At 46.7% G+C, this 280178-nt stretch overlaps 11 protein-coding genes and 1 long non-coding RNA gene across 29 annotated transcripts in view; 9 read left to right on the top strand and 3 right to left on the bottom strand.

The window, feature by feature from the left end:
• ATP6V0C (ATPase H+ transporting V0 subunit c) overlaps nt 1-7315 on the top strand; it is a 12104-nt gene extending 4789 nt beyond the window's left edge. The window contains exons 2-3 of the mRNA XM_074596956.1: nt 5025-5208; nt 6484-7315. Of these exons, the coding sequence (XP_074453057.1) occupies nt 5025-5208; nt 6484-6688 (389 nt within the window). The 3' untranslated portion in view covers nt 6689-7315. The remainder of the gene's footprint in view (nt 1-5024; nt 5209-6483) is intronic.
• Nucleotides 7316-8282: 967 nt separating this feature from the next.
• On the bottom strand, nt 8283-12595 carry LOC141747151 (uncharacterized). Its single transcript, XR_012588618.1, has 2 exons — nt 12508-12595; nt 8283-11607 (listed from the first exon to the last, which is right to left on the bottom strand). It is a non-coding gene; the product is annotated as an uncharacterized LOC141747151 (long non-coding RNA).
• Nucleotides 12596-14158: 1563 nt separating this feature from the next.
• Nucleotides 14159-22700, top strand: AMDHD2 (amidohydrolase domain containing 2). The gene is made up of 12 exons (XM_074597823.1): nt 14159-14502; nt 15199-15335; nt 16014-16153; nt 16511-16565; nt 16986-17198; nt 18287-18375; nt 18723-18867; nt 19129-19236; nt 19959-20027; nt 20468-20569; nt 20937-21017; nt 21155-22700. Exons 1-12 carry the CDS (start codon nt 14420-14422, stop codon nt 21376-21378), a joined length of 1446 nt encoding a protein of 481 aa, XP_074453924.1. The 5' UTR covers nt 14159-14419; the 3' UTR covers nt 21379-22700.
• A 132-nt stretch (nt 22701-22832) lies between these two features.
• Nucleotides 22833-30987, top strand: C8H8orf33 (chromosome 8 C8orf33 homolog). The gene is made up of 8 exons (XM_074599344.1): nt 22833-23073; nt 23160-23512; nt 24322-24409; nt 26161-26298; nt 26481-27208; nt 28735-28825; nt 28941-29087; nt 29226-30987. The coding sequence occupies exons 1-8, from the start codon at nt 22833-22835 to the stop codon at nt 29420-29422; spliced, it is 1983 nt and encodes a 660-aa protein (XP_074455445.1). The 3' UTR covers nt 29423-30987.
• Nucleotides 30988-58510: 27523 nt separating this feature from the next.
• LOC141747496 (uncharacterized) lies at nt 58511-79314 on the top strand. The gene is made up of 14 exons (XM_074597818.1): nt 58511-58555; nt 60177-61325; nt 65172-65388; nt 66954-67111; nt 67468-67569; nt 68352-68549; nt 68929-69488; nt 72024-72297; nt 72987-73197; nt 75175-75317; nt 76230-76343; nt 77175-77378; nt 78080-78173; nt 79083-79314. The coding sequence occupies exons 2-14, from the start codon at nt 60455-60457 to the stop codon at nt 79144-79146; spliced, it is 3210 nt and encodes a 1069-aa protein (XP_074453919.1). The 5' UTR covers nt 58511-58555; nt 60177-60454; the 3' UTR covers nt 79147-79314.
• A 91-nt stretch (nt 79315-79405) lies between these two features.
• On the bottom strand, nt 79406-94710 carry LOC141747497 (uncharacterized). Of its 3 annotated transcripts, none has more exons than XM_074597820.1 (4): nt 94449-94710; nt 84082-85118; nt 83763-83941; nt 79406-80987 (listed from the first exon to the last, which is right to left on the bottom strand). In XM_074597820.1, the coding sequence occupies exons 2-4, from the start codon at nt 84479-84481 to the stop codon at nt 80610-80612; spliced, it is 957 nt and encodes a 318-aa protein (XP_074453921.1). In that variant the 5' UTR covers nt 84482-85118; nt 94449-94710; the 3' UTR covers nt 79406-80609. The 3 variants fall into 3 exon arrangements, with proteins under 3 accessions (XP_074453921.1, XP_074453920.1, XP_074453922.1); XM_074597819.1 differs by lacking the exon at nt 94449-94710 and adding an exon at nt 93876-94060; XM_074597821.1 differs by lacking the exon at nt 94449-94710 and adding an exon at nt 87865-87958.
• A 1488-nt stretch (nt 94711-96198) lies between these two features.
• On the top strand, nt 96199-106414 carry RNPS1 (RNA binding protein with serine rich domain 1). Of its 6 annotated transcripts, XM_074597814.1 has the most exons (10): nt 96251-96304; nt 96710-97081; nt 97282-97360; nt 99907-100098; nt 100467-100622; nt 100939-101130; nt 102363-102465; nt 103243-103396; nt 103881-104022; nt 105302-106414. In XM_074597814.1, the coding sequence occupies exons 4-10, from the start codon at nt 100028-100030 to the stop codon at nt 105405-105407; spliced, it is 924 nt and encodes a 307-aa protein (XP_074453915.1). In that variant the 5' UTR covers nt 96251-96304; nt 96710-97081; nt 97282-97360; nt 99907-100027; the 3' UTR covers nt 105408-106414. The 6 variants fall into 6 exon arrangements, with proteins under 6 accessions (XP_074453913.1, XP_074453918.1, XP_074453914.1 ...); XM_074597813.1 differs by lacking the exon at nt 97282-97360 and having other exon boundaries at nt 96220-96304; XM_074597812.1 differs by lacking the exons at nt 96710-97081; nt 97282-97360 and having other exon boundaries at nt 96199-96304.
• Nucleotides 106415-106670: 256 nt separating this feature from the next.
• On the top strand, nt 106671-125848 carry TELO2 (telomere maintenance 2). Of its 2 annotated transcripts, none has more exons than XM_074598780.1 (20): nt 106671-106936; nt 107321-107583; nt 108266-108334; nt 108999-109146; nt 109539-109641; nt 110422-110490; nt 111432-111573; nt 112820-112956; nt 113583-113671; nt 114700-114807; nt 115396-115481; nt 115789-115880; nt 116868-116984; nt 117451-117522; nt 118072-118242; nt 118928-119019; nt 119811-119910; nt 120305-120369; nt 121005-121120; nt 124162-125848. In XM_074598780.1, the coding sequence occupies exons 1-20, from the start codon at nt 106671-106673 to the stop codon at nt 124263-124265; spliced, it is 2409 nt and encodes an 802-aa protein (XP_074454881.1). In that variant the 3' UTR covers nt 124266-125848. The 2 variants fall into 2 exon arrangements, with proteins under 2 accessions (XP_074454881.1, XP_074454880.1); XM_074598779.1 differs by having other exon boundaries at nt 114697-114807.
• On the bottom strand, nt 125721-219785 carry IFT140 (intraflagellar transport 140). 7 transcript variants are annotated; one of them, XM_074598775.1, is made up of 31 exons: nt 215192-215443; nt 214043-214313; nt 211942-212114; nt 210447-210668; nt 206842-206963; nt 205994-206136; nt 201842-202017; nt 200702-200793; nt 199700-199806; nt 198745-198893; nt 195069-195272; nt 194641-194713; nt 191817-191908; nt 190824-190951; nt 189078-189195; nt 188486-188613; nt 185858-186005; nt 184118-184249; nt 178111-178307; nt 136364-136541; nt 133459-133649; nt 132264-132359; nt 131769-131901; nt 131534-131677; nt 131008-131136; nt 130609-130791; nt 129436-129642; nt 129002-129214; nt 128752-128918; nt 128261-128402; nt 125721-126167 (listed from the first exon to the last, which is right to left on the bottom strand). In XM_074598775.1, the coding sequence occupies exons 3-31, from the start codon at nt 212086-212088 to the stop codon at nt 125955-125957; spliced, it is 4374 nt and encodes a 1457-aa protein (XP_074454876.1). In that variant the 5' UTR covers nt 212089-212114; nt 214043-214313; nt 215192-215443; the 3' UTR covers nt 125721-125954. The 7 variants fall into 7 exon arrangements, with proteins under 7 accessions (XP_074454876.1, XP_074454874.1, XP_074454877.1 ...); XM_074598773.1 differs by having other exon boundaries at nt 214177-214313; nt 215192-215326; XM_074598776.1 differs by having other exon boundaries at nt 214205-214313; nt 215192-215274.
• TMEM204 (transmembrane protein 204) lies at nt 146816-176023 on the top strand. Its single transcript, XM_074598782.1, has 3 exons — nt 146816-147972; nt 163926-164081; nt 175636-176023. Exons 1-3 carry the CDS (start codon nt 147693-147695, stop codon nt 175878-175880), a joined length of 681 nt encoding a protein of 226 aa, XP_074454883.1. The 5' UTR covers nt 146816-147692; the 3' UTR covers nt 175881-176023.
• Nucleotides 219786-220411: 626 nt separating the features above from the next.
• On the top strand, nt 220412-268879 carry CRAMP1 (cramped chromatin regulator homolog 1). 4 transcript variants are annotated; one of them, XM_074597269.1, is made up of 21 exons: nt 220412-220544; nt 222835-223184; nt 232832-233025; nt 234672-234825; nt 236939-237022; nt 239623-239671; nt 246718-246803; nt 247547-247670; nt 248804-248885; nt 249950-251215; nt 253594-253771; nt 256615-256796; nt 257437-257511; nt 258749-258830; nt 259572-259676; nt 260682-260860; nt 261439-261519; nt 262911-263145; nt 263440-263604; nt 264244-264389; nt 266228-268879. In XM_074597269.1, the coding sequence occupies exons 2-21, from the start codon at nt 222836-222838 to the stop codon at nt 266390-266392; spliced, it is 3981 nt and encodes a 1326-aa protein (XP_074453370.1). In that variant the 5' UTR covers nt 220412-220544; nt 222835; the 3' UTR covers nt 266393-268879. The 4 variants fall into 4 exon arrangements, with proteins under 4 accessions (XP_074453370.1, XP_074453371.1, XP_074453369.1 ...); XM_074597270.1 differs by lacking the exon at nt 220412-220544 and adding an exon at nt 222147-222394; XM_074597268.1 differs by lacking the exon at nt 220412-220544 and adding an exon at nt 222181-222347.
• A 4856-nt stretch (nt 268880-273735) lies between these two features.
• The window catches only part of JPT2 (Jupiter microtubule associated homolog 2), an 11429-nt gene continuing 4986 nt past the window's right edge, over nt 273736-280178 (top strand). Inside the window, exons 1-3 of the mRNA XM_074597425.1 lie at nt 273736-273869; nt 279312-279460; nt 279951-280093. Coding sequence (XP_074453526.1) covers nt 273826-273869; nt 279312-279460; nt 279951-280093 — 336 coding nt within the window. The 5' untranslated portion in view covers nt 273736-273825. The remainder of the gene's footprint in view (nt 273870-279311; nt 279461-279950; nt 280094-280178) is intronic.

Below are 280178 nucleotides of genomic sequence, written 5' to 3'. Positions count from 1 at the left end.
GTCAGTACCTGGAGTACAGTGGTCCACCCAGGCTGTGAAATGGGTCATCTTTAGGGTTGCAGCGGAGCTTGTATGATGATAAAGATAAATAACAAGTGACTGGACTTTGCTGCTTGCAGAAGAGGAAGCCTGTACTCCGTGGTGTAAAGTGTCAGCCCTACCATATGCAAAAAAGTTGTCTTTGTGTGCTATGTCAGACAATCCAGAATACCAATTGCAGCAGCCCCAGCTGCTGGGACAGTTGACTGGTAAGTCCTTTTTTCTTTGGACTGCTGCTGTTGCAGCAGCTGATAGACTTAAGTTCTCAAATTTACTGAACAAGAGTAAATGGCCTGCTAGCCTTGCAGGTTGTTTTTGATAATCCTGTAAGATGACAGTGCTAGGCTTGTTTGAAATCCCCACACCCTCTCATAACATTAGGGAAGAACAAAAAGCATGCTGTCCCTAATCCTATAACAGGTGACTCACTAAAGATTTTCAAAGTCTGCAGCTTCCTGTAGGGCAGCTTATCTGTTTACCCCTCCAGTTATCACTGGGGGACTGGCTAGAGCCAGTCTTCAGTCAGTGTGACCTGAATTTGCATGGGCTTCAGATACAGTTCCGCTAATGTGGCTGTCTCTTCTGTGGAGATGCAACTGGGCATAGCAACAGGGTTTTTCCAAGGCAGCCATGGAGTATCCATTACTGTAATCCGAGGTAGAGCTGTGTCTGTTAAATGTGGTGGTGTGGGAGGGGACTTAGAATACCAGTGGGAAGAAGCCTGTTCCTTTGAAAGTGCCTGGGTTTCTGGCACGGCAAAGCAAGGACTGTACTTGACCTGGATATCATCTCTAGCAGTTCTCCAGCCATTTAAGAACAACCTGCTCAAGGGTAAACAGGTGTTGAGGTGAGGTGGTGCCTGCTGTCTGGTTCGAGGGAAGCCTATGTATTGCAGAGGGCAGCCCATTTGATAATGGGTTAATTATAAAAGGCTCCAGATGTAAGTACTCACCCAGAATGGTCTTTCAGACTTGCTATGATATGGTATTGTAATTGAAAGCTTGACTTTTATTATTAGTGGATGTCCTAATGCAGGGAAATTCTGCCCATTACTGCTCTGGAAAGCTTCGACACATTGCAGTGTGAAAACCTGCTTTTCCATGGTGGGATGCAGGCGGAATCACTGGCTGTGAATGGACCAAATGCTGCTGGAGGGTGTGTGGTTGGTTCTGAACCTCTGTGTTCTTGGGCTGAGCATGTCTGAATGTATCGCAACTGCTGAAACTGCATCTATGCAAATGGTTTCCTGGTGTGAAGGCTCCTGATAATGTGGTCACTGTCCATAGGTGCGTATCTGTCTGCAGAGCCGTGCAGAACTGAAGCATGGCTTTTGGCAAGAGCCTCTTTCTGTATTGAGGGAGTGTCGCATGAGGTGACTTGCAGCTAACTTGGCTGCGAGATTAATGTTCTTGGTGCATGACCTTGCTCAGCGCTGTAACTATAGCTACAGAAGATTGGTCCTAATACTTGGACTAGCGCTGGATCTAAACCACAGCCTGCTGGAGTACTGACTGTGAATATCAGAGGCAAAGCTCTACTGAAAGTCCTGGCAGTGGCAAGACTACAACTAGTCTTCAGTCTTTATGGAAGCTGTTGCCTATGTGGCAAGTTACTTTCTAGTTCATACTTCATCTTGGAGCTGCACAGCTCACTACTGCTTTTGACTAATAGAAAGTAACAGCCATGACGAGGTGCCAGGCCATATATCCACAGCCCCATGGGAGTGCGTTTTGCCCCCAGGAGCAGTACTAAATCAACTCTGGCTTGTGAGTTCAGGAGTTCCTCTTCAGAAGTATTTCAAAATCAAGTTAACCTTTGAAGCAGGCATACTGGGAGTAGGTGGTCTTGAATGATGTGTAAAGCAACTTCCCTGTATTATAGCACCATTGAACTTAAAAACGGAACAGTTCCTGGTTACAGACCAGAATGGCTTCCTTCTGTGAAAGCTAGGTGTCAAAAGTGCTGCTTCTGTGACTGCCCTTTAAATGTTTTGTTGCTCTTTGTATGCTTTAGAGTTGCAGCTTAATTGGGCTGCATGTTACAGGTGATGGAACTGTATGATCTGAAGCAAATATATGGAGTCTTGGTGTGTAACAGTGGTACAGCTCTTGTTCCATTTTCACTGTCTTCCACGTAGGTCTCTTCAACTCTAGTCACTGAGAAGATTTTTGGAAAACATGTCCTTCAACTCATTGGGGTATTTAAATGTAGCATATGAAGCATGTGTGCTTTAAATATTCACAGCTGCCAAGAGGTACAAGTCCAGATGCGCAGAAGGATTGACCTAAGTGCCAAATAGCCTGTAACTGAATAGTAGTGCTGTGAGATGGCTGTGTCATGGTGGGAAGTGACCATCTGGACTTTAATACTGGGGTATTGTGAAAGGTGCCAGAAGAACTTTGTGGGCTAATGAAGAGCAGTAAGACCAGCTGCCTTGTAGGGTATGGGAGATGCAGCTGCAGGGGACTCCAGTGCAAGCCTGTTGGTGAGGATGCTGAGATGTGCCAAGCTCTGAAGCTGTATTTCTAGCACCCGTGACTGTCCACCAGTGGGAGTGTAATAGATCTTCAGTGCCATCAAAAACTGTCATGTGAAAACTAACTTCCCTGCAGTACAGGTAGACTTTACTTGCTAATGTGTTTAGACCGAGTTCAAGGCATAAGCTCTTCCCTAGAATTGAGATTTAACAACTGGGAATTGACAAGTATGTGCTAGGCTGCCCCTCTCCAAAAGCTTAAGCAGGCTGGCTTTCTGTAAGTGGGATTACAAAATCAGCTTCTGTAATCCACCACTGCATTAATTGCAACACCTTTAAGTAACTTCAGACTTGTAGGAAGTAATGACTGATCTAATTTTAAATAGTGAACTTCCTCGTGAGCCTCTGCATTTCTAGAGAGGTTTATAAAGGATTCCAGACAAGAGAAGTGGCTTCTGCTAAATACTATAGCCAGTCTAGAAGTCTAGATAGCCTGAATATTGATTCCACTTGCTTACTAGTCCTTGGAAGATGCTTCATCCAACAGAAGTTCCTAATACAAGGTAGTGATTTCTTTCTAGGCTTCCTAGGGGCCAGACCCTTAAACAGTACCATCACTGTTATTGCTGGCTGAGTCTGTGCAGTAGTTTCCAGGCTCAGCTTACATTTGCAGGTAAAACCTGTCTTCTGCTCTTGGCTCAGGCTTCCTGCTAAGCTGGATTCTAGTTCTGAATCATGCTGAACAGCCCTTCGCATCTGGCTCGGTGACAGTTCAAGAGCTTTGCTAGTGCAGAACCAATTTGTAGTTGATAATCAGGCTTTCCCTCTATTAAATTGTTGTAACTAAAACTAAACTTCCTTCTGATAGTGAGTCTTGCGTTAGTGCAGCGGTGCCACCTTTATTAATCTTCAATTTCTTAGTGCAAAGCCAGGAGGATTACTGCTCAGTTCTTGACAGCTCAAAGATAAACTTTCTGTAGATGCTGGGTGAGAAGCAGGAAAGCTCATATCCTAAACCCTTTGAATACCAGCAGCTCTTTAGGCAAGGTGCACCATCTCACACTTGGATGTTGGTGTAAAGCAGCTACAGATCTTTGTGGAACAAGCTGCTCTCCCTTGTAGAAACATAAGTTTTTAAGTGGGTGGAGCAAACTCAAATAGTAAGTCTCTGAACAGTACAAAGATTCGAAATCCTCATGGTCTTAATACCTCTGCAGTAGCCTTTTAGAGCGGGCAACAGCATCTTCATGTCAAATAGGACTGTTAGCTTTGAATATCAGCCTAATGGTGTTTGAAAAGGAGACTACCTACCCTTCCACATACCTTGCAGGGCAGCTTCAAGGACTTAGTCCTGGATGGCTGCTGACCTGCATATTGTCTCTTGAGTGGTGGTGAGTGCGATCCAGAGTTAACGAGTTCAGTACTCCAGAGCAAGGTTGGAAGAAAAGGGGTCTTTCTAAGTACTTCAGAATCAAAAAATGAGGTATTTGTGGAAGCTTTTGTGAGACTAATACAAAGTTTTCAAGATAGAAGTGACTTTTTGGGGTAGCGGTTTGGGACTCTTCTCATGTTCTCAGTTGTCGGTGATAAGCCCGTGTTCTGTTTTGAAAACCAAGCTTTGGGTTCCTGTATTGGTTGTCTTATGCTCCAGTGTTGACACAGGTGATCTGTGAACCTCAAGGGTAAGGCTTGAGGTCCTCTATGACTTGCAAGCCATACTCTACTCTGTGGTTCCAGTGGTTGGATTAACAAGTGTTTGGACCTCAGTCCTTCACAGGTGAGGCTATTGACACATGAAGAGGGTGTCCTTTCTCCCAGGAATGAAGTACAGCAATAATATGTGAGGTTTTTTTACTATCTCAGTGTCTTCAGTTACTGAGAACTGCTCAGTACAGAACTACTATCTTCAGTTTCTGATGAAGCTGAAATGGCATGTTTAACCCCAGGCCAAAGCATAGGCGTGCAAGTTTTGTGGAAGAAGAGACCCCATGAAGGTGACTTGTTAAATGTTGGGTGCATCTGAGAACTTGGCCCAAGTGTGTCAAAGTTCAGTGACTGTATGACCTGTCTTTCAGCCGGGTTACATCCTGCTGCAGCAGCAAGATACGCTTTGCTGTGTTTCCTCTGCAGTTCAGCTGAGTAGAGCCTCTGTGAGGGCACAAGCTCTGAAGTAACGAGATTTGGACTTTGGGCTTTGGTTCCTAAACAGAGAATGAATGCCTGGTAGGGAGTGTATCCTGCTGTTAAGCAAGCTTAGAGTGGGTATTCTGCTATCTGTACTGTTTGAACAGCACCTTTTTATTGATGTAGCTTTGGTCTAGGGCTCTGGATAGGTCACTTCCTCATCCCTTAGGGGAATATTCCTGGCTGACAAACCAAGTAGTCAAGTGACCATGTTAGTTTTGCACAGTTCTTCCTTGTGCTGACTCAACTCCTCTAATACTGCAGCCTAGTGAAGGAGATGGTATTTGGGGATGTGTCTTAACACTTTTTTTTTTCCTTCTTCCAGCCTTGGGAGCTGCATATGGAACAGCAAAGAGTGGCACGGGTATTGCAGCCATGTCTGTCATGAGGCCTGAACTCATCATGAAGTCAATCATCCCTGTTGTCATGGCGGGTATTATAGCTATCTATGGCCTCGTAGTGGCAGTCCTCATTGCCAATGCCCTCTCACCTTCTATCACGCTATTCAAGTAAGTTGCTGCATCTGTGAGTTGTGAAGTTTGTCCTGTTGTGATTTTGATGCTCCTGAATGTGGGTGGGATTTGCTCAAGACCCTGTGAGGGGCTGTCAGTGCTAAATGCTCCTAACCCGGGCTTAGCAGTATGGACTGGATTTCAGCTGTCCTACCTGATGCCTTAGCCTCAGTGGCAGTGCAGCCTGATGAGCTTGCTGCATTAGCTGACAGGTCAGACATCCCATGGCTAGAGATAATGCAGTGGTTCTTGGCTTGAAAGAAACCATGTACAGGCAGGACTGGGACAGGAGGCTAAGCTTGCGTCATGGTGCCAAATTCTAGACCTGGAATACACAGGTCTTTCCAAGACTGTCTAATCAGACTGTCTAAATAGTTCTCCTGTTGCCTGGGAGATGCAAGTGAATAATTAATATTGCTTGCTGCTTTATGTGCTGGTAAATCAATCCTCAAGCTATACATCAGGCCTTTATGCCAGCTACAGTCTGAAACTTAATCTACTCTTGGCTTTTGAGAATAGCTGGAACTGGCTTGATTGAGACCTCTCAGAATAAAACAATGCTTCTGAGGTCTAACAGAATAGTCTGTGTTGCTGTACAAGCTATAGCTGATGAGCAGTGTGGTTGGCCATGATCTAAGAAACAGCAGGTACAAGTGCTGCTTTGCAATTATCAGGTGGTCAGATGCTGACAGGGAGTGCTCCTCAGGTACCCCTGCCTGGAAAACCAGACCATTCCTGCCCAGCTCTTGCAGTGCAAGAGACCAAATAATCACCTGGATGTGCTGTGGCTGTATAAGAAGGTTGATAGAGGTGGGAGACAAAAGCAGCTATTAACAGGCTACACAGGATGGGACAGGCAAGTGCTAGCCCATGAGGCTGGAGTAAGCGCAGCTGTGGCAGCATGCAAAGCCTGCAGCTGACTGAAGTGGCTACAGACAAGCTGGGTGGCCATGTGAACTCACAGGGCCAGTAGCTTAGCGAAGTCTATGAGCCCTTTTTGAGTATCAGCTAAAGATCTTGCATAATTGCCTGGGGGTTTTTTTTTAAGTATTGGAGCTAGGAGTCTCAGGAAGCATCTGCTTTGAGATATACTGTGCTTGTGTAGAGTATAGAAGCTCTTCCTGCAGGAAAGAAGTTCCCTTTAAATGTTTAAATGTTAATTTGTATTTTCTTTGGGGAGAGGAAAAAAAAAAAAAGAAAGGCTAGCCTGAAGCTGAAGGGTTGGGTGTCCTGTTACTTGCCACTGAAACTCTTTTCCTCTCTGTCCTACAGGAGCTTTCTTCAGCTAGGTGCTGGCTTGAGTGTGGGCCTCAGTGGTCTGGCTGCTGGCTTTGCCATCGGCATCGTGGGTGATGCAGGTGTACGGGGAACAGCACAGCAGCCCAGGTTATTTGTGGGCATGATCCTGATTTTGATCTTTGCTGAAGTCTTGGGTCTCTACGGCCTCATTGTTGCCCTTATCCTCTCCACAAAGTAAACGTTGCGGTATGATGTAAAGAGATGTAACAAATCCACGTTTAAAAAAAAAAAAGCTCCAGAATGAAAATGGTCTCTCCAATGTGTACAGTTGTCCCAATTTGGTAGTTGATCTCTTGTAAATGCGCAATGTATGTTAGTGACTTGTCTGTCCTGTGTGTACTTCAATATTAAATTGGATGGGCCGCTCCAAGCCTGCTGCATGGCTTGGGGTGGCCTGTGTGCAATTTTCCACCCATTGCTGTTAGTACTTTATGTATAAATATGAACTAGAAATGTAATTTTTTCTCTTCACTGGATGTTTATTTATAAAAGACTTGACATGTTCATACATCTATGGAGCAAGGATTTTCAATTTCCCATGCTATATATATTAATCTTATACATAGGTAGATTACACTGTGGGGTCAATTGTAAGTGCAGAGAATTCCTTGGATGTAACTATGATTCTAAAGATTGCTGTAGTGTCCTGGTATTGGAGTATGAGAATTTTGTGTTTTATTACAGCAATTGTCCGAAACACTCCTGTGTTTCAGTAGTAACCGCGTATGCTCCGGCATCAGAGTTGTGCACCCAGTGTTGGGTTACAAACTTATACCATGTTTCCAAATAAAACTTCCTCACTACATTGCTGTAATGAGTCCTCTGCCTCTGATTTCATGCTTTTGCTGCTCCCTTAGGAAGGGGAGGGGTTCCTTTAGGGGGAGGCAGGTTCTTGAAGTGACCGAGTACCATGTAGGAGTGATGCTGTCATCACTGCTAAACCATTCCCTCTTTCTCCTGGGCAAGTAGTGGTGCTGTTTCCAGCTGCTGCCCGTGGGCAGTGCTTGGGTGAGCAGGAATGCAGGGCTGTTGCCGTGCTGTGCTCACCCTGGTCAAGCAGCAGATCTTTGCTCTGGTACATGGTGAGCAGGGGTGCAGGCTGCAGCAAGTGACAAGGAGTGGGAGCTGCTGAAGAGCCTTTAGGCAGCTTGTCCTTGTGGTGGTTGGAAAGGGCACCGTTAGCAGCAATTGCCTCTAAAGTACCTGAACAGTGGTCTGTCCCATCAACAACATGGGTTTGTTCAAGAACTTGGAGTTTTAACTTGTAAATCAGGAGCTTGTAAACTTGAGCTGAGAAGTTCTGCTTGTACAGCTAGTAAATGCTGTAGCACCCTTCTCTTATCCTGAGGATTTATGAATCTTGCAAAGCAACACTGAAGCTCGCATGGGAAATTTCAAGCCAAAATACTAATATTACACAGATACCTAGTGCTAGTAATGCCCTTGTGAGCAAACAAAGCTGAAGAATCTGGAGAGATCTGTCAGCCTGCTTGGTTATGGAGATGTGGGTGATGTCTTGTATTTCACCCACGTACCTTGTGTATGCCCATGCAATGAACAAGTCTGGTGTAAGTACCATGAAGCGCTGTGGCCAGAGCACAAGGAATTCACTGGAACTGTGTCTGGAGCTTTTGCCTTGGCAGGAGCATTCACCAGCCCAAGCCTGGTGGCACCTCCTGTACCTTCTGGGTAGCTGGTGTCCAAACTGGGGACCATTCAGGAGACTTCAGCTTTGAGGCAGTCATTCTGCTAGGATGGATTTTCACAAAATTTTGTGATGTTTTGATGAAGAGTTGATGATCATCAGTAATTATTAACAAATTAATTGGTTTATTCTGTTTGCTGTAAAGCTGATCTGTCTGCATTTGTTTAATAGACAGGGTTAAGAGAAAATTTACTGGTCTGGATTCTGCTGGTCATTATTTCCTTCAGCAAAAGTCGTAGACTCTAAACTTCTGAATTAGACTTCACCCAGGGGTTGTAAACCTTCATGGAAGCTACAGTGTAACTCTCTCAGCGCTGATTGCAGTGAGTGCCTTCCCAGTACTTCTGTACAGTCTGATAGAGCTTGCAGCTGGGAGGGGGTGAATCACGAATTCAGGCTCTCTGGAAAGCATGCCACGTACATCTTGCAGTTCTGGTGAGAGGAACTGTATTTTGCTTGTGTAGAAGGACAGGAGAAGGTTGGGGGCTGCAAATACGTTTTTAAGATCTGGTTTTACTTTCCTTAAGGGGAACCTTCTCCCTTATTTTTTGACAATTACGAGAGAATAAGAAAGTTGCATTTAAGAGAGAAACTAAATGCTGGTGGTAGCTCTCATCTCTAAAAGAAATAAGCAATTTAAAGGCATCAGTCCATAGGAACCCTTTAAGATCCCACTGTAGCTTCCTGATACCTTGCAGAAGGCAGTTTCCAGGCTCAGGATGGCGATGGATACTTACATAACAAAATACAGGCAAAATCCCATCGATGGCATTTTAGTTCAGGCTTTGGAATATCGAGCCCTTCTTGTTAATATATGCAAGTCAGGAGAACAGAGCAGGAAACAAGAACTGGGGTTTGCATGCACAGGTGGATGATTGCTTTGTGCCAAGTAGCTGCAAACACACCAGGAGTAAAATTAACAGTCTGAGCATGTTGCCTTGGCCAAGCATTTTCTGACAGCAATGCTCTAGATCCTCGATGACTCTCAGGTGAAAACTTGCATTTCAAGTCCTTCACTGATGCTATTGCATCAGCAAATTTCTCAAGTGATTCAGGGCATTAAAATTACGAACCTTTTGGTCCCTTTTCCTCCATTTCCTGACAGCAGCGTGCTAGATGAGAGCACAGTCCCATCTGGCAGGGATTTGCTTTGTATTTTGTTTGGAAGAGGGGAACAGGCAGCCTCAGAGCATGAAATGACAGACTCATAGAGTGCCTGATTAAAAGAGGTGGTGTCTACTGGCACATAAATAGTCCTCTGTAATGTGGCAGATTGCGTGCCTCTGAGTGTGCACTGCAGAGTGAGTCAGCCCTGCAGAGAGAGCGTGGAGCAGGGTGGCTCTGCAGCACAGCAGAGGGTAAATGTCCATTAGCAGTTGGTTCAGGCTAGATAAGGTTAAGGGGTGCCTGCTGCCAGGTGCTGCCTTCGTGGACAACGCCTTCAGAGAGCTTGCTGACCTTTCTCTTTCTTAATTCTTTCATGCCGGCTTTTTTTTTTTTTTTCCAAAGGCTGCAGATTTTTTTTTTTATTTTCTGCTCTGTTGGAGAAGCGTTTTTAAGTAGTAGAATTTTAGCTGTGAATGCTCAGGGATTGTCTTTCCTTGGGAGACCTGGTTTACAGAGAAGTATAGTAACCAGGAAAAGCGAATAAGCTTCGTGGAAATAAAAACCTCATTAAGAGAAACTGATCCCAGAAACTAAGCTGCTGTTTTCAACTATAGGCTAACAGCAGATCTAATGAAAACAACTCTCAGTAAACCTCATTTCCTTCGCAGTCTAACCATGGAGATCTTGATTTTATGGCTTTTTGCTGTTTCCATCCAGCCTTACTGCATAAAACCATCACATCACCATTCCTCAGGTGAGACTTACCCATCTCTGACACACAGGACTTGCCACCTCTGTTCTTAGTGTCTCTCTTTCTGCTCTATAGATATTAACCATCTATTTCTCTTAAATAAACTAAACCCAGAGTAAGTCTTCCCAGTGCCAGTTATCCCAGAGTGGGAATTTTCTGTTTCAGGGTCAAAGGATTGCATCCCAAAAAGCTCCATTTTTGTTCCTATTACTCACTAATGAATGCTGTTTCTTTTCTCTGCAAGCCACGCTTCATTTAGCTCCTGAGACAATCACAGCTTTGCAGCTCATACCACTGAGTTTCTGTCGAGCTAGTTCCTGTATCACAGCACAGAAAAAAAGTCCTCCCCAGCCTTGCCGTGTGGAAGCCTGAAGCTTTCCTAGGGTCCAAACTGCAGGGTCCCACCTGCCTCCCACAAGGTATCTACAGACCACTGAGAGTTCTCACTCACCTGTGAGAGCACTAGCTGGGTAGCAGGAGAGCAGGACGAGGTTCCTGGAGAAGCAGTGGCTCCTGTTTGCCATCTTCCCTTTGCTGAGGGGATGAGGTGCACTCGCCACAGGCTCAAGTCCTGGCACTTCTGGATTTACCACCCTTGGTAAATCCAGATACCAGTGGCTGTTTCAGTCCTGGACCTTTTTTTGGCACTTTGAACTGTCCTGTCCTTGCCACTACATCTGTGCTTTCCTCCTTGGCCTATGCGAGAGGGTAAAGGGGTGACCTCAAGTGGCAGAGAGCAATAACAACCACCTACACCCAATGGCTTTGTCTGCCTAAGGTAGGCTGAGGACAAATCTCAGGAAATCACACATTCCCAAGATTGGTAGCGTGTTTTCAACTCATAGATGTAAACAGCTGCCCTGGCTCTTGTATGCATTAGGACAATTTCTTAGACCTCTTTGTGAGTACACATGAAAAATGAGAAGCCAAGGCTGCATCTCCACAAGCGCTACGTTTGGCAGCCCTCCCTCTGAACACCTAGACCTTCTTCCACACCTGTAGCACGCGCTCCCCTGTTTCTCCCAAGTGTGCCGGTACAACTTCTCATGCTGCCAGGCAGTGAATCTAATTTGGGAATTGAGACAGGTTAAAAATAACTCAACCTGAAGAAAAAAAAAAAATTTGCTAAAGAAAATGCAAGTGAAACTACAGCTTGTGATTCCCTCAGCCTATTACTGGGGCAGTAGAGAGAAAGAACGTGCAATTATTAGAGGAGTGTGCAATTGTTGGTGATGCAAGACGGAGTTAATTTAATACTGAGAAATAAAAGGAGAACATCCAAAGGGATAAGACTTAAGCAGGGGAGATACATGACATAAAGTTGGGCTGGGTGACATACCTACAGCATCCATGAGGCAAATTTCCATACTTTTCATCTCAGCACAGGCTGTTCTGTTCTTCCCAGCAGTGCAGAAGGAGGTCTGGGCTGTTTTCCAGCGTTCTGATTCAGTCGTTCGCTCTGGGGCTTGCTGCCTAGAAAAATGGACCTCTTTGTCGCCGAAGGGTCGGTGAAGCTGTGTCAATGGGGTGGACCCTGTGGAAGGATTTTTTATAGCGGATGTTACTATCTGTAAGCAGTCAGTACTTGCATCTACCTAGAGTCTCTTCCACTGCCAAGAAAAATTACTGTCACAAGTCGGTTAGCTTGTACATTCATATGAAAGTGCCCTGGTTTGGCCACAGGCAGTTTGGGTGCTGTATATGCCTTTTGACATCTGAATTCAATTTAGCAGTTTGGAAGGGTACTTCCTCACAGAGTTATTTGCTCAAATAAGCAGGCATGAGATCCGCTTTTAGGATTCATTTTCCGATCTTCCGGTTTTGGAGTCTCCTTGACTTCACCTGTACTAAAGCCACAAATTATTCCCACCAATATGCTGCTGGGTGCCCCTGACGTGGATAATTTCAGCCACGATGAGGAAAACCTGCCTGAAGGCATTCTTAGCCTGAAATGCCCAAAACAGTGCTGCACGTAGTTTTCCTGGCCTCAACTAGCATCATTCTCAGCTCTCCATTTCGGGGGCCTTTACTGGCATCCTGCTGACAGTAAGAGGCAGCTTGTAGTGTGGACAAGCACTGACATCATGGAATGATAAGTACAGCATAAAACTTCATTAAAATTCAATTCTTGGCCGGACAGGGATGTTACGTTCATGCACAATTACATTCGCCATCATTTATCTTTTCTCGATGTGATTCATCAGCAGGGCTCACATCAGCACCCTGCCTGGACACAGTCCTTGATGAGACACTTGACTCTCTCTGCCATACGGTGGGACACCAAACAGGATAAACACAGGAGTGAGAGTGGTGCAGCCCACAGCAGTCGCCCTGGAGCAAAGTGGAGGGAAAGGAAATGGAAGCATCTGCCAGCACAGCACAGCTTAGACTGCTGGGGATAATGGCTTTAGTTTTAACAAAGCATAGTACTTACCTTTAATGTTTTGGAGATTGGACATTACCCTTCTGGCCACAGGGACTGCAGACATAAGGACCCCTGGTGGCATGGTCTGCTGGAGAGAAAAGGCAGGGGCCTGGCTGTAGGGCACAGAACCAGCTTTCTGTCTTCTCTCCCAGGCTGCTGCTGACTTGTCAAATGACTTTAGGACCCTGCCTACAGCAATGCTGACAACCTAGAAAATAACATTTAAAGTAGTAATGACTTACCTGTCCAGGTTGCAGTTAACTCTTTCCCTGTAGCTGAGACTGAGAAAGGAACAGCAAAGGGGCGTTTCCAGAAACCTTACTATGCATGAGCCAATAAACAGTTCAAATTTAATCTTGTTAGTGAAGTTATTACTGTGCCCAGCCAGATTTCCAAGCAGGTACATACTTTGCAACACTTGGTCTGCCAGCTCTCAGGGGCAAGGGTCAGCTGGTCCTTTGTGACAGGTTCATCCAGTACACCTGGGTCTGCCTGGGATTGCCATTCAAGAAGTGAATAATCATGAGTCAGATTAAGCAAGGCCTGCACCGTTGTTTCCGTGCACAGTGGATGTAGCCCGCTAGCACCTCGTGGTACAGTGTGCGTGAGCAGAGCAGTTCCTCCAGGTAGAATCACTCCTCAGAGAGGATCGAGTCCACTGGGGCCATTCAAGCCAAGGTTACTTATTCACAAAGAAGTCCTTGAGTGATGACGCTCTAGACCACCTGCGCTGAGGAGCTGCAGTTTGGAGTCAGTGGACGCAGTGGTAAAAGATTCTGCCCCAAACGTTTCTCATCAGAGCATAAAGCAAGAGGTGGCAGGAGGCATGTGCAGAACATCTTGGGGAGATAGCTGTGACAAGCAGATGTTGACACCAGCACAGCAGCTCCGCCTCACCTCTCTCCAGTTTCCCTGAGCTCACCAGTGCTGGAGTTTCCCTGGGTACGGTAGGTTCCCTTGGGACACACATCGCTCCCCAGTGGTATCACACCTTTTCAAGAGCGTTTTGTCAGCTTGGCGGTACACACTGCAGCAAAACACCAGCATACACTGCTGCCAGCCCCCTCAGAGGCTCTGACAGGAAAAATTGCTCATTTCTACTTAATACTTAGTGTAATTAAAACAGACACAAAAGGTAAATCCCCTGAGATTACTTGCTGCAAGGACGGAGGGTGGCAGGCCTGGGATCTCACTTGGCAGGCCAAGCAAGACCCCAGGCCTGCAGGGAAGGGATGGCCTGACACCCTCCCTGGCTTCCCACAGCCCCCTCAGACACCATGCCAGTGACAATGCCAGCAGCCTGCGTGGGCCAGCAGAAGAACCCAGGCCCGAGGGGCAGCCAGGGCCGAGGACAGCAGTGGAAGAGAGCTCCTCCACCGCCGGTTCTCCTTCACCACCCGCCCTCAAAGCAAGGCCCTGGCCTGGCCGCTCCCCTCGGCCCGCCTCAAGATGGCGGCGCCCTCCCCATGATGGCGGCTCCGCGGGGGACGGTCACGTGGGGCGGGGCTCAAGGGGAATCCCGGCTCGTCAGCTGAGAGGGGTCACGTGACGGGGAACCAGCGGCGCCGCGGGGTGAGGCCGGCGCTCGCGCTGCTCCGCGCCCCGCCCCGGCCCCACCCCTGGCCCCGCCCCCGGGTGTCCCGGACCCCGCCAGGGGAGGGGGGGCTGAACGGGGCCCGGGCCTCACCGGGGCGCACGGCGAGGCCTTTTCCTCACAGCGCCGGCCCGGAGCCCCGGGGAGGGGCGGGGGCCGACAGGCCGCCTGCCCCTGGGGCGGTGCTCCGGACCCTCCGCCCCTCACCGGCTCCCTGAAGCCGCGGCCTTGCCCCGCTCCACCAACCCTGGTTCCCGGTCAGCGGGGGTGGGGAGGGGCGGGTTGTCCCCCGTTCCCGGCGGCTGCCGCTGCCGCCGCAGCCCCGCGATGCCGTCCAACAAATCCGTCTCGGACGCGCCCATCATCCAATTCACCAACTGCCGCATCCTGAGGAGCCACCGGCTCCAGAGGTGAGGGCTGCGGGGGGTGCCGGGGCTGCCGAGGGCTGCCGGGGGTACCGGGGCTGCCGGGGGTACTGGGGGTGCCGGCGCTGCCGAGGGCTGCCGGGGGTACTGGGGGTGCCGGGGCTGCCGAGGGCTGCCGGGGGTACCGGGGCTGCCGGGGGTACTGGGGGTGCCGGAGCTGCCAGAGGGCGCTGGGGCTGCCGGGGGGTGCCCGGGCCTCATGGCTGGGCTGCAGAGCTGACCTGGGACCTGGGACACCCGGGGACTGTCCCACAGGTCCCCCAGTGCATCAGCCGCTGCCCCCCGTGTGCCCACTGTCCCTCGTCCCCTCCGTCTGATTTTGAAGGAGATGAGGCGTGCCCCATGTGCGGCCCCGCTCCTCTCCCCTTGTCCTTCGTTTGGCCTCCTCTGCCAGCCGTGGGCCCCTTGGCCACCGCCACCACGTTTGACGGGCAGCCCATGAAAATCCCATTCCCATGAGTTTTGTAGAGCCAGAGGCCTGGCACAGAGTGGGCTGCTGGTCATCCTGCTGCTGGAAGGGCAGCTTTGCCCTAGTAGACATCGGAGAGCCCATGGCGGAGGCTGCTGGTGGGGTCCGCTCTGCCTGAGGCCACCCCTGTCGCCAGGGCCATGGCCACCCGCTCCCATCTGCTGCACCGCTGATGGCACAGGAACTTGGCATTCGTGTGATTGTCCCTCCAGGGAGGACCTGTGGGTGCGAGAGGGAAAGATCCTCAACCCGGAGAAACTCTTCTTCGACGAGAAGGGCTCAGCCGACATCCAGCTGGACTGTAAGGACAGCATCATCGCCCCAGGCTTCATCGATGTCCAGATCAACGGTACGGTGAAGCCATGTGTGCTCGCAGAGGGGTGAGGGGTCCCGGGTTTGTTCATCCCAGTCCTTCAAACCCTGCTGCATGCATACTGGCCATGACCGAGTGCGTTTCAGCTGCCCAGGGGAGATGTGAGTCACTCAACTAACGATAAAGAACAATTTTGCCCATGGTTGCTGCTGTCGTGTAATTGGTCCCCTTTGTCTGGGTGGGGTTTTCAGCTCTTAACCTCATTTTTATCAACATTTTATCCTGCTCCCGTGCTGGCAGGATGACCATCCTTCCCTTTCCAGAGCGCGGGGAGGACAGAGCAGGACTTCTCAAGGGAACAAATGTTACCTGCTCTTCCCTGAGGATGAAGAGGGGCTTGTTCTGTGCTAGCTTATGTTGGAAGTCTGATCCTCTCTTTAATGGGGAATCCTCAGATTTTGCCCTGCAACAAAATAAAAAGTTGGTGCTTGCAAAAAGCTGCGATGCTGTGTGGAAAGGCACTTCAGCAGGACAGCGTTGGTTAGATTTGTACTCACAGAGCCTTGCGAATGCAGGACGGAAGTGCTGGTGGAGCCCTTCTACAGCCCTTCTTCGCTGTAGAAATGGAGTGGCTCGCTCCAGCACGCAAAATGTTTCTTCGGCATTTTCGGGTGGGGAAGCTGCAGTTTCATCTCTGTTTTGTTGATGGTGCAGGAGGCTTTGGGGTGGACTTCTCTCTGGCTACAGATGACTTCAAATCAGGGATTGACCTGGTCAGTCAGAAAATCCTCTCCCATGGAGTGACGTCCTTCTGTCCCACCCTGGTGACCTCTCCTCCATCTGTGTACCACCAGGTAAGTGACTTTCTCCCCTCTCATCCGCAGGGTGACAAAGGGCTGAGGTTGGTACCGAGAGGTGAGAGTGCCAAGGCTGGGCCTGCGGAGACTGGAGTAGCTGCCTTGGTGGAAAAGCCGTGGGTGTGAGACGCTGGACTCTACCCCTGGATTTCTTGCTCTTAACCTTTAGACTGCCGAGACAGCGATGTCTCCCAGGCCAGCTTTGCACAACGTGGCTTGCAGCTGGCTTTTTCTTTGCGAGCTGTGCTTGGCTGATGGTCCCGAGTGGTCCAGCTACAAAGCTCTCTGCGGACCCGACGTTTGGGTTTGTTTTGGCAAGCTGGGGTGCCGCGTCTGACAAACCCCTTTCTCTAGGTTCTGCCCCAGATCAGTATAAGAAATGGTGGAGCCCATGGAGCAGGTATCCTGGGTAAGTGGTTTTGTCCTCTCTGGTGCTACTCTAGGCAGGCAATTAGCTTGTTCGTTGTTAAGGGGAAAGAAGCTACTGTAGGAACAGCACAAATGGGGGCTGGAGCTGTCTTGATGGGAGGGATGCACAGGAGGGCACAGACCCGCTTTCTCCCTCAGCCTGTCCCTGGCCTTTGCCATGGTCTCTCATGCTACATGCACCTCTCCAGTCCCTTTGGGCCCCCCAGGGTAATGGCAGTGGGGTGGTTTGGCCTGGCCAGTTGCCAGCACTGCATCTTTTGCTGAGCTCAGCGTTACCCGAGGCATGTGTTTTGCTGCAGGAGAATGGCAAGAGTTTGACTGGAGCAGGATAGACACAGTGGGTTTCTCAGTCCCTGATGGGGCGAGGAAGGGTCATGCCTTTGTGTCCCTGTTTGGGCAGGGGCACATCTGGAAGGACCATTCATCAGCAAGGAGAAGAAAGGGGCGCACCCGGAGCACTGCCTCCGCACCTTCGAAGCAGGTGCCTTCCAGGACCTACTTGCCACCTACGGGTCCCTGGACTGCGTCCGGATAGTCACTCTGGCCCCAGAGATGAAGAGGAGCAGTGAGGTGATCCGGGAACTCACCAAGCGGGGCATCTGCGTCTCGCTCGGTAAGGGCTGGGGCGCAGGAGCCTCCCTGTGCCACACGGGCCACTAGCCCCTCTCTCGGGGCTGTAGCATCTCTAACAGTGTCTCAGTGCAACTAGGTGGGGTAGGATTCTCTTTTCCCTGACCTATATGGAGGTGACACACCTGTCACAAATGGGGACCTCGCTCAATGCTGCAAATCTGTCACCCTTTGTACGGTAAAGGGCCAGACTTCATATTGAGGAGCCCCTGCAGTTTAACACAAGGTAGTATTTGGTGCTGTTCAAACACAGAAGAGACAATAGCAGTCTTACTTGAATAAAGATGTAATTGAGGGTTGACAACATGGAAGGGTTCAAACTCTGAAGTTCAACTGCTTTAGGCCTTATTTGACAGGTGAAATCATTTTCCAAAGGTTACTGTTGAGTTTTGATAACTCCATTTTTCAAACGGCAGCGCTGTAGGAGACCTCTCCCTCTGATGTCTTGCTGGCCACTGACTTAAAACTGGCTGCATTTTTCTTGTCCTCTGTTTCACAAACTCTTCTTTGCCTCAGATCATTGAAGAAATCCTTTTATTTATTTATTTGTATTAAAAAGGGGGGAGTTATTCAAGGTGAAATTAAATCTCAAGTGAGAAGGGCATTCACACAGCAGAGCATCTCTTATCTCGCAGCCACATAAAGCAAAGAACCACAGAAAGGCAAAGTTTGCCCACAGAGCATTAGAGCTGCTGTCCATATTGGGGGGAAAAAAGAATTTTCCTTCTGGGTAGTTTTATCCCCATACTCTTTATTGGCAAAGTCCCCACTGTCTCTATACAGACAATATAAAGCCTTTCAGTGTCCTTGGACTTCTAGGGCAGCCTGAAGGCAACTCTCTGGGACCAAGGCAGCATTTGTGACGGTTGTGCTGTGAACAGTGAACGTGTTCAGGTGAAACACCCACTGCCAGAGTTCCCCACAGTCATGGCCAGACATCTCTGTGCCGAGGCTGACACCTCAGACCTCATCCTGGAGTGGGGCATCAGAGTCGAGTCCTAGGGACTCACTCCTGTAGGGAAACTAATGGAGAGGTGGGCAGAAAAATCATGTGCTGGTCTTTGTTTCCAGGTCACTCAGTGGCTAATCTCTCCCAGGCTGAGGAGGCTGTGCAGCACGGCGCGACCTTCATCACTCACCTCTTCAATGCCATGTTGCCGGTGAGTAGCCAAGGCCACTTGCCCTGCACTGGTTTTGCTTTTGGTGCTTTCTCTCCAGCTTTCCACAGATGCATATTCTCCCCAGCTTGTCTCATACCAAGCCTTGCAGTGAGGTTTCAGCACTGAATCCCTGGCTTCACGTTTCTACTGCCTGATCTAAAAGAGACTCAAGGCTGTAGCAGACTCTTGAAATTCAAGGAAATGCCCAGATTTGTCTGGTAAAGGATGGAGCACCCAGCTGCCAGGGACTGTTTGATAGAGATGGCAGCTGCATCCCCTAATGGGAAGGGTCTCAGCCCACGAGTCCTGGTGATGCTCCACAGCTTGTCCTCTCTCCCCTTGGGCAGTTCCACCATCGTGACCCTGGGATTGTGGGGCTGCTGACGAGTGACAAGATTCCTGCTGGGCGGAGGGTCTTCTACGGCATGATCTCTGATGGCATCCACACCAACCCTGCCGCTCTACGAATCGCCCACCGAGCCCACCCCAGAGGTGAGCCATGCCAGGCCCATGCAGTGTCACCAGCCATCCCGAGTGCTGTGCCATCTCCCGCACAAAGTGCTGTGACATGCTGCCCTAGCTGCCTGAAAGAGGTCACAGCCACGTGTGCTGATCCACCAGCCCTCTTGCTTTGGTCAGATGTAGCTAAGACACACCTTGGCCCTCTCTGGGAAGGGCCAGTGTGGTGCAGTGCTCAGAGCTGCAGCAGCAGCAGCTGCAAAGCTAACGCAGCCCTTTCCTTGCGTTCCTCAGGCCTGGTGCTGGTGACGGATGCGATTGCTGGCATGGGGCTGGCACCAGGTCGGCACACGCTGGGGCAGCAGGTGGTGGAGATTGATGGGCTGAACACCTACATTGCAGGTAAGTGCCTCTTGCTAAAGAGCTGGCGCAGCACTGCCACTCATGCCCATTCTGGAGAGCTCAGCACACCTTGCTGTGCCAGTCGGTTGTGCCACCCTCTTTGGTTTTGGTGCCTGATCGGTTAATGGCTCTGCTGTGACTTGGCCCTGGGGAGAAGGAGGCACCTCATGAAGAGGGGGATTGCCCCATCTTGGCGGAGTGAGGAGGAATCTGTTCATTTTTAGCTGTCCACAGCACCTTTGAACATCTTGTTGCCCAGTGTCATGGATGCCAAGAGGTTCCAGCAGGGTCAAGAACGGATGGATAAATTCCACAGATATTTGTTGTCCCTTGTCTTTACTTAGCTAACTTCTTGCTAAGTTCCCTAAGCTGCAAGCAGTTGGAGACTGGGAAGGTATTTCAGAGAAGGCTCGTTCCATTTTTGGTTCCTTTCTTCTGTCTCTGGCAGCAGGCTCCTGCTTTGTGAGCTAGTTTCACCCAGTCCAGCTGGTCTTACAGTGGAGCTGTGGGGTGACATCTCAGTACCTCTCCCTGTGCTGCCAGCACGGGCTCTCTCTTGCCTCGTTCTGTCACCCTGCAGCAATGGCTGCGGGCCCTTCAGCTTGCTCCTTGTGCAGCCCAGGATTTCTGCCCCTTCTGGTCACGTTATGCTTTCCCACCACCTCGCTCCTCCTTGCTGTGAGTTGTGGGACCTGCTGAGTGCCATCCTGTTCCTCTCCCAGGCACAAAGACCCTGAGCGGTAGCGTGGCAACCATGGACACATGTGTGCGACACTTCCAAGAAGCCACAGGTAAGTGAGCCTTGTCCACAAGCTGTTGCTCCCTGTGTTGACACGGGAAGAGGTCTCATTCTTGGTAGCTGTATCCACTCCACCAGGGAATGTTCCCTCTCCCCCAAGACACGATGAGAAGGGCTGGAATCAGTGGCACTGGCCTCAGATGAGCACCTTTTTGAGGGGAGGTTTCATTTTAACCCATAGCACTAATGAGAGGTGAACTCTCCCACTCCTTTCTCACAAAGGTGAATGATTTTCCCCTCCCCAGCTGTTCAGTTTTCCTCTTTCCACTGTCTCCCATAGGGATGTTTCCCCTCCCCATCTCCATCCGGCTGTAGGGAGGGTGTTCCAGCTTGGGTCCTTGCCAGGCTGGCAGTTGTCATAGCCAGGGGGTTTGGGCCGCTCTGGAAGGGGGCTGTTTGCTGCTCTAATGTCTCCCCCTTTCTCTGTCCAAGGGTGCTCGGTAGAGACTGCGTTGGAGGCAGCGTCTCTGCATGCTGCCCAGCTCCTGGGGATTGAACACAAAAAGGGGACACTAAATTACGACTCTGATGCAGGTACTGCTATGGGGACAACGGTGTGAGGGTTCCCAGGTACTGGAGCAAAGCAGGGGCTGCTGCAAACACATCTTCATCCCATGGGAGCAGCAGGGAGACTCGCTCTGCCTGGGATTTGCTCTGGGCTGTTGCTCGGTTTTTTTTTCCCTTGGATGCTGGTGGTGGTTCATGAGCCCTTTGGAGAGACCCCCACATCTCAGCCAGGCCTGGAGCAGAGCCACCATAGCAACGATGGCACCGCACTGCCATTCTGCTGCTGTTTCTGGGGTGGGGAGAAGCTCCTCCCCACGGAGCCCAGGTCTTCCCAGCCAGCTTCAGCTGCTCCGTTTCTCTGATAGCTACTTCCTTTCTCTCTTGTCCGATGCAGATTTCCTGATGCTGAATGACGGTCTCTATGTGCAAGCCACATACATCGCAGGCGAGGAAGTCTGGAGACAGGATGAGTTAGGCATGTGACGCTGGGCTGTCCTGGTGCCCTGCGAGGCTCCCTGGCACTGTGGTTAGCAGCTTTGGTAACCACTCCACTTCTCTTTTTTTTTTTTCTTTTTTTTTTTTTTTTAATTCCTTCCTGCAACTCCCTTAAAGGAGCCTCATACCAAAGAGCTGCGTTTTCCAAGCGCAACTGCTGCTTCCAGTTACAGCCATGCCTGCAACAAATTTGTTGGTGCTCAGTTGGTGGAGTGGGGAAAGCAGGCAAATCTGTGTTGGGGGGGATCGTCAGTCCCAGGAGTGACCTGAAGGACTGCACAGCTCTCCTGCATGGAGTCCCCAGACAGAGGTGCTCCTGTCGCCATCTTACAGCAGTGTGAAGCTGTCCCAGCCTTCGCGCTGTTTTATACAGCACACACCAACCTGCCCTGTGCCCGAGGCGGGCTCAAGCCATTTCCATTCCTCTGCCTGCTGTTTGCCTCGCTCCCAGGCAGCCGGGGCTGGTTAGACATCAGCTTCCACCAGCTCAGCTCGCAGCTCTTCACCTTAAAAGGTTCCTGTTGTGTCAGCAGAAGTGGAGGATCACGTTCTAATTCCCCGGCAGTCCCCCTGTCGTGTGTCCTCGGAGCAAGGCTGTCACAGCTCGCCATTATGGGGGAGACTCGGTGCCATTGTGGGACTGTGAATCCGTGTGGGCTGAATCCTCAGGGCAGAGATCAAACCCAGGAAAAATGAGGCATTGCTGGTCCTTTGTGCCTTTTCCCTGCATGGGCATTGAGTCCACAGCACAGTGGTTTCGGCTGGAGACACGGACAACATCCCGCCACAGAAAGCAATGTTCCTCTTAACCCTTCATTCTGGCTAGAAGGGTTCTGCAGGCTCTGTGCCCAGCCATACCTCCTAGAGCCATTGCATTGTCTGATGGGTTTGTGCGTTCCTCAGGCCACAACGGGAAGCTTTTGCTTTATGGGATGCATCCAGACTGGTGGTGACGGGCTCACGAGCCCTCAGTCCCAGCTCAGGGACTGAGGGAGAGGAAAACTGCAGTTGGGATTCTGGCCTTTCAAGACAGTTGCTGATAGCTCATTATTCCCGTGCTCATTATTATCTTCTCCAATACTTGACTGTCAGCTCTTTTCCTGACACTTGGACACTTCTATGAGAATACTGATGCTGATTTCGAACCTACTGCGGTCAGAAAAGCCTTGCGTTAAGTCTCAACCTCTGATAAGTCTCAGACCAATTAGATGGTTTTTGTAGTGAGGTGAGGGCTTAGACAAGGGCTAAGTGTTAGCAGGGGTGGCGGTTGTAAGGCAAGGCAAAAATCTGCTCGGGATTGGCAGAAGCATGACGATTTTTCCAGCACTTTTTTATAACCTTTAGCAGCAACATTTGGAAGTGCTTTCCTAGCGCTTTAGAGCCCTGCTGGAATAACTGGCAGCCTTGGAGAATTTCTAACATCAACTGCCAACGTCAGCAGAAACTATAACATCCACGATTTGAAGCATTTGAAAGAGACGTCAAACACCGTGCTGTGAAATGTGACATGCCACAGCTTTACGAATCTCAGCCGGGGGGACGCTTTTGACTGGTGTTGGAAAAAAAATCCAAGGGGAAAAAAAAATCCCATGCATATGAAACAAGGTGTCTATAACTTTTTATTATTATTATTATTTTAAAAATTAAATAATCGAAATCTAAACCAGAGGTGGAATTGGATGATACCCGTGTCTGTGTATGCCCCTCGCCCGCAGTGCCGCATGGCGGCAGGCCGTGCGCCGGGCCGGGACGCCGGTGGCACCGTGGCCTCCGCGCTCCGCTGGGGACCGGGCAGATGCGGGCGCTCCCGAAGGCGCCGCGGGGATTTGGCGACAGGGCGGGCGGACGGCGGGCGTCCCGCCGGCGGGGACGCGGGCCCGGCACAGACCCGTCGAGGAGGGCCGGGGGCGAGGGGCAAACGCCCCGCCAAGGTGGGAGCGCGGCACCTCTGGCCCTTGGCTCGGCCGGCTTCGGAGGCAGCTTCGTGCCTTCACCCGGCGAGGGCAGGCTCCGGAGGGCCGAGGCGGACGGCGCTGGTGCCGGTGGCCTCCGCGGGCCTTCCCCTGCGGTTGCCCCGGGCCGAGCGGAAGGGCCGCCCCGGTGGCCCGTGGCGGTCAGTGAGGAGCCCCTCGCCCCCGGCCCTCCTCGACGGGTCTGTGCCGGGGCCCCGCGGGGCGAGGCGGGCTCGGGCAGGCCCCGCTGTCCGCTCAGCGCGGAGGGCGGAACGGAAGCGCGGGGCCCGGGCGGCGGGCGGAGGGGCGGCGGGCGGACCGGGCAGGGGAGGCCTTCACCCGGCGCACGGCGGCAGGGTCTTTCCCTCCTTCACGCCTCGGCCTCGGCGGTTGCCTCCGGCCCGGCCCGGCCCCGGCGGCCGAGGGACGGTGGAGCTGGAGCCCCGGGGCCCACACGCTGTTCCGTGACCGGGGGTCCGGTTTCCTCCCCGCGGCGGCGCGGAGCCTGCCCGGCATGGAGCGGGTAAGAGCTCGGCCTGGCCCCTCGCTCCTCTTCTGGGGCGCCCCCTTCTTACCCGGGCCCGGGCTCTCCCCGGTGCCCCGCTCGCTGGAGGCTGTCGGTGTAGGGCCTCGCCGGCACTCCCGCCTGCCTTTCCCAGCTCCTCCTCACCTCCTTATTCTGCTAAAGCAAGATCGTTTTCATTTCCAGACGCCTTATAGCGACTGTCTTGTTCGCAGGGAGACTGCTGAGCCTTGCTTTCCAGCTGCCTAGCAGCAGGTACACAGGGGAAAAACACAGCGAAGGTGGTCTTAAGGACTTGTGTTTAGTATAAAGATAAATTCTGCGTATTGCCAACGCTGTGCTGGAGGGAAATTTCCTGCTGTGGAGACAGGCACCGGAATAAACTTCAGGAAAAATTATAAATATTTGGTTTGGGGCCTTTAAAATGTGAGGAGGAGAAAAAAAAATAATAAACCAAAACAAAACCAATCTGTGGGAAGTCCTGGCTTGTCAGGAGAGGGTGGCTTAGTGCTAGTAAGAATTTATTGTCTCTGATTTTTGTAATGAAGAGGGCTTATTTGGTGCCCTCCAAACAGGCAATATTGCAGAGTCTGTGTCCCACCCCGTGCTGTCTTGATTTATGGTATAAATGGAGCTTTTACACCACGCGCCTGAAGTGTAAAGCCAGAAAAGGGGTTTATGACCCGCCGGTCTGATCTCCCACGTAAGAGGGGAGGGAACTTCAGAAAACTCAGATTTGGAACCAGTTTTGCGGGTGAGAGATCTGTGCTGCTTGTAAACATTGTGCCTTCCCCCATCCCATGTCCAAGGCTCCCCAAGGCACGTTCCAGGAGGAGCTGGAGTGGTGCATTTCACAGCTGGAGGCAAATCTTCGCCTCAGCCCAGCCCCGAAACAAGGTATGTTGCCTCTTTTGCAGTCTGCAGCCATATTCCAACGTCAGTTCAGATTTGGCAGACCTGGACGTTTTTCTGTTTCTTCTCTCCTGTCTTTTTCCTATTCTTGTGTTGTATGGGATGTCTTCTAAATATAAAACAGCATAAAGCATTGAGCTTTGAATTAGTCTGTCTGGAAGCAGCTATAAAACAGCATAAAGCATTGAGCTTTGAATTAATCTGTCTGGAAGCAGCTTTATCTTTCATTCCTGTTTTCTGCATTCTTTCTCAAGTTCATATTTTCCCATCTAACGGATTGTTGTTCAGTTCTGCCACAGTTTTGCTTTTGTTTTCCAGTCTTAAGGAAATACTGTGTCAGGGCATCTGGCCCTGAGGCGCCAGTAGGTTTATATTTGTGAAGCTTGTTCCTCACTGTTCTGGTCCAAGGAGAAACAACGTGAACGGTTAAATCTTACAAAATGCTTTCCAGAAGATCACAGTGTGATCTAGTCAGGCCAGCTTGTAAATGGATGAGGACGTATGTCCTGCTCCTGCTGCTGTACCTAACGTGTAGAGGAGGGGTGTGACTGCCCTTTGTAAGACGCCTAGGTGAGTGTTTGCCGGTGCGCGTGAGGGCGTAGCAGCGATGAATATGTGCCCACACACCACGCGGGAGCATCAGACTGTTTTGTGATGAGACAGATCCAAGCTCTAGCCAGGAATTCAAGGTCTGGATCCGTGAGGTACCTGGCTGCAGCAGTGCTATACATGGGATCCTCATCGAAAAATAACTCCCAAGTGCGGGAGCGGGAGAGGTTCCCCTGAAGCTTTGTCAAGCTCTTTCTTTGTAACACCTCTTATTAGCAAGCAGGCCTAGAATGCAGCCAGCTAAGCCCCTTGAGGAAGCGGGGAATGTGTGCTCAGGACCCTGATGCCCAGGTGCTATGAAGATACATCCCACTTTTTTTGGGTGGGTACAGCCCCACTGTTTTGCGTACCACCCGCGCTTTTTGGGTAGGTACGGCCCCATTTCTGCTTCGCACTTGCATGCTGTTACTCTGTTCCGAGCTTGGGGCTCTCGGTGGTGGATCTGCAAAGGTACAGCTCATATGGGGAGTCCCGGAGAGATGCACTGCAGCCAAGAGAGATGGGTGTCTGCCCCTTCCAAAATACTAGTCGAGTACATGAGGCTTTTTTACGGCTTGAAATGTGTGAGACAAACACTGGAAGACTGTGCGTATCTGGAGTTCCCAAACGGAGATCTTTGGAGACCACTGTCACAGAACGACCGTGCTTTTTAGAGAATTTGCTCTCACCCAAAGAATTGGGATTACTGTTGTGGTCAGGCCAGTTTGTATGAGAGTCAAGCAAAAGTCCTGCTTTTTAGGGTGTGCTCACTAAGATTTTTTCTGCTTTTCCAGAGAAGAGACACCAAGCTAGGCTCTTGGATTTCTCAGTTAATTTGGGGGAAGGGTTATTAAGCCCTGTGTAGCTTCTGTGCCATTAGTAGTGCAGTTACTGCAGTGTAAGATTCTTAACATATATAATAAGCAGTTAAGATTTTTTTTTTTTTTTTCAAGAACATTTCACAGTATTTCAGCTTCTAAAAGCATTTGGAGTTTTCTTCGAACCGAATGCCAGTCATGGATTAGTCAGAGGTGGTATGAACACAGAACGCGTTCAGAAGAGAACCAGTCACCAGCATGCCACGGTATGGTTTGTAAGGCACACCATAACCTGTTACTTGTCTCTCTCGGTTTTTTTCTCGAGTGCAGCAGAGGAGACACAGCGCATTCTCAACGTCCTGCGCTCCCATGAGACTCCTTTTGTGAAGAAGCGACAAGTGATGAACCACGTGTTTGGGGATTATCGTCCCAAAATGGCTGAGGATCAGAAGAGCACGGAGAAGGCAGGTGAGCTGGAACTGTCCCTTTGGGGGATGGGTGGTATTTGGTTCTTTTCTGGAGATGTCTTACGTGCCGGGTTTTGATTGCATCGCCTTTCTGCAGTGCCCTAGAGAGGGAGTCATGGTAGCAGTGGCATCCCCAGAGCAGGAAGCTGGCATATTGATAGGAACATTATTTATCTTTTCTAGACATGAAACCTGGTGACATGAAAGGACAGCAAAGCAATGGGCAGGCTCCAGATGGTGTGGTGTATGGGAAACAATCTGACCAAATCTCCGAGGCAAAGCCAAAGCGGTTCATGTCATCTGACAACAGCTTCCCATTTGATTTTACACTTTCTGAGGTTGACCCAGCAGCAACTGGCACATCTTTGGAAGCGGCGTCTGGTGTCAGTGGCGTTGAGCGGATACAAACCGACGTAAAAGCCACCGAGCAGGAGAACTGGAATGGAGCCTTGAGTTTTGCTGCCTCTGGACAAGAACCCAAGCTTGCTTTCAACTTTCCTGTCCCAGATGAAGGCTGTCTTCTGGTTCCATCAGTTCCCGCAAGCCAACACGTAGAATGTACAGCAGATCATGAAGTGCTGGGTAATTCACTGCCTGCTGAATCAGCAGGCGTCCCGCAGGTTTCAGCTTTGCAGAAGCCTGAGTTGATTCAAACTGCAAGTAGTACACCCAAAGAGGATAAAAACCATGTCACGTTAACGATCCCCCAACCAGAGACTGCCCCTGGAGATGAGACAGGGACAGAGAATTTAACAGCAGATGGAGCTGCCCAGAAGAAGAAAAAGAAGAAGAAACAAAAAACATCTGTCAGTAAAAAGGAGACAGAAGAAACTGAGATCAACAGGAAGGCAAAGCCAGAAGCCAACGGATGTCAGAATAAAGATAATCACCACCAGGATGAGACCTCTCAGGTATTTAATTATTGATGGGACCCCATAATTTATAAACCCTGGAGCAAAAGAGAAGCTTTATCTCTTTGCATAGTTTAACAGTTAGTATACTGGCTTGAGATGAAGGCTGAAAGACAAGGATTGCCACTTATTTCTTACAGCGGCTGCTTTCTTTCTGTGCTGGACAGTTGAGGAACCTAACTAGTGGATAGGAAGTTAACGGTCCTTCATTGTCTGCTTCAGACTCGTGCTGAAACATTTAATGTTTAGATTTGTGACGGCTAATCCCGGGAAGCTGGGTGCCACATAGTCTTAAAAAAAAAAATTAAAAAAAATGCTGGTAACTCTTCTCAGTCAGTACCGAGCTGGTATCCGTGTGTGCTGAACCAGGCACTGTACCCCCATTTTCCACGTTACCGGGTACGATGAACTGCTCTCGTAATGCAAATAGCGAAGCCGAGGTGCGGAGCTGCTGCTGGTGTAGCCAAGGCTGTGGCCAGGTGTGATGCAAAGCTTAAGGTGCGTCCAAGAAGGTTCCCGCTGTAAGGCATGGCCCAGAACTCGACTGAGTTGCAAGTTGTGTGTAAACATACCATTAAGGCACACCCTGAGGTTTTCTAATGTCCTGCTAAGGTCCAAGTCCTCATTTTTATTTTTTTCTTTTCAGCACCGGTGTAGTTATTATTGACAAACAATGCCAGCTGAGCAATACTGAAATACAAAATTGCAAAAAAAATCTGCTGTCATTAACTCTGTACATCGAAGTCGCACTGGGTGTTCACCTGCCTCTGAAGCATTCCAACCAAAGTGCTGCTTCACCAACAACCCTACCGACAAACACTGCTGAGTAAGAGAAAGCTAGAAAGGTGTGAAGGTGATGTAAAACCCTTCCAGTCCATTGGAAGGAGACTGTTGTAAGGAAAAGGAGGAGAGAGTGTGAGGGCTTTTGTGTATACATGACAGTTAAGAATTGCTTTGGCCCCAGGGTGCAGCCCTGTTTTCCTCTCCTTTCCACTGTTCAGTTAGGCACAGCTGGCTTTGCTCGATGGGACGTGGCTTCTTCCGTCTTCCCAGGCTTCAGCTTCTTTCTCACACATTCCTGGTTGAGTGAGCAGGAGCCAAGACACCAAGACTCGGCTTCTGATTTTGTCCATTGTTTGCTTTTTGGTTTTGTGCAGGTGTGGGGGTAGGGTTTTTATTCTTGTTAATGCTTATTCCTCCCGTCTGTGAGTCGATTTTCTTTTTTCAGAGGAAAGGATCTGGACAGCTTTCCAGAAAACAGTATCATCTGAATGGCAGCCAAATATTAAATCCATCAAACAGAGGCAGTGAGTTGCAGCTAAATATTTGTCCAGTGCTTTATATTTATCCAATGAAAAGCACTATAGGGAAAATGCCAAGAAGTCCATAAAGTGATCCCCAGAACATGAAATTTGGAGTAGTCCTGACTTTAGGCAGATACCTTTTTTTTTTCCCCGTGTAGCAGCTGCTGCTATGATTTTTGGATGACTTCTTCCCTCATGCTCACTCTGCTCCATGTTGCATAGCAGTCAGATGACCAGCTGTGGAAAGAGGTGGACTGGTGTGTGGAACAGCTGGAACTTGGCCTGAAGACGCAGAAAGCCACTCCAAAGCAGGGTAAGCATTCAAGTAAACAAGAGATCTCCCCTGTGGGAAGGGTCGGCAGGCGTGCAGCCTCAGAGCCGGGGGGGAGTCTTAAACTGTACGTTGTTTCTCCTTTGCACTGTTTCAGCCGAGGAGGCTCGCCGTGCGATCAAGACGCTGCGCAATGAGAAGGCTCCACTGGTGAAGAAACGTCAGCTCATGAGAGCCATGTTTGGAGACTACAGGAAGAAGATGGAGGAGGAGTGGTGCAAAGAGCTGAAGCTCATGGAAACAGGTAGGAGAACTTTGCATGGTGGGGGAAGAGAAGAAGAAAGGGCTTCCCTCCCGCCTTCCATCTTGCTTTGCAGAGTGGGACCTCACTATATGAGATGACTAAACATCTCTTATTGCTCCTTTCTCCCCTACCTTTAAGCTGTGAAATCTGCCAGCGTTGTGGAAGTGAAGGGAAACATCCGCAACAAGAACTGCCAGTTCATCCGGAAGTGCTCAGCAGCTTCCAGGAAAAGCCAAGGTTCAGCAGGATCTCCTTCAGAGTCACCCAGGACGCTTAACACAGACTCGTTCAAATTCACAACTTCCCACGAAGAGTTTCGCTTTAATTTCTTCTAGGAAAGTCTTTTAGACTAAAACTGTGGCTAAAAACTGCCAAATCTCCTGTAAACTTAAGAGCAGTGAAAGGATGCTGTGCAGTAGAAAATGTTATGCAAGAACCTCTCTGTATTTCCTAAAGAAAGGATCCTCTTTCAGAGTGCCTTATCTAGACGTTTAAAACAGGTCTGTCGACTACGCGTATGACCCCCAGACTCAGCCTCCATAGTACTCGTCTGCCCTCGCACTGTAGAAAGGCACCTTTGCAAAAGACCAGCACAGAGTCTGGAAGGACCTGTTTTTCTTCCTGTAGAATTGACATTAACCAAAGAATCTGTCTTTTCTACTGGGAGATTCTCCCTTTTATCTATTGCTTTTAAGTAGAGCAGACCTCTTATAGCAGACGAAGCAGCGATGCATGCAGAAGGGAATGGTTTGTAATGAAGATCCAGCTTCTGTGAAGGTCCCTCGGTGTAAGCATAATGGATAGTTGAATGCTTCCATTCCATGTAAGTGTGTGTGAACGCAGCTTCTGGTATCCAGAAAGGACTGGGCAGCATGTGTCATCACTGCCATCTAGAGAGTACGAGCTCAGGATCTTGGAGGAAAGTGGGCGATAATCATCGGTGCTCGTTCATCTCTCTGATTGACAGGTATAGACATAGAAGAGAACTGTAAGTGCTGATTGAATCTAGCCTAGGGATGTAAGGACAGTTGTTTTCAGACAGGGAAGCATTTTTGTTGCTGAAGCCAGGTTCTGGCCAGCTAGGAATGATGTACAATCCGTTCTTAAAAAAAGAAGTCTATAAAGTAGCCCTGTTACAACCACCAGTGGCGCAGAGGATAAATCAGCTGCATGCCGATCCTCGGGCAGCAGTGAAATCAACTGAGAGCCCAGCCTCCCTTGCATTTGATTTGTATTAAATTTTTGCTTTCTGAACAGTTGAATGCGTGTCTCCAGTGGTTCGATAACTGCATCGGCCACTGAGCCCATCTCCTGTGCCCGTGCAGAAAACCTCCCCACTGAGCCTAAAAAAGCTGAAGGTATACAAGCCCTTTAAAAGGAAACATGGTATCAGGTCTCCCTAGTGTGCAGCGCTTTCCTTCCTTTTTATAGTCCAGTCAGTCATCCTGGATGAGAAGAGAGAAACGGGAGTGTAGGCAGATTCGAGGGTGTACTGAGAGCAGCTGAGAGATGGTGGGAAACATTTGCTGGGAAAGACTTCACAAAAACTGATGTTGGCTACAAAAAAAATTTATGACTAAGCTCTGATGCAGTCGGTTGCATCTGTGAGGTAAATATTTTAAAGAATTCCTGTCTAGGCATAGGGAGAAAGCGAACCTGGGTAACGTATCTGATGAGGAGAAATATGTAGACTTTAAGTCTTCTGGGAATCAATAGGTTAAAACTGGAAATCAATAGGTTAGCAGATTATTATTTTACTTGCCAGGGAGCACTGCTGTTACTTTGACTGTATGGAGCAACACTATACAGTATTTTTTGGATTTCCAGGATTTTATACTAAAAGTACAAAAGCCACATCATTGTCAAACTTTACTAAGATTAAAGAGCATCCTATACATGACCTTGGAACTCCAGCTGTTTTCTTACCTACCTGGTTATGCAGCGTGTGTCTGCGAAGTAGTTATTTTTTAACTTGTCTTGTTTCAGGTAAAGCTAGTGTTGATAAAACGCTATAAAATCCTGTGCTGTGGAAAGCTACAGGAGTATTCTGGGAAGCATTCTTACCTAATTGCCTCGTGCTTATGCTGTTTGTTAGGCATTGACAATTAGAATAAAGATGCCAGTGAGGTGGACATTTGGTGTAACCTAATCCAGCCGGTTTACCTCTAAAGAGGGCAGAGAAAAAGGCATTCTAATGCATGAATGGCTCCTCTGGTTTTGCAGGAGTCTTCACGTAATGCTGGACCTGCAAAGCCAGCCCGTATTCCTTTCGCCGCACTTCAGTGTTGGAGGGCTCAGAAGGCAAACGTGCATCGACGCGGTACTTCAGAGCCCTGAGTGTCACACCTGGCCCGTGGACTTGGGTGCAAGACCCGAAGTCGTCTGGGTCGGTTCCACCAGTCGGCGGGGTTGCCTCGGACAAGGCGTTTCGCCTTTTTGCGCCCACTCCCGGTTTTCCCAGTCAAGGCGATGCCTCCTGCGTTTTTGACAGACTGCCCAAGTTACTTCACTAACAATTGTTTCTTGAAGACACAGCTCTAGGGTATTTTGCGTCTGAAATTACAGCAGTCTTTACTTCACTCTTAAACTTCGCAATGTTTGGAGCATCTCTGCTGCATTATCGTTTGTTTGAAAGGAAACGAGCAATGTTGTTAGAAGTTAGGAAATGCTGTCGCTGCTCTGTCAGTCCGTTCCCCTTTATAGGAGCCAAAACGCAGTCTTAATGACGTTTGTTTTTTTTTTTTTAAATGATGTTTTCTCCTTTTAGCATTTTTTTCTTTAGGGTTTCAGTGACATCTCTCATTTACGGCATTGTCGGGTTTGGGTCAGGGCTTTGCTCTACCCCTTACTCTAGTACCTGTGGCCGGAGGTATGGTCTGTGCCCGAGGGCATTAAGGATGTACAGTGGTGGGGGAGAAAGGAGATGTTCTCATCTGCTTGGCATCCTCTGTTCCGGTGTTCTTGCATTAAGGTAACGTAGCTCAGTTTTGGTCGAAAACCAAGCTCAGTTCTGACCTGCCTGTCTCTGACTTCCCCCCTCCCTTCTTGCCGTGCATTGGGGTGGGTGCAGAAGGGGTGACTGGATTTGCGGTGCTGTCTCTCTTCGGCAACTGCCCACCTAAATGGAGTGCAGCAGTGCCAGGCCCACGCTTGTAGGCAGCAAACCACTTCAAGATCTTCCAGTGTGGTTGTAACCTCCGGAATGAGTTAAAGACAAGGCAAAAAGGGCGTGCAAAGTACAACAGTGCCTCTAGAGCAAAACTTGCTGAATAGCATTGGTCTTGAAAAAGTAAAAGCTGATTATCAACTTCTAAAGTGAGTAACAGGATGAAGGAACGCTGTAATCTTTCTCAGACCATCTACCATAGCAAAGCAGGGGAGAGGTCTCGCTTTTGGGAACAAAGTGAAGAATTTTGGAGTTGATTCTGTGGCAGGGTGAGCCCAAGAATGTTTCCACACAGAGGCAGCAGAAATCTGGGTGTGATCTCTGCTCCTAAAAAGGCCTGGCGCCCTCATCTGTAAAAAGATCCCCCTAGCAAAGGTTAGGAAACGCAATCCCGTTCCAGACGGACCCTGCCTCGGGGGGGAGAGAGCAGGCCATGGCCAGCCTTCCCCCTCGCAGACTGGCCCTGTCCCAGTGGCTGCTCGTCCCTCCTTACATTTTGGCTGTTAATCTGGATGCTGGATATTAATTGGTAAGTTCTTCCAGTTCCTTCCCTTGGGCTTGGTCAGTGGAAATGCATTTATTGGTCCCTGGGCTGCCCATCTTCCGCTTTGAGTAGTCGGGGTCAGAGTCACCGAGGAGCAGCCTACAAAGGGTCTCCAAGGGATCCCCGCACAGTTCGGCTGCAGTTATCTCCTGGGTCCCAGCAGCCACTGCTACGAGGACGCCCTCTCCCCAGGCCAGCAAAGACAGAAGGAAGCCAACAAATTGGTCCTACTGAGTCTGTAACTGGGGTGACTACCATTGCCTTCTGCCACTTAACATTTTTTTGCAGAGTGCTGAGGGCAGACTGCAGAATCAGCATCTAATGACCCCTGAAGGATAAAATATTCTGTTCTCTTCCTTTGGGGTGACAACCCCCGGCCCTAACTTATCTTTTCTTCAAATTAGAAAGAAGAAAAGCCTACCACTTCAAGCAAGACGACAACAATTCAAACATTGTAACAGAAGGGAAGTTACTTCAAGAGTAATAAGCATTGACCCTGCAGTTCTTTAACAAAAAACGAGAAGAAATACTGCTATTTTGAGATCGTGTAGAGCTGTGACAGATGCTCTTGTGTCTTTCTGCTGAAGTTATTTTACACAAAGGACGAAGCTGTTTTATTTTCTTTGCTTAAATTTCTTTTGCTGCTTGCTGTTTGCGCCGCTTTCCTATTTAGAACTGGAGGAGGGTTTGTAAGCTGCACTGCCTTAGCAAATCGAACTTTGGCACCGGCTACCACAGGGCTTTGATTACTGGTGACGGTCCTTCCCGCGGACGCCAGCAGCTGGGAAGTGCTGACCCCCTACTGTATTTGGCCCATCGGTCATCTTCCCTGTGAGTACATCAACAGGCACTGCTAGCTCCTTGCTATCTCACCACCAAGATGGAAGAAGTCTGGGTTGTGTATCTCTGCCTGGTCTTGCTTATCATCGTGCTTCTTCTAATGAGGCAGAACCCACATGTGGAAGAGGCCAAGAAGGAGAGGGAAAGCAAAAGCCCTCCGCCATCCGCTTCCTTTTTTCCCAGTAATGTCGGCAAACAACTGGAGCACTCCCAGGAAGAGCTGGAGAACTATCTGGACAGGCTAACCCACATCTTGTTTGACACAGAAGCCAGGAAAAGGGATGGCCACCATGATCAGAAGTCTCACCATCACCATCACAGAAGTGCTGATGTTATGTCTGAATCCAAGGAGCATTCAGGAAAGGAGGCAGCACGCTCTCAGCATCTGCCGAGCTACACAAGGGTTCAGGTATGAGGCTTATAAAGACTTTCAGACCCCACCAGACTTAGAGCTCCTGGCCGAGGAACTGAATCCTGCTGAAAATCATAGTCCATAAACTCAGATGGGGAAGAGGTGGGGGGGGAAGTCTCGCTATTTTCTATTTTGAAGTATAACACTTTCCTATTTTTGCGCTGTATGTTTCAACGTTAAGCAATCATTCAGAGACAGCTCTACGTGACATGAGTTGTATGTGTGTTACGTGTGTAAGATGTCAGTGTTGGCATTAGGATCTGTGCGTGTGTGTGTATCTGTATGTAAATGATTCCTTCCTATATTAATAGAAAAAGGGATCATTTCTTACTTCAAGAAGTGACTGTGCAGCTCTTCAGCTGTTATAAATTTCCCACATTCCCCACATACAGCAGTGTTTTGCGGATTTGCCCAGCTGAGGATCTGGTCCGGTAAGGAAGAGGAGCTCTGCAGACACCGATACCGTGGTGAATGTGTGGTGTCGAGACATGGGGAATACTTTAGTAATTTTTCTGCTGTGCGTGATGATCGTGCCTGGTGTACGCTGTAAACATGAAAGTTGCTGTTGGCAACCTGCAAAATTCTCTTTGCCTTGGCCAAGGCCCTTTTTTAGGGGATGGAATAAGATGCGTGCCTTTATATTTTTATCGTTATCCTCATTGCAATACATCAGATTTTGCCCTTGAGGTGACAGAGTTCCATGGCAGCTATGCCAGGCTGTGTTACTTTATGCTAGCAGCTGTTTATATTCTTCATTCTTGAGACATGTATCTTGCCGTGCCAATACCCCACTCCGCCATGGAGCACGTTCTAGGCCCAGGTGGGAGCTTCGGTACAAAGTCTTCACCTTAGAGGGGGGAGCCAGGCCTTGATGTTGATAGTTGCGCCCTGCCAAAGAGACAGATTTCTTTCCTTAGTGACGAAGGCACTGCTGTAAACAGCCTTTTCACTGAGCCAGGACATTATAACTTCTTAAGTCTTCAGGAGCTGCCTGAGCTATCTGGGGGAATCAGTACGTCCAGTTGAAGGGAGAGGGGCAAATATCCAAAATATCCAAATGCAGAATACGTGGGCAGAAAAAGTAGTGCAAGTGGTTATTTACTTACTGGCATATTTCATTTGCTCAAGAAGGTACTATTTTATTAGATTGCAGATCAAAAAGTAGCAATGATTTTTCTCTGTGGCAATGGATCACGTTGAAAAATCACAGCATTAGCTTATTTTTCGACTATGGTTAAAGATCGCTATATTTGCAGAATACACATTGGGGGAGAAAAGTTTAATATAATAACGAGAGTTGAATATAATGCTAGTTAGCTTCAGTGAACATTCACTTGCTTAGAGGCAGGGAGTACCCTTTTTTCAGAGACGATGCAGCAGATGATCCTTCTTTGGAGAGCTGAAAACTTTAATATAAGCTCCTTTGATGTACAGAATGAACAGTAACCCTGCAGAAGCGAAGTGGCAGAAATAATCTTTTGTTGTCCCTCATTTTGTGTTTTGGGAGCAGTGAGAAAGAACTCACCACCTAAAAAAACCTAAAAAAGCGCTTGTCAAGATGTTGTCCAGCCGCTGAAGTGAATCGGGGAAACTTCAGCTTTGCTTGGAAGAGCATTAGTGACAAAACTGCTGGAAGGGGGGGTGTTTATTGCTCAGGCAAAGGCAAGGCGTTGTGTGTTAGTTCCAGGAGCTGTATTTGAGCGTGGTTACCCGGGTGCACGGCATGACAGAGGTGCAGTCAGCTCGGAAGGTGATTTAGGTGCCGTCTGTGAGCATGAGAACTTGTGGGTACGTACGAAGGCTTTTGGGTCTCTCCCAGGTCGAGGAAGGACATTGGTGCTTTTGTTTAGGCGGGGGCGGTGTGTGCGTTCTCTTACTTCTTCTGCGAATTTTTGTCTCTCTCTCTCAGAGTGAATGTAGGTTGTTGGGAGGTGCCAAGTTAGGATCTCTGGAAAATGAAATCCCCAGCATTGTCTAGCAGAGGTAGGACGGCTTCCAGGGAAAGCTTCTTCAGTAAGTGTGCCAGACTCCTCAGCCAGCCGCGTCCAGCATCTCTGCTTGCTTTTCCTGCCCGGTTCTGAAAAAGCTGGCACTACTGTGCAGCGAGGAGCCATCTAAAACCTGTTACGGATGGGGAAAGAGAAAACACAACCAAGCTGGAGCCCCGGGCAAGGACATTTAGGAGCAATATCTGTGGAAATTCACAGTAATGTAACTAGTATTGGCAAGGGGCTATACTAGTTGCAGGTTTCTCAGGGGGCATTGGACTTATTAAATGGACTTTGGCCATAGTTGGTCAGCTGTCAATGTAGACACCTTCAACTCTCCCATTTTCTACAGGAGGAAGCTGTTTTGTCTTGCAAACAGATGTTCAGAAGGAGCTAGGTTTGGGGGTTTTTTTTGTTGTTCATTGCACTCATCTAAGCCCTTGCCTAGTACGGTAGAATCCATATTTTCTTATGAATTTCTATTTGTTGCTACACATTAAATTACTAAACGGTCTAAAAATCATTTCTAGATTTCCCCTCATTTCCCACTGACTCCCTGTTCTCATGGAAACTGAGCAGTCCACTCGTTAAACAGGCCAAACCAGGAGCAAATGAATGGATTCAGAAGTGCAAGAGGGTAAGACAGGTGACAGAACAGTAAGGAAATTATTTGGGGAAAAATGTACTTGGAGGGTTTCCTGCTTCCTTAAACTCAATGACAGCAGGGTTATTTTCAGAAGCAGCAAAAAATGAATGGTGGCAGATGGCAGAGAGGCGTGAGCCTCCTACAGGTTGGAAAAATAGATTGCCAGCCAGCCTGCGGTACGTACCGGGGTGGTGGAGCACATGTGCCTCTTAGGACAAGGCAGAAGTTGGAGGTCTTTAACACAGCCATGGATTCAGAAAACCCAGAGTGCCAGCTTCGAGTCATGTAGCAGGGGAAAAGCCAGTGCAAGGACCCAGCTGATGGTGAGCGGAGAGTTGTTTCCATGGGTGCTTGGCTGAGTGCGTGCCCCGTGACAGCAAGAACTCCAGTTCAGAAGGAGCGTGTCAGAGGTGTCTGTCATCAGCAGCTGTGTGACATACCCGCTGCCTAAATTCATGGTAACTCGCCCGACTCTAACGCAGGTCAGGAGGTTCAGCAAAACCAGGGTTTATGCTGAAGGTGCTTCCCATAGTCAGTAATCTCCAGTGCTGTCCTTCACCTGAACATCTTTGAGTCGTACCCATGGAAATTCCTGTGATGACATGTCAGTGCTAATACAGCTGTGATTCACGTGGGCATGGCCGGAATAGGCAGAACTGCAAGGAAAAACAGTTATTATTCATCCACACAAGGTTGACTTCTGTGGCGTAGTGCTGGGCCTCCTCGCTTCTCCAGATGTGGCAAGAGCGGCAAGCGTTCTTCCTGCAGTGCATTCCTGGTGGGTTCTGAGTGGCTTTAATTATGCTGCGAGAGGCTCTACTCCTCTGGTCCGTCAGATGATTCTCCGCCGCTTCAGCCCATCACGAATCCCGAAAAACAACGTAGATGGCTAACTCAGTCGAATGATTAAGTGTCTCTGGGCATCTCATGCTGCGGTGATGAACGCCTTAAATGACATTACCTAAGATAACACTGTTAGGGCGTGTTTCTGTAATCCCCTCAAGACCTGCCATCATGCTGCTTTGTAGATCTGTGTTGCAGCTGTCGTTTTTCAAGCATAGAGGTTTGTAGGCAGAGAGGATATCTGCCCTTATGCCCGTGGAGTTTATGTGCCTGAAAGCCCTGCGTGTTTTGTTTTTTTTCCAGAGCTATATCATTTGTTGTCAGAAAAGATAATCCATCTGCCACACTTGGGCTTCAGGGTGCCCCGATACAGCCCCTTGTAGGACCAGAGCATGGATGGTGTTGGAAGGGATGTCTGGAGATCGGCTCACTCAGCCCCTCTGCTCAAGGCACCATCAGCCAGAGCAGATTGCCCAGGACTATGTTCAGTCGGACTTTTCATATCGCTGTCTAGATACTTAGATGTCCTCTAACACAATAAAATTTGAGCATTTGTGCGGGAAAAACAAAACACCATTTCTTTTGAAGTCCCTGCTTCTACCCAGGTCCTCCCTCTCTGTATTGCACCTGGACATTTCCCAACCTCTTCACTCTCTGGCACACCCTGGAACGCCAGAGGAGTCATTTAGGCAGATATCAGGGTGTGTATCTGAAAACTGAAGTTTCACGTTTGTGCTTCAGCCCTGACTTTTAATCAGGTGTATTCTATGCAGCACATTGAAACACGGTGAACGTCTATTTTTTTCTTTTAATGTGAAGAGACAGTTCTGCCCCACTTTTTGTTGCTGGTAAGGAAGGCAAGGGTGTTCCAGCAAGATGGTCAGAGGTTCTATAGGTTTCAAGCCTATCATCAGTAACAGGCATTTATTTACAGGTACAGAATTTCCTTCTTGAATCACTTCCTTTACTGCAGCACCCGATGACAGTTAAGTAACAGCTATATTTGTAGTCTAGGAGATTAGGATTTTTTGACTTGGAAGATTCAGCTTCCAGTTGGCTGAACGGTTAATTGTGGCATAGTCTTCATGTGATCCACAAGCTCCGTAAGAATCCAGCGCGTCCCAGCAGTTCGTAATGTGAGCCAGCACTCGGCAATGCCCATGTGTGTGTGGATCCACCCCCTACCTTAGGAGAGGAGGATTGATAAAGACTGAAGAGGAGCAAGAGGAGAAGAGCATGTATTTAACCATTTGTGCTTTGTTAGACAGCATGCAGGAGGTTTTTGTGGACTTGCTGTCCAGGAGTTGAATATTCAGAGAATAAGTGAGTCAATATTGTCATCCTGTACACGTTCTCATTTTTAGGCTTGTTGAATTGATTTCCCGTTTCAGTAGCAGATGTAAAATTCAGGTTGAAGGAGATAAAAGGAAGGGTCTAAGGTGCCAAATTAGTGGCAATATTAGAGTGGCAAAGGATGGATGTTTACAGTCCTCCGTGGACCTTTGCTCTCAAAAGACTGCCCGGGCTCGATGTTTCCAAGAGCTCTGCCCCTGGATTTTATTTATTTGAGGATATTCTGCAAATAAATTTCAGCCTTCGGGTTATTCATAATCTGACCATATTGCATACGTTATCCATTTGGTATCACCATCGTGCTTTGCGATGAGGCATTTTTAATCGTGTGGCACTTGCTCATAGAGCTGGATGAGTCAAGATGAAGAAAAAGAAAGGGGATATATCAACTCAAGAAGATATTTCGTTCTTTGGGGAAAAGAGTAGAAAGTGTTCATATTATTTCGGGGAAGACTAAGGCAGAAGAGTTCATTGGAAGAGTCTTGCCAGCTTCCAGTGTTTCCTTTCCCAGCTCTTTGGATTAGGCAGTGTTGGTGAGAGCAGGCACCGCATCTGCAGCGGAGCTGGTGCTGAGCTTTAGGCTAACGTTTTGCCACCCGCTTCTTGCAGCCATTGTCACAACCCATTTACTCTCCCATGGCTGCGGTCGGGAAGGTCATAGCAGCTGTGTCATATCTGCCGTGTCAGAACTGGGGATCGCTTCAGCGCTTCTGTCTTTGGTTGTTAAACATCACCTTTGTTTGTAGTGGGCTTTACAGACCTCCAAAAGGCACGCTCAAGATAAGAGCGGCAGGAGAAAATGACCATGAACAAGAAAGCGACCTCTTAATACCAGCAAAATCAGCATGGCTTCGTCCTCACAGCGAGCCGTGCCTGCCAGGGCTGCCTCGCCGGTTCTCACGGCAGCACAGCAGTTTGTCCTCCAAGCTCTGCTCTGCAGTGGTGGTGTCCCAGCCTTTGATAAATGGGGATCTGTTTAACTGAGAGGAATTTTTGATCGCTATGTTCTCTGCGCTCTGCTCAAAGTGTTACTGGATCTGGAGCTGTATCCCTGCCAACATCTTAAGGTGAGCAGAAGTGACCTCGGGGGTATTCACACTATCTAACCACAGACATTTAACTTAGGTGCCCGGGGAGAGAGGTGTGATTTGGAGCATTGAAGGTAGGAGCAAAAATAAAATGCCTAAAATAACCTCAATTAATGGTGTGATTAACCATAAACCCCCTGTCTCCCGTTAGCTTGTCCTCAGCCTGCACCACTCCAACAAGCCATGACATTGCCACTGAAAAAGAGAAGAGTTGGGAGCACAGACTTGGGGCTCAGGGATGACAAAGTCCTCAACAGGGCCATGCCTGCGAAAGTGCTTTTACAAGACTGAGCCTGAATCTTTAACTTGTTTAACTTGAGACATATGTGGGAGGAGAATTCCTGTGCCCAAACTTAGGCACCTAAAATTTAGCTGTCTGAACCCTGAGCTAATTAACCGTGGTTCCATTTGTAGTCAACGGAGAGGAACGGGCATCCTTGGCAGCTGATGCGTTTTGCGCGTTACCATCTCCGTTTAGATGGGTCGCCCAAGCTGGGCAATGAGTCCTGTCCCTCTTTATGGCCTGGCACAGTGTGGTTTAGAGAGATCTGATCTGGTGGTGGAGACGGGCAGTGCGGCTCTGTTGGTATGGTGCTCTGCTGTTGCTGGTTAGCGCAGCATTTTCCTTAGTGATCATTTGAAATTGCTAGATTTTAGATTGCTCCACAATTTGCAGGTCACCATTTTAGAATTCTTTTTGCTCGTTTCCTAGACTCCACAGACTCTTGTGAAAGGGGCAAAAATGCCCAATGTAGCTGTAGAATTGGTATGACCCACAGGCTAATAAAGGAGTAGGAGTCTTCTCATCATTAAGTTCGGGGTCTCGGAGACAGACTCATGTTCTGGGAAGAATTCGTGCTGTTTGATCCCAGTTAAACAAATTAACAAAGAGTTTTTAACAAATGTATCCATTAGCCTTAAAACAAAATGCTAATTCTTGGTCAGGGTAGTTCTTGTGATTATTCTGTGGCTTAAAGGCAGTAGAGTAGAATCATGGAACCATTCAGGTTGGAAAAGACCCTTGGGATCATTGAGTCCAACCATCAACTCCACTCTACAGAGTTCTCCCCTACACCATATCCCACAACACCACATCTAAATGACTCTTAAACACATTCAGGGATGGTGACTCCACCACCTTCCTGGGCAGCCTATTCCAGTGTCTGACCACTCTGACTGTGAAGAATTTTTTCCTAATGTCCAGTCTAAACCTACCCAGAGTAGCTGATCTTCAATGTCTTACATTGAGGTTTTGCTGTGAACTGTCAGTCGTACAAAGAGAAACCCCCTAAAGGAAAGAGTTACAAAAGCTAAAAGTCCTTGTCACTGATTCCAGAAGGAAATACCGGAGTTTTGTTGTTTCTTCTTTGCATGTGAACGCATATTTATGTTATCGTAAGGTGATGAACTACTGCAGCTTGATGAATTCCTCTTGATTAGCGAGTGTTCTACAATGGCAATCTAGAGTCTGTTGTCGGAAATTACCCTGATGTGAACTTCATTAAGCTGTATTAACACATTTGCCTCATGCCATTCAGGCAGATCCTTAGTTCTGAAGGAATCTTTCTCCAAGCCAATCATGCCTGAAAACACTCTTAGGCCGGTGCCTGAATATTTCAGGAAATTGTCTGTAGTCGGTAGGTAGTCTTCAAGTGGGTGCCTGAAATATCAGCTTCTCAGTAGTGATTGAACACTTGCATCTGATTTTCCAGTGGCTTCTGTGACATCTTTTTTTATCCAGTCCAGTTGTTAGTAAACACATATTTTTATCTCAGTTTGGTACCTGCCAGAGTCTTGGCACAAGCTGCGGAGCAAGCTGCTGCAGTCCGTGCCATGCTTCTCTTGTAGGCACGCGTAGGATTTTGCTCTCCAACGCTGTTGATCTTTGTGCTTTTAAGCAAATGCTAAATTCAGTTTAGTTTCAGAAAGCGTGAATCTAAATTTCAAATGTGTCCTGGGGAAAGCCGTATGAAGAGAACATGGTAAAGTCTGTGAAACCTGAAGGACAGAGAAGTTGAGATGGGAATGACTGTGCACTAACTCTCTCTCCCTGCAAAAACGCGGGTCAGCCAACAAAATTGCCAAGCGTCAGATTTACAGCAGAGCAGTACTCACAGAGCACGGAGTCTAACTGTGAATTTCTGCCAAAGAGTGACCTGGAAACAAAAGGTATTAATTGCTTTCTAAAGGATTAAATGCATTCATAGAAGCTGGGGCCACGACAGTCTCTTAAACACTTTTGTCCCTGAATCCCTGAAACCAAAATGACCCCTGATTGTCCTGCGTGTCCTTAGTTTAAAAAAAAAAAAGTAAGACACACAAAAACCTTGTTACCTTGTGTATGTCACATCGTGGATTTGGACTGAAAAAGACTTTTCAGTGTCCCTGTAGAAACTGGGGTAGTTGAAAAGCAGACTGTTTCATAGGCTGAATGGCAGCAGGACGTGGCAGGTGTGTGAATCTTCAGCCTTTGGAGTCCTGCCCAAAAGGGAAGAGTTTCCCAAGTCCTAGCAAACATATAAGGTGAACTCACAGATAAACAAAGAGAGCCATTTATTTCATCTTGCCTCATTTCTGACAAACCACGTCTCAAGACCTTCTGGCCACCAGAAGGGAATCCAGCATGGTTGCTAGCTATCCAAATCTCAGTAATGAGCAATGATACCAGCATTTAGAGTGACAGATTTACCACTGATCATATATCTGTCTTCAGGTCTGAGACAGCTGAAGGGCTTTGTGAAAAATGCTGGTGCATTACAGAGGTGCTCTGAAAGAGCACGCAGGCTACAGCACGATGTGGAGTCAAGCTGGGCTCAACCCTTTGAGGAACCATTATAAGCCTAAAGATAATGTCCTAGATGTGATGCTGACTTCCTTCTTCCAGTGGGCCAAAGATACCACTTTCTTGAGACTGATGAGATGGGACTGGCCTTTCACGAGTTGGGAGCTGATGGTAAGGTAATAGTATTTAATATAGAGCTCTTTTTGGATTCCTGGTCTTTGGTGAGTAGAGGGACAGCATTAATGTCAGGGCTTAGCAGTTCTGGGTTCTGTTCCTCGCTTCAGCTTGGGTGAGTCTTATTGTAGGCTTTATTTTGCAGAGCACTTGGAGGCAGCCCTCAAGATCAGGTTGACAAAGAGGATAGCATGTTCTCTTTTCAGAGAAACACCGAAGAGCCATTTGGTCGCTAGCAAGCACACGCACACAGCTTGCACACAGGCCATCTACACTTTGTAGATGTAGATGCTTTCAATGCATTGAGGTAGGTTGGGGAGTACATTGTGGTCCTGGGAGACACAACCTGAGCCTGCCTTCTGAAAAGGAAGCCGATTTTCCCACATGTGAGACAGCCTTAAGGAAAGGGTCGTATGGGACTGCAAGAGGAGGAAAAATAAAGGCTCATCTACGCCTTTTAGCTCTTCAAAGATCAGATGAGGAAGGTGAACGACCCGGACTTAATGAAACTTGGTGTGCAAAGATGAGAGCTGCCAATTAATAGTCTGAGGTTGTGGAGGGAGTCTAAGGTGACTAGGAGAGAAGGGAAATGGCACAAGTTGTTCCTAACAAAATACGGAGTATGCCTATGGCACATCAAGTTTGACAAAGGTGGTGTAGACATCCAAGAGATGATGCCTTGGCAGAGACACTAAGATAAGACGTTAATGTAAAGGTAATTGGTGGAAATCGAAAGACTCTCTTGATTTAACTCAGAAGAGATGAGAAGCAATTCAAGAGTAGGGAAGGTAATTGCTGTCACTGGGGCTTCCAGCAGGAACTGGAAGAAAATAACTGATGGCAATGTGAGTATAGAGAGGGCTAGTGGACCATGAGGAAGAGAATTGGGTATTAAACTGGAAAAGCAGATGAATGTGAAATGTCAACAAGAGCGTGCCTGAGGAAAAATCAATTGGCGGGTATTTTGGGACAGCAAGCCAGATAGGACCAGAGTCTACGGACCAGAGCGTATGGACTGGTGGGACTATCAATACTGATTTCATTAGGGATGGAAGAGAGGAGTCGTAAGATGAATTTGAGAAGTCATGGGACAACAGGCATGGAAGGAGGAGGTCAAGAGCAGCTAATCTAACTTTCCCAGGCTGAACACTCTGTTGAGGTTGAAGGCCATCTCTGTAAAGGACAACTTGGACAGGGAGCTGTTAAGTCCAGAGAACGTGGAGGATGGAGAGGGCAGGGCAAGCCCCTGGTGACAAGGGGTCAGCGAGAAGTGACCAGGAAGAAATTCAGTGAGGGGAATCACAAAAAAGTGCTGAAAGATTCTGTAGGTTTTAACAAAACTCCCCAGCAGAGCTGCAGGAGCTATCATGAGGATGTGTTGAGCCCGCTACAAGTGTGGAGGCCTGGGTGTTAGCTTAAATCACTCTCAAGGTGTTCTAGGTCACTTTTGGGTATGCCTTGGCTGAGCTGACCGGTAGAGGTTAAGATGAAGTAAGTTGATCTCGTGTAGTAAGTGAGGAAGGATGTATCCTCAGGAAAGATGGAGCAAAACTGCCACTTGCACTTGGCTGTGTCCAGTGGCAGTGACCCATCCGTGGCTGCCAGTTCCTGGCAGATGGTCTTTTGGATTTAGGAAGCACAAGTTCATGAGAGCTGGGGTAGCTATAGCTACAGAATGCCTGGTTTGTGATACCCTACCGAGTGCAAGGGAACGTTAATGCGGCGTGTACTTGCCTGGCAGCGGGTACTGCTGTGGTCCTCCCGCACATTGTTTGTCCCTGGAGGAGCTGGCTGCTTCGAGTTCAACACCACCAGTGTGTCAGACCCTCTGGTCCAACTCTTCCTGACTGCTCTTGTTCAACTTCTGGTCTCAAGCAGTGGGCTTCCCCACTGGATGGTGTTCCTGGAAAACCCACAGCTCTTGTTTGGAAAAACTGTGGAAAACCTGCCTTTGTCCCAGCGTCGCGTGCTGCAGCCGCCTCCCCTCTCCCAAAGGTGCTCCTGGGGCACACGACCTCCGAGCAGGAGCCAGGGCTCTGGGGCTCCTGCTCCCGCAGGCAGGTGTTGCAGTATATGGACTGCCTGACCGGGACAGTGTTGAGTTACAGTCAGGCCCCCGCAGGAATGCAGAACCGTGCCAGGGTGACCCGCTCAGATATCCCAACTGAGAGCAGGAGCTGTTGGCAGTCTTTAAACCAGAGAGGTCAAGTTAATGTCAGAATGCACCTTTGCCAGAAGGAAGGCTTCTGAAAGAGCGGTCTGGGGAGCTAATTGGATATGTTTTTCCCATCTGTTCTGTATTTTTCCATTCCTTTGTTTGTTTGTTCCCTCTTGCCGATCAGCGCTAACCTGTTGGAAGAACGTCAGGTTTTGGATGCTGGAGTGCAGTAGTGCAGCCCAGAGGAGCCAGCCTTTCCATTGGGTGGCTCAGATGGTCCCTTCGGGTGTTTTAAAGCCCTTGGATGGATGATGAAGTTCAAAGATGCCTCTGGAGGGCAGGCAGTGCTCAGCAAAGAGCCCACATAGCATGTCCACAGTTAAGTCCTGCCTTCAGGGAGGTCTGCACGTCGAACAGGAGTTTTCTCAGCTCAAAGGTCAGGTCTGTTCAGCTGGTGGGGTTTGCCATTCGGGTGAAAAACACGAATCCATGCACCAGCTCACACAGCAGGAAACGCCGTAAACCAATAGCTGTGCTTGGAGACAAAAGAAGCAGATTAACAGGAGCTCCTCTGAGTTCGGAGAGGTTCGTTTCTCATGGGTGTACAAGGAGTGACCCCCAAGGGTGCCCGCTCGCAGAAAAGCCATGCCTACGAGCTGACCCGAAATGCAAGCCAGCTGCTAGCAGCAGCAGCACCCAGGCAGCTGCACTCACAGCCCACCCAGGTAATCCCCAGGCTAGGAAAGCAATCGAAAGCAACCTTACCATGAAATACTAGCACGAGAGCTCAGAAGTCACTTGCGTTCGTAGCTCTGGTAAGTAGTTCTGTTGACAGACTGCAGGACACGGTGCGGTCAGCGCTGCTTGCGGTCAGTGAGAGTGAGCTGAGCCGCGGGACGCGGCGGGTTCAGCGCTGGCTCCTGGCCTCTTGCTCCGACACAGCTCTCCTCCCAAAGCCACGCTCATTTACAAGTTGACGGCATGGGCAAGGATGGGTTACAGAAGACGCAAGGCATGGGTGGAGAGCTCGGAAAGGATTTTGCGAGTGATTAAAACCTGCTTTCTGCACTGCTTTCAGCTTCTTCCTACCCAAGGAATGAGTCTTTCTGAGCTGGGTCTGTGGTGAGTAGGCAAAGGAGAGCGGACACAACGAACTCCGTGGGAGAGGAGCCACAGTGAGGAGCTACCGACAGCAGAGGGCACAAAGACAACGGCAGCATGTACTTGACGGTGCACAGGACCAAATGTGATAGCTTGCCCTTGTATTAAATCAAATTAGAGTTTTGTTATTTTTTCCTTATGACCGTAAAAAAAAAAAAAAAAGGGAGGGGTATTCATTATGATTTTTTAAAGCTTCAATTTAAATTTTTTCTCTCTAAATTTTAATTTTTTCTTAATATTTAAAATCAGATGCCACTTCGTGGACTCCGTGCTATAATTTCCTCTATTATCCCAAATAGCAAAGCACAAATACTCCAGCACCTGTGGCATCAACACAGTCAGTGTTGCCACTGGGAAACGCTGGGAACCCCCCCTACAGCAATTCATAACCCCCTTTCCTTTCCTAATTCATCTTTTTCCTGTGTATGCTATGGTTGCCGAGTTGAATAGGTTAGAAAATGTGGTCTGATGTGTCGAGGTGTTTGCATTCATCACTCAGCTGGAATTAGGAAAGCCTCCTCTGGCATTGCAGCGGATTCCCGGGTCCGTTCTTTCGGTGTAGGAGGGTGAGATCCCACTCCTGAAGAACTGAAGGTGTCTGCGGGCAGCTCTGAGGGTGCAGCTGCAGGGGGACGGCGTGGGTTCAACTGCATTTGCAGTGCCGATGGCTGTGTATCATTAGGGCCTAAATCTTCTCTATATACAAATTGCTAACGTTTTCTTACTCTAAACCTACCACGCGTAATAACCTCAAGTACATGTTTGGGGTTCTGGGGGCGGCTTTGTTCGTCGTCGTTTCTCTGTGTGCTTTCCAGAAGGATGAACAGCGGCTGTTCTTGCTCTTTTTCCCAAACTCTGGAGCAAAGAGTGCCAATTTGCAGTTATCTGAATGTTGCTATTTTAAGAAAAAAAACCAAAAAAACAAAAACCAAAACCAAACCAACCAAACAAACAAAAAACCCAAAACAAACAAAACCAAACCTGAGGGGAAGGACTTAGCTCTTGAGCTGGTTGCAGAGCAGCGTGACTGAAGGAGGTGTGGTGGAGGGGACGGACACCTCTCTGCCGGGCAGAGTGGCTGAAGGTGGCAGGCGCTGGTGCTGGCATCAGGCAGTTCTGGCCCCACGGTGTTCCTGGTGTTAATTGACCAGAAAAGCCCGGGCGCTTCCTATTCCTCTCTCAGAGCACAAGAGGGGGTCAAGGGGCACCCACCTGAGCTCGTTATTCTTTTTTTTTTTTCCTTTGTTTTGTTTTGTTTTGTTTCTGAACAGGAGAAAACCACTCCTCCTGGAAGCACTGAGAATATTGAGGAAGAGATCGGTGAGTTGGGCCAAGCTGGGAGATTATGGCTGGAGAAATCTCCTTCTCCCATGCGGGCATTTGCTTTTGCCACTTTGCCCAGGAGCGATGGGGAAAACACTCCTGGCTTGGCCATCTCGTGCATGAATAAGTGCACACCCAGCCAAATATTCAGGTTCCTTCTTAGTTAGCGCCCAGAGTCGGGCTGTGAGCACTGGGTATCTCCTGCCAGGCAAATGGGCATTTCCCTGCAGCTGATTTTTGAAGGAAAACAAACCTACAGGGAAATCAAGCCAACAGCTGTCCTCGGCCGTGGGTATATGCCCAGAGACCCTTCTCCTGAACAGCGTGGCTGTGCCTGCGGAGCCCTGAAAACGGGGTTGGTGAGCAGAAGGTGCTCCCACTGGTCCAGCAGAAAATCCTGGGGAAGCAGAAAATCCTGGGGAAGGGTGGCCCTGCGGCTGGCTCGCTCAGCCACGCGGCACCCAGTATCTCTGGAGGGTGCTCTCTGGCCATGCCTCAGGTCACGTACAAAAGGAAAAGCGTGTGGTCCTCCCCCCCCTGACCCACCACCACCAGGGATTCCCACAGCAGCAGATGGGAGCGAGGATGTGGATGCTCTCAGTCTCGCCTTCCCCTGCCTCCCGTCAGCTCCCCCCGGCTCCACGGGCTCCCACTCGGTAGTGCCCCAATGCCCCGCACTGCCTGGCCGGCAGCCCGGCACCGAAACCCTTCCCGAGGCTCTTCCCTCTCTGCCAGACTTGCAAACGTGTCATCAACTTCAAAATCAAATCTTACATTCTCCCCTCACAAACTGCCCCTTCCTTCACGTGAAGGCGGGGAGCCCAGATGTGGAGCCATTAGTGGACAGAGCTGGTGAAGCTAACGAGGGTTTGCTGGGACGAGGGTGGAGGGCGTCCCTGCCCATCCCAGCCCTTCCGCGGTCACTGGCTTTCAAATCTGCCCTCCACAAAACGTCGCTGGCAGTTACTCCTGATGGCGGCTTTTGGAAGTTCTTGATTGCTTCTATCCACAATCGTAACAAGCATTTTTGACCAAAAATTAAATAATTAAATCCGTGCTTCGACTTACAAGAAATCTTCTGTTGCCAAAGTTTGATTTGCCCAGCACTACAGCCAGTAGGTGGTGTGTGTGTGGAAGGGAAGGAAGCCCTCCTAATTTTAGCTTCCTCTGTTTCATCGCACGCAGGTAAAGCCGCTTTACCTGATTCCTCATTCTGCAGTCCCTGCGGATTTATGTTTGGAAACCACAGCTTATTTATATACCTCCTTATTATGCTAAATGCACACACGCATTTAACATAATAAGGGTGTATACCGGTTCACAATGGACCGCGCGACACAAAAAGCACAAGGTCAGACTTTCAGCTGCAGCAGCTGGCAAGGAAGAGACTGAAGAGCAACGAGCTGACGGCGAGTCTCCAAAGGGGGAGGGATTTTTCGTTCGGCCGTTTGGTTTCGCACTCTCCTGAGCTGTCTGAGCCTGTGCAAGAAATGCGGCAGGTGATGTAGGAAAGCAGGACGGGCGGCTTCAGGTGGTGGAAGGGGATGCGCTACCTTTCCCATGGTGTAAGGCCAGCCTTGTTGGCCAGCGTGGAGGAGAGGGAGGCCAGAAGGATGTCCATGAAGTCATTTGGAGACCATCGTTTCCGTGCACACACAAGGGCTGCGGTTGCGCTGGCAGCCAACCCCCCTGAGGACCCAGCTGGTCCCTCCTGAGTCCTGGAGAATGCAGAAGCAATGGTCTCCTGCACTGCGCAGCAGTTGTCATCAGGTCGTCAGCATGCTGGGTTTCCAAACATGCCGCCCAAAAAAGGCACCACGTTTGAAAAGTGTAATTGAGCTTGGGAGGATAAAGGCATTTTCAACTGAGGAAAGAAAGAGGGCTGCAGCAGAGGTTTTCTGGACCATTACAGGAGATCCAGCACCGGGAGTGCCATTCCTCCCCTCCCACGGTGCTTACCCCCCACTGGCTGCTGTTAGCGGGCAGACCCCTGCAGGGCTCGCTGACAACCGCACGGAGCTTATCAACAGAGGTACATCTTTCTTTGTCCTGATTCCAGAGCAAGCGGTTCAGGAGACGGTAGACACAGATCTATATGTGAGGAGAAGACAGCGCCCAACTGCTTCCAGGAGATACCGTGAGGGTTACCGGTAAAGACAGTTCTCCATGGGCATCTTGTTTTGGCTGTAGCTCCCCTTGCCTCCTTCTTCCTTTCTTTTCCTGCTCTTCTGGACTCTGTTTCTGCTAAGCTCAGTCGTGTCCTTATGGGGTTGGGGTGAGAGGACAACTGCTGGCAGCTCCTCGTGGTGGCCCTGGGACAGGAGCAGGCTGAGGCTGGGTAAAGTTGTGAAGATGGGGTATGTGAAGGAACACAAGATGGTTCTGGGCTATTTTCCCCTGTTATTGTGGAGCAGGAGCTCTGGCCATTTGGGAGGAGAAGAGCTGAGGAAGAGGTGGCATCATTTTCTTCCTTGGCATGGTCCAGTGAAGAGAGTGTCTCATAAGTGGCCTGAATTAGCTGATATGTCAGCAAAGGCCCTGCTTGGCTCCCATTGTTCACCTGGTGTGTGTGAGCATCTGGAGGGTGGGACAGTGTCTTGTCTTGGGAACCTCCATGGAAATGGAGAGGCCTTTCCCAGTGCGTTGTCTCTGGGTGGCACCTGAGCCCTCCATGGAGCCGGGAGCCTGGCAGCACCCTGACGGGCTGCAGCGGCCATGCCAAGTAAGACCCTGGAGGCACCACTGCAGCTTGGTCTGGCGTTGTCTGAGCTGTCCTCGGTCGCCCTGCAGGGACACTGGGGGCTGCACCTTTGAGGGAAAGAGGAGAGGTTTTATTTCTGTTGCTGAGCACCTTCCCTGCAGGCTCAGAGACCTCAAAATGAGCCGTGCTGATGGACCGGAGCTGAAGAGCCGTGTTACAGCAGGTTCAGTCCAGCTCCAAAGTGTCACCTAAGTGACAGCAAAGGGAGGAATGGCACCTATGGAAACTCGGTGCGGGCTCCTACTGCCAGGAAGCTGTCTCTCTTTTTACATTGTTCAGCCACTCAAAAGCACCTGCTTGGGATTTTATTTCTTTGCCATTTCAGCGGTCAATGCTTGCCCCATCTGAGACCGGTCCTATAATCCACAGGTTGGGGGAGCTTGGTTTCGCACCTTGTAGGAGTGCTCTTTGTCCGGCACAACGCACAGTGTACGGACAAAAGGACATGCATATATCGATGTGTGTGTACGTATTTATCTAGAGCACCCTCCGGCCCTTCTCCACCTTCTTCAGCACATGTTAAACGTTTGTGCTTGATTTCATGAAATGAAGCACGGTTGAGGACAGTTTACATAGGCACGCTTATTGTGAGGGATCCCCTGTAGGGATATTTGTCATGCATTAGCTGTACACAATATATTAGGTCATATAGAGCATATATTGTGCGCGTGGTATGTATGTGTAATGACACGATTTAACCTTGCTTTGGCTCTGCAAGGTAGGTCATGCCCAATGTTCTGTCATGGCAATTTAGAGGTGACAGAGGGTCCCTGAGCTTCAGGTTATGTTGGCAGCTGAAATAACCTTCCTCAGATACACAAAGCATCTACCGGTTTATAATTAGAGCCCCTTCCCCGGCAGCTGCACCGGTGCGGAGTCAGTTCAGAGAAGGTTGGTGCGGAATGGGAAGGAGGGATCTTCATGCCTCATAGGTGTGGGACCCTGGTTAATTGTGCCAGCCACCACCCACCGCGTCAGGCGCGGAAGGCGGCTTGGTGGCACCTGCTTCCCCAGAGCATTGCTTCTGGCAAAGCCATGTCCTGGTCAGCGGGCTGGGTCTCAACTGGGAGAGAGGGCGCGGTTCTGCCACTCCATGTGGAGGTGCTCAGTTGGTGTCCAGGACCAGGCAGAAGTTCAGGCAGCCTCCCCTTTATGCCTTCAGCACATAGTAGGGAAGGGAAGTAGATTCAGAGGGTCCATCTCCCAGGAGCTGATGAGCAGAGAAGATGATGTCCTTTTCTGTCAGCGTTGCATGTAGCTGAAAGCAAGAACTTCTCGTGCTTCCCGGCATCAAGGGTTACGTGCATGTTTTGACCCCCCACCCCCTTTGAAGTAGATGCAAATGTTCAAGCACTCCCTGGACAAACAGTCTCAGCTTTCATAGCTGGGATGCTCCTCAAGAGTGGGCACCAGGCCCCTGCATGCTGGAAGAGCCTTTGACAACCTGATCTGCTGCGGCTGCTGGTTTGCTCGTCTGTACTCTGTCACGGCTCATTCTGGTGTAAAGTCCAGCTTGGGGCACTGAAGTGATTTGGGCTTTGCACCAGCACAAAGAAGATGAGAGTTTGGGCTGGAGCCCTAAGTGTGCAAAGAGCTCTGCAACGGGGTTGACCAAAAGCCGCTCTGCTCTCCCCCGGTGACCGTGGTTTGAGCTGCTGCATCCTCAGCCCGTGAGCAGCATCAGCAGGTCCCACCTGCAAGTGCTGGGCTGAGGACCGCTGCTCTACCCCTGTGAAAGCGTCTTTCCCTCCGAGGGTGACACCACCGTTTAGTTTCTCCTCTTGCTTCGAGATGCGGTTGTTGTCCCCCCACTGACTGCCTGCGTGTTTCGGTTTTGTTCTTTTCTTGCAGGCCTGAAACAGCCGTTCAGCCTGAGACCAACACTACTTAGAGCAGTAGCTGGTAAGTACCCACCCCCTCATCACTCACTGCCCGTTATATAGCTCCATCAGGCTAATGGCGCTGGGTGGCCACAGCTTGCTGTTGGCCTCAGGTTGTGCTTGTTATTGCCCCAGAAGTCCCGGTGGGCTCAGAGCCTCACTGCTTGCCTCTTCCTGCCCACCTTGGCCCTGCCTGGATGCTGCCAGAGAGAAGGACTATGGTTGAACCCACCTGCCTGCATTGCCCCCCCGCCACAGGGTTCCTGCCTCAGCCCCGTGTTTGTGCGGTTTCCATTTCTATTCCCCAGTTTGAGACTCTCTTGGCGCTGCCCAGACACAGCCTGGACCTCTGTGAGAAATGCAGAGCTGGCAGAGGCATTGCTGGTCTCGGGGCTTTCTGGAGCCACTTGAACCAGCAATCGAGAAATGGTCTTTGCCACCATTATTGTCATCTGCCTTGAAGTGAAGCTGGCCCTGAGTACACACTTGCCTTCCCACCAGGGCATGGCCTGTCCGTGCTTACTCCTGCTGCTCCTCCTCCTCTTGGAGTCTCTGTCTATATCCCGTTCCTGCGATCTTCAGACGGATCTTATTCCCTTTTCCTTTCTGCTCCCCAACAGCTCCAGCTTCCATGGCGTGTGGCGGCAGCTTGCAGAACTAGTGGCATCGCAGCCTTCCCAGAGGAGACCTGGAGTGAACCAAGGGGTTTGGTGGGGTGGGGGTGGGATCGGGGCATCTTTAGGGGCGTACCTGGGTGAGGAGAAGGAACACTTGGTGTCGCGGTTCTGTTGCGGCTAAGGCAAAAAGCTTTCCCTGTGTTGGGGCCAGGTCAGGTACATTTGCTGTTTCTTGAGAATAAACAACCTGTCGTGTTGGTACAGCTGCAGTCTTCATCTCAGCAGACATTTGCTGGCTGAAGACAGACTCCTCCACAGCAAGCCCTTCCCTGCTCCTCTCAGTGGCCATAGCTTCCCACCCAGCTGGTGTCCCTGGTCGGCACCAGGCGGCACTGAGAGAAAAGGCAATGCCTAAAAAGAGAAGGCAGCATTTCAAGAAACACCAAACGGTCTGGCCTGGCCACCCTTTTTGAGCAGATCAGCGCAGTTGTTGTGTGTCTCAGACCACGCAGAATCCAAAGCTACCCCAGGGCCTGAGGACTGCTGGCAGTTAGAGCTGGCGGCTGCCTGGCATGACCCTTCTGGCTAAGGGGAGGTGGGGTTTGTACAAACACTGGTGGAACCCAGGGGCTGGACGTGCTTCCCACCATGGGGTCCAACCAAAAGCTGTCACCTGCAGCTTCAGTTCATGTCTGTGACCTGAGAGCGAAGCCAGAGAGCGCTGGGGCTGAGCGCTGCTGCACGGCCTTCTGTAGAGCTTTTTTTTTTTCCCCTGTTCAATGGCTTTCCAAAGCCCCCTCCCACATGGCAGCACTTGGCAGTCAGAGGAGTTGGATGTGACTGGTGATGCTGGGAGGCAGTGGGCTGAGGCTCTGTGGGGAAGAAGAGCCAACAGTAGAAATGCTCTGGGCTGCTGATCCATCCCATCTAGCCTGCTCAACCCCATCCAGTGGCTCTTTCAGTCCCTTTTTTTTTGCGATGCAAAGGCTGTCCCCAAAGCACTCACACTTCTTCAGGCTGGTTCTGCAGTGAGTATTTGATGTCCTTGGGCTTTTTGCCATTGTGCCATGACCTGACAGAGGAGGGAGGAGAGCCTTCCCGAAGGCTGGCAGGGTGACGCTCCTCCAGGACAGACTTAGAGGCAGTAGCCTTTGCTTTCACCCCTGGATCTCCTGGGCTTTTCTGAGCCGAGTTGCAAGTCCCATGGAGAGTCCTACCCTTAGCACACAGGTGGGTGGGAGGTGAGGACCCCCCCACTGTTAAATATCCCTGCAGCTGGGCTGGCAGAAAGGTACACAAAGGAGCATTTTCCAACTGCTCCACACCCACTGTCCTCTCCCCGGGACATGTGCCAGTGAGACCCCATGGGAAGCACACCACCGGTGAGCGCAGTCCGCCAAGGGAAGAAAAACAAACCAACTCTCAGCAGATCTCTCCATTCATGACCGTTATAGGCAGTGACTGGGGAAGGAAGACAGTTGAAGTGGATGAATGGTAAGGATTTCCTCAGGATTTCGTCTAGGGTGGATGCAGGTGAGCAGCATAAAGATGCTGAAAATAGCCTCCAGGCAGCCAATAACCACTCGCCCTCGAGAGGTGCCAGGGCAGGAGCTCTCGGAGCAGGGTGGGTTCAGCGGGAAGGCCAGGTAATGGCCGCGCTCTCCCCTGGGGCAGCAGATCCCCCTGCAGGGACAGATCCCCCAGCACCGGGCTGATCAGCTGGGGAGCATCACCTGGGTCCCAGGGGACGGGACTGGTCACACATTTGTATTTGTTGTACTCTCTGATCCCAGCGCCAGTGGCTGGCAGGGTCACCCTGTGTTTGGTGGGTACGTCCCCCCCAGCAGGAAATGCCTGGTGTCTTTCAGCCTGCAAGGGTCATGTCGGCAGCTCCAAAAGCACTTTGTTAGCAGCAGTGAGAAGGTCTCCAGGCTCGGGAGGGCAGCGCGTGTTAGACTTGCTTTGCTGCAGCAGCCTTAGAGGCAGCGCTCGCTAGCTGAGAGGTATCACCGCAATGTAGAGTAGCGAAAAAAATGGAAAGGTCCTGTTAACTGCAGGCTGGGAGCTCAGAGACATCTCTGCCGTCACAGCAGAGCAGAGGTTTGGGGAGTGCTGCTCCCCCGCGCAGGCTCATACCACACCACATCCTTCGCCCGCCCTGCCGAGGGGTGTGGGCGCCGCACAGGCTTGGGCTGGTGGTTGCTGCGGGTGCTGGCTGGGCACAGCCCGGGGTCTCGCCGGCTGCACGGGCACGGGCAGAGCCTGGAGGGCAGCACGGCAGTGTTGCCCGATGGGTTTGGTGCAGCCCCGGTCTGCGTGGCTGGGCAACGCTGCTGGCATGGTGGGAGCGCTGCCGAGGCAGCCTGCGGGCGACGGTGTGTCTGCGTGGGCAGCAGAGTCGGCTTGTTCCTTGTACGAACCGTTTGGAGCAAAACCAATAAACACTGAGCTCTCCATGCCTGCGTTAGTCAGCGAGCAGAGCCTCATTGCGCTTCTCTTCTCTTCACCTCCCCGCGCCCTGTCCCTGCTCCACGTGCCCGGTGGCAGCTCAGCCATGGCCACCTGACCAGTGGGACGGAGCGCCCATAGCCACAGCTGACCATCCGGATGTGGCGGCCACAGTGGGCCATCCCAGCGTGATGCCTGCGACCATGGCAAGCCCTCCACACCCCTCGGTGGTGAGTACCCACCGCCAGGCACCCACCCCATGCAGGCTGGTGGTGGTTGCTGTCACCGCAGCCCCCCATCCTGGATCTGGCCACCACCCTGCCTTCCCCCCAGCCCGGCAACATGCACCCCACAGCGCCCAGTCGGGCCAGGGGGTGGGAGTGGTGGGGGGCCATGGTGCACCATGCCGGGCATGACCTTGGCCAAACTTCCCGGGGGCTTTTTCCGAGAGAGGTGGAGCTGGTTCCGCCCCAGCTGGTCCCGCATGGGTCCCACTGGTGTCCCTCAGCCTCAGGGGCACCAGTGGGGGCTCCCGCTTGCCCCCCACGCACTCAGGATCAGCCACCTCTGACCTCCTCCACCGGCTGTGAGTCCCACCCCATGGTAAGACCCGTCCACCCAGGCACAGGCCGGCCACGCTCCAGAACCCGGACGAAGGCGGCTTCCTCTGCTGAGAGTGTTTTTTTGACGTGAGGAAAACATGTCCTCATACAGCATCTGAGCCTTCCAGCTTTTTCCCGCCCAAGCAGCCGAGCTTATTCCAAACACAGGTAGGAAATACATTCCGACAGCAAGGTGCATTTTCCTAACGAAGTGCCTGAAGCTTTCGGGGGGCTGCACACACTTGTCCGGCCGAGCTCTGCCTTTGCAAAGCCCCGTGACGCCGTGCTCACCACAGGTTGTAGAGCGCAGCTGTGGCAGTGCCCAGCACACACCGCCGGCACACACGGGACCGCCCAAAAGCAGCCAGAGCTGCAGCGTTTCTCCTGCCACCATGGCTCGGAGCTGCCCGGCGCTGTGGGCGCACCTCCCGGGCAGACGGGACACAAAGGGAATTTAGGCATCACAGAATCATAGAATGGTGGGGTTGGAAGGGACCTCTGGAGATCACCCAGTCCAACCCCCTGCCAGAGCAGGGTCACCCAGAGCAGGTGGCACAGGAACGCGTCCAGGCGGGTTTGAATGTCTCCAGAGACGGAGACTCCACCTCCTCCCTGGGCAGCCTGTTGGCATATCAACCATAGGCATGAGCAAGGTGGCCGTGAACGGGACATGAGCAGGAGGGACGTCCCCAGGTCCTGCCCTGTCACCCCTGTGCTCCTCCTGTCTGGGGCACAGGTTCTCCCCCGCCGGTCCCTGCTTGTGGCATGGGCAGCAGCTCCTCGTGGTGGCACCTCCATGGAGTTTGATCTTCTGTCCCCAGATCCTGCCTTTTCTGCCTCCCCACAGGCTGGCGGGCTGTGGTGCGGCTGGAGAAGGCACCGGCGGGAGGAAGGAGCTTTCTGGGCGCCCGGGCTGTGCTCCCCAGAGCAGGAGGGGAGCCTGGCAGGACAGAGCAGCAGGGGCGAAGCGAGCCCCAGGGCTGAGCACGCAGCGGGGGCGGGAGGGCGCGGGGAGCTCAGCGGGTCTGGGACCCGCTGCCAGCGTGACGGGGAGTCACTGAAGTCCGATTGCGCCATGTGGATCCCGGTAAGGGATGAGTCAGGGCCCTTCTGGGTAAGGGTGTTTCCTCTCCCCAACAGCTCTCCGCCGCCCTTTGTAATTCCAGAGCCTCATGGTTGCATAAATACAATGCCTCCAAAATGTGATAGTTCAACTGAATAAACCCTGTCAGGAGGAGCATTACAGGCTTTGCCACCCTGTCGCTGAGCCGCCACACAGGGCGCTCGGGCTCAGTGTGGTGGGGGAGTTTGTTTTGCTCAGGTCCCGGGTGGGAACTGCCCCAGCACTGCTCTGGGGATGCGCGGGATGACAGAGCGTGCACCAGACGGAGCCTGTGGGAAAGCTCGTGCTGCCCAGGTCCCCCTCCCTGGGGTGCAGATGCACCCAGATAACACCCCGAGATACACCCAGATGCACCCCAAGGAGCACTTGAGACCATATCCTGCCCCTCGTGGTGCAGCCTGTTCTCCAGGAATACCTGTGGATCCCGTGAAGATGCCGGGGCTGTAGGCACACAGGTCCCCCCAGCCCAGCCGGCAAGACCTGGGGCAAATGCAGCCCCCCTGGCAGAGCTCCCCCCGTGCTCTGAAGTGCCGGTTTCCAGTTACAAGAGAGAGGAAGACACCAGGCTGCTGAGTCACGAGCGGGAGCCCACGTCTGGCCCAGCTGCCGGAGCAGCTCCTTTGTCAAATGAACGTTTGGCCCCGACTCCCGCCCAGAGCAGGATCTCCGGGATCTCCTCCTCCCACAGAGTCCCCGTGGCTGGTGGAGCAGGGCAGTAACCACACACAGCTCCCCATGGGGACATCCAGGGAAGGGGAACTGGGCAGCCCCGTGAGCAGGTCCGAGGGAGCAGGACCCGGGATTTGATGGGGTGGAAGAGGAAGGCCAGGCCCTGCCTCCTCCCTGCTGGCCAGGGATCGAGGTCCCAGTGCAACTTGTGGGGGGCAGCCAGGCATGCTGGGAGATGTGCAGTGGCATTGGCTCATCCCTCCGCATCCGGACAGGCTGGGTGCTGGATCCTGCACAGCAGAAAGGCAGCGCCGTGGCTCGTGGAGGCTGCAGGCACCAGTCCCATGGCACTGCCACTGGGCACGGCCTCCAGCACCACCGTGCAGCCCTCCAGCTCCTGCTCCAACCCCTGAGGCTGCTGCAAGGAGAGACACTACGTCCTCCAGCACAGCCCAGCTGCTGGTCCTGGCTGGGGAGTTCAGTGGGGCAGGGAGGTGGATACACAACCGGTTAACATCCATCCATCCTTCCATCCGTCCATCCTTCTGTCCATCCGTCCATCCTTCTGTCCGTCCTTCTGTCCGTCCTTCTGTCCGTCCTTCTGTCCGTCCTTCCATCCATCCGTCCATCCTTCCGTCCATTCTTCCGTCCGTCCGTCCGTCCATCTGTCCATCCTTCTGTCCCATCCGTCCATCTGTCTGTCCATCCTTCCGTCCATCCCGCCCCGGGAGATGAGCCCGAAAGAGCCAGAGAAGGGTCTTCTGGGACACGGGGCCGAGCGAACTTATTTTGGGGCTGGAGCTCGGTGAAGGGCTTCTCCCTCCTCTCCCTCCCCTCCCCGCCCCGCCCCGCCCTCCCCGCTGCGGCCCCGGCGGTGGCAGCGAGCGGTGGTGAGTGCGCGGGACGGCGGGGCCGGGATACCCCTGCAGCGGCCCCGCTTCTCAGCGCTGCGCCCGGCCACTGCCGGCCCGGCGCGGGGGCTGCGCGGGGGGTGCTCGAGGGTTGCGCGGGGGCAGCGCGGGGCGGGGGTGCGCGGGGGCTGCGCCGGGCGGGGGGTGCGCGGGGCTGGGCGTGTGCGAGGGTTGCGCGGGGGCTGCGCGGGGCGGAGGGTGCGCGGGGCTGGAGGTGCGCGGGGGTTGCGCGGGAGGATGCGCGGAGCGGGGGGTGCGCGGGGGTTGCGCGAGGGGATGCGCGGGGCAGGGGTTGCGCGGGGGGATGCGCGGGGCGGGCGGTGCCGGGCAGATCCCGCTCCCGGCGGCCCGGACTGAGCCCCGAAGCCCCGCTGGGCCACTCCGCGAAGCCCCGCCGGCAGCCGGGCCGCCTCCCGGGGCGGGACGGAGGCTCGTCCCCGTCCCCCGTCCCCGTCCTTCCTCCCCTTGCAGCGGGGCCGGGGGTCGCCGCTGGGTCCCTGCCGCGCCGGGGGCATCGCGCCCCGCTCCTGCCCTGCCAGAATGTCCAGTTTGGGGCGGGGGGGGGTAGGGGGAGGACACGTGGTTTTTTTTTCCTGCTGTTTTCTCCACTTTTTGGTGGGTTTCCTCCTGTCCCTTGCTCAGGAGCTCCCCCGTGTGTTCCTCCTCCTTCCTCCTGCCTTCAACCGAAACGGGGGCAAACCGTGGAAATCGGGCGCCCTGCGGGGCCGGGTTTGGGCAGGGGAAGCCGGTGCAGTTTCTTTTTCTTTGGAGGCTGGGCAGGAGCAAGAGTTTGCCAGGTGTTGATAGTGATTTTGAGGATGAACTGGGCCTGAAAGGGAACAGAGAACTTTTGGGCTGGTGTCCGTCTAACAGAAGAGAGAGCAGCGCCGGGGCCGTGGGGTGGAGGCGTGAGGCGTGTGGGTTCCTCTCCGTCTCCTGGAGCCCCGCAGCAGATGAGCTTAAGGGCTGCCAGGGACAGCAAAAGGGGAAGGCGTCACACGGGGCGGAGTGGCTCAGGGTCCCCTCTCTGCCATCGGGGTCTGTTCTTTCACAGAATCGCCGCCAGCTTTCCCGCTCTGGTTATCGCAGCCTCCTCCCGTTTGTGAGGAGACGTCTTAAGCATCTTAAATTGTCGGTCCCTCCCCGCTGCTTGTTTGGCAGACTTACTCCGCGCTGGCCAGAGCTGCAGCAGGCCCGGTTGGTGCGGTGCTCAGCGGAGCCGCTCTGCTCCACGCGCAAGAACCCAGCCAAACCCATCCGTCCTCTCCTGCCCCACCCTCACCTTGATGGAGAAGATGGCTACTACCATCTTTAGTGCCATTTTATGTTAATTCCCATGGAATATAATTTAGATATGGGGAAATAACTGTTAACACAGACACTGTGCAACTTCCAGTGTTCACACAAGTCTCAGTTTCAAACGCTGCCAACCGCTGGCTGCGTCCCGTTGCAGTCGCTGTTGTACATCTTGAGAAACCGCTGAAGAAAGACAGGGAGGAAAAAAATTATGGGGCTGTTCAATGTCACTGGGGTGTTTCTGTGTTTCCTAACAAGATTCGTCTTTTCTCCCCCTCCCCGTCCCCCGCCCCAACTTTTAAAGGAGCTGAGCTGGGAAGTCTCTTCCTCAAGCCTTCTCGGTCCCATTTGCGGGGGGAATTGCTGCTTTGCTTTGCAAACCAGAGCTCCCCGAAGAAGTGTGCCTGCTTCTGCCAGTGCCTCCGCCAGTCGGCATCCGGGTTGGAGGCCTTGCGTTGCTGTCCTGCGACAGCCAAGTGGCGGCGGCTTCCTTCTCTGCTCTATTTGTGGCTATTTCTGTGTTCTGTTTGTGGAGGCTCAGATCTCTAGATTTGAACTGAAACAAAAATCCCGGCCATCATCATGGGAGGTATCTGGCTGGTTGGACTGATGGTACTTGTGCACGTCTGGTTTCCCAAGGTTGCTGCTCAGAATCTCATAAAAAACCCCAGGGACCAAAAAACAGAGCATACCCTCTTGATTAACGAAGTCAATGCTGACAGCCCGGGAGAGGACACTTCTGAGTTTGTGGAGCTCTATCACAGCAGCGGTCAAACAGCCCGCTTGGATGGCTACTATCTGGTCTTCTACAACGGCAACGGAAACCGAGCCTACAAAGTTTTCAACCTCCAGGGCAAAGTTACTAACAGCCAGGGACTCTTTCTCATTGGCTCCTCTTCCGTGAACCCGGCTATTGTTATTCCTAAGAACACTATCCAGAATGGCCCTGACGCCATTGCTCTCTACTATGGAAACGGGAACTACAAGGAGGGCATGGGTGTCACAAATTATGGACTAGTGGATGCCTTGGTCCATAAGACTAAGAAGACGGACAGAGCTGATACGCTGGTGAGGGTACTGACCCCGGGCAGAGATGCTTTCCTGGAGGACTCCACCTTCAGGACCACAGATGAGTCCATAGAAAGGTGCCGTGGGGCAGATTCCCAGTGGATCTTCCAAGTGGCCATGCCCACCCCAGGCACAGACAACCACTGCATCCTAACTCCTCAGCTGAACGCGTCTGCTGTCCTGATCAGTGAGGTCCTTCCTGCCTCTTCTTCCGAGGAGTTCGAGTTCGTAGAGCTCCAGGGTCCCCGCTCCACTATGCTGAGAGACATCGTTTTGGTGCTGATCGACGGTCGGACCAAAGACATTCATTTCACCATGGATATTTATGGCAAAACCTCACTGGATGGGCTACTTCTGATTGGGCCAGCACAAGGCAAAACCCCAGGTAAGCACTGCATTTTGATGACTACCTCAGAGCCGGGGGAGCCATCAGCCAAGTTTGGGGCTGGAGGATGCTGTCGGGTTTTATTGCCGTTGGGCATTCTGAGAGATCAGTGCCAATGTGGCTGAGAACTCAGTGGCAGATGGAAAAGCAAATCGCATGTTAGTAATTATTGGAAAAGGAATTATATACAGCATATTAAATATAAGGCATTATTGGGAGGAGAAGAAAGAATGGAGGCCAACTTTTATGCCACTGTTTAAATTCATGCTTTGCTTGCGTCTTTTATCTTATCTCGTGTGGGTCAGCGTGGATGGATAGTGCTCTGGAAATGTTTCTACAGAAGAAATAACTAAGTATGCCTAGAAAAGGGAAAGCTTGGTAGGGCCCTGACAGAGGATTCAGAAATGTGAGTAGCCTGAAGAAAGTGGAGCAGGATTGCTTGCTTACTCTTTCCACTGGTACGAGAACTAAAGGGCATCAAAAGAAAGTAGAAGGAGGTGGTTTGAAGACAAACAAGTGGAGGCCATATGTCTCGCAGCTGTGGTAGACCTGCAGAGCTCCAGGTGAGGGACCTCCTGGAGATGAGAAGCCCACATGTGCCTTTGCTCCTCCGGAGGCTGCGGTTCTGCTCCCGGCCCCGTGGCCAGCCTGCCGCGGGGCCCTGACTGCGCCACGTCTCCCTCGAGTGTCTCCCTTCTCGGTGTGTCACTCGGTGGTCATTCACAGCAGGTACATACCCTCTTCTCAAAAAAGCACAAGGGCTTTTCTTCCATCGGGCCACCTGCAAAGGTCAGTCACAGAGTGTCACGCACAGGCGGTGTGAAGCTGCGATCTAAACTTCCTCCCAACATTCACGATTTCTTCCAGGCCACTGGAGGAGGAAGAAATATCTTGTTCTTTTGGGCACCTCAAAAGAAGATTTTGGCAGCTGGAGACGCTGACCCTGCAGATGTCTTGTGTAATTCACTGACTCATGATTTCTGATTCGGGGAGTATGTTCATCCCCTACAAAGCTGGTTCCCATAAAAATGCAGAAAGACTTTTGCAACTAGAACTTTTTTTTTTTTATTATTATTATTATTTAAAAGCGGTTGAGCTGCTTTTCACAATTCAGGCTGCTCCAAATACTCTCTCTCACCTCAAGTAGGAGAGCTCCTTGTCCACTTGAGCTCTGCTTCTCTCACCAGGCAAGGTGCTCCGCTCTCACCTCGTGGGGGGCCGGGGCTGTTCGCAGCCAGTAAGCCGAGGGGGTTCGCAGAAAGCGGTGGGAAAGCACGAGCAGCTTCCAGGCTAAGCAGGACATTTCTAAGGATTACGTTTAACTGTTCCTCAAAGCTCACTCAAGCCAAGAAGTTGACTGGAGATAACGCTCTGGCATTTTGTTTCCAATGAGGCCTTGTCAAGATGTCCCAAGCGTACTGCGCACGCGTTTTTGCGGAAGGTTTTTCCCCCGCAAAAAACCAAATGACAGTGCGTGATTACGTTTTCATCATCTTAAAAGGATACTTTCATAGTGACTCCGTGCTGAGCACTGTGGGAGAATTTGACCGCTTGGTTTAACCCGACCACTTCAAATCTGGGACAGGAGCTCTTAAAATGGTCCTGTGCATTAGTCCTGTCTTTGTAAGGCTTGTCTGCCTATCACTGCAGAGAACTTAAAGCTGTGAGAGCGCTGGAGCAGAAGTCCTCCCTCGACAGATGCCAGTGTGAAAACTTTCAAATGAGTCATAGGGTGGTTTGGGTTGGAAGGGAACTTTAAAGATCATCTAGTTCCACCCCGCTTGCCATGAGCAGGGACATCTTTCACTAGACCAAGTTGCTCCAAGCCCCATCCAAGCTGACCTTGAACACCTCCAGGGATGGAGCATCCACCACTTCTATGGGCAACCTAGGCCAACATCTTGCCACCCTCATCGTAAATTTTTTCTTTCTACCCTGTTAGTTTAAAACCATTACCCCATATCCTATCCGTACAGACCTTGGTAAGAAGTCCCTCTCCGTCTTTCCTATAACCCTCCTTTAATTATTGAAGGGCCACAATAAAGTCTCCCTGGAGCCTTCTCTTCTCCAGGCTGAACCCCCCCAGCTCTCTCAGCCTGTCCTCACAGCAGAGGGGCTCCAGCCCTCCCAGCATCTCCGGGGCCTCCCCTGGCCCCGCTCCAACAGCTCCGTGTCCTTCTGCTGTTGGTGCCCCAGAGCTGGAGGCAGCACTGCAGGGGGGTCTCCCCAGAGCAGAGCGGAGCAGAGGGGCAGAATCCCCCCCTCGCCCTGCTGCCCACGCTGCTGGGGATGCAGCCCAGACTGCAGGGGGTTCTGTGCTGCCAGCACACATCGCCGGGTTGTATTGAGCTTCTCGTCCACCAACACCCCCAAGCCCTTCTCCTCAGGGCTGCTCTCCATCCCTTCATCCCCCAGTCTGTGCTGATAGTGATGATTGCCCTGACCCAGGTGTAGGGCCTTGCGCTTGGCCTTGTGGAACCTCATGATGTTCACATGGGCCCACTCCTCCAGCAAGTCAGAGTCCTTCTGGATAGCATCCCTTCCTTCAGGTGTATCAACTGCACCACTCAGCTTGGTGTCATCTGCAAATTTGTTGAGGGTGCAGTCAATCCCACTGCCTGTGTCATTAATGAAGATATTGAACCATACGGACCCCCGAGGGACACCTCTTGTTACTGATCTCCATTTGGGCATAGATCTGTTGGCTGCAACTCTGGATGCAGCCGTACAACCAGTTCCCAATCTATTGAATAGTCCATCCATCAAACCCCTGTCTCTTCAATTTAGAGGCAAAGATGTTGTGTGGAACAATGTCAAAGGCCTTGCAGAAGTCGAGATAGATGACAGCAGTTGCTCTTCCCTTATCCTCCAACATAGTCGCTCCATCATGGAAAGCCACCAGATTAGTCAGGCAGGGGAAAAACAGACTCCTGGGCAGGGATGCATCAGGGCTAAGGCACAGGACGTCCCCTTAGCATGCAGGTGGCCTGGTGGCACTTACTTCTCAAGGAGCAACCAATTCTTCTTACCCCTCTGCCTCTCATGTGGCTCCTCCTTTAATGTTTGTTCCCTGAAGCCATTTACACGGGGAGAAGTACTGAAATATCATCGATCTGCTGCTTTTAATAGCCTTAGCAGTTCCTACCAGGTGCTGGGGAAATAGCTCATGAAGGGAACAATAAATACGAGGAAGGAAATTGGGAAGCTCATGAGACTGGAAAGCTCCACCAAACCTCAGCCTTAATTTTGTGTGCTGGTATCTTGACCCTTTGCTGAATACGTGTGTGTATATATTGTGTGTGTATGTGGAGAGCGTGTTTGTAAAAACCATGGACTGTTAAATGCTGGAATAAAATGTAAATTCTTAAATATTTCTGTTTAAAGCAACTGCTACCTGAACAGTTAGTGGATTTTGCAGATCACTTTTAGAATTAAAAATTGACTTTACTGTCGGTGAAGTCCCATCAGCACTCACTTTCCAGTTCCTCTGTTTATGCATAAATCAGCTTCTCTGTTCGCGAAACCAAAACAGCAGGGCAAACTCTGCTCAGATTTCCCCCTCCGGCCTCTTCAACGCTGTGGATCTGGACAGAAATGGGGAAATTCAGGCTGAGCAAACGTGAGAAATGTTAGTGAGCAAAAAGATGGGGCAGCAGATGCCGAATTTGCGATAACCAGGCAACGTCAGCCACTTTCTGAGTTCCTGCGTCCTGCTCTCCGGGACTGAAGAGATGCTGGTTTCCTACATTGTGGCTATCTTTCATGTGTTGCTCATGTGCCACTGTTGTGACACTGTTGTTGTACCACTCATGTGCTGCTGTTGCTCCTTTCCTTGCTGGTGTGCAGTGGATCTGCCGTTCCCGGAGAACACCACCCGTCCTGTCCTCCGAGGTGGCCCCAATGCAATTGCCCTCTACAGAGGCAACAGCAGCAGTTTTGTCCCGGGGAGGGTGCTGCCGGTGACCAGCCTGTTGGATGCCTTCGTGTACACGAGCGACGAGGAACCAAACCCTGAGCTGCTGGAGACCCTCACCCCTGGCAGACCTGCCTACAAGGAAAAGCGGTGAGATGCTGGGCAGGGCTGGGAGGAGAATTTGGCACCAGAATCGCCCTTGCCTGCCGTCCCAAACCCTGGTCAGGACTGGTTGACAAGTGCCACCTCCAGACCAGGGTCTCCTCGTGGTGGCATTGAGTCCTGTCCTTTTTCCACCCCTTGGGCTGAGTTTGTAGGTGTCCCCCTCTCCTCAGCAGTCCTGGTGCAGCTGTACAGTTGTAGAATGAAGTACATGAGGAAGAATTTTCTGACCAAATGATGGCTGGTTAATATTTTATAATTTTAATAATTTATAATGTATTATTTATAAAAGTGTAATGGTCAATATAATGGATTTTCCAGTACCTCTTTCAACAAGAAAAGGTTTTTCTTAGGCTCAGGGTGGAATTTCAGGTCAAAATGAGGGCAAGGGAGGGACTTCAGTATCGTTCCCCTGACCCAGGAGGAAATCCCTGCCCTGCTTCGTCCAGACAAAGGACTGAAAGCGGGGTTACTGTGCATTCTGGGTTGAGCCCAGAATGGGGTTTCTTTTTGTCTTGGTGGGTTAATAACCTCAGACTTTTGTGAGACATGAGAACTGTTTCCTTCACTTTTTAGGCATGGTCTACTAACAGGAGAAAGAGGAGAACAGAGCGGGTAAAGGACAGTGGAGCGAGCGGAGGAGCGGGGGCAGCAGGTGCCATGCACGTGAAGACGGGGTGGGGTGTGTCGAACCAGGCAATAAGCAAAAAAAATCTGGGCAAGCTCTTGTCTGCGGTTTTGATGGCAAAGCAGCAGATTTGACCTCTGTGTGTAACTGTCGACTAAATACCAAGGTCCTGGCTGTGTAGCTGGAGGAAATTCAACCTTTCTGGACGGGCCTGTGAAAAGGCCATTTGAGACCACCATTGGAGTCAACTGCATCAAGAAAGGGTGTAGTTTACTCCCAAGACAGGGTCACCACTCGTTCACAGCATGCTCCTATTCCTTCCTTTGCTCATTTTCCTCCTTCTTGTGGAACAGAACCTGCACGTATCCCATAAGGAAGCGGTCTCCTTCCCCGAGGAGCTCTGAGCAGCTCTGCTCTGTACAGCTCCTCACAGTGGGGCTTCATGGAATCGTAGAATGGTTTGGGTTGGAAGGAACCTTTAAAAGTCATCTAATCCAACCCCTGGTCATACTCTTTGCCTTTGAGTTGAGGGCCCTTCCTCAAGCATTTTAACCTCAGGTGCTGCCTTTCAGTTTCCCTAGCTGCACCCCACCGTTCTTCCCACCGGTCCCAGGCTGAGTACGAGTGTATCTGTACTATCTTGCCTCCCTTCAAATCAGTCAGAAAAGCAGCCGGTGCTAGAACAGAAAGGGTTGGATGAAGCCTGTGCTCTTCTCTCTCAAGATTTGGTTAGCTCTTGGGCTTTTTTTTTGAGACAAGGAGGTACTGATGAGGATGGTATCTCTCCAAACCTTGTGAAGGGAGAAGACTGTAAGTGCATGGTTTCATCCTGTGGTGCAGGCAGGCGTGACTGGTGGGTGAAGAGCACTCGGATCTCTGGCTGGCAGGTCGTGTTTTCTTTCATTTACATGTCCGTCTCTCGCAGGCACCAGCTGGGAGATGTGTCCATGAGCCAGTGCAACTGCTGCTCTGTGACCCGGGACTCCTTGTCTTACGTCCTCAGCCGGCCCACCCCTGGCAAGTTTAATGATTGCCCCAGCAGACGCTTCAGCCAGACTCTTTCCTTCTGCCTCCATGTAGCAGGTGGGTATTCGTTATTTCTGCTTCTGTAGGCAGGACCTCCTAAGGACAAGAGCACTTGCACAAAGCCAGAGCTGTGCAGAAAGACTTCCCAGAGTCGTGCTGGGGCGTGTGAACGTAACACCAAAGGAAATGCAGCTAGGACATCTGCCAGTTTTTTGCAATATTTTTCCTCATGGCAACCCGCGGCTGAGCTTTTCCAGTTTTGATTCCTGCACCCAACTGCTCGGGGTGAAGTGAAGCCTTTTTTGGGCCCTCTGAGTGATAAGCAGGAGCTGAGCTGCGCCCATCCCAGAATGAGCTGGATCCCGTGACCGAGGTTGCACTGGCTGGGTAACAGTTAGGTTTTTGTTTCATAGATTGCCAGGAGTGGCTCCTGAAGTCAGAAGAGGTCCTGGTGACTCTGGTCCAGGCCCTTGATGAATCCTGCAGCTGTGGAGTCTCTGCTGCCTACTTCAAAGGTGAGCGGGGCAGGACCAGGGCAGCCCAGGGACCGCCAGTCACTAATGCCCGTTCACTTCTGATTTTCAGCCCCATGTTTCCTGTTGCGTTGCATCCTCCTGGCTTGCATGCCAGCCAATTTGAACTTGGCGCTGATGAGAGGAACGTCAGGTGTTAGGCAGAGCATGGTCCTGCTCTTGCATGTTTGGCAGGGCGCTTCCATCTGCGGCTCCGCCGGCACACATCGCTGCTCACCTGCGGACCACCAGCTGTTTTGGCCTTGAGACAGATGTGGCAACAAGGGTGACATCTCAGCTAGGAGTTTGTTGCCTACCTGACTTTATAATCCATATGAACTAAGCCAAGTTGCAGCAGAAATGCAAGGGGCCCTACTGGCCTGCGTTGCTTTTCTGATATCCCTACCAGGTTAGTGCGCAAGTGTGAGGAGCACGCACAGGCACGTGAAGGGGAGCTGTGACTTTGCAGCCTGCATTGTCAGCAGCGTTATATTTAGCTGATGTTTAGACACAGCCTGAAGAGACTGTTCTGTGCAATGTTGGGACTACGAGGCTTCAAAAGGATGAGCGCAGTATCTGGGCGTGCTGTGGGACTTGGTCCCAGGTTGTCCCCGGGCACGGGCAGCGCTCACGGCACTGTGCAGATGGTATGAACTGCCCTGAGTCAGTCTGACCAGGAGGGCAGCAGTGGTAGAGATGAGCCGGTGAGCTCTTGTCTCTTCCAGGAGAAAGTGCATCTTTGGCAGCATGGGGAAACTGAGGCAGTTCTCTGTTTGTCTCTGCAGAGCCAAAGGCAGCCTGCCAGGACCTGGGGCTTGTGTTCACCACTCTGCTAACTGCTAAGTCAGAGGACCAGTTGAGCAGCCTGCTGCTAGCCTTCAAGACCTTCCTAGAGACGCCCAGACTTGTTAGTTTTGGCAGAAGGAACATCACAGCAGAAAGCTCCTGCTTCAAGGATGTTAATGCGTCAGGCTTGCCTCCAGGTACCGATCATCATTCTTGCAGGTTGGGGGGTACGATGTGTTTGAGGGTGGACATGTGGGTCTAGCTCTCCTGCAGGAGGAGATGTCCCTCCCTCCATTTCCCCAACTCTGGCAAAAATCCCCTCCAATTCCATCGCATCCAGTTACCCATTTTGCTCATTCTCTGGAATAACAGCAAGCTCTGTTGCTACAGCTGGGATTAGAGTGTTGCCAGGGCTCTTCTAAGGCTTATGGAGCACACAGCTGATAAAAATCTGAGCCAGCATCCTCAGTCCTCTGCTGAATTTGTTGTCACCCCAGCAAAATAGCATTAAACGTCGTGTTGTTTCCCTGGGGTTCTGTGCTTAGGCCCATATTCGTGACGTTTTTGCTTTCCAAGGTGTCCCATCAGAGATACCAGAAGGGACTCGAGAGCCTCCTGCGCATGTGGCCAAGCTACTGATCAATGAGGTGAACCCAGACAACCCAGGGGGAGCAGAGGACACAGAGTACATTGAACTCTTCTACACTGGACGGACACGCTTTGACCTCCAGGGATACTGGTTGGTCCTCTACAACGGTAAAAATAGCCGGGCCTACCGGGTGTTGGACCTGTCGGGACACCACACAGATAAGCTGGGTTACTTCTTGGTGGGGAGCAGCGCCGTGCGCCCAGCACCCATGATCAGGCTGCCCCCCAACACCATCCAGAATGGGGCGGACGCTGTGGCTCTCTACTATAGCAACACCACCCCCTACGCGGTGAACATGGCTGTGACTGCAGAGGGGCTGGTGGACGCCGTGGTGTACACGTCCCGAATGCCAGAGAAGGCACACCAGCTGGTCAAAGTGCTGGTACCAGGGCAGAGCATCCTGTATGAAAACGATTCTCACAGCACTGAGGATGAGTCTCTGAGCCGCTGCTACAGCCTGACCGCAAAACTCCAGAGCAGCTTCCAGGTGGGTTGATGGCGGATGTCCTTTCTCCATCCGTAGTCACTGGGAGGGCAGCAGTCATGTTTCAGTATGTCCTTTATTTGGGAGAGTGGGGCATTCTGGTGAGCCACATCTACCTCCTGACATCTGCTGATGCTCTCAGCAGGCCTCACCTCCCTGCCCCCTTCACCTGCCTGTTGTTGGCCAGGTAACAGCTCCCCCTGCCCTGGGCAGCGTGGCTCCGAACCAGGAGATCTCTGAAGACAGCTCACATGCTGCCAACCCCAGAACGGGGGAGTCTGCTTTTGGGCAGCATCCTGGGCTGTCAAGTTACCCTGAGCCAGATGTGGAGCCACCTCTTCACCCCCATTTGTTTGGTGCCACTTTCAGGATGTGTGGTACAGCACATCACATCCGTGAAACCCAGCTTCCTGCAGGGCCAATGCGTGAAGGACATGCCTCCACCATTGGTGTGACTGATTTGTGGTAATTCGTCTGAAGTACGGAATTACGGAATTTTTTTTCAGAGTTGGAAGGGACCTCTAGAGATCATCTGGTCCAACTCCCCTGCTAAAGCAGGGTTGCCCAGAGCACATCACTCAGGACTGCATCCAGGCGGGTCTTGATGCAGCCAGAGACGGGGACTCCACAACCTCCCTGGGCAGCCTGTTCCAGTGCTCTGTCACCCTCACCGTAAAGAAGTTTTTTATCATATTTGATAGGAACTTCCTATGTTCCAGCTTGTGCCCATTACCCCTCATCCTGTTACTGGGAACCGCCGAAAAGAGTCTGGCTCCATCCTCCTTAAACCCACCCTTTAGATACTTGTCAACATTAATAAGGTCTCCCCTCGGCCTTCTCTTCTCCAGGCTAAAGAGTCCCAGCTCTCTCAGCCTTTCCTCATACGGGAGATGCTCCAGTCCCTCCATCATCTTTGTTGCCCTCCGCTGGACTCTCTCCAGTAGTTCCCTGTCTCTCTTGAACTGGGCAGCCCAGAACTGGACACAGTATTCCAGTTGTGGCCTCACCAGTGCAGAGTAGAGGGGGAGGATGACCTCCCTTGCCCTGCTGGCCACACTCTTCCCTGTGTAGCCCAGAATTCCGTTGGCCTTCTTGACGACAAGGGCACATTGCTTGCTCGTGGATAATTTACTGTCTACCAAGACCCCCAGATCCTTTTCTTCAGAGCTGCTTTCCAGCAGGTCCACCCCTAACCTATACTGGTGCTTAGCATTCTTCCTCCCCAGGCACAGGACCCTACACTTGTCCTTGTTGAACCTCATGAGGTTCTTCTCTGCCCAGCTCTCCAGCCTGTCCAGGTCACGCTGGATGGCAGCACGGCCCTCTGGGGTGTCGGCCACCCCACCCAGTTTGGTATCATCAGTGAACTTGCTGAGCATACACTCTGTCCCCTCGTCCAGGTCGTTGACGAATACGTTAAACGATACTGGTCCAAGTATTGACCCCTGGGGGACACCACTGGTTACAGGCCTCCAACTTGACCCTGCTCCATTAATCACAACCTTCTGAGTCCTGTCGCACAGCCAGCTCTCAATCCACCTTGCTGATCCCCTTGTCTAGTCCATGCTTCCTCAGTTTCCTAAGGAGGATGTTATAAGAGACAGTGTCAAAAGCCTTGCTGAAGTCAAGGTAGAGGACATCTGCTGCTCTGCCCTCATCCAGCCAACCAGTTATAACATCATAGAAGGCCATGAGATTGGTCAAGCATGATTTACCCTTGGTAAATCTATGTTTGACCACTTCCAATAACTTCCTGCTCTTGAATGTGCTTGGGTATGACATCCAGAACAAGTCGCTCCATTACCTTCCCAGGGACGGAGGTGAGACTAACCGGTCTGTAGTTCCCTGTGTCCACCTTCTTGCCCATTTTGAAGACTGGAGTGATATTGGCCTTCCTCCAGTCCTCAGGCACCTCTCCTGTTCACCATGACCTTTCAAAGATGATGGAGAGTGGCCAAAGATGATGGAGGGTGTTCCTTTTTATTTCGAAACCTGTAGTTTCAGGTGGTCCCCCTGAAGGAACATGACAGAGTCTGTATGCTTGTCCTGCATAGGGCTGGGTAAGGGAGGACTTTGCTGCTCCACTGCTGATGCCTGCTGGGATTGGACCTCAGGTCCAAAACTGGGGCAATAAAACGGCTCTAGAAGCAGAAGAGGTCTGCTGGCAGGAGGGAGGTGCTGAGTGGCCGCCACAGCCACATTTGAAGGGAGGTTTGCAGTGGGAGAGGACCGCAAGGAAGCGATGCCACAGACGGGAGACACAAGTGTAGAATTGCTCCCGAGAGCAGGGAAAGAGAATTGTTACTAGGCCTGAGAGTGGGAGCAAAGGCAGTGATGGGGATGTGTGGTGACGGGCGACCCTTGCAGCCAGGACAACCCTGAGAGCAGCTGGTGTGAGGCAGAACCACCACGTCCTCTTCGGGCCTCAGCGGGGAGCCGTGGGAGGCACCAACAAGAGGTAACACCATGAGCAGCTATCGCTCCACCTGAAAAAACGGGAGCAGCAGCAGTGGCAGCAGCTTTTGTGTCTCACTGCAGGTGACCATGGTGACGCCGCTGGGGGAGAACTTCTGCAGCAGCTCCTCGGCGCTGGTCCCTCCTGCCGTCCACATCAGCGAGCTGTGCCTGGCTGGGAGCACTGCGCCCTACCGCTTCGTTGAGCTGGAGGGGAAGCCTGGTGCCAGCCTGGGAGGGCTCAGCCTCATCTTCTTCTCAGGAAAGAAGGGCAAGGCGCATGTCAGCGTCCCACTGAGGGGCACCATTGGAGCCACGGGGCTGTTCGTGTTTGCATTGGATGGAGGCCAGGGGCATGGTGAGGCTGATGGCACGGACCTGGCGTGTGGTTTGTCTTCAAACAAATGGGCAGGTGGTTGAGCAGATTTGAGGAAAGGGATGAAGGAGGGTGCGTGACATGGGGAACACCTCTTCCTTGCCTTTCCTGTCCTTTATTGCTGTTTTTTCTCTCTTTGTTCTGCCTGGGCTGTTTCGTCACGCTCCAGCTGAGAAGGTGCTTAATCCTCCTGCCCGCCCTCGCTGAGCTCCCCATGCAGGGCAGAGGGACCAGGAGCACTGAAAGCTCCTCCTGCCAGGACCAAGACAAGGGGGCTCTCAGGAGAAGTAGGGTCCACTAGGACCGTCCAGTCATTCACTGATGCCACGGTCACTGATGCTCACTGAGCCCCACAGTGCTGCTGCCTCCTCCTGGTCCTGAGGTGGTGTTTCCTTTGTTTATCTTGATTTGTTTTTTGTTCACCTTTAAGTTCTGGCTGGGCTGCTTGGAGAGGACTCTGCATCTCAGAGAAACCTTGATCTTTTTGGAAACCTGTGTTCACAGCAAGCAGTTGCTTCTTTACAGCTTTACTTGGCCTCAGTCACCACCATTATTTTGTCTTCCGTTTCTGTTCTTGGAGTCCTCCTTGTTACCAGCTTGTCCTGTCAGGCTCAAGACTCAGCCTAACGCTATCTAGATGTTCACCCCACTTATTCCCCTGGCATTTCCAGATGGGACAAACCTGACTTTCAAGGACATCTCTGCTGCTAGTGAAGGCACCAGCGCTATTGCTGTGTACAGCACCAGCTTGATTCCTGCTGGCACAAAGGCAACATCAGAGAACTTGGTGGATGCCTTGGTTTACACGTGTGAGCCCAGCACAGCTGGAGGACACTTGGACTTCCTTGGACCGTCTTACGCTGTGCCCTGCAAGGATGGCAGGTGAGGTTGCTTCTCTGTGAAAATGCCTTTGGGTTCCCTGTCCCCAGCGCCTCCGGCTGGCACGTCCTGCACGGCTGAATGTATTCACCCGCACTGTGGTGAAAAACAGAGAGGTGGGTAGCACGTTGCCATGGAAAAGGTTTCCCCACCCTTGGCGTAGGGAATTGAACTTTGTTCCTCCACTGCCCAAGGGACGAGTATGGCCTCACATGAAGGAGCGCAGCCTTTACAGATAGCAGCTGCACATGCCTCTTTGCCAAACTTTTTCTTTAAAAAAAACACAGCCAAACAAAGGAAGCAAAAAAGAATATCCCTGTGAGCAGCACAACAAAACACAACCCAACATGGCTTTTGTTCCTAGGCGGACTCAATAGATTGGACCGATGGGCCAACGCGAATGGAATGTGCTTCAACAAGGCCAAGCGCCAGGTCCTGCACTTGGGCCACAACAAGCCCATGCATCGCTACAGGCTTGGGGAAGTGTGGCTGGAGAGCTGCCTGGCAGAAAAGGACCTGGGGGTTCTAATTGACAGGCAGCTGAACATGAGCCAGCAGTGTGCCCAGGTGGCCAAGAAAGCCAATGCCATCCTGGATTGTATTAGGAATAGTGTGACCAGCAGAAGTAGGGAGGTGATTGTCCCCCTGTACTCAGCACTGGTGAGGCCACACCTTGAATATTGTGTCCAGTTTTGGGCACCTCAATACGAGAGAGATATCGAGGTGCTGGAGCAAGTGCAGAGGAGGGCAACGAAGCTGGTGAAGGGCCTGGAGAATAAATCTTATGAGGAACAATTGAAGGAGCTAGGACTGTTTAGTTTGAGGAAGAGGAGGCTGAGGGGAGACCTCATTACTCTCTACAACTACTTGAAAGGACATTGTAGAGAGGTTGGTGCTGGTCTCTTCTCACAGGTAATTGGTGATAGAACAAGAGGGAACAGCTTCAAGCTGCAGCAAGGTAGGTTTAGACTGGACATTAGGAAAAAATTCTTCACAGAAAGAGTGGTCAGACACTGGAATAGGCTGCCCAGGGAGGTGGTGGAGTCACCATCCCTGGATGTGTTTAAGAGTCGTTTAGATGTGGTGTTGTGGGATATGGTGCAGGGGAGAACTTTGTAGAGTGGAGTTGATGGTTGGACTCAATGATCCCAAGGGTCTTTTCCAACCTAAATGATTCTGATTCCATGATTCTATAATAATGGAGAGCTAAGCCTTTCTCTTGGTGGGAATACTAGCAGAGTTCCTCCGGTCCACCACATCACCACTGTTAATTAAATCTGTCCCCCTCAAGTCCTCTGCTCCCCTGTCCCACCTGGTGTGACAGGAGGTTCTGCCTTTGTAGCCTCCCCTACGAGCACCCATGCACAGAGTGCGGCCCCACGTGCACGGTTTTCCTGGGAAACAGGTCTCCGGCTTCTGTCTGGCTGAAAAGCTATGCTGAACCCTCGGCAGGGTGGTTATTCCCAAGGTCAGGGCAGCGGTTTGGTGGGAGAGCTCCCGTGGGTTGACACCACTCTGCCCCTGTCTGGACCCTCTGTCTGGGTCCAGCCCTGAACAACTGCATCCAGAAAGCTGGTTCCTCACACCATGACCAAGTTTCTAAGCCCTGGTGTGGGGAGGGAAGCAGTAGGTTAGTGAAATGCAGGGGCAGATATTGTGTAGCTTGGAAAACTCCTTATCCTGGAGGACAAACTCTTAATTTTGGGAGGCTGGCTGTAATGAGGCAGCAATCTTACTCCTACAGAAGCCAGTCAGACCAAACAGGTTTGCTCTGGCCAAGCCCCAGTCTTCTCCAGCTGGTGCAGTTGGCTGGACCCATCTCTGTGATGGCTCTGTGAGTTGGTTTCAGCTCCAGCTCCAGCAAACTCTCCATCATCCCCAACAGCATTGGGAACTGAGGCCCGGGAGGGATTTGTGGTTGGAGGTGGGAAGAAATGTGTGTGAGGTGTTGGTGAGCTCTGACTCCTCTTCTGGGGACAGGCCCGTGTCCCTGAGCCGTTGCGCTGGTGGCAATGCCAGCGCAGAGCTGCAGTTTGCCGTCTCGGAGCCTACCCCTGGTCTGCAGAACAGCTGTCCCCAGGACGCCTTCGCGGTGGATCTCCACCTCTGCTTCCTGACACCCAGTGAGTGGAGCTGGGTGCCCCCTCTGGTGGGAGGCAGGAGGGCTGGGCTGGGGGCGATGGGAGGCTGACCCCGACATCCCATGGCATGGGAGGGGGATGCTGGCGGGGACCCTGCTGCCTCCCAGTCATGGAAGGGGACATGCTGGGGGAGGGCTGGTGCAGACACCCATCTGTTGATGTGATGCCACCATCCCAAGAGGGCAGCTTCGCTCACAGCTTCAGCATCTGCTTGTATGAAGGTGGCCACACATTTAATTTGAGATGTGTCTGCTGAGGCGGGGCTGGGCCCTGCTCTCGGGATTTTTCTGCAGTGTTAGATTTGCAGCAACGGCAGGAGAGCCCCCCCAGACCTCTCATGGTGGCAGGGGCATGGTGAGGGACACTGCCAGCAAACTCTCCCATCTCAGCCTGTCACAGGAACAAAGCGGCGTGGCTCAGTCCTGACCCCGGAGCCAGCAAGCAAAAGTAGAGGGGGTTCTCCAGCCCCTGCAAAGGCCATGCTTGGATCAGCTCGGGGCGGTCAACATCTGGGTTAAATGAAATGGATGTTCCTCCTCCTCCTTCTCCAGCCTCCTGAGAGGGGCAGGCAGCGGACATCTTCCTGCTCTCCCAGCACGAGGGACCTTTCTGTACTGGCCCACATGGTGGGACACATGGGGCATGGCTCTTCCCCACTCCCCTGGGAGGTTGGTGCAGGAGTGAAGCTGGTGTAAGAAGGCCAGAAGTGCAGACCCACCCTGCAGGAGGGGGACAGAGGAGGGTGGGATGCAGAGGAGGGTGGGATGCAAGCTCTGGAGGAGCTTTGCTCCTGAGCTCAGGAGTGAAGCCAAGTGTTTTAGAAGGGGCACGCAGCTGGGAGCTTATTAACAACCCCAAGCTGCACCCAGAAAAACACATCTCCTTTTCCTCTAGACTGTTCCATGTGGACCCTGCACCACAGGAGGATGCTGGAAAGCTTGGGAAGGGTCTTGTTGAGCTCCCTGGAGGAGAAGTGCTCCTGCGGTGTCTCTGAGCTCTACCTGCAAGGTTGGTGCCCTGCTCCGCTCTTCTGGTTCACAGTGCCCTCCTCCCTCACCCGTCCACAGCTCCTTGTCATCAGGATGGTCCCTTCTCAAGCCAAACTTGCAGGCTTGCACTCGAGTGAGGGGAACTGGAGGAGCAGTGGTGGGTACATGGGATTTCAGTGAGGAGAGCAGGAGAGAGCCTGACATGAGCTGCTTGCTAGAGGAAGGGCAGATGAGAGGGACCGTGAGCAATGGGAGTCTCTGATGATGCCTTGAGATGTCTGCCAGATAAACTGAGTATCCTAAACCCACAAAGCAAAGAGCCATTTGCGCTCTAGAGGACTCTGGTTCTCAACTCTTTCTCTGTCAGACTCCTTCAGTGTCCTATACTTATTCAAAGTACTTGGACCAAAAAGTCACTTCTGGAAGTCTTACAGACTTACAGGTCTTAAGAGATGGGAAGAAATGTTTCCTATTTTTTGGCTGGTGAAGGAATCGAAGACTTCGCAGCCATGCTTTGTCTGCCTCGCCCAAACACCTTTTTGACCCTGTAAACAATTTCAGGCAACTGTCACCAATGGGTAGAGATCGTGAAGTTACAAAGTGCAGTACAAAGTATTCTGCTGGGTTGGGAGAACAACTCCAAGTCCCTTTTGCAACTGAAAGAAAGGTGGAGCATATGCTCAGGTTACTTGTGAAACAGCATGGCAGGGTGATTTCAGAGCGGTGGGGAGAAGAGGGTGAAGAGCATGGAAGCAGGAGGGTGTTGCTGGAGCAGGGCATGAAGTCATGGGAGCAATGTGTCAGCCGAGGGGTGTCTGACCACCCAAGACGCGCTGTTGTTTCTCCGCAGATCTGAACCTGACGTGCACGGGCTCCCTGGTGAAGGTCTGGGGCCGGGTGCGGGCCCGGCAGCCGGAGCAGCAGCAGTCCATCGAGACCTGGCGCCAGGGCTTCCTGGCCAGCCCTCACCCCTTCTCTGTGGATGGGAGAGTGCTGAAAACCAGTCCCGAGTGTGTCGCCCCCAAAAATACACTGTCCGTGTCTCACAGCAGTGGTGAGTAGGAGGTGAAGCTAAGCATAGTGGTCTGCTTCCATCACAGTGGGGCTGGGGACAGGGTCAAGCCGTGTCTTTGTGAGGTGGGCAAGGCAGGGCAAGCCACCAGGGACCTCTGGTGATGCTTCCCAAACACAGCTGCCTTCTAGAAACTGGAAGGTCATTATGAGAGAGGTAATGACGGTTGGTTCCTCCGGTGTGCTGGGGTAGTCAGCCCTGTCACGCCAATACCACTGTCAGTTGGGGTGTCTAAATCTTCTCGTGAGGCTGAGCTTCACCAGGGAGCCCCTTTGCTTTCGGAGCTGTTGGACACACAGCCCAGAAGGCCAGTTGCTCGGAGCAGCAGGTGGCAGCCAGGCTGGAGCCGGCCAGAGCTGGCACGCCATGGCGGGGGCAGCCGGGAGGTGGAAGGGTGGCTCTCCAGATCAGGAGGCTGAGACAGCCCAATCCGTTGTTTCCCAGAGAAGTTGTCAGTCTCCCATCATTGGAAGTGTTCAAGGTCAGGTTGGATGGGGCTTTGAGCAACCTCATCTAGTGAAAGATGTCCCTGTGCATGGCAGGGGGTTGGACTAAATGGACTTTAAAGGTCCCTTCCAACCCAGCCCAGCCCAACCCACCTGTGACTCTGTGACCTCCTGGTGGCACCCTGTGCTGGGAAAGGTCATGGCTATAGTGGTCCATCTCTACCTTTGTACCCTCAGCTTCCTTCCAGGGCTGGGAAATTGCCCTGTTCATCTTGGGATGTCTCCTGCTCGTGTTCTTGTTGGTCAGCCTGGCACTTTACTTCATCAAAAGGTGAGAAACCCCCTTCCCATCTGCCTTGCATCTCTCACCCTCTCCTGCCCCAGCGCTTCCTCTCTCATTGCTGCACGGGGACCTGCTCCTTCACTCGGGTGAACACCTACATTCAGCTGCCGCATCCAAAGCCCCTTTGCTTTCGATGTGGCGGATTCCAGGTTCTGCAGGAGGTTCAGATAACCACCAATAAAAACCACAGATACTGCTAGGCATGGCAGTGGGCACAGTGTAAAGGCCATCAGTCTCGCTTACAACGCGCTGTGGTGGGAGAGCGGAAAGCTGAAGGCTTGTGCTACCCAAGGGGCAGTGAGATGATGCTTTGGCCACAGGGAAGAGCTCTTCCTTAGTGTGGGGTGGAAGCAACAGACCGTTTAGGATTACCTTGATGGAAACAGCTTCCATGTTATAAAATGACACCACTTTAAATAATTACGAAGGCGAAGAGCAGCTTAACAGTCGGGCTGCGTGTTTGTCTGAAATAAATGTTACAGTGGATGGGTTATTTAACCAGCCCAGGGGATTTATTTCCATGAATTTTTTACTGATTTTACTGACTGGTGTGCAAGTGTTAGAAATGAGGAAAATTCTTAAAATACATTTGGGCAATAGGAAACTCAGTATGTATTTTTTTTATAGGCATTTAAAAAATACCTTAAGTCGGGTTTAGGCAATCTCTTTCAGAAAGCAGGGTGGTTTTAAGTTGATGAACATGTGCCAGGTGACAGCAGGTGTCCTGCTCCTGTTTTTCCTCAAAACACTGAGACCTCAGTAAACTCTGTGCCTGCTGAAGGCGGGCCGTCCAGCCTCTTCGTTTTAAGTGCAAAGATGAGATGCAGATTAGTTGCCTCGTGCAAAAGAGCAGAGCGACTGATCTTCCGTTTTTTTCCTTTGTTTGTTGCTTTTCAGACGTCCGCAAAATTACACCAACATCGAAATGAACGACCGCAGGGAGATTGCAGCAGACTTCTAACGCTCCCGAGCACGGCAGCGGCGGCGACAGGCTCTAACAGCACTGGGGCCAGGCCTGTGTCGCGGCGCGGGGGGCAGACTGGTTGTCCAGCTCCCCCGTCTACCGGGGTTGCTGCAAGGACCTGCAAAATGTGTATATATACACGTATAATGTGTGTGTGTGTATACAGATCTGTGTGTGTGTGCGCGTGTATACAAATACCTGAGTTATTTTTACACTACTGAATTTTGCCCTCAGACTAAAGGAGTTCAAAGGAACAGGCCGGGGACGACTTCTTCTAGGCAAAGTTTGTGCTAAGCGTGGTGGCCAGAAAGCAAGCAGCCTGTTTGGCTGATGCAGGGGAAGGACACGTACTCCTGTCCCCTCTGGAGATTCACTGCTGGGTGATGAACCGGGGCCACCTTTCCACCCAGCAGGCGACTCCGGTTTCCAGTGCCTCTGGACTCCGGAGCTGCAGTGAGGGTACATCAGCCTCCCTTGAGCCCTTCTTGTCCGCGCAAGGGCGTTCTGCACATGGTGCCCCTCTCTGCTTGAGCAGCTGTGCCCCACCAGCAGCCTGCACCAGGGAGAGCCCCTGCTGCTAGGGACCATGACCAGGAGGACGTCCTGCCCAGAAAAAGGGGTTAGAAGAGAGACAAATACCCAGCTTGTGCCCAGGTGCAGCCCTTTCTCCTATGGTCCTGCCTGTATCCTGGCCAGGCAGCAGGCAGGAGCAGTGCCAGACTCTAGATCTCTTGAGAATTTGGGGTGAGGAGGGTGACCTAGGTGGGACCTTGCTCAGTAAAAGCTTGTTTCCTACACCAGGGTGATATATCCCTAATGGTGTGGCGGCAGATGCCAGGCCTCCAGTGGCACCCTTTGTGCGTGGAGCGGTGGTCTCACCTCATGGGCTTGAGCACCCTGCACAGCTCCACACCTGGTGGCAGCACCCAAGACGGATCCAACCTGTTCGCTGGTGGGTCGAGGGGTAGGTAAAATGAAGAAAGAGATCCCACAATGTTTCTGAACCAGGGTGTATGGAGATTTTTACTGAACGAGGCTCTGCAGAGAGAGAGCGCAAAGCCTTTCTGTGATTGATTGTCACGGCACTGACCCTCAGGAGAGGAAGCCCCGCTTTTTCTTTGAGACCCGCCTCCCAGCTATGTCTCTCTTAGTTGTAGCCTTTGCTTGCAGGCAGCCTGTCTGCACTGCTGAAGTCCGTGGGCCACCAGCCAGCTCCAGTGTCACCCAGGATGGGCAGCACAGGAGAAGCAAGGCCTCAGCTCTCCATTGCCCTGCCCCTTGTGCCAGGCAGCCCCTTTCAGTCAACAGGGCTGAAAACGTGAGGCACTGGTGATCTCCTCTGCCGGGTGCTCCACATAATCCTTAGGCAGCTGCCCACAGCCTCTGAGAGGCGGTTCTTCTTCACGGCTTCATCCTGCCATCAGCGCAGCGCTGCTAGAGCACGCTGGCGTCACGTGAGGTCAGATGAGCTCCATCTTGAACTGGCTGAAGTTTGGCACGGTGGGCGAGGGCTCGGCCACACTGCTGAAGGGGACGCAGGGCTGGTTCGCTGGCACCGTGCCATGACTCACGGTGGAGCTGAGCTGCTGCAGCGTCATCAGCACCTCCTGCTGCAGCCGCTGCTGGTGCTCCTGCTGGCGCTCCAGGCGGCATTGCCGCTCCAGCACGGCGTGCAGGGCCTGGCTCAGCTTCTGGATCTCTGTCTGTACAGTATCCAGCTTTTCGGCAATGGCATGGGAGCTGGGAGTGGGGGGAAGCACTGGTCCGCCCCAAGCAAGGCTTTGGTTTCCAGGACTTGCAGGGTTCGGCAGGGCAGTCTGAGTGCTGACATCTTTGACCTGGAGTGGTGGGAGGCAGGAGAGAAGGGAAGGTGAAACATTATCAGATGCTCCTTTAATGGCGATTAGCAGGAGAAGGATTTATTCTGCACCTAGCTACAAGAAAGGCTGAGAGAATTGTGTTTGTTCAGCTTTGAGAAAAGGAGGCCTGGGGGAGACCTTATCACCATGTCCCAGTATTTAAAGGGTGGCTACAAAAAAGATGGAGACTCCCTTTTTACAAGGAGTCACATGGAAAAGACAAGGGGCAATGGGTACAAGTTATTCCTGGGAAGATTCCTATTGGAAACAAGAGGACAATTTTTCACAATGAGAACAATCAGCCATTGGAATGGTCTCCCCAGGGAAATGGTGGCTTTCCCATCATTGGACACTTTTAAGATGCAGCTGGACAGGGCGCTGGGCCATCTTGTCTAGACCTTGCTTTTGCCAAGAAAGGTTGGACCAGATGATCCTTGAGGTCCCTTCCAATCCGGGATTCCATGATTCTATGATTCTACAAGGCATGAGAGAAAGCCATCACCTTGTTGTGGACCTCTAGACCTCACCACACTCTGAGTTGCACTTCTGAGCTGCACTCAGCAAGTTTGCCGATGACACAAAGCTGGGAGGGGTGGCTGACACACCAGAAGGTCGTGCCGCCATACAGAGAGACCTGGACAGGCTGGAGATTTGGGCAAAGAGGAACCTTATGAAATTCAAGAAGGGCAAGTGTAGGGTGCTGCACCTGGGGAGGAATAACCCCCTGCACCAGGACAGGTTGGGGGTGACCTGCTGGAGAGCAGCTCTGTGGAAAGAGACCTGGGAGTCTTGGGGGACAACAGGATGCCCATGAGCCAGCAATGGGCCCTGGTGGCCAAGAAGGCCAATGGCATCCTGGGGGGCATCAAGAAGAGTGTAGCCAGCAGGTGGAGGGAGGTCATCCTGCCCCTCTGCTCTGCCCTGGGGAGGCCACACCTGGAGCACTGTGTCCAGTTCTGGGCTCCCCGGTTCAAGAAGGACAGGGAACTGCTGGAGAGGGGACAGCAAAGGGCTACCAAGATGATGAGGGGACTGGAACATCTCTCTTATGAAGAAAGGCTGAGGGATTTGGGTCTCTTCAGTCTGGAAAAAAGACAGCTGAGGGGGGACCTTATCAACACTTATAAATACTGAAAGGGTGGGTGTCAGGAGGATGGGGCCAGGCTCTTTTCAGTGGTGCCCGGGGACAGGACAAGGGGTAACGGGCACAAACTTGAGCATAGGAAGTTCCACCTAACCATGAGGAGGAACTTCTTTGCTGTGAGGGTGGCAGAGCCCTGGCACAGGCTGCCCAGAGAGATGGTGGAGTCTCCGTCTCTGGAGACATTCCAAACCCGCCTGGCCGCGTTCCTGTGCCACCTGCTCTGGGTGACCCTGCTCTGGCAGGGGGTTGGAGGAGATGATCTCTAGAGGTGCCTTCCAACCCTGCCATTCTGTGATTCTGTGATCCCCCCAGCCCCTATGCACTGCTGCAGGGTCACCATGCCGCCCTGCTGCTCTCAGCATGTGCTTAGCCGCCCAGTGGGGGATGCTGCTGGATGGCAGCCAGGCTGCCCGTGCTGATGCGAGGCCTGTGTTTGCTCTCTGCAGGGACAGAAATAGCGTATCCTGGGTTTTTCTTTCCAGCCTCGCCATTTCTTTTATTGCACCCTGAAGCAAAGGGCCGTTCTGCTCCCTGAGAGGGATCACATACTGGTTTTGAACCTCAGAGGAGCCTTTCTCCTGGAAAGGGTGTTGAACAACCTGTGCCCTCTCAAGCAAGGGCTCTTAAGAAACACCTGAGTGGGCTGGAGAAGGTGTTTGCTGTGTCTGAGCAAAGAGAGGGCCGTGGAAGAAGGCTCAGCCTGACTCGTGGCTGCATTGCATACCCAGGACGCCATGGTGAGGAAGGCAAGTGTCCTACTATCCTCCATGGGGGAAACGGCATCTCCCAGCAGTGAAGTCTCTGGAGGTTGAAGCCTGCTCTGAAGGGGTAAACCTTGGGCACTGGGGCAGCCCCATAGCCGTGCCACCCTGCTGGCAGCCTACCCAGGGCTGGTCCTGGGACTGCTGGGTCACTTATGTTTGCCCCATGGCTCGCTGCAGCAGCCAGCAGAGCTGGGCTTGGCCGTGGAGCCGGCCAGCTGGCTGTGTGCCCACCGTGGTGGGTGGGATGGCCACAGCGATGTGGACCTGCTGGGACAACACATGCATGGCCATGGCCTGGGTGTCTCGTGGCACAGCAAGGCGAGGGTGTACTTAGGGATTCCGGCAGCTGGACGTGTTCCAGACCGTGGCCATCCTGGCTGCGTCACCCCATCCTGGCCTGCTACAGCCTGTCATCTCCTGCCGCAGCACCAAGCTGCTGGTGTCCTTGTGGTGGCTTGAGGAACCTCCTGAGCCTGTGCTGAAACCAAGCCTTAAAGAGGGGGTCTGTGAGCTGCAGGTTGGAGGCCAGCGCTGGCAGAAATGGGTGTCACTGTGGCTAACATTGCCCAAGGGCAGCAGTGGGTGCTGCCTGCAGCAGGTGGGCAGCAAACAGAGGGGCTTCCCAGACGAGCTTGCCAAGTGCTGTGGCCAAGCGTCCCTGGAGAGTGCAGCTAGCAGAGGTCTGGGGGGCATTTCAGGAGTCTTTCATCCCCAATGGCCTGTCCCATCTGCACGGGTTGGATGCAGCAGGGCGCTGTGCGGGGCCATCCCAGTGGGTAGTGCCGCACCAGCTCCCGGCCGGAGCAGACGGGCTCTCCTATACCACCGTGCAGCCTGGCTTCCTACCTTTTTCTGCAGGAGGATGGCCCTGTCCACGATCATCTTCTTCATCATCAGGGCTGGGTTCCTGGTGGGGGGTGCAACCAGCCGCCCTGGGCTGGGCAGGGGCTCCGGGAGGGTGGCTGGCACCCCCGGAGGGGGGCAGCTCCCTGGAGCCAAGGGGACACTTGTGGAGCCATCATCGCCTGCAAGGGACAGAGAGAGAAACGCCTTGAAAGGAGGCCCTTGGAGGCTCCCAGCAGGGGACGGGGAGCCCTTTCCCTGGCCCAGCGCTGCCATGGGGTGGCCATGGTGGCGACCCCCCACATGGGGAGCCAGGCCTTACCGTTCCCAGGGGTCAGTCCCATGGGCAGGTTCTCCCCGAGCTGCTCGCTGTCCTTGCAGAGCGAGGCCACGCTGACAATCCGGATGCCTTCCTTGGTGTCCTGGCTGCCAGCGGGGCAGGGCGCCTGGCTGCCTGCAGGGACCCCGCCAGGCATTGCGGGGGGCTGGGCACCCGGCGGCTCAGCCTCATGCCCCCGCAGCGGGGGCCAGGGCTGGTCCCCGTCCCAGCCAGCTGCCGCTGGCCCCGGCTCCACGCTCTTCCGCTTGAGGAAGAGGTACACGGCCTGTGGTGTCACCCGGATGTCGTCCAGCTCCAGCACCTTCTTGATCTTGCGGAAGCTCAGCCCAGCCCTGCGCAGCTCCACGATCCTCCTCTTGGCGTGGTCATCCAGCCGGCCCATCGCTCCCGGCACCTCTCCTGCGCCCGGCACCTACATCCCCGGAGCGCGGCCGCTGCGGGGATGCCGGCAGCCCCCCAGGGCAGCACTAAGCCCAGCGATGGTGCTCGGGCTCGGCTACTGCTCTGCCGCCAGGCTGCTGGCCCCGGCCGTGGGTCCATGTGGCACCATCTCCAGCTTCCAGCAGTGACCTGGTTCCCAGCCTGAGAGGAGGAGGGAGGCAGCTCTTCCCACCAGAGTGACTAGGGACAGCCTAAACTCTGTCCCTTGTTCATGTGGATCCTCCTCAGAGCAGGGGGTCCAGCCCAGTGCCCCAGTCCACCAAGGGCACAGAGGATGGTAACGGGCTTGGCTCTGCCCAATGTCCCAAACTGGACGTCGATTCCCCTCTGCCAGCAGCACAGTGAGGAATCAGGAGTGGTCAGGAGCTCAGCATCCCGGGGAGCTCAGTGCAAGTTCTGGCAAGCGGCGGTTCATCACACAAGGCTGGCAGGTCTCTGCTGGAGCTTTGCGTCTCCTTGGTGGCCTGGAAGGTTATGGCGAGCAGGACCAGGGATGCCTACGTAGACAGCTACTGCATGGAAACTTGGTGTCACAGAGCCTTGCCCTTTGGGTCTGGAGATGACACTGTCCCCCATACCTTTGGGAGAAGAAAAAGCAACCATTTATATATCAGTTGTAAAGAAGGCACGTGTATAAATGTCACGGCTGTGCCTCCCATGCTTCCCCTTTCTCCCCACATGTACAGCCTTGGCTGGTGGTGTCAGTCAGGGGACAGTGGCTCAGGACGCGGTCACACTCGCTGCGCGTGCATGGGTGGCGTAAGCAGGGACCGCGCTGCCAGTACGGCCTCTGCAGGTCCCTCTCTGCCAGGTCGCACCCTGGTGCAAAGCAACATGGCGGGACCAGCCCCTTGCCTTGCTGCAGGCATCACAGCGGGACGGACGCTGCCTGGAGTGGTGCATACGTGTTTATATGCACCCACACAGGGATATACCCATACGTGTATATACATACACGTGTATGTGTGTATACAACTATGGTGGAGGGGTTTTTCCACTTCCTATCAGCTTCCCTCATCTGCAGGCATTTCTTGGACACTCGGTGCTGCAACTGCTGCCTAAAGGACATACTTTTGGGTTTCACCTCACCAAAATAAATAGCCTCCAAGAACTCCCATAAGAGAGCAAAACACTTTTCAGATTAGCAATGTACAAGAGAGGCTACCTCAAGTGGTCGCTGCCAAGCAGATGTGATATAGGAAACTGTTCCAAATCCCACTTCCCCAGGCACACGTGGATCTAAAAAAGGACGATTAAGTGTTTTGTTGGCCAAGGAGGCGCAGAGACTATCGTACATCAGCCATAGAAAGCCAGAGGGAGAAATGGAGCCACTTAATTCAACACAAGAGTTGGGCCCCCCTCTGCGTTTTACTTCTTCCGCGGCAAGAGACATTGACACCAGAGATGTAGACTGTACTTTGATCCAGATCTGTTTACATCCAAAGGCCTCCCCATGCCCTGTTATGTGTTTTAGGGACCTTTTAGATAAGAGCTGGTGGAGTGGATGTAGGAAAACAGACATCCCTGGCCACAGGGACTGCAATTGCAGAGCAAGAGGAAAACGTCAGAAAGGCCCAACCTTCTCCATGCCAAGGGGAGATGCTACAAGGCAACCACCACCTTGAGCTGTGACTGCAGGTACAGGGAGCTCAGGCCCTGGCAAGAAGCTTTGCCCTCCTCCCAGAGCATTTCCAGGCATGGCCAGAGGACTCTAGAACCGCTGGTGACAGAAACGTAAAGTTTGCGTAAATGCCAGGAAAGCTAGTGTCCCACGCCTGCACCCTTCATCCAGCCTCCGCATGGGAGGAGAGATGATGAGCGCCTTGGAGATGCACTGATTCCATGCAGCATCTCCCCCACCTCCCTCTTCACTGAAGACGTGACTCGTCTTGTAACATCACCAGGTCCCCGCTCCTTCCTTCCTCACCTGCTCATCTCCTCCAGATGCTCCCCAGCGCCCTGCACATCTCCTGCTTCCCTGCCTTCCCAGGCCTGGGGACGGCGCGTGGGAGGTACAGACCATCCCTGCCCCACTAACCCCACATCAGCTCAGCATTCCCAGTGCCGGGTGTTCCCCCGCAGCCCCCCAGTTGCTGGAGGGGCGTGTGGAGTTCGGCCAGGATGGCTCCTTGCCGCAGCGTGGCTCCGAACCAGCAGCACATGGCTGCGAGCAACAGCTCCACGGGGCTATCATCAACGCCCCCGGGGCTCAAGGCTACCTTCATCCAGGCTCCTTAGGCTTCAAGAACAGTACTTGTCTCTGCAGCGGGGCTTTTTAAAAATAGGTATTTTCTGAACAGAGGTAGACCAAGACCTGGAAGCCCATTTCAGAGAAGCAGTCTGTGGGTCAGAGTCCAGCTGGCGAGCAGGAGGTGAGTGCGGGCAGAAGGGCAGAGTGAAATCCAGCTCAAATCCTCCTCACCTACACCGAGAGCGCACAGCAGCTACCTTCTACCCTGTCGGGTAGGAGAAATGGGTTGCCAGTGAAAGGAACAGGTCGCCCCTCCAGGCAGTACAGTATTCCAGCAATTTCCTCCAAGATCACAGCAGTCAGCCTCTCTGGCAACTCGGGGCTGGCTCCATCTCTAGTTATGCCTTTGTTTATCCAGGGCCTGCTGTGAACTTGCAGTTTCCCTCATTGCTCCTCATTTCCCCAGCTGAGTCCATCACCTTCTCCTCTTTCTCCCTCTCCAAAGGGGATTTTCCCAACGGAGCCGCAGCCTGTGTCATGCACGCAGCTCATGCAACACAGCTGCCCGAGTTACACATTCACGGAGATGAGACCTTTACACTCACCTGGCCTACAAGATGTTTGTTACTCTCCAATAAGTTTTGCAGAAGGAAAATAAAAAAAAAAATAAATAAATGAAAGGGAAAGATTCAGGGATTTTCCTAGACCTGTGATTTTCCATCAGGGACGGAGTTCCCTTCATTTCTCAGGGCCAGGCTGGGGGTGCTGTGTTTCCTTTGAAGGTTTCTTACACCAGTCGAGAAGTTAATTCAAGTGGTGCCTTTGCAGGGGGACAGGGAGAGTGAGCACATCAGGGGAAGCAAATTCAGAGCACTGCAATCATGTGAGCTTAATCTCTGCCTTCACCCCTTTGAATTTCTGCAGATATCGGGAAAACAGAAAGGTTTCATCTCCTCCAGAAAGTGCCTGGAACAATCTCATCTGGGCTGACTCAGCCGTTGCTATTTCTAAAACAGAGCAGCACCACAGAGTCTTGTTTGGTTTGGAGGTTTCCATACAAAGCCCAGGCGCTGTGAGCGGCGTGTGGGCACAAGAAGCCCCTGTTCGGAAATCACAAGCCTCCCTCCACCTACCTGGCTATCACGTGGTGCACCAGCCACAGCCGCAAGTCATATTGCAAGCCCTGATTTCTGCAGTCATGCCTGTCTGGACGCAACATCCTTCCCCCGCGAGCTACGATAGCTTCAGTGTGATCCCTCAGGGGTCTGCAAGCGTCCTTCCCCCACCCACAGCCCGCAGCGGGATGCGGACTCGCAGGGTTGAGATGCAGAGACTGGAACATTCGGCTTACGGCTGCAACCAGAGAGGGCTTGTCACGCAGCACCACGGGCTCCAAGTATCACCCTTCGGCGGGTTGCCTTCGAGACCTCACCCAGCCAGCTGGACACACACATTTCTGTGAGCAGCTGCGTGCTTTGTTAGAGAGCCAGGCCTGCGAAAGGAATTTTGCTTCAGCCTGCCAATTTAGGCGTCTGTCGAAATTTCAGATCAGCCACCCTTTCTTCAGCTGCTGCTGAATCCTTGCAGTGCCTGAAGTCTTTTAAGTACTTAGTTGTAGCTGGGAAAGCTCCTTTAACCGGGCATCACTGCTGGTAACGCTTCTATTCCATAACCGTTCCGATACTGCATGCAGTATTATCCACAGAAACACAGCCCAGAGCCTGGAGCAACCTTCTCATCACCAGGACTATTTCCTTAGCTCTCCCACTCTCTGGCCAAGAAAATATTATATACAAAATGGAATAGCCTCAAGAGAGGAGTAAGAAGGCAGCACTCCTGCACGCCCCAGGGTTCACTTCCACGCAGAGAGGATTTAAGGTCTGAGAAGGAGGAAGAGCATGAATCCAAGTTTCCTACAACCCAGGTGAAGTTACCTAACCATTAGCCTTAGGGCAAGCAGCAGGCTTGTTTCTGCGCCAGCGCAAGCCCCAGCTCTGGGAGGCGAACCCAAAGAAGAGGAGCTCCCCAGCATCCATCCTGCAAGTCCCATGGGCAGAGGTCCCCCGCTTGCCTGCACACACCTACACCCACCGGCCGGCACGGCCGCTGGTCCCTCCCCCAGTCTTCCTGCAGCCCTGAGTACCAGGGTTGGAACACCAGATTCCCCAAGAGTTCAACATTAGTTGTGTGACCACAGAGCTGGCTCGTGTGTGGGAAAATTCACTTCTCCCTTCTCTCACCACTGCGAGCCTGCTCTTGGACCCAAGCAGGTTTGGCCCTGGGGAGGTGCAAGCAAATCTGCTTCCGAAATTCATCCTGAAGTGAAGCAGGGAAGAATCAGATCCCTGCAGAGTCTTCAACGGACGGTGAAGCCGTGCCACAATCATGCAACCGCTTTACCCTGGAGTTGTGCTTTCTCAATGGCTATTTAAGTCATCTGGGTGAGCTGCACGACAGCACGCCTGCAGCCAGCCTGGCCCTCAGGGACAGAACAGCCTTGGAGAGAGGCAGGCATTTAGCCATGGATGGACTTAACCAGAGCAACACGCTTCAATCTGTCATTTCAGAAGCGGCACGGCCACAAGGGCAGCAGATGCCAAGGTGGAGCAACGTGTCTCACCAGTGAGACAAACTGCTGATGCTGAGAATGGCTGTGACTGAGGAAGAGAGAGGAGCAGGAGATGGAAAAGCTGCAACCCATGGAGAGCGAGAAGATGCAGCTCATCACGTCTGGCCTCGGCGATTGAAAACAGCCGCTTTACGTTGTTAACATCCCAATGCACATTGGACTCAAGAGCTTGCTGTGCTGCGGAGTGCAAAGTACTCCTGCCCTAAGAAGGTCCATGTAGGACCATGAAGGACAAAGTTAGATATGGGTATACTCCTTTCCTTTCAACTTGAACTGCCTTTGTACAGTGCAAGGCCAGTGTACCAGGGCATGGGATGCGAAACAGTTTGACTAATTCACAACGGCTGCGCAGGGCACCCCAGGCTACGCAAAAGCATGAAAATAAAGACAGGGAAGGTGTTAGCAAAGGGGCGTTGATCCTCATGGACCTTGTATGGAGCCACAAGACCAATCTGCCAGACTTCCCTTCGCCCTGGGCCTTGTGGCTGGTAGTAGCTCAGTGAGGTCCTCTTGTGAACCCTTCCCTTTGCCTAATTCACAACGGCTGCGCAGGGCACCCCAGGCTACGCAAAAGCATGAAAATAAAGATAGGGAAGGTGTTAGCAAAGTGGCATTGATCCTCATGGACCTTGTATGGAGCCACAAGACCAATCTGCCAGACTTCCCTTCGCCCTGGGCCTTGTGGCTGGTAGTAGCTCAGTGAGGTCGTCTTGCGAACCCTTCTCTTTGCCTCCAATTGCCAGCCCTCCTCAGATCCCCAGCATGCCTTTGGGAAGCTGGAGCAGCTGCAAGCAGCTGGGGAAGGACACGGATCCATCCTCCTCGGTTTTATTGCTTTCTCACAGCGTTCTAGCCACTGCAAAAGCTGGCAAGATGAGTCCTTTTTCACTCTGCAGCAGCTCTGAGGGGAAAATAAATATTAAAAACATCCTCCAGAAGCACAAGGTGGACGGTGCTGGTTTACACTGGATTCATATACGGAAAGGAGCTTCTTGCAACCAAGAGAGCAAGAAGAGTTTCAAGTAGAGCGAAGGCAAAGATGCTGTGGAAGGGGTGAATCTGCTGGGGGAACGCAGGATTCCTTCTCACCCTGCAGAGAAAAGTGCTGTGAACACAGTGAGCCATGCTGGACGGGAAAGACGAGCTGGTATGGCAATGCTCCGCTTGGTTTCTTGCCCTCGGGGTCCTATTTCAGAGCCGGACCAGCACAGCTTTGAAGGGCCATGGATAGTTTTTAGCTCTTCGCCTAGAGAACAGTTTCAGTGCTGTACCAACAGGCTGGAAAGCCTTAGCTCCATGGAGACGGGTAATCAGAAAGAACCAGCCATGTGGTTTAGCGGTACTTATCTTGGAGGAAGATTAACAGTATTAGGTGTCCTACAAGGAAATGTTGCCAAAGCAGGCAGATCTGTGCCAGAGCAGAATGGCCGTTTCTCCCAGGCTGCGATTGTACGCAGTGTCACTGCTTTGCAGGGTCTGACGAGCCTCATGGAAGCGATAACATTATCTAACAACAACAACTGCTACCAGCCATACAGACTGCTGTATCCCACACTATAGGGCCCTGATTTTCCTTGCAAAATCGGTGAAGGAGCAGCTCTGTTACAGGTTTTATTAAAAGGAGATGGGCCAGTTGCATTTAGATGGTGCTGCTGTTCCCTGAGCCGTGTTGGCCCCTGCTCTGAAGGGATAACCCCATGAGAAGCTTTTCAATCAACTTGTTCTTCAGGCACCAGAGCGGCAGAGAAGAAAGGGTTGTATATCTGGCCCAGGATTTGGAAGTGAGTTATTTAGAGCCCAGGCCTCACTTTGCTCTGTCACCTTGGACACCCGACCTGTTCCTTCGGGCTCTGCGTTCGGAGCAGTTGCAGAGCCAGCCCCCTGCCCGGCCACACCTCGAAAATTAGATCCTCAAATGGAAAACACAAAACTTTAAGGTTCTGCTCTAAGGTTTGCAGTATGTGCAAATTGAAGAAAGTTGGGTCCCCGCGAGGTTTCACTAAGGAACAGTTTGGGGGTTGCAAAACAAATGGTGGGTGGGCTGATACGCATCGTTTGCTTTTGACCCAGACAACGCCACTACAGCCTTGTGCTAACTGGGGAACAGGGCACAAAGATAAGGTGACAGGATAAATAGGAGTGTGTATATATATATGTAATGAGTATTAGGATTTTTTAGGGGCACAGGGTAACAACAATATAAACATAGTAGTGGTTCCTCATGTTTGAGGGAAGGAAAGGAAGAGTTTCGGGAATACAGGAAAATCCACCCTGATAGTCGCAGCGTCCCAAGCCACGCAGCACAAAGCAGTGACGCTGCATCAAAAGGCAGTGATGGGTAGCTTTGTACAACAAGACCTCGCAGTGGGTCAGCACTCCTACAGCCCAAAACATAGGTCAACATCAACGCCATATCACGTGGTCTGACAAATTCAGCGTGGCTGCGATGCTGTGCCTAGTAAAGGTCAAATTTGTACTAAGAAATGAACTGGAGGGTCCAGACCTGATATTAATGACCATGGAACCACAGCTCGAAGGAACAAGAGGCTTTCACAGACCACCTGGAAAGGCCCTGGGGGAGAGGGACAGGCTGGATTTCACATCCAGGCTCAGAAATTCATCTCTGCCCTGCAACTGAACAAACTCGTCAAGCTGAGCTTCATTATTCAGGCAAGAACAGCAAATGCCAAGTACGGCGCTGCCCTGCCTGTATCTGTACAGTCAGCATTAGCCCCTCTTTAAAGTGTTTTGCAGCTTTAAGTGTCTGCTCTCCAAAGACGCAGCCCTTCCAGCAGAGAGAGTTGCAAAGGCTAAACCACAAGCATACCTTGAATTTCTAGTGTCTTTCACAGCCTGAAGAGGAAACAAATAAATCACTGCAAAGTGTAACGTGTTTCACCACAAGTTTGTTCCTTGAGGTGAAACCAGGAGGTCTGAGGAAGGTTAACACTGAGCAGGCAGTCGGGGGCATGCTTTGTGAGTGTTGCAAGAAAACAGAGAAAAGGCGAGTCATGGCACAGTTTTCAGGCTAAGAGCCCCAAAATACAAATGTGTGCATAGGCACGTTCAGGTGCGGACAGTCCTGGAGTCTTGAGGTTGTCCATGGCCTGCCTGCCGGTGTCCACTGCAAGAATCAGCCTCAGACCGTGAGAGAGGGCAGGCCAGGTGTTCAGAGACTACTGCTGAAGATTTAAATCACCTAGAAGCCTTTCAGCTAAACTGCTAAATTCACCTCCTTCTGCAGATTAGAGAGAAACCCCCCAAAATCTCCTTTTTCTGCTGTCCAGCTCCCGGACAGAGCAGCCAATGGAAACTGGGGCTAATCTCAACTCTCTGCAGAGATAGGCAAGGCTACTGCACATTAGGATGAAAAGCTGCCACGACCTTAGAAGACAACCCCCCCATCCTGCAATTCCTCTAACGAAGCCACGCTGGCTGTATTCTCTGAAGCCAGCCACACATCTAACCTCCCTCTAACACGGGTGCGGAAGGAGCGATGGACTGAACCGGGAGATGGACCAAAGCTCTTACAGCACAGGGAAAAGAGGTTGCGGGCTGAGCCAGTGCCGTAGCGCAATCCCTGCAAGCATGAAGTAATGCCCGGTACGCGGCACCTGGCACCTCACCGTGACAAACAAACGCCAGTGGCTTAGTGCTGCTGTTGGCAGAAGAACCCACCGATCACCTGCATCTTCTGGGGCTCGGGGAGAGCCCTCTGTGGCCGCGCCACCATGCCGCTGGGGCTCCACAACCCAAAGCCAACGAACACGAAGGAAAAATGAAGCACCCAGTTGCAAGACGGTGCAACACGCAGGACAAGCACTTTCAGCCTCAGGTGGCATTTAGAGACTCTGTCTAATTAGTCCTAACCACCATCTACCACCACAAGCAAAGCAGTTCGCCTGCAGAGACAGCAGTAAAAAGCAATGTTGTCATCGACAGCCCAGAATGCAGGAATGAAGGGACAGAAAAACACAGAAGCAAAACTCAAAAGCAGCACTCACGGAGCTCTGTTCCTGCTCATCTGCAGTGTCTTGGCTGGAGCAGCTTTGTGATTGTCTGCTGCCTTAAATGCACCGCCCAGCAATCTATCGACACACAGGCAATTTCTAAAGAGGGTCTGCACCTCCGCTGCAACATTGCTAGGCAGGCTTCTGAGTTGAAGAAGGGGCTGGAGGACAGCAGGACGGCATTTCAGATCAGACACACCACTCCCAGCTGTGACACTGAGTCTCAGTACGGCACCAGACCTCTGCATCCCTGCTCCGAGCGCATCCCCGGTCTGCGTGCCGGGCAACAGTGGCCCACGCCACCCAGACCCACACCCCGCTGAGCACGGGATGGCCGTGGGCCCTGCAGGAGCTCACTGTCACTGGCCTCCGGCCACCCATCCCTGCCGCTTGCACCCCCGTCAAACTGCCACTGTGAGAAGTTTCTCTCCATCCTTCCCCGTCGCGCTCCCAGCACCCCAAACAGCTTAACGCACAGAAGCGAACAGGCAGAGCATCCACATACAGGGACTAAAGACGACTGCCAGGATCCTCCCAGGCGACGGCACCAACTTGCTGCCGCTGCTGCATCCTCCGGTGGCTGTGGCCAGCCAGGGTCCCAGCACAGCCCAGCTCTGCAGCAGCCAACTTTTTGGGAGGCTGCTCTTTGAAAAGCTCCTGCCCTCTTTGTTTGGTTGGGGCAGAGCCAGCAAAGGCTGCCGGGAAGGTCACCCAGGAGGAGACTTATGTACAGGGAGGGAGGAGCTCTCCTCTTAACTCTTTCAGGGCAGCCTTGCTCCAGGACCAGGAGGAGCCACCTCACCTTTGCAGCCTCAGGCTGCAGACCCGCTGTCCTGGACCACAGCTCACAGGTGGCTGGTGGCCCCTGTGTCAGAGGATGGAGGAGAAACCCCATAGGAGGCAGCAGTGCCATCCCTAGAGGTCCCACCCAGACCTGGAAGCACCGGCTCCTTGGGCAGGATGGCAGTGGTGATGGTGAGCTGCCTGTGCCGGGCTGATGGCTGGCGCGGGGCAGAAGGTCATGGTGGGGCCATTCGCGCTGAAACTGAAGCAGACGCATGCTCTGACCTGTTCTCACCTCTGCTTGTGCCCCCAGACAAGATGTTCAAACGCCTCTTCTTGCTCAGGCCTGGCCTTAAGGCCTAGCCCTGCCACCGGCTAGCAGGCACTGAGAGGAGGTCAGACCCCCCCCAGCACCCTGCCACCGCTGTCCTGCGGCTGGCCCCGCTGCCCACAACTCCGCAGGGAGCTGCTTCAGGGAGAGAACTGGCAGGAAACTTCCTTTTTTTCACAGCAGCGTTATTTTTTTCTGCTGGTTCAGTGAACGCACCTGACCTCCCCTGGAGAAATGAGAGAATTATGAGAATTATGGGGATATGAGAATTATGAGAATATGGGGGCATGTGGCTTTGGGATCAGCCAGCCATTATGGCTGTGCTACAGCCAAGAGAGGAGATGATTTTAAATACGTTACCTAACAGCAGTGAGCCCAGACGAGTCGAAACAAGCCTGGCCTCCATCCCTGCTGCCCATGGAAGCACGGCATCTCCCGCCGGACCTTCTCTCTGCAGCAGTCTGTGGGGTGGAGGCTGGGTTGGGACCGAGCACTCAAAGGCCGTCGCTGGACCTGCTGGAAGCCACAGGTCCTGCAGGTAAGGCAGGCTGAGACTTCTGGCTTGTCTTTGTGAGGCCTAATCTTTAGTCCAGATTGCCATTTATTGAATCAAGATAGCAGTACTTGCCATCTTTCATAAAGTGGTTTTCAGATTTGCTGCTAAAACGTGGTAGAGAAGAGGTTCAAATGTACCATGTCTTACTCTCCAGTGGCTGCAGTTGTTATCTGACAGGCACATCCATTAAGTATTCCTTAGTCCAGTGGTTGCACTAAGTATGGGCAAAAATGGGCAGCACAAGAATGGGCTAAAGAGTTTAATAAAGCACCATAAAACTCAAGAACTAAAGCTACAGTACTCAAAATTTCATGTGTAATGAGTTAGTTGGAAGAAAGGAGAGAATAACAGCCATGCTGGGTCAGGGACATCTCCCACTAGATCAGGTTGCTCAGAGCCCCATCCAGCCTGGCCTTAAAAACTTCCAGGGATGGGGCTTCCACCACCTCCCTGGGCAACCTGTTCCAGTGTCTCACCACCCTCATGGTGAAGAACTTCTTCCTAACGTCCAGTCTGAATCGACCCATTTCTGGTTTAGAGCCATTCCCTCTAGTCCTGCCATTACCCGACATCCTAAAAAGTCCCTCCCCAGCTTTCTTGTAGGCCCCCTTAAGACGCTTCCCAGAGTACAATCCCCCCACTGCAGCACCGAGAGACTTTCCAAGGCGGCCACCAGCATCCTGGCCCTGCGTCAGGAACAGTGTGGCCAGCAGGTTTGGGGCAGTGATGGTCCACCCCACAGACACGCTGACACGCCCCCCCCCGCTCCCCTCCTCACCCCACGGACACCCTGAACCCCCTCCCCACTCCCCCCCCTCCCCGCTCCCCTGTTCACAAACCACGGACACCCTGAGCCCCCCTCACCCCACCCCCCCGAACAGCCTGACCCACCCCGCTCCCCGCTCCCCGCTCCCCGCCCCCCTCGGACACCCTGACACCCCCCCTCACCCCCCCACCCCCACACCCCCACTCCCACTCCCACTCCCACTCCCACTCCCACTCCCACTCCCACTCCCACTCCCACTCCCACTCCCACTCCCACTCCACGACGCCGCCCCGCTCCCCTCCTCACAACCCACGGACACCCTCACACCCCCAGTCCCCTCCCGCCCTGTCCCTTTAAACCCCTTCCCAGCCCCCTCCCCCGCCCCCAACGCCGGCGCGTGACGGCATCGGCGCGCGCCGCGCGGCGCCCCTTCCCGCCCGCGCTGCGTCGGTCGCGCGCGACGGGCCGGGCGCGGCGGCTGAGGCGGGTGCCGAGGATGTGAGTGGGGCCGGGGCCAGGCGGGGGCCGCGGGGGATCCGCGTCCATCCGGGCCGGCCGCGGCGCGGAGCGGCTTCGCCGCCGCCCGGGGGTGCCGCGGGGAGCGCGCCGGAGCCGCCGAGGAGGAGATGGCGGGGCGAGGGTCAGGGATGGGGCCCCGGCTGCTGCGGCCTACCGCGCCCGGGGGCGGGGAGTGCGGGCGGGAGGCCGGGCCGGGGCGGGGCCGGGCCGGGGCCTGGAAGGGAGCCGGGGCCGGGGGTCTCGGTGCTCCCCGCGGCTGGGGCGGCGGGAGGAGCGCCGGGCGGGCCCGGGGGCGGGCGGGCCGGCGGCGCGGGCCCCGGGGTGCGGGCTCTGCTCTGAACCGACTCTGTGCTTGGTCTGTGCTTTTCTCTCCCTGTTCCTCAGCCCGCGCCTCGGCTTCGCTCATAGTATGGCGACACGTACGGTGCGGTCAGCAGCGACAAGGCCTTGGTCCGCCCGGCGCCGTAACGTACCCCATGGCGTGCGAACCGGGACGCGGAGCTGGCTGTCCCGGCGCTCCTCCGGCCCTGCTCGCTGTAGTTAGCTTGGGCGAGCGGCCGTAACTTTGCAAAGAACTGCCAAGCGTTGAACCCTCTCCTCACAGGAGGAAATCTTATCCCCATTTTGCAAATGAGGATCTGAAGCAAACTGCCATTAAAGGACTTGCCTGTAGTCGTGCAGGAAGTCCGTGGGAGAGCGGAGTTTGCTTCCTTTGCTGCTCTCTAAGAGTGCAAGCCGACTCTTTAAAGCAGAGAGGTGTGTGTGTGTGAGACGAATGTTTGGCCCTTGTAGATTGCTCCTAGGCTTTCTGGTTTGGGGTGGGTGCTGCAAAAACATCGACTTGGTAGGGATTGAGAGGGTTTTTTGATTGTAGGAAAGATTGTGTGTTGCTTAGAAATGCATTGTTATTTGCCTTTGTGTGAAAGCCATGATTTTATTCTTTTTACGTCTTCCAGTGAATGTCTGAACACTTACAGATGAAATTGCCCACAGGCTATGTCTCTTAGGCTGAGGTTTCCAACTGAAATAAGCTAGGCAAGTGGCATTCTTGAGAAATATCCATATATAAAAGAAGCATGGCCAGCAGGGTGAAGGGGTGGGGATTCTGCCCCTATGCTCTGCTCTGGGGAGACCCCCCTGCAGTGCTGTCCCCAGCTCTGGGGCACCAACAGCAGAAGGACACGGAGCTGTTGGAGCGGGGCCAGAGGAGGCCCCGGAGATGCTGGGAGGGCTGGAGCCCCTCTGCTGTGAGGACAGGCTGAGAGAGCTGGGGGGGTTCAGCCTGGAGAAGAGAAGGTTCTGGGGAGACCTTGGAGCCCCTTCCAGTCCCTAAAGGGGATGTGACTGGGGAGTGACTTTTTACAAGGGCATGTAGTGATAGCATATGGGGTAATGGCTTCAAACAGGAAGAGGAGAGATTTAGATTAGATATCAGGCAAAAATTTTTCATTCTAAGGGTGGTGAGCCCCTGTCCCAGGCTGCCTAGAGAAGCTGTGGCTGCCCCATCCCTGGAGGTGTTCAAGGGCAGGTTGGAGGGGGCTTGGAGCAACGTGGTGTGGTGGGAGGTGTCCCTGCCCAGGGCAGGGGAGTTGGAACTGGATGATCTTTAAGGTCCCTTCCAACACAGACCATTCTGTGGTTTTGATGGAGAGAAAACAGTTTAGTTTTGAGGCTGCTTAAATGCTGCATGTATCGTCAAGTGGAATTTTGCTCAATGTATGAACATATGGCTGATTTGCCTGGTAACTGCCTGTCCTGAGGAGTGGTGCCGGAGTGGTAGCTGTTTAATTGAAGTATTACCTACTACTCCAGCAGTGGGCTAGATAACAGCAAAGCGTGTGCTGGTCTTCATCTGGTTTCTCTCTCCTCCCCGCTTCCAGTAGGGCTAAAACCAGAGCCAGCTATCAGATGATAATAGATGGTTTTGCATGGCTGAGCTGATAGCATCATCACCGTGATAGTCCACAGATGCAAGAGAAATCAGTGTGTAGGAAGAGATAACACAAACCTGACTGGTGTAATTAGAAGAAAGGTGGGAAAGGAGGATGACGAGTCTTGTAAGATGACTTGGTCTTGTAAGTCCAGAAATTTGTCGATTCTGTTCTTCCAAATGACTCAGCTGGTCTCATGCAGTGGCTTTCAGTTTTTGAACTGCAGCCCCCTCACGCTTTCAGCGAGAGGCATAGAGCTGGTTAGAAATATCACACAGCTTGGGACACGTACTCAGGTTTGCTTTTCATAGTCACGTTTACAGCACCTATGGAACAGTCCATGGACTGTCTTCTTACCGCCACTGGTGTTAGAGGAGCCATGTCCTCTTCCAGCGAGCCCTACCAGTGTCATGTTTGTGTTGTGAGTTTCCTGTTCTCCATGCAAAAAGGCATGGGTGTTTCTTGATCTGCAGAGAGCTGGGTTTGCAGGTGTTCGCTTGTGGTGTGGCTTTTTGGAGTTGTCATATTAGGGAAAATGGTGAAGCTGAAAATCAGGTGTTCAGAAGTGATCTCTTCCCAAACATAAATTTAATTGCAATTTAAAGAATAAAGTAATTGCTTACCAGAATCTGACACCAGAAGCATAGAAGCAATAATGCTGTTGGATGCAGTGAGCTGGAGAGGTTTTTTGCTTGTTAACTAATTTTGCCTGTGATGCATGTGGAGATAGAGATGTTTCCAACATCATGCAGTACTGTGAATATTCAGTGCTGCTTCAGATAAGCCTGGCAGTTCAGACATGCTTCTGTTCACTCTTCCATTTCCTTAATGTTTCATTCATAGGCAGATAATGGGTGTTACAGCAAGCCAGATCTGCCACAGCCTTTTAGTGGTTAAAACCTACATTGGAGGCAGCTTTGTAATGCAGGCGTTAAACAACCCATGTGGAATAGTCAAAATGCAACATGTTTAGACATTGCGGAATATGTGATGGATGCAGCCCTCTCATGTGAAACGTCTGGAATTCCACTAATGCCCAGTATTTCAGTGTTAAGTAGTGGGGCTGAGGTCAGAATCCAGTTTAGACTTTCTGCTAAGAAGTTAAAGTGGGATCTGCTGTTGCAGCAGTGCAGCAAACTGGGCTCTCTAATCTACCCTTTCCAAGGCTGACAGAGCTTTGGAAGCAGCTTGTTGAGGCTGAGAGCAGCCATAATTCGGTGGGGGGGTGTTGTTCTCAACAGCCCTTTCTTCCTGACAAATATACACTATATGGCACAAATTGGCTTTGGAGAAAAACAGTGCTCACTCCTCTGGAGATAAGGCTGTTGTCAAGAGGCACGAGCTGCATGTACATCTTGCAGTGAAAAAGGATGTCCTCTGTCTGCCATTTTTTTGGTTGGATAATTAAGGTACATTGTACTTCTGTGAATGGCAAAATGGTAGCTTTAAACCTGGATGCAGACTTTTACATGAGGCGCGCGGTGCTAGCACAGAGGCTGGCTGTTAACGGCCCTGTACCAGTACGTGTAACTGAAATACTCTGTAGAAGTCAGTTGACGCCCAGTGTGCTGCCATTGTTGCAAAGTGGGCTTGCTGTTTTATGCTTCTCTGTTAATTTCTTGTTTCTAAACCCTTTTATCTTGTCACTAGGCTGTTCTTTGGAGTTTATTGCACTCGATTAGGGATCGGTTCTCAGAATCGAGGAGTTAGAAGTGAGATTTGAGATAAGTGAGGCCCATTCGGTGCTGCTTTGGACGCCTCCGAAGGGGAAATGGAGTTATCAGGATTGAAAAAGAAGAGTTTGCTAGGACTCAAAGAAAATAATAAAAAATCCAACACTAGGTAATCATTCTGTCCGAATTTTCTAGGCTTAACAAAACTGGGGATGTTACAGGGTACTAGGGTTCTCCCAGTGAGGGTGAGGAATTGGAAACATAACTCTTTTTGTGTGAATTTCTATGTGTGAGAATTTCTATATGCCCTAACTGTCTTCCTCAAAGCTGCTCTGTAATGTGAAATATTTTCCTTTTTCTAAAAACTCCAAACTTGACCAATGCTTTAACCTCCGCAGTTTTGGTGATCTTGAGTTACATTTGAAGTTCATTGTTTTGTGTTGCTGTTCTGTTCTGTGTTTGGGTGTGGGGGTTTTTGTTGTTTGGTTTTTTTGTTTTTCTGTACTAAACAATGTCTTCTGCGTTTTGTTCTTGAAGGGCTCCCTCACCAACCAAGCGCAAGGATAGGTCTGAAGAGAAATCAAAGGACCGGTCCAAGGATAAAGGAGGCACTAAGGAGTCGGGTGAAAAGGATCGTGGTCGAGACAAGACACGCAAAAGACGCAGTGCTTCCAGTGGGAGCAGCAGTACCAGGTAGTTGCTTTTACAGGTAGTAACAAATTACAGTGTTCTTAGAAACCACCAGCTTGATTTCTGGTACATTTCATTCCCTGTGTCGTGGACTCATTGAAAGCTTGTGTTGTGTCAGTCATAGTGCAGTTTTGCCTAACTTGAGGGGTTTTAGGGGTTTTTTTAGGAATGAATTTCCTTTGGCTGTCTAATGAGCTATGGAGCATCAGTTTTCATTGTTCTAACTCACAGTTGCTCGCTCCATAGTTAGCAGAATTTTTTCAGCCATTCTTTTTCTGGGTACTCCACTCGTTTTTATTCCCTCTATCACCCCCAACAGATCCCGTTCCAGCTCAACTTCCAGTTCAGGGTCCAGTTCCAGCACTGGTTCTAGCAGTGGCTCTAGCTCCTCTTCTGCCTCAAGCCGCTCTGGGAGCTCCAGCACTTCACGCAGTTCGAGTTCTAGCAGCTCCTCTGGATCTCCAAGTCCATCTCGACGGAGACATGACAACAGGAGGCGCTCCCGCTCCAAGTACGTTTTATTTGCCTTCTAGAAATTGCCATGTGGGAGGTTAATTTCCATGTAGAATACAAGATTATGATCAGAATAGATGTCTTTTTTTTTCTGAGGACCATTTACTTTCTCCATAACTTGGAGATCTGAATTTTCTTAGAATGGGTGTGCTCCTTTTGCTTGCAATCAAAACCTATGCCCTGTAGGAAGAGACATTAAAAACCTCATTTTAAAGAGTGATTTTAAATACTGTATTTCGTAGAGGCAGTTTTAATCAATGTTTCCCCAATAATATGGGACTATATGGACACTAGATAGAGTAAAGATCTTTGATTCCTGTAAATTACAGCCAAGACTATCAGAAAAGTCAGGGCTGAAAGCGGTATATGTGTGTATGCATATGTAAATGTATATTATTATGTATAAAAAAAAAAAATAAAATGGGAGGAGGAGCAAAGGAAGCATTTTCCTTTAAGGGTGGGAGTCAAACTATGTTAGTGTCCATACGGGTTTTCCTTTGGATAATTCTGTAGGTAGGGTGCTGAAGGCTGATAAATTCTACTGAATTCTTATAAGCTAGCGTGGGGTTTTTTTTTTTAGTATATCCCTCAGTTTATGGACAGTAAGATTAAGAAGAAGCATAAATATGATTTTTCTGCATACTGGATTTTTTACAGATTAAAATTACATTCCAGTTGTGGGTTTAAAAAAAAACTACAACGAAATTGTGCTATGCAGCTACTTATATAGTTTTTTTTAACTGTGACATTTCTGGACCTCTGTAGTGAACAGAAGATAGAGAAACACAAATCATTGACTTCATTACTTTGCCTACCTGTGGTGTGCTTTGGTGTTTATGTCCTCATTTTGCCTCTTTAATTGTTGAGGCAAAGAATGGTTTTTGTTTTAACTGGGAAATTCTTTAATTACAGCCAACAACTTTGAAGAAATATTTGCTAAATTTGTTTAGTTTGTTACCTAGTTGCAGTTGAAACCTAGTTGAAAACTCACCAAAAAAAGGCTCTCAAATTCCAGAATGTTCTAAAGCAAAAGCAGACAGGGGAAATGCAAGTCCTGGAGTGTTTCCAAGTGTAACACCAGCACCCCAGCACTTCCTAACCTGTAACATAAGAAAAAAGATGCCCTCCCAAGAAAAATGGTACCCTTTTATCGTGTGGTAATGACTGACTTTTTGGTTTTGTTTTGCATGTTGCCTGAAAACTGTAAACATTTTCTGTTGTCAAAATCAGGTCCAAGCCACCCAAGAGAGATGAAAAGGAGCGGAAGAGGCGGAGCCCATCACCCAGACCTACAAAAGTGCACGTTGGAAGGCTCACTAGAAACGTGACCAAGGTAATGGCATGCTCCCTGGTGATATCAGACTTGCACGTCTTCTGTGAGGACGCGTGAGTGTCTCTTTAAGCTGTCAAAACTTTTTTGTTGCTAGAGTGCTGCCAAGCTCTTGCAAATTCCTGCTTTGTGTCCAAATTAATTGGTGAGAAAAATTTTGGTAGGATTTTACGGAGTCAACTACAGTGCAGGCAGGCTTTTGAGACTGTGTAGTGCTTAAGAGGTCCATCTGCTTTCTCAGTATCCCAGACCTTGTATCTTGCCTTACTGGGAAGAAAATTGTAGAAGTTGGGACAATGGCGGGAATTACCTTGGAGGCATTAGGAATACCTGGAGGTTCTTGATAAAGAATCTGAAGAGAGCTGGACTGGCTTGAGTTGTCTTTGCTAGAATGTAGTTTAAAGGTCTTCAGAAGTAAAAGGTTTAGGGTGGTGAAAAAAATGACTTATTTTTTTTTTTAAAAAATAATAATAATTGTACCTTAAGAGTTTTCAACTGAGGGCTTAAGTTCCCTTTTCAGATCCCCAAGAGAATTTTTACATTAGTTATGTTTTTGTAGCCAGTGTTGACATGCAGCAGTAATGCTGCTAGAACTGAAGGTTTGGAACAATCCAAGGACAACGGTACAGAAAGCAATGGTAATCCTTTCCACATCTGGCTGATGAAATGTGTCTCTTCCTGACCATAGCATTGATTTAAAGCTAATCTAGTGCTGCGTACGGCTCGAATCCTGGTCAGTAAGTGTGGTCTACATCCTTAAGTCTTGCTCTTTCTCTGCAGGATCACATTATGGAAATTTTTTCCACTTACGGAAAGATTAAAATGATCGACATGCCAGTTGACAGGCTAAATCCACACCTCTCTAAAGGTTATGCTTATGTGGAGTTTGAGAACCCAGATGATGCTGAGAAAGCCCTGAAACACATGGATGGAGGTAGGTATCAAATGCTGCAAGGAGGCTGTCTGCTTTTAAAAATCTCTGGAGCAGATGAGTTTGATCTGAAAATGAGTTGGAGGTGATGGGGAAGCCTTTGGGGAACTGATCTGAAATACTGCTTGTTTTCAGATCAAATGGTTTTGGCTTTTGTGTGGTTCAGGACCGATCCAAAAATCACAGAACTATTAAAACTGATTTTTTTCCAAACAAACAGTAATAAAGTTCTTTAAGTTTTTTGTGAGAATCTTTCCTGGTTAACATCTGAACTACAATTTGATGGGATATTAGGTTAAGAAGTCTATTATATGCGCAGACTTTGTCAAAATAACTCCTGAGTGGGTGTGGTGGAAATAGGACTGTAGGCTGATTGATGCTTCAGTTGCTTGTGATGAAGCTGTGAGTTGCAGTGTAGATTTTGCAGTTGTAGATGTTAGTCTCGAAAAATACTTACTTCTTCCTTTTTCTCTGATTCCCTTAAAAGGCCAGATTGATGGTCAGGAGATCACTGCCACAGCTGTGCTGGCACCACGACCTAGGCCACCTCCCAGACGCTTTAGCCCGCCCAGGAGGATGCTGCCACCACCACCCATGTGGCGCAGGTCACCACCTCGTATGAGGAGAAGGTGAGAGCTGTGACAATTGGTATTTCCTTCTCAGCATAACAGCACTTTATCACCGAAAGACTTGAAGGGGGCATGTGGACAATTCAGCCCTGTTGGACTTGACTTTCCCCTCGAAATGACTTTTGGGCATCAGTTGAACCAGGATTGTACTTCTTAACTCCTTAGCGCCGGGGTGACCTGCTCTGGTCTACACGCTGCGCAGTCAGTCAGAAATGTCAGATGCTTTCCAGCCTGTTCCCTGAGTCCCTTCCGCACCGATGCTTCCAGGTGAAGTGGGAATGGACTTGTGGCTGGCAGAATGCTTTTGGCAGCCTGCTCTAGCCCTTTGCTTGCCTGAAGCCCTTGCACCTCCCTCTCTTATTTCTATGACCAAAAAGCAGTCCTCCTGCATCGGGCGAGCGGAGCGCACTGACCCCAGGGTATGACCTGACATGCACGCGCCCGTTGTGCAGTTTGGGGCTGCCTGAACATGCTCGGATAATAAGTCTTTTGGAGTCTTCCTTAGCATCTAGATGGGCTTGGAAGTCTGCTTAGACTCTTGTCACTGGTAAAAGCCACTCCCGTTTGAACCACTGGATTGTTTACAAACTACAGGTTTAAAAATGAGAACTGGTTAACGTGGCAGAGGATCCACTGCCTGTTGGTCCTCGTTTAAACATACCTTTTACTGAGGTCTGGCAAAAGCTAGATTTGGTGTTGCCTCCTCATTGTTTGTGTTCTTCCCTAGTCTAACTTTTATTATCCTGTTCAGACTGTGCTCGTATTCTGTGCCTGGAACCTCAGTGTCATACTGGTACAGATTGATCGTAGTACTGAGAACCTTAAATCTTAACTATTTCTTTAGAGTTAGACTTCCTCTAAGAAATCTCCCTGGGGTTTGAGAGGGCTTATGTTAAATCCATTCCCTGAATATCACTGTATTTCAGGAGTCAAAGCTGACCTTTCAGGTGAAGGAGAATCTGATGTAAAATGAACGTGAGCTTGTTTTGCTTGAGGAAGAAGACAAGATTCTTGTCTGTCCTTTGGTTATTAAACATTCTTTCAACTTCCTGAAGCAGAGGGAGGGTAGCCAGAATATTCTTTCTGTGTAGTCAATGTTTGAGTTGCTGTTTTCCTCTGGAGCGGGCTGTATTTTGCTGAAGCTGTTTTACTGTGGTGTGTGAGGGGTTTTTGGAGGGAGGCGGGGAAGTGGTTTTGAAAAGTCAGTAGATGAGCTGACAGGTTACTGGAACCTGTTGCTCTTGTCTCCTAATTAAAGCTTTCTCCTTCTCTCTGTCAGGTCCCGGTCTCCTCGGCGCAGATCCCCTGTTCGCCGGCGATCAAGATCCAGATCTCCTGGCCGAAGGCGCCATCGCAGTCGCTCCAGCTCAAACTCCTCACGATAAAGCAAAAAGACTGGACAGCTTTTTATTTTTTAACTTAAATCCTGTCAGACTAAATATTGTACCTTTTTTTTTATAATGGGTCTGGGTGAGGAGGGGTGAGAGAGAGAGAAATAATCCTGGCAGTGAAGGCAACCTAAGAGGAGAGCGCGGCAGTTCCCGGCCAGTAGACAGCCTTTGCTGTGGAGCTTCTAATTTCCTGGCATTGAATTGAAATTATTTAAAAATGGCTTTGATTTTGAAGGCTGCAGAAACATCTTTTCCAGGTAAAGGGAAGGAAAGATGTCACAGCCTCTCTTTCTTCAGTTAGCAGGCTGCTGCTTGGTGATTTCTAACCGCTTAGCACGCTGTACAGACGAGCATGTAAATCTTGAGCTATTTCAGAAACCCTGTGTAGTAAGGCAGGGAGGCATTTAACTTGATCGCCAGGTGCCAGCACAGGATTTTTCAGAGCAGCTGGAATCCAGATCTGCCCGAGATTTAAATACCGAGTTGTCGCTTTATTCCAATCCTCAAACAGATTGTTAGTTTCTGCAGAGTGTGCCCTTCCTGCAGATTGTGCTCTTCTGTAACGCATACACCAGGCGATCGCCACGGTCCAGCCCACCGAACGTGATACTTTAGAAAAGAAGGTGGAAATCTTCAGAACTGGTTTGTAGCTGCCCCCATAAGTGATTTCTTTCACCTTTTCTTAAAGGGTTTTTGGTAAAAACTTCACGCGCAATCCCCCAGGGAGATGGTGCAAGCGTTTCTGCCCTTACCGATCTTGGTCGGGTGGCTGCGCGTCAGCCCCTGGAGACTGCGAGGCAGAGGAGGCGGCAGGGGGCTGCCACGCTGGTGGCATTACCTGGGGCTCGCATAGGGAAAGGCAAGGAATTTACCACCTGTTGTACAGTCAATACTATACAGATTTTTGTTTTGTTTTGTATCACTTTGTAGCCTTTTGGGCCATGTTGTGTTTGTACTTGTGTAGGACGAGCAGTTGAATAAAGCAGTAGGGTTGAGAGTAACCGGCCTGCCTCGCTCCCTTCTCCATCGCCTCGCCCGGCGCAGATGCGCTGAGGCCGGCACCTGCCTTTTGGGGCAATTTTAGGGTAAAACCAGCACTGCCCCCTCCCGCCGGAGGGCTCTCCCGGCCCCGGGCGCCTGTCTCTTTAAGGCCCGCGTGGGCGGTGCTTAGCTCCAGCGTCACGCCGGCCGGCGCTGCCCATTGGCTGCCGCTGCGGGCGGGCGGGAGCGGTGTCTCTGCACGGCCCCTTCGGCGCTATGGCGGCGGGTCCCGAGCGCGCGCTGCGTGAGGCGGCGGCAGCGCTGGAGCGGGGCGGGCCGGGGGCGGCGCTGGGCGCGGCGCGGGAGGCTGTGGCGGCGGCAGGGGGCCCCGCCGCCCTCGGGGAGCGGGAGCGGGCGCTGCTCGGCGCCTTCCTGCGCAGCCTGGCCCGGGCGCGGCCCGCGGCCGAGTGGCGGAGCTTCTTCCTGGAGGCGCCGCCCGGTCTCGCCCTCTCCGTCCTGCTGGAGGCTCTCGCCGCCCCCGGGTCAGTCCGGCTGCTCCCCGGCGGGAGGCGGCTGTGGCAGGAGAGCTGAGGGGCCCGTCCTCCCCAGGGCTGGCGGAGCGGGGCGTAACGTGGCGGGGGACGGCGGGAGCGGGAGGGTGGGCGCGGGGAGTCCCGGGTCCCGCCGTGTCACAGCCGCCTCCAGCGCCGCTGCTCAGCCGTGCCGATGGCCTCTCCCGAAGCGTTAGGAGCTGAGGAAGCTGGAGATAGCGAGAGATTATAGAATCGCTTTGGTTTTCGATTAAAATTCCGCGCGGCGGGGCAGCGGCGTTGTGGCGGTGAGAAGGCGGCAGAAGAGCTACAGCGGGCGCGGGTTTTGTACCGGTGCGGAGGCCCGGCCCTCACCGCAGTCCTTCCTCCCCCCAGCTGTGCGCGGGAGGCGGCGGAGGTGTTGGAGCGGTTCCTGCGGGAGGGACGCGTCCCGGCGCTGCTGTGGGAGCTCTGCCAGGCCCCGGCCGGCTCGCCCGAGCTGCAGGAGGCCCTGCTCGGCCAGATCGTGTGTCTGCCCGACCATGTGAGCAACAAGCTCCAGGGGAAAAACCCCCCCGTCTTCTTCCCGCAGAACTACTTTCCTCTCCTGGGTGGTGCAATTATCCAGGTGCTGCAGAAGATCTCGGAGTCTCTAAGAGGTAGGATTGCGGGAGGACCACGCGACAGAGGCAGCTCTTCTGGAGAAGCGTTTTGTGCATGGGCCCCCTTGGCCGGTGTTTCGAGATATGGATAGCGGGGACTGCAGAGCCTGGCGTTCATCCTTCAGGCTGAGTTTCATTGCGCTTCAAAGTGTAAGGTACCGGGAATGAGGAGGAAGGCTGAGGCTTTTTAAAATCCCACTGAAAGCTGCAGTCACAGAATGGCCGGGGTTGGAAGGGACCTCTGGAGATCACCCAGTCCAACCCCCCTGTCGGAGCAGGGTCACCCAGAGCAGGTTGCACAGGAACGCGTCCAGGCCCTACGAGCTGTTAAAATAGCATCATCTGTGGCCAAGCGTAATTGTGGTCACTTGATCTGTGCTGAAGGAATTGTGTGGAAGATTTAAACGATACTGAATAAACCAGTGGCTTTGTTACCATCGCGTTAAAAGTAGGACTGAGCTACTTTAGTCTTCTGGCTCTCACTGTGTATAAATAGTACTGGGTGCTACTTTGTACCCAAAGACAGATGGTGGAGGGAGGAGGAGATGATGCTCAAAGAGAAAAAGTTAATCTGCGTTTTCAGGCTTCAGTACTTGTAGAAGTGCATGCACCTCCTTCCAAAGGTTGTTTGGAGGATGCTGGTGATGCTCTTGGTAAGCTTGTGTCTGTTTTATCCCAGGTGGCTTGGATTGCTCCATCTCTTTTATTTCTCACGTCCTGGGGAAGGTATGCGTTCATGGGAGACAAAGTGAGTGTTTTACAGTACTATTTTGGGGAGGGGGAAGGTCTGTTTTACTGCATTAGTGCAGAAGGATGACTGTGATGACAATCACCAGAGGGTGTGGGAGACTGACCAATTAATATTTTGGGGGCTTTGTGAGTTGGAGTGTACAGGCTGCACTCTGCCTTCTGGCGGTACCCAGCTATGCATCTGATAGCTGTCGACGCTGTTCTGTCGGCTCACGTGAACGTGATCCATTCTTCTCTCAAAAATGGGCTGAGGGCGTTAGCCTTCTCATCCTATTAAATGCTCTTCTAGAGCTTTTCATCCAGTGGTCTGAAAGTGCCTTCTAAATACCAGCATAAATCCCTGCTCGTGTCTAATGACTCTCTCATGTGAGTCACCTTCAGCCTGGCTTTGCTTAGGACTTTGAAGCCACTGAATGCAGAAGTAGTTAACGGGGCTGGGGAAGAAGAGGAAAGATGTTCTAGCTGTTTACCGTGATGAGGAATACTTGCAAGTTCCTTGGGCTGCTTAGGTTAGTTCTTACCACAGGACCAATTTAGAACTGCAAACTGTACGTTGTATTTCTTTGTTTTGTGAGGATCTTGAAATTTGCAGGCTGACCTTGAGCACTGTTGCACCCGTTCTGTCCATGTGGTGTAGTTACCTGTTTTCCCTTCCACTTCAGAGGAAATCCTCAGCGTTTTGGTACCCCACCTAACGGATCTCACCAAGTCAGACTGCATCTGGCAAAGAATATGCTGGCGACTGGTTGAATGCGTACCAGACCGCTGGATGGAAGCGGTGGTCCTTGGTTTTGTCCAGAGAGCACCCGGGTAAGAATTCTGCTTTCCTCCCTGATCCACAGCAAAGGCTGGAATTCTTTCACAAATACTGGGAGAATCGGTTTCTGAAAGATGCTGGCATGTGTGTGTTTGTGTAGGCGGTTTCTTTCTTACAGTGCCATTTCCTGAGAGACTCTAAGGGTAAATGAGTTGATTGTTCCCTCTCAGGTAAAACCTGCACCATTCCTTAAAGGTCTGTGTCGTGACATGCAGTGAAAAAACAAGTGAAAACATTCTTTGCAATTACTGACTCACTCTTAAAGTTTAGAGGTGTTTTAGAGGCTTTGGTGCAAAGAGCTGCTCAGGGAATTTTCTGCGATTAGTGGCAGCGTGGCAGTAATTATGTGGATTCCTAATGTTCTGCTATTGACCTGTCTTGCTAGGGCAGATGTCTTGTCTAGGTTGCTGGGGAACCTGGTTGTGAAAAACAAGAAAGCTCAGTTTGTGGTGACCCAGAAGATGCTGCTCTTGCAGTACGGCCACACGGTAAGGACTCCGTGTTGAACAGCGGTGGAGTAAACGCCTGTTTTTCCCAAGTGCCAATGCTTTTTGTAGCTGGGCTCCAAGTCTTCTTGAACAAGATTTAGCTCTTCGTTCTGAAATAGTCTCTCCACACGTACCCGAGCTGTGCAGCTGTTCGCTGACATCCCCTCAGCTCAACATAACAAAGAGGGAGTGCTAAACAGCTGCTTTGAAATCACAGATTCCTGTGCTCTCTCGGGGTTGATGGCCGTTAGCAGAATTCCTGTACTCTCTGGAACCAAACGGTTATTTGCACGTGATTTCAGTGTTCTGGGGAGCTGGAGACATCTGGTTGATTTAGAATCTGAAAGAAGAGACTGAAGGGACAAGACTTAGGTTGAAGAGATGAGACAAGGACTGGGATTATTTTAATTATTTTTTTTCTTGTGCACCTAAGTATGTCACATTAGGAAGTGTTCTGTGGCTTGTGGTGTTGTTTGTGAGGGGTGTTCTCTAGATTTCGTGTTCCATGTTTGCCTGGGACCGTGCTGGTCTGGTTTTGATGGTAAAAATACGGTACTGAATTTCTGTCCTGTTTTTCCATGTATTTCATCAGCAACTGTGTGTGTGTGTTTGGTTGATTTTTTTTATTTTTTTTTTTTAAATTTGCTTACTTTTCTGTCTCCGAATGTTGCCAACCAGTCCCTTAGCATGAAAAGTTTAACGTGGTAAAAACGCACACTTGCCATTGCTGGATGACAACTTTGTGCCCAGTTAAAGCAAGACTTGCGGTTTTCGTTGCAGACTGCAGTGCTACAGAACCTCCTTGGCTATCTGGCCCTGGATAGCCTTCGGCGTGCCTTATTGATCAAGGTAAGGTTAAGTAACATTGTTGGTGAGGTGTCTGATGGAAGAAATTGTACTGTGTGCGTGTATGCGTGTCTGTGGGGTGCACAGCTTTGGAACTTCTTGTAAGACGCTTTTGTTACTGTTCGTGAGAGTAAGGGAAGCCCTACCATAGCACAAGTAGACTGTGATATACAAATAGAAGACTTTCTGCGCCGCTGGCGCTAGTTTTTCAGATGTAATTGGGAAGTTGTCTTCCAAGTAGCAAAACTAAGGAGGCTTGGATTCTGACAGATGTCCCATGTCCTCTGTCCTTCCCAGCTTCCTCTGTCATCCCCAGTTTGTCCAGCTGGGCAGATGGCAGCAACCAACGACGTTGGTTGAGACCTGTCTGCGTGCTTCAGAATCATTCTTATCTACCTTTTCCTTGGGGGGGATGCAGATATTTTCCATCTCCAAGTCAGCAGTGTGATGGAACTTCCAGGAAATCTGTATCTCTGGAAATCTCTACTGTTTTCACAATTTTTATGGGGTTTTTTTTTTTTTTTTGCACTGGTTAGATGTTCTGTTATTCTAATTATCTGGAAGTACTGGCAGGTATATAGGATTGGACTAAAAACATGTTACACTATATGATATCATATTGCGTTTTGACAATAATATGTATTGCTCTGCTTGTAATTATCCCTTTTAGATACAAACCCCCCCATTATATTTAACAATATATTAAATAAAGGTGGTGTGGAGTTCTCAGTTGGTCAAACACAGTACGTTTTGGGCTCTGAAATACAAGGTGAGCCCCGTTTGCAGGGAGCGTAAAGTTCACTGGGAAACATGAAGAGGAACAAAGTGCCATCAGAATATATAGTGTTATGTATGAAAGCACGTTTTTGAAATGTGCTTCCAAAAGAAGATAACTTTTGTGTAGAGAAGATCTGTTTCAAGCCAACGTGAGTTCTCTGATTCAGGTGCTGAAAGAGCTGCTGGAGACCTGGGGCAGCAGCAGTGCTGTGAAGCACTCTCCGCCTGAGCAGCAGCAGTATATTAGCAAAGCCATCCTCATCTGCCTCTCCCACCTGAAGGAGCCCGAAATCGAGAGCTGCAGACAAGGTGAGGCAGTGGGAGAAGCAGGGGGTGGATTTGTGTAACAGAAGGTCTGACTGTGAGTAGAAAAAGACCTTGTTTTGATCTGTGGATAAACAAAATTGTCCCATCTTCATCTTGGGACTTACATGGTATCATTCCAAGCTTTAAATTGTGAAATTGGAGAAGCGTATCTCTGAACTAAAGTTCTTAGTGCACCCGAGCAGTGATTTAGGAACCCTTAAGTTTTGTCACAGGAAGACAAGGATTGACTCTGGTTAGAAGAGTGGTGTGATTTGCAATTTATAGGCTTACTGTTGGAGCACGAGAAAGGCTTTAAAGGGGTTGGGGAAGGTACACCAAGGATGAAAAGCTCTTTGGTTGGGCTGTGACTGTCCGTGTGCATTCGTCCGTGTCATTCTGCTCCCCTCCAGGTGAAGCGAGTAGGGACAGGGAGTTGCCAGTAAGGGCCTCCTGTTCTGTGTTCACGCAGTGCGTAGCAGACTGGGCTCCTGGGCTAAAATTCCCGTTTCTGTTGTAATAAAAACATTTCAGAAAAACTGTCTAGAGTTACTTCTCTTTGCGTGTGGCTTTTGGAGCGGGGTGGCGCAGGGAAGGTTGACTTACAAGACCTGTTTTGTTCTGGAATTAGTTCTTCTTTAGGTGAATAAGTGACTTGTTATTTGCTGCTTTTACTGTAGTTTTATAATCTGTTTTTTATCCGACAGCTGTTGAAAAGATAAGCTTTTCAGGGTTGAAGGAGGTCAGCCTAACAGCAGTAAACCTGCCTGGTAAAGCTGGCCACCATCATTCTCTGTGGGCTGAGAAATACCGGTGTTACCTGCCTGTTCGGCTTAGGTGGCGAGGGGAATTTCTCCCCCTGTGACTCTTGTACTGGTCAGAATTTGTCGCTTCCTCAAAACGTGGCGTTTCAGTTAAGTGGCTTTGAAGCACTCTAAAAAGCGGAAGATTGTCTTGACTTACCATCATTTTTTGTTTCGGTGAAAACAGAAATATTCAAAATTTCGAATATATTGTAATGTTTTGTTGACTTTGTACCCCGTGACAAAGCATGGCTTTATTATATGTTGGTGCTGAAGGATGTTGCTGCCGTTGCAGAAAGAGAAGTCGCAGCTGCGTGGGCTCTTCCCATATTTCTGCCCATTACGGGGCAGCGAGTGGCTAAAGATGCGCTCTGAGGGAACCGACACGAAGAGGGATGTTTGTTTCTGTCATCGTTTCATGAACTGTTTGTTTGGGTTTTTTTTTCCAGAGCTTCTCACAAGCATGATGGAGGGTGTGAAATGCCACTTGGACAGCAATCTGCCACAGATACGGCGCCTGGGAATGATTGTGGCAGAGAGCATTAGTTCAAAAATAAACACTGACGGGCCTGTCCTGAAGTTTCAGGTGAAGGTTACTGAAATTTATGTCTGGTGTGCAGGGTTTAGAGGAAATAAAAGCTTTAAACTAGATGATCCCAGGGCATTATAGCAAGTTCTAATGCTTACCTGGAGACAAGGAAAGGCAGCAACGCTTTCAAAAAGAGTGTTTACACTCTTGTGTTTACAAAAACCAATTGTATGAAAAATAGCCAGGTGGCTGAGAGTGACCTTAAGAGTGTAATGTGATGACAAAGCTCAGGGTAAACTGACGATAATAAAGGATTACTAGAGGCTTATCATATTAAATGAGGGAATTGGAGTCTGACCTGTGGAAGTTGGGAGGGAACGTCAGACCTAAACCAGTGGTGAACATTCGGTGAACATTCAGTCCCTGACCTGGTGGGAAGGCCTGCTCCAAGTTGAGATTTTCCAAATTGACATGGGGATATGTGCTCTGCTATTTCCAGTAGAGTTTGTAAGAATTATGTGGTTAAATCACATTGATTCTTTAAAAGCCTGCATCACCCCTCACGTCGCGTTGCCTTTATTGAATTCAGTCTTCATTTGCACACGGCAGAAGGGTCAGATGTTGAATGCTGGGCGTATTTGCCAGCAGATAACTGTGCAGTAACTGTTGTTCTGGTTGTCTAGTATGAAGAAGATGATGAAGCAAGAGAACTGAAGTCCCTTCTGGTGCAGACTCCACCATTCTGTGTTGTCCCTGGCCCTCCGGATGATGAGTAAGATATTGCTACCGTTCATCTCCATGCCATCTTTTGCTCTTCTCCATACCTTTTTTTTGAGTCACCCGCTAGACCTGTATGCAGTATTCAAGATGTCTTCCGTATTCTTAAGCATTATAATGCACCTTATGCTTACAGAGCAGTGTGGTTATGTTAAGTTCATAATTCAAATGGTGGTATGTATTAAAATTGCTTGTTCGATAGCTGCATGTGCTGAAACCGTGCTGCAGTTTTCTAGGGGTCTTATGTGCCCCTGCGTAGAACCAGATGGGCCTTTCTGTTCGCATCTGGGAAACCTGGCATTTGGGCCGTATGCCCCCAGCCCATTCATCAGTAACAAAAATCTAGCACATCGGTCAGTCTAAAGACTGGTCCTCTGGTGCTCTCGACTTCCATAGCATCTGCTGAGGCTCTTGGCCTTTGAAGCACTTAGTTTTATCAGCAGATGAACGACACGTTTCATGTTATTATTAAATGAAGCGGTCCAGCACTCCAGTGAAATACGGAAGATTTATTGCACCCATTTTAGGGGCATAATCAGCGTAGACAGTATTTGAGAAGCAGAGAGTTGAAAGGATGTGCCAAAGTCCACAGAAATAGGTACAGAAAAAAATTTCTCCATTATTGTATTCACCCTCCTAGCAATGGTTAAAGATGTTTCTTCCCCGTGTGTTCAGTTTCATTCACAGCTTCGAATGCGGTGCAGACCATTGTGATCCAGTCATCACACTTAGGCTGTCCTTGGCAGTCCTAGGTACAGGTTAGTGCAGGGGGAACACAGCAAATTAGCTAGCTTTATTTTTCTTATCCGTTGCTCTTCTGTTAAGAGATTCTGCTTCTTTTCTCTCCCCTCACCTTCCCAAGACTTTGTTCCATGTGTTGGCCAATCTAGGTGGGAGACTGCAGCAGAAATAATTACCTGCTGCTCTTTTTCAGCAGGAAGGGTTGATGGTGCGAGTGGCTTCTTGCTTGTGAATAAGTACTGTTACTTCATGGGTTTTAATGCTTCTTGTTCCTCAAAGCAGGAATGATAAAACAGATGCTGCGCTGCCAGGGGAGTTGGAAAGCAAGAAGAAATCACATCCAGCAGCCCCTGTGAAGCCAGAGGAGGAGTCGGATGCTGAGCTTGATAGGTAAGGGGCAGGAACCTGGCAGGAAATGGGAAATAAATGGCAGGTTCTTAAGAGGGGAGAAGGGACCTATTAGTAGTTGCATTTTTGGCAAATCTTGTGCATTCTGAGCTTGTCCAGCCGAGTGGTGTGCAGCAGAATAGGACTTTGTGTAGGAAGTGGCACTCAGGTGTGTCAGTAATTTGAGCAGTGCCCATGTCATGTACATCCATTGTATTTATTCCATTTAAATTAGATGCGTGTTTTCTGGCATTATGGATATGTATCTACCCATTTTAATAATGGACCTGTCTTATCCTGTCACTTTACCAATATATAAAGAAATCTCAAGAATCAGCTTCTAGTCTCTGGGTCCCCTGACTCCTTCCTGCGCTTGACCAGGAGATCCAGTTCCAGATCTGGTTACAGAAGTGCTCTTTCACTGAGCTTCAGAGTAATTGATAGAACTTCCCGAGCAGTGCTGCTGCATGAGTAAGAGCGACAGCGTTAGGAGAATGTGCGTACTGGTTCTTTCCCTTTTGTGTGGATAGCTGGGGAAAGGACGAACATCTGTACCCCATGGTCTAGCTCCTGCTTTTATTCCTTTTACAGTGATGATGATCTCATCCCTTACGATATGTCAGATGATAAAGAACTGAAGACTAAGGCTCCTGTGTATATCCGGGACTGTATTGAAGGTACGAGATTTTGGGCTGAGTCTTTATCTGTTTCTTATCGGTTTGGGGAGAGTGGTCTCTGTGTAGGTTTATTTTCTTTTTCTGAGCTAATTTGAAGAAGCCGTAGGATTTCAGTAACCTGGGCTCAAGTGTCGAACTGTAATTTCTGAGTAGTTTCAACGTAGTTCCTGATGTCAGTTGTGCGCTGAGTCAGCGGTACCTGCCTACGCCAAGACAAGCTATTGGCAGAAAAAAGTTGGGGGTACATGCCAACCATAAGCGCAGACGTTCTGATAACAGCTTTTGTTTGTCTTTTGATCCCCTTCAGTCCTGACAGGCTCTGAAGATGTGGACAAATGGGAAGCTACCGTCAAGGCTCTTGAGAGCTTGGTTCGAAAGAATCCAGCAGCAACAAGAGAGGTGAAGTAGTATGAGCTAAGTTACCAGTGGGCGGTGGTACGGGAACTATGCCTTTGCCCTCGTGAGGAGACTAGCCATGCCAACAGAGCAGCAGGCCAGGCCAGGCCAGTGTGTGTGAGGCTGCAGGGCACAGGGGAGCAAAGAAGCAAGCGAAGGTGCTGGCAGCAGTATGGCACTTAGCAGCTCCCGCGCTGAACACGTCATGCATTGCACGTAGCACTTGCCCGTAGCATGAGGAAGCTCCGTGCTTTGCGCTGGGCAGAAAAATCATTAGAAACGTCGTTTACGGAGCGGCCATGAATTCCACAGACCAACTGATCTTGATTTTGGATTTAATTGATTTTGAATTGAAATTTAATTTAATTGTTACTCCCCAATAAAAAGGGGGATAAAATCAAATGGACTTTCCCTATTTGCTTGTACAGCAGAATGTCTTCCAGGGGGAGTGGTTGGATTGCACTGGTCAAGAGGGAAAGCTCAGGTGAGAGGAACTTGGGACAAGGTCGCCGGTGTGAGGTGTGCTCACCACCACTTGTTAGTGAACACTTGCAGGTGGCCGAGATGCAGGCGTCTCCCAGCTGAGAAAGGGAAGGGGTGTTTGTAGTCTGGTGGACACTGGGCAATCTGTTGCTGCTCATCAGACGCTGAGCTGGATGGGCTTGGGCCGTGGTACTGTGCCCTTCATCCCATTAGTTATAGTCACGAGTCCACCCACCTCGTGATGCCACACTTGTCCAAAAAGCAAAAGTGAATGTGGATGGAGGAATCAGCGTAGGGGTTTGTTCAGTGTTTTGAGAAATGTGTCTCCATGGCATTTCGCTTAAATGTGTTTTCTCTCCCTCCCGAGCAACAGACATGTTGCCTGTAGTCCATACCCTCGTTGTCTTTGCTTAAACATTAGAAATGGAAAAGGGATGCTGCTGTGTAAATCCTGTGAGAAAGAAGACACCTGCAGGGATTTGATTCCTTTTTTCCTATTTTGAGCAGGTTAGCGTGGAGCTGGCAAAAATAGTATTGCATCTGGAGGAGAAGACCTGCATTGAAGGCTTTGTGGAGCTCCGTCAGAGAGCTCAAGTAGCTATTTTAACCACAGATCCAATACCTGTGAGTCCCTCTTACTGCTTTCCTTTTGATGGGGCATTCACAGCTTCTCTGGGCAACCTGTTCCAGTGTCTCGCCACCCTCAGGGTAAAGAATTTCTTCCTTATGTCCAGATCTATCCTCTGGCAGTTTAAAACCTTTACCCCTCATCCTATCAATACAAGCCCTGGTAAAAAAGCCTCTCTCCATCTTTCTTATAAGTGCCGTTTAAGTATCGAAAGGACGCAGTAAGGTCTCCTTCAGAGTGCCAAAGCTGCCACAGCAGTTGTTTGGGCACTTCTGCATAGGAGGGAGAGAAGAAAGGCAAAGTCTCATTTGTCATTTACTTACTTTGCGAGAATCTAGAAATGGAAGGGTCTGAGTTTCCCCTGTTCGCCCATTTCTCCTGAAATGGAGTGCTTTTAGAATGAGTGGGAAGGCTGTTTCCAGCCTGGGTTTGTGTTCATTACGCCTTGATCTTTCTGTACAGGTAGCAAAGTATTTGACCTCCCAGTTCTACTCTCTGAACTACAGTCTTCGTCAGCGCGTGGACATTCTTGATGTAAGTGCTCTGCTCTTTTCTTCCCACTTTCCCTTGTGTCTTTGTTGCACTAGTGCTGAGTCCCTGAGATATAAGGGGTTACCTTTTATTCCGCGTAGGAGGAGGCAGAGGCATGGGAATCTCTTACGTTCGTATTTGTGCCTGGCATTCCGCTCTTGTTCGTAACCCTGCCACAGCAATCCTTCCCCACGGAATGCAAAACATACGATGGTCCTTTGCTTAGGAGAAGCCACTGTCTTCTAACGTGCCATCAGTCTGTCTGTTCAGTTTCTGAAAGACGGCGATCTTTCTGGGCTCCTCTACGTTACCTCACTCGCCGTGTCTGAAGGAGGAGCCACTGTTGTGTTTCGGGGCTAAGTGACCACATGTGGTCAGTACCTCGGAGCCACATGGTTGGTTGGGCATCAGTGACCTTGCTGATCTTCGTTCTAAACCTGTTGTGCCTTCCTGCCTTCCTCCCATCAGTTTGGGTGCTGGTATCTGTTGTAACTGTTCCCTAGTGCAGGGTTTACCTCTTTTTAACAGAACCCCTCCCTCTTTTTCATCTAGGTATTGGTTTTGGCTGCTCAGGAGCTGTCCTATCCCAAATCCCATGGGAAGACCAAGCATTCTGATGCCCAGAAACCTTGTATCCAGCTCCTTCCTGGAAGCGACAGCTCTAAGGACTGGAGAACAATTGTTGATGAGAGGATCAAAAACAAGACTCGGAGATTTGCTACGGTGAGGCCAGGGCAGAAACAAACTAACGTCAAATCCAGCAGAAATAGGGACGCTAGGAGTTGCTGTTGTTCTGTCTGGAAAGAGCAAAATACCTGTCCCAGTAGCTGCCCAACCCAAAGGAAAGATTGTATAACTTCAAATCTAAATTTATCTTAGTATCTGGCTGAATCTTTTGGTGCAGGGAGAGGAAAATAAACCTGGAACTCCTTGCCTTGTGTTGAGGGGTAGTTGTTGCTGTTCTGAGCTTGTCTGGCCGCTGCAGGGAGCTGTGACTGCACCGCACGGATCCCAGAGCCTCCTCCACCAGACCAGCTGCCTCCTGGGCTGGACTTTCCCAGCCTGCCTGTTTTTCAGGGAGATAAATTGATGGCAGTTTCCTCATTCCCACAACTCTTCTGTGGTTCATCCTGGAGAACTTGCTTTCCAAAACTCCTCTATCCCTTGCATGTTCATGTTTCTTATCTCTAACCCAATAGTCCTGAGCTATATTGTACCGAAATACTCACATGTATGAGAGGATCTGAAGCGGGAAGTGAGTCATCCAGTCTGGAAACTAGTGCCCATAAGGTGTACGGCAAGCAGTGCCTGACAGTGGCTGCCGGGGACTCGTAGTCTGGAGTGTCCGGTGAAGGGGAAGACTCAGATGCTGCATCTTGTGTCTAGACTTCATTTTTCTCTTGGACAGGGTCAGTCTCAAGTGGAACGCGCTTCCGGCCCAAATGAGTTCAATTCTGTTGCTGGGCACTTCTTTTTTCCGTTGATTCAGCACTTTGACAGGTGAGTGTGAACAGCTTGGGACGTGGGCCTGGCAGCTGCCAGAGTCAGCTTCTTCCGCGTGTTCTGCTTGCCTTGGAGCAGCAGGCTAAAGCCCAGAGGCTGCGGGGGAGTCCAGTGACGCCTCACTGGTGCGTGGCTCATGCGTGAAGCTTAGAGAGGAGGGGATTGTGGTCTCTTGGACTTATCCTGTGAAGTCTTGTTGGGCAGGAATATGTAAGACCCTGCAGAAGCGGAGACACGTTATGAAGAATTACCTGTCAGCAGGTGCCCAGGCGGATGATTTTGGCAGTACACCGGTTGTCTTCACTGACGCTCTGCCTTGGGAGGTTCACAGAAAACCGCAGAACTCAGACTGCAGTCATTAATCAAAGCTAATTCTGTCACCTGGACTGTGACCACGTTTGTTGTCAATCGCTTAAGTCTTTGCTTACCTAAGGAAGGCTGAGTAATAGATTCCATGAGGATCAAGAATCTTGTAATACCAGTCTTAACGCTTTGTTTCTAGTATGGCAGTGGTGCAGCTTTTGCGAACAGTTGTTTCTAAGTAAAGACTGTTGGTAGAAGGAGTGATACCTGCTGTAGAGTAGGGGATATTTATTACTGGTCTGGGAGCAAAGACGAGAACAAACAGCTGTGGCCTGTGTTAAGCTGGGAATGGCTGTATAATGACTTGTTTTAGGGATTCAGGCTTGTTGGGGACAGTTCACCCTGCGTAACCACCCTGACTGTTCCAAAGCCACGCGCTGAGCAGCCTTCTCACTGCTACAGCACTGTCTATCTTGCACTTGCAGGCCTTTGACGACGTTTGATCTCCTGGGGGAAGACCACTTTGTCCTTGGAAGACTGGTCCACGCTTTAGCTATCCTGATGTACTTGGCTGTTAACACCGTGGTAAGAAATGCTGCCTGAGCTCGCGGGGAGCAGCAGAGGCTCCCAGCCTGGGAGCTCAGAGGTGCCTGCAGTGTGCGCCGGGGCCTGCTGCGCTTGGACAGGCGGCATGTTTGAGTCGCGTGGGCTGAGAAGTTGCAAAAAGGGCTGAGGGAAAACGGTCAGAAAGGAGCTGTGGGATTCAGACACCCCTGCAGTATCTTTTGCTGCTTCTGGTAGAACTGTCAACTTCTGTGGGAGGTCGGGCACATCATTTCACTTTACTGCTTAAGTTTCCTCATCTGTAAAATAAAGTTAATCGCAATCATGATGTGCACAACAGTGCGTCTCAAAGGCCCGTTCTGTAGGGTGGTGTGAATGGGAAGGTATTCAGAGTTTTTGTCATCCTGTTTTGCAGGCAGTTACCGCAATGGGAAAGGCGCTGCTGGAGTTTGTTTGGGCTCTGCGTTTCCACACTGACTCGTGAGTTGTAGTTGTACGCTTCCGTTTTGAAAGATCAGCTGTGAACCGCTCTCCAGCCGTGCTTTGTCTTTGTCCAAGACTAGCACCCGACTGAGAGTGTCAATGACAATGCGTTAGCTCTGTGCTCTCCTCCAGCCTTGTGTTCTTACGACCGAGTATTGCAAGAATTCGTAACGAAGGCGTTGCTTTCCTGTCAGGCTGACATACGAACTCAGGTAGTGTCTTCTAGCGTGGCAGTGCAGACGTGACCAATACGCATGACAAAACTCATGAACTGTCCATGCGATAGCTTCATCTCTATTTACTCAGGGAGCTCAGAAAACTTGAGATGCGATTCCAGCATTCAGCCCTGCAAAGAAATAAAGACAAGTAGCCAAAGTGTTGTAAACGTCCAGTTTCTGGCTTGATCTCAGGCTTGTCCAGGACTGTGAATTACGCGGGAGTCCCTGCGCCACAGTGTGGCAGGGGCTCTATGTGGCCTCTCTGCCAGCTGGTGCGTGGTTATGCTCCAGACCAGTCGGAATATGGCAAACGTCATTATAATCACAAACATTTGAATCTGGAGAGCCTGTGATGTGAGGAAATCTAAGGTAGGGTGCAAAGCTGCAGGCTCTAACCAGTCTTTCTCCCAACAGGTATGTGCGCCAGGGTCTTCTGTCCTGTATCTCCTCGGTGCTCCTCAGTGTCCCTGCAGAACGTCTCCTGGAAGACGTGACAGAAGAGCTTTTGGAGGCTCAGTCCTGGCTGGGAGGTGAGACGTGGTGGTGTAATGCCAGTGGTTTTCTGGCTAGTGGTCCCGTCTTTGTGCCGCGGCTCTCTGTGATGGTAGTAGCGAAGTCCTGATGGCGTGCGCCAGAGATTTGCATGATAAGCGTATTTATTGCTTGCCTGTAAGTTTAGGGCAAATACCAGACCAGACTGTGCGTCTCTGTCCAAATGTGCAACCACCCATCTCTTGAAGCTGCAGAACTTATCACCGTATTGCCTATTACATGCAGGCAGCAACTTTAACTAGTGGTAACAGACACGACGTGTACGGCCCATTTACACCATGCGCACAGAAGATGGGTTTTGTTAGTGCTAAAAATAGGAGGAAGAAGAGCACGGCCCCATCTCCTAACTTCCGATTGCTGGTGGGGAGTGCAGCCTGGGACAGACAGCGCACGGCTTTGCACGCTGCACCCAGCGCACCTTACGGCAACGCCGGCTACGTTTGGGTCCTGGTGGGCTGGAACTGCGTGAGTCGGGGGGTCAGGTATGGCTGGAAGGACAAGAGGAAGTAAAGCTGCGCACTTTGTATCTCTGAAGCCCCCGCTGCGTTCTGAGTGGAGCTCGTGTGACTCCCTGGGCTGGTTTCCTTTGCTGTTCTCACTCCTGGTGAGTTGCCTTCCCACGGGGAGCAGGCAGGAAGCGGCACTGACACAGCCGGCCTCTGAGCCTCGCAGGTTGTGGAGCTCCGTGCCCTTGAAAGGGAAGGGAGCTGCCTTGTGGGGCCAAGAACTTCACTTTTCCCATGACATGGTGTGCTCTGAGGAATCTGCTTGTCTCTGCAGTTAACACTGCTATTACCGAGTAGAGCCTTTCCAGGAATGTTACAAATGTATTTTCAGCGTGAAGGTCTGCGTAATCTCTTTTTAATGAGTTATTTTGGGAAGGAGGAGGAGGAGAACAGAGCCAGTAGCATCTTTTCGTGCCTGGAGGCAGTGTAGTAGCCATCTCTTTATGTGTAGTGCTTTTGCATGAAAATCGCATGGTGGATCCCAGTGGGAATAAGCGCAGGGAATGATCACAGTCGTGTGTCTTTAGAGAAGGGGAAACTGTTCTTGGAGCTGTTCAGAAACCTTGAAGAATGTGACTCGGCTCCACATCTGGTCACATACGGTTTAAGTGCAACTGAAAACTTGCGCATCCTTCTAGAGCTGCTTCCCGAAACACGGCAGCTCCTTGGGCTGTGCCTTTGCTCTTTGCTGTAGGGCAGTTGTTAAAACCGCTGTGGCAGGGAGGCCCTGGGCTGCTCCAGCAGCTGCAGTCAGTCACGTGAGACTTACTTTTGTGGCTGAATCATGGGTTTGAGCAGACTTGCTGTTGCTTCGTGACTCTTCCAGCTGGGATTTGCAAGAGGTGTCACGTACAAGGTCTGCTGCTGTAGCTGGGGAAAACGACACGCGGGCAGGCATGCGGGCCGCCCGCTGCCGCGCCTCTCGGCCAGGACGAGTGTCACCACCTTGGGTTTCAGCTCAAAGCATCTGCATTTCTCCTGCTGTGGCTAAAGCACAATGAGGAACTAGAAAATGTTATCTGCGAAGCACTTAGTAGAAATCTACAAATCTGCTCCGGTTTATTACCGTCTCACAGTCCGTGCAGAGTGCTGTCCTTCCCCATGCCAACACGGCTGACCGCTCCTGCCCTTCAGCCTTTGGGCTGTAACTAGAGCTGTTCCCCGTTAGGAAGCGCTCGCAGTGTGGTGTAAGAAACTACTTCAGTCACTGGCGTGGCACCATCTGTTTCGTGGGTGTTTTGGGACATTCCAGCTGGGAGGGAGGCGAGGAGCCACCTCCTACTTGTCCCTCGTTGCCCTTAGTGCCATGATGGACCTGCTGCTGAGTAGCCTCATCTTTCCCGGGGGAGGGAGGGAATACCTAAACATTTCTAGGAAACAGTTCCTTTGATTCCTCAGCAGCTGCCTTGGAGGGAATTCCCCACGCCTTGCAAGCGCTGTAGAGCTATGTCGTAGGGAAGTTTGGCTTTTGTGAGGACCAGAGTGATACTTCGGTGCCCTGTGCCTCCCGTTCGGTGCTGCAGCTCAAGGTCCACGCTCGTGGCAATGAGAACCAGTGCCAGCATCAGTCTCTCAGCTCTTCAGCCTGGACTGAGCCGTCTCGTAGCCTCCCCCTTTTTGCCTTCTCTAGAGGGAGTATGGAAATGCCATCGCGAAGCTCTCCCTGAGGTTATAAATAGCCCTACTCCATGGGAGTGAGTCATGTGTTTGGGCTGACAGCGCTGGGCTCCGAGCACACTGCTTGTGCATACAGGATATCCTCACAGGGACTCTCTGCTCTTCCAGGCTCCCCCTGCTCAGACATCCTGCGCGCATCCTGGTTTTTACTTTGCAGGCCCATTAAGGGCCCCTGAAATAACAGCTGCTGGAAGCAGCTTCATGCCTTCCCTTACATGCCGCAGAAAGCGTGAAAGCATGACTGGTTTACCAGACTAATCTCTCGGAACGGAGAATGTGTTGAAATTTGGGGCCTGCCTCTTTCTTTCCCCCATTTGAAGGGCAGCATGACCACAGATTCCGGGAGGGAGCACCGAGCACTTGTTTAAATTGCAGGAATTGGCAGAATGGAGACTGGAGGCTTTTGAATAAGTGGATTTCTAACTGCAGACTGCATTCACGCTAGTAGATAAGCTGTAGAAAGGTTATGTATAGCTCAGGGGCACAAGCACAAATTCCGGCACAGCGGTTATCCCATGGAACGCAAGGGCGGATGCTTTCAATAGTGTTTGATCCCAACTGCCTGTTTCTGCTACAAGAATGAGCTGAGCGTTTTCACACGTGACCGTCAGGGCTCAGCTAAACTCACTGCTCAGGGTGATCAGGGTTGGGCATCTTTGCCTTCTGCTCTTAACGTAATTCCCGCGAGTGCTGATGTCCAGCCCAGATGTGGCTGCATTTGCTGCTGCGTTTAGTGCTGGTCAGTGAAACAGTAGAGAAGTGTTAGGTGAATGGCAATTTTTCCCTTTTTTTTTTTTTTTTTTTTTTGCAACTAACAGTGGCTGCTTCTTTTACAGATGTGGTGGAGAAAGATCCAGATGGGGACTGCAGGAGGCTGGCCTTGCAGAACCTGCTACTCATGGAGAATCTGAAAAAGAAACTCCAAACTGTCCCTTCCTAGCTGAGGGGTAAAAGACATGAGCTCTGCCTCCCGCTCCTGCCAGCTGGCTGCGTGCAGGCACTGCCGGGGCCTCTTCAGCAGTCACCTGGCTGGGGAAGAGGAAGAAGGGGGGAAGGGTGCAGAGCCGTAAGCCAGCGAACCTGACTTGACATCTGGACTTTGTAGTGGAGGCCAATTTAGTGAGCTATCGCTATCCGGTACGGAGTGTACAGATGCAGGAAGGTAAGGCCAGTGCTGCCATCCTCCCCGCGCCTCCCCAGCCCCCACCCCCAGCTATTTATAACCTTGGCAGGTTGGAGCGCTCTGCTAAAAATACAGGGAAGATCTCACAGCAGACTTCTTGTCAGAAAAACAGGAGGGCCGGAGAGGGCCACGTACCTCCCAGGGCGAAGTCTGACATGCCCTTAACGAAGGCTGCCGTGTCTCCTAGCAGTCAGCGTTTGGCAGAATAGTTATTGGTCTGCCCTTCAAAGGGGTGACACTGTGTAGGGAATGACGCCGCAGCTGAGATGTAAGAACTGCAGGGCTACGCTGAAGTTTGGAAAAATGTGACAAACCTTAAAGGCTCGAGCTAGAGCTGGGCTGTGGTTAGGCAGGAACAAAGCAGGAATGTTTTTTTTTGTATAATCTTAGTACAGAAATAAGTTTCTATTAAAGGATAACTAATGTCCAGATTTTGGCCTTACAATCTGCCCCCCCGGCTTTCTTCCCTGCAAGCCTACAATTTAAGAACTTCATGTTCGCCCCGAGTTTTGAAGCAAGTCACAAAAAGGGGAAAAAGAAAAATGACTGGAAGCAGACGGGCTGGTTGGTGTGACATGTACGAGAGCGGCTTTATCAGCACACCTTCCCAGGGCAGGGTGACAGGCTGACGAGTGAGCAGAACCTTGGTTGCTTACGTTGGGGGCTTCACTTCTCACAGTCCTACTTGTGCCAGGGAAGAAAGTCGCATCCCAAAAAAAAAAAATCTGACTCGTACGGAGCAGCTTGATGTAACTGTGGTGTTTGGAAAAGAAGCTTCCCAGGGAGAAGGAGGCTTCACTGGCGCAAAGCGACGCGGAGTGAGCAGGGAGGCTTGGAGCAGGTGACCTCTGGAGGTCCCTTCCACCCCAGCTGTTGCATGGGTCTGAGCTTTGGTGCAGGTTGCTGTAGATGGTAGCTTGAACCTACGCGGCCCTGCCTGGGGCTGGGGGAAGTCTCCCTTCAGCCTGCAGCAGGGGAATAGACGGACTTTTAGCCAATCTCCTGCCCAAATGGGACAGAGATTGTTTTCAAAAGTTCTGACTTCTAGGGAACGACAAATCACTTCGCACCTTAGCAAATCAAAGTTGTACTTGGAAGATTTTTGTCAACTCAGGAGTTTCCACCTCAGTTACTCAGCTCTTTTCTGTACTTGGAAAAAAGCCTGAAGTAACAATATGCAGCTTTTGTTGTTTTTTGGGTTTGTTTTTTTTTCCCCTCAAATTTATTAAAATACTAAGAACCGCTTCAGTACAGGATAAACATGTGAGTCTTTGTATGTAGTGCTTGAGATAATACTGTTGCTTGTACAAACAGGAAAAATAAATTTCTTGGTAATAACCAAAAAGCCTTGTTGCGGCAGTGTATTGACCGATACATGATCCCTGACGAGGACAGAATAAATGACCTAGTATTAAAGTCAGCTTGGCATTTGGTAAGTGTAAGTCGTCAGGGGTCCTCCACTTCATCAGCCACTTCCTCCTCCTCCTCCTCCTCCTCCTTGTTCTCCACGCTGCCATGGCGAAGCTGCTCTGAAACCAGGCTTCGGCTTAGCGGAACGCCCGCTCCTCGGTGAACTGCCTTGATGGTCTGCTGAGTCACGTAGTAGCTCAGGTTGGCGGGTGGAATTCTTTTCTGCATCTCTTCCAGGTACCGGTAAGCCTAAAGTAATGCACAGAGATCACTGCTGGGGGGGGGCGCACAAGGGGGAAAAGCATCCCCTTAGTGGAGGGCTGAGCTCTGGGGAGCAGCTCGGTGTTGAAGGGCGCTAACACTTAGGCAGGAGTTGTAGCCTTTGCTGAAATGATGCCCTTTCACAGCGACTGGTGTCAGTTCTATCTTTTTCTGTTTAAAAAAAGAAGGGCGTCTCAAAGGCTGGGTTTATGTCCTGATAGCTGAAGCACTGTCGAAACACCCCCTTAAAGAGAAGGTTAATCAGCACAGCTGGAGAAACCTGCACTTTGCATCCTTAGGTGTCGTAATAGCAGCAGGTTACCAGTTAGTTCCAAACGCTGGGGGTGTGTGGGACTTCTGCCCTGCAGTGATTCACCATTTCCTCAAATTAAAATAAATTTAACAATTTTTTTTTTTTTTGGCCAGGTGTCAAATGAAGTACAGTGTAATTCATAGAATCATAGAATGGTTTGGGTTGGAAGCGACCTTGAAGACTATCTTGTTCCCCCACCCCACCCCTCTCCACGCTGGGCAGGGACACCTCCCACCACACCAGGTTGCTCCAAGCCCCATCCAACCTGCCCTTGAACACCTCCAGGGATGGGGCAGCCACAGCTTCTCTGGGCAACCTGGGACAGGGGCTCACTGCCCTCAGAGTGAAAAATTTCTTCTAAATACCTAATCTCAATCTCCCCTCTTCCAGTTTAAAACCGTTCCCCCTCGTCCCATGGCTCCCCTCCCTGATCCAGAGTCCCTCCCCAGCTTTCCTGAAGCCCCTTTAGGGACTGGAAGGGGCTCCAAGGTCTCCCCGGAGCCTTCTCTTCTCCAGGCTGAACCCCCCCAGCTCTCTCAGCCTGTCCTCACAGCAGAGGGGCTCCAGCCCTCCCAGCATCTCCGGGGCCTCCTCTGGCCCCGCTCCAAGAGCTCCGTGTCCTTCTGCTGTTGGTGCCCCACAGCTGGAGGCAGCACTGCAGGGAGGTCTCCCCAGAGCAGAGCGGAGCAGAGGGGCAGAATCCCCCCCCTCGCCCTGCTGCCCACGCTGCTGGGGATGCAGCCCAGGCTGCGGTGGGGTTCTGGGCTGCCAGCGCACATCACTGGGTTGCATTGAGCTTCTCGTCCACCAACACCCCCAAGCCCTTTTCCTTAGGGCTGCTCTCAAGCCATTCTCCACCCAACCTGGATTTGTGCCTGGGATTGCCCCCACTCACATGCAGGACCCTGCACTTGGCCTTGTTGAACTTCATGAGATTCACATGGGCCCACCTCTCCAGCCTGTCCAGGTCCCTCTGGATGGCACATCCCTTCCCTCCAGCATCGACCGCACCACACAGCTTAGTGTTGTTGGCAAACTTGCTGAGGGTGCACTCAATCCCACTGTCCATGTCACCAACAAAGATATTAAACAGCACCAGTCCCAGTACCAACCCCTGAGGAACACGACTCATCATAGGTCACCACTTGGACATTGTGCCATCGACCGCAACCCTTTCAGTGTGGCCATCCAGGCACCTCCTGATGCACCGAGTGGTCCATCCAGCAAATCCATCTCTCTCCGATTTAGAGACAAGGATGTTGTGTGGGACACTGTCAAATGCCTTGCACAAGTCCAGGTAGATGATGTCGGTTGCTCTTCCCTTACCCACCAACGCTGTGACCCCATCACAGAAGGCCACCAAATTTGTCAGACACGATTTGCCCTTAGTGAAGCCACGTTGGCTGTCACCGATCACCTCCTGCTTTTCCATGTGCCTTAGCAGAGTTTCCAGGAGGATCTGAGACAGGCACCCAGTCAGACCCTTCTGTTCTTCTCTAATAACGGGGAATGTTTAAGAATCCACCACTATTTATGCTCTGTGTCCTGTGAGCTTTCTTTTTTCTCCTTTCAGTCCCATGAAATGAAAAATATATTGATTTGGATATAGTTCCTGAGGTCTACCACACCCTGCTGAGCAGTTCAGCTCCTGTAAAGAAGCCTCTCCTATGGAAGGTCTTCCTGTATGAGATAACTGTGCTATACCAAGCTGCACTGCTGCATGTAAAATACGGGCTCTGTAGACTGTAAGAATTAAGAATTAATTTACCATATGGAATTCCTCTGCTTGTACGTAATGTTCAACCAGAAGTCCCAGGATGTCGCCATGGCGGATGGCATTGTCAAAATCTTGTTCAGCTAGGAGAAGTTCACACTGTCTGACTGCTTCTTTGGGATCTTCAGAGTAAACTCTAGTAAAAGAGCAAAACCAAACTGTGAACAACCTGGGAGAGAGCGTTCAGCTTGGGGGAAGATTATTTTTTTTTACGGTTGTTACGTTTCACAATCGCCTTTGGGACAGAGCTACACCTGCCTCAGTCACTGCACTTGTATTTCAGGTTACCTTTTTGTCTCTAATGTAAACAGCACTTTAAAAAAAAATAATAAAAACACATAATGTTTTCTCTGCTAGAAAAACGTAACAGCAGCTTTTCGAAGAGAGTCTGCAAATTATTTGTCAAACTGTAGGCACTAGTACAACTTTTCTTCTTGTACGCTAGTTCTGCCATTGCCTCACATGCTCTGAATGCTGCAGCTCACCTCCGAGCGTGGACGAATCGCTTAATCAGGGTGATCTTGCTTTGCAAATGGGCGAGTTTGCTTTCCTGTTCCAGGGGGCTTCTCGTCTTTGCTTTTGAAAGGCACTTATATGCTTCTGTCAGCGCCCCTTGTGCCTTCTCATAGCTCTGATACTCATCAATTTCTACCTGCAAGAGGAGAAATGGGATGAAAGCCTTGCTCCAGAGCTAACAAACCAAACCCCTTGAGCGGGGAGGGAAGGGGGATGTACCTGAGCACACGCCTCGTAGAAACCCGCCAACAGGTCAAGGGCCCTTCCTTTGGTATAGAAGCTAATGATGTTCTTCATAATCTCGGGGTCCTTACGCCAATCCAGTGATTGTAGATAGTTGGCTGCCATGATATAAATCTCCCTTTGTCCGGAAACTCCGGCAAAGAAGACGATTTTCTCGGTATCTCCAGATTTCAGCAGTGCCTTCATCGCCTAGGAATGGGAAGCGGGGGTACGGGGGAAGAGGGGGAAAAAATATCATTGTGAATGCAAAAGCCCAAGCTATGCCAAGACGGCTAGGAAGCCTCCTCTGGATAGCCTACTGTATAAAGGCCATTCCAAGATTTACTACTCAAAACACCCTTGTTTTGAGACATCTTAGAAAGGTAATCGGCTCAGCCTCTTCAGCTTTTTTTCTACCCATCCAGGCTGACCTGTAGCTTGTTCCCTGCTTGCGTGTATTTCTTGGTCGCCATGTGGTAATTGCCTTGTCTCATGCAGCAATCGGCAATTTGCTCCAATAGCTCCTTCCGGGACTCCTCAGAGAAGTCCTTGGAGCCCTTCGAGACGGTCATCTTCTCAGCCATCTCCTCTGTGATGGTCAGGTTCTGCTTCAGGCAAAGTTGCAGAGCTTCGTGGTACTAAAGGAAGTGAGAAAGCACCAAAAAGTGAGGTTTGCAAATGCAACTGTGGTACTTCATGTTGCTTGTGGTGTGACGTACAGAAATTAGCAACCCGAAGGCACAAACGCCAGCAGCTGGGGGTGCTCTGTCTAGAACACTGTTGTGTCGTTAAGCACCCCAACATCACGTCCTGTTCCAGTACACGCTGTCTCATTTTGTTCACTAAGCTCGCGTTTGTTCTTCCATGAAGACCATTGTTTCTCACCTGTTTCCCCAGCGGATGCCAGGGTGGCACTGAAGATTCACCCGTTTTGTCTCTTTGAACACAATGTTCTCAGAGACGCGAGTCAAATAATTTATTAGGCATGATTGATTATATTCAGGTTTTTGGCATAAATACAAGCATTTAAAAGATTTTGTTAAACATGTTGCTACTCCCCATATAGGAACAAATTATGAGTAGAATATACAATAGCTTTTAGTCCGGAAGAGGGCTGCCGTACCCTTGCAAAACATGGAAGAAAGTAAGACATAGGAGCTCGTTAAGGGGCAGTGGGTACAGGACTGTTCTGGTGACCACAATAATGAGGGCAAGGGAGATGCGCATAGAAGTTTAGGTACGAAATGAAGAGCCTTAATTACACTGGTGGTATGACGAGAGGGACAGCATCGGGGTTTTTTGACTGATGATGTTTTAATTTCCCCATCTCCAACTATGTTAGAGAGTAGGAGTTTTTCTTTTCCCAAGAGAGCAAAATCTGCAGATTTTAAGCCAGAAATAAGACAAAGAGTCAGGAATCCATTTTTAGAGTTGAGCCAGTGGGCTACCACCCCCGACTCGTTGGCATGAGCTGAAGCTTCAAACCTTACAGATGTCCCCACCTATCTGTTTACCAACAAAGATAACCGTATGTGCATGCACGTACGCACACGGCGTGCTCCTCTTTACCAGCACGTGGAAGGCTCAGAGAAGCTGGAGTTCACCTTTTTGGCTGTCAGCAGCAACTCCATTGCCTTCTCATACTGAGCGTGTTCAATAAAAAAATCCGAACAGCGGGCTAGCAGGGCTGGGTCTGATTTCTCATCCAGGTCCTCAGCAATTAGCTGCAGGGCCCCAAACTGCTGCGTGGCAAAGGCTAGCTCCAGTGCTTTGGAGAAGTGTCCTGCCTGCAAAATTAAGAATGAGTCTTTAAAGACTAGAATAAACACCGCAGAGTTTACCAGATACCCTAAAGTGGCTTAATTACCCACCCTGAAGAAATGACTAAGAAACAGTACATATAGTAAAAACTACAGGGTTTTTGTAGTAGAACATTAAATCCTCTGCTGTAGGAACTATTTCAGTTTAAAGCTTGGTATTTTTTTTACTAAAAAGACATTTACCTTGTGGTATAACATGACGGCTCTGTCCATTTGCTCCCCCTTTTCCTCATAATAGCAGGCTGCCTCTATCATGTCTTCAGGAGAGCTCAGAAGAGCCAGGTTCATCAGCTGATCATCGAGATTGTTCTCCTATTCAGAAGCAAAGATTTGGCTCTAGGCGTGCAGCAAACAGATTTCGTGCTTCTGCCTTCTGGCAAGGCTACGGCTTGGTACTGTCCCCTGGCAGCCCATCGACCCCCTGTTGTGTAAATCCTATACTCAACCCAAGTACCTTTGAGCTGCAACGATGATAATTCGTTTCAGGCAGTTTTCTCTTGAGCTATACAAGAAAACAACGTCCTGTACATCCAAGGCTTTAATGATGCAGGCAGAAACCAGGAGCACCTTCCCAGTGGGCTGTACATGAGCAAGCAGTGTCTTGCACGAGAGAATGGGCACAAATAACTTGTACCACTGGCGTTCTGTATGCTGCCAAAGGATAGAATCCTACTTTGCTTTTTGGACAGAAATGTACCTCTTTGCATACCTTACACAAGCGGATGGCGTTGTTAAATGCCCGGGCCCTGGTGTAGAAATGAACAGCCTGCTTGATTTCATCCTGACTCTCATACTGGCGCGCCAAGTGATACGATGCTGCCCAATTCCCCGTTTCATTTGCTATTTCAGCAGCCTGAGAAGGAAATCACACAGCTTTACTTTGTGCCCATACCCATCCCAGGAATGAGAAGTCTCTGGAAGCGGATGGGAGCAGGCTGCCTTACCTTCTGAATGTTGCCCTGAAAGCAGTATATACGGACGAGGGAAAAATAATCCTGAGCCAGCGCATAGTATTTCAGCGCAGATTCCATATCTGATTGGCTCTCCAGATACTGTGCCCACCACTTCCACAGGCTCCTGGAAAAGCAACAATATTAATTACCGTAACAAAATTGCCAGAGACTGCATTTTTCACTCCTAGAGACACTGAACTCAAGACTCGATATATTTTTTTAGAATGCAAGCAAGGCTTTAACCCCAGCTGACAGATGACATTAAAAGGCCTGCACTGTAAGGGAGGTCAGCCTAGATATCTACTGTGGCAGTTTTTGAGCGAGACGTAGCATTGTTCCGAAAAGCTGTAGGAGGATCGTAAGGGCTCGGGCAGGGGCTGAACTTGTGGCTGAGAGGAGTCACACTCCTCCTTCCCGGCTCTCTTCCCAAGCTGTATTTCAGACCTGAAAGTCCCACCAGGGAGAAAGAACAAGCGTAGCACTGACTTGTCTTTCGTCTTGTTGACGTAGTTCTCCAGGGCTTGTAAGTCTTCAGAGAGCATTCGAGGTACCTCGAACCTATGCGTGTCTGACTTCTCATAGCTGTAGAGAAAACAGACCGTGTTAGATGTGAAATGACTACCTTCATGTTAGCTCACTTCCTGTGTAAAAAAAAAAAAATAAATCCATTTCATGTTGTTCGACAGCTGCAGAGTGACAACACTGGTAACACTGCTTCAGTTGTATTATTAGGTTCCCTGTGAGACCAGTTGCAGTCTGCCAGCACCATCAAAAATAAAAAGTTCAATGGTTCAGCAAGGCACCTGAAATCAGGGAGGCAATGTGATCAACCGGAAAGTAAATACTTTAAAAGCGTCAGTGATGGCCCAAAGAAATATCCCAGAAAGCTCCCCAAACATCAAGCACATCCCCGGGCATGTGGCCGAAAAGGTGGCGAGAGCCCTGGGCTGCTCATCCTGCCCAGTCCTTCTGCCATCCACTGCAACCTCGGCCTCTTCTCCACCACCGGGAGATCGCTGCACTTACGCCACCAGCCACCGTTAGAGTCTCTCCTCACCTCCCTGCCCACCATGATCATCTAATGGGTCAGTCTGATCACATCAGAGCTCTACTTTGACTCTGAACAGAAGTGATCTATTATCATCATCATCATCATCATCATCATCATCATCATGAGGCTTCCTATGGCAAAACTCATGTTAAGCCAAGATTTCAAACAAAAAATACAACACACAAAAATCACCTCCCCTGGCTTCTTTAGGGACTCGTCACTCACAGGAGAGGACCAAGTGCCAGAAGCACCCAAGTCAGACTAAATTCTGCCACAGCAGTTGTGCCTGGGACTCTCAGGAGAAGTAAACAAGTGGTTTTGTCATGGAAAAGGAAGGAAAAGAGGGCAGTGGTCTTCCAGAGACAAGTACGGGATTGGATACTCGTGGGGTTCAACTACTGGCCCCGACAAGACACTCAACCTTCCTGACGCTAAGCTTTATTAGCCTGGGAGGGTGCTGGGAAGTTTATTGTAACAATGCTTTCACTCCATGAGATAGAAAGCACGAGAAACAGGAAAAGACTTTAATTAATTATTAGTAGTCATCCCCAGACATCCTCCTAGCCTGTCCCCAGTCTTCACAGGAGAACAAGGCTCCCAGTCCCCTGGGTACTGCAGGCTGGTGCTTACTGGGTGAGCGCAAGGCTGTGCTCTCCGGTTGCCTCCAGGTGCTTCGCGTAGTTGTAGTACGTGGTGCGTAGGTGAACCCGATCGTGAGCTTCAGCTGTTTCGATGGCTTTCTGCCACTGGTTTGAGGCTTGATAGAACTTGTTCAGGAGGTTGTAGCGTTTGCAAGCCTTGTACAGCCGCTCCGCATCCTCCTGGAAGGAGAGCACACAAACACCTCGTTAGCTCCAACCGGCGTTTCGTGGGTGTCCTTACTGCACTTCAGAGTAGTTTATTAGCGCAGGTCATTGTAATGCAATTAAAGTAACAATTCAGGCAGGGGGTTTAACCAACTAAATATACGTAGCCTGGAATAGCACATTACTGGGAAACAGGATGTTTATGTGAAAATAAGAAAAGCACTCAGATCCTAGCATTTACTGTACAGTATCAACTCGGGGGTGACATGAGCAAGCCATCAACAATTAAACGCTGTCATCAGGAGCGTAAACCATTTCAGAAAGGGGAGACAGGCTCATGTGGGGCTACCATTGACTGCCACGCCGCCTACCCAGAGGAGATGGTCCAGGAGAAGGTCCCAGGCACAAGGGGTTTTGGCAAGAAGGCGTTATGTGCCAGGGGACTCCCTGCAACCTCCGAGCAGGTCTCAGAGGTAGCGACGCTGCCCATGGATAAATGCCATCCATTCCTGGGAATAAAGGCTATTAGTTTAAGACAGAATTAGAAAAGGAGGATTTTGCCGATGCTGACGCAAGGGCGAGCAAATTTGGAACAACTATTTTTGCACATTGAGAGGTACTCGCGTGGAAGGAGCATTTTCCTGCTCCACCCAACTGCTGTCCAGCTGAACACTATATTTAGTAAATTGAGATTATCTGTCCAAGACAGAAAAATAGTTTCTGTCTCTTATTGTTTCAAATGCAAAAAAGCACAGAAAGTAGAGATGCAAGAGGCCTGCACTATGATTCTGTATGAGCTGAAAAAAAAGCAACAGGACTGCATTCTTTTGGCTACGTTTCCCCTCCACCTCTCCAAATAGACCTAAATATCCCAAAGAAGGAATATTGACACTTTCCAGCCTCATAGCTTTCTCTGCCAGGAAGCTTTTCCAAACATTTAGTTTGAATTTTCCTTTTCTTCTTCAACTCAGAATAATTACTCTATCTCTCTAGCATTTATGCTCTTCAAATAGTTGTAGATTGCTAAACACCTTTTTAAGCCAACTTCTAATTATTTGGCCATCTTAAAGATTCCCTTGCCTGTGAAATCTTTTCAAGAGCTTAACAATTTGTCCTGATTTTCTCTGAACTTCTTCCAGTTCATCTGTGTTTTTTTCTGGTAATGAGCTACTTAAGGGTGGAAGTCAATGTTCCAGCTGTAGCTGCAACAAATACATAGACAGAAATTATCAAATCAAAGCCCCGGGATGTGGCGTCTCCTCAAAGGCAGCCCCAAAAAGATTTTTGCTGTCAGAGCACCTTGCCATTTTTTCTCTAATTCCTGATTTCCTATGAACTGCGGGGTATTGCACCAATTCTGCTTTCCCAGTTTTCCCCTCTTACAGCTCATATGCCTGGATCTTTTATGGTTCCCACTCTAAAAATCTCTGCTTTTCTTACAGATCATTGATGAAGACACTAAATAAAGGCAAACCGAGTGGAATACATCCTCCTATCCTTCATCTAAATCAACAGCGCTCCGGTCAGTTTTCAATCCACGCGATAACGCTGATCTCAAACCTGGTTTAGACCTCCCTTCTATTGGTGATCAAGGGGAGAGGGGTCAGCCTGCAATGGAAACACATGAGAAAGACAAGCTCCATTTCGGTGTGTATTTGCTGCCTGGTTGGGCTCCAGATACAGGTCCAAGGGCCAGTCGCCCCATGCGCCAGACTACGGGGAGAAGAGCGTGACCTGGGAGTTACGGCTCTTACGGCAGGAGAAGCCAGGATGGAAACGTGGGCGAGGAGAGGAGAGCAGGCATCCCTGGGACAGCACAACGGCAGCTCTCCAACCCCGCAGGAAACATCAATTTTGCCTAAACTGCTTAAATGCCTTAAGCCAGCCCTCACTCTCGGCCAGAACACAGCCTTAGCCTTTCACTCTACAAACAAGCATGTCAAAATGGAACTTGCGTTTCCCATGTTGGACCTTAAAATACGTTTGTTGAAACATTTTAGCTGGAATACTTTAAAGCACATCCGTTTTTTTAACCCAGTCAAACCTAGAATGATTAAGCTGTGAAAAATTATGCCCCAAGAAAACAGGTTATCTGTTTAACGTTTCACGCACAGACCATCCTTAAAAGATGTTTCCTTCGTTCAGCAGTTTCCTCCACTCAGCAATTTTTCAAAGGGGAGTAAAACTCCCACATAAATTCTGTACAACAGTTAAGAAAACAGACAAATTAATTTGCCCTTAGGCGGCTATGGCTCCTGGTTCTCTTATTTCCAGCCATCAGATTCTGCCACACTCGTTCTCATCTGCTCTCTGAGGAAGAAGAAGGGGGCTCTGCCAAGCCTCCCCCGCTCGGTGTCACGCAGGAATCGCGCAGCACGGGGCTGCGCAATGCTGAAGGAGATGCCCATTTCCCCAGGACAACCTCAGCTTCAGGAAAATAACTGTCAGAACTAGTCTTCGTCACTTCTTGGAAACCGGGCAATGGGTTTTACTCCCCTTCAAGGTTTTTGCATCATTTAAAAAAAAAAAAAAAGATCAGTTTCTCATTTTTCCCCCTAGTTAAGCGAGTGGAAGTTTTCAAGGCCAGGCTGGACGGGGCTCTGAGCAACCTGATCTAGCGGGAGATGTCCCTGCCCATGGCAGGGGGGTTGGAACTAAGTGATCTTTAAGGTCCCTTCCAACCCTGACGATTCTATGATTCCCGGGTGCGCAGGGTCGGCGGGGCTTACCAGCATGCCCAGCTGAATGGCCAGCATGGCCACTCTGGCCTCCTGCTCCGGTTCTTGTTCAGCCTCCCTCAGCGCCCTGGCTCCTCTCGCGTGACCCATTTTTCCAAGGCAAATTTTGGCAACATCGAGCCTCTGAGTCTTCACGCACATGCGAGCCATGTTCTCCCAGACAGCCTCGCTGCGAGAAACGGGAAAAAAAGGAGAGGCGTTACAGTGTCACCTTTAAGGCTTGGGTGCTGAGCAGGGGAGATGCAAGGGAAGAGGAGAGTGTGACAGGACAAACCACCAGTACGTCGGATACTTGCTGGATATAAGAGAGCGACTCCAGTTGCTGTGTAAAGATTGAAGAGGAACAGAAATAGGCCTCAGACATAACGGTTAGTTCTGGAGCTGAACGCCCACAGCCTCAAGGAAATATCCCAGGTTTTGTTGTACACCAACGTGTAAGCAAAGGCAGTTACGTTTCCCCGTATATAAACATTTAACACACACCCAACACTGTGGTTCTCGCTGTAGCTGCAATGTACAGACATTCACAACACCCCCACATCGACGTTCAGAATTCAAAAGAAAAATGATGAGAAAAGTCTTATATATAAATAAACCTTACACTGGAAACGTCCTGCTACCATCCTGCAGAGTTCAACCAGGAACCAGCTGTTAGGAGCCCAGTGGTTGCACTCAACAACGGGGACCAATGCGTAGGAAACAACTGACCAAACTATCATGGTTTAATTTAAAATTTGCATTAAAAATGGCGCACAGGAAAGCTTTGCAATGCTCAAAATGAGAACTCCTCTGGGCTAAGAGCTTACGTTTAACTTTGCAAAACCCTCCGCCATGAGGGAGGCAGGGCCTGGCTGAGCACTGCGCTCCCCAACGGCAGGTCCCAGCAGGCAGCAGCGCTCAGCACGACCGTGACACAGTTGACCATTATATGGGGTGACAAGCAAAGATTTGTGGAGATCCTATTTACATTTGAGGCTCTCCAGAATAAAACGCAATATATTCGACTAACAGAAACCACAAACATTCTGAAGGGTTGAAGTTCAACCAGGCCAAGTGCAGGGTCCTGCATGTGAGTGGGGGCAATCCCAGACACAAATCCAGATTGGGCGGAGAATGGCTTGAGAGCAGCCCTGAGGGGAAGGGCTTGGGGGTGCTGGTGGATGAGAAGCTCAACATTCACCGGCAACGTGAGCCAACAGCCCAGAACCCCCCAGCAGCCTGGGCTGCATCCCCAGCAGCGTGGGCAGCAGGGTGAGGGGGGGGATTCTGCCCCTCTGCTCCTCTCTGCTCTGGGGAGACCCCCCTGCAGTGCTGCCTCCAGCTGTGGGGCACCAACAGCAGAAGGACACGGAGCTCTTGGAGCGGGGCCAGAGGAGGCCCCGGAGATGCTGGGAGGGCTGGAGCCCCTCTGCTGTGAGGACAGGCTGAGAGAGCTGGGGGGGTTCAGCCTGAAGAAGAGAAGGCTCCAGGGAGACCTTGGAGCCCCTTCCAGTCCCTAAAGGGGCTCCAAGAAAGCTGGGGAGGGACTCTGGATCAGGGAGGGGAGCCATGGGACGAGGGGGAAGGGTTTTACACTGCAAGAGGGGAGACTGAGATGAGATCTGAGGAAGAAATTCTCGTCTGTGAGGGTGGTGAGCCCCTGTCCCAGGTTGCCCAGAGAAGCTGTGGCTGCCCCATCCCTGGAGGTGTTCAAGGGCAGGTTGGAGGGGGCTTGGAGCAACCTGGTGTGGTGGGAGGTGTCCCTGCCCAGGGCAGGGGGTGGCACTGGGTGCTCTTTAAGGTCCCTTCCAACCCAAACCATTCTATGATGCCATAAAACACATTTTTTTTTCATGTGTGAACCTCAGCAGAGGTATGGTCCGTACAGTTCTCAGCCGTCACCACAGCACAAAATAAGTACCTAGATGATAAAAGCAGAAAAAAAAAAGAGTTTGAATGACACTTCAGGTTCTGCATCTGCAAGCAAATCCCCTTCCAGTTTTCCTATGATTAAAATGTTTTTGTCTTCCCAGTTGCTGTGGGAAAGCCCTGCACAAACAGGGGAAAGTGACTAACCGGGAAGAGACACGACGTGCTGTTGAACACACACAATAAAGAAAGGCAGAGAAAAAATGCTTTTCCTAATTAACCTTACCATTAGATCATCTTTTATTTGCAACTACAACTGGTATAAATTTTTCAGGCAATCAACATAAATATGCGACATAAACTTCATGAAGGCCAAACGGCGCAGAGAAAATAAAATAGGATCAGAAGTGATAAACCAGGGGCAAATTTCAGATAGTGCAGAAGTTTTCCTTGTTTCGAAAAGCAAAAACGCATGTCTGAATATTTTACCAAACTCCTTACCTCTGCATGTCCACGCAGTTCAAACGCAGCCTGCTCTCGTGCTCTGCTCCCACGCTTCCCAGTCCCCCCGACCAGGGAGCCAAAAGGGCCACTGACACAGGGCCACTGACACAGGGCCACTGACACAGGGCGAGCACAGCCGGTGCTGCAGTGAAAGGCCGTAACACAAACCTCAGCACCAGCCCATCCGTGCATCGCTGCTCAACAGAGAAATGCTGACACAGCAGCGGAAGCTGTGGCCATCCTAATTTGTAAAAAGTTTGAATTGGTTTCTCTCTTATTCTAGTCACTGCCTGTTATCTGGAACTGGAAAAAAGCAGGAAAAACACCTTTAGGTCGCGTTAGATATCGTCACCCACCTGGCTTTGACAAACAAGGCCAGTGATTTCTGTCATTAGTAAAAAAATGTCAAATCTCGCGTGCGTGGGCGTGGTGGCACTTCACTACACACAAGGAAAAGAAATACGATCTCCAAAATCTGTAGCATGCCAGAAGAGGTTGCCACTAGCCGTTCCACTCTGGGTGAAGGACTGCACGCCTGCGCTGGGCTTTGTCAAACCAGCTAACAGCAAGTTTCTGGACGGAAATAAGATCTTTATTTTTCAGAGCTTTGATAGCTCATAGTTCCCTCAGTGCAAGAAGGTGAGAGTCCATGTGCTTGAACAGATGAGCGGATGAGAAATCTTACGTACACTATAGGGAGTCGAAACTTTTGAAAGCAAATAGACCAAATAGTGTATTTTAAAATACGAAGTTAAAAGATAACAGTGTGCAGAGACACACAGCAGGAGTTAGAAGATGGTGCTCATCATCTACAGGCTGCATTAGGCTTTCCCGAATGGCAACGGCTCCTGTCAACTTCAGAACTCGGTGGGAGCTGCTGCCCCAGGGATTCCTCTTCGGGAGCCCCTGCCGCAGGCACAGCCTGTCCCTGGGCCACCTCGGCACCCACGCCCCCCTACGCAGCGCACCGCTCGGGTGCACCTCTGCCCTAAGGAGCTGGAGCTCTGCCCTCCCATCCCTCCTCCACACTCTGAACCTTTGCAAAACCAACCGGAGAGGTCCGGCAGCAGGCACCGTTCGGGTGCGACACAGAGAGAGCAAGAAACATCTCCAGCTGATGTGCTCTGCCTTTAGATTTATTTTGGCAAGCGCTGCCTTCCCGACAGATGGTGAGCCGGGCAGACGGTGAGCACACACCAGATTCAGTGCTGCGGTCAAACTGGACAAAAGGCTAAATTTGGAAGTGTTCACCATAGAGCAGCGCTTGCATGGACTCATTCAGTGCTGGGACCAAAGCCAGAGGCAGGCTGAGAGCAGCCCACCAGCACAAGTACCCATGGAACGTGAAAACATGCCTCCCTCTGACCATCCCTTCTCCTGCCTCTGCCCTCCAGAAGCTCTTGCAGGAACATTCCATCCGATGAACCCAGCGCTGCTCTACACAGAGAAGTCCCCATTCTCCCAGGGGAGCTAAGGACAGCTTTGTTAGCAGCGGCATGGGGGAGGACCCATGGCCAAACCTTCTCCCCTGCAGCAGAGGCTGGTTCTTTCCAGTAGACACGTCCCTGGCGAGAAGGACACTGCTCTTATAAGGTGTATGATTTCAATTTTCCTCCTGCAGCAAAATATTACAAAACTGTTTCTGCTTTGAGAGACCATTCATTTTAGCACCACTCTCCATATCACGCTGCTAAGGTACCTAAGTATTTCTGACACAGCAACATACTATTTGCTTGCAAAGACCATCTTCACATGCATATATTGTATACTTACTAATATACTTATGTTTGTATTTATTATTTTCATATATTGTTTATTATATCTTATTTAAAAACTAGAAAGGTACCAGAGTAACACCCTGCTGTGAAATGCAGAAGATCCACAGTACTTTACAAAAATGAACTCCCACCCAAGACGCAGAAGGTTTCACAGCCTGGCGGAGCACAAACCGCAGAGCCGCTGCTGCCCCAGGGATTCCTCTTCACACGCAAGGGCACAGAGCGTGTCTCACCGAAACCACGGGGGGACAAAGCAGCGGATCCACGCTCCCCATCCCAGGCCAGGGCCAGGACTCTGGGACTGATCCACCCACAGCTCCTGCAGAAAGACCAGGGGACCTTTAGCCAGGACCTCAGTTTTACCTTTGCCCTGAAAAAGCACCTCCAGCTTCTCCACACCACGGCTGATCCGAGAGAACAGACACTTTTCATAGCGCCAAATCGGTTTTTAGGGATTTCCCTTGCAAACTACTCAGTGCGAGGCAGCCGGAGGGCTTGCTGGCAGGAGTGGGCAGGCCGGCAGGCAAAGGATGGGTTTGGAGAAGAGAACGATCCAGGAAGCATCAGCAACACGCTTCCATGTTTCTCCGTGTCTGAGGAAGACCAGCCTCGGCCTTGGACGGCACGACCTCCCTGGCAGGCGGACACCTCCAGCAGCAGAACAAGAGTCCTGCCCATCCGTTTTGCTGCCCCTCGGGAATATGGGCAAAGGAATGCAGGTCAGGTTCAGGAACAAGAACCAGGAGGTGCAGCACAGGCTCACTGAAACCCCAGGCAAAACCAGGGCTTGGGTCTCAACAGTTGTCAGCGCAGCGAGAAAGACGCATCTGCCCTCGCATCCCTAAAAGGCAGCAGCAACCCTTCTTTCCAGGGCTGGCCCCACTGTTGCATGCAAAATGCCAAGGAATGATTTACCCTGCCCCCAGCTCATGCTCTGGGAATTTCCTGTTCTTCCCCTCCTCCTCCTTTTCTCCCCCCCTGGAAAGCCGCTCGCATCTGTACTTCATCAGCCCAAGCTGGAAGCTCAGGGCAGAGCAGGCGCAGGGACGGGCCGCCCGCGGCACCGCAGCCGCGCTCAGCCGCCAGAGAGCAAACCTCGGTGGGACAGGGCACAAGTGTTATGACATAGTTAATGAAAAAGCTTTTCTTCCCTTACATCCCATCTTTTGCATCTGTTTTTCTATGAAACTGCGTTTATGGCACCTAACAGTCTAATTTCACAACGCCTTCTGCTCCTATGTATTTTTCACTGCCCATTTTGCATGCAAATTTAAAGAGAAAATCCAGTAAATTGATTATTATTTAGAAGTGCTGGAGATTTATATGTCACTACAAAATCTCTCTCCCTCTATTTAATGCGGTATATTTGGAAAATGAACATAGGTTCCATCTCTTGCCTCTAAGGACCTCGAACAGGAGAAAAACAAGAATCTCTTTCCAATTTGGGCCCCGCTTCCTCGAAGAAGTTCCCTAAGCATTCTGCTTTAACAGACTACTGTATTGGAAAGGGAAATACCAAAATAAGATATAATATCTATAAGATATAATATCTACAAGATATAATATCTACAAGACTATATAATGTATAGTATGTAATAATATATTATTGCATCCCTATAGCACTGTATTATATATAATATATCATTCTTATATTATTACGTCCCTCATGCATCCATCTACCTGGACAGGTGTCCCCTCGTGCCACAGGCACAACCTGGGCTGTCAAAAACGGAAATAAATCCGGCAAGTTGGAGAGCTTTCGCTGACCTGCGGGTGGGACAAGGGAGCTTCCCTTCCCTAGCACAAAATAAACCCCCCAACAAATTCCGAGCAGATTCTCAGCAGGTTTCTCACCAGCCGACTGGATGCGCAGAGCCAGTGCCAAGTGTTTGCTACGAGACTGACCCCAGCGGAGACGGCGGGGGGGCGGGCAGCGGGCACCACCCTTCCCCAGCCTCCCTCCGCTGCCTACGTGCTGCTCGGGGCTGTTTGCTGTGCAAAGGAAAAGGATGGGACAAAGCAGGTGCTGCTTCCTAAGGAAAATTAACAACGTCTATTACTATTTTTCAAACGTTAATCCCTTGTCTGGATCTCAGTAACTTAAAAGTTGCGCTTTCCAACCCCTGAAAAAAAGTGTTAGAATAATGTCCTCTGGCGGAAAAGTACAACAGGGGGTGATTCTGACCAGGTAAGTCACGTAGGATCAACTTTACATTCACGTAATTTGACAGAGCGGTTGCAGGATAAAAGCATCATGCTGCGGACCACAACGGCTACAGGGGGCTTGGGCATGGCCAAATGAGACAAATTAGCAGGGATGAAAAGCTGATCTAGGGAAAATTTGAAGCACGTCAATAAAAATGGATGCGGATCTTATCTTCAAACCACTGCAAAATAAATAGAGACTCCAAATGTCAAAATTGGTGACTTACTGTCTGTTCTCTTGTAACTTGGAAAAAACTCAGGATGTGAAAAAAATAAAGTTTTATCTGACGTCGCTAAATTATGTTAGATGCTTTCAAAATGCATTTTTTGGATTCTGGTTATCCCCATACAATGGGACTAAAAGATAGCAAGGAACTAAATAATATATGAAAAGTTGCACCCATGCAATGAGATTCTTGATAGCGATCGTCGTATTAAATGAGTGCGTCTCTGAGAACCACGACGTCAGCCATTTTTCATGTACGATCAAAACATTGAAAGCTGCCTCGATTAGTCCTAAAAGCTCTGCCCTTGGCAGAAACAGAATGTTCGATAAAGCGACAAAAGCTTTACAGGACAGCATCTATAAAATCACATTAAATACATAGCTTTGTCTCTCCCAAACTTACCCTGGCAAAGTCAACACCAAGCTATCGTTGAGTGTGAATTGTATCAAACACACCCCTTGTGTCCTGCGGAATGCAGCAAGCGCTGCAACTGAATACGCTGCCGCACGTTTATCAGTAGAGAAGCGTCCATTAAGGTGATTTATTTTTTCTTTTTAAGGATCAGAAGGATTCCTGGGCTGTTTTGTACCGGAAGCACAAGATCTCTGAGTGAAGACAGAGAATGTCATTCGATTAAAACTGTAACAAAAATGAATAACTGAGCCATTTTGGTATAAGTAGGCTAGGAAAATTTCCGGATCTTTGCAAAACTCATTTAATTTTGACTTGGTGTAATCTACTCATTTGGAGAACTCCCTGATTTTACATGTTTAGATACTGTTATTAGTTGAACAGACTGATAAAAAGCCATTTGCCTATTAAAAAATAATAGAAAAAAAGATTGTGCCCCGCATAAACAACTCTAAAGAGAATTTATTAGGTAGTAAACAGACAAATTCAGTATGGAAGCCCCTAGTTACCTGATTTAATCTAAATTATTGAGATTCTGAAAGTAAAACTATATTTACATAACTGAATTCTCACCCAGGAAGACCCAAAATGCTTTATAAGCTGCTACGCAAATTGTGTGGAGTAATTTAACCTCCCGCTGAGCAGAATCACTCTCTAGCATGGAACAATTAGCAAACAGCTCCTACCAGACGAGAAGGTCCACCAAAAATTTTGCCATGGGGAAAAAAAGTCCTCACGTGCTTGTTGAACTACTGCGGCCAACAGCAAAGCCTACCGCCTTGCCTCGCTCCTCACGCTCCAGGCTCATCCCACATTACCTGGGCAGGCCGGAGGCTGCCGGGCTGCTGGCCTTTTCGCTCTGTCAGCCCTGAGCGGGCTTCCCAGGAAAATTTCCATCATCCCAAAACCTCGAAGTGACAAATCATTTGCGTTGTGGCAGTTTCCAACAGCAGGGAGACAACAGGGACTCGAAATCATGCTGCCTTTTCAGAGAGGACCACCTTGCCACAGCCAGAGCGATGAACCATCTGATTTAAGGTCAACTTTGTCACCAGTCCCAAAGTCACCTCCTGTGTTTTACGTGCCAGTGAACTGATCCACCTGACTCATCCGTATCCGTTCCCAGCTGCAACTCACTACATGGCCACCCACCCACCTGCAGCCACAACAAGAGGCAACGGGGTGAGAGAGAGATTTATTTTTTTCCTCTGGGAAAGCTGCCTTAAATGCAAACTCATTGACTTGCATGGATTTGCAAACATAACATGACGAATCTCACAAGTATCATATATCTCAAATCACAAACTAATGCCATGATGTTTAGATCACCTCTTTGATACTCAAAGGCACTCAAAGACAAGTATGACTTAGGAAGAATAAGATTTACGTTGATGGAATCCAAAAAGAAGGTTGAATATTCTCACACCAAATAATTGCTGTGGAAAGAGGAAGAGATGTGACTAAGTTTTAAATAATTAGACTGATTTGTTCAGTCTTTGTAAAATACAATTCCAACATTTTTTTTTTTTTTACATGTAACACGCAAAGGAAGTTTGTGCCCTTCCGAAAATCCATGCTCAGACTCCAACAAATCACAAAAATCAAAGACAGGAGGGGGCAGAAGCAGGTGTGGGATTGCATAGAAGAGATTTTTCCCTAAAGGTAAATCTCTCCTGGCACTACCTGTGTATGATGCTGAATCACAGGCTTAAAATAATAACAAATAATCCACGGGTTACAAAATATGAAAATGTAGTCATTGTTCTTAGGAAATTTTTTTGAAGAATGGCGGACACCAGTGTCTTATTTATATCGAAACTTCTAAACCCAGAGATGCATAGAAACATGACCAAAGGCAGGAAAAAAAAGAAACCAAAGATGCTATACTGCTGGTCAGAGGATGAAGATGTTCAAAGTACCTAAAGCTTAATCCATTTCAGGATTAAAAATGAACCAAGTGCACAGAGGAGAGGTGAATTCATAGCCTGATTTGTACATTCAATTCCAATAGCTGAAACCCAATTATAGGGGCATGTGAACTTCATTGAAATATTTTGCATTCCTCTCAGCAATGAGTCTTAGAAAATAAAATGTTAACTTTCAAAAGATTTCCAACCAGTTTGCCTATGTGTATTGGGTCAGCACAGACCTGTTGACTAAGGGCAAAGTAACTTAGCTGGTAATTAAATCAGTTTCTACTCTCATGTTAATTACACTGATGTGAACTCTTGTGCCAGCATCTCCGGTGGGGTGGGCACGGAGCAGCAGTGCCTGGCAACACAGGTACTCCGCCATGACCTCCCACTGCTCCCTCTTCAGGCTGTTGACAAGAATGTCACACCTTCATCTACAGAATCACAGAATGGCCGGGGTTGGAAGGGACCTCTGGAGATCACCCAGTCCAACCCCATTGGCCAAAGCAGGGTCACCCAGAGCAGGTGGCACAGGAACGCGTCCAGGTGGGTTTGGAATGTCTCCAGAGACGGAGACTCCACCACCTGTCTGGGCAGCCTGTGCCAGGGCTCTGCCACCCTCACAGCAAAGAGTTTTTCCTCGTGTATTTCACAATATACCATTTAATACCACACCTTGTACAGTATTTTTTCAGCCTAAAGAATGCTGACAGGCTGCGATGAAGGAAGGGCACATCCACAGGCAATAATGCCCATGCAGCCGGGCAATGCCCACCGAGGATCACTGCCCTAGGCCCAGCCCCCCGGCAGGACCTGCTCCAGCAGCCGATGGAAACATGGAGCAGCCATTTGGAGAGTCAGTCTCTGGAAACATCCACATTCAGGGACAGTTTGAAATGTCCTCAACAAACCTGTTCATTAGAGCTCCTTTTCTTGATGCTTTTCTTGCAGCTTTTGCAGCACCAGTGCTGTGCTCCTGGCTCGCCGTATGGCAGCCGATTTGGTACTGGGTTGTGACCACAGACATTTATGAAGCAGCTTGGAGAAGCTTTTCCATGCCCTGGGCACTGGCAGGAGGTGCCCTGGCTTCTCAGGGGCACCGCGGAGCCTCAGGGCAAAGTGGGATGCGGGGCTCGGGTCTGGGCCAGCCCCACACAGCTGCAATGCAGCGATTTTCAACTTCGTTCACATCGTAACACTTGCAACCGCCTGTTCAGACACCCCAAAGTTCGTTTGTTTATCAGGTTGAGAATCTCGAGATTTTATATTTTTTATGTATCTGCCGTGCTGCTGGGGTTGCAGAGAGGAAGGGGGACACCAGGGGACCCCACACACCCCGCCTTCGTCATGCTGTTCAGCGGCGAACCCCGATATTGTTTTGCTTTCAGTAAACAGCATTTCAAAAATCCCTCTCCTCAATCCGTTTCTGCAGACCTGGTGCTCTGAGGGTTGAGGCTGGGGATTCCTTTTTTTCCCTTTAAAGGGGCCCTGGGGTTCGTCCCCGGGTCCCCGCCATGCGCAGCCCCGCGGTGCCGGGGGAGGGAGGAGGAGCGGGACGGGGAGGGGGGCTCTCCGAGGGGAGGAGGTACAACTTTAGAAGTCTCCATAGTCTTTTCCTTTCAGGAAACACATCCTGTTAATGTTTGACTGCTGTGGCAGTGGCTCTGTTTGTTGCAGTCGACTACGCCCTGAGGCTCACCAAAAACAGCCACAAAAACAGCCATTTCCTCTTCGTGGAGAGGTGGGGGGGCCTTTTCCTCACAGCAGTGGCTGTTCTCCCGTCCCGGCACTTGCAGTTCGGATCTTCAGAGAAGGACACAGCACAGCAAATTCCTCCAGATCCTCCAAACTTGCAGAGCTCCTTTGGGATGACAGCATTCGCCTCCAGCTTGGCTTGGCTTTGAGAGAATGATATTTGTCACGGTTTGTGGGATATTTTGAAGTTCGCATCCAGAAAAAAGGCTTTTGGAGCAGCACTGGTTGATTTGGAGGACTCGGCGCACTTGGCACGCTGCTGGCAAGCATCCCCGCCTCTGCCCCGGCAGCAGCTCAGGCTCTCCTGCCCCGAGACTGGATTCTTTCTGGATTCACCTCGTCTCACAAGGAATGGACCTCCCTGTCGTTCAGTTCAGCACAGGACTGGCATTACTTATCAAAGTGCAAGAAGGTGGATAAGCCAGAGCTGGGAAGGACCTAAAAAAGCTTCTCTGTGTTCTTATTTTATGGAATTCTCCTACCTACCTCGCAAAATTCTCATTTCCTTGATCAGAAACACCTCTGGAGTTGACTTTGAGAATGAACGGTGATGTCCTCTAGCCATTCGTAACAGCCTAGCAAAGCTGCCTCTGCTTCAAGCCCAAGTTCAATGTGCTACAGCTGATTGAGACCTCGTGTCTTCTGCAAATAGAGACTGGCAGCAAGCTGACAGTCAGATATGACTGTCCAGAAACTGGTAGCCACAGCTGTGTTGGTAGCCCTGGTCTCACTTATTCTTAACAACGCAGCTGCCTTTACTCCCAACTGGGTATACCAGACGCTGGAAGACGGGCGAAAGCGCAGCGTGGGGCTCTGGAAGATGTGCTGGCTGGCAGAAAAGAGCAGAGGAGGTGGAAGCACGAGTGCCAGGCACGGGCAAGGGGAGGAGCGCGAGTGTGAAGCCCTGGGCTGGGGTTCAGAGTCAGCTGGGTTCCAGGAGTCGCGCAGCACTGTCAAACGTAAGTTCAATCTCTTGTCTTCTCTGCTAGGTCACGAATGATACGGTGTACCTGGTCCCCAGGAGATTTATAGCCTAGCAGAGCCTCCTGAAATCATTGTTAGCTAGTTCAAACATCTCTGAACGTTCATCTCCAAATAAATTAAATCGGGAAAATAAGAATAATTATGTCCACCACCGATGACCTAAACTCCTCCTCCTCCCACCCCAAAAGCAGTAATTTACATTGTGCTGTCTGGTCTATACAGTGTACGGAACGATGTATTTTGAAAAAATAATCTGTGAATTGTAAATCCGGAGCTTTGCGACATCTGCTGCTCGCTGTTCCCTCTCGCGTTCCTGCTACAAGCACATCCCTTCCTGCGCAGTACATTAAACCCCAACCACAGTTGCTCTGAATAACGTAAAACTTTAACAAAAGACCAAACAAACAAACAAACAAACAAAAAAAGTATTTAGATGCCATGCTAAGTTATTTCTCCCTTCTGTTTCCTTTTGTTGGAAGTGCCAGGAGTGGAAAAGACAGAACTAGTTTTGGTAAAAACATGTATAATTGAGATAGGCCTTAATGCATGCAACTGTTCTTCTTGGTGAAAATACACAAATAGTATATACTGCTTTGGGAACATGAAAATCATTTGGCATGGTGTATTTCTCATTTTGCAAATCCCACACGTGTGGGATCTGAAGAAAACGCATATAGCTTAAACTGAGCTAGTTAAAAGTTTTGGGTAAGATGAAGCCTGTAAGCCAATGATGAGAATTATAAAGCTAAATAATTAAAAAGCACACCTTACTCATCACATCCATAAAGTTAACAGCGTGACCCTGGCTCTCATTGAGAAACTAGAGCAGGACTGTGCTTGGAATACCCGCGTTCAGCTGGGACATGGTGGCTGTGACCACAGCTCGCCCAGCAGCTGATGCGGGGCCGGGGCTGTGAGCCGCGGGGCCAGGGCTACAAGCTGCGGGGCCTCGGGGGCCCTTCCCGCGGCCAAATCAACACTTTAACCACATACTTCAAGGAATCAAATTTAGCAGAACAAATGCCTATAAACTTCACACCTTGACAGACAGTAGGATTTTCCAGAGATTTTAACAGCGCTTATAAACAGCACTGGTGCCTCTGAAGGACGGCAACTTTAGTAACATAAGTCATTTTGGATAGATTTTTTTTTTTTTTAATGGTTTGAAATGTGGAGAAAGAGCCAAATGCTCTGCTCCTCCTCAAAGTCTCTTATATCCCTCTGGAGACAAAAACAAAGAAATATGAGAGGAATGTCTTTTTTAAAAATGCTTTAATGTGGACCCATTCCGTATCACGCTTTCCAACAAAATTGTGCAGCAGCGTTTTTTGCACGTTTGTTAACATTAAACCTGCATAAATCACAACCAGAAAACTTCTGAACTGTTATAAAGCCCTAAACCTAACTTTGAATTGTTTTTTAATGGCAAGAACTTTTGTAATGACATATAATTATAAAAAGGATAAGGTCAATGCAAAAGGACCTTGATGTGTCTCTGCTACTTCACCACTGGAACCACCGCCCCAATTAATATTTACGAGGCGTGTTCCGATTTGAAAAACATGCATACCATTCACAAATTCTAGAAATACGTGTTCTGTATTCAACGGTCAGAATGAGCTCCTGCGTATTGAATTTGGTTCCTGTGGCATTTTAAACACAAAAACTTGTATTTCTTGCTGTGCACGGCTCAGAAGATGGGTGGTGCTAGAAAGGCTGGCAGAGATGTATCGGTTTCACAGCAGGATTGTACAGGCAGCAAATTTCTTACGTCAAACAGAAGCAAAATGTGATAGACAATTTTAAAATTTCAAAGTGATAATTATAACGTGACCAAGTCCCCAGAAGAATTCTCTAACAGGCACTCTTAAAAATTCTAATTTAAAGGAGGACTTTGAAGCCCAATGACTCTTTGTATGGGAATAAACCATCCATTCACTATTTAAACTGGGAGCAAATAATAAGCAAAAGGCTGATTCTGAATCTTCATAAAGCATTTAAACGAAAATCTCACCTCTGCAGCTGTGCCATGACAAACTAAGGGGGAAACAAATCTGTTGCACATATTTTTAAGACAAATATGTTTCGTGGATTGTACACATAGTCAATATGAGCCCGATTCTGCATCCATGTCTTTGTCATTGTAAAGAATTTCTCTACGAAGAAATCACATGTTATTTTAGTAATATATACAGCAATCCTCATCTGTCAGTTGTAGATAAATTACAGGCATGTATGTGTGTGTATGTATACACATACATATAAAAAGTAACATTCTGAAAATTCCTTCCTCAATGATAAAAGTTAACGTGTAATATTTTGGATGCCATTTTTAGAACAACAAACAGAAAATACGTTCTTCCAATAGCAATGCAAAAAAAAGGCCACGATCTCGCTCATATAAAAAAAAGAAATTACATAAATACACACGCACATACCTATTTGGGGGGCAAGTTATTTATCTCACAGTTCAAAAGAAAAACTGTAAAACCTTTGAGAATTTGCCTTTCCGTATCCTGACGACTTCTGTGCAGGTGGTACGTAAATAACGGCCAACTGCCCTAAACAGCACTACCCTAAGGAGGCTCGCTCACTGGCAGAGAACCACATTCTTAAATCCTATTTTTCACTGACTTTCACTGCCCCCTCTTTTTCCCATTGAAATAATTGGCAAAGCTCCTTTTCAGGGGACACAATAAAGCTGGGGTGGTTTGTTTTGTTTTTGTTTTTTTTTTTATCCCTTCATCATACATGCAGCTCAAGCAAAATGGTTCGGGAGAAAAATTATGGAAGTAGCTCATTATGTTGGGACTTGCATGTGCTTAAACTAAAAATAAACTCCAGCAACTTGAAACACATAATAATTAAAGTTTTGCGTATTTGGGGTAAAAGTCAGAGTAAACGATCTGTCAAAAGATCGCGTGGGGCATGAACAGAAGAGGTCAGTGTGATGGAGCCAAAAGCCTTTCCAGAAACACAAAGTTGAATTCCACACCAAACACCTCTCTCATCCAATTCCCCGCTACCAGGGCGCCCGTGTGAATTAGTTCACCGTAACACAGACCACAGGAGCAAGAGGCAAACGAAGGTGTGCTGCATGCAAATCCCATGATGTAAACGCCACATCAAGGATATTAAAGCATCAGTAAAGCACCGCTGGTGTAAATACCAAGAGACGTCAAAGACAAGGGAGATTACAGATGCTGCAGCAGAGAGACACTGTGAGAAAAAAAGATTAGAAATAGGGGGGAAGAAAAAGAAATCCAGGGACAGGAGTAAATTATATAAAAATATTATAAGGAAACGAAGCATCTCAATGGGAACTATTTTGGCAAGGTGCAACACAAGGAATGTGCCTGACTTTGGTCCTAGGGGAAGGCACCTCAGCTCTGCTCTTCCAGCTCCAGCCTTGCTGCTCCTGGCAGGGGATCTCGGGCCCTTCTGTCTATCCTCATCCGCTTTCTCTCCTCCTTGCCATGTAGTCCTGCACCCTTCTTTCAACCATCTGCGATGCTATAAAGCTTCTATGAGACAGTTCAAATTACTAACAGCAAGAAAATACCCAGGTTTGGAGTGGAAGGTTTGGGGCAGGGGGATGACATGGGGTTTTTTGCATGGTTGTTTTTCTGTTGGATTAAGCAGTGATATAAGGTGTCCACTAAGTCCTGCTTCTGGCACAAGCTGAGGAATGCAAGTGTGATGATGGGCGAGATAGCTCCTTTATAGTGGCAACAAACTACCAGATCTGAAATCTTTGCTTATGCTGGGAATCAGAGCCCAGTTACAAGGACACCAATCAAAGATTTTCTAACACAGACAAACCACTAGAAGATACAAATTTAAAGGCTTCACCCAGAACTCAAACTCTTCAGAGCACTTTAAGGAAACTTAGCCAGGTAGCCTAACTCTCCTGTCATCTGAGCGAGGGCAAAGAAATTTGCCGAAAGTTATGGAGATTTGATAGGACAAGAGGAAACGGCCTCAAGTTGCACCAGGGGAGGGTGGCAGAGCCCTGGCACAGGCTGCCCAGAGAGGTGGTGGAGTCTCCGTCTCTGGAGACATTCCAAACCCGCCTGGACGCGTTCCTGTGCCACCTGCTCTGGGTGACCCTGCTCTGGCAGGGGGTTGGACTGGGTGATCTCCAGAGGTCCCTTCTAACCCCACCATTCTGTGATTCTGTGGGAGGTTTAGGATGGATATTAGGAAAAATTTCTACACCGAAAGGGTTGTCAAGCATTGGAACAGGCTGCCCAAGGCAGTGGTGGAGTCGCCGTCCCTGGTGGTATTTAAAAGCCAGGCAGACGTGGTGCTGAGGGACGTGGGTTAGTGGTGGTCTGGGCAGTGTTGGGTTGATGGTTGGACTCAATGATCTGAAAGCTCCCTTCCAACCTGGACAATTCTATGATTCTGTGAGATGCCGTTTTAGAGCTGTTGCAAAATTCCCTAGCTTGCATCTCTTAACCATTCCAAAAAAGGCCACAGTAGCAGAAGCACACACTTAGTAATACCTTGGGCAGGATAGTGTGTCCGGAGTACCCAACACTCAGCTTTGCGCCCGCTAAGTACCTGAGCAGACACAGCACGCCGAGCAAGGGACACAGCCACACGCAGGGACACGCGACCTGCCTCGAGCAGCGAGAACACCTCCCTGCACCACCAGTGATGCCCTCTCACATCAGACCTGCTCAAAGCCACCACTACCTACGGCCTGTCTCAGCACCAGGCCAGTAACACTGTGTTGCGCTCTGCGAACACACCAGATGACTTGGAATCAGCAGAGATATTTTTAACCACACTGCACGGTACAAATATGCCCTTAAGCCCTACTGTGCTACAAGGCTATCTCTGGGCGGACAGATGGAGCTGATTTATTCATTAGCCGAGGTCACAGCCTGTCCCTTTTTGTCTAAAGAACATTTTGAACAATGTGGAGACGCAGGAATAGGGAGGGGTTTATACAGATACAAAAACCTTGCTTGGTTCTTCAGGGCTCCAGAAAACGTAACGAAAATCCCAAGAGTGGGAAGCATACATCAGCTACAGATGCCCAGACAAGAGAGCTCTGGCTAACGAAGTTCTCACACGGAGGTAGCACCAGTGCCAGGGAGAGGCAGGTTATCACAAGCAACGACGTGACTGCCACAGGGACCACATGCAAGCACCTGTCCGGCCTAAATGTATGATTTATGCAAACACACGTGGACTATGAAACACAGCGGCTGAGGCGGGATGCCGCTGGGCCTGGCAATAAGGAGCTGCCGGTTGCTTTCGGGCCTGTGTCCACCGCACTTGCGCACATTTCCAGCGTCTGCAAATTCCTCTGAAATTTGGCTGGATGGAAGCCAGGCCAAGTCGAGGAGCTGAGCGTGTCGTAGACATGTTACTTTTTCAGAATGTGCAGATGAAGAAAGGTGGCCCATTGCATTTGGAGAAGACAGGAACTACCACCAGCCTGAAAAAAGCCCCAAACCTTATTGTATACGTGGTTATATACATGGGGTATATAAAACATATATACATGGTTGCCTGGTAAACTGCTCAAGCTGTTACACAGAGACGGAGGGCAGTGCAGACAGCTGGGGCTTGTGATCTCTCCTCCTAACATCTGCAATGTGATCAATATTTAAATAAGTGAAATTATTAATTTAATGGTAGAGACCCACTGGAGGTGAATTGTAAGAGGTCTGGCTCTATCAAATTAGAGCAAATGCTCATTTTAACGTGGATTTTACCGTACTGTGTACTTATTTTGGAAAAGTTCAAAACTTGTGGGGATTTAGGGTAGGAAAATGAACATAATAGTGTTTCAATACCATACCTTCACATGCATCGTACAGAAATATTATCAGAGAAATCAATGTTTGATTACTCTCACTATCAAGGCTTTGAATTCGATTAAAGCATTGAGCCAAAATGGCTAGGGAGCTTTTGAAAATTTCAGATTAAACACATTTATTACAGCCACCAACACAGAATACCCTACTGATGTTTATAAACAGGCAAACTGTAACATGCAGACAACAAACACCTCAATAGGAACCATGTACCAGCCTTGTCTGTTAAAACTGATCACTGTATAATAGAAGCGGTCTCAATGGTGAGTTGGAAAGGTCCCCATTTAACCATAAGCACTTTTAACGTTGAAAATAGCTGATGCAGCCATGTCTCCACTCCCAAAGTAACTAAAGTTGTTAAAAAAACAACCACCAACCAACCAACCAACCAAGCACACACTTCTCTTCCCCAAACAAGATCTGTATACCTTTCCAATTAACCCTGCATACGTGAAGTTGCACGCTCAGATGAGCTCATCCAGTTCCGAATTACGTAAAGGAGGGAAGATTTCACCAGTTTGTCACATCAGAACATTCTTTCAATTGTGTCAAAATAGATTTCATCCCCTCCCCCCGGCTTTTTTAAAATTATTTTTAAGTGAAAAAGCATAGATTGCATGCTAACCAGGAGATGAAACGAAGCAGAATAAGTGACTGTTCTCATTTTTAAGATATGCATCCAGCAACAGAACGTATCGAGGACTCCTTGCAGCTGAAAGCTGTACGGCTGCTTGCGGAGATTTACTGAGAAAAGAGAGAGGGAGAGACTTTGCTTTCCAGGATGAAGTCCTGTCCTTACCATAAGACATGCAAAAAAACATCCGCATGTGGAAAGGGATAAACTGATGATGGAAAAACTAGATTCCGATCTGTTTCACTTTTAAAAAAGCAGTGTATATTCACACCATCAAAATACATCTGTATCAAAGAGGCAGTGCTTTAATTAAACCTTGCCACCATGTCAGTCATGCAAAGGTCCACTGAGATACTGCCAGCATCTGTGTTACTTTGTTTCACAAACACCTTTAAAGTGTCTCAATACATTTCCTAATTCCCATTCTGAAAGAACAGCTCAAGAGGTTAACAACATAAATACCACAAACTTAAAACAACAGAAGAAATGAAGCGTTCAAAGACTTCATAAATAGAGCACAGGATGCTGACCATCAATAATTACAGTGGTTCTGTTTATTATCCTTATTATCACTTAGTTATTTTAACAGTAAGCGCTGAATCTCCTACGTCTATGTTGGAAGATGAAGCACAGCTGTACTTTGCATTTCCACAGTGCTCTTGCTACCCAAGGCGCAGCTCCCGCTGCTTTCCATGGCAGCTGCAGAGGCCACTTCTGCCCATCTGGCCTTTGCTGACAATGCTGACATCCAAAACAAGACGAACACACGATGACTTGCCAAAAGTTTGGCTAAAGTAGATTTTTTTTTCCTTTTTTTAGAATTATAAATAAGGGTTTCTTCTAGAATTATTTATTAACACAAAATTCAGTTCTCCAGGTCAGAACTCGGCTTCACTAACAGCAGGACCATAAGAGTCAGCAAGACAGAAGTCTAATAGAAAGCCGGCCTGAAGGGCATCACTTCAGCCGTTTTGCAAAGCATTATTTCACGTGTCGAATGAATCAGAGCTCTCATGAAAAAACGATATCAGCCCATTTAGGTAAAAGTGTACTATTTTGGCTTTTCCCAATGTTTGGATGCTTGGCTTTGCATTTCTGAAGTCCCTATAACGTGGATTTTAAAAATTACTCCGAAAGGCTGAAAGAGTAGAACTCTGCTGTACAAAACCATGCACTAAGTCCAAACTGAATCATGGGCAGGCTTCAAACCTTGAGGTTGGCGCACAGGCACAACCGTAACTTATTTTCCAAATGCCTCGGTAAGGGGGGCAGGAAGAAGCCGCCCAGCAAGGGCTGAGAGCTGGGACAGAAGGAGCTCCGCTCTGGAGCGTCGGGGCTGCAGGAACACATGCGAAGACCGTAGTCAGTGCTGTGGCACGTCCACTGCTCTGGGACAAGGTGATGTGACGAACGTGCCGAGCACTGCTAAGCTCTCAGGGCATTTGGTTGCCAGCTATGGTTCCGTTAAGGCAGCATATACTGAGACTTATCAGACTGCTTACTAGAGTGAATATCGATAGGACAGCAGGAGATGCCTTCCTTATCTCGGGATAACACCTCAGGAAAACGTCAAGTTCTAGAGGAAAACCATGTACTCTGTTAGAATCTCTTGATTATATTAGAGAAAATCAAATTACTGACCTAGTTAGATTACTTTTTAACAGCAGAATATGATCTCAGCCTGCAGATACCCAGCCCAAGAAGATGAAGCCTAGCAAGGTTACAGGCAACTGAAAATGGGTTCTTAAAAAAAAACAAGTGGAGCAACTAAAGCATAAGAAGCATTAACAGTTCCATCCATAATTATGTAGAAATCCCTATTTCAGAAACACAACCACTTATCCTCCTTTTCAGAATAAAGTCACATATGAACACTAAGTATTTACAAAGACAATCAGATACATTTCAGAATGTATACTCAATAAATATGTATAAATGTATAATCGATAAATAAACCCAAGAACCATAAAAAGGAAAGCACAGTGATAGAATACTTTTTTTTTTTTAAATTCCTTTCATCATAAACGTGGCAACCATTGAATTCCTCCTACAAAGTCTGCCTTTTTATATTGACAGCAAAAAAATGGTTAATAACTGAATAACGTTTAAGAAGCAAGTCAACGATTAGAAGGTATTACACTCAGAACTCTAGCTGGTTGGAGTAATTTTTATAATTGATACCTAAAAGAAAACTGAAGCTAAACACAACTAAAGTAGTTGTTTAACACCAAAACAATCAATAGAAAGAAGCAAAATTCCTCAGGAGATTTAAAGTAAGGATAAACTGCCAGATGTTCTCAACTTAGCAGCAGCCTAAGGTGTCTAAGGTACCCATCAGCGAAGCATAAACGAACTCCTGCCTGTCTAATTACAAAGTTTAAATAGCATTTTTTAGATGTAGGACATTTTGTGTCCCGCAGCGGGGATACGGCAGCAGCAGGCCCATAGTCAGCTCCCGCGGCTGAGCTGGCAGGCGGGGAACGGGGACGGCGGGGTGCGATGTTGGGAGCCCCCGCTGTTCTGTGCGGCTGTGAGATTCTTCCCAGTGCTGGTAACTTCATAAGTTACAGACGCTGGACTGAAGTTTGCACTAAAAATTCTGTTCAACAAAACTGGTGTTTCTCAGGGGAAGCTTTAGACAAATATTAAAATATCTTGGGCCATTTAGTTTCTGTGCTTTAATCAGTCAAAAGCTTGAACTCCTGCCCATGGTTGTTTTTTCCCCTATATGCAGACAGAAAACAGGCAGAAAACCTCACTTTTTAAGCAATTAGCATAATCTGATTTTTTCAGTGAGATCATCCTTCCTCATTATCCAAACCCACTGCAAATTACTCTCCGATACGACTAACCTGCTCCTGCAAAGCACAAATAGCCCTGGGGCCGTCGCGGAACATAACAAACCAGAATTGCTGCTTGCAAATAACAAAATCAAATCAACATTTCTAATCCAGAGGGATACATCTGGTCTAGGAAGTGAGCAAGACAACAAGGAATTTGAATTGGTCTCATCCCTGGAGTTTGGGTTTTGACCCTTGACTGATCGCTGTGTTTTAAACAAAGCGGAATTCATCAGCCAGTACCCCCAGCTGTACGGGAGGCCCAGCTGGATACCCAGCCCATGAATTAACTACTTCTCAGAGTAAACTGGGATCAAGATGGGCATCCAGAAGGAAAAAAGTCAGAGACTCGCATTTTATATCGATGAGCAACGCCTGCTTAGAGCAGAGTTTTGGAGCCATTCAGTGGCTTTCCAGTTCTCGACAGGCAAGTTGCACCTTAAGGGAGGGGAAGGAAGGGTACGCAAAAAGCTGTAGACAATAGATTCTTGAAGCTAATCGTTAACAAAAACGCAACCAGTAATTACGCAGACATTATAATCATTATATGCCTCCTGTTTAACAAACTGTGACTAACATAAATTGTTCCACAAAAGTTGATGAAGTCCGCAGTGGCCACAGAAAGTTACAGGGGGATCAAGGCTACTGTAAATGAAGCAGAAATGGTTGAACAGATGATCCTAAATTCATACTAATTATAAAGCGTATAGAAAAGACGTCAGAATGGGCTGAAGCTGGCTAGTGAGGAATTTCAAGTTTACATATAATTTAAAATAACAACAGGCAGAGTAAAAGAGCACAAAGGTAAACTCTAAATTTCACAGCTCTTACAAAAACTATACTGCAGCCAATTTTATCAGAGATGAGAAATAGTTATTCCCGGATTGAGCAGTCATTCAAGCAGGAAAAGAGCATTGTGGCCTGGCCTTCCCCAACGGGACTCACATCTTCAGTGTCTTTGGGTACAGGCTCTGAAGAAATGCTTTGAAACTGCACACTCAGTTCTCTTCTCCAATCAGAGTTGTCCATCGCTTGCCCACAAAAAAATGGAGGCCAGAGCCGCTTTCCACAACTACCACCTTTGGGGGGGGCAGGTTTGACATTGCAGCAGCTCAGCTTAGGGTTGTGTATGTACAACATGAAATTACCACGTGCTGAGCTGACAACACGCAAAGTTGCAATGGCCATGAGTAAGAAAGCACAGGCATCTGCAGAGTGGCACTTTCAGGCTGAACACAATTAACAAGCTCCACTGCGAGAAGAATGCAGTTTATAAGAGTTGTACATTATTAAGTTTGATTTTTTTTCCCATCTGAGGAAGAGGAATCGTTACAGTTCTGGAACAAACCCAAAAGATGACAGACTATACATTAAACTTGTTAGAATAAAACAACAATATCCTAATATGAAATATGGAAAGGTACTCAATTCTTGTAATACCTTATTCCATAAAAATAACTGTCTTCACATTTAATGAAATCATACCAGCTGCTTCCTTCTTATCCTACCTATCGTCATCCTATTGCGGTTCCAACCTGGACCGTGCGCAACCTTCTTTATGGTTAAAAAGCAGCAGCTATGCAGAATAGCACTTGCGTGTCTACATGTCTCTGCAGAGCGCGGTGTATCAGTGAATACGCATCCCTAAGTCTGGAGTGCGTACGAACCACAGGAAGGATCATCATCCCATGCTGCTGCCCTCTCCGACTGCAAGAGAGGACAGCGATCATAGGATCATTATTTAAAGACTAAATTATTAGAAATTCTTTTGGAACTCAACTGAGTCACGGTTGTACAATTCCTATTTTTAGTATGCTAGATCTACTATCATCTACGGCAAAGCCAAAATAATTTATAATTCAGTTTAGTGTTAAAAAGAAGTCACGGATAACAGTGAAGGCAAAAAGCTGGTGTTTGTTAGTGTCAAGTTCTGGGACAAGCTTCAGACATTTAGAGGGCATATAATAAAAAAGGCTCTTTTTAAAATAAAAAAAAAAAAGCTCATGCATGCTATATAGAGACAAGGCAACAGAATGCATTATGGCCATAATCCAACTATTTTTTTAATTTGACACTACAGATAGCTCTGTCAACAAACTAAAGTACTTTAATAATAATGGCTGCAAGCCTGCCCCTTACTTAGTACACTTCTCCTTTGAAAGTCAGTACTCTCCCTCCAGCAAGCATTGGTCCTCGAAGTATTACAGACGTCCCTTTAAGGGGAAAAAGAGAAGAGCGCTCCAAACGCTGAGAGTCCTACTGATATTTACACAGCTCAGACATCTTAATATGATTCTGATATCAGCCAGCATGCTTCAAGACCTGTAAACGTTCAATGTGGCAAGTGATCTAAATGCTCCCGATGCTAGAAAGGACAGGTTTGAATGTTAGACACAAAAATCTTTGAGCAAAATATTTTTTTGAATGAAATAATTTTTCTCTCCGGTCAGAGATGAACTCAGTAGGAAAAACCAAAAATACTTCGTATGTTATCTTCCTAACATTTTATTCAATCTGAAAAAGTTTAGCAGACTATGGTTCTTAACTAACTCTTTCTGATACAGTATTTTATTAAATTTTAATGAAATCATGACTTATTACTCATAACACTAGAAGATAAAGATGACCTATGAGGGGAAAATAAAGGGTAAACTCATTTTTATGACTCACAAAAGTAGACCTAACTCAACCATTACCACAATGAAGTCTACTCTAGCTTGCTTATATCAAGTTTTGTTTTCTGGACTTCCTAGGAGTCTCCTTGGAATGCCATGAATCAAATTCTGGTGGTCAGTGCACCCACTGAACTTAGAACCAGTTAAGTCACTTTTGAAAATCTGGTGAATATTCATGTCCAGAGTCTTTCTTTCTCTAACATATGCCAACTTAAACACCGAGTTGCTTCTATTTCAGAATAGCAACGACATATTAGCAAGAGATGGTGAACTGGCACAGTGATATTTACAATTCCCACATTTTGCTAGAGAGGAAGGAAAAGAATGAAAACAGGACATCCACCAGGTTAACAGGAAAAGTAGGAAAAAAGCCTGACTAAAAGTACACAACTTTGCAATGAATATATTTCATTTAGTACCCAGCTGGGAGACACATTTTAATCAGGTTTCTAGCCAAGACTCCAAACATCTATGTCTGTAACTATTTCTGCATTTACTCTTTATATTTAATATAGAATCATAGAATATCTCAAGTTGGAAGGGACCCACCAAAAGGATCATCGAGTTCAACTCCCTGCTCCTTGCAGGACTACCTAAAAATAAACAATATGACTAAGAGCATCCTTCAGACGCTCCTTGACCTCTGACAGGCTTGGTGCCATGACTACTTCCCGGGGAAGCCTGTTCCAGGGACCAGCCACCCTCTCAGTGAAGAGCCTTTTCCTAAAGTCCAACCTGAACTTCCCCTGGTGCAGCTTCATTCCATTTCCTCGTGTCCTTTCACTGGTCACCAGAGAGAGATCAGTGCCTCCCCCTCCGTTGCCCCCCTCAAGGAAGGTGCAGGCTGCCATGAGGTCACCCCTCAGCCTTCTCTTCTCCAGGCTGAACAAGCCAAGTGACCTCAGCCACCGCTTGTAAATCGTGCCCTCGAGGCCTTTCACCATCTTGGTCGCCCTCCTCTGGACACACTCTTATAGTTTGATGTCCTTCTTGTACTGAGGTGCCCAAAGCTGCACACAGCACTCGAGGTGGGGCCACACCAGTGCAGCATCAATCCCCTCCCTTGCCCAGCTCACGATGCCGTGCTTGATGCACCCCAGGACATAGCTGGCCCTTTGGGCTCCCAGGGCACACTGTTGACTCCAGTTCAACTTGCCATCAACCCAAAACCCCAGATCTCTTTCTGAAAGGCTGCTCTCCAGCCTCCTGTCCCCCAGTTTGTACGTATAACCAGGATTACCCCATCCAAGTTGAGAATCCGGCACTTGCTCTGTTAAATTTCATACAGTTGGTGATTGCCCAGCTCTCTGTGAGGCCTCTCTACCCTCGAGGGAGTCCACAGCTCCCCCTAGTTTAGTACTGGCAGCAAACTTACTTAATGTACATTCAATTCCTGCATCCAGATCATTTATAAAAAACATTAAAGAGCACTGGCCCTAAAACTGAGCCCTGAGGAACCCCACGGGTGACTGGCCGCCAGCCTGATGTCACCCCATTTACTATAACTCTTTGAGCCCAACCCATCGGCCAATTGCTCACGCAATGTATGATGGACTTGTCTCGCTGCGTGCTGGGCAGTTTATCCAGAAGGATACTGTGAGAGACAGTATCAAAATCTTTGCTAAAATCCAAACCCACCACATCTACTGACTTCCCTTGGTCAACTAGATGGCTGGCCTTGTCATAAGAGGGAATGCAGATGGTTAAGCAGGACTTTCCCCTCATTAACCCGTGCTGGGCAGTTTATCCAGAAGGATACTGTGAGAGACAGTATCAAAATCTTTGCTAAAATCCAAACCCACCACATCTACTGGCTTCCCTTGGTCAACTAGATGGCTGGCCTTGTCATGAGAGGAAATGAAGATGGTTAAGCAGGACTTTCCCCTCATTAACCCGTGCTGGCTGTGACCAATGACTGCCTTGTCTCTCAAGGGTTTTTCAATAACTCCCAGAACAACCTTCTCCATAATTTTACCAGGCACTGAAGTGAGACTCACAGTTCTGTAATTACCAGGGTCTTCCTTCTTACCCTTCTTGAAAATTGGGACAACGTTTGCCAGCCTCCAGTAAACTGGGACCTCTCCAGACTCCCAAGACCATTGAAAAATAATGGAGAGGAGTCCCACGATGACATTAGCCAGCTGCTTCAGTGTCCTGGGATGGATCCCGTTGGCCCCAATAGATTTATGTGCATGCAGCTGGAGCAGCAAGTCTCAAACAAGTTCAAGGTTGGCTGGGAGTTTATCATCCGCCCCAGTCAGGGCCTTCCAACACAGGGAGCCAGGCGTCCCACAGCGTCCCACACGGCGTCCCAACGCCCATCACTGGTGCCAAAGACAGAGGCGAAGGCGGCATTAGATGTCTGTGCCTTGTGTATGTCCCTATGTGTGAGGTGACCAGCCTCATCAATGTTATCTCTGGTCCTCCTTTTGCTGTTAGCGTATTTTAAAAAGCCCTTTTGTTTTCCTTCACAGTGCTGGCTGGCTTGAACTCTAATCAAGCTTTGGCCACACGCATTTCTGCCTACAGTGGCAAACAGCATTCCTGTAGCCCTCCCGTGTCACCTGCCCTTGCTTCCAGTGGCCATGCACTTTCCTTTTCTGCCTAAATTCTAGAAGATCCCTGCTCAGCGAAGCCGGCCTTTGCCCCGCCTGCTTGACTTTGGACACTGCGCTCTTCAGAGATGGCTGTTAAATAGTGACCAGCATTCACGGACCCCAGTACCTTCAAAAGCAGATTTCCAGGGGACCCTACTGACTAGCTCCTTCAGCAGCCCCAGGTCTGCTCTTCCCATATCCGTGGTCGAAGTTTTGCTGGCAGTTTTTCTCCTATCGCCAACGATTTGAAACTCAACTACTTTGTGGTCACCATGACCACGCCAGCCACCAGTCACCACTTCGCCCTCAAGTCCCTCTCTGTTTACAAACTACAAACCTAGGAGGGCACTTTTCCTAGTCGGTTCACTCAGTACCTGCACCAAGAAATTATCTTCATTGTGCTTCAGAAATTTTCTGGACCTGTTTGTGTGCACTGTATGATATTCCTAGTTGATGTCTGGGAAGTTAAAATCACCCATAAGGCCAAGGGGCAGTTGATTATCCCTTAAATCCTCGTAGAATAATTCATTGGTGTCCTTGTCCTGGCTGAGTGGTTGATAGCAGATACCCAAAACAACACCCACTAAAATATATATATGAACTAATATATATTTTTTTAAAAAGTAACTTTTTACTTATAGATGTAAATTATGCCATAACACCTCATTCAGAACTGCCACGTGTTGACATCATTGTGATTCTGTAACCGTTTCCCTCGTTGCACAGATAGAAATACAAGGGTCTCTCCAGTGCATCCAAAAGATTAATAAATGTTAAAAGAAGAAAAAGTTAAGAATCCACTATACAAAGCTTCCTTAAACCAATAAGATGTTAGCATTAATATGCACAGGATGTTTTCTAGGACAGTACAGATGGACGAGGTGAAAAGAAATCAGGGTGTTACAGATTTGTCTTTGGGATGATTATCGGTTTAGGGCCTTGAAAACCTACTTATGAACTAAGGTTCCACTTCAACCAGTGCCACACAAACGCAAACCAAACACCATTCCTGCCCCAAACAATTCTGGCTACTAATTATAGACAGAATCTTCCCAGGGCAAAAGTCGAGCGCCTCCGGTGAGCCATCCTTGGAAATTAGCTGCTTGTTTGATACAAATTGCTTTGCACTGAAGCAACAGTTAAGGGATACTGTGTACCTAAAGGAAAGATTCAAAATCCTTTCTTAATCAGACCATGGGGAACGCAAGGGACTGCTGGAAGGAGGAATGATGTCTGAGAATCATTTTCTATGGACTGACAAATTTTACCTACCTGCTTGAGACAGGATTTTCCTTTTCCCCAATTTTGTATCGTTTTAACTTTATGCTTACTTCTTCTGTTTCCCTAGTGCAGTTTGACATGATGCGTGCCTGTAACCTCATCGCCACTGTTGCTCTGACCGCTGGCCAGCTCATCTTCGTCCTGGGTCTGATGGAGCTACCCATCATTTCCCAGGACACCCAGTGGTGGGAGGAGGCCATAGCTGCCGTGTTCCAACTTGCCAGTAAGTCCACTTGTTTTTACTGATGGAAAAATGCTTAGTCTCTATTAAATCCAGGTGGAAAAGAGTTTCTTGCTTTATAAATCTTTCAAGTGACACAAAGAGCAAAAAGGCCTACATCTAAAAGTAAGCTCGTTGTCTCTCAAAAGCTCTCGCCATGAGATTCTGCAGTACATGAATAGAGCTTTTATCTTGCGTATATCAGCAGGGGTCTTCTGCCAACCAAGAAAAACAAGCCTTTATTGTTTCCTATGAAACCAGGAAGGCAAACATGAAAGAAAGAAACTGGATGCAATGTAATCCCACAATTTATCAGGACAAAATATACTGAAGGAACTGTCTGTCAGCAGAGCAGGACAGTGGAGCAAATTTTTGAAGTCTTGCTGAAACATGATTATTTGCTTTTAGTTAACTGAATTTTACTCAATGACCATCAGCTGGGTTTTGACAGACAGATACGCCTGCAATCTAGCAAAGAAAACCAAAGTCAGTTCCTAACATTGCCTGCTATTCCCACCGCAATTCTCACGGACACAGACTGTCTACAGAAATGAATGAGAAAAGGAGGAAATGGTTTTATCACAATTCCATACTGACAGCATGGCAACAAACTGTAAAGATTTTGCAATGATACCTTCTTTTACTACATAAAATAAGTCACTCAGGATTCATTACACCAAGAGTCCAAACCTAAAAGATATCCACGCATGAAACTGTCATTAATGGAGTATAACATTCAGGCTCCTTACAAGATTGGATTAAACATATATCATTATTATTGTTAACGTAAACAACAGGTTATAATAGAGTAATGCAATTTTATTTTAAATTTTCGTTTCAACTTCAAAACCTCAGAATATTTAGAATGATATAAACCTATGGAGACCTCAGGTTCACACTGCAGCAAGATCAGAATGCAGCCTAGGTCATTTAAATCTGGTCCTCGCAGCAATAAATACCCATTAAGGATGAGGAACCTGAAATCCAAACAAGAGGAGGAGGGGACTGCAGAGGTTCTGTAGCTCTCAAAGCATCTGATCCAGCAAGACCCTCATGCATCAGATATACAGCCTTGGCATACCAAGACCTCCGTGCAGCCTCTTCGTGTACACCACGGTCGTTGTAGCTCTGGGTACCTGGATAGTTCTCCCCGATCACCGGTGTGATGCCTGCTTTACTCTCACTCCCATCCTCCCCAAAACCCTGCATGTCTGTTTTTCCCAGAGAGGAAATGCATTCTGGCCCTGGTTGGATGTGTTGTTTCATTGACAAACAGCACAGTGGACAGCCGTGTGCCTTTCTTCTATCAAGGCTGCTAATTTTAGACTGGGGTTTTTTTGTGTGGGTTTTTTTTTTTCCTTTTTTTTTTTTTTTTTTCCTGTGCTGGAGTCTGTTTTAAACACAGTCAGAGAGAGACTGAAGGGCGCCAGGATATCCCGACACAGGAGAAGGAAATGCCTGCTATTACCTGTTATGCAAGCTGAACCTTGAAATCCCCAGTGCTGGGAGGGGAGAGGGGAGGAAAGCCAGAGTCAGAACGATTAACAAAACACTAACGAGAATGGCTGAAGAAGCTGTTGAATCGAGGAGTTCATCTGCCTGCCTGTGTTCAAAAGGTGTGAAGAGATGGATCTGGCAGCTCATGACAGTTACAAAGACAGACGTTGTGCGATATGAATCGGAGGTCTCCTGTCTGCAGAAATACTGCGATGACTTCGGTGGCTATCCCTGCCCCCCTTCCCCACCCCCCTTCACAGTCACACCACACTCTCCTTCACTGTCATCAGGTGGTTTTCTGCCTTGCAGTCAGTGACGCAATAATCATTTTACATCTCATTACCTTAATGAAAGTTTTATGTTTAAACACGTTCCTTCCTAATATCCATAACAACCAGCTGGAGTCTTCTGGCATATATACTTTTGAGAGAAGTTGTCACATCTGCCATTATTCCAATATAAAACAGACTTCTTGTAGACCTCCCTAGTTGTGCAGGGCAGTGGTACATCAACTGCTGAGCACCCAGGTAATCAAGGGTCTGCACTCCCACGATGGGCGGTTCAGAGTACAGCCTGCACCGACAAAAGAGGCTGCTTCCTCTTTCACAGAGCCCAACGCGTGCTCTGTAATGTTGAGCTACTCAAACTGGCCACAAAAAATCAGCCCCATCCACCAAATTCCCTGAATTGGACCAAGGTGACAGGATTTTATACATTATGGCTGAAATGGCTTTGATATCAGACAAAACACATGTGCAAAGTGATCAAGTCCAGCACTTCTGTTACTCTGACGAAGGCTTGCTGCTACATCTAGAGACCAGGATTTCTTTATTGAAGGGGAGGAAAGAGGCCATCCCTTATCCTACAAGCCACGAGTAATACTCAGCCTCTGAGCCTCCACTCCGAGAAGGTAACCTCTCATCTGTTTTCAAAGTAAAGTAGACATATTTGGCAAAAACATCAGAATAAAGCTTGTATTTAAAAGCACTTTGTCCATGCAGAACAGCCCAAAAGAAATCACTGTGATGCTCTCCCCTATTTCACTTTAAGGGTTAAAGCCAAAGTACTCCAGGCCAGACAGATCATTTGTGTGAGAAGAGCAAACGATATTTAAGAATGTACATACTTAGATCTTATGAAATATTTCTTGAGTACTGTCCAGGTAATTTCTATTTATTACACTTTCAAATACATTACCGAAAACACAAGCACCCACCTCCTGTTTTTCCCTTTTCAAAATCCAAAGGATCTAGAGAATTGTTCTGCAATCGCTCGTCCTGCCAGTAATTTCAGAGAAAATTATCTTGAGTCATGTCCCCTCTAATTCCAACTTCTGTTTCAACTCTAAGTTTCATCCTGGAACATGCCAACAAGTGCTGAAGACAACTGCAACGGTCACCGGCAGAACGAAATCTAATACTATGGAGGAAGGCTTGAAGATATGGCTCAGAATCACAAAGTCAAGCTACAATTTACTTATTTTTAGTCAGAGTTTACCCACTATAATATTATGTGCGGGTTTCAATAGTTTCCCAAGGTCCGAACAAAAGTCCATTTTGGTTTAGAAAACTAAGCATACTGAGTTTTATTTTCCAAACCCCCTCACAAGTTCAAATCAACTCTCGCTGATCCCACTAGAACTTGCAATGACTCCAGGCTCCACTGCTTTTTCACTTCTGCACCTGCACAAGCATTTGACAGTCATTCAAAAAGGATGGACCTCTGACAGAAAATAAAGCCCCAGGAAGCAAAGAGGAAGGAAAGAAGAGAGGAAACAGCATTGCTCCTGGGACAGCAACGGGATTCACACAGCTCCAAAGCTCAGCAACCTCACACCTCCCAGTTAACAGGAAAGTGAACTGTTTGCTTTGGAAAAAGCACGTGGTGAAAATGGAACCTGTGCTGTATGTGGAATTTTGTGTCAGTGCTCAGAAACTTCCCTCTAGAGCATTTTGGGGTTTCTGGTTTTTTTTTTTTTTTTTTCCAAGGAACTGTTACAAACTCCCTGTGCTGAATATAGGATGAATAACAGAGCTGACAGAAGAGTAGGTGGAAACGGAAATCCATACTACCAGGATCAGGAATATTAAACTACTACAAGCAATAACCTGCCAGGCCCGATCAGACCTTAAGGGAGTCTCTGATCTTGTACAGTGGTGATTATCACAGACTTTAGAGTGAAATGTTAGAAATATAATGGGGAAGATGCGGAATAAGACATCCCTTACGTTAGATCTCATCCTAGTTTCTGGAAGTCCAAGATAAAACCTGAATCATAATGGTTAGTATTCTTGATAATCCGTTTTCAGCATTAAATTACTTGAATACGTAACATCCTGAAGATTAAAAAGTTTTGCGGGCCTTTGCGAGCTTCTTATTTACAGCCAAATAAATTACAGTCTCACCTCTCTTGAATTTCAAACACTGCATTCCAGCTTTTCCTACCGTGTTTTTCTGCTGATGGTGTGTTTCACTCCAGACCCCTACTGCATCACAGGAAACCTGAGTTCATGCACACTTTCACTCCTGTGCTATTAAACCTAAATCAAACAATTGTTCGACCGTTTACCTTCTCTCTTCTTTCTGGGTACTACAACTTTAGATTGGTTGACATCCAGAAAATCTTAATGCAGAATAGACCAGCAAAGCCGCCGTTGCAGAATATCGCTGAAGATATTCACAACAGCGCTGTGATCCTGATTTCTGTATGACTTCCTTCCACCTTTTTCCTTCATGACACCCTCAAGCCAGATCTGTTCTAAGATGAAATCTATGGAGTTGTAAACCTAATACTTCCTGAAAAGGAAGCAGCTAAATGAGACACTGTAAATAACCCAAAAATCATAACAGAAAGAGAGAGCTTGACTGCCTGATTTGTGCTAAACGTTTTCATTATTTCTCATTTTCATTTCACCTCTGTGCCAAACTTGCATGTTCTTCATGCGGACTGCAAACCTCACAACAGTGATCTTGTTTTCACACATTTGCAAAATGAACGACATTTGCAAAGATCTTAAAATATGGAAGCCTATCCCACTTAATTTGACTGAAGTGGTTCACGTGAGCAGCTGAACCAGTGAACTGGGAAGGGTGGTAGCTCACAAGAAGCGCGTTGAACTCTTCAATGGGTATAACCGCAGCAGGAAGATCTGTGTCAATTCTTCATGTCTAAACACTGATATGAGCAGCAGGCTACGTGTTGTAGCATCTCAATGTCAAGGGCACGTATTCTGATTAGAAATACGGTAACAAATCTATTAGCAGATGAATACCATTTGGATACGCAAGTATAAGGAACGTGCTTTATGACAGACACAGTGTCAGAAATAACGCAGAAAGAAGCGGGTGAAATGAAAAGCTCTTCAACTCAAATATTCACTTTATGGCTTACGAACATGCATATTATATATACATGAAGCTGTCTCCTAAAAGAGTTTGAAACGGAGTTGCTTAGCTAGATCTGCAGTTATCCAACTCTTACCCTTTGATGTGTCAGGAGATGGACGGAGCACTTGAAAAATGGAAGCAGCTCATCCTTAAAGACAAAAGACGACCACTGAAACTTCCAGGAGGATCACTTGTCAATGACTGCTTCTCTCTGCACAAGTTGTTTTCGCAACAGACTACAAGACCTCTTACCTGTGTCTGATAGGAAGTTAATGGGATCAAAAGCAGAGCTTTCGTTGACTCCAGCTGCCCCTGAATCTGCAGTGCCAAGCAATGCTCGCAGCTGACTTTCAGTGTGAAAGTCTGCACATTTATCCTTATTTAAACAGCTGCTCAACAGGAATTATGTCTAATTCATAGGGAATGGCTTTTCAACCTTCAGTTCAAGGACTGGCATCATTTCTAAGGAAACCTCCAAAAGGTAACCACAAAAAGCAAATTCACTGTCAGTAGACCTAAACGTGTTAAACCATGCCCTGCACCTCCCGTTGAAGATTTCCATCCAACATAAAGTAGAATTCCCTGCCTTACACTGCTAAATCTCCCAACCTTATCAGGTTAAAGACAAAAGGGACTGAGAAACTCCAAGACCGCCAGAAGCGGAAAGCCACTGTAATTCAGTAGCGAGAAGTGAAGGCCAAGAGGGTCTTATTGCCCCCGAGAAGCTTTGCTACTCATGACTTCTTTAATTTAAAGGGATGTTACACTCTACTAAAATCCTTGGAAAGAAATTTTTATGGTACTCAACAATGTACAACTGAAAACTCAAAGGCCAGAAAAGTCTCTGTGGCATTATAAAGCAAAACAAACATACTTCTACAGCTTTCAGCCTGGTACTACAACGAAGAGCACGCAACTATTACAAGAAGTTCCACATCTGCCTTGCACTGTAGCAACTCTCTTTTGTGCCAAGCTGACATAGGAAACGGTGTAAATGATTAAGTCAATTAACACAGGTTCAGCAATCACACTTTGGGAATCTGTCTCACTCTGATAAATACAGTTGAGCTCCTACAAGCAGCTTTTTCAGGCTTGTGACTCGCTGCAGCTAAGTCATTCCCTGTACATGTTTACGGGGTACAGAGAGAAGGAAGGTGAAAAATTTCCCCTCCTCGTTTGTAGTTTTGCTGCGCAAGCGTGGGCTGTGAATTCTGAACAAGTCTGGCTGCTCTATTTTCATTCTTCTCCCTCTTCCTGGCAGCAAGAGTCATCCCATAGGACAAGCTGTAAAGAGGAGGATTGTTAACTCCCAATATGGATTTTCTACCGACCCAGGAAAAGCATAACGTAGATTTCTTCAACTCAATGTATTAATAAAAAGGAGGAATGCAAACCAAGGGGTGTCTAGGGGGCGGGGGGGAACCAAACCAAAAAACTATCACAGAAGAAAAAAAAAAAAACGACTATGAGAGTTCTTTTAAAATGCTAAAAATCTGCAGTTGGCTTGCGGCCAGCTACAGTCAAACAGGAAATTCAGTATACAGATCTGAAATGTAAGTTCAAAAAGTAACATTCTCCCAACCCGCCCCCACTCACACGGTCAGTACTGTCCCAACCAAAAGTCTTCCTAGTGAATTTGTTATCTGTTTCCTTCCCCAACGGAAAAGCCCCCCCATCCAGGCTTGTTTTGCTACAGATGGGAAACAACTAGAGATAAACAGCAGCTCTATGGGAAAATAAAGTACTTTAAGTAATCTCATCGGGATTTTTAGTGAAGAGGTGGCCTCTGTGCAGACTTTAGACAATACACAATAAAAAGATCTGAAATGATTGACGTACATAGTGAAATTAATTCATGGAAAATCAGCCATGCAGCTAAAAGGCTTGTCATTGCTACAAAACAGAAACAAAAACCAGATGAAAATGTTTAATATTTCCATAACTAACTTTAAAGAAATGTTTCCCATTTGCAGCCCTCCTCAAAGTGTACTGTAAATTAAGAGCTCAAGAAGACCGATGGCATGTAGGGCAATTTTCTGGTTACTTTTCATAGAGATACCTATGGGAAATGGTTCGTGACACCAGCTGTCTCCCTCCAGGTATTTTATTGGAATACTGAAACTAAATTCAGACATTGATACTCAATGTCACAAAAATCTATCTGAGAAGTGAAAAGTCACCACGGTTAGTTTTAGTGACGGAGACAGAAGCTATTCTTAATACAAGGTTTGTTTTTATAGGTGTACTTCTAACCGTTCTGAATAGAGAGCCAAATCCTGCATTGGTATTTACATCACCGCCTGAGCTATACCCACATTACACAACCATCAACAGGAGCAGAATTCCAGCTCCATTTCCCTACGCCTAACTCTCACCAAAGAGGTACAGGAATTGAATATTTAACAACATTCAAAGGCAGAAAATTAAAATGTTGTCAAGGATTTCCTAGTGCTAATAACACTCACAGTGAAGGCAGTAAGCAAAACAGGAGATGCCAATATGAGGAAAATAGTCTGCTTTAGCTATATTAGTAAAAATAAAACATTAGTCAAACGTCAGCATCATTCTTTCCTTACAGAAGCTGAGTATTATTGCATCAGTACAGTAGGGCTTGCAACCAAATGGTACGTACATAATTATTCATAAGATTTCATCCAAACTAGGAAGACACCACTCCTCAGATACAGCCATATAACAGAGGAATAAAAAAAATTTTTTTTTAAAATCTACCTTCTCAAAGAAAGAGGAACCCCTGAAGAAGGCCCAGGCTGGCACAGAAAAGTGAACTGAATGTGTTTGCCCAGTCGTTTAGAGACCAGACTTGCTGATAAACGTTCCATCTCAATTCTTGGCTGGGGTACAAGAAGACCACTGTAAGGGCAAGGAAAACAAAAGTAGGACGCTGGAACACTTTGCTTTAAGAAGCCTAATGTTGATTAAGTTATTACTGACAAAATCTCTCCAAGTAAACTTCGGGGGCTTTCACACAACATCTTTACAAAAGCAGCATTCATCAAAATTTAAATATCATCCCATGCAAACTCAGTCTTTTTGGATCACTACGATTTCCTCACCCTTTGCTCTCGAGTTCCTACATTTACAAATCCAGTATCAGGCCACGATAACGTGAAATAAGAATGCTGGAAAATAACGTTCACGGCGACATTTTTATTCTGGCACTCACACTGGCAGAACTGTAAAACTAATTGTGGAAACTCTACAGTAACATGCTTCCAACTCTCCCACCTCTGTCATGTTTTTCTCTCTTCTGAAATGTCAGTTCCTGTCTAGCCTGCAGCAAAGTATTCCCAACAGATCCTACAAGAGCTCCAGTGACTCACTCCTGCTCTCTGCCAAGCGGGGAGCTCTCAAGCTCGTTAACTCCCAGTTCCCCCCATGCTCAGACAGCGGCACAGAACGGCAGAAGGAGAAGAAGCCTCTTGTACGACTGGCTGCGCACCCGGTCGGGGTTCAGGCAAAGGGCCTGTGAAGGGAAACAGTCCCGCTAGCAGAAATAGTTTTATTTTGGGAGCTGTAAGGAAGCCTTAGTGCTTTTTCCTGGTGGATAATTTCTCCATGGGTCTCCATGGGATAGGAGGGAGCTCATGAAGGTGGCCAGTCTAGCACAGAGATGTGTAGCCTTTTACAACAGTAATTGCCATAAGAGATACATAAGCAAGTAAGAAAAACTTAAGTAATTTAATTGAAAGCCGGGTATTTGCAAAAAAAGTTTAAATATTGCAAATATTTCTACACTGTTTATTTACTTCTACTGTGCCATAAAGGAACGTGGATAGACCACTGCTGCTTGCCTTGGCTAAATGAGCAAAGAACGGGGCAAAATTCACGCCCAAGATTTTAGATTTATTTAATGCTTTTTGCATTCCCTATGAAAGTGGAATCATCCTCTACCACATGCCTCAAGGACAAACTGAACTTGGAAAATTACACTGGAAATGAGGAAAAACTATTTTATGCCCCAGCTCTGCTGCAATCTTCTTGTACGCTATTACTGCTAACAATAAAGAAATAAAGTCATACAAGACCCAGATAACACCAAACAGCAGAGTCATGAGAATTCAAAAGCAATTCAAGGCAACATCACAGAAAAGGAAGAGCGCAATTAACGGTGGCTTTGGGGACAGAAGCAGCGTTCCGTGAATGCTGAAAACACGTGTGCAAACTTCAGTGAGGATTCTGAATGCACAAGGGGAGAACGTTTCCGCTTTCAAGTGGTGGTGAGCTAAGCATATGAATACACAGAAAAAATTAATTCCTTCAGAGACAGATGATCTGCCTTTACCAGTCCATCCAAGGATGTAGATAACAACGGCCTGGCTTCAAGAAACCAGGACTTTAAAATCATGCATAACCTGATACGTCATCCAACAGTGATGGATATTAAAAAAAATTAAGATGTAAGCTTAATTTGTCAAAAGCACGACTTCACAATTTTTCCACCTCAACCGTGACTCAGTCTTTTGTCAAATGGGAGTCGAGAAGCAACTTTCGAACCCGTAGACTTTGAAGTAACACTAGATGACCACCTCCGTATTGGGATCCATCTCCCACCCAGCTAACATTAAAATGCCCTCCTAAGAAAGCCTGTAGGCTCGACCCAGGAGTGCTAGTGAACAATTATTGCACGGATCCGTGATTTCTGCAACCCAATGAAGTCAGCATGCTCCATGCGGCTGCATTTTTCCCGGATGAAGCTTGTTCATTTATAACTAAGCTGGACCATTAAATAACTACTGGACTAACGGAGAAAGCTAAGGAATTATTAACTGCTGTCCTTACAACTGACTGAACAGCCTAAAACCCAGCCAGAGTATGTTAGACTTTTTTTCACAGCAAAGGCTACTGCAGCATGGCAAAAGAGCAGGAAAGAGCTACTCCTCCTGTAAGAACCTATTTCCTCCTCACGTATCCTTAGGGAGAGATGCCTCACTTCAGACCCTCTCTGGTACATGCCACCTGGGGGTCAGTGCTACTTCAGGAGAAGGCATAGCAAGCAACTGAGTTACAAACCACCTTCTAGGTAGGCCCAAGAGAGTGGAGGATGCCAGACATCTCCTGAATTAATAATCATTGCTTGTTTTCTTAGGACTTAGGACTTTATTATTGACTCAGAATAGTAAAAGTGTCACACCTGCTTAAGTAGTCGTTGATTATTTTTTCCTCCTGTTTGTATTTTATTTCCCTCCTCTATTTTTTAAAATCTGTATGTAATTTGTGTCTTTTCCGTCTTCACTGCATTACTAGTACGCTTTTTCAAAAGAAACTGGGTACAATGCATTCTCAGGATATGTTCTTCCATGGAAAAAGCAAGGACCAGAGCCAGGTGTCACACCATTTCAGAGCATTGCCATGGATCTGTGGGAACCGTGTTTGCAAGCAGCGCGGCTGAGAAAACAGCACACGGCCACCGGGACTTACTTGCTCTTGACTTGTCCTTGCCCATGAGATTAGGAAGATGGTATCTAGAGATCCTTGGGCTGTTTATGGGCCTTTGTTTATTCTAGAATTCCTTCATGAAGGGGTCCTTTTGTCAACAATATTTCTTGTGCTGTGGTGGTGGTGAAGGAAGTGTGTAGGAGAACAAAGAGAAAACCTTTTTTCGGCTAGGGAGGCATATTTGCCTCTTGTTTGTTTCAGTCTAAGCACATGTAGAAGTTACTTCTCTTAAAAAGCTGAAAAGTCATTTTATTTGAGAGTAGGGACAGGAAGAGAGACTAATACAATAAACAGAGGGCAGCAAAGTAATTGTGTGCTTACGGATGCGTTCTTCAGAGAAAGGGCAGTCTTAATTAAAAAAAAAAAAAATTAGGAGTCAAGGGATATGGATTCTGCTCCTTCTTCTAACGTGGGCTTCTTGCAGGACTAGAAAAGTCACCCCACCTCATATCTGAAATTGATGTCTACCAAAAAGAATGTGGAAAATATTTTTTCCATTTTTTTTTTTGCAAATCACATCATGACATCTGGATGGGAACACTACACAAGGGCAGCATCATTACTCTAATATTACCTACCTTTTAGAGAACTTACTACCGTGCTTAAGGTTAGGAAGGGAACGGAAACCTTGCCTTTGGTAGCTTCTGGAGGCATGATATTACTCATCCCTCATAACACCTTTTTCCAGCATAGAAAAAGTAGAACAATAACATCACATTTATTTCACCTTCCTTTTTTTTAATGCTTCTGTACTTTTTTTTTTTTTAAATTATTCTTTCCGTAAGATATTTAGCTTTGTAGTTTACAGTAGTGGCCTGCCTTAAGTAAACATAGTAAGCGTACCATATTCTGAATAAAAGATTTTCATTATCATTAATATACCAATTTTCTGTGTTGTCAATAAGAAAGAGGACATCTGTATTAGCGAGACAAGAGAATGAGGCAAAAAAAACCACAACGTGAAATACAGCTAAGTGGGAGTATGAAATTTAAATCAGAGCAAACAGATTTCAACCTAACATTAAGACTCCATTTCAGGCACCCTGTCTTTGCATACATAATCCTGCCCAAATACGCCTCTGAGAACACATACCCCACATTGTAATAGGGATGGAAAGGCTGTACAGACTCATGGATGTGGGCCTATGGCACCTTGCCGCTACAGAAATTCAAGAAAATAACTCATTAAAAGTAAATTCTCACATTCTCCTTGCAGGTTTTGTTCTGGTTATCGGATTGGTGACTTTCTACCGCATCGGACCATACACCAACCTCTCCTGGTCTTGCTATCTGAACATTGGAGCCTGTCTTCTGGCCACGCTGGCAGCTGCCATTCTCATATGGAACATCCTCCATAGGCGCGAGGACTGCATGGCGCCCCGGGTCATTGTCATTAGCCGTACCCTGACCGCTCGGTTTCGCCGTGGCCTGGAAAATGACTACGTTGAGTCGCCGTGCTGAAAGAGTGGACTTGAAAGGGGAAAGATCTCCAAGGAGATCTGCATTGGAGTTGTTTTCTATAAATATATGCTATAATTTAAAACTAAGGGTTGAAAGACATCACAAAGCTCACTCTTGTGGGCAGAGGCCCTCGATTATTATTTGGATGGGCTCCATCTATATACATATGTATAAAACACATAATTATATATATATATATTATATTATATTGCCCTCTCCCTCTGCTGTACAGCACAGAATGTTGGATTGTCAGAATCCTGAGAGAGCATCACAGCGACATGTCAGCAGGGTCAGCTGTAGCAGCCACAGAGTGTATGCGACGAGAATGAGGCAGCCAAACACGTTTTCTCCACCTGCATAAAGTTATCCTCCTCCCTAATAATAATGGAAAAAGCTATAGGAGACCATCAACAATAACTTTGGAGTTCGCAGGCAATCTGAGAAAGCAGAAAACTCACTATAGAATAAGTGATGATTTTAACAGCTGTTGGAAGTTTCATGAACCTTCAGGCCTTCCATCCACCCTCCTCGACGAACTTCTCACCAGCTGCAACACCTGCTCCCCCACCACAGCACAGCCCAGACAGTAAAAAGCAAAGGCGACTCTAACCATTCTAACTGTAAAGCAAGGGAAGGCAGAAGAATTAAGTTGCATTTTTTCAGACATTTCCTTTGTATCCTGAGACAAAGGTTTGGGTTTATCCTACATGTAAACAGATAATGCCATTAAAAAAGAAAAGGGTACGCAGCTAGAACAGGCCATACATGTTGCTGAGAAATCTACTTCAGAGTTACACTAAGGGCAAATATCTACAGAAGAGGGTTACACGGACTCCCTAATAATCACAGATACTATTATTGGAAAGGACTGTTAAGAACAGGTATTTCAGCCCAAAATAATTTCTTTTCTTCCCAGCTTGCTTTCACATTCGCTGTGGCATTTTCAGATTAGAGTGCTATGTCAGGGCACTCAGCTCTGCCCAGCAACGCTCAGAAGCACATAACACAGTGACTATTGGAGAATGTAACTGCCATTCAAGCACCCGAATTGAAGAATACGATGTATATAGAGGACTGAAACACAAGATTTAAAAAAGATCCGCCTGGTAACTTAATATGGTAATGAAATGAAAATAATTAGTACCTTTGGAATTAGGCATAATGTTTATACAAGCCTGACCCCGAGAAGTACGTGGGCTCGCAAAAGTTGTGTGCACGTAACTTTCAGGAAGAAAAACAACAGGTCAAAAATTATTATGCAGAAATACTTAGGATGCAGGAACTAGAGGCAATGACAGATGATTAAAACCCTAAGGATGCTACTCTGAGCACAGTTACTGATAGGTTTGAAGGACCATGAGCTGTGAACGTTACAAATTCTTTAGGACTGTTGTGTCGCTCCCAGACGAGTATACTGCTTTTCCTCTTTTTCGTTATTTCCACCGTGCTTTTCCACACTTTGTAAAAATGTGATCATCAAGCTGGCTCTTGAGTTCTGTTCTGATGTAATAAGAAACTCAACCCCAACTGCTGCTCTGCACCACGTTCAAAGCAAGCAACACTCCGCAGAGACCAACGGTCTAACCAACTGCATTGCTCTAGACTATCAGGGTAGAATACCATAGAGCTGACAAAGAGTTTCTTCTAGCAGTAGGTTTGTAAAAACCAAGATTTGTGTTCCTTTGCCTGCGTTACTTTCTGGAAAAAGTTTTCTAGAAATGATTGCTATGATTAATTGCAGAGTTTTTTTAAAAAAATAAAATATTGGAATATTTAAAAGACATTATATTATTTCTTCTAATATTGCAATATCCATATTATAATAATGTACATTTAAATTTAAATTTCAGCTATGGGGTTGGTAAATTTGTAATACTCAGTATTACTGTGATAATTTCAGATGTATAAATAAAGTTGGGAATGTTCATTTTCTGCTAGTGACAGTGTGAGGTTTTTGCCATGCAGAAGACATGGAATAAGGTTGCTTGTTATCAATCACTTTTTCCTGTTTAGTAAAAAAGAACCCACAAAGTTTGCAACAGCTCATAGACAATGAGTAAGCAGAGAATACATTAAAATGTCTGTAAGATAAAGATATTTCATCTTGTTAGAAGTGAAAGGCAGGATGAAATCCGAAAGGAAAAAAGTAAGGAGAGTTTAGGAGGATCAAAACTTCATACAAACTTTTAGTAAAAATAAACCGTACCCATAAAGAAATACGAAGAAATACCTTTTTATCAGCCTGATGGATTTGAAGGCCTCATCCATGTCTCCTGCAGTCAGATAGAAGCTGAAGTTCAGTATGGCATCCTGGGTAGTCTTATCACAGTCTCCTAATCCAATGAAGTCTCTCATGGGCCTTCTCGCAACCATCTGAGGGACCTTTATTGAGTCAGGCTCTGCTTGTCCTATCCCGGCTTCTCCTGGCTAAAATGAGAATGTTATCCTTTATGTACCAAGTCGGTTACTCCTTTGTATGTGTAATTAATTACATTATTTCCACTACAGTCTGAGTTTTCTATTTCTGTAGGACCATGATCAACAGTGACAATAATTGCAATCTTTCAGAACTTCCTAGAAAACGCTCCACAATATGGAATGTCATAGAGGAGCTCAGCCATGTCGTAACAAACAATCACAGTACATCAGTTTAGAGATTGGTAAAATACCACAGGAGAGGCAGCCTCCTACTATTACAGTCATAATTATGATTATTTTATATATATTATAATGACTATAACAGCAACTATTATTTTAAATCCCCAGATTTCTGGAGATTTGAGATAAATGAGAGATGAGAGATTTCTCTAAGGTCAGTCTCTTCTCAGAAATGAGTCTGCTGTTCTGAAAGTTAACTATATAGGCACGATTCTTTTATTCTTGCCTTTATATGAAGCATATGAATACCCAACCTCAGGTTCAAACTCTTCCCCACACAAGTGTCAGTTCTGGAGCCTATGGAGCTTCAGTGATACTTTCAGCAGTCGTTGAAAGGCAGCTCAATGCAATTTAACCGTTATTCAGCAAAAGAATGAAGTCAATCATCTATATCAAATGATGTGTCTAGAGTGTAACAAGGAAACTTTCACATGCCAAAAACACTGGAAGATCACCTGAGTCATGAAGGACACGAAATTTCACATATACTCCCATTGTATATTTAGACAAGATAACTAAATATTAAGGTTTACAGGAGCAAATAAAAATACAGTATTATATTATTATACAATGACAGTATTAGATACAGTAAAAGACAGAAATCAAAAGTGCAAATGTGTTTGACTACAATTTCATAGAATCACAGAATGGTTAGAATTAGAAGGGACCCTTAAAGACCACCCAGTGCCACCCCCTGCCCTGGGCAGGGACACCTCCCACCACACCAGGTTGCTCCAAGCCCCATCCAACCTGCCCTTGAACACCTCCAGGGATGGGGCAGCCACAGCTTCTCTGCGCAACCTGGGACAGGGGCTCACCACCCTCACAGCCAAGGATTTCTTCCTCAGATCTCATCTCAATCTCCCCTCTTCCAGTTTAAAACCATTCCCCCTCCTCCCATGGCTCCCCTCCCTGATCCAGAGTCCCTCCCCAGCTTTCTTGGAGCCCCTTTAGGGACTGGAAGGGGCTCCAAGGTCTCCCTGGAGCCTTCTCTTCTTCAGGCTGAACCCCTCCAGCTCTCTCAGCCTGTCCTCACAGCAGAGGGGCTCCAGCCCTCCCGGCATCTCCGGAGCCTCCTCTGGCCCCACTCCAACAGCTCCGTGTCCTTCTGCTGTTGGTGCCCCAGAGCTGGAGGCAGCACTGCAGGGGGGTCTCACAGAGTGGAGCAGAGGGGCAGAATCAAACCCCTTGCCCTGCTGCTGGGGATGCAGCCCAGGCTGCGGTGGGGTTCTGGGCTGCCAGCGCACATTGACAGTGAATGCTGAGCTTCTTGTCCAGCAACACCCCCAAGCCCTTTTCCTTAGGGCTGCTCTCAAGCCATTCTCCGCCCAACCTGGATTTGTGCCTGGGATTGCCCCCACTCACATGCAGGACCCTGCACTTGGCCTTGTTGAACTTCTTGAGGTTTGCACAGGCCCACCTCTCCAGCCTGTCCAGGTCCCTCTGGATGGCACATCCCTTCCCTCCAGCACCGACTGCGCCACACAGCTTAGCGTTGTTGGCAAACTTGCTGAAGGTGCACTCAATCCCACTGTCCATGTCACCAACAAAGATATTAAACAGCACCAGTCCCAGTACCAACCCCTGAGGAACACGACTCATCATAGGTCACCACTTGGACATTGCGCCATCGACCGCAACCCTTTCAGTGTGGCCATCCAGGCACCTCCTGATGCACCGAGTGGTCCATCCAGCAAATCCATCTCTCTCTGATTTAGAGACAAGGATGTTGTGTGGGACACTGTCAAATGCCTTGCACAAGTCCAGGTAGATGACGTCGGTTGCTCTTCTCTTACCCACCAACGCTGTGACCCCATCACAGAAGGCCACCACATTTGTCAGGCACGATTTACCCTTAGTGAAGCCATGTTGGCTGTCGCCAATCACCTCCTCATTTCCCATGTGCCTTAGCAGAGTTTCCATGAGGATCTGCTCCATGATCGTGTCAGGCACAGAGGTGAGACTGAGCAGTCTGTAGTTTTTCCCTTTTTAAAAATGGGCGTTATGCTTCCCCTTTTCCAGTCAGTGGGAACTTCACAAGACTGCCACAACTTCTCAAATATGATGGATAGTGGCTTAGCAACTTCCTCTGCCAGTTCCCTCAGGACCCGCAGATGTATCTCATCAGGTCCCATGGATTTGAGTGCACCTTCAGGTTCCTCAGATGGTCTCAAACCTGGTCTTCTCCTACAGTGGGCAGTTGCTCATTCTCGAAGTCCCTGCCTTTGCCTTCTGCAACTTGGGCGGTGTGGTTAGAGCCCTTGCCTATGAAGACCGAGGCAAAAAAGTCATTCAGTACCTCAGCCTTGTCCATGTCCCGGGTGACCAGGTCTCCCGTTTCCTTCCTGAGTGGGCTCGTGTTTTTCCTAATCTTCATTTCATCACTGATGTACCTGTAGAAGCTTTTCTTGTTGCCCTTGATGTCCCTGGCCAGATTTAACTCTGTCTGGGCTTTGGCTTTCCTAACCTGATCCCTGGCTGCTCGGACAATTTCTCTGTATTCCTCCCAGACTTCCACCCTCTGTAGGCTTCCTTCTTCTGTTTGAGATTGTCCAGGGGCTCCTTGTTTGTCCATGCAGGGATCCTGGCAATTTTGCCTGACTTCCTCTTCGTTGGAATGCATCACTCCTGAGCTTGGAGTAGGTGGTGCTTGAATATTAGCCATCTTTCTTGGATGCCTCTTACCTCCAGGGCTTTATCCCATAGTACTCTGCCAAGCAGGTCCCTGAAGAGGCCAAAGTCTGCTCTCCTGAAGTCCAGGCTAGCAAGCTTACTGTGTGTCCTCCTCAATGCCCTAAGGATCTTGAACTCCACCATTTCACAGTCACTACAGCCAAGGCTGCCCTTGGGCTTCACATTCCCCATCAGCCCCTCCTTGTTGGTGAAAACAAGGTCCAGCACAGCATCTCTCTTCATTGGTTCCTTTATCACTTGAAGAAGGAAGTTATCATCAACACATTCCAGGAACCTCCTGGATTGCTTATGCCCTGCTGTGTTGTCCCACCAACTGATACTGGGGTGGTTGAAGTCCCAGGGCTTGTGAACATGAGGCTGCTCCTACCTGTCTATAGAGGGCCTCCTCCCCTCAGTCTTCCTGGTTGGGTGTCCTGTAGCAGACCCCCACTGTAACATCACCTGTCCCTGCCCTCCCTTTAATCCTGACCCATAAGCTCTCGGTTGGTTCCTCATCCATCCCCAGGCAGAGCTCCATGCACTCCAGCTGGTCACTGACACAGAGGGCAACACCCACTCCCTCATCACCCCTGTCCGTCCTTCCTGAAGAGCCTGTATCCTTCCATTCCAACGCTATAGTCATAGGAGCCATCCCACCACATCTCTATAATGCCAATAAAATCATAGCCCTGCAGGTGTGTGCACGTCTCTAACTCCTTTTGTTTGTTCCCCATGCTACATGCATTTGCACAGAGGCATTGAAGTTGGGCCCCTGATGAAGCTGACTTACTGGCTGGAGTGGCTAGTTTCCCTTTGTGCTGCACTCAGGTGCTCTCCTGCTGACCCATGATCCTTCTGCAGGCTCTGGGCATCTGTTACTGGTATTGGCATCACATTAGTAGGAGTGGGATGGATCGCAGTTCCCCCCACCCCAGCAACTCCAGTTGAAAGCCCTCTTGATCAGCTTGGCTAGCCTATGACCAAAGATGTTCTTCCCCTTCTCTAACAGGTGGACCCCATTAGCCCCCAGTAGACCAGGTTTTTCAAAGCAAGTCCCATGGTCTAAGAAGCCAAACCCCTGGCTATGGCAGCAGTCCTGTAGCCATTTATTGATTTGCCAGATTCGCCTGGCCCTATCAACCCCCTTCCCTCTGACCAGGAAGGCTGATGAAAAAAAACAACTGTCTGTGTGCCAGAGGCCCTGACCACTGCTCCCAGGGCTCTATAATCTTTCTTGATAGTCTTCAGGTTGCTCCTGGCTGCATCACTGGTGCCCATGTGAAACAGCAGCAGTGGCTAATAGTCAGAGGACTGCACAAGGTTTGGTAGTCCCTCGGTGATGTCCCTGATACGAGTCCCGGGTAAGCAGCACTCTTCCCTAGAGAGCGCATCAGGCAGGCAAATGGGTGCCTCCGTACCTCTCAGAAGAGAGTCGCCTACTACTATTTTTGACTACTCCAGAAGTTTGCAGAATTTCTGGACCCAGGACAGACGTTATAATGAATAAGGAGAAACCCTGGAATGAAACTTGGTCAAAACAGACTTGTTGCATCAAATAGCAAATTTGCTGTATTTAAAGCAGACTTAATATACTAAATCACGTTTCCAAAATTAATTATCCTATAACAAGTCATTTAGTCACTAAGATACAGTAACCTAACTGAGGAAAGAAAATGGAAACAGAAGAGAGAAAAGTAGAGAACGAAGGAAGAGGAGCAAAATAACGCAGATACTTACAGGTTTATAGACACATCCCCTCCGAAAAAACAACTAATGGCAGCAATAATCCATACAGAGTTACAAAAAAAGAAAAAAAAAGAGACATAATATCAAAGTAAAATAGCATGAGATATGATGGGGGAAGTGTTAAAAGAAAGATCAGAAACTGCAGCAGATCACCTTTGACCTTTCAAATTAAAGGAAAGTAAAATAGAGTGCAGTTCTAAAAGCCAGATCTGTGCAGGAAGAGTGACAACAGTCAGTTCTTTGCAAGGGGGCTAAATAGCAAAGTACTACTCTGAACCTAAATAAATTAAGTAGAAAGACACCTAGAAACATTCTCCTCGTTTAACACCGCTCCTAAACTATATGAAATTAGATAAAGTGATCACATTGTCTTACTCAAAAGATGTAGAGGATTAGAAGTCTCATTAAGTTCCTGCAGATTTTACAAAAATAAATGCCTTGGTAGAATAAACAGACTTTGTTAAGCTCCCCCTGTAAGAAGGGCACAGTGCAAATCATCACCTTAAGAGGCACTAACAAACTCAGGTCAGAGCTTAAGCAGAAAACCAATCTTTAGGTAATAGGCTTCATTTCTTTCAGTATGCATGGAATCATACATTTACCTAAGACACAAATAATTCTGGATTCATGTTCAAGTGAAAGAAGTTAAAGCATGCATTCCTGTATTCATAGCATATAGGCATTTGGTGATACTGCAAGAGGAGTATTCTTGGTATTCTGGGCTGGGGGGGAGGATTAAGCTCCATTCCAACTCACAAACGGATTGCTTCTGCTGAAGCTAGTAGAAAGTGTCCCCTCTTAACGGCGTATGTAAAGTTGAAACACACCCTCCCTTACTTGCAATAGGCACGGTGATTATATAAAGCAGATTTTTTTTTTTTCCACATCCTTTTTTTAGTTGCATTCCCTGGTAATTACTGTGTCTCCTACACTTTTAAGTTGCATCCAGTTTGCCATACCCATGAAAAGCCAATTGAGTACAATTTTCACAATACTGCCGAGTACACCTGCATGAGAATTATGTCATTTCTACATGTGATGCAGTAACTGCCATTGGAGTTGCTCTACTTACCCCAGACTCAAATTGGTTAAATTTGATCCCTCCACAGTGAAAAGTCTGAACATATGAGAAGGGAAGGAATTGTGAATGATTTCCTCACCTTTTTTGCAAAATAATAATGTGGCACCTCTATGCCCAGAAGAACCTGGTAGGATGAAGGTAATGGAAAGCTGTCATGAAGCAAAAGGCCGTGCTCTTCAGTATTGAAGAATGAGATAATCCAATCATCTGTCTGGAAAACAAAGCAAAGCATTGTTTTGCTTTTATGCCGCAATATCCTGCTTTCATTTTGCTTTTATTTTCCATATTCACTTGGCAGAACCTTCTCTTGAAAATAATATGACTTATACATTGACAAGCACACAGCTGCTGAAGAGGGCAGAGCTGCATGGTTTGCTCCTGTAGCAAGTAGCCAACGACTCCATGTACATTCCTACTGCAAAGGGATCTCCACCTCTGCCTTCCAGGAATCAACTTCCCTGACCATAAAGAGAGAAGTGCTTGGCCACAGGCTGCTACTCTAGAAGCCTCTCTGACAGGTCTGACTCAGGTCAAAGAAATACTCCCAACTGCTTTCAACAGTTTTTCTTTTTAAACGCTGTATTATTTCTATTATAATTTCAGCAGCTCACGGACCGCTTCGAGTTCCCAGGGATATACCAGCCATTTAAAAATAGTTTCTGTAACAGCTTAAATATTGACCTGACTCAAGTCAAAATGAAGCATTTACTTCCAACAGAAGTTAATCAGACGACTCATTTTTTTAAAAGGATAAGCACACAGTTAGAAGTTCTGTTGAATAAAGGCCAAGAAGTAAGTTGCATTCCTTTTATATCTTTTTGTTTTTCAATTTTATGTAGAAGCCAAACATTTTTACTTGTTTATGTTAGGAATATTAGGTTTGAAGTGTTCTTCTCTTTGCTAGAACACCCTACCAAGGTCTTTTGAGACACTAACTCCATTCCTCCTTTCTACTTTGATCTTCCCGTGATTTTTCTAAAGTCATTTCAACCACCAAAAGAAACAAAGAGCTTTCTATCTCCAATTGGAAGAGGTTTAACTAAAATCATGCGCAAATCAGAAAACTTTAAATCAACATTTTAAGTCAATGGAATATTTATGAAGGACAGGCAGTTCTGTACAGACAAAATGGTAAGGATCGCTACAAGCACATTAGCGGGGGAAGTGGGGAGAATTGTTGGTCTGATGAAAGAAATCTTTGATTAGATCATTTCTGATCAATAAAAGTGAAATCTTTTTTCTAACGTAAAAAAGACATTTTGTCTTTTTTGTAATGTAAAAGACAATTTGGGAAGTATCATAAAGATGTACAATGTCCGTCCAGCAAAGCAGAAGATGGCAAGAACTGGACAGGAAGAGTGTACTTCCCTGTTCACCTTAACGGCAGGGTTCCTGTTATTCTATCAAATTAATTCTTGCTGCTACAAGCAGACTCAAGATATAAAATCTGCGTTATTTTTTTAAAAATGAGAATAACTATCAAACATCTAGATTATCAATTCACCCATTAATGTCACCTGAGAAACTGTAGTCCAGATACAAGGTTTGCATTATAATCATCCTCAAAATTCTAGCGCAGATGAAGAAATCATCTCTTTTTCTTTGTCACTGTATGCAAGCTAGGGCTAAAATAGAAAGCTAATGTACAGAGATTGCCTGAAGCCACAGACACCAAAGACATAGCTTCACTACTCATTCTTGTACAAGATCATGTGTACTACCTACTCCCACATCCTTAATGAAGGACCAATGATTCATCACTCGGACAGGGAGAACTCTATGTCAAGGAGGGTAAAACAAACAAACAAAAAGGCCATACTGTGCTCTCAGTTTGGTTTTTCTTCTGGTCTGGAGACTGCAGGCATGTTTCAAGAATTGCCTCACATACAAAAAGTCTTGGTTCGCTCTGGTCCCAGAAATGGCAAGCAGGGATGTGACTGTGCAACTCTGGATACTCTACAACAGACCTACCAAAAGACAAGAAAAAAATAAACGTAGAAAGGGAGACAAAATAATTCCAGCCCATTCGGTGCATGAATCTAAATAAAGGACTAACCAAGGGATAATTTTCAGCTGATGGTCAGTTGTCTTAATACCAGCCCCTCTTCCTACCTCCTCACACTTTATACACGGCAATGCCGCTTTTAGTTAGTTCTGTATACATTAACCGTGACTAAAGGACATAAAGTGTTTCAGTAGGAAAAAAAAAGCTGGTCCTGCCACAAATAAAATAGGCATCCAAAATCCGCCTCCACTGAGATTACACGTCCTGTAGAGATACTTGAACATCCTTCAAATGATCTACCTTAGCAATTGCTACCGGTGTAGGTGCTGTAACACAGGGACTACCTCAGCTCCGTCTTCTTGTGGGTTTGACAACCTGCCCCAAGGTGCTTGTTGCCAGCACTGCTAGAAGTACGCTTGAGTACGCTGATGTGCATTTAGATAAGCAGTAACGAGAGAGTTTTAGTACGTATACCTCAAGTTCAAATCCAGCTAAGCACTGGTCATAAGAGATCGCAACTACTGACAATTGTAATTAAACAGTTGGGGGAAAAAAATAAGAAATTAGTTTATATTCCCAGGCAACAGATCTCTCTTGACTGAGAGCTCAGCAGAGATCTGGGCATGAGTGATGCTTTAAACTGCTGAAGTTCTCAGGGCTGAGGGAAACTCTGGAGTTGCAGCTGAACCTGACCTGCAGCTGGGGGGCTTCAGTCTCTCGATATGCCCCAGTTCATTCCCTTTCCTTGTGCTTGAACTTCATACTGTGTATGAAAAATTCTGAGGCACTGAAATGGCACATTAAGCACAAGGACAACCCCCGCAGCGTTGGGAAAGCCACTCTCTGGCAGCAGTTTAAATAAGAAACATCTTACTGCCTCCTTCGGGCATTGAAACACTACTTCAGTGCCAGCCATGTTAAGACTCTAGACATACAGAATCAAACTATTTTAGCAATGGCTTAGGATTCTTCTTCTATACACAGAATATAAATAGGTGTCAATTTAAAAAAAAAAAGAAAGCAAAGATATCATTAAAATATTTTTCTCATTTGCTGTCATCACTGAAGGGTGGACTTTGTGGGAAGGACTGGAGTAGGGCTGGAAGGCAAATTAAGGGAGAGATTCAAAGGGATGCAAAAATACTCAATGTCCTATCCATGCCACTGAATTCAAAATAAGTTACTTGCAAACTGAAAAACAGCATTTGTGTAAAATAATTGGAAGTGTTTATACTATGCGTCAGAAGAAGAGAGAGAGAGAGAAGGGGAAGAAGTGTAGATTATTATTATTATTTTCTGGTGAGTTTACTCATTCCAATTCCAAGATACTCTAAAATGAAGCACAGATAAATGGGTTATTCACTCCGACACCAACTAACATTTAAATACCAGTGAAATGGTATTACTAGTTTGTGGTGGCCTCTGTTGGGCTACACAAGATACTACACTTGAAAACAAACTTCCTCACTACTCATTATCACACTGTTTGCTTAACTGACCAAGACATAAGGCCTCAAATTTCCACTGGACTTAGTTTTCGATGAGCTGGGTAGTTTCTTCTGTGTTTCAGCGATAAGAAGAGTAAATCCTTTTTTGCTTGTAATATCTCTAGCAGATAGTTGCTAAAAAGAGCAAACCACCTTCTATTCTAATGCTGATTTTTCTTAAGTAAAATAGTCAGAAAAATTATTGTAAAACCAGATGGGAATTTGTACCCTAATGTTCCACCGTACTTCCACGAGAATTCCTAGTTCACTGCATCTTGCTGCCTTGCTACTAGGATTTCTAATGTATTTGCCACAGAACAGCTTGTAGGAAAACAAAGCTGACAGTTCTAAATAGACATTTCACAAGTGTTTATCCATACAAAAACCATCCTGTATTGGACATTAAAATTAACCTTTTTTCCTAGGATTCCTTCAGAACGTCCTCTTTTCAGTTCCTACCCTTTAAACTCTTCACAGAAGGGCAGCTTTCCATGATTATTCTTTATTTTAAGATCAGAATCCTGATTCCGGTCATATAATATACCTCTATGCATACTCCCCCCAACACCTAACCATCCTCGTCTCAGAGGAACCCTTCCTTCACCACCTATAACTTCTACATCTCCACTGCTTCAACATCCATAACTGGCAAGAAGTTCCTTAGCTCAGCTGCCATGCTGTCTGAAGGGCCGTGTCCTTCTGTTTATTTTGAGCTTGTTCTCCGATACCTTCATTTGACACTCCCTAGTTCACATATTGGAAGAGACAGGGATGCAGGCTGATTGACATACAATGCACCGGTTTTAGTTAATACTTTAGAAATGAAATAATTAAAGTTGTACGAGCTCCTACACAAAGACAGAGGAATGCCAGTATCAAGGTGTTGCTTGTCTTCATAGGGCAGGTTCCTATCTTAAATCCGCAAGTAATACTCCTCGAAATAAAAGCTTCTTACTTTTCAATGCCTTGTCCAGAAGAAAGCTTCTCTCTCCCACTTCCCTGTTCAGCCTTGAAATCAAAGAGCGTAACTTTGTCCATTTCAACATCATAGAAACAGATCTTGGAATCAATGTTCCCATCCGCCTACAAGAAGGGAAAACAAAAGTTGGCTGAAGCATGCAGTCAAAAAGAAAAAGAAAAAAAAAAGGTAAAGTTCAGATGGTATGTTTATCTCCTCTCATTCACCCTCTCAGCTTTATTCACCAGTAATCACACAAGAACATTCTTTGGAAGAAATACCAGAAAAATTCTTGCTCTTTTTCTCTTCTAGCAACTTAGCCTTCAATTTCTTTGAAATGCTACAAAGTAGGTTTTGTAACTGAAATACTGCTTCTTTTTCCAGGCTGTTCTTCTCACCAAATGCACCAAACCTTAACATACCTTAATTTTGGTGTTTAGTTACATGCTCGGCCATGACATTTCAAGACCCGATACACTGCACAGAACATGTCGGTTTATTTCCGAGAAGCTTATCTTGTGTCTTCAGTAATCTTCCTGAACTGCACCAGCCTATTCACTGATGGTGCGAGCGAAGAGCTTTGCCTCACCTTGCTAATGAGGATGCTGACTTTATCGCCATTAGCATTGCACTTGACAGACGCAATGCCTCCAAGGCCAGGAAACAGCTCAGAGAAATTCTTGCTATTGCAGTGCACTTTTGCCTCTCTGTGGAAAGGAATAAACTTGAAATCATACAGTGGCAAGCAACTGGCAACACGCAACAGCCAAAACATTTTTCAAATTACGGGTACGACTTTTAAAAAACAAACTATTTCTACCTTATGACACCACTGCCCCAGACTCCAGCTTCCTCTCCAGAGAATTGCTGCAACCTGCCTTTCTTTCAGGAAGAAGTTAATGGGAGACTCTTCCCTCAATGAATCAGCAAGAACAAACTTACTATACTCCAAGAGGATTCCCAGAGCAGGGCTATACAGCAAGAACATCCTCCCAGAATTTTGAATTTAGAGGTCTGTTTTTCCTACCTAAGTAAGTTGAACACTACCCTGAACGTTGAATATAGCCATCACATAAAAGTTCTGCGTATGGAAGACACACCATGGAGCAGAAGTAAAGAAATGCCATTGCGGGGGTGGTATTTGTATCATCTTATAGTCACTTTCCCTCCATACCTAAGTTCCAAAAGACTGTATCATTCACATACCTAGCACACCCCAACCCCTGCTTTTTTTTTTTATTATCTCAAAAGAATCTTGCCGCTGGTACAGATACAAACCCAGCAATCATTCAGCAACAAAGAGGACAAATCTCATTAATCAAAAGAATGCAACAGAAAAGTGACAGTAATCTAGACCCATACGATCCCATGAAAAAAAATCTTTGATTCTGTAAAAGTAACATTCTTGGCTTACCTGTTTAGGCCTCTCATTTATTCAAAGCGAACTATGCTTGCCTTGAAAATCAGAGCGCGCTATACTGTCATAATTTGAGAAGGGTTATTTTCATTACTAGCCACAAAAATTCAACATCCATGCAGAAGTTAAGCTACTTTTTCTCCGCTACCAAACATCATAATCCAATATTTGTGACAGGTATAACCTGCCCAAATCCAATAACCTTCAAATTGTGTCCCATGCAGACTTGGTGCCATCTCAACACAGGTAACGAATTTCCAAGTGGGTAACTAACTAGACTTTAGCGTTCCTCTGGTGCCAGTACGGAAGGAAGAACAGAATCTGTTTCACTCGAGGTTCTTCAGGTTTTCAAAACTAAATTTATCATTAGCAGATAAATTTTTGAACTGAACATCTCAGGCACATATCTTTTTCATGCCATCCCATATCAACATGGGAACACACGGAAAAGTCTGAACAAAGTCAAGTAAACTTCTCTCTTAACCTAAACAGGAGGAAGAACAGAGAGTCCACAATTCTAGGTTCACTGAATCAAGTCTATGCGGAGATAAGAGACCTAGCATTTTTTTTTTTTGTTCTTTATTTCCAGTCTTTTGAGATTAAGGTCTTCGTCAAGTTATCAGCAAAAACATGTGATATCCGTGTCTTGATCCTCCATAAATTCTCCACCCATGTTCAAATACACACAAATATCCCTCACAATGTCCTCTATTAAAAATTGTCGCTATTGTTACTCATCCCATGATTTGTCTAATAATTTTGTGGCACTTCCCTTGCTTTAGATACAGGCCGTCAGTTCACGTAGGCTGCATCTATTGTCTTAAGATTCATCAGATCAAAACCAATTAAAGATTCCTCCCTCCTCACAAAAATACATGCTCAACTACAAAAAGATATTTCTAAAAGGCTTATTAATACCTGCGAGAGAGATCAAAGATTTTAAAGTGAGCCAAATCAGTTCCCACAGCCAGGAAATTTCCGCAGACATCCAAGAGGCACGGATTCCCCTCTGCTTCAGAGAACACCAGCAGCTGTTTAACTGTGCCCTGAGAAGAAACGTGTAACACCAGGTTTGTGTGTTCAGAGTCCAACTAGAAGGGACTTACGTTGTCACCAAATTAAGTAACTAACTGCTGAACTTCTGTGTTAGACAAATCCCTACCAGCAAAATGAGAGAAACTACACACACACGGTCTCTACAAATGCAGTCTGTGTTTCAGATTGAAAACTGGATGTACAGCCTCCAAAACACCCAAAATTTAGAGGCATTCTTCTGCAACAGTTTCCCCTTCAATAATACAACTTCTTCCAACCAAGAGGGATACAGAAATACAGGTCCCTGAAGGTCTTTTAATGTACAACTGCAAAAATAAATATATGAATTAAATCAGTCCTTATTGTGATAAACCCCACCCATTCTTCAATACAATATTTATTTAAGTAAAATCATGTGTCCGAGAACTCTGATAATTAGATTTCTCTTTTTGCTTCTCACAGACAGCAGAGGCTGCAAAGGTTAAGCAAAAGATTTTGCAGGAACACACAGAATGTGCAGGGGGTATTTTTCATTATCTTATAAGAATATTCAATATGTTAATTTTCCTGTCAGTAATATACATATACATATTCAACCTGCATGCAATTTTGATCCTCTGAAAGTCTGGCCTGTAAAAAATTCTGTTTGCTTTTACAAATACTTATTAGTTACAGTGCAGTAGCATTTAAAACAACAGACTTTTTAAAGAACACAAAATGTCAAAGATCTTTCTGCTGAAATACTCGAAATATTTTTTCTATGACAAAGGTAGAGTTAACAGATTTACAGAACGTGCACTTAACTTTTAAGCTGTACCACCAATCTTTGAAGACAATAAGGCATATTCATCTCTTCACGGTTTCATCAGCCCTTACCTGCCAAGTGCGGACCTGGACCCGATACGGCTCAACTGCGTACAGATTTTCTCCATGCACCGCCAGAACTGGAGAGTCACAAAGAAAAGAGCCTGGAACAATCACAATAAAGCCATAGTTACAACAAGCAGGTTCTTTCGAAAGGAAAAAAGGAATTTTGACTTAAAGCATTCGATTTCCACTATCTTGCACCAAATCTGGTTTTTAATCCGTCTGTCTCCTCTGATTCTCAAACTCCTTGGTGTTGCAGCCTTCTTCCATTCTATCACTACAACCAAAAAGCTGAGACTCCTACTGAAAATAGGTGTTTCGTACCCTCTGCCCATGAAAACAAGCGGAAGAGGAAGGGGAAAGAGTTGAAGGTCACAACATCAACAGACAAGGGGAGAGCAACTGACATCATTTACCTGGACCTGAGCAAAGTCTTTGACGCTGTCCCGCATGACATCCTGGTCTCCAAGCTGATAAAATATGGCTTTGATGGACTGACAATTCAGTGGATAAAGAACTGGCTTGACGGCCGCACCCAGAGAGTGGCTGTCAATGGGTCCATGTCCAAGTGGAGGCCAGTGACAAGTGGAGTCCCTCAGGGATCAGTATTGGGACCGGTCTTGTTTAACACCTTCGTCAGTGACATGGACAGTGGCATTGAGTGAACCCTCAGCAAGTTTGCCGATGACACCAAGGTGTGTGGGGCGGCTGACATGCTGGAGGGAAGGGATGCCATCCAGAGGGACCTTGACAGGGTGGAGAGGTGGGCCCATACCAACCTCATGAAGTTCAACAAGACCAAGCGCAAGGCCCTCCTTCTGGGTCGGGGGAATCCCAAGCACCAATATAGGCTGGGCTGCGACTGGCTTGAGAGCAGCCCTGAAGAAAAGGACTTGGGGGTGCTGGTGGACGAGAGGCTCAACATGAGCCGTCAGTGTGCACTAGCAGCCCAGAAAGCCAATCGTATCCTGGACTGCATCAGGAGAAGCGTGGCCAGCAGGTCGAGAGAGGTGATTCTCCCCCTCTACTCCACTCTCGTGAGACCCCACCTGGAGTACTGAGTCCAGTTCTGGAGCCCCTACTACAAGAGAGATATGGACGTGCTGGAACGTGTCCAGAGAAAGGCCACGAGGATGATCAGAGGGCTGGAGCACCTCTCCTATGAGGACAGACTGAGAGAGTTGGGGTTGTTCAGTCTGGAGAAAAGAAGGCTCCGAGGAGACCTTATAGTGGCCTATGAGTATCTTAAGGGGGCCTACAAGAAAGCTTGGGAGGGACTTTTTAGGATGTCGGGTAACGGTAGGACTAGAGGAAATGGATCAAAACTAGAGATGGGTCGATTGAGACTGGACATTAGGAAGAAGTTCTTCACCATGAGGGTGGTGAGACACTGGAACAGGTTGCCCAGAGAGGTGGTGGAAGCCCCATCCCTAGAAGTTTTTAAAGCCAGGCTGGACGGGGCTCTGAGCAACCTGATCTAGTGGGAGATGTCCCTGCCCATGGCAGGGGGGTTGGAACTAAGATGATCTTTAAGGTCCCTGCCGACCCTGACAATTCTATGATATGGGGAGTGAAAGAAAGAGAGTAGTGCAATGCGAGGTTCTGCTAAGAGAATTCACTCCTTCCTTCACTGAACTACAATTGACGAGTAATGAAGGAATCTCTGCCAGAAAAGACGAGTGGCTCAAATAATTTCATGAGCGTTGTAGACTGTTGGGACCTTGGTGGTAATAACACGCTGATTCAGCACGGGTAAGTTATGAAATAAATGAGTAAATATAGACAAGATAAGCCACTTCTCAGAAAACACTTGACAGTTCTTAAAAGACAAAGCCTAACCTTTCAAGATTTTGGATAGGATTGATGGAATTCTGCATAACCTGTTTCTCAAGGCAGAAATATTTAGGAAGAATTCATCATAGAAAAAAATTGACTTGACTTAGCTGTATATACAGCAATTTATGGAAAAGATTTTGCTGACAGCTGGGACTAAAACCCACTCCTTCCCAGTTCCTATGTGAGTGCTATGTAGCGCTGATTACACTCTCTCCCAAGCGAAATAGAAAAACCTTCAATAGCCATCATTGTGACCTATCTGTGGAAGGCAACAGAAGCTATGGCTAGAAAAGTAGGAAAAAAAATTCTGTTCTTGATCAACTGTTGGAATAATTTACTTAAAAGATAAAAAGAAGCAGCTTTATCCTCATACCACATTTTGGACAAGGCCCTGGATATGCTAGCTCTGAGGATACCTTTCAAGTCTAGGTGTGACAGTCAGGCACACACCTAAGCTGTGGGAAAGAGCAACAAGATGCTTGGTTTCATCAAGGTCAGTCACACACCTGGATGCCTTAGGAACTCTATGAATGAAGCACATTTAATCTTCAGGTACTTCCAGGATTGGTTGTAGCTGAACAGAGGTTAAGACAGTATATATTTTAATCTTATGCCTACAGAGGCACATCACCTTTGGTTTTACCTCTGTTGCCACACTGCTACTCATACAGGAATACCAACATATTCTGAGGCTAACCCACGCATTGTATCCCAGAATATTCAGTGAATAAAGCACAGATGTAGGAGTTGGCGTTTAAGTTCTGGGTTTTTTGATGATTTTTATACCCTAATCTTTCTGTTCTGCAAAATGAGAATATGAGGTCTGAATGTGAAATGCTGAATGAACTTCGGCATTTCATGGCATCACATCTAACTAGTATTAATAATGTTTTTCACTTTGCACTTATGATTACGGTCCATCAGCTATCATGAATGAAGAGAACATATAGCTTTGGAGGAAAACCACTGCAACTCTCATCAGTGTTCTAAGTCCTACCTGCATTCCTGAAGGTATCTCCTGAGCACTCAAAGACAGTAACTTGCTTCCCGTTCCAGAATACTACAGCATCCTAAATCAATCAAAAAAGCAAAAGAATATATTCATTCAATTTCTTTTGGAATCATATAGGAATTCATGCGCTAACACAGCAAGACCTTCCACACAATAGCCACCATCCACTAGTTCCTCTGTATATTGGGTTGGAAGGCTTTTGGTAACCCAAAAGTTCTCTAGGCAGCATCTAGAGAATTACTGTGCTACCTGAAAACTCCACCACAGCATCATTGCTACCATCACAACAGTACTTCCATTACACATTAAACTGAATATCGAAGAAGGGTTATATTAAAGACGTAGAAAGTTTGGTCTCCATACACCTAACTAGGCAAACGATCAAGCAAATAAATTAAAAAAAAACAATTAACCTTAGTAGTGAAGACTCCATTAACATTCATATCAACACAAAGGCTGTGTGTGGTTCCTGTGCTGAAGGTGGTCACATTAAAGAGGTTGGGAGACACCTGTACAACAGCCACTTGCTGATGAAAATGAGACAACATGGCCTGCTCACTGAGGATCATCACAGAGCTGATGTTGTTCACTGCCAGCAGGTTTTTTTGGGAGCCCCACTGCACACAATGAGAAGAGAGGGAAAACAAAAAAGCACAACCCACAATTTCATTTAAAACAGTCACAGCAATGTCCAAAGACAGATGACAAGGGGTAGGATAGAATAATAATTTTTGTACATATATTAAGTCCGACTATCTAAATACAACTATAGTCAACGACTAGGAATTATTACAGCTTAAAACTACTAGGCTTGCTACCCAGCTACTCACACTCCCTTAGTCTAAGTAGAACAACTGGTTTTTAAATTAAAGCCGCTTTTCTTTCCTAAGATATTATTGCACCACCTTACATTTACAACTTCAAGAGAACACTGCATATTTAGAGGGCTTAACGCTGTGATCCGTAAGAGCAAGTTGCATGCATAGTTCCTTTTTTGATTACCATATTCTTTTCTGCCGTTTTGATAGACCCTTCAGTTAACGTGGTTTTCAAATTCCCTAACTAAATCACACGCATAAATAAAGGGGTCCAAGAGTACACTTCTGCCCTTCTCCTCGAAGAATCTCCATGTTCCAGCCAACTCCTTTTCAATGGGTTCTAGGAAGGCTATCTTCCCCTCCTTTTAAGATTGAAAAAGAGCAATTCTACAACTGAAAATACCTTACAAAATTCAATGGGAGAAAGATAGGATCTGCTTCCAAGATGGCTTGGAAAGACACAGTTTTTAACATGCAGCTGATGAATTCTGTTATTCAAGAGAAAATAACGTCCCCATTTTCATTCTTTCTTTCTATATTCACAGTTAAACAAGCATGTCCATCCAGCATTATTTATGTTTATGCCTACCGAAGGATGATTATTTCCAGAAAGCATTGTGGTAACCAGTTGACTACATGTGAACTCTCCTCACGTGCCACGTCAGCCAGAAGTGGTCCTACATGTGGGGGTGCAGGGCGCTCCTCCTGCGCTACAACACACCAGTGAGAATGCTCCAGGATGAGCAGAGCCCACAGTTCACTGCACGGCTTCAGCACAGGAGCTCTTCCAGGGCTGGGCCAGGAAGAAGGCAGAGGCCTTTGGTGGTGTTTTTTTGTGGGCTTTTTTTTTTTTTTTTTTTAAAATCTACCAGAGACCATTCGTATAGACACACAGAATCACAGAGTGGTTTGGGTTGGAAGGGACCTTAAAGATCATCGAGTTCCACCCCCTGCCCTGGGCAGGGACACCTCTCACTAGACCAGGTTTCTCCAAGCCCTGTCCAACCTGGCCTTGAACACCTCCAGGTGTGGCCCAGAAGCAACAGCTTCTCTGGGCAACCTGTTCCCAGACATATACTCTCATAGGCTAGATAAATTATAAAGTTTCTTGGAGCTGCAGAAAATCCCTTTGAAGTCCAAGAACTTCTCTGTGCTTGCACAACTGATAAGCTCCATAAGCTCTAGGGATACGCCAAGTCTCTAAGGTCTCTGCTTCCCTCAAAGTTATTTGACGTTTCATATGAATTTCCTGACATACTGATATTTCTGTGGCTGTACCTTTCCAATAACACTGATTTCAACAGTTGTGTTGGAAATAGTTTCATTTTATTCAAGAGCACGATCTAAGTACTAAAGCTATTTTACTTGGTTTTGGGGGGGAGGTTCTTTTTAACGGCATTTAAGTTACAATTAATTAGATCCCACGCTGCACAACAGACAAGCTATAGTGCATTTCCCAACCACCTCTCTTTTGAAGCCACCGTATCAAGTTGAAAAAAGATGAAGTTGGCACAGAGTCAAATGAAGTTATTGCTGCACTGTGACCTCACCATGGTATATGGCCTTCTATTCTGAGTTTTTCACGGTAATATAGGAAAAGGCTGTTATAGGAATTACCAAAAGATTCCCCCGTGAAACAATTTTTACAATCTCTTACAACATATTTTTTTGGAATGCAGGGATTACAATAAAAAGTCATCTAGAGTTTCCATAATTAAAGACAGCTTTATAGCATGAGATAAAAATGCAGTGATTGTTGACAATTGTTTGGCAATGCTTTTGTTTATGCTAACAAACATTGTGAACAAGGTGCTATTTCTGGAGAGCACTCCATATCCTGTTATCTGGAAAATGCTTGAATGGTCAAGCTGACATAAACAGCTCTATCTCTTCCCTTCCCTCAACTCATTAGCAGATGTATGATACACTAACGGCACATGCTATTTCCTATATCCTGGACCTTTTGTTACTGAAGCATCTTAACAAAAGATTTGGGTTCTCGACTTTAATAGTACTTCTGTTTCAATTTTGTAAGTAGGACTCTGATACAGACTCTCTCTATGCCAACTCAGAGCAAGCAAATGCCATTGCTTTTTATATACTTTCCGTTCTTATGGGAAAACAGAATAAAAGAAAGCATAAAATTACATTCTCTTGAAAGTCACCAGATATATAAAAAATAATGTGTATTGTCCTCACATATTAAGCACAGCAACAGAAAAATCTAACTTATAACAGAAACCCTAAGAAACCTGGAAAAAACTTACTAATAGTGTATAACGAACAAACAAAAAACTGCTGGAGAACCTAAAAGCACGAGTTTTGCCTTTCAGAAGAACGGTGGTGGTCAAAAAAGCTAACCAGCTGTTAACGTAAAACTTTTTTAATTTAAATTTACGATTGTAATGCTCAGCATCTCTCTTTGGCATATATCAAAGTGCTAGTAAGTACAGAATGACAGTGTTTAAACTTAATGTGACAAATTAAAATATTTCAAATAAATAAAAATGATGCACCCTGATGCTTAACAGACAATGGGTTAAAAAATAAATATTATAATGCTATGTATTGTAATAACCTTCAGCATTAAAATATTGTAAATAGAAATATTTTAAAGCATTGGTTTTACAAATTTGTAAGAGAAAACTTATCCTCCACATCTAGTCTGACACTGTTGCACATTAAAAAAAAATTATCTAGCAAACAAGCAACATTTTCTGGCAAAAAAGCAGCTGAAAACATCAATTTTGTGTGTAAAAATATAGCATTCCCTTCTAGACGGCACATCTCACCAAATAAAATTTGGTTGTAGAAAGTGAGATAAAGTGACTAAAAATAAGAAAGCTATCTACAAATAAAATCATGCATTTAGTCAGATTTTCTTGCTTGCTATTTTAATAAATTTATGTAAATTTAACATTTCTGACAATCTGTCTTTTCTAGAAAATAATTTCAGGGTGCTGTATCCAAAGGGTTTGTCAATGACAAGGATGCCATGACTGCTAATTCTCCCAGACAGAGAGACGTAGTTGCATTTCAGTGTGTTATCTTGCTGAGCATTTCAACCTTGCCTGTAACAGAATAGCTACATTTCAATTTTTAAGAGTTACATGATCCTGATGTTTTTTCGTCCTCCTTCTGAAGGACGAGCCCCTGCTGGTGCACATATCTGTATGTTAGCAATCGTATTCATCTGTTTCACACAGACAATCTATTCATCTAATGTTTGAGGGGTTCTATTAACATGCAAGAAGACTCCTTCCTGTCTTACCTTTATCTGAGTGATGTTTCCTTCAAGTTCTGTAGGTGCCTGGAGCTTCCACTTCTCCTTGCCCTCCAAAGCCCTTACGCTCTGATGGGATCCTGCTGCTTTCCTCCACATAGCTATTCTCCCTTTGTTAGTACCAGCTGCCAAGAGACCTGCCATTCACAAACATTTTAGGCATTTCATATTTTAAACTTCAGAAAAACAAACCCACATTATACAAAGTAGCAGGCAGCCTAGCTGTGATTCTACGAGAGAAGCCGCCTTCTAGCAGCATGCATCTCTCTGCCTTCCTGTAAACCAGCGTCCTATTCCTGAACTGGAGAAACTTTCTGGAGAAACACTGGGAAAAGTTTCACATGGCAAAGCCCATTTTCTAAGCTACCAGGTGAAGTTGTCTTTTAAACGTATCAGACAATGATTTCATTTTAACCATTTATTTTTGAATAGTTGGTTTGGTAGTCACCATGGGCAAGTCACCATTGAAAACCACTCTGGCAGACACTAGCTATGCCTATGCTGGCAAACAAGCCATACTGGCATGGGAGTAGCTCTGTAGAAAACATCAGTTTGAAGGACCTGACGTCCACACTATACGTGTTTGGTGAGTTCTACTTTGCATTAGCTCTAGTGGGGGCTTGTAGACTGAACACCCATGACACGCTGGAGCGCATTAGGTGTACTCCAGGAGAATCTCTACCAGTTCAGTGTCATTAAAGGGAATCCAGCTTGTGTGCCGGGAGACAACTCCCTACTGAGACAAAGTGTGGTGAGTATCGAATGATCTCATTGCACCTTCAAAAGCACATTCCTGATCTGAACTAAAACGCTTTGACATCACATGCTGTTACTGAAACCCTCATTAACAAGGCAAACATACTGAAATGACTACAGGGCACAGAAGGCTTAGGTTTGACAAGGTTTAGGATCTAGAGATCACAGCTGCCAGGTTATTTCTTACCTTTCGCACTGCAGTAAGAAACACAGTTAATACATTCTCCTCCCTCAAAGCCAAATTGTACATCTGGGGAGAGCACATAGTTCTCGCCTCGGTCCAAATCCCAGAACCTAAGGTACACAAAACAAGAGTGCTAACAATGCTTTTCCTTCCAGGTGTCTTGCTAAACACAAGCAATAGGATGCTGTCCATGGCATTAATTTGCTATTTCCATAATGCCCAGATCATTCAATTTTTAAAATTAAATTGCCAGCAGCTGCCTCTGGAATGTGAATTTCTTCACAAACTCCTTCCTTTTCCTTTTTAATCTGCAGCACGTTTTGTGATATTCCCCTATGAAAAAAGGTGTCAGAAGCAAACCCAACTTTAAGAAAAAAGAAAAGAAGTGAGGTCTCATAATTTTCTTCCTCCCTACTTATGCTTCCTCCTCTATTTTAAGAATTTTCCTTGGTTAACCAGTAGTCCTTTGGATTTCAGATTTATTTTCTAGAACTAAACACTGTCATCAAACATATTCCTTCTTGATACTTGGTCTTCATCACATTCTCACAAAATTAACAGATGATTTTGTCTGAAAGTAACAGATAGACGCTCAAGAAAGTGAACTACTGATGTTAATGGAACACCCCCGCCCCAAAAATAAAACAAAGTTAGAGGAAACAGGGAGAGCAAGTCAACAATGGAAAGAACAGCAAAATGGCTAACTTTTTCACACAAAAAACCCAAATGGATATATTTTCAGAAGAAATCAATAACAGCACTGCCTGAAAAAGTAAAGTAACTAGAGAGAAAGATATAGAATTATTTTTTGTCCTCAAGGAAACAGATTTTTTTCATTTCATTTCTCTATTTATTTTGAGAAACGAAATTAGAAGATATTGGTAGTTTTTTCATGGGTAAAAAAACTCAATAGTTCAGTAAAATACACAGTGCATGCAGACTGTAAAAACTTCTAGCTGGCACTTCTCATGGGCATCCAGAACAGCTTTAAAACATAATTCTTACCTGATGACCGTCTCACCTAGGGCTGTAACAACAAGGCTACGGTCTATTAAAATGATGTCTGCAGAATGACCTATCTTCCCACTCAACTTCACCTGTTAAGCGTAAGTAAATAGATAAATTTACAGAAGGTAGGCGGAACACGCGGAAAGGCAATACGCATCTGAATTGCCTAGTTTGGCTAAAAAGTTAAAAAGTAACTAGAGCTGCTTGTCAGTTCAGACAGACACATAGTTTCTCTGCATCAAGTATAGGATGTAAAATTTAATAAAAGAACCCTTGTAGTGGGTAAATTAAGTAGGTAAGGAGTTTTTTGTCTTGTACTAGGATCTTCTCTTAGAACTTGGTAAAGATTGCTTTAAAGCATGAAATACCAAAGCTCACTTCTAGTCAAAAGTAAGTAATGATTAATAAGAAGTGGACACTCCCATAATACACAAATGCACAGTCTTTTTCGATTTTAGATAAAATGAAAAAAAAGTCTTAGGAAGGTGAAGGTTTGGGCTCCATGTTCCTGAGCAGTGTTCTCCAGCAGTACAGTACTTTATTAGCCAAGGTCATTATAAGTCCTGGATGAGGTCAGTTTGGTTTTGTCCCTACACAATAATTTTGGGCTCACTACATTATTATTTGTGATTTCTTGGTTGTTATTTTTTTTAAAAGCTTCCTAGCCGTTGCAGCTGTGAAGAATGCTTTCACAACGTGAAAACAAAAAAAATCTGTCAGCTTTGCAGACAAAGACAGTATCACCAAGACAATATCACTATTCCTACTAAACTGAAGGACAGAACAGCTCTGAGCAACTGATGATAAGACATTTTAACAAGTATTTGATTATAATGGAATTTTCAACTCTTCTCTAATTCCCTAAGACAAGGTACATGAAGTGTAAAAGGATTAACACAGGATCAAAATGAAAGAAACTAAGAAAAAACGGGAAGGCAAGATAAAAAACCATCTTTCCAACTTCAAGAACACACCACTCTTCCACTTTTAAAAGAGTGTATATTCACTCAACAAGGTGTTACCTGAGAAAGAAAAAAGAGTTGCTTCATTTGTAAGCTAAAGACGGATAATAAAAAACCCTAACAAATACATATAAAGATTAGACATTGCAGCTTTACTGTGTTGTCTGACTCTTACCTTCATGAGCTCTTCTGCCTCTCCCTCAAGAGTAATTGCATGCAAGGACAGCTGCAGGTTCTCTGTTATAACAACTAAAACATCTCTTTCCTCCATGAAGAGAAGCTTTTGGACCAGACTGTCTGTGGACAACACACGCCTCGTCTTTCCTTTCTCATTCACATAATGCACAGAACCTGTAGTATACATATAGTTTTTAGTCAACAGTTTTTAGCTACAAAAAATCAAAGTTGCTGCTTTCTACCTTAACAAAATATTCCTCAAGTGCTGAAAAGATAAAAAATAACCACAATTCTTTTGTCTTCTAGTTTGTCTCAGGATAGAGACTACAACAGTTGACCAGAGCAATAAAACAAAACTTACTCACTTTTTCCCCATCTAGGAAATCCAGAGAGGAATCATTTCAATGCCATCATTTAATTTTAAACAAAAAGTAAACTTTCTGCATATGTGTGCATGAATGAATGGCTTCTGAAATCTTCAGTACTGATAGTAATTTATGAAAGAAGAATGGCAGCTAAGAATTGGTACAATTTATAGCAGAGTCTAGATTATAGAAATCTGTTCTATGAAGTTCCTCATTGTTTAGAAATACTCCACCACAAACACAAAATACAGCTTTTCTACATTAATTTCACACGCAAATTGAATAGTCTAAGAACACTGACAACATAGTTTGTGACTTGGCAACTACAGCACCTATCAACATTCTATAAGCCATTATCGTTTTGTTAATTTGTAATACTCTATAAATCATGCACAGGTCTACTCAGTGAAAAACCCTAGAATTAGTGTAGCAGCTTGCAAATGGTATTACAGAAATCACCCAGACAAATTAAATCACTGAAATCTGACAGATGTCATGCCACACCACATATATAATTTCTTAGCAAAGCATTTCAAACTAGTGCAAATCCAAAAACCCTATGAAATGAAATAATATTTTCCCCCAAAAGCTGAAGTAGAAAACACAAATGTATGAGAACAACATTAAGGATCCATGCTAAAATGTTGCACCCAAGAGGCAACGTGATGTATCTAATTAAAAATAATTACTTTTTAAATTTAATTTTAGTTTTGATTTCCAAAACTTTGCAAATATATTATCATCCTCTACATTCCAACTATAGAAAAAAAAGAAATTCAAACTCCTCTCCCACCTCCTCCCACAATGCTACATTTTCTCCCTGAAACAAAACACTGAACAGATAAATTAATTCATCTCTCCTGTTAAATCACAGAATGGTTTGGGTTGGAAGGGACCTTAAAGAGCACCCAGTGCCACCCCCTGCCCTGGGCAGGGACACCTCCCACCACACCAGGTTGCTCCAAGCCCCCTCCAACCTGCCCTTGAACACCTCCAGGGATGGGGCAGCCACAGCTTCTCTGGGCAACCTATGCCAGGGGCTCACCACCCTCACAGCAAAGAATTTCTTGCCAAGATCTCATCTCAATCTCCCCTCTTCCAGTGTAAAACCATTCCCCCTCATCCCATGGCTCCCCTCCCTGATCCAGAGTCCCTCCCCAGCTTTCTTGGAGCCCCTTTAGGGACTGGAAGGGGCTCCAAGGTCTCCCTGGAGCCTTCTCTTCTCCAGGCTGAACCCCCCCAGCTCTCTCAGCCTGTCCTCACAGCAGAGGGGCTCCAGCCCTCCCAGCATCTCCGGGGCCTCCTCCGGCCCCGCTCCAACAGCTCCGTGTCCTTCTGCTGTTGGTGCCCCAGAGCTGGAGGCAGCACTGCAGGGGGAGTCTCACAGAGCGGAGCAGAGGGGCAGAATCCCCCCACCTCGCCCTGCTGGGTTGTATTGATCTTCTCACCCACCAGCACCCCCAAGCCCTTCTCCTCAGGGCTGCTCTCCATCCATTCATCCCCAGACCGTACCGATACCCTGGATTGTTGGAATAGTTCTCCAATGTAGCATTTTCTACCACACAGATACCTGTTTATTGTAGTAATACTTTGCAGTAACTGAATCTCACTTTTATGGCATCTTTCACAAGAAACGGACAGTCCCTTGATTTTATTTGCCATCTGAAATTGTTTCCTAAGTTAAATTAGCTGTCTGTACTTGGATATCACCATAGAAAGTATCAAGTATTTCACAGGTAACACTACCCACTATTCTAAAGCTATTTAGGCAGTTAGGGAGAGGGTTATAGCTTTCTGCATAACTTTAAGGAAGTTTTCACGCTGTATCACACAAGAGACTAATCTCAAAGGTTAACAAATCTGAGCTAATTAAGTTGAGCTCTCAGAGTTAAATAACTCTGAGATTCAGAAGACAAAAAGCAGCAGAAAGCGTCTGCTGTTTAGGAAATACAAAGGGCACCAGAAGATTGTTATTACTCATGACCTAAAACATCTGCAGTAAAGACAAACAAGGGTGCTTTCAGTACACATATCAGGATGACTTCCACTCTTCAGGTTATGTCCCAATACCTGTGCTGGGCTCCTCCAATGCTCAGGAATGAGGACAGTTCTTTGTGCTCATGGAAAAGCCTCCGAAAAATTGTTATCAGTTCAGGTATCCTCTCTTCAGATAAGCATCTCATGTAACTTATTACCTGAACTGCGTTGTTTTACTGCAATGATCAGTGTTCTGGAAGCATCACAAAATATCTGGACTAAATGTTTGAAACTTGAGAGGTTTTTTTTCCATTTTGTTTTGGGTTTTTTTGAGGAGCTTAAATGTTTATTTAGTTTTGCTTTACAAGACACTCTATTGTCTTTACTCAAATCTCTTTTGAGATATTGAAAAGCATGCAAGAAGAACGTGGGGGGTTAATTCATTTTTATTAAACAAGTTTGGGCTGAGAATCCACACTTCAGAGGAAATTTACAGGTCACATTTGAACCCTATGAAAACTTTAACCAATTCAGAAGTTATGACAGATCACTAACTCAATTAAGAACTGGGTCCAAAATGCATATGCCCAAATCACCCTAGGCAATGAGACCTCTCAAAAGAAACTGTGTCATTTGACCGAAATTTGAAGTGTTTGAAGAGGAGGCCCAAGAAAGAAGATGTGAAGGACAGCCACCTGCAGGATACGGACTTTGTCCCTAGATGGAGCTGTGCACCACCACAACAGCTGCTCAGAAAGTGAGGATGTAACGCAGAGACACGCAAAGATTCTCTCCTCGTACGGTTAAGCGCCCTGTACCCCTTTCTCATTTAAATGATTCATATCTAGTAAAGAGGCTTGCAACTCGCAAATCAAATGATCTGCAAAACAAACATAGCCGGACAATGCCGCTCCTGCAGTCCTACGGAAGCTATACTGGTGTAAGTGATGGGTCTCACCCTTCGTAATGTAAACATGGAATCAAACTGTAACTGAGCTGCAGAACTAGCCTTACTTAAATGTTTTTCGGAGTAGTTAACACTTGAATTGACAGGATCATGTACTCAAATCATGCAGAAACATACTTGTTACGCTACTTGTCACGTACATTCTGGCTCCTGTCCAAAGAGCTAACAGGTTAGAGAGGTAGAAGGCAGCAGGAGAAAAACTAAGGTAGGAAGAAAATGAGCTGGGAGCAAACTAGTACCCAGAACAGTAAAAGGGAGAAGAAAAGGCAAATGGCAGCAAAGAAAACTAACAAAACAGATACTCAAAGACTTTTTTGTAGACTGAAGCATCATTTCAAAGCATGAGAAAAAAGAAACATTAACAATTTATTTTTAAAGGTATGTTCTAGCAGCATTTGCGTATTTCTATTAAAAAAAACACAACACGCATTATTTTGAAGCTTTGCACAAACTGCTGATAACTTCTAATTTCATTTACACTTAGGTGTTAAGAGATCACTTTCACTACACTCACTTCTTCAGGAACCTGACTAATCCATGGTGCCCTTTTGGAGGGCACAGACTAATCTATGGTGGATTGCCCATGGACTAACCTATGGTGCCCTTTTGGAGAGGACTCACCCTGAAGATGCTAAGATATTAATAATTTTATTAATTTCTTCTTACCAAACATTCTTCAACTCCTACAAATACTCTATGCTGTTGGATATATGAATATGATAGATATATGGACATACTCCAGATGCTGGATACATGAAAACAGGACTATCACACACTGAGCTATATGGAAGTATTAAGGAGACAAATTTCCAGCAGACTGTAAAAGTAGTTTTGCTCTTACCATCTGTCAAAGTGATGAAGAAGGACAGTCCTTCCTGGAGTCCCATTTTCAGAGGTGCTCCTGTTCCAGCTTTTCTCCAGTTAAACATATCCAAGGCCTTCTCATCACCACCCACAGCTGCTTTTGCCAGCTGTACAAGGTCCCTGCAAACACAGATACTTAATTTCCAATTCCTTACATAGCAGAGTACTTTCCATATCAAAGAATGGATGAGTAGTTAATAAAACATATTGTAAAGAGAGAATAAAGATGTTTCATACACTGGCTAGAAAAAGGACATACTCAAAAAGATGCAAAGTAAAATTTTAATACTAATTTTCACTTGCATTTTGCCACCTTTTTTTCTGTAACCATTATTATTTCTACAGAGATGTGAAACAGAAGTGGCTCAGACAAGGCAAATCCTTTTTTTTTTTTTTTGCTACAGCTGTTTCCTATTTCTTGCTTGGAGAGGAAAGAAATAATAATGTTTAAGAACTGACTTTTAATTTAATTACTATTGACAATAATTTAATGGATAATTGTGTTTTCAGTGTGCTTTCTGCTTTTCACAATCAGCAACACTGCCAATTAGAAGAACCAAAGGAAGAAGAGTCAACAGCAACATAGAGAAAAGCATGGGCAAAAGGAAGATCTGTTGGTGCACACAGGACCCAAATAGCCAGCTACTACAGTGGGAGAAGAACTTGTAAATGAAGGACAGTTACGAGAAGAACTTTTTTTATATACGTGTGTGTGTGTGTGGATATATATATATTTTAAAAAAGGTTTGCCCGTGAGTAGGATTTTCTTTCTATGGAACAAGAAAGACCTGGTCTACCAGTGCCCTGAGAGGGCACGATACTTACTCGCCAGGAGGGGGTGGTCGAAAGACACAGTGGGACAGACATTTTCCATACTCTTGTTTCAGCAGGGCAGGACCCTGCACTCTGCCTCGCTGGTCCATTCGCCACAGAACCAAGACACCATGCTAGAAAGACAACAGTTAATTCATTACACTGTGCCCACCAATGAGAATCCGGACTCCAGCTACTCAGTGTCCATAAAAATAAACATTTTATTGACAGAGCAACACCCTTGCTTTCACTTAGTTGACACGTACAATTACTCTCACTTAAAACTAAGCCACAAGGAATAAAAATTATCTTTAATATTATATTATTTGCTTATTTAAAATCAAGTTATCTAAAAAAGCTTGTCGGTCATATCCATTCTTAATAAAATGACACTGTCAGAGGAATTATATGGAACAGCCTTGGCTTCCTCTGCAAGTCATATGCAAACTTTTGTTTAGGTAACTCCCTTTCCACTTTTTTCTTGCAAGGAGTCTGAATGCTAAAAGGAAAGATATTGAGATAAAGGGTAGTAAAGCATAAGATATGCATCCCTGAGTAAGCTGGAATGTTAAGATTATTATTTATTGTTGTTATTACGTTAGTGCTTAGGGAACCAAATTGCATTTGGATGCCCTCTGTGTAAGCGTTACATAAAGAAACCAGCAACGATTTGCACTATCGAGTTCAATCTCTTTTTTTTCATTAAGATAGATAACAATAAAGTGGTATCATAATTTGCTCTGTTTTTCTTTATTGTTTTCAATGGCATATAGTCTTTCTAGAAGTGAAAGACTAGTAGCAGTGGTAGCTCTAAACACTTATTCTTCCCAATTCTAATTAGAAGCCACACAAGATGCAGCTGAGGCCTTCCAAGGTAATACTTCCTTCTTTTTTTCCCTAAGAATTAAGAATCAAAGTTCTAATTTCTTTTCAGCATAAGATGATAATATTTATACCACCCCAAACTGCTTATTGTGCAGTACTGTCTTTTACAGCTTCAAGAATGCAACACAGCTGTGCATCTGTGAAACTGCTGTACTCCCCTTCCAAGAGGCCGCTTGTGGTTCATACATTGTTTGCAGGTTACCTCTGGACATCACAGGAGCCTACAACCTGAAAGTTCATGTCCTGATGGCTCCTCCTCTCGCTTCTCCCCCAGCTTTAAATGTCACCAAATTCCAGGGATCTCAACTAAGAAAACCTGCACCATTTATAAGCTGGAGGAAAACCCTGCAGCTTTATAAAGCTGCTGACCTTCCTTCCATCCCATTCTAGATATCCCATCCTGTATCCAGATAACCTACTTGCAAACCCAGTTCTGAGTTTGGAACACACGAGATTAGAAATAAAAAAGCTCACTACCTGTTCTAAGTGCAACTGGTTATAGAAAAGATGCAGAACTGGTCTGTGTTCAAATGGTATTTGAAAAGGACAAAGAGCACTGATCTTATGTTCTATAAGATTTATGGTATCCTGTATCTTCCCAATCATTCTTAACAACCCAAAGCTTTAGCTTCCTGTCGTAAAGGCTATTTGCCTTATAAATAGGCTTTCAGTATAGAAAGCACATAGATCCTTAGGATCCTTGTGTGTGATTGAAGCCTGGAAGTCATCCGTGTTATTTGTTACTTAAAACACAAATTAAGAGCTTCTGATTTGCACAGCATCCAATTCCACCTCTCAGAAGCTATTTTCAAATAATTTTCTTGCAACTCAGGATTTATGATGACTGGATGTTCTCAGCTGAGCACTCTCAGTTATGAAGTCCCAGTGAAGATCAAACAGAAAACAAATCAGGGCCCAAATATTTATCTTCTTTCTAAGGGTATTCCTCTAATACAAGCAGAATATGATCCTGGCAGCACTCACCTAATGGAAGTTACCTGAATATAAACCTTCATGGGAAACATTTTAAAAATAAACTTATAAGCTATTGAGAAGAGGCAGGAAATGATGCACAGCTATGCTGCACATCAGAGCACGGTACGAGACAGGGAGCGTGCAAGATGAGGGATGTGTGAGCCCTCCCAGTGCAGTACTGGGCAGAGCCACCCTTGGAGCTGGCCGCAGGGCCAGCTGCATGCCAGAGCTGCTGTGTGCCCAGCCACAGGCCGGGGCTCTGAGCAAGGCTGAGCAGCTCAAGCTGGCCACTGCACACGGCTGCAGGCTTTAAAGGACCTACATGTAATTGGCCAGAGACAGCAGGGAGCACCTTGAACTGCGCTCAGCTGTGTGTTTCACCGACTGCAGAGGGTAACACAGCTATTTTGCAATAATGAACTCTTCCGAGTTAAACCGTGCTGCTGTTGCGTCTATTGAGGTTGGTCTTTCCAACTACAGCAACTAAAGCTACGTGCAACTGAAGAGGGCCCATCTCAACACATGCTTAGGTCCTGTTTTGTCATGTTAAGGTATTTCCCTGAAACCACTGCTTATTCTACTTTGATTAATACTCTCATCAGAGAACCAGTTAGGATAAATCTACAAAATTCTTAAGTTTGCCTATAGGAATGGCTATATCTGTTTTAAGATGACTTCACTGCTGTGATCTGACACCAAATAAATCCATTTGAAAAAGAGTTTGTTCATAAACATAGGGTCAATGTAAGCTGTGGCTACATTAACTCCATATAAATAAGGCCTCAGTTACACTGTGTGTCACCTCCTTTTGTCTGAGCGGCATCTACTCTTTTCTAATAAAGAAGAGGATAAATTCATTTTTTACTCAATTTTTAATTCCTGCATTTCTGTTAAATGCAGCAACAGAATTTTAGAAACAATGATTTACCGCTTCTGCCTCTCACTTCTATAGGTAAGTCATTTGCGTCTTACTTATATAGGTAAGTTATTTGCCTCTTACTTACATAGGTAAGAATTCTCAAAGAGGAGAACTGAAATTCTTAGACAAGCTCAAGTTTATATCAGGGAAAATACAGAAAAACCACCTTTTTTTCTTTTATCATTTGCTGACTCAAGAACTGACAAAACTAGAGTCTTCTATTAATACTTAATCCTGAATACTAAATATTCAATAGCTAGTTTCTCATTACACTATATAAAAAGATAACCAATCAAGAAATAAAGACTGTCACATTTCAAGTATTTCCACAACACATTTTCCATACAACAAGTTCGACTCATTTTTAGAGTATTAATAAAAACAGAACAGGAGAGATTAGAATAGGCTTTTTGTACTCAAGTGAGCATTGCTATGCACTCACTACGGATTAATATGTTGTAGCTGGAACTTGATTCTCAACACCTCAGCTTTATTCCTGAATCTGCCAGAAAAAATTGTGCATAGACAGGAGCAAATAATTCAAATTGTCTTTGCCTCAATTACCCCATGCATTAAATAGCCTTAAGCCCTCATCTACTGCTCAGGATATACTTTTAAAGATAAATTAATAAAATTACAATGAGTACTGTAGGAAAAGCTAAAATACTGAGATTTGATTTTACTCCCTAACAGTTTTAATTTGTATCTAAAGCGAGGAAGTTTCTCTCCCCTGCAACTATCTCTTCCCCTACCGATCCATTCTATAATCCCTTCCCATCAGAGGGCGTGCAACACTATGTTCCACAACAAACACACATTTAGCATTTCAACTACCCACCCTATCACCAGACACAAGGCGGGTACCATCTGTACTCCAGTTTAGGACCGTAATTTTGGCGTCATGACTTGGTGGTACAGCGTGGTGCTCCTTGTCTTGTTTATTAAGTATCACAACTTCTCCCGTCTCCCAACCTGCTGCAAGAATGGGTCGGGAAGGGTGCCAGGAAAGCGATGTGACCTGAAAGCTTCTCTCAACATGTGCATCAGACACATGTTCTCCCTGCAAATGGAAATAAAGGGCACGCTCAGTACAATGGAAACTCAGCACAAGGATGCAGCTAAACCTTCAGACTTGCTTCCCAGTCAACAAGGTATTTTACTGCAGTAAAGGACTGGCATGTAATAGAGCGTTCTGCAAGAGATATGAAGTGCCTACACAAATTCTCTTTGCAGCTATTTCATGTACATAAAAGTGTGCTACAACATGCAGTACGTCCACTTGAAAACTGCTAATGAAAACACAGCAGTGTCAAGTGACTGCCTCACTCTGCTTTTCCAGGCTATTCTTCCCTCACAGCATACATGAGCAGCTCCCACTGAGTATCAAGCTTTTACCCCTGTATGAAGGATGAGAAGGCTTTGAGCACATATGAAGGTAAAAAAAATAAATTTTTGAAAAAAAAAACTAAAGCATCTCACTGAGGACACGGAATAATATAATGCTTTAACAGCTCGTAAAGCTAGACCCTCCTCTGTGCATGGTTTGCAATAGTATTTCAGGCAAGTAATCTAACCTAACCATTCTATGTATTTATTTTTCCATTTGTAAAGTTTGGATGACCACTTTTCACGATACACTTTGAAAAATATACATTTTATATGCTACTCATATTAACAGACTTAAACGTTTCCAGTAAGTCTGCTGCTAGATAGCTTGTAGTACCATTTCCCTAAATGGCACACTTTTTCTTCCTGAAAATTATGCAAACCATAGACCTACGCAAGCCTCTTGTGTAAAGTTTAGAGTATGCAAAGGAAATATCTGTCTACAGGCAGAAACCCTGCTAGGAAACAACCTACTCAAATGGAATAAGCTGAGTGTAGCAAATCAGCTCAGTCTCAAGGTGGAGGAAAGATTTTTTTTTTTTAATTTCCATTTCTTAGTTCATTTTATTCACTTAGAGTTTTTTTTAAAAAAAAAAAAGGCAGCAGCATGTGTCCATTTTACTTATAAGCCTGAAATTCTCACGCTATGAGAAGTAAAAAGCAAATCAGTAGCCACCACAAACAAGACTTAAATACTGTAAAAATTAAATTTCAATGGAAAGATCAATTTAATTCACAAAGACCTTTTTATAAAATACATATAATCAGTAGCTGATGAATCTGACATGTTGTAGATAGCACGGGATATGGATAGTAATTAAAATCCAGAGGGAGGGATTCAAGGAGCATAAATAATGCTGCAAATATATATATATATAAAAAAAAAAGTGAAGTTTCAAATCAGCAAAATGATATCAAGCTGAAAAGCAGAGTTGCTGATTATTCACCTGTTCCAGGTAGATATCCACACAGCCCCCAGATGCTGTGCTGATGGAAGCAACTGCCAGGAGCGGATGAAGTGGGTGCCATGCTATATGAGAAGGGGAGGCAACTGAGTCAGGAGCTTCCGTCCGATGATCCACGTACACAGCCATGACAGAAGCTGTCACAGACTGCAAACCTGTACAAGGAAAACAAACATTTCTAATAGGTATTTCTAACTATGTACATATATATATACAGTATATATATGCTATATTATTTATAATATATATAATAGATGCAATAACAAGTATTCTTAAAAAATGGGGGAAAACAGCATCATCTTGTTAACATGCACTACACAGACAGGAAAAATGTCGAAGTAGCATTTTTAAAAAACACGGAGGAATACGGAGCCAGGTAGTCTGCAGATTCACAGTGCACATAGGGTAGTACCAATCTCTCACCACTGGCTTGTGCCGCCTTATTTCAGAGTCCTCTGAAATAACTCAGAATTTACCAGAAAGCTAATTGCCATACTTCATATCCAAAGATGTCAATTAATGTACCGACAGAGTGATTTTATGTGGTAAAGTCTCATATCTGGGCCTTCAAGGAGTTTTAATAGTTGTCACCACTTCGGATCTTGTACTATTGAAATTATGCAAGATTAGTTTAACTCATACTATCTGTTAATCTACATTTGAATGAAAATACTCAAGAAGTGCTGTTGTTTCAAGGAAAAGAACCTGAAAGCAACACTCTTTTCAGAGTTGTGTGTCAGAAATTGAGAAAGTCACTAATAGTATTTAATAATTTATATAAAGAGATGGTCTTTGCGATTTGTGTTGTGTGATCTTATTGGCTTGATTTCAAAAGAGAAACAGCTGGAGAAAAAACCCTCAAGAGTTATTAGCAAATAATGCCAAGACCTGGTGAAAAAAAACCAAACCAAACCAACAAAACAAAAAATTGTGAAAGATTTAAAAAGGCTTCCTTGACATTTCAGGGAAAGAGACTTTTTCTTCTGTGCAGCTAAACAATGAGTTAAGAACCTGCAGGCACACATATACACCGCAGTTAGATTTGCCTAAGTCACCAACTGGACACCGCTGCAGGATGCAAAATGGACATAAACAGACTCTTGTTTTAAAGTCTATTTATTTCAAATCTTTTGTCAGTGCTTAAAATAAGTATTTTGCTTCATAAGGCTGTCTCCCCCCCCAAAAAAAAAATTACATTCAGCACCTTTGACTACAGAGATTAAAAACGTGGGTAACACTTTTAAATAAGCTGGTAGTTCTGCGTCTTGCCTCTCATATTACAAAGAGTAACATGAACTACCAGACATCAAAACAGAAACAAGTGCAGTTAGCGTAATAACAAGCAATTTGATATTTCAACAAGATCCATTAACCTTTACACCTCTTCAAAATCCTCCACATTCTCATAGTGGCACATAGTTCTAGTTGTATTGCCACAAAAGAAAACCCAACAAACGATTCAACTAAAAATTGGTTTTCATCTTTATTTTAGGTTTTTTAATAGTTTTCTACATCTCCCGTTCTGCTCCGAAATACTGTACCCATTCTACCACTTTTGTTCTAATTTCATCTGTTTAATTTTGCTCCAGCAGGTGAAGAATTTAGTCCATATTTGAATATAAGCTTTAGATGGGCTCAAAATTTGAACTAATAGAGAAATTCACTTCAGATTAAAACAAAAATTTGAGAAGCCTAAATGAAAAAAAAAACAAAACACCAAACACATTTGGTATGAACTAGTGGTTTTATCACACAAAACCACACAGCTGTAATGCTTTTTCTAGAGTCACCTTTTTCTGCTCATAAGTGTTCCTTGCATCTGTAGTCATAAATATTACTTATGATTATTCAGCTATTTCAGTCCCCACCAGAGAGGGAAGAAAACAAGTTTGTCAAGCTTACAAACTGCACCTCTCAATCAACTCACTAATGGGTACATCAAGCCACATTGTCTGCTTTGCCACAGGTCAGCCTGTTCCAATTAGGATACCTATAACTAGCTATCCCTTTTGGCATTAACAGGCAGCAAAAACAATTTCACAATCAATACTGTATATATTTAAAAAAGCAGGCTAGCACTTACTAAAACAAGATTCAGTGATACTGCGATGTAAATTATGGACAATCCCTAATATGAAATATTTTTCACCATCTCAATAACTATACAAAATTATGCAGGAGACTGCCACACACAAATAACTTATATAAGTGGATTACTCAGTTGTGGAAAAATCACTAAACCAACATTCAGTTGCTTGGTGTAATCTTGGGAATTCATTATTCACGTATTTACTGTTGCTTCAAGCTCATTTATTTATACTCTGTAGCTTTGACAGATGCCTCTTCCAAAAAACCTTCAAAGAAAAAAAAAAAAAAGGTAAACCGAGTAGGATTACATTTACAAATGATTCTGGCACTGCATGTTCTATTTTTTCAAGGTTTAAAGACAAGAATTTCTGAAAAAGTTAGCCATTTTGAGGATTGGTACAGAACATGACCAAGTCCGGAAAACGGATCTCAGTAATCACATTAGGTATGCTATTCTGTCTTTGGTGACAATTCTTGAAAAGCTACTTTTACGCTCTGTGTGACAACACTGTCAGTACATCCAGCATCTAAGGGGCGCTGGTTACGATTCGGTTTGCTATTCTCATGGAACCGCTACGGCCACCAGAAACCCCATCACCGAGCATGTTCACAAAGTGAGTTTTCTATACGCACTGCCATGATGTTTCCCTCACAAGACCTGACAGCCACCGATGCAAAACCATATTTTTTTCCCTTATAATCCCTACCTATAAGAAACGCTGGCTTTTTAAAATTTTAAAATGTTTACAATACCCCAGAAAAAAAAAAATTAAGAGTGCAAAATGGAGTTATGCTACAAACGGATGGCTAACGACTAAATACTATTTCCTCTCACTAGTCAAACAGAAAGAGTAAATAGTAAAAATCTGATTAAACCCCGAACCCGCACCGAGACGGACGGGCCCGGCCGCTTCCCCAGCGATTCCCCTCCTCGTGGGCCGGCGCCTGGCCCGGGCCGGAGCCGTGGGGCGGCCTCGGCCGAGCACCACGCAGCAACGGCTCCGTGGGCCCGCCGCAGCCCGCCCAACAGCCGGGTGCCGCCCGCCCCCCGTGGCCGCGCCAGCGACCCCGCTGCCGCCCGCCGGGCCGCGAAGACGCCGGCCAAGCCGCTGAGGGCTCCCGGTGCCCCCCGCCCGCTTCTCACCCGCAGCGCGGCCCCGGCAAGGCAGCGCAGGCCGCGCTCGCTCCGAGAGGCTTTGCGTTACCCCTGACAACGGGAGAGCCCCCAGCGCGGAAACTCCCGACCCGCAGCCGAAGAGTAACGGAAACAACCGAAGCGGCCCGCGGGCGCCGCCGGAGAGAGCCGAGCACGGCGGGACCACGGCGGGACCCCGCCGGGACGGCGGCGAGTGCCCTGCCCGCCCCCCTCCTCGGGGCTCTTTCGCCCCCGAACGGCGCCGGGAAGCCGGGTCCGGGAGGGAACTGAAGGCGCCGCTGCCCCGGGGTAGAGTACAGAGGGAGGGCTGCCCCTTCCCCGTCCGGCCCACCGCGGGCAGGGAGCCACCGCCGCGCTGGGACATCCACCCGCGGGGCTGTGGCTGGCGAGACCCCAGGCGGCCTCCAGCCGAGCTCAGCGCCCCGTGAAGGGACCCGCGAGGGTCCTGCGCTAACGGGGGTGACGGACCATGCCGCTCGCCGTCCGCCTGGGAATCTAGACGCCATCACCCGCGCCTCAGGCCCCCGAACACGCATTAAACACCCACCGCAACTGGGCAACCCAGCTGAGGCTTGGTGAAATGTAAACGCCTATTATAACCCTGTGTGATTATACAGCCCAGGGCTCGTTAGCTCTTTCAGCGCTTCTGTGGGAGAACTGATTTGGTAATTTTTTTTAAGATAACAGCCAATTTTTTTTTCTCATAACATGGGCACTGTAATAAATAGAATCATGTTTGTTAATCAAATCAGGCTTTCTTAAAGGCTGGTGAAAACTTACACTGTTTCGACTCTTCACATACCTAAATCACAGGCATCCGGTGTGCTGTCTGGGGCGCTTTGACACCTCAAGGCCTAAATCACAGGCATCTGGTGTGCTTTAACACTTCAAAGGGAAGAGCTAAATTGTGCGATAAGCTGAAAAGAGTCACCCCAAGGACACCGATAAAGATGAGGAGCCTTCAGCCTCACGACCACCAGGAGGCGGGACAAGACCGACCCCCTAGCAACACGTCGCTCAGACACAGAATATACCAGGATTGACACATATACGGGAACCAGAAGAGTATATAATCAGCTACTTTCGGGAAGTGGGTGTGCGCCGTTGGCAGAGCAAAGACTCCCCGGCCGCCCAGCGCTGTTTTGCTTGCTGCCGCTTGCTTAATAAACTAATTTGATTAATTGGACTGGTTCCTGTCAATTATTGGGCCACAATCTATAACAGGCACCAAGATAGCCCCGCAGCAGGCATGGACACAGCTCGGTGCTGGGCCTGCTCCCAGCCTCAACAGCCAGCTTTACCCAACACCACCAAGAGAGACCTTCAAGACCCAGACCTCGCACTGCTGTGAGCTCCACAGTCATCTGCAACTCCTCTGAAGCGCCACACTGCCACACAAACAGATGAAAAGCCACCATACCCCTAGTACGGCTGTCACCAACAGTTTCCGCATGCGCTGACTGATGTTGGCTCTGGACATGCGTAACGTGTTCTGTCATTTTTGTGGTGTTTATGTGATGTGCTGCATCTCTTCCAGAATTTAAAGACAGGCATTAGGTAAGGAGGCAAAACACTGGCTTTAGACCTTCTGGCTACAAGCTCAGCAACTCCCTCTAGAACAAATTGTTTTCTGAGCAGCAGAACTTACTGCTTCCTGTAGCTTTTTATCTCATGCTGTAATTAGCCCTTACAAGGCATCAGCTCTAACGAAGTCATTTATGGCATCTCTTCTTGGTGGGTGCTTGGACATGGAACACCACCATTAGCTCACTCAGGTGCCACTCCCAAAGCAGAGTCAGCAATTCATTTTTTGGCTCCACCCAGCTGACTACCTTCACTGTTTGTGCACAGAGTATTTTTGAGATCATCAAACTTGAAGTTGTGTATTTGAGCAGACACCTTGCTTTTGCGGACAACCAGGCTAATGAGGAAACTACTGCAACTGGCCAGCAGCAGCCTCAATCAATCATCTAGTCTATCATCCCTTTCTGGGCTGGAATAAAAATCTTAAAAAAAAAATAAAAATCCCACTGACGTCTCTGCTCAAGTGACCAATTTTACAGCTTTCATAATTGTCTGGTTCAACATTACACAAATTTTTGCCCAATAACTACATATCCCTACTTGTGCAGGCTTAGCTGGAAATTAAATTTCCCTGCCCTCCGGATAGTCAACAGAGAAGTCCTGCTATAAAGTGTTTATATCCTAAATACACAAATGAACAGGGCATCCTGGGATCCTAAGATCTTCCCTCCTGAGTACTACACTCATAAAAGATACCTAACAGCTCTGAGTCCCTGAAGTCCCAGGACAGGCAAAGAACAGGCTTCAGCAGTGCAGATGAAACGCATAGTGCATTTCATCCCTTCTTCTCAGGGCTTGACCTCAGACACTGAGGAAAAAAAAAAAAAAAGTTTCACGATTAGGTGCTTCCTATTTAGTAAGCCATAAAGGATTAACAATAGAAGTCTGACCTTCAGTTTAAATCCTTTTACCTGAATGGGAAAGAAATGCTTTAATAACACAAAGATCATCCGTTATCATTTGCCAGATTAAACAATTTAAGAGCCTTTTAAGAACAAATGAATTATGAATGAAATGTAGTAGCTTTTAAGTAACCTAAAAGGAAAATACAGGACATTAGTGTAATGATCACGTCCATTAGATGCAAAATTAAAAACACCTCAATCTAAAGCAGAAATATTAACTTTGTTCTTCTGGCAAAAAGCTCAGCATTACTTGTTCTATTTCTATTAAGTATGTAATTTGTTATTCATACCTTAAAATACACAGGATGTGCAACAAATCCAAGTTAGTGTTCTTGCCTAGCCTAGAAAACCATGGCAACAAACACTGAAAGATTATTTGCATTTTGTAACCATGCAGGTCTGCCAAAGCATGATCATGGACCCTCCCTACTATTAAAAAAGAACAAATGAAAGTTCAAGTGTCTTTTGACATCTCAACCTACCCCCTGGCCCTCAGCTCTTGTCCAACTCCTTTTCATTCAGTCTGTCTTTCACAAACATTTACACACATGAGCAATTTCACACCTTAACAGTCCACTTGAGGCAATGGTGCTATTCAAGCATATAAAGTTATTTACATACAGAGAGAATGGAAACCTTCCACTCTGAGCTCCTTGGGGCTCTGAACATACCTTCATGTCTTTTCACAAAGTACCATGGAAATATATGGCATTGTAGACACGGAATGCATCATTTCCTGGTTGTGATCTAACCAAACAGCAGAAATAAGCTATATGATCTTGTGCTACATTGTAACAAAACTGCAAAATACTCTCTCTACAAAAAAACCCCTTTAAGTAAGATGTAGATTTAAATGTGCTCTACAGTGGAGACAAGACCATTAAGCATTTTGGCTCTTTTTTGTTTACAAGTTGCATTTATAGGAATACACTTGGTTACTCACAGCTATGCTTTACAGCACATTTATGGGAGACAACACAGAGCCCAAGGCATGTTCAAGTTTAGTTCACCATCATGATTGTTTGCACCACTCTCCATGGGAGCCCAATCTTCCAGAATTTAGATATCACCATAAAGTTCAAGTTGTTAAGACATTAATTTCAAAGCTACGGCTTATGAAGATTTTCCTCAGAGGAGGACTAAGCCATCCTTTCCTGCTACGAGAGTCACAAAGTTTCAAGAAAGGGATGCCCCAATGTTCTTTCCACAAAGAATTTATTAAGGGGAAAAAAAAAAAAAAAAAAAAGAAAAAAAAAAAGAGTCTCACATAGTACCAGCTATAAGATTTTTGGAAATTGTTCTTCCTAGCAGTTAACATGAAGTCACTACATAAAAGTATCAGTGAACAGTCACTAGTAAACAGGCCAAAACATTAGGTTAGCAAATGGAATTCAACCCCCTTTAATTCACTACATCACTGAATAAAGGTTTGTAATCCTGGAGACAGTTTAAAAAAAAAAAAACAAAACCAAGCAACAGCCCAGTTAAGGGTACCTACACAGTTGCAAACCTAAGGAACACCAGAAGCTGCAAAGATAGTAGGCCTTCCTGGGAGGTTTCACGTTCATAGCTTCATGTATGTTATCTAGAACCTACACGAGTAAGAAGTGCATTTCCAAGCAAGCTGCCAGGGCAGGGAGCACCTCAGCGCTCTGGGCCCAGGACCCCGCTCAGCCCCAAGCCCCACAACATGGCAACCCAGTCCCCACCAGCTGCGGCCAGCAGAGCCCCGGCACTCAGCCACGCTCCCTGGCATCACCTTTCTCCTTCGAAATTGGCAAAGGATACCCCATTGGCAAAACGGGGTAGTTTCTTTAGTCGATGCCAAGGAGCCACCAAGTTCACGCTGTAAAGGGATGCTCTGTGCTGAACGCGCAGCTCACGGAAGCACCTCCCCCTGTCCCTGCCGGTTCCGCGGTCCGGGAATGCACAAGGAGCTCCAGCCTCAGGGCTCACGCTCCGACTAGCGTAAAGGAGCGGAGGAACCTCACACCACCCGGCTGAGGCCCAAGCCCTAGAACCCTCCCACACACAACCGCCACGCACACACTAGACAAGCCGCCCGCTCCCGGCAGCTATAGACACAGCGCCGCATGCAAATCACCCGCGCTTGACCAATAGAATCCTGGGCCACGTCCAGGGACCCTGGCTACGTAGCCCTCAATTGGTCTTTCTCTTGACCAATCAGTAGCCAGCTCTCGGGTATCATCTCGCCCTCTGACGGACACCGGCTGCCGCCTCTTCCTCTACGTCAGACTGTCGTGACGCGCCCCGCGCCGCGCTTATGTTTGGCTTGCGTTAGGGTCCCGGCCCCGCCTCCCGCCTTGCTCCCGCTCTCCTCGAGCCAATGGGGCGCCTCGTTTGCGGTGCCGGGGTGGGGCGTGCTGGCGCGCTCAGAGAGGCTCGCGCGCCGCGTCCTGTCCCGCCCCGCCCCCTCGGCCCGGCGCAGGCTGAGGAGGAAGCGGAACCGCCGCCGCTGGAGCCTGCCGCGGCCCGCAGCCCATCGGGGCCCGCTCCAGTCCGGCCCGCTCCAGCCCGGCGCGCCGGGGAGCTGCGGCTCCAGCCGGGGACGCTGAGGCCCAGCGGGGAGCTGGCGGCGCCGGGACCGCCGTCTCGGAGGAGCCCGGTGAAGAGAGGTCGCCTCCGCGGCCGGGAGCGGGGCTGCCGCCGCCGGCAAAGCTGGGAGGGCCGCTGGGGTCCGCGGCGGTGGTGAGGCGCGCCGGCCTTCTCCGAGCTGGCGGGTTGGGGGCGCAGCCTGGGGGTGCCTGGGGCCGCGGGTGCCGGAGGAGCAGGGGCAGCCGCCGGCGGGAGAGCTGGAGCGCGGAGGCGGCGCGGCGGCGTTGATGCGGCAGGTGAGGCTCCGCGGGGCGGGGGCGGCCCGCGGGGTGTGCGTGTCCCTGGGGGGCCCGGGTGTCCCTGGGGGCCCGGCCCGGCCCCCTGGCCCGGGCCGTCCATCAGCGAGGTGCGGCGGCACCGGGCTCTGCGGGGAAAGCATCCATCCCCTGTGAGGAGAGCCGGGCTCTGGGAGGAGGCGGCGGAGCGCAGGGGCGCGGTACGGGCGTCTGGAGGTGCAAAGCGGCCGGGTGGAGCGGATCTTCCCATTTGGGAGAAGAAGGAAAAGCAGGTGGGAGGTGAAAGCCAAAGCAGAAGTCAACTGAAAGGGGCGAAGGGCGTGCGGGGCACCGCCGGAGGGGGCAGGTGAGACGCTGCGGGGGAGGCGGGCAGGTCCTAGGATTTGCTGCCCTGGTCTGGTAAGTAACTATCACTAAACTGGGTTTCTTTGGTGTCCCCCTGCTCCTTGTTGGGGGATGCCAGTGGATGCATCACTCAACTTGCAGTAGTAAAACTAAACTTGAAGTCGAGGAGATTTAAGCCTTAGTTAAGTGAAGTGTTTGAGCACAAACTGTCACAGGTGGAAGATTTCTGCCCTCAAAGTAACCGAAAACATTGCAGTTTTTGTTGTGTGGAGAACAAGTTTGTGTTTGTAGTTAGGGACCTGTCAGGCCAATAGTTAACCAAGTTTTAAAATGAGTTTAGATCCACAGTTCAAATCAGTTTATTGAGCATTTGCAAAGAATGGAACATTGCCCAGTGTAATTTGGAATTGGTAGATTCAGCGGTTTAGCTGAAAATCATTAGAGGGAAAAGTATCATTTTAATAGTAGGAATGCAATCCATAAATAGTAATCACACAATTTGCACACCATACAATGCTGATGCATCTTGTTTATTTTAAACCACGTTCTTGTTGTCAGCCTAATCGGTAGGGATTCCATTCTTCATTTGTGATATTCAGAATTTCCTTCTCTTGTCGGTTTTTATCTTTTTCCCTTAATTAAAGTTGGACTGTGGCTCCTGCGCTAGTGATAAGGCAGCTGCAGTGCAACTGCTGCTTCTTTCTGTTTTGCTGGAAGCGGTTTCTTTCTTGGAGGTGGACTTCTTTTAGGTATGGTGTCAGTAATATTTTGACGCTCTTTGAGGAAAAAAAACCCAGTTGTTGGGTTTCAGCAGATAATACGATTTAATGCCTTAAGCTTTTATGTGTGTCTGGCATTTTGTTCTAAGTATTTTAAAAAAACCCCAACTTCAGAACCGAGAGGATTTATGAAGTTTGACACAGGGTGAGTGGTCATCCCGGCGGCCGCTCCAAATGTCAGGTTTGGAATTAAAGTTGTCCCGTGACACCTCTCAGAAAGCCCAGGAGCGCTCCTCTAGCAAATGATGTTTTAAAACTTTTTTGCCTGGCCCGAAGGCCGCAGCGCGCGTGGAGGTGAGGGGGTGGGAGCCGCTGCAGCAGCCTGCAGGGTTTGTTGCCCTTCAAATTCACAAGAAGACATGGTAGCAGGGGTCGGACTCGTCGGAGGAGCCGCGGCCGGGGCTGCTGACAGGGCCGGCGGGGAGCGGGCGCGGAGGCCCGGCCCGGCCGCGGTGCGGGGCGATGCTCGGGGCGGAGGGAGCGGCCGGGCCGGGCGCTGCCCCGCGGGGAGCGGTGCGGGGCTCCGGCGGGAGCGCAGGGGGGGCTGGAAGCCCCGGTAGCCTCGACCAGTCCCAGCCCCAGAGACACACACACACGCACAGAGAGGAGGAGAAGCCGCCGCCGCATCTGGGAATATGAACGCCCCCCCCGCGGCAGGTCGGACCGCCTCGGCTCCATGGTGAGGAGAAGGAAGAGCCCCCCCGGGCCCGCGGAGCCGCCGAACGGGTAGGATGGGGGGCGAGGAGCCGGGCCGGCCCGGCCGCGCTGCCCTGCTCTGCGCCGCTCCGCCGGGCTCGGCGGCTGCCGTTCCTCTCGGCGGCTGTCGGGCGCTTCCACACACCCGAGTTTGGCCGGGCGATTTCTCCGGCAAAGGCGGCCTGAAGCCCTTCGGGAGGGTGCCGGAGGGCTGCCGGGGGAGCCCCGCCGCCTTTTGGGGCGGTTTGGGGGGGGTTCCGGCGGGGCTTTCCCCCTCCCGCCCTCGGCACAGGTTGTTGGGTCGGGACAGCAAACGAAAGGGGATTTAGTAACAAACAACGGCGGCCATGTTGAGAGGAATTTCTGCAGCTAAACTTCTCCCCTCTCAGCCCAGGGATTTCTCTGCCTCTCTGGGGGGCTCCCCGGCCTGACTTTGTGCCCCCCTCTCTTCTCTCTCTCCCTCCCAACAGGATGACAGTGAAACTGGGAGAGAGCAGCGGGGAGGACGGGGTGAAAAAGCTGGGCAAGAGAGCAGGAGGAGATGAGGAGTCCCTGGAAGAAGAAGGGGCAGGAGGAGGAGGAGAGGCAGCTCCAGGCAGCAGCAGCACAAAGAAAGAAGAGAAGATTATTAACAACAACCCTAACAGCAGCCCCCCACCGAACCCCAGCTTATCGCAGGCCCCGGCCTCCCTCCAGCCCTCCCACAGCCAGGACCAGCATCATTTTCTCAGGTCCAGCGTCAGACCTCAGAGCAAGAGGCTGAAGAAGGATTCCCAGGCATCCTCTTCGGTTGGCAGCAGCACTGCTGCAAAAGGCAAAGGTACTGTGTTTTGGCACCCTCAAAACAGGGGGGTGGTGGGGTGGGGGTGGGGGGTCACCTGTGGGTTTGGGGGTTGTCATTCTCCTCCTGTGGATGCCATCTTTTGTTTGGCTTTGGGGAAGGTGTTTTGGGGCTTGCTTCTCACACTAGCTGAAATCTTCTTTGTGTCCCAGGGCTTCAGCTTCTCTGCTGCCCACTGTCCTCTTCACACTTGCGAGAAATGGGGGGTTTGGTTGTGTATGTGGAAGAGAAAAAAAACTACTGTATTTCATCTCGAGTTTTAGGAAATTCCTGTATTTTGGTTAGGAAATTAGACTTTAGTTAGCCGTGTAATCAGGTTGCTGCACTCTGAATTCTGTTCTTGGATAATAACAAAATATCCACTGGGTGCTAGTTAAAAAAGGAAAAAAAAAACAAACCAACTCACAAGACACTTTTATTTCAATGATTGGTTTACCCAAAGAACTATTTTGAAAACTGCTACAGAATACGCATATTGGCATGTTTGTTCCTGAGGTTTTGTGAGTCCTGCATTACTGTTGCAGAACAGTTTGGGCATTTCCATGCAATTTGTTTTTTTTTTGTTAAGACTGTTTTGTGTACATCTGAATGTCTGTATGTACATACATACACACGCTTTTTTACTTTAGCATTGTAGATTAAAAAATTTGATTTTTTTCAAAGCTGTTTCTTACTTGAGTAGCCAGAAGACAACAGGGATATTTGAATATCTTGGTGCTATTGTGTGTGCTCAGGAGTTACTGGGCGGCACCTGGCACCATAGTTGGGCTGTACTTGAGACTAATTTTGGATACTTCGTGCAAAAGTATTCAAGTGTTATTTTCTGTTAACTTTTGAGTAAAACAGCACTCAGAGATTTCTTCAGCATTTGTAATGACAAAATTTACTCTTTTCTGCTAAAATGAAGTAAAACTCCATCTAGCATAAATGTGTCTTGGAGTTTACCTCAGTCTTTGGTCCATTACAGTGGTATGCACGTGCGGGACGTTAGGTAAATAGTACGAATTATGCCAGTTTTGTGTTGCAGTAATAAAGCAGTGCAAATTATGATATTTCAGTTACTGTCATATCATGAAAAAAATTCTTCAACTTATTTGCTTGACAGTTAATTTATATAATTGACTAAAGTATTTTTTAATACCTTAGCAAGTCCTCTTTAATTTCTTAGAACTTTTTGTTCTAAGTGGAAAAACTCCTATGTGTGATGTTGGCGGGTAGAACAGGAAGGCCTAAGTAATTTTTCTCCCAGTTGCATTAAGCCAAATAAACAAACAGATGGAATACCCAGGAGTGTTTAGCTATTGATAATTGTTTCAAGGGTTGTAAATAGTATAAAATGCGATGAGGTGTTTCTTTGGAATATGTGGTGTCTGTGATTGAGAAGTCAAATATATGCATTTGAAATTATTCCATTGCTTTGAAAGCGCATACATATTTGAACGAAATACATGTGTCTGTGCACGTGTATATTCATGTTTCTATATTTGTACATCAACATTTATTTCCAGTTTTAGAGCAGCAGAACGATTTTTAACTGGGTGTATTGACACAACTGAAAAGCAAACTTTTGCAATTCAGATTCCAAAATAACCCTAAAAAAATTATATACAGAAAGGAAAATACTATTTTGTCATCGGTCATAGATAGTGCTTGTATCACTGCACCTGACTATGTTGTTAGGTTTGGGGAAACTACTTAAATCATTGAGGGTGACAGGCAGTGGTACAATTATGGTTGCGCTTCACTTTTTGAACTGTAGGACCAGCCCCAGCTCTGCCTGGCTAGTTTTGATGTGAATGTGTTAAAGTTGATTTCTCTGATATGGTTGAGTTTATAACTGACAGATCTTGGAGAGCAGAGACACGGAGTGGGATCCTTTCTGATTTGAGTTCTTTACATTCAGGCATGCATACTGAGAGGTTTTCCAGGCTTGTCTGAATTCTCCCTGATGGGATGTCTGGTGATCAGAATTTATAGGGCTTTGCATTCTGAGTGAAGTGTCTCACAGACCTATCTTCCAATAGGGATATAATGGAAGGGTGAAGATTACTAATAAAGATTGGACTTAGATCCTTCCATTTGCTGTCCTACCAACTTTCTCCTCCCCCTGTAGTATAAAAATGATAAAAAGCTCGAATGCGCGTGCTTTGGAACAGCTCTGAAAACTGGAAGCTTTTCCATTTTGCATGTCACAGTCAAGGTGATAGCTGCAAAGGTAATTTTAACATTGGCCAGCAGGAGTGTCTAGACCACACTTATACTTGGTACAGTGAAACAAGAAACTTGTTTTTTGTCATGGTCTTTTAATTATGCTATGTAACCCTTAAAATTTTATGAAAGTGGTCTCGCTTTTAGAATCTGTGTATAAACTAAATTTCTTTCAGGTTGTGGTTACTCAGCAGGCTTTGGCTTGTCCTGATTGTGTCTAAAAAAGTTTTGAAAATAGTATTTTTTCCTGTCTGTTGCAGATCCCTCTTTACTTTTGGCATTTGTGCTTTTAGAGTGTCTCATTGTAGTAGACAAATTACTGATAAAGTAAACTTTACTACAAAGTGTAGGAAGAGTTTGCCTGCTCAGCAGCTGGTAACTTTTCAACTTTGCCTTATTGTGGTTCAGGGAAGATTGTTAACAATAATTTTCAAGTTCTGCCTAGTTGAATGTATAAGCGTATTGCTAATTTTCAGATTACCTGATGTAATCTTTAATTGTGTCTTTGGATTCTGTCTCTTGCCTTTTCTGTACTGAATTGCAGTTTTGAGTTTAGGGCAAAAATAGTAAAGTTTGAAGACTATTTCACTTCAACAAGCAAACACGTTTTGAATTGCTGAAAGGTTTATCAAACTTCCTGCACAAATGTCTACATCTATGCACTGTTTTTTGTTAGAATTATTATCATGTTATTTTCAAATGTTGGTCATCTTTTTATTGTATTTTCAAGTTTGTAGTCTATACCTCTCTTGCCTAATGCATGCCTTTTGAAGTATGAATGCTTGGAAGTAAGTCTTTAAGTAACTTGCATGAAATCAGAGAAGGAACTTGAAGGAATAGTGGGGCGGAGGGAATTTATTACTAGAGTTCAAAAGCAGGGAGGTCTTGCTGAGGGAGAGGAAGCAGACCCAGGTACGGTTGCTGAAAAAGATGTATTTCTGAAGGTTTGCATCTCAAATACAAGTACGCCACGTGATTGCTGAGCACAGGTTTTAAGGTGTGTTTTGGGTCTTTTTTCCATGAAGTGAGAGTAGAATATGCGTGTGTATGTTGTGCCCATATGTCACACACGTGTATGTTGATAAAAACATGTGCAGAATACATGGCTGTCATGTGCTGTAGGTTTAGTTTGAACTAGAGTAGAGTGTTCCCATTTCTGTGGGTTTATCCATTTTCTGAATGCAGACTAAAGTCAGGAGCAAATCGTAACAAAGTCTAACGGTGATGAGCTGAAGCGTGAAGATGTCTTTTATGCTGTTGCTCTAGATTTATTCATAAAATGTGTAGAGTGGCCTAAACAAGTATTTGGATTTATTTTGCAGCAATAAGCAGTTCTTTCTTGGAAAAAATAATTATTCAGCTGAAAGCATTAATCGAATTAAAATGTTCCATCTTCTGACATTGTATAAAACTTGCTAGAAAGCAGTCCAGTTTGTTGCATGTCTTGTAGCATGTCGACTAAATTAACTACTGTCTTCTCCTGTGGAGAGGATGTGTATACCAAGATACCCCATGTATTTGCTTACAATATGATTTTATTGTATCTTCCTAAGTTTGTATGTTGTAGAATATATTGTAACCTTCATTTGAAGTGTCTTTTCTCCATCGTTATTTCTCTAGGGCATGAATGACTGTTTAAAAACTACTGGCCTGGTCCCTTGTTCTAATATTCTCCTCAGTTCTGTCCGTCTTGTTTACACTTGGTACTTCCATCCTACCCTGACGTGCTTTCATTCATTCTTCTCCCTCCCTTCCTGTGAAAGTGGCTCAGGACCAGAACTCCACAGTATCTCATCCCGCACCACAGGAGGAGGATTTTTGTTTTTTATGTGCCCCGTGCAGTAGGTACTGAACTTTGAAAGGTGCCTGCCTTCAAGGCTGCACAGCCCTGTGGTTTAGATGGAACTTCATACTAGCCTTTATGGGTGTTTTCTAATGGAAGAGCAAGAGAATAATGATTTACTGGAGATGGGGGAGTAACAATTTATGATAAACTGTGTTTCTTTTTTACAGCTATGCTTGGTTAGCTCAAATACTGCAGCATTTGATATATTATATATTAAATATATACTGTCTGTAGAAAAACAAGCCTTTGGTATGGTTTTGTTTGTAGACGCCTGTTTATAATTTACACCGTATATGTTTAAACACAGTCAACTACATCTTGGTTGTGCAAATCTTTGAAATAATAAGAGGCAGAAGAAGCTAGACCAGTCTGTAGCCTTGTAGGACAGTTACCTGTAGCGTTTAAAACTTTGGTTGTTAATTCATAATAAGAATGCTATATGGTAAAACCACGCAATATGGCAAAAGCTGTCCTAGTCTTACCCTTCTTAGGAGTCCATGCTATTTACTGTGGAGGCATACAAGGCAGAAACTTGTTTTCCAGTTACAGTGTTAGTACTCAAACTGAAGTGTTGACTTGCAGGGAACATGTCTGCCTCTCTTCCTCTCTCATCTGTATTCTCTTCTCAGCTACAATTCTTGGAGACAAAAGCAAATTGGATGTAGCCTGCAGCTTTGTGGGGTTGTCCTTCCACAGAGAAAGTGACTTCACTTAAATTCCTAAAGCACACACTTTCTATGGGATCACCTGATTAATTTCTTCACTGAAGTAGTATCTGCCGTTAGAAAGGTACGTGGCTAGAAATGGGGCTCGTTTACCAAGCGATCAGAAAGAAAGTTTGGACATCTGTCTTCGATTGGTTTTTCATTAAAATCGATGAGTTCATTGGGGAGTGCTCTGCTATGAGAACAGCATAATGCATTTGAAGCTTTCTGGAAGGTATAGATGATAGCACCTTACCCAGCTCTGTTGGCAACCATTGTTTTAATGTGTGTTTCATAAGATGGCTGAGCACTAATGCAGGTTTGTGAGAATGAAATAGTCACTCGAAGGTGTTTTCTGGTATGGCCTCTTTCATGGCAATCTTTACTGAAACCCCTTTTGAAGGTGATTTTGTGTAATTTAGCCTTGGTAGTGGCTCCTGTAGAACTCAGAAGAAAGAATGTTCTAACGGAAACTTTCTGGCATGTTACAAGGTGGCATTTGCATCCTATGCTTTGGGGAGCGAGTTTAGCATCCTAACACTCCGCATTTGGCTGGTGGCATTCAAGAGTCTGTGAAAGTACCATCTCATTTATAAAGGTATTCCCTGATAGATGTTCCGCCTACAGTTGACTGGTGACTCCTGAAGAAGTTGAGATTTTGCAAGCTAAGCCTGTAGAACACCAATAAGAATCAGCCTGCGTGTTGAGATACTTGGTTGTGGTGGGGATTAACTCTGTGAATTCTAGCTTCTGTGGATGTGGGATCTGTCACAGAAGATGTGAATCAGCTGTTATGTAAAAGCTGCCAGTAGAAAACGTAAAAGCAAACACTAAGATGCTATGTAGAACCTGGAAGGAAGAAATTCTTACGGCTGTAGCCGTGATTACACACCGATACTATCAGCAACTCAATTATTTGATACGTGCAATGTTGCATTGTTGTCACTTTCATATCAGATTTTTAACTTGCAGTCTTTAAATCCCTTTATATAAATTTTTGCAAGTGTTTGTATTTTGATTAGAACCACAGAGAAGTCAGTTTATTCTGCAGAAAACGTAGTTTGAGATGATGTTATGCTATTCGCAGATAAATGAAGTTCTAATAGTGGGGCATATAGGTGGGTAGGGAACACAGGCTAAAAGGAATGAATAAGTTTCCCTGAAACATTGGTGTTCTGATCCATGATTTTGGGGAGTTACGGTTCAACTACCGAGTACAGAAACTTGATATCTTTGCAAACTGTGGGCTGAAAGCTGAGTGAAAATGCTGAGAACTTACCCATCCAAACTCGCTGCTTTGTACCTTGTATCGCAGGTGCTGGTGCTCCCCTATGTCCTGGAGCGAAGGGAAGTAATTGTCGTAGCTGTAACTGTGTGGAGGTCCAGTCCAGTGGTTGGGTGATGCAGGATGAGTAGACAGAGTGAGAATGAGCGTCTCGTCTTTGTCACATCTGCAGTGATCTCCTCTTGTAAATTATTTTAGTTGGAACTAACCTAAGCAGATTGTTAGAGTAAGCTCCCGTCCTCTCCAGCAGTTCTGCAGCAGTAATGGTATGACTGGCCTCAATGGACCTTTTTGTTTTAATGCATTACTGAAGTTTGAAATAATCTATTCTTGGGAATTAATGATGATCATCATCTGTCATTAGTGAGGAGGTGAAAACTTGCTAGCTGTTTTGTGTGTTACAAGAATCTCATGCAGTAAGATTGAAAGAATGAATTTATGGGGTGTAATTGAATGATGTATGACTATTTTTGCTTTTTCTTTTGCCTTTTATCCTGAATTGGTTTATAATACCAGGTTTTAGAATATACTGCATTCCATTGTCTGATGGAGATGCAGAGAAGTCTAGAGTGGATCGTGGTAACCCAATGATAAATATTACCAAGCACAGTAGTAAGAAAGTTTGGGCAAAGGGAGGATATAGCAAACTCCTTTATTCCTGGAAGAATTGAATGGCGCATAAGATCTCTGTAGAGGTGACAGGATATTAGAATTTTTAGATCTTCATATACGATACTCTAAACAATTGTCTGGATAGTAATATATTTGCATTTAAGACAAGATAAACTTCTCAGGACTACAGTTTGTCTTGTAGAGTAGTAAGTATATATAAAGGAACAAAAGAGCAATTATGAGCTACGTATCCTTCGTAGGAGTTGAATCAGTGGAGCCCTTAGCATAGATAGAACTGTTCGTTTCGTCTTCTACGTACAACTAAGAGGAAATCTACAAGCTTTATTAGAATTCAGTCCTCACCGATACTATTGCTTCTTATGCTTTTTAATAATGAAAACTTAATGTGTACCAAATGTACTGTACAATCTTTAGAAAATCCTTGGTAAGATCTGAACTTTGGGCAGCTGCCCTTAGGTTTTTCCTTATTTGAGTATGTATACAGTGATGTAAAAAAACCAAAACCCCCCAATAAAACCCCAAACAAAAACCAACCACCCAACAATAAACAAAACCCCCAAACCTCGCATTCGTGGCTCCTCTGTGTGATTTCTAAGAAAGTTAGAGGTCTGCGATCGGAATAGTAACTTGGGAATAGAATCCTGTAGCTGTCTTTTGGTAAAGGACACCTTTTGCATTGGGAGCTGGTAGCAACAGGAGATTGTAGATTGAAATTGAGGACTGGTGTGTTTGAATTCCCCCTTCTTGACTGAAGATTTTAAATATTAAGATCTGTATTTCTTTACCATGCAAATTGTGATATTCCAATTTCACATTTGCGGAATAAAGAAGCAATTCTGCGTATTAAAATTCTTGGTTTTCTTCTCAGCCATCTCATAAAGAGCTCGGATTTTTCTTATGTTCTTTTTAAAAGGTTTTTTTTTTTTAAAGAATTTCCTTTCACATTACCAGAATTAAATTGCTTAACTTTCAATTATTTCATCAGTGACTGTTGAAGGCTTTAGGAAATAGAGAAGCTGTTGATTTGAGGAGTTGTTTTTAAGTGCATTCTCTTTTAGGTGTCCAGTTCTTTTTCATGTTTTGCCTTACACGCTTCCCAGTGGTGACAGTAATTTCCTTCGAAAGGATCAAATGGTCATTCCTAGAAGTAAAAGAGACATTAACCTTAAAATGGTCTCAATATCATATTTTATATCAAGTAAATATTTATTGTATGCAGGGAAAAAATGTGCTTTCACGCATCTTACTCTTTTCCAGGTTTGATTTCAAATGTTCTTTGTTAATTGAACAAAGAGGTTTTTTAGGATTTGGAGAAATATGGTTTCATCATCCAGAGGAATTACTTTTAAATTGCAACCAAATAGTTACACGTAAGATTTCAAATCTCTAAGCCATAGTAAGCCTATAACAGTTGATTCTTCTGACACTCTTTTTTAAATAGTATTAGGATTATGAAACTGGGATATCTCAGGTCTTGAATGGGATACATATATATACGTATATAAAAACACTGACTTTGTCAGGTGAACAAGCTGCTTCATATAATTGAATCTTAAAAGATAACTGAACTTTTAAAGACTAAATATGAAAGAGAGAACTATGCGAAGCGTATAAAAATTTGGAAAACTAGTTGGGACTGCTGTATTGTACAAACTGGATTTATAAGCAAATGAATTTAGGCAAGCCACTTTATCATGACATAAACCACAAAACATAAAGGACAGTAACCGGAAAAATGGAAACCGTAATAAGCATTCTTTATAATGAGCAGTGTATGTTTAATGTTAAAAGGCTCCTGCTTTATTAAGTACACTCCTGCATTGATAAGAGCAGTCAAATCTTAAATAATACTTCTTAGCAAAATTGAAGAGACTGTATTTTGGAAACGTGGGTTACTGAGAACGGTTACGTTTTCATGGAAAAAATTGAGTGAACCTTCTGGGAGGTGTCCCTGGTTTCTGGCTTAACATTCTGGTTTGATTGCTGTTGTGAATAAATCACAGGTTTAAGGTTAGTTGATAATGTTTTTGCTGATAAAAATGCCTTTGAAAGACTAATTGTTTCAGAGGAGATTAAAAGAAAAAAGAAGCTTTTTCTTCTGAAGTAAGGTGAGGCAGCGGAATCTTACTGCATTATATGTAGCTCTCACCTTCCTGCAGTTTCTCCATCCCACTTTCTTCCCTGTCCCTTACTTACATAAACAGCAAATTCTGTTAATTCCATCAGGCTTTATTCTCGCTTTAGTAGTTCTGGATCTTAGTGGTATTTTTTGGATCCACATTATTTGGGGTGCTGATGAACTGACAAAGGTACAATCACGATTACACTTCTGTGCCTTTTCCAAAAGCCACACCAGGATTTGGGGAAGGAGAAGGGGTTGGGACTTGTCATCCTTGGGCAAAGTGTCAGAGATGATGCTCTTTAGATTGAGGATCAGACTCTTGAGAACACTGATCCATTGTCATGCGATGAAATAAGTAGACATCTTTCAGTCCTTTCATTACCACAGTTATTTCAGAGGCAGTAGGATCAAGACCAAAAACAAGGGTATGAAGTTATGTATATTTTCTCGTGGTCATTATTTTGCTGTATTGGTCACATCGATGCTCAGCGTTGCTCAGAAGTTCCCCTCGGCTGCAGAGCAGACTGGTGGATAAGCATCAGAGTGTATTGTCTTTTGGAGGTTGCTTTGGTATATTCCTGCTTATCTCTCTTATCTCTGGAAATACAAAACTAAGCCATTGAAACCTTCTCCTTGTTTTTTTGGTCTTTGAGATTTTATTTCTTTAAACAAACCCTTATTATTTGCCTGTTGTGTTTCAGGTGAAATATCTTGAAAAAAACCCTGATGGGGGTGGTGAAGGAGGAGGAGATTCTGAGTTCTTCAGTTATCTCTGTCCACGAATCCTCCTGTTGGCTTAATATTCACTCTGGTCATGTTTTTTTGCAGCAGCAGATAATGGAGGGACTGCATCTGGTGGCACATCAGCAATTCCTCCCAGCAATCCTACTGGGAATTCCAAGTCAGCGGCCAGGAACCTGGGCTCCTCAGCTGGAGAGAAGGAGGAAGGAAAGAAAGTCAGGCGGCAGTGGGAATCATGGAGTACAGAGGACAAAAATACTTTCTTCGAGGGACTGTATGAGGTACATGTAGAGGAAAATAACAAGCTTAGATGGCTTTGTTTAGTATCTGGGTATTTCTAAAGAAGATTGATTCAGTTGAGATTTGCAGGAGCAAAATACACAGGTACACGTATGCATTGGTTTGTCTGGGTCTATACAGTTGGCTATAACCCAGCTGTCAGTCAAAGCCACAGTTCAAAAGTGTCAAGCTTTTCTTTGTTTTGAAATACATAGGAAATATTTGTGAGTTTTATTAATGAATATTTATAATAATTTAAGTTATTTTTCAATTATGGTTTTGTTTCAAGTGAGAAATAACATCCCCATCTCAACTTTCAGAAGCAACACACTTATGCTGTAATATTATCAAATGAGAAAATGTGTTCTATTCTAATAAGAATTGTAGGCACGGCATTTCATATTTCACCATGAAGAAGTTTGTACTAGGGCTAAGAGACAAAGAAAAGTTAGATAATCTTATCTTCTATCTCATATGATGTATACAATGTATTCTTGGCTGTGCTATTCTTACGATTATTTTAAGAACACTTCTCTCATGAAAATACATACTAAAGGTGAAAACGAAGTTGTGGTTAGTTTCTTTTCACATGTGCATCTTTTTAAAAATTTTTTTAGTGGTAGGCATGATTCACATGTATGTATATTGTGGCCAAAATGAACACTTAAACACTGCTTTCCTTTTTTAACTCCTCTGACTTGCAGTGCTGTTCCTGGGAATCATGTAATTTTTAAGTCCCTTCGTCACTCAAAGAAAATGGTGGTTTTTTGAACACTGAGGGAAAAGTGCAAAAATTTTGCTCTATGATGGGTTTGTGACTCGGTTTGTTTGGTCCCCCACTTCCATTCATTCTGTGTCACGACATTTCGAAAGAGGCTTTCACACTTTGTATTTAAATCAGCTCCAACCTTTCTGAGATGCTAAGAAACTTAGTGATAGCAGAAACTCAGTGATAATGTATATAAAACTAAATTTTCCTCTTTTGAACTCCAACTATTTTATAGGAATTAGCTAGTTTTAAAGGGAGACTTAGGCGTCTCATTTTTATTTTTACTGAGAATAAACTTCTGAATGACCTGCACTGGAAAAATATGTTTTGTCTAAGAAGTTGGTTTTTTTTTTTTGTTTTTTTTTTAAAATGCAATACTTTCCTTTATTATTTGATGCTCAAATTTTGTACTCCTGATAACTGGAACATGAAATTTACTGTAAATAAAAGCGAAGCTGTTAAATATAATAGGCTTTTCATTCACCCTAGTCAGGAATGGAGGTAGGAGAGATAGGGGGAAAAATGCAGAGGAAAGTAAAGAAAGCTAAGTGAGAAGGTTGGTATTTTCAGTTCTGCTACTTACCACATTTATGAGTAAAGGTTTGGGGTTTTTTTCAAGTTTGCAAGCAACTTACAGGTTTTATTTTGAAATAGTTCAAGAAATTGGAAAGTTAATTTATTTTACACCTATAGTACATTTCATATAAAATAAAGGAAACCAGTGTCATTCTGATGCTATTGAGTTCTAATACCCAAGAATTTTATGACCATTGAAATCTAATTTCCCACAAAGAACCCCAGAGTCCTTCATGCTTCATGTCTTATGACAAGATAGAAGTTTGGTTTCGACTATTTGTATTTGTTTTATTTATTCTTCAGCATGGGAAGGACTTTGAAGCTATCCAGAACAACATTGCCCTGAAATACAAGAAGAAAGGCAAACCAGCAAGCATGGTGAAGAATAAGGAACAGGTCCGCCATTTCTACTACCGCACCTGGCACAAGATCTCAAAGTACATTGACTTTGATAATGGTTAGTATGCAATGACGTGGGCTTAGTGTCGAGCTCGCAGTCTCGTGAGGGCTGGAGTCCTGCCTTTGAGTGCCATCATGGAGGGTAGGAATGGTGGAGATGGGAGTAAATACTGAATAGGATTTCTGTGAACATGTCTTACTCTTACTAGTGTGGCCATACTGAGGTTTGTGTTTTTTTTGAAAAATGCTTCTCAAAAACTGGTATTTGTGTCGCTGCTTTTATATCGGTTCACCACACCATAATAAATGCTGATCTTACTATTAATACTGGGGAAAAGCCAGGTTCAAGGAAGTGTTTTTCTGTTCTCAGGAACACACCTTTGAGGACAGCTACCTAAATGTTAGTCGGGCATGACTTCATCGAGCAAATTGTCTCCAGTACTATTTTGCGCTTCTTGGGGAAAGATAGAAAGAAATGAATAGTCTGATACAGGTGTAAACAGTGAAGCATTTGCTCACACTTTAAGTAACTTAGTATTCCTGTGATTCCCCTCTTTCTGTTCTTTTTCCTCCTTCCCCAGCTTGTTGAATGAGAAGGAAATCGGGAAGTCATATGCTAGTGGTGTTTTTTAACAATAATAGTAATATATGATCATTGATAATTGGTTTTTATCAAATGCATACTAGTCAGTAACGGGCAGGGAGAATTCAAGTCAATTTGTGGGTAGCCTAATCTGAGTAGCAAGTTAAAGAAATCTATTGCAGAGAGAATAGATTTTACTAAGGCCTGGTTCTTCTGACTTTTTGAAGGTATGAAGAATGTCGGTTCTCCCCTTAGCTTGTTGATCAAGTAAAGGTCTCGAGGGCTTTCCTGTCCTTTTGATGCTGTGTTCTAAGTTGCATAAATTGTAGCATGTTTCACGGTGGTTGAATTGTTTGGTCTTTAAACAATTCTTTCTAACATGAGCAAAAATTTGGATAATAAATTCAGCTATACGGCTTGTGGCCAGAGCCTCTCAAGTTACAAATAACGCATTAGTGAGAACTGTATATGACTAGAAAAAAGCTCAGGGAATGCAAGATAATGTACAATGTAGTCTCTTTATGAAATTGTTTTGTCTGTTCCTGAGATTAGGTTAATCTGCAGGAGGACTTACCTATCTAAAACACCCGTCATAAAGGTGTATTTTTGAGTTGCTTTTCCAAAACAAGACAGCGTTTTAAGATGAAACAAGCCATTAGTATTTTATTTAAAAAAAAAAAGTTACAGCAAACACAGTATGTAAGAAGTTGAAAAAAAAAATAAAATAAAGGTGTCATGGAGGAACTTCATCTGTTTTCTGGATAATGTAAAATTCTGTATCTCTGCCTGTAAGGTCTGAAATCTCACTGTCTGGAGGAATTTCAGAATGAGTGCAGTAGTTTGATTAGCTGTAGTATTAGTAGAAATACACGTGCCTGGATTTTGAGATTACATGAGTCTGCAAGTCAAAGAGAACTGAATTCTTGATGAATAGTCAAGAATAAATATTTTCATCTGATTTGCAAACCACAAGGCAGTCTGTCCGTGCTGTCGTAGATATTTACATCTGTTAGCAATAATAACGTCCCCATCACGTGTGTTGGTGAGAAAGGAGAAAAAAAACTTGGTAAAGTTGAATAAAATGTTTGCAATTCTTCATATAAAAATTTAGAATATAGAATTTGCGTTAAATCTCTCAGGTGCGTTCAGGTGCGCAGAAGGCATTCTCTGTCTTCTGGAAAATTCAGACCTACTTCTTAATTTCCATATAGAAACAGTTCTATGTGAATTTTCTTGCGGGCATCTGGATGTTTCCTTTAGAAATTGTAAGTAGGTAAGTCATACTAGAGTTAGGTTTATTATGAATTAGCTTTATTTTGCATATTGAACTGTTGCGTAATTGTTTAAATTCTGTGGAAGTTGCTTTTTTTTTTTTCTGTAATCTAAAAAATACTGTGTTTCCCAGATATTTAAGTCACCAAAAGGACTATAGTGTTTAATGAAATGGAACTTAGTCTTACCTTCGATGTGGTGTTTGTCCCATCATTGAAAATACAAATCTGTCTCATTTTCAGTGTTGGAATGAGTGTCGGCAGTGTTGCTGTGTATCTGCAGTCTGCACCTCACTTACACCTTTTCTGCTTTTCAGTGTTTTCTCAAGGGCTGAAAAAATCCTCCCTGGAGCTTTATGGCTTAATCTGCTACGGGGAACTAAGGAAAAAGATTGGGGGATGTGAGTATGATGACTTTAAATTATTTTTATATGGTAGAATCAGAAGTGTCTACCCTTGAAGTTGGCAATGTCTGATACAGTTACACTTTTGAGTTATTCAGAATTTGTGTTTGTCGTATTCTATTGCAGTAACCTGTAGTGTCGTTTTTTCATTAAATGTATTTTATTGTTAAAGAACACCTTAGTCTGTTGCATTAGTCCCTTTTTTTGACATATCTTTAGTTTTTGCTATCCGTGGTATGCAGTGCAAGTGATACCCACAGATGACAGGTAAATATATATGGAGCTTAGATTATCTATTTTATTCTTGAAAACTAAGAAATTAAATGTGTAAATGATACCATTTGCACCCACAGTTATTTCTGCCTATGCAATCAAAATCTGGGATAGTGCCTTTCTCTAAGTCATTCTCTAAATTACTTACTGAACTCAGAAGGTGAAAAAGTATTACAAATCATAATCTGGAATAATAACTTTACTGGCTAACCAAGGTGCATTCTGACCTTGTCCGTAAGGGTGAGTGTAGGCAGGTGAGTATATGCCACCCCAATGCTCCCAGTTTTCTGGAAACTGATTAGTTGCATTAGCAAGATAGCTGAGTTTAGGGTTAGTACCATGTTCATAGAATGGTTTAGGTTGGAAGGGACCTTAAAGCCCACCCAGTGCCACCCCCTGCCCTGGGCAGGGACACCTCCCACCACACCAGGTTGCTCCAAGCCCCCTCCAACCTGGCCTTGAACACCTCCAGGGATGGGGCAGCCACAGCTTCTCTGGGCAGCCTGGGCTCACCGCCCTCACAGCCAAGAATTTCTCCCTGGTATCTCATCTCAATCTCCCCTCTTCCAGTGTAAAACCATTCCCCCTCCTCCCATGGCTGCCCTCCCTGATCCAGAGTCCCTCCCCAGCTTTCCTGGAGCCCCTTTAGGGACTGGAAGGGGCTCCAAGGTCTCCCTGGAGCCTTCTCTTCTCCAGGCTGAACCCCCCCAGCTCTCTCAGCCTGTCCTCACAGCAGAGGGGCTCCAGCCCTCCCAGCATCTCCGGAGCCTCCTCTGGCCCCGCTCCAACAGCTCCGTGTCCTTCTGCTGTTGGTGCCCCAGAGCTGGAGGCAGCACTGCAGGGGGGTCTCCCCAGAGCGGAGCAGAGGGGCAGAATCCCCCCCTCGCCCTGCTGCTCGCGCTGCTGGGGATGCAGCCCAGGCTGTGGTTCACATGGTCTTTATGGCTTCCAGACTAGAAAGCTGTGATGTGGCTAGCTTGGAGAATGGGCAGAGGAACACGCACTATATGCGCTAGTCAATCCACATGTACCTTCTTATCTGTGTATTTATTTTTTTTTTCATTCATCCCCAAACTTTTTGTAGAGTCAGTGTTACGTCATAGAGTATCTTCTACGTTTTTTGATTAATTTGTGAGACATGGAAAATCTTCAAAATACTTTCACTTCTTTGTAAAGTCATACTAGTTACAAAGTGAGAAAGACAAGAAAGTTTTAATGACTGGATGTAATTCCTAATAGAATAGTGGTATTTTGGCAGATTTTTTTTTCTATACTATTCCCTCACCTGGGATTTTTATTGTAAAGCATCATGAATGAGATTTTTGTGAATGATCATATTGACTTTATTCTGTTAGTTCAAAGATCTCCAGTGTGTTAATTCATCTTGGAGAAGCAATTTTGAACTGTTTTGTGGCAAAGAAGGTGCAGAGGCAAGACAAATTGCATTATCAGTAGAAATCAGTATTAGTGTTTCTTCCCTATATCCACACCTTAACTTAAAAGCATCAACAGACCCTCCTTGTGATGACTGGCAAGAAGGTTTCCCACAGTCACCATAGCAATGCATGCATATAAAATTCAGGTCTCCGAGACCAAATGGGTTTAAGCTGCAAGCCTCTATTCCCAGTTTATGAGACGTCTGCTCTGCAGCTGGTGAAAGTAGTTTCTTTTTCTTTTTTTCTTTTTTTTGGTGGTATTCACCCAGTCCTGTCTTCCCAGAAATTGAGATAACTTATGTAGAGCTCTTGAGATGTGAAAGGATGTCAGGAATACTTTCAGCATTGCCAGAGGGAGGTTAATTGTTCAGTAAATAGTTCTGGGCCAGACTATCATAGAGAATATAAATTAAGTCACCATAATGTCCATTTAAAAATTTGCTGTGTAACGCAGAGAAGAAAAGTGTGGGCTACATGTGCATTTTATTATTTTTATTTCCTTTTTTTTTTTATTGCATTCGGTGCTGAGAGGGCTTGATGCTCTTTCATTATGCTGTGCTGCCTTAGCAACACTGATTGAGCAGGAAGATGAGGAAGCTTTTCTTTTTAATACCGCAGTGTCAGATTAATGCCTGGCAACCCAAGATGACTATAGCACCTAAACTTGGGTCATTTAATCCGTGAGTAAAATGTAATTTTCAGGGCGAGAATCGTGTAAAGCTTGCATGTATGAAAATAGAAACTTTTCAGAAAGGGTATGTTATAGCTCATTTGCGCACATCAGTTCTGTGTGAGAATAAAATGTAATAGCTTTGAAAACCAAACAGAACACAAAACCAGTTATCGCTTCAAATCCTAATTCACTGTGTTGTCCCATTTCATGTAAAGGTATGGATGACAAGAATGCAGCTAAACTCAATGAGCTGATTCAAGCCGGGTAAGTAAGAACTCACTCCTGAAACTCTTAAAAGTGGGTTGTTCAGCAGCTTGATTGTTTATTCGGTCATCCAGAGTCTGGGGGGCATTCCTTACTTTCTTAGAGCTGCAGTTTGACATTTTCCATTCCTCATTTGCTCTGTCTGGGGTTTTTTTCCTCCCGTTTTCCATGAAGCTATTAATTGTTATTAGTAAGAAATGATGGGTGACATTTAAGAAGGTGATGAAATGAGAGTTCTTTACAGAAGTTACGGCGTTGTAACTGTTGATTTGTTGTAGGGAATATAGTTCTTCTCCAAACAGTTCTGCCAGAGGTGCTCTCAAGTCCTGAGGTTCAGACCTGAAACAACGTTTCCAGTACCCCGTCGGCCTCAGCCCCCCGGTCACTTCAGCATCTGCTTGACTTTAAGAACGAACGTTCTCTTTCACTTCAAGAAAGAATTCGGGATTTGGGGGTTCAGTCTTGGCGATGTACTTCTAGAAAACAGGAGGGATTAGAAGTTGCTGCACTATTAGAAATGGGAGAATACCTGATGTATTTCTACGTAAAATTTTCTGAGCTGGTTCTGCATTTAGAGTTTGTGTATTCTAAAGTGAAACTTCTTTTAGAGGATATTATTTTAAGGAGTGTGACCATTAAGCAGGCATCACTCAGCGGGCATTGGTTTGTCCTAGTCGTGTCTTTAAAAGCGATTTGGAAATAGCATAATTTTCTGTCTGTTGCGAATCCCTGCTGGCATTTGTGCTTTTAGGGTGCTTCATTGCAGCAGACAAATTGTTAACGAAGTAAATTTTACTGTAAACCATGGGAAGAGTTTGCCTGCTCAGCAGCACTTTACCTTGCATAAAATGGGTACTTGCAGTCACACCTTTCTGTTGTTCACAAACCAAGTTTCCAAATGAGTTCCTTACAGTTTATTAAATTTTCATCTCCTAGGAGATGCACTTTGTACAGTGAGCTGTTCTGTTGCACGTCTCAAATGTGATTATTTATGAAAACGCTTGTTCGTTCTTTTGTTAACTACGAAGTTCGAAATCAGTAGAGAAATTGTCACTTAGTTTGGGTTTTGTACAATTAAGAAAATCTTTGCAATAAGTTGGGTTTTTTTCATCCAACAAAATGATTCTTAAAACAAAATTAAAATCTTAAAGTGGAGTTATTGGTTAAAATGGGCCTGGGATGAGCCTTTTTTTTCCGCTAGAGTCCCGAATATCTCTACAGTTCAGGGTATAGGCAGTCATTTTCGTCTCTGTGTTGTACTGGAGAGCCTTTCTAATACTGTTTCATCCAAGCCTTTCTAATACTGTTTCATCCAAATAGACTAAACCGTAATGAATGAGACTGATGATTTTTAGCAAGCTGTACCTTCAGGCTAGCACTTTGCATGATTAAGGCCTTAGTTCTTCTAATTAATTGTTAATGAGAGCTGATGATTTCTACGAAGTCTGGGTGTTTTTTCTATAAAAGCCAGTCTTGTAACAAACCATTTTGAGAACAGGAATCTTTGCATTTGAAGATATTAATTCTAATCTTCTAACCAAAAAGTAGAGTGGATGTAATATTAACATTCTTAGGCAGTTCAGAAATTGCATAGGCTCTTGCATGGGCTTTCTTCCTGCCAGGTGGAGGACACATCTTTGCTTCCCTTTTTGTCCTGTGTCTCTTACCCCATTTGGTGGGTAAACCTTATCAGTTGGAGGAGCAAACTGCGTAGGGGAAACAATGTCCACCTTCTCGTCCTCATTACCACCTGGATGGCTACACCATCAGAATTAATTCCCTGCGTGTGCAGGGCAGCCTCCTATTTCACACAAGCAAACATGTTGCATATATCCCATTAGATTAAGCTTACCGTCTTGCTCAGTGATGTTACAGTTCTCTGATCCCCCTCTCTATTTGTAAGCAGTTCTGATTTTCAGTTCTTGCCATGTTTGTTTCAAGTGAGTCCCTCTGAGTGCAATGCGCTTTGTAAGGCTTGTCACTATGTTGAAAGTCTTGAGTGAAAGCAAACCAAAAGTGATTAAAAATGGGGAACATGCATTATTCTGATGATCTTCTGAACTAGGTAAGCGTTAGTCTCATTTAATTGGCAAGAAAGGCCAAGAGAGGCTAAGATTGTGAGGAGCTACCTGGCAATGTATTTGCAGGATGACTATAGACAAACCCTGGAGTTACACATTCTAATTCAGAGCTTATTTTGCTTATGTTACACGTCATCCCTGGCTTTCTGTAATAAATACATGGTGTATGGAAACACAAACCCTGTGAGGTGCTCATAAGAAAACTGTGTTGAAAATCTTCCTAGCTTGTAACTCGGGTTACAGATACTAAATAGTGCCTGAAAACTTCATCAACTGGCCATTTCAAGCAATGGCAAAATCTTTGTGTGAAATGTCCCTGTTTGGTCCTTGAAGTTAAGGCCATTCACTGCTCTGCATCTCTGTCAGAATGTCAGCGACGTGTCAAATCAGGGCCTTCGGTACAGCTGTAGTTGAATGAGTCAGGGATCTTTTAGAGAAGAGATCAAAGTTTTGATATTTGTAAATATGCAAGGGGAAGAGAAGAATTGTTCTGTCAGCTTTTGGAACTGGTCGGGGTGGTTTGGCGTACTCATGTCAACACTGGCCCACACGAGCTGCTTAAAGAAGTTTTCAGAATCACTAAGCAGGACAACTACGAAATAAAGCTCCCTTAGAAATTATAGGGAATCTGGATCCCTTTCTGTCCAGTCCTTTGTTGCTAGCTTTTTATTACAGCAACGATATGTTGCTGGACTATGGGATTAGGATATATAACAAGAAACAAATATTTATGGCAGTATATCAGAACTGCTCAGAGACCCGTTTAAATAAACCGAAGGTTTTGTGTTTTGTTTCACTTTTAGAAGCGAAGCATTTTTATTTAACGTAAGTTTTGTAACCGTCTTTACATTTAATAAAAAAAAAAACCTGCATTAGAGGAAATTAAATATTTTCTGGATATCTTCGTAAATATGTAGGATTTGTGGATGAGTTAAAAAAAAAAAACAAAACACAAAAATCACAACAAACACATAATTAAAAAAATAACATAAATATGCAACAGTTAAAGCATAGTACCACTCCGTGTCTGTTAGCGTATGTGGTTTTGCCCCCCAACCCGAGGCTCTTGATATCACAAGTAAGAAAACGGTTAAAGACAGAAACTTTTCACAGGTATTGATCGATGCGTCTAGGTCGGTTCCTGGGTGTGCTTTGTGTGGAGTGGGAGTGATCCGTCACTGCCTTCAATTGCCTCCTAAAAGCTGTTTGGCGTCCTCAGGGGGGATTTGTAACTCCCTAAAAGTCATGATAATAAAATGAGCAATTCGTCCTGAAAAAAATTGTATACAAAGCCGACCTTTTTAAGTAGGCAGAATATGTTCTTGCTGTCAAGTTGTATTAGCAATTCTTAATGCACATTCAGCAGAATAACCTTTTTTAATGTCTGCTATTTTCTGCATTTGGAAACGTACAAGATCTAGCTAAGAGAAGAGAAGGAAGGAAGTATTTTTAAGATAAGATTAGTTCTGTTGCAGGTGGTCTCCTTTTTACTGTACTTTTCTTTTAAATTAGTAAAACTATTCTTTTTACAACCTCCCAGCCATGGATTTCAATTAGGAAACTACAGTCTCTAAATATATCTAATTTTATATTAGTTTAAAGAATACCTTACTATGAGGGTCTCCCTAGATTGCTTGAAACCCATCATACTTTGTGGAAAAGGGAACTAGGGGAATTACTCCTGATTTGCCAAGCAGAACACCTAAATCTAGACAGCTGGGATGCTACTTCTAAAATATATTTTAGGGAACAATAAAAATAAAAGTATTGATTGCTGTAGTCAAGGAAGAGTGCTGTAGTGCCAAAGCGAAAACTTCCATGTGAAGCTTTTACTGTTTTGTCAAATTTTTCTGTGTTCCTCCATTTACTGAACAGTGTACTTTGCTTCTGAACTTCTAAACTGTGCTGTTCTCATTCAGTACTCGGGGAATACAGTAGTTCCTGCTCCTCTATCAGCAGTTTTGCATTTGTTTTCTTTCCTCCAATATGATTTTTCTCCTAAATTTTTATATATATATCTATATTAAATATCTTCTCTGTAACATACTTAGTTTTTCACACTTCTTTTCTGGCTTTTGTCCTAGGTTGTGGTGGGTTGTTTGGTTGGGTTTTCTCCCCACCTCTGCCTTTTAGCACGGATACAAATGCAGCCAGGAGCTTATGATGCTGATGTGTTCATTTGTGACCTGCTCGGTGGCAGTAACGGGTAGTGGGTCTCTGCAGCCCAAGGTGCCACTGAGCAGGTGGGAAACAAATTGATGGGGAACAACTGACAGGAAGCCTGACTCTGTAATAAATGCTTTATGGCCAACTAGTTAAGCTCCTTAAGGGAAACGGAAAACACGAAAAATGAACAGCAGTGTTTTTCTTCTTCCTTCTTTTTCTTGATCCACTCAGCTCTGCTGTTGGAGGTGGAGCAAATTTGCTGTCCTAAAGTAGTGTAAACTTGCAATTTAGCGACCTGTTTCAAGGTGCATTTCTTTTCACTGGCTTTAGTGGATTTTGTAATGAGGCTCATATGAAACTCTTGTTTTCCACTAGAAGAGGAGGGGACATCCAGGCATGTCTTCCCTAAGCAAGGAAGTCATTACAGCAGTTCTGATTGCTGTAATGCTGTAATTAACTCCTTGCGGGAACAAGGGAGACAGTAATTTTGGCACGTTCATGCAGCAGTGTTGTTTTCTGCACAACTGTTCAGTCACATTCACAGACTTTGCGTTTGCTAGCAGTTGGATATATTCATGCATCCTGTCATCTCAACATGAGTTTTATAAAATTACTTGCTCTGATGAACAGCGTTAGCGGTAATAGAATAAATGTAGCTTTCGGTGAATCCCCGTAGGTAAAGGCAAGCCGTATTTGTTGTGAATCATAAGGATGTGTTACGTAGTTTTACACTAAAGTAACACGCCTAGAGATTTCTAGGAGCTATAGTAAAAGTTGAAGAATTTTAGTCCTCGGCTGTTTTTTCAGTTACTGTTCTTGGAGGAAATAAGAAGTACTGGACAAAGAAATGTAATATGTAGCTAGAATTCTTATTTACTGCAAATTTGCTCAGGTTCTGCCAAATCCTTCAGGTTTTGTACCAGGCACTTTTATACTAGGCAGTGGCTTCTGCCTGCTGGCTGCAACCAAATTTTAGGTTTGTGGAAAAAAAAAATAGCGGAGATTTTCCACCTAAAGATTCGGACCAAAGAGAAAAGTTGTCCAAACATTGACCAGCTGAATTTGAGAGCAGCAGAATTTGTAGTTGAGTTTCCTGTTGTTATACATTGTAGTCCCCATTAATTTGACATAAGTGAGTTTGGGTTGATTCATAACAATCTTGTCCTCACTTGTACTTTAACTTGGTTTATTTACACATTTAAAAAAAAAAAAAAGAGGGTGCTAGCTGCACATGATTAAACTTATTTTCGTTAGATTTATTTTGTAAAAAATGCTGACTTTCTGATAAAATCGTATCTTCACTTTAATATGAAGACAAAGACGATATTGAGCCTCATGCGTTAAGGCTAAGGTGTCCATTGCAATGATCAGGAGGAAGTTTTACCTTTTACTTTTCATCATTACCGTATGTCATTGACTAGGTGTCCACAAGTGTTACCATGTCCTCCTCTAAGAGTCTTTCCACTGGCAGAGACTGACCATTGTACTTGGTGAGATCTTAAAAAAATCTGATTTTCCAACAATTCGAGTTAGGGCTAGGTTGAAGGAGGAAAGGTAACAACAATGCTTCTGTTACAGCAGCCGCAGCGTTGTCTGATATGGAAATAGGAAACACTGTTTAAAACCAGGCAAGTAGCTCTTGGGTCTTCTTCGTTTTTTCTTAAGTAGCATTGTTGCTGGTTTCACTTGAGAGCCTGCTCCTTTTTTCATGAATTAAGCCATCGCTACTTCTGTGTCAGAGCTCGCGCTGTTAGGAAGAGCGAGGGCTAACGTATTCCCTCTAGCTGCCAGTAGCTCAGTGCAGATTGAGGAAATTTGCTCTTCCAGCCCTGGGATATTCTGAATCTGCAGGAGTTCAGAGCTTAGTAACTGAAGCTTTTGAGCTGCTCACCTCACCAGCTCCATCTTCTCAGGTCTGGCTTCACTTCTGCCGACCTCTTGCAAATTTCCCTCTTAGCAGTGTAGACGAGTGCTCTTTCTGCCTGATGTTGCCTTCCTTATGGCATAGGAAAAGATCAGATCCTGCTGTAGGAATATTCTCTCTCCTTTCTTTCGTTTTACTTGCGAGGGTTTGTGTTTGATCCTGCTGCTTCTGTGCTAGCTGATCCTTGGTGCTTGAAGTAATAGGTAGTAAGTACTGCCATCAGCAACGGTTGGTCTCCATGCCTGCCTTTTAAGTCTTTAAAAAGAAAACAGGCCTGACGGAGTGAAGAAATCAAATAGTTCCACTGTGTGAAAAGAAAAATGGCCTTTTGCTTTTAAGGATCTTTATAGTTGTTAATGTGGTATTGAAGCTAAAAACCAGTGAAATCATACTGTAAAAGTTACTTTGTTCAGATTCCTGCACAAGCTGTTAGACCTTATTTCTGCAACAGATTTGGTGTTGATATTCCGGAATGGAAGATAGAGTTTCTCTTCCCGTAGTTAAGAATTAGGAGTATAAAGAGGAGCCTGAAGCAAAGCCACTTGTCTTTTGCGAAGAAGTTGTCTCTGAGGATACTCTTCAACTGAAATAACATAATTCTAGTCTGCTTTATAAAATAGCAATCCCTCCCTAAGCAAACAGCCCAGTGTTTCATGGAAGTCTGGAAGAGGAGAGTCACAAGAGTATAATTTCTATAATGAAAAGTAAGGTGATAGAAAAGATTGAATGCTCTTGTGAATCTTCACTGCAAACCCCTACGTTTCTTTGTTCATTGCTGTATCCATGATTGTATTTGACTCTGTGTCCCTAATGTGCGCGTATTCACAAAATTTTGTTAATGGTGCCTGTAAATAATTCTCTTTCAATGTATTTAGGGCTACGACTGTTCGTTACAAAGGCAGAAACCTTCGTATCAAAGCTCCGATGTGCAGGGCTTTGAAGAAACTCTGTGATCCAGATGGTAAGTAAGAGACACTGGAACGTGAAAGGGTTTGAACAGATGGTCGGAAGAATATGAGAGAGAGTAGGCCCGTTTGGTGTGTACATCACTGGCAGGGGAATTTGTGCTATTTCACATTCGTGTTGGGCACAGATGTGTCCCTATTGTCTTACTTATCCTGTTTGCTTGTATAATCCCAATAACGTTAGGACCCACCCAGCTCTCTAAGTCTTGGAGTATGCCACTAGCTAAATTGAAAAGGAAATAGCTACATCAGACAAGATCGCTACTGCTTTACAAGTTGTTCTTTTGCTAGATGGGAAGGTTAGTCCCTGATGTGAGTGAATAAGCAGTAGTATGTTACATTGAGCATTTTAGACTTTTAGCTTCTCCAGTTCAGCTATGTGTGGGGTTTTTTTGTTGTTGTTTTTTTTATTTTATTTCTTCCTTCCCCCGCAATAAGTAGAATCAGTGCAGTTTAAAGGTCTGAAACCCTGTACTTGTTCAAATTTTCCAGCCACCTGGTTTTGGCACTGCTTGCTCAGCTGGAAGCTCCAGTAACACTGCAGTGTCTAAGGAAAAAAATAAGCGTATTGGAACAGGAGGTAATCTAAGGAAGCAGGCTTCGTTGGCGAAGCTGAGCTGCCTAAGTTGTCTGTAGATGATGCTGATGTCTGTGATGCTTTTTTTCATGTAACTGAGCATATAGCGTTCTGAGTTGTCTTTACTTTGACCCGTGTGCTTTGTGCTTCATCTCCCTTCAGGCGTTAGTGATGAAGAGGACCAGAAGCCAGTACGTCTTCCTCTCAAGGTCCCTGTGGAGTTGCAGCCACGAAATAATCATGCGTGGGCTCGAGTACAGAGTCTTGCCCAGAATCCACGGCTCAGGTAATGAAGAACTGATTGTGGTGCTCAGGGTAGAATAGGGAAATATATGAGCAACATTCTAGCATCTTCCTCTTTCTTCAGGGTTCTCTTTGCCAACAGGGCAGTTCATTTTTGATAATTCAGTTCGCCTAAGTGTACTTACTCTGAAGACTTTGTCCAACCAGAGCACATAATTGGTGTAAACGTGATATATCAGACCGGAAAATTAGATTGCCATTGTTCATTATAGCATTTAATTTGATTAATGATGGGAGCTACTAGAGTTGGAGACAACTATACTTTGTGCCACTTACACCCAGGTGTCAGAGCAGAGTGCAAGTGAAATGGAGATACGCAGCACTAAATCTGCTAAAATTCGTATTGAATGTGTACCATAAGACAGAGACACAGGGGAGGGAAGCAGAACGATGGTCAGGGGTGCCTGCAGCAAGACTCTGAACACATCAGGTGCAACACAGTGATACTAGCAGAAAGGAATGTAGTTGTAGCTTAATCTCCGTGGAAGATGTAGGTAGTGCTGCTCTTTCAGTATCATCAATGGCTGTTAATCCTAAGACTTCCATCTAGTCCAAAACTCGGGGCAGAAAACATCTGTGATGTTGGTTGTTCTTTCAAACAGAGTACTTCAGTGTAATGACCAAAGATCAAGCATAGAGGAAAATTAAGATTTTTAGCAGTAGGTTTATTTTGTAAAATGCTTTGAGAGCAAAAAAAGTAAATGTTTCGGGGTTTTTGGTGCCCCTTTTTCTCTTTTCTTTCTATACTTCATGTGGTAGCTCTGCGCATTGCCTGCACTTTTGCAGTTTAGCTAAATCTTGCCATTTTTCCTATCGTCTTCTTCCATCTGGAGAAACTAATATCTTGAATCATGGCAATCATATTTATCTGATAAGCTTTTAGATCTTTCTCAATTGTAAGTTATCTAGATCTTAAAGTTGCAGGTTAACATATGTTCTTGTTTTTTCTTGTGGGTTTTTTTTTCTTAGAGCTTGGGAGTGGTAGGTGTGTTCTCTGTGCTTGTATTACAGAATGCCAGTTTCTTCCCTTAATTCCCAGTTTAACACCAAGGCTGTGATTTGAACTTCTGCTGACATTTTTGCTCTGTTCCCTTACTTTGTTCGTCTTGCATACAGGATGATTGTGGAGTTACATCGGAAGGTCTCCAGCCTCATTGAGTTCCTGAAGCAGAAGTGGGCTCTCCATGAAGTGCGTATTGTATCCTTTTTCTGCGTAGTCTGTTCTGTATGCTGTGTTCTGGGAGCAATTCCTTTCCTATTCTACATTCACTTTTGCATCAGAAATGTGATTCTACCTCCTAAATTTACCAGCCCATGCTTAGCAGAGGTAGAAGTCAGTATCTCAGCATCACTAATGGAGCCTTTCATGGGACATCCCATAATATTCCGCTTTTACCTCAGCTATTCTCTGCTGTGATCCCCTGAAAAGCTAGTTAGTAAAAAATGAAGCCCCCTGCTTTTATTTTGTTTCCTTAAGCAGTGAGCTTAGTCTGTTTCACTATAGATGGGTGACCACCATAGAAGCCTGGAAAATAACTGAAGATTTTGTTTCTAGTTTCAGCAAAAAGAACAAGGAGAGGTTTTTCCACCTGCTCTACACAGTTTCACCAAATGAAGGCTTAAGCTTCTTGTCTAGGGAGCTACTGCTACCTGTGATGTGTCTGTGCCCTGTCTGAGCCTTTCAACAGTAGAGCTATCCCTACCTCGGAACTTTGATCCGTGGAATAGAAGGATTTGTGAGTTAACAGCCATTCTGTTCTCCTGTTGACTGGTATGCTGTGTCCTCTTCTTAGTCCTTTAATTCAGGCTTTTCTTTTTCATTTGTGAGCCTGCAAGAAGTAGCGGCGTAGCACTTGAAACAGGAGGGTCTCAAAACACGTAAGGTGGGGAATCTCGTGCAGAACGGAGAGCCTGTTTTGCTGTGCAGTGATGCTGTGATGCTGGGTTTTTTTTTGCTTGGTTTTGTTGGGGTTTGTTAGTTGGTTGGGGTTTTTTTACAATTTCAGTGGTGTGTGAAGCAGAGATAAGGAGTTTTGTCTGGAACAGATTTAGTTTGTGCTTGTAGCAGGTCTTCTGTGTAGTCCTTAGCACCACAAAAGGACTTAATTTCTGATCATAGAGTCTTCATATGTACGCTGAATACAGAACATCTCCTTGATCAGCTGCGCTTTTTTTTTTTTTTTAAATTTGCAAAATAGTCTACCAGGTGCTTGTTTGGAAGGGGCAGTCGTCTGTTGTATTCCTTGACGCATCTGTTTTTAGCGTAAAACACTAGAAGAACAGCAGCTTCAAGACTCCAGAGACCCAGAAACAAGAGGCAGCTTCTCAGAGGAGAAAGTGATGCTCCATCTCTTTCCAGGAGAGAACTGTACGCTCACTCCGCTGCCTGGGGTAGCCAGAGTGGTCCACTCCAAGGCTTTCTGCACAGTGCATTGGCAGGAAACTGGCAAATGCAAACAGAACACGAAAGATGCTCACTTACTACCCCCTGCACAAATCCTAGGCATACAGAGTGGTCAGGGGACAGCTAGGGGACAGATAAAATACACGCGGGGAACGGAAGGTAAGGGTGTTGGAAAGGCAGAGAGCACTACAGAGTCAAGCAGAACCTCTCAGCCCACAGCTGAAGTTTCTGCAAGCACTGAAGATGGCGCCCCAGAGACTGGCCTGGGGGAAGGAGCAGCCTCAAACCTTGGCATCACTAATTCTCTCCAAAAACTGCCTTCTGGACTTCAAGATCCAGGAGGGAATCATGAAAAGCTGAGCTCAGTGGCCTTCTGTGTGGAGGGCAGGGAGGCCCTGGCTAGTGACCAAGCAACTGTGCTACCATTGTGCAGCACAGATTGTGCTTGCAGCAAGATCCCTGATGTGGAGGAGCTGTCTCTGCTCGATCCATTCCCACGGTACATGAAGTCCTGTCAGGACCTGATCGTCCCAGAGAAATGTTCTTGCACAGACAAACTGCATGGGAAAGACTCTACTCCAGCAGCTGGTGATACTTCTCCTGTGGCTTTTCCAAACGGGAGGAGCACAGAGGCATCTGACTCCTATTCACAGCTACCGAGAGGTGGTGTGGCTTCACCTGGCAGTGGCCCATCCAGATATGAAACTCAGGCTACCCACAGCCAGGGCCAGCAGCTTGATGCTTGTACCAAGGATATCACGGGTGCAGTAATGGAGGATTCTCAAGAGAAGCTGGGCTCCTCATTTCCCCCTCCACCTCAGGGACAACCTAGTACAAAGTCTCTCAAGGATGACCCAAGCCGGCTCTCTCAGCAGGTTAGAGAAGAAGGATGGAGCCTACGAACTTCGGAGAGCCTTACGCTGGCTGAAGTCTACCTCATGATGGGCAAACCGAACAAGTTGCAACTGGAATATGACTGGCTGGCTGTCTTGGAGCCAGAAACCCAGGATGCTAGGGAGCAAACGTCTGAGTCGAGTGCTGTTCCTGCATGTACCACCTTTCACAAGCAGAGACTCCTCAACTGCCTTTTAAAACTCATCTCTACTGAAGTCAATCCCAAACCAGTAAGTAGCTCTTGTTCATGCTCCATATGCTAAACTGTTATTTAATCTGGGGAATAATTGCCCAGTCCTGTTCTCTTAGTAAATCAATGACCAGCCTTGTCAAGATCTTGGAGATTCCTGTGTTTAAAAAAAAAACAACCAAAACCAACCAACCAAAAAAAAAAAAAAAACCCCAACACAACCCGGCTTGCTGTTTCCTCAATGTACTGCATTTGTTTTTCACACTACCTTTTAGTTTCTGGGTTGCTGTGAGTCTCAGTGAACATTTAATGTCACTGCTGAAAACATCAGTCATGGGGTTAGGTTAGGTGAGTGCCTTGTGTTCTCTCTCGGGTTCATAGAACAGCCCAGGTTGGAAGGGACCTCGGAATATCATCTGGTCCAGCCTTTTGTTGGAAATGGAGCCTAGATGAGATTAACATTCCATGGGAAAACTGAAACCCTTAATTTCCAATGTTTATGTAGTTCCAAGTTATACTAAGTGTAAGTGTGAAAAGAATGTATTTCTCTGGGATGACATAGCCAACATAACTGTGCCTGCCACGATGATTTTTGTAAAAGTTCCCAGAGTTTAGGGTAGTTATTTAGTAGACCCAGAAAAATACCTTCTTCCTTAGGGAAGAAGGGAATTAACTTGCTTTACTCCTTGTGCATTGTAACCAGTAACCCTGTGAGCAGCCATTTCCACCTAGTGCAACCAATTGAAACTCAGTAAAACATCCTTTTAACGGCCGAAAAGACATTGAATTCAACAGATCTAACTGAATTCCCGTGATGGAGATATGACAAGTTAAAGATACCATTGGCATCGTATTCCCATGTATGACGCAAATGTATCACTAGTCCCAAACGCACGTAGTCCTTTGATCTTTCTTCGTTGGTGCAGACTTAACACATGCGCAGCCCCCTCCTGAAGCTCCTTTTGATCCTCATTTTATAGACATAGAATGTGGGATTTTATAAATTTAAAGCCATCTTTGCTCAGATACAGCTCCAGATACAGACTTTGTTTAAACTGTAGAGACTTTTGGTCTGATGTCTCACAGATCCGTGACAGTGTTTCCTCTCTTGGCATCTACTTTTACTTCTGGTGACGCCTGTGGCAGCCAGGGGTGACACAATTAAACAATCACAAATTAGAAAGAACGTCACCTTAGACCTGGGGAGAGAGGGATGAGGGGGAACCTAGCACCCAGCAGTTATTATTTGCAGTGTTTCCATGTCTTTTTAGCAATCTTAGCGCCTTAGGCAAAGGAGCGGAGTGCTCCTGAAAAATAATGGAGCTCTTTCAGATCGGTACCATGTTGTACGTTCCAATAAAGTCAGTAACGTAACATTTTCTTCTGTTTGTCGAATACCGCTTCATACTCTATGTTCCAGAAAGAGATACTCTTCTTGCGGCAATGAATGTCGTGGGACTGATACATATTCAAGAGGCGAGGACGATATTTACTGCCTAATCGAAAGTCCTGTAGACTTTTTGAAAGTTTTGTCTCTCAAATCCTCTGCATTTCGTCAAGCGATGGCAGGATCCGTAATATTTTTGCCACGAGGTGCTTTAACAGAGGAAGGATTGATTGTCTAGATCTGTGCTACTTTCTCAAGATAAAAACGTAACAAAGCCAAAATGGCCAGCTGTGCTGTGGTTCATTCCTTTAGATGAAAATTAACCAGCATAAGACAAACTGTAGCAAACTGCATTGTAGTCAAGTGTGGGCGGCAATTTTATGCCTGGGGTTGCACACACATCCTTAGAAAGGGAGCATTTTCTAGAAAAGCGTTTAAGCAACTTTATGAAATAACTGCATAGGCCTGGAAAATTAGGAAAGCACCTTGGCCTGTGCCTCTGGTTTATTGCTGTAGCACGGTATGAAATAGAAGAAGGGATGGGAAAAAATTCAAAACTGTTGGTCTCTACTTGTTTAGAATTAAAAGCAAAATATATCTGTCCCCATATACTTCCCACCAGAGGAGCCGTCTAGATGGTTGTGTTAATGAAAATTAGTTTTGCACTGACTTAAAAACAACGCCTTTTACATTACTGTGACAAATCTGTGTCTTTACCTTTTTTTTTTTTTTTTTGGTCTTTTTATCCGGGGGTGGTCCAGCACACTGTGTGATACTTGTTGAGTGTTAACCCAATTGTAACTTAAATTAATGATATTGAACCGATGAAATTTAACGCTGCTAAATGCGTAGGAAGGGAATTTCAGCTGCCTCCCACCCCACACACACACACAGAGGTATGGGTTAGACTACTTACAGATATTGTAATATGTCAGATTTTATTTTTTTTTAAGCTTCCAAAGTAGGATGAGTTTAACAATATATCTGTTGTAACACTACATGATATTTGTTTAATGTGCATGCATTTTTAGACGCCAGAGATGAGCTCTGTTGCCACGTCACCAATAAAGCCTGCTCAAGAGGAGCAGTCACTGACTCCTCCGGGAAAGGTGATTGCCATCAGCACCAGGAGTCCAGGTTGTGCACGGAATCAATCTGCCCTTCGCAACAACAAGACTTTTTCTCCTGGTGCTGCTTCCAGCTCCTCAGGTGAGTGTGCAGAAAAATCCATGTCAAGGGATCAGGCCGTTAGTACCTCATGCTGTGATGATGAGCGTTCTTACTCCTACAAGCTTAACTGCTTGAGAACTTTGGTATGCGTTAATTTGCTTTGGAGTTGTCCTAAATTCAGTACTTCTTGGAATCTTGAAAAACAACGCATGCCACTGGTCCGGTTTGCAGTCCAGAAGAACTCTCAGGAGTTGCTCTTGCAGGAGATGCTGGCACTTGGGAGGAGCTGACTGATACGGAATGTGGGATCTCAAGAGAGTGAAGGCTTGCAGAGCAAGAGAGTAAATATATGGTGTAAAGTTTGTTGCTAAAATAATTACTGACAGTTTTTCTGCCATTATAAAATACAGTATGATTATGAATTACCTTTTAATAGAGGGTGTGGCTGCTATAACTTGTGAGCTCTAGCCATGCAGACCAAGAATTTCAGTTCTGTTCCTCAGTCCAGTTGCATTTGCCAGCAAATGCTTTGTGGCTTTAGAGAAGTCTGTGAAGGGCGTCAGGGTTATGGGGAGCAGCTGGGATTCTGACCCTGTCCTCTGCACACCCGTGCGGTAAGAAGCAACGGAGCGATTTAACGGATGCTGTAAAACATACTTGGTACTCTGTCTGGTTTTCGTTTTAAAATGGCATTATATGTCTGAAGCATCGTTGCGCTTACTTGCAGACAAGGACATACTTAAATATCTAGTAAAAAGCCGATATTTTAATAGATTAAACAGATAAATTGTTACATATCAGCAAGATACAGAGGCCTGAAGGACATATCTTTTTAAACCGGACTTGCATGGAGAATCAAACTTACCTAGTTTATGACATTAATTTTTATGAGATTGTACGTCATGCTTCCCTCATCTCTTGAAAATCCTTGTGGAAGCGTTTTAAGTAAGGGTAAGGATATCCGCTGAGGATGCCAGACGGAAACAGCAAGAAGATAACAGTACTTTATGTCTGATCCCCTAGAAACGGACACCTGTTCTGCTTACACAGAGCCTCATTGGTTCAAAACCAAATATAATTGTCTGTGTGAGTCTTTGATACGCATCACTGCATTACAAGTGGGGTTGTGTAGCACTATGGTTTAACGTGTTATAATGAAGCAAGTAGTCTTTTGTGCACAGTCAGGCCTTGAAAAATACAGATCGTGTGTTCCTGCTTTTGGCCAAGTTGGCTTCGGCTGAGCTGTTTGGCTTGGGCAGAGGAGCAGCAGAAGTGGGTTCAGTACAGCATTCTACCAAGCGAATTCATTCAGCTTCTGGGCCAGTTCTGCCAGGCGTGATGCACTCGCACAGAGGATAGCCCAGCAAGGCTGGTATCTTCACCCGAAGTTGTGTTGTTTTGGTAGACAAACTGAATCCCTTTTATCAGCCCTGGTAAGGGTGTTCTGGATCTAATATAGGATTGTTTGTGGTCTGGATTGCAATCTTTAGTATACAGTAATTGTCAAGCTTCTTTGTGTCCTCACAATGGATAAATGACTGTTAAATGACTGCAGTGATTTGGCTGCCAGAAAGCAAACTGCAAGGTTACTTTTGGTGATGAGCCTTCTAGGCTCACTCCCTCATGGACTGTGGTCCCGAGTCCATCTAGATGCCAACTGCTGTTCGGTTTTTGTCTTTTGGGTTTGTTTTTTTTTTAATTAAAGATAAATTGATTTGGCCTTCTCAGTAGAAAATAAAGACTAGAAGGTAGCCTGTGTCCACTCGAGAGGAGCTGAAAGCATTGGCAAACTGACAGGCCCACAGAAGCCACAGCTAGCTGGGGAGACAAAAAAGAGAATAAAAAAGAACCATGCGAAGAGATTTAGAAAAAAGTGAAGCAACAGCTGTGGTGCAGCATCACTATAGTGCTTAAAATATCATTATGTAATTACAGTTGCATGCCTTTATTGCTTTTTTAAAATATAATATCCTGTTTATTATCTTTAATGATTCTGTTTACTCCTGGTCAGGCAGGGGGCACAGATTTTTATGTTGTTCTGCATTTAATTGGTTTTTAGATAGATTGGCTCACTGTAATTTTAACTAACCTTTGGGAAACCAGCAGAATCTAGAGCAGCATGGTGAAGGTGGCGATTTTGCTTTTTTTAAACAAGACGACAATAAAACCTGCAGGTTAAATTGTTAGGTAGGTAAAGCTTGACGTTCCTCGAAACACTTCTTGAATACCATTGCGTAGCCCCATCTCTGCATTAGGCGTGAGCTGTCTTGCCGTCCTGCCCAGGGAGGCAGCAGGCGGGAGTAGGGATCATGTCCCACTTTGCTGCTTCCCGATGTGGGAGCGAGCTGGGTGCCCACTGCCCCCCCAGCCGAGATCACCAGCCCCACAGGAGAGGCTGGAGTACCGGGACAGGTGTGGGTGCATACGAGTGGGAAAATGGACGTTATTGTCTGTTGTACAAAACCCCGGTGTTGTATATGCATAAACATTGTAGAGTGGGTCTGTGTTTGCGTTCTCCTCCCCTACAAAAGGTGGATATATAGTTTGTTTAGTGGGAAGGGCCCTCAGGTATTTCTACGAGCTGAATAGATCAACTGGTTAACACAGTCTGCATGGGGCTTAAAACAGGGTGCTTAGATTCTGATTTCTCTTGTAGCATAAAATTGCATTTAACCACCTCCTTCCAAGGATTTCAAAGCAAGTGAATGTCAGTTTGCAGGTGGGAAAACTGAAGTATTGAGAGTTTCGTAATCTGAGATCCCAAACAGATGGTGGCAGAGCCAGAATCCCAAGTCCCAGCTCTTCTGTGTGATTCTTCAGTTACTAGATAGTTACGTTATTTTTGTTTTCAGTTAATTTAAACTGCTTTTAAAATCTTATAGGTTTGAGAAACCTCCCTAGACCTCTCTTGGTGGCTGGTCCTTCAAGTTCTGGAAGCACTGATGCAGATGGTGGACTCTTTGCAGTTCCTACAACTCTACCACCCAACAGCCGCCATGGGAAACTCTTCTTGCCTAGCAAAGAAGCAGAACTGACCTTCCGGCAGCACTTAGACACCATCAGTGTAAGTGGGGTGACTGAATGAAAAAAGTAGCGTTTTGTGCCTGAGCCAGGTATTACAGGGGTTTTTCGTTCATCAGAAAGTACGGGCTTCCCTATGAAGCAGTGCTTCTAGTGATGTTCAAGCATAACGTATTAGCTGAGATTAGTCAGATTTTGACTATATAACTGTGCTTTGAAGTGATGTCACCTCTTCAGACCTGAATCTGAATGCCTGATGAAACTGGTTCACTCTCTAATTAAGTTGCTCTAGCAGATATATTTGACAGGTTTAGCAAAACTGATACCCTTCTCATCGTGCAGCTAATTTTAATACAACCTCAGTGCTGTATTTAATTCAAATACGCATTTTATTTTCATACGTACAACCTCAGTGGCAACTTCATAGCAAGCTGCAGTAGTTAAGTAGTGAAATGGCTTTTTTGGGAGAAAGCTTTATCTCCGTAAAACAAGGAGGAAAAAAAAATACGTTCCTGGTGGAAAATTTTCCTACTCTAGCAGAAAGAATATTCTACTGTCCAAAACAAAACATAGTATTTTAATAAGTAGTTACAACTTTATTGAAAAACAGACTGTGGGTGTTATAATTTATTCTGTGTCTGCATGCTTAAAATACTTATAATGCATTTCCCATTCTTGTCCAGATGCAGTCGGACTTCTTCTTGCCAAAGCCAAGGAAGTTACGGAACAGGCACTTGCGGAAGCCATTAGTAGTACAGGTCAGAATTGACAAAGTGTGAAATGCCTCTTTTGCTTCCTCAAGGCTATAATGATTAATGATTTGCACCTAACTGAAATAAAAACCTGAACATCCCTCACACATCCACTGGAAGAGTGAAGCTGAACATAGGAAGGAACGAGCATTTTAGTCAATATTGTAACCAGCTGTGTTATATTCCCTATATGAGGAATGTCAATAGCAGTAGTAGTGCAGTGCATGAGGTAGTTTTGGAAAAAAATGAAAAAGCTCCTCATCTGACAGCGCGTTCTGCTGTTTGGGCCTGCTGGTACTGATGCACAAGCTGTGCGTTCATGTGGTATCCTGGTCTGTCAGTGCCATTGCAATAGCATCTCCCTTTAGATATTTTTTCCTGCGTCCCACTTACTAATGGCTGTTAAACAGGGGGAGTGTAAACTTCTGTAGTGAAATAAAACATAACACTGTTTGAAAGAAAGATGATTTCTGGAAAAAAAGAAATGGGACTTGTCAAGAGATGCGTGGAAGAGGTAGCCTGTTGTCATGGAACTTTGGTGACGGGCAGGCGTTAACTTCCCTTAGACTACTCTGATAACGCAGCAAAAGGGCACGGGCCACTGTGAAACCACAGGCTTGTCCTAGGGACTTGTGGCATGTGGAGAACATAGAAGAAACTTAAAACCAAAATAATGGAAACTTGTTTGGGGAGACGAGTTTGCAAGTGTCAGTATACCCTTGTGTCTCTCCTGCTCTGTATAAGAGTAGGAGACCTAGAAATGACATACATGCTGGTTTTTGGTACTGCGATATTCTGGTCTATGCAATTCCATTTGTTTTAAGAGCTCCCAAGTACATACAGCTGCCTCGTTAGTTCTCACTTGTTTCATTGTAGTGGAAGATCAGTTTGCACACAGACTAGATCCCGTCCTTAAAATCACTGCTGTAATTCTGTGGGACAACTGAAAATTACTGTGAACATAATCAGAAGGAATATAGTTCTAATTGTCATTTCTCTGAGAATTGTCCATGTGGAAATTTTCTCTTACAGTAGTTACAGAGAAAACACAGGATTCCTGTTTGTAGCTTCTTTCTCAAGGTTACACAGACCTTATTCCTGTGTCTGTTGCATTATAATCATGCCATGGAAATGCTTTTCTTATTCTGGAAGGTATCATGAACTTCTGTGCCTTAGAAGATGAGCTTTACCCTCTGTTCTGTGTTTAAATATGTTTTGGTTTGTTGTTGTTTGCCTCATGTAGAGAACACTTCTGCCCAGGCCGTCTGGAAATCCGTCCCAGCATGTCTGTTCCTTTTCCATCTTATCCAACTCATCCATTACAGGTGAGTCTGCATATCTCCTGTCACTTTTATGCAGCCATGAGATGGACTGGAAAGTGTCCCTTAAAACTGCATAAAGGAATAATTTCTAAAAAGGGGAAAATATCCTTTCAAAACCACAGTGTCATTTACCAGTTGCTTGAGTCGCTTCCTGCAGGATGATGGGATTGTTCTCCTGCATCATCGTTAAGCAAGTCATGATTATGATAGAAATTTTTTTCTTCCATTTCCCAGTATGGAAAGCAGGGAAGTGTAAGGAGTTCTCTACAAGGAGACAAAATTTTGGAATAAATTACTTGGATAAGAAACTTTTTTTCTGTAATTTGTCTAGATTTTATAACGGACGTTTTGTAGTACCTGCAATACTGTCTAAATTTCATAGAGTAAATCAATATACTGCTCATTTGTCCTTTTCTGCTGGTACACCCTTGAGTACAATGAGTAGTGCAGGTGATCCCCCATCTTGTCTTGCATCTCAATATCAGCAGGAGACCTTAACGGTTATCTTGATTGACAATAATGAAGGCAGCTTCAATAATCCAGCAACCCTTGCTGTTGTGGTTTTGTGCTAAGGTACCGGTTAGCTTGCATTACTACTTCAGGCCTGTTTCATCGTCTCCATTACTTGCACTTCCAGAGCTCACTACTGCTTGGAATTTGCTTGCTTCCATTGAATGGTGGTTTGCTCTGCTTTAAAAATGCTAGATTTAATTTGCTTGAGAGGTATTTCATCCTTCACCCTAGGGAGAGGTTCTTTTCGGCCAATCCAGTCCTCGCTGACTAAAGCTGCTGTTTCTCGTCCAATCGTGCCCAAAGTTCTTCCAACACAGGCTACCAACCATCTGTCCAGTAAGTCATTTCTTAACCGGGATGAATCGCGGTCTGTTGTGATCTGTATGATGTTACATTATTGGGTTCCGTTTCCTAGGTAAAATCGTTAGTGCCTTTGGAAGTTAAAGAAAACAGCTGTGTTAGTGATATCTTACTTTCCGTGGTTTTATGTGACAGCAGAAAGGGAGCAGTCAGTGGTGGGACAGTCTGAACTAGGTTCCCTCACGGTGTGGGACCTGCGGGCAAAGCAAGGGGTTAGAATTTGTAACCAAAGTTGAGCACTTCCGTGGTGTTTCTTTGCAAGACCACTTTGGAAAGGGGTTGTGATGTATTTCAAAGAAACTTGCGAACAGTTTATCCGCTGATGTGGGATTTTGAATTCAACAAGAAGAAAAAACAGGCCGGTGTACCCCAAGCAAATGCCGTCTTGCAACAAAAGAGTGGTCCCAAAATTGGAATGATTAATGAGGTAAAAACAATGACTGCCTCTATGTTTTACCTGGAGGATTCTCTACGGTGGGAAGACGTTCAGATGTTTTAAGTGGATTTCAAAAGATCTGTGTAACGTTAACCCTACAGGAACATAGGGTTTTTTTATATTGAGTCCAAATGGCTGCTGGAGGCAAGATAACAAAATAAGGCGATGTTATTCTTATAGCTCTTCTAGTAAATCAAAGGAAATTTCTAGAAATTGCGTAACCAAATACTTAAAAATTTTCAGGGCAAAAAAAGAAAAAAAATGTAGAAGGAAAGGGCGGGGGGGAGAACTGTCGTGTTTCTCTAAACTGATAACATGTTGGAACAGGGCAGTAAAAGTAAAAATTTTAGCTGAAAGAAATGTTATACTTTGTGAGGAGGAACAACTGAGATACCTGACTAGATAATTACCATTTTTGCTTTTTGCATGTGTTAAGTTTTGACTCTGGGCAATTTTTAAAGCATCTTTTTAGATGAGTCACAACAAAACAACTGCCTGAAGGAAAGGCTGGTAACGTGGTTTTTTGCTTTTTTGTTTCACAAAAGGTGCTATCGACTTGGCAGCTAAAAGTGCCGGTATTATCCCTGGTAGCCCTGTGCCTGTCCTGGATGCAGATGGTTTGTCAGGCGTCTCCCCATTGTCACCAGATGGAGTGACCGCGGTGGTAACAGGGCAGGAGTCAACAGTGGCGCATCAGAATGGAGGCTCCATCACCGCTGTAGAGGTCAGAGTCTATTGAGAGTGCTTTTTAAAGTAGTTAAGGGTCTTGTTCTTTTATTGCTTAAAAAAAAAAAAAAAAAAAGCTGTATTATTAATGACTCTTCAATGAGCTTTCTCCTGGAGCTGCTGTTAGGCACTTGGATCACAGCAAACCTAATCTGTGTTGTATAGTGTGTATTTCGGGGTTGAGGGGTCAATTCATCACACCGGACAGATTTCCATCCTAGGATAGCTTTCAGCTGCGGGACTCTTGAATTTGGCCATTCAGAAATCTGCGCTTGAAAAACAAACAGTAGCGTTTCAATAGATGGTAATTCAGGAGGGAATCTGGGGCAAAACGTGGACTTTTGGGTATGTGTTTGGCATGGAAACTGTGGTTTCTCCCTGCCATTTCTTTCACTGAGATCCAGATAGGTGTTAGTCCGTGTCATTTTCCTAGGGAGCTGATGGATGATTTTGAAAGGCAGGCTGTGTAGAAAGAGCATAAACAGTGATGGGCGCTTGTCTCTTACCTCCCCAAGCTGTATTTGCAGCAGTTGGTGCAAGCCTTGGTCACTCACAAGATTTGTGTTGTGCTTCTAGGGCTCGGGCCCTGGCTGCCGGGTTCCGTTCATCAGCCTACCAACGCGGCACGAGCAGGAGGCGGTCCCTGATGGTTTCCAGGTAGAGTATGTGTTGAAAGAACAGCTGTATGAAACGGGCAATGTTTTGAAAACGCCACTGGTATTACTAGTGAAAACCCCTTGTTCCCAGATAATTGGGAACCCTTGGTTCTGTCTTGTGGGAATTGAAATCTCTAGCATCTGAAGAAACGTAAAGAAAGGAATTTAGGAAAGCTGCTTAAATTTGTGTGGGTGCCATTCTCTAAAAAAAAAAAAGCAAAGTGAAGCTGACAGTCTCAGACCTCTGAAGGACAAACTGGTTTTATGTATTTCTTGATACGGTGGAGGAGTTTATAATTGTTCTGCTGTAGCCTCTGTGTGTGTTTTAGACATCACAAAGAACAATCCTGGCAGTTGGCAGTCCCGCTGCTTGTATGTCGCTGAAGGAGAGTGTTAAGACTAAAAGCGTGGTTGTAATGCCAGCATCCTCTTTAGAGAATCACTTTTCTTTGGGCTGGATCCAATAAGATGTAGATACTTAAAAAGTAACCATGGCAGTACCTAAGTTGTAAGAGCGTTGTCATCCTGTCCCCAGCTTCCGTCTCCAGTGAGGTCCAGGACCTTGTGTTAGATACTTAAGCCTTCAGAATACAGGCTTTTGGGTTTTTTCAGTGGAAGCACTTTCCACCCTTCCTGTGCCAGGTACGCGTGAAAAAGGTCAAATGAATTTGATTGGAGAGCATAAAGGAGAGGAAGATTTATTTTTTTTTTTATTGCTATTGTTATTATTTTTTATAGCACAGATGTTAGGACATGAGCCTACTAGGCGTTTGTGTGGCAACGGGGCTTTATTTTCTGCTTCTTGCTCTCAGGACAGCTTTGTATGTACTACGTCAGGAAAAAATCACAGCCAGTTCTATGAGGAGGTACTAATAACAAGACTCCTTAAAAAGAATTGAGCTTTGGGAAGTCTGTCTGTAAGGAGGAGTGAGTTAGCAGTTTAAAATACTTACATACTCTTCAAGCAGCTCTAGGGTTTTTTGCCTATACAAAGGCAAATTAATACTTAATTCTTAAGAGCTATCTTGTAGATCCATCAAAATCGTGTTAATTTTGTTATTATGCTTGTTTCTGTTATGCAGGCTGTATTAAATATTCTTTGGAATGTTACAGACCCATATTTTTTTGGATGGTTTGGCAGGATATGGGCTGAAGCATGTTTGTTTATACTTACAGATGTTTTTCATTAAAATAATACGAGTTTATTGTATGCATTTTATAGATATACATTTTATATATTTTTATAAATAAAGGAAATGTTATTATATATAATTATATAAATTGTATAAGTCTGATTCTAATCCGATGTTTAGGAGCTAAGCTGTAGCTTTTCAGACAGGCTTCCAAGTCCATCATAAATTCATGAATGATTAACTCTGTTTCTTGTAACAGGGCACATCAGTCCTTTCTCTGCCAGAACTGTCCAAGACTCCCCTCCAAAATGGGCTTTCCACCCCTCCACTTCCCTCATCAGAGGCTTCCAGCACCCGGCTCTCTCCTCCCAATGTTTCTGCTCTCTTGGATATTTCTCTGCCTGGACCACCTGAAGACGTGCTTTCTCAAGGAGAACCTGCCACGCAAATCAGTGATTCCATCATTGAAATAGCCATCAGCTCTGGTCAATACAGTAAGTCTGAGCTTGGCTAACGTCTTCCTGTTAACTTTAAAGAAAATAACCCTCCTGTCATCTTATATGTCAGCAGAAGCTTTTCCAGGAAGCAGTTCTTGGTTATGTTTTTTTTTAATATCTGTTGGAAATAAAATGATGTGCCCAGCCTTTATTTTCTAGTATATATAGGTAAAGGGTTTATTGTTGGGTTTTGGTTTGTTGGGTTTTTTCTCTTTCTAAACATAAATTGGTGCAGTGTCCTATAACTTTACCGCGTTGACTGAATCAGTAATTCCTGGCATTGGCTTACAGGTGAAGGTGTTTCTCTCTCTCCTGCAAAGCTGAATGGCAGTGACAGCTCCAAAAGTCTTCCGTCCCCATCCAGTAGTCCTCAACAGAACTGGATTGCCTCTCCCAGCCACGATCCCCAGTGGTACCCCAATGACTCCACAGACTCGTCTCTCAGCAGCTTGTTTTGTAAGTGCCCATATGCAGACAACTGCAATAAAAAAGCTCTTTCCTTTATTAAAAAAGAAAAAAAGAAAGCTGTTTATTAGAAGTGAGTCCTTTGGAAAATCATAAACCCAGTAGGACGTTTGTAGAATTCTTCCATTACTTCTTGCTTCCATTTCAACAATGTTGCCTTAAATGCATTTTCTTTCTCTTTACAAGTCTGTTCCTGAAAAGATCCTGTTGCTAGATTGGGGCCCATACCTTGGGACAAATAATTCCTTGGCATTTCTTTGTAGTCTGTGTGGAGCCTGACTCATCAGTTAGCTTGAGACATTTTGGCTGCTCTGCCAAAATGAAAAGATGCCCTTGGCTCTGCTGTTGGAAAAAGGCTTTGTTCTGTGCTTGGTGAGCGTAATCTCAAAGACATGAGATCACTGGCTTTGTTTGGGGATTGGTGTTTTTTTAATTAATATTTAATTGGGCCAGTGTAATGAGTCTCTGTACTCTCAGCAGTGTGCTGATGGTGTTTATGCTGGTAACACATAATTTTTGAGAGAGGAAATAGCTATCTGTCCTCCATTTTCCATTCCTTCGTCCTTCTCTTTATCCTCCCAGTTGTGAACACTCAGTGCAGTGACTTACTGATGTGCCTGTTCTTTATAGCAAGTTTCATCTCCCCCGAGAAGGGACGAAAAATGTTGCCAACTCCTGTTGGGACTGCCAGTGGCACCTCCTTACTGGGACCCAGCCTTCTGGATGGAAACTCGCGAGACTCTTTTGTGTCACGCTCTCTGGCAGATGTAGCAGAGGTATGTCATCAAATTACGTTCGGCTCTTTGCTTCTTTTAAATGCAGCGTTAATGTGTATTGTCCATCATACCTTCCTGAGATACTCAAGGCAAAGACGCTTTGACATCTTCCCTTGAGCTTAGTAAAACAGGGTTACGCTTTTAACGGAAAGATACAAAATGACTTGAGGGTATACGAGGCCAGAGCTGGTGCGAGAAGCTGTTCCGAGCGCCTTCGGCCTGGGTTCTTTTTGCTGGGGGAGGTCATGTTTACCATGTTGGACATAACTTTGTTTTGACAGAGAGAGTTGTAATCCTTCTGTTTCTTGTGTCCTGCTTTGTAGAGCGGGAATTGAAAATACTAAAGATGAGAGAAAGGTTAATACTGATGCAGCTTTGGTACAGTCGGAGGACTGGTAGAAAAAATAAACAGGTCCAGAAGGAAGAAGCAGGAAGAGGCTAATCCTAAGTTACCTGAGAGAATGGTGGAAGGTCCCATGCTGCTGAGTAATTTTCTTTGTTGGCAGAATTATCCTTCTATTTTGAAATCTTTTGAAGGGGTAGAGTGAAGGCCAGCAGTGATTAAGGGTTTGATACGCTTCAGGACAGAGCTCCTTTTCAAAGGGACAGAGACAGCCTGGAGGAATGAGCTGCCAGGAACATTACGGAATTCAGCAAGGACAAATGCAAAGTCCCACCCCCCGGGAAGGAATAACCCCAACGGCAGTGTGGGCTGGAGACTGGCTCTGTAAGAAATAGCTCTGCTGAGGAGTACCTGGGCACCTTGATAGACAGCAAGCTGAACAGGAGCCAGGATGTTCTGTGGCAGCTAAGACAACCAACAGTGTCATGGGCTGTTTCAACAGGACCATAGCCAGTAGATGGACAAAGTGATGATTATCCTACTCTACTCAACAGCTGTGAGACCACATCTAGAATATATGAGCACCCAATACAGGAAAGACATAGATAAACTCGAGCAAGTTCAGCAGAGGGCCGCCAAAACGGTGAGGAGGCTGAAGCACTGTCTGTGAGGAAAGGCTAATGGTACTGGGCTTGTTCAACCTGGAGAAGGCTTCAGGGCGGGAGGAACTGCCTGCCAGCACTTCCAGGGAGGTCATCAAGAAGATGTAGCCAGGCCCTTCACAAAGTGGTGGTGCATGGTGCTTCTTCAGGGGAAGCAAGTATCATGAAAAATGGCTTGAACGATGGGAGAATTTTGAAAGGCCTTTTATTAAGTGTCCTGTGGAATCAAGTTTTACTTACAAATGCGGTTACTAAGTTAGAGGTAATACCTATAGAGTTTTTGTACAGCGCATCTACTGTACAAAGGTACAAACTACTCATTCACCTTAATGCTGGACGAAGGATAGGCAGCTAAGGTCCATTAAGACTATAGGTTTGGGTTGTTTTTTGGTTGGTTTTTTTTTGTTTTTGTTTTTTTTAGAAGCTTCCATGTAGCCATGGATAAGAGCTATTCTCTAACTCGGATAAAGTGAAATTCAAGTGTATATTTCATATGAGGGGGAGGATGGGAATGAAGATCAGGGAGCCGAACTCTTCTCAAGACAAGAGGCAGCGGGAACAAATTGAAACGCGTGAAATTCCACCTGAACTTTTTTAGTGTGAGGATGATCAAACACGGAAACAGGTTGCCCAGAGATACTGTGGAATCTCCATTCATGGAGATAGTTCAGCGCCTGACCAGGCAAGGTCCAGGGCAACCTGTTCTAGCTGACCCTACTTGAGCAGGATGGTTGGATAAAATGATCTCAAGATGTCCCTTCCAGCCTAAACAACTCTGTGATTCTGTGAAATTTCCACTGACATGTAGCTCTTTTCTCTCATGTCTCTTCTAGGTGGTGGATTCCCAGCTGGCTTGCATGATGAATGAGAACAGCATAGATTACATATCACGTTTTAATGACCTTGCCCAGGAACTATCAATACCTGAGCCAACCCGCAGGGAAATTCTGTTTGACGGAGGAGGTGGTGGTCCCCCAATCGGGGATCTCTCACAGTGAGTGTGTGAGACCAGCAGGCTGGTGTAGACTGTTCAGCTAACGTTGGAGCTTGCAGCGTTGGGTCATGGCAAGGGCAGGCTGTAGAGAAGCAGCTTGAGGCTCGGTTGTCCCTGTCTTGTGCGCTTCTTTCTAAAAGAGAAGCGTCGTCTTCAAAAGTCTGAAGAAGTACTTGCAAGTCCTGGAATGTGCAATATACTGGGAACAACAAAACGTGGAATAGTATTATAGGAAATGGTGGCCCTGCATCGGTGAGATAAGATGGCAGGTTTATGGGACAGTCCTGGACTTGTACTTTGGAATGGCCTAAGCAAGAAGCTCAAGCAGGGAAGGGTATTGCCAGAAGCTCCCCTACGTGAATTATTTTTTGCGTAGTAATCAAAATGACATGATTTGGGATCCACATTGAAGTTGTGGAGGATAAAGGGTGGGGGTGGGTATGGGAACCATTTTGCATCTTGACATGTCCTGGTTGGCACTCTTTTTAATCAGTCAGTCCAACTGAAGTTTCTTGCACTCTCTTCAAAGGCGCTGCGACTCTACGATGCTTCATTTTTACAGAGCATTCTCTTTCTTTGGCTATGTTTTGTTGTTTGACCATTCCAGCAGGGGCACGCACCTGGCTTTCTTGTTTTGTAGGGGAGCTCTGATTCACCCTGCTCCCAGATTGCATGGATCCTTGGGGAGTTTCCTCTATTCTTAAACCACATCGCACGTCACAATCATCATCATCCTGACTGTACCCACATTCTCTACCTTTGAGATTCTTCACCACATTGCACAGTTCATCCCGTGAGTGGGAGAGCGCTTTCTTGCTTTCCTTGAAGAACGGTTGCTTTTTAAGTCAGGAAACACTTCTAAAGAGCTTACTGGAATCACTATGAAAGCTTTGTCATAATTAGTCTTGGCTTTGCTGGAAACCTGTATATATTGCCATCTTTTTTCACAAAAACTGAGGGTTTACCTGGGGAGAGGAAATAGGAAAGAACATTTTAACGTGTAGAAACAAATAATATGTTAACGCTAAAGTTGTTGAGATCTGTTTTGTGTCCTGAAGAGGAGAGGTGTCAAGTCCTAGCTTATTCCTTTAGTCCTTCCTTATTTCCTCCTTGTTCCGTGAATTCCAGGTGCTCTGTAGTACCTCAGGGCATCATTTTTCATTATAGTCACTCCCAGGCACTAGTGGATCTGGTACTCCGTCTACTAAATCCCTATGCATTTAGTGTTAGTGTTTTAATATTTGAAAGGCCCAGATCCTGATACCAGCAGGTTCAAAGGAATATAAAGTTACTTTCTCTGCAGCTGGTTGTCCATCGATTCTACCTTTATAACTCAGGAGACTTTTGCTATTTCCCTTCCTGCCGGTCATGAGAGAGAATACCTTTATTGTGTCCCTTTTTTAAGCACTTGTCTGCTTCTCCAGTAAAAGGATGTCCCTTGGCTGTTTTAAGTAGCTCTGAACTTGTCCGAGGGGCTAGTCCTGTATAAACCTCAACTTTATATTATTAATAAATAAACAAAACTTCTCCATCTCTTAGGCTATTATCAGGGGTTCATTTTCCCAACTTGCACTATTCTTGGTGGATGTAGTTCTACCTGCCTTTAGCTACTTTTACGAGGCATTTGACTGGGAGTTTCTTCTTGTAACCTTGCTCGCGATGCACTGATTAGACTTGCCGTTTTCCCAGTCACTTTACCCTGCTTTATGTAGATTTTTTTTTTTAACCGCTGTATAGTTCTATGCTTTCTATCATTAAGAGAAAAAGTAACAGGTTTTCTGATGTACCTTTTGTGTGGCCCGGAGCAACCTTCCCGATTCACTCAAAAAGCAGTGAGATTTGGGTGACATTCCAAGACCCCACGTGTCAGGTTGCTGCATTCTCCTCTTTGACATAGGAACCATACAGATGTGTAAAACCAGCATTAGTGCAGTTGGACGTTCCCAACAGGGAGGCAAACCTGTATTATTCGCAAGAAAAAAGAATCATGAGTGGAAGAATGGAGAATTTCATACCCGTGGGCTAACTTCCTCTTCCGTCTGCATGCCATGTGGGATATTAAGTCCTTCTGTCGTTATTTCTCTTTCATTGTTCTTACAGAGCCTTATTTGAAAATTCCGATGCAATTATCAGGAAATCATGCAAACCTAGAATATAAAAAGTTGAAGGCTGCCAGAACAATGAATGCTGAGGAGCGTACCGTTCTGAGCATTCACCTTTGGTATTGAGAGGATACCCATTAATCTCAAGAGTCACTCCCTCTAAAACTTTTTCAGTTCTACTTCGAGTTGAGCTGTGTTTTGGTTCAGTCTTTCCCAGATTGTTTCCTCTTGGTTTTGGCTTCTTATGTTAGTAATGCTGATGATCCTATATGCTGTACCTCCAAAAATCCTTTGGACTTGCAGGACAAAAGTTGAGGGCTCCTACTCTAGCTGTGGATTACAGGACCCGCAGGAGGAGATGTGATGCATTCGAATCAACTACTGTATTTAAAAAAAAAAAAAAAAAATCTGAACTCTCATTCTTAAACTTCTGAATATTGAAAGACCAGCCTGATGGTCTCCAATGTATTTAGGTAGCTTGACAAACATTTCGCCGTCTTTACCCTACTAACTCTACTAATGGAGTGGATGTGACGCTGGTTTTGACTCCTGGGCTGCCTAGAAGAAGTGCCAGTGTTGCTGCACTCCATCGCGATCCATGAAGACTTTCTGCCGTCTGATACGGGGAGCTGTTGAGCTGCCCTTCCTCAGCCCATTCAGTTGCCATAAAGGAATAACAGAATTGCAGAATGAGGTCCGTGTAGTGGCTGTGTTTAGCGATGCCATGAGATGAGAAAGCTTTAATATCCTGAACCTTTGCAAGTAGACTTGGACCACTGAGTAATAACAGAGTGGAAATGACCCAGGTCAGTTCAGCACTCAGAATTATATGGTTAGAAATGTGTTTGGCATCAGCCTTTTATAAGTTGTCATTATGAAACAGAATTTGATTTCAGAAATGTAGTGCTTTGCAAACTGCGGTTTAATAATAAAGCCCTTTCAGGACAAGTAAGTCTTATCAGGGAAAAACTTGAAAATAACTTGGATCATTGTGGTAGTCTTGAGCTGACGCAGGCTTTGTTGTCCTTATTATGTGAAAGGTCCCTTAAACACACCTGTGATTCCACCAGCTCTAGATTTTAGGTGGATGTGCTTTACAATACTAATCATTATCAGTTTGTGCCTAAGACTGCTAAGCGAAAAATTGGGGGGGGGTGTAGGTGGGGTGTGTATATACACACACACATATATATATACACACATCCGTGTATGTATGCTTACGTGTGTGCATATATATATATTTTTATTTTTTGTAAAACGCGAACTTTTTCAAATTTTAATTATTTCGGCTTCCCCAACAGAAGTAGTGTCAGCCTGCCGTCAGCAAACATTCAAGCAAGTGACACCGAAACGCACGCAGGGTTGTTTTTGAGGCAAAGACCACTTTGTTGGTGTAACAGCTTCTCGGGGCACTGTGAGGTGGGTGGAGAGGACAAATGGACACTAACAACCTCCAGTTACAGTATTAATCGCTCTAGGCTTTCCACGTGTTGGTTTAGTGACTGCATATAGGAAGGAAGCTCTGAGTAGTTCAAGATGAATGGCAGAAAATTCCGTGTTTGTTGTCATCGCAGCCCGGGTGAAAAACAGTACCGCGTCCTCGGAATTAGATCTGCCTGTGTGTGCATGCGTGCGCTAACTGGGTTTTCTGCTGGGTGTTGCATCCTGATCACCCACGTGGTTCATTTTATCCTTTATCACTAAATCTACTAAGCATAGGAATACTAATTGTTTTTAATATGGCATTGTTAAGCCTTTTCTTGACACCCCTCTTCATATTCCTAAATTGAATTAAATAGCTTGGATCAAATTAGTCTATAAAGACATCTCATTTACTGACTCTGCAGATCCCAGAGTGGAAATTGAGTTGCATTGGTTTTTACACTCAGACTTCGGATGCATTTATAAGGAAAGTACTGCACTTTTTTTTAACCTTTTCAAACCTTTGAATCTCTTAATTTCACAGCTATTTGTAAATGTTAACTAAGTGAAACCTTGGCAAGCACTACGGCAATAAGTTATCATTAATTACTGAAACATGATAACTGCTTTAGAGCTTATGGTTCTGGCAGCAAAATTTAATGCTGTTTCTTTTAATAATAGTTAAGCCATATCATCTAAGGTTTCTGGCTTGTTGGAGATGTGAATTTGTTTTATAGATTATAAATATACCTATATAGTGTATGTATAAAGCAGAATGCCTGTCCTTACTGATTATTTTTTGTACCATATTGTAAATTATATTATTTATTCTTTACCAATTTTGGAAAAAGGTGTTTTGGTTATTTAATATAATATACAAAAGCTGTTAAACTTCCTCTGTTTAAATTTCCAATTCAACTTGTAAAGCTGTTTTTATTCTTGTGCATAAATACATACTAATACTTGGTCTAACTTATGTCCGGTGTGTTACTTGCCGTTCATGCCCCATCAGATTTTGCATTTAACCTTTATTTACATGATAATGGCCCCTTGGTGAGGGGGGCTAATAATCTGTTCATAAGGCCAAGCCTTCCAAGGTGAAATTCTGGTTTCAGCGCAATCCGTGGCGTAACTTCCATTGACATCTTCCATCGCAGAAGTTTCATGATTTTCACCATGTGACAGAAGGTCTTGGTTGGGTTTTGGGTTGAGCCTTTTTTGGTTTTTTTGTTTGTCTGTTTGTTTGTTTTGGGTTGGGTTTTTTTGTTTGTTTTTTAGGGCTTTTTTTTTTTTTTTTGCTTTACAGCTTCCATCCCCAGTAGTGTCTGCTAATTGTGAGTGTTAGAAATTAGTCAAATCAGAGGGCGGTCTGGCCTGAATGTCCTGGTTTTGTCCATGGTCATCAGTAACAAGGGGAAGGGGGGGGGGGGGGGAAACAAAGCCAAAAACCCACACCGAAAAACCACTGAGCAAAAGGGTACAGTAGAAAGGGTATGTATATTTATTTTTTTTCCCCCCCTAGATGTTTTTTGTCATCACAGCTTCAGATAAGCAGGAACTTCGATGTAGGGGTTGTATTCAGGCCATCATGTTTTATATAGCCACTGCCAGAAAAACTTTTTCACCCTGAGGACAATCAGGAAGAGGAACAGGTTGCCCAGAGAGGGTTGTGCGGTGTCTTCTTTGGAGTTTTCCAAGACAAAACTGAATAAAGCCCAGAGGAAGCTGGTCTCATCTAGCTCAGCCTGCTTCCAGCAGGAGGTTAGACTCTAGACCCGAAGGTTCCTTTCAAGTGCAATTATCCTGTGATCTGTCATTAACTTCACTAATTCCTTTTTGTACATATTTAGTATTTTGGTCTCTGCAATATACAGTGGCAGCTTTAGTTAAATTTTGCATTGAGAAAAGTGCAAGAGTGTTCTTAAACTAGATGATAGGAGGACTTGGGGGTGCTGGTGGACGAGAAGCTCAATACAACCCGGCGATGTGCGCTGGTGGCCCAGAACCCCCCTGCAGCCTGGGCTGCATCCCCAGCAGGGTGAGGGGGGGGATTCTGCCCCTCTGCTCCGCTCTGCTCTGGGGAGACCCCCCTGCAGTGCTGCCTCCAGCTCTGAGGCACCAACAGCAGAAGGACACGGAGTTGTTGGAGCGGGGCCAGAGGAGGCCCCGGAGATGCTGGGAGGGCTGGAGCCCCTCTGCTGTGAGGACAGGCTGAGAGAGCTGGGGGGGTTCAGCCTGGAGAAGAGAAGGCTCCGGGGAGACCTTGGAGCCCCTTCCAGTCCCTAAAGGGGCTCCAGGAAAGCTGGGGAGGGACTCTGGATCAGGGAGGGGAGCCATGGGATGAGGGGGAACGGCTTTAAACTGAAAGAGGGGAGACTGAGATGAGATCTGAGGAAGAAATTGTTTGCTGTGAGGGTGGTGAGCCCCTGTCCCAGGTTGCCCAGAGAAGCTGTGGCTGCCCCATCCCTGGAGGTGTTCAAGGGCAGGTTGGACGGGGCTTGGAGCAACCTGGTGTGGTGGGAGGTGTCCCTGCCCAGGGCAGGGGTGGGGGAGGTGGAACTTCGTGGTCTTCAAGGTCTCTTCCAGCCCAAACTGTTCTATTGTAAGAATCGAAAAATGTTTTAAAACACTCAACAAACACCTTATTAGTAATATTCTTTGAGTCTTCATTTCCATCTGACAAGTGAGGACTCATCTCTGCCACCTGTGTACCAAGAAAACTAGACTATATGACCACGTTTGAGCTCTTTTTGTGCAGCTTCTTGCCTCCACCGTGCTGTGACAAAGGCTAAGAAAGACCTTCAACTCTTTTCCTACCTTCTTTTCCTGAGAGATTATCTAATTTTGCCCTTAACGACCAAAACTTAACATTGTAAAAACAGGAGGGATGAGTCTGAAGTAAAGAATGATTAGCAAAGCAAGAAGTGAATCAAAGCAAAATGTTGCAGTTAGAGTGTATATTTCTTGGGTATTGCGTTGGGTTTTTTTTAATCCTTTAAGACAAAAGCAGCAACATGGTTGCCTCTAAGTTTACTTCTTGTCGTTGTGGAAAGCTGTCGAGCCATTAAATAAAACCTTCAGCTGAAAATGTTACATTGTTACTGTCAGTCCCAAGCGCTGGGGCTCCTCTAGTGTCGCTGGGCCAGCTCCTCCCAGCCCAGGCTTGCCAGGGAGCCCGTGGCTTCCAGCTGCGGCGCCCTGGGCAGCCGCGGCCCCCGCTCCCCGCGGCGGAGGCGCCGTGCGGATCCACACGCCGTGGCCGATCACCGCGTGTACGCGCCGCCTCCGCGCGGCCCTGTCCCCTCCGGCAGAGCTGGGCGAGGCCTCGGGCGAGATACTGGAGCCCCCGGTCTGTGAGGGTATTCCTTATCGGCCCGCATTTCTGGGGGTCCGGGCAGGTGCCTACATGAGGGGTCTGGCGGCGCGGACTGGAGCCGGCCCCTTCCGGGGTGGTCGCAGCTCTGTGCCACAGGGCGCCCGCCCCTCGTAGACAAACCCGGCCGGTGGGGCTCGGCCCCCGGGGGAAGGGCTCGCCCGCTCTGCAGCCAGCCCTGGGCAGCTGGGGTGTGGTCACCAGGCCCCCCTCACCTGGCCCTTTAAGTGCCCTCCCGCCGCTCGCCCCCTCAGCCAATGGCTCTGCAGTTCCCCTGACAGACGCGCAGTTTTACCAATGGGCGGCGGCCAGGATGGAGGACGACACGGGCCCTTTTCAAGCTTCCCTCCCTCTGCGAGGCTCACCGGATAGGCGGGACATCGAAAGGGCCAGCTGCTTCCGATAGGCTGCTCGACGTGATGGGCAGCTGGCGCAACCAACGGTGGGGCAGGGCGGGCCCGCCGGCGCTACCTGCGGGCCCAGCAGCCGAAGAGGAGCGCCGCGCGCGGGGCTGCGGAGCTGGTCTTGTCGTCTGCTACCATGTTCCAGGGTCCTGAGGCCGACTCGGCCAAGCCCAGCTCCAGGTGGTGCAGTGGGGGCGGGTTGGCGGCACGGGGGGAAAGGGGAGACGGGAGGAGCTGTACGCCGGTGCGGAACCCGCGGCGGGTCTTTGTTCGGCGTGAGGGAGAGGCGGGAGAGGGGCAGGCTCCGGCCGAGGGGCGGGAGGCACAGGGCGGGCTCCGGCTGAGGGTAGGGGGTCCCTCCTGAGGCGCCTGTTGGGCAGCGCCGGGCGGGAAGGCCGCCCCCGTCCCTCCAGTAGCTGCTGGGGCAGGAGGCCGACGTGGGGCGGCGGCCGCTGACCTGGTGGTGCCTCAGTTTCCCTCTCCCGGGGGCCGCGGGGGCGGCGCCGCGGTGCCCGGGGCTCGGAGCAGGCGTGAGGCGCGGCCGGTCCCCGCCGGGCGGCACTAGCCGGCGGGCGAGCCCCCGCAGGGGGTTGCTGGGCTGGGGAGGGGTGTGGGCCCGGTGGGGGGTGCCGTGCGGGAGGAAGGGCCTGGCGCGGCCGAGCCCTCCCGGCCCGTGTTTCTACCGCCTGCGGGAAGGAGGAGGAGGGCCTGGTTCCGCGCTGTGAAGCTTTGAGAGGATCCAAGGCAAACGCCCGCATAAGCAGATGTTGGCTTGTTTTCGCCTTGTGAAGTTGAAATATATTGTTGTACTTGGACGAGGGCATATATCCTAATAACTTGGAGCTGGAGTGATTAATCCATCTGCGAGGTAATCATGTGCTCGGAGGGGAAGGAAGTGTTTCGAAATCGTGTAAGGGTGCTTTAAGTTTGCCTTTTAATCCAGTCGCTCTAAGCTATGACCCGGTTTTAAAAGACTTCTGAGGATGCCCTGCCCTTAGTGTAGTCTCTGAGAAGCTTCTCTTGGTAATTTTGAAACCATGCTTAACTCATCGGTTGGGTTTCTGGATAGAGTCTGGAATGCAGACCATAACTTCTTCATTAACAGCAAGCAAAGGTGATTTTGTTAGAGCTTGTTCTCTGGCATCCTGGCAGAGTGTTTCCATCGTGCCTGACACCAAACTGAGCAAGACTCGCAACTGCAAACAGACCTGGTAGGCATAGCAAGCGTGCATACTGCAGTGCTGCAATACGTTACTTATTGGTCTGTGCTGTCAAAAGCAAAAAGTACCAAAAAAACCCAAAAAACTTGGTTTAAAGATGCTTTTTCTAGAGCTTAGTCTGTTCATTCCCTAAACAAAATTTAATTTTGGCGATAGTGCAATCCTTTTGCAGTTCCTGATGTCTGTTGGTTTCTCTAATTTAAAACTGAGCCTAATTCAAAATTTCTGCTGCAGCCACCAACAGCTGTGGAAGTGTGAAAAAATAACTCTTCCTAAATCTTTGCAAGGAAATTATGAACAGATACTTTGCATTTTGAGAATTTTGTAATACAGGGGCATTACTGTTAGAAATAAATGGTGCTAAAAATATTTTAAATGAAAGCCTCCACTTAAATAGTCACCCCGTGAGATGTATCTCTAGTGCTCCAATTAATATGTACAGTGATATAGCAAACAACTAGTTTGATGAATCAAATTAACTGCCTAGTTTTATTTTATTAAACTTTAATAATGATACTTTGTGTTTTTAAGGAAGTTTTGCTTTTCCAAAATAAAAGGAAGAATTGCATGTCTAAGAGTTGCTGTTGCTCTGAAAGCAAAGCAGGAGAGAATTCTGTCATTCTGCTGTTGGTGCACACTGTAAAGATGCATTGATTTTATGTATCCTCAATTCATCTAGTACACCGGCAGTTTCTCAACTACTGTATAGAGCTGAAAATGGGAAATGTAGCCATCTTGGAAATGTGATGTACGTGTTCCCCACCTCTCCATCAGTGTTATTGCAGAATGTTGTGGAGCTTTCCAATCAAGAGCATAACTGACTTAACAAAGCTTGCTGTTTGTTTATAACAAGAGTGAGCTATTTAATGAGGCATGAATCTGTATTGATCCAACAGCAGGAGTGCACCCAGTAAGTTTCTGGTCTTTGCTTTAGAGCCTGGTGTTCCAAACCTTAACACCTGCTTTCTGTTAGTTACCTTAGTGATGGCCTCTTGCATATAATACAACTCTCCTATTTTACCTGCTTTATTAGAACTGTCTGAAAAATGGTAGGACTTCAGTGTTTAACTTTCAGAGAGAATTGAAAAAAACAGGTATTTATATCTCCAGTCTCTTAAAGTAATGAGTAAGTCTTGGCACCTTTTCCATAGGTCGGCTGAAAGGTTTAATGAGGAAAGGGTGTTCAAATTCAAGTGTGTTAGAATGTAGGGAAAAAAAGACCACAAGAACTAATTAAAATTCTTCAAGCCTGCCAGAAGAGAACAAAGCAATTAGTAGAGGCTTTTAAACTTACAGGGTAGGGTTCTTAATTTATCTGTTCTAGATGAATTGACAGACTTCTGGTCTATGGTTGGGGGCGGGGGGAGGGAGAAGAGACAGATTTAGATGGCATAGAAAACAAAGGGAGGGGTTTTTTCATTACTGTTTAAAAGAATAAAACAACACCTTCCCTTCTCCCCCCCCCCCTTCCTACCAAAGGAAGAAAGAAGATCTAACCTACCTGGCTACAAGACACAAAAATGTCTCTTTATGTAAATTGGCATAATACCAATATAAAATGACTATAAAGTATAAACTAAAATTACTCTAAAGCGTATGTTGAATTTCCTTGTACTCTGTTGAAGCAGCTCACGCTGGCTTATGGAGTTTAGTGTGCTGTTTTCCATCGGTAGGATTTGCAGGCTAAGTCTTATTTTCTTATTTGGTGTGGGAGACCTGCACATCTCACTGATCTAGAATGGAGTGACCCAGGAGTACAAGGAGGTCAGCGACGCTCTAGAAGCAGCACAGCAAGAAAATAGCTTTGTATTCTCCCCATTTTTTGGCTGAAGTGAAGGAGCGCAAAACCCTGTCCTCTTTGCTGTAAGCTGGAAGATCTTGTTATTTCAAGATTATTTTTGGTAATTCCTGTGAATGACTTAGTTATCTGACTTTGCATTAGTTAGAATTTTATGGACCTGGTGTCACAGTTGCTTGAAAGTTTATGGAATATTTGGAAGGTTCCTACTGATTAGAAGTTTCTGAAATTGAGGGGGCAAATCCATTTTGTGTATGTAGAGTCAAGACATTCTTTTGGGTGATGCTGGCAGAAAAGGTCACCTGTTATGCTGGTTTCAGAGTGCATTATAAGCACCTCAAGTGATGCCTCTGACTTATTCATTGCAACAGTAGGGTTTTCTTAGTATGTACACTGATCTGAAAATGGGAGGACAATGTAAGATTAATTGGTGTTGGATTTCTTTTGATACTTAATTAAGTTTGTTAGCTGAATAATCAAGACATTTAATCTTAAAATGGGGTTTCTCTGGAATTTTTTCCTGCAACGAATCTTAAATCCAGCTACAGGAACAGGAAGTAATTTGATTCTTATGGCTGGTTGTTTTTCTTAAACCAAAAAAATCTGAATGTAGTTATTTTGTTAATCCCTCCTATGCTTGTAGGCATGTGTTAAGAAAACAGCATGGTAAACGGAGTGAATCTATGGTGTAAGAAACTCCATTTGTATAAACTATGTTTCTCTTCCTTTCAGTCTCTTTGATAGTATACTTAGACTCAAGAAAGACTAGATGTTTAAAAAAAAAAAATAGCTGGAAAGAATAGGTAAAGTCAGAAATCACTTCAGTTACATGAGGGGTACTAGCAGACCTACTTTTTAACAGGAACACCTTCCCAAACTCCTAGGTTTGGCTTTTTTGTTTTTATTGTTCCCTTTTCTCTTCCTTCCATCTCCCAAGTTTAAATGCTTAAACTGCCTCATGGTTTCTGGACCATTGTGAATGATCAAAACACATGATTTGCCTATATGATATCTGGTTTAATAGCAGTGTTAGATCTTCTAAGGTATGTGGCAGCATAGTTGGATCTGTAGTCTGTTGGACATTAAACTGTAAATAAACCTTCTGCTCAGGTATGATCTTACCTGTGTGGTGGACAAGACAGTTGTCCTGTTTACTGAAATTCTACTTACTCCCTCAACCTAATGGGGCTCATTACATCCACAGTTGTACTAAGGATTAAAATACTGAAATTGGCCAGTAAAGACAGTCTCTCTGAGGTGGGTTCTGACTATATAAAATACTCCCAGACTAAAAGAGGAACTTTTTTCTCCTTCTTCCCAAAGCGAATAGAACTGCTTTCTGCATCCTCAGATCTGAAATGCTGACAAAGCTCATTTTCTGACAGGGCAGCCCAGTATCTCTGTGTTTGTGAAATCAAATCTTAGGGTTAAATTGGAGTACATCTTTGCTCAGAGAGCCTCTTTTTACAGCTGGCAGATATCTAACCCGAAATAGCTTCCTTCTGTCACAGATCTGTGGAGGGGAAGTGTAGCATTAATTCACCAATGTCTGAATTCTGTTCAGGTAGAGTGGGATAAAGATTTTGCAATTTATAACTGTTCTCTTTGTATAAAAATAAAGGTTAGTTTAGGTCCCAGATCAAGTATTCAGATTAGGAGAGGTATAATTCAGCTACTACTTCTGCTCAACTGCCAAGACTGTGGGTAATTGGTCAAGCAGATGTAACTGTAAAGATTATTTTTGTTACCTAAGTATTCAATGCTTTCCCATGCTTTTTTCTGTTAATTTTCCAATTAATTCTGTTGATTCTACTCCCACGTAGTGGTTCATTTCCTTTTCAGAAGAGAACCTGAAATCTGTTGAACAAGGCATAGGTATTAACTGTGGACTTATTACTCAAGCACAAGCATGACTTTTGGTAGATTTTTGAGAAGTCAGTCCACGTCCATTGTAACCTCCAATTTTTATGAGGATCTGTTTGATACACCTCTGGTGCCAAGCTTTGGTTTTAATGGATTTGCATCTTGACCACTAGAAATTTGGCTTCTTGGCATTCCACCTTTCCATTCTAAACTCTACAGCAGCTAATATGATAGCTGATGGTTGAAAATAGCAAATTTTTTAGTTGTTATGGAATGTCTGCTTTTATTTAAAAGTCAATGGGTTTGCATTGTATCACAGATGCAAAGTTGGTATGTGCAGTTTAGCAGAAAGTCTGATTCTGTAATGGTTATTTTTAAAATACTAACCAGAGTCATATGTCCTCCCTTAATCTCCTGTTGCTCCTGGAACACCCCAGATAGCATAGCCATTTGTTCTGGTGGTTACTGTTATGACCATTTCAAATAATCATAGATAATGTCATGATCAAGTTGACTGACTAGGAAGCTGGCGATATTTGTGTTGAACTTGAGAATATTTTATTAGAACAGCTCTTGAAAAGAAGACGCTTCATGGACATAGCAGAGTTACCTGGAGTAAGTTCAAATCAGAACAGTTATTCATAACATACAAGGGAGAATGGGGAGGGGACATAAAATATATTGAATGCTGTGAATTTCAAACAAACTTTTGTGTCTTGCTTCTCTTATTCTGCAATATAGGGTGTTGAAGCCCCCAGGAGGGGGTTCTAGTAATCTCTTTGGGAGTACGGAAGAAGTTTCTTCATCAAGCAGGCCACACCGGATGGCATCCAATATCTTTGGAGCATCAGAAGAACCTCAAAACATTCCAAAAAGAACAAACCCTCCAGGTAAGAGCGGCCACCGCCTTCAGCGTGATTTGGCTCTGAATTGTAGCACCCAACTGCGTTCGTATTCCTAAAGTGGAACACCGTGATCTATCTGTCTTTTTATGTTCCATTTTTACAAATTGAGTGAGCTTGAACAATAAAGCTATTCAGACTTCTGAATATATGAATATTTCAGTGATCTACATGTTCGCAGACTTTTTAGCGTAATTCTTTCCAAGTTGAGGTCTAGGAAATGATGAAAGGAAACTGTTTCTATTCTGGAGCTGTGTCATCAGTTAGCTGCAGTGAGCACAGCTGTGATTCTGAGATTCTCTAGTGAATTCTTGTAACAAAGGATTTCAACTAGTATCTCCAGGCAAGCAAAAGTAAGTCTCTAGGCAGTAGGCTTCTGGAAGTCTTTGAATTCTTATATATTTTTAAAATTTTTTAATATAGTGTGATAAAACTAAGTCATCTAGAAAAAAAAAAAAATCTAACAACTGCCTTGCAGGGGGAAAAGAAAGTGGTATCTTTGAGGATTCTGGTTCTGCTCAGCCTCGTCCACGCATGAATCCACCTGGTGGGAAGACAAGTGATATCTTTGGGTCTCCTGTACCTACCAGTGTTGTGCGAGCACACCCAAACAAGCCTAAGGTATTTGTACGTCTTTCACTGTCAAACCAAGGAGCGAGCAGCTCAGTGAGTCTTTGTCACGATGCAATGTCTGTATTCTTTTTAA

The sequence above is a fragment of the Larus michahellis genome, chromosome 8 (assembly GCF_964199755.1).
Source record: "Larus michahellis chromosome 8, bLarMic1.1, whole genome shotgun sequence".
Lineage (NCBI taxonomy): Eukaryota > Metazoa > Chordata > Aves > Charadriiformes > Laridae > Larus > Larus michahellis.
This window is presented reverse-complemented; position numbering and strand designations above follow the sequence as displayed.

Coding starts and splice junctions, on each gene's coding strand:
- IFT140 (XM_074598773.1), bottom strand. CDS start 214,237: ATGAATTCCCAAGATTACACCAAGCAACTGAATGTTGGTTTAGTGATT. Junction 198,894..199,699: donor TTCTTACTGCAGTGCGAAAG/GTAAGAAATAAC, acceptor TGTGAATGGCAG/GTCTCTTGGCAGCTGGTACT. Junction 188,614..189,077: donor TCAGCATCCTCATTAGCAAG/GTGAGGCAAAGC, acceptor CCCTTCTTGTAG/GCGGATGGGAACATTGATTC.
- LOC141747497 (XM_074597820.1), bottom strand. CDS start 84,481: ATGGGCCGGCTGGATGACCACGCCAAGAGGAGGATCGTGGAGCTGCGC. Junction 83,942..84,081: donor GGGACTGACCCCTGGGAACG/GTAAGGCCTGGC, acceptor TGTCCCTTGCAG/GCGATGATGGCTCCACAAGT. Junction 80,988..83,762: donor CCATCCTCCTGCAGAAAAAG/GTAGGAAGCCAG, acceptor CCACCACTCCAG/GTCAAAGATGTCAGCACTCA.
- TELO2 (XM_074598779.1), top strand. CDS start 106,671: ATGGCGGCGGGTCCCGAGCGCGCGCTGCGTGAGGCGGCGGCAGCGCTG. Junction 106,937..107,320: donor GAGGCTCTCGCCGCCCCCGG/GTCAGTCCGGCT, acceptor TCCTCCCCCCAG/CTGTGCGCGGGAGGCGGCGG. Junction 110,491..111,431: donor GGCGTGCCTTATTGATCAAG/GTAAGGTTAAGT, acceptor TCTCTGATTCAG/GTGCTGAAAGAGCTGCTGGA.
- TMEM204 (XM_074598782.1), top strand. CDS start 147,693: ATGACTGTCCAGAAACTGGTAGCCACAGCTGTGTTGGTAGCCCTGGTC. Junction 147,973..163,925: donor GTCGCGCAGCACTGTCAAAC/GTAAGTTCAATC, acceptor CTGTTTCCCTAG/TGCAGTTTGACATGATGCGT. Junction 164,082..175,635: donor TGCCGTGTTCCAACTTGCCA/GTAAGTCCACTT, acceptor TTCTCCTTGCAG/GTTTTGTTCTGGTTATCGGA.
- AMDHD2 (XM_074597823.1), top strand. CDS start 14,420: ATGCCGTCCAACAAATCCGTCTCGGACGCGCCCATCATCCAATTCACC. Junction 14,503..15,198: donor AGGAGCCACCGGCTCCAGAG/GTGAGGGCTGCG, acceptor TTGTCCCTCCAG/GGAGGACCTGTGGGTGCGAG. Junction 15,336..16,013: donor CATCGATGTCCAGATCAACG/GTACGGTGAAGC, acceptor TTGATGGTGCAG/GAGGCTTTGGGGTGGACTTC.
- CRAMP1 (XM_074597270.1), top strand. CDS start 222,345: ATGGTGAGGAGAAGGAAGAGCCCCCCCGGGCCCGCGGAGCCGCCGAAC. Junction 259,677..260,681: donor GGCTACCAACCATCTGTCCA/GTAAGTCATTTC, acceptor GTTTCACAAAAG/GTGCTATCGACTTGGCAGCT. Junction 260,861..261,438: donor GCTCCATCACCGCTGTAGAG/GTCAGAGTCTAT, acceptor TTGTGCTTCTAG/GGCTCGGGCCCTGGCTGCCG.
- RNPS1 (XM_074597812.1), top strand. CDS start 100,028: ATGGAGTTATCAGGATTGAAAAAGAAGAGTTTGCTAGGACTCAAAGAA. Junction 101,131..102,362: donor AGGAGGCGCTCCCGCTCCAA/GTACGTTTTATT, acceptor TGTCAAAATCAG/GTCCAAGCCACCCAAGAGAG. Junction 102,466..103,242: donor TCACTAGAAACGTGACCAAG/GTAATGGCATGC, acceptor CTTTCTCTGCAG/GATCACATTATGGAAATTTT.
- C8H8orf33 (XM_074599344.1), top strand. CDS start 22,833: ATGCGGGCGCTCCCGAAGGCGCCGCGGGGATTTGGCGACAGGGCGGGC. Junction 28,826..28,940: donor GAAAGCCACTCCAAAGCAGG/GTAAGCATTCAA, acceptor GCACTGTTTCAG/CCGAGGAGGCTCGCCGTGCG. Junction 29,088..29,225: donor GCTGAAGCTCATGGAAACAG/GTAGGAGAACTT, acceptor CCTACCTTTAAG/CTGTGAAATCTGCCAGCGTT.
- LOC141747496 (XM_074597818.1), top strand. CDS start 60,455: ATGGGAGGTATCTGGCTGGTTGGACTGATGGTACTTGTGCACGTCTGG. Junction 76,344..77,174: donor CTCTGAGCTCTACCTGCAAG/GTTGGTGCCCTG, acceptor GTTTCTCCGCAG/ATCTGAACCTGACGTGCACG. Junction 78,174..79,082: donor GCACTTTACTTCATCAAAAG/GTGAGAAACCCC, acceptor GTTGCTTTTCAG/ACGTCCGCAAAATTACACCA.